The 288,358-nt window shown below is 39.9% G+C and overlaps 1 protein-coding gene across 10 annotated transcripts; it reads left to right on the plus strand.

Moving 5' to 3' along the window:
* The first annotated feature begins 79,696 nt into the window (after positions 1 to 79,696).
* Positions 79,697 to 232,869, plus strand: kirrel3b (kirre like nephrin family adhesion molecule 3b). 10 transcript variants are annotated; one of them, XM_079354878.1, is made up of 16 exons: positions 79,697 to 80,200; positions 171,507 to 171,656; positions 176,581 to 176,730; positions 188,610 to 188,779; positions 195,549 to 195,699; positions 204,291 to 204,396; positions 210,434 to 210,582; positions 210,771 to 210,898; positions 211,302 to 211,428; positions 219,155 to 219,255; positions 222,220 to 222,430; positions 223,838 to 223,945; positions 224,501 to 224,584; positions 224,893 to 225,008; positions 225,782 to 225,868; positions 227,837 to 232,869. In XM_079354878.1, the coding sequence occupies exons 1-16, from the start codon at positions 80,158 to 80,160 to the stop codon at positions 228,296 to 228,298; spliced, it is 2,343 nt and encodes a 780-aa protein (XP_079211004.1). In that variant the 5' UTR covers positions 79,697 to 80,157; the 3' UTR covers positions 228,299 to 232,869. The 10 variants fall into 10 exon arrangements, with proteins under 10 accessions (XP_079211004.1, XP_079211006.1, XP_079211007.1 ...); XM_079354880.1 differs by having other exon boundaries at positions 224,893 to 225,002; positions 227,837 to 232,868; XM_079354881.1 differs by having other exon boundaries at positions 188,610 to 188,767; positions 227,837 to 232,868.
* Positions 232,870 to 288,358: the final 55,489 nt, after the last annotated feature.

Raw genomic sequence — 288,358 nt, forward strand, 5'->3', positions numbered from 1 at the left:
TCAATCTCAGCCAGCCCTCAGGATGGGCCACTTGTGAGCCCACAGGGAGGCATTTCCTCTTCATTCCAAATGAGAGACAAATGTTGCAGGAAGAAAGCGGTGCAGCGCAGTGGGGGGGCTGATGGGCAAGTGTGTGTGGGGAGGTGGGGGGGAGTCCAGGCAGGCGGTGAGGTGGTAGTGGTAAGGGAAAAAAGATTGGCAGGGAGTAAAAGTGAAAGAGTATGGAAAGGAGACAAGCGGGTGAAACAGAGTGTGTACGCTGCACAGAAATGTGCAGTCAGCACTTAAATCGAACTCTTTGTCTTGAAAAACTAATGAAAAAGCAGCAGTGGGGTGAGAGGATTTTACTAGTCTCCAAAGCAGTGATTTTCTTAAAAATTGCATTGAAATGGTGGTGTCAGTGTGTGATTCATCTTAATTGCATTGGGGATCCTAATACATGATGAAGTGGTTCCTTTAATAGTGCAGTTCAAGAGGGATACAGCAGCAACTGAAAGAAAATAACAAATAATTATAAAGGAGAGGGAGAAGGAGTCTGCTGCAATGTTTCAATACAGCGGCACAAATGTAAGCCTGATATTAACAACAGCATTGAATCAACAGACCCTTGACAGTGACAACAATTTTACACATCACACATTAAAGGTTGAACTGTTTGTTTGTCCGGTTTCTTGAGATTAAAGCGTTCCATAGGAGTCAGTGGGAGCTCATCATGGTTGTTGCTACAGAATGTGTTACGTTAGGGGCCCTTGAAAAGCTGACAACTTTTAAACCACAACATTAGCTCAAAATGTGCACATTTCACAATGTAGGAAACTCAACTAATGGATCAATTGACTCTCATTGCTTCTTATTAATGTATTATGAACATCACTAAGGAAAATGATAAAGAAAAAAAAAGAGGAAGAGTGTCAGGACACTTGTGGATAAAATAGTGATTGGTGGGGACCCCAAATAATTTTTGCAGAGGGGCCCTAACAGAATCACCACTAAACACAAGTTGTATTCTGCTTTGGGAACAGAAATAAATGTATGTTAAAGTTTACACTGAATGTAAAGAAGAGGAATCGGACTTCAAAGTGTCAGATGATTAAACCCCTGCCTCTCCTAATAGCCTTAATTACAACTATGTTCCATATGTGTGAGAAGTGGCAGGTCTGATGTGACAATAGAAAGCCAGATGGCTGCTACCTCATCAGTACTGAAAATGAATTGCAGTGTCAGAGTACAAAGAATTTGAGCAAATAGGGATTGACTCTGAAGCCAATTTGACATTTTGCTTGACTTGAAGGGGTCATTTTTGTGTGAACCTGTTTCTAAAAATAAACCTGTGTTCCCAGGATATGTAACTTTACATTTACATGACTCGGTTTTGAATGTTGTTCTCATTATTTAAGCTCCTGGAGATTCCCAGAGGTCTGAATTCTGGATATGAGAATTGTGGCAAGAAACTTTTAATGCAATTTGTAATTGTGCATTTGTAATATGGTTTTCCAAACTTTTGGGTCATATCATGCACATTATTTCCATTATTAGGTTGTGGGAGCTGTGATCTTATTTCCCTGCTGACCATACAAAATGAGTCCATACTCAAAGCTCCATATTTGGAAAAAGTAACATAATATAAATCCCACAGTTATATTATAAAGATAGAGCTATGAAAGGATAAAAATATCAACAAAGCCAGATGCTCAAACTGCGTCACGCATTGTAGGATGGTTTGTTTTCCCTTTAACTGATAATAATATGTAAGGGTCTCCATGAAAAAAAGAATATAAAGAATACGAAAAGATATATTCTCATTTTTTTTCGTCTTCTTCATATTTTGGAAAAGACAAGCTGAGGAGAACAAGTAGTTTCACATCACAACATTAATTCTTGCCATGCCTGCTTTGAGAGTTGGTCCACAAACGCAATCGCATGTCAACACAAGACAAATGATGAGAGATGTTCCATTCAGGACAGACAGGTTTGAGGATATTACAGTGGTAAACACGCATCTGTCGTCCAAAAGTCCTGAATTGGCAGTCAAAAGCTGCTCCATTCTGCTGATTAAGAGGCTCAATATTTTATGGATTGTCATTGCAGAGTGTAAATCTGCTCAGTGCTGTCATGTTTGGATAGAATGTGTACAAAAGAAAGATTTAGTGGTCCACTCTATATGACATTTTTCATGTAGGATGCAGCTGTTACAATGCTTTCCAATGGAATCTAAAGGCATTGACCACATGGCTGTTTACTGCTTCACAGGAAGCATTGAGCCTTTTCAAGCTGAGCTCATTATCTGTGCTTTCAGTTTCTACACATGAAGTTGATTGTAGAAATAATCTTCTCTTTCTTTCTTTCTTCCTTCCTTTCTTTCGGGTTTGCTGCCTTTCAGTGACCAACTCTTTTTTTCCACTTCTGCTGTTAAGGTACTTCCGCTTTGTGTTTACATTCTCAGAAATAGACGCAAACAATATGGTAATAACACCCCCTGAGTGACAGTCAATCTTAATTCAATTCCTGCAAAGAGTGATCATAAAAGTTCTTCATCCAACTATCCTTTTATTCGTCGCCATTTTAAAGCTGACAATATTTACTGTCCAAAGCCTTAATTATAGTCATACTGCATTGAAAAATGTCCCCCATTAACAGCGAATTAAACAAACATTGATTTTCATGGGACGTGTTATTTATTCGTGTAACTATGCAGAGGTGTGCTTTAACAAATTCCACAATAAAAAAAGGAAACTCTGGTCTTCACAATCCCTGGATAGAGAGTACAGCGTTCCTCTGTTATCTTTGGATTTCTTTATTCCACATCAAAGGAGCCGTTAGCCTTGGGTTATGCTTGTAAATCACCCAAATGACACTTATGCAGGGATGTCTGACACTCGTCAGAGGCTTGTGTTCAGCAAAGTCTATTTTCTTTTGTGAAGGAGTTCATTCGCTGTTGTTTGAAGCTGTCTCAAAAGGGGTTGAAGTGCTTCTACAACACAGTCATGGGATGTGTTGACAAATCACACAAAGAGCATACCTGTATGTGGTAGATTAGACTCCTCAAGCCTGAGCAAACACTGGAAGGGTGACAGAAAGCAAACAAGAGGTAAGACTTATTCCAACAGCGGCATAACAATATTAAGTCTTTGTGAAATTGGAGTATTTCCATGTGGATGACGGGACGGGACCGGCAATGAATCAGTCTCAAATGTCATGATGTCATAAATTAGACTTCACTGTGATCATCTGCAGTGAATGGTTTTAAAGGACAATGCAGCTGCCATCAGCAATAAGTCCCAGTGAAAACCTGTCATTTCTGATACTCTGATTTATTCATAATTGGAGGCTGGCTCCTCACAGTAGAGAAGAATATGCCATGTGCATTGGCTAATGTCCTATACAATTAGACTTTAGTCGTACTTTGTAAGAGTTGTGATGGATGTGTTTGCTAGATGCCTCCACTGTACCAATATTAATCAGTTTCCCTGAAGTCTTGCCTAAACGGACATTTTTAGGAGATTGCGTCTTATGGGATGCAAGGGCTCTCAGAGGAATCACAACAGGAAAGCTGCAGGATCTACACTGAATTAATCAGCTGATACAAACTGTGAATGGAGCCCTTTTGGTGAGAAAGGGCCTCAAGCAGAATAAAGCACATTAGGTAACATTACATCCCTGTTTTGTTAGTTCATTTTAAGGCTGTTTCTATGTCTCAATATAAAATATTCTCCAAAAAGCCCTCCATGAAACTGTTTCCTGAAGAGATCAAACTCTGCCTCTATGAGTGATATTTACCAGTCACCCAATTATTTTTAGCATGCTGTCAATGTGTGCTACACACGCCCACATACAGGGAGATGGGGTTGTGGAGGGTGTTTGATTGTGCCCTTTATACAGGAACCTTTGCGTCAGATGCAACAGCTGTCAAAGGAACATCTCCCTTCATTAGCAGTCCTACCGGAGTGTTCCAGCAAGCTCTGCGCCAAAAGCCAAGAAGTGTGCTGGAAAATGTTCTAATCTCGCAGTAAGGAATGATGGGGAGGGAGAAAGAAATAGAAGATTTGGAAAGGATTTAGGCAGGGAAAAGATTAGAAACCCATATCGGCCTTATCGTGCAGCCTCCACACTGGGGAGTTGAATGAAGCAGCTGTCAAATTTGAAACATACAATAGCAGTAATCCTACAGTAAACAGATTGCTGGGTTTTAAATACAGAAAAACCCAGAGAGAGAGTGAGAGAGAGACAGAGAACAACTAAAGAATATGTCTGAGTCTGAACAGCCGACGGATGGAGCACTCTGCCGGGGTCTTTTAGTGCATGGGACTGGCTGTCAGAACTGGCCACATGGGGAGTGGGTGAAAGTGAGAGCGTGTGAAGATGCTGACAAAGTCTCCCACAGAACAGGGCATTTAGTGTGTTTTGGTGTGTCATCTTGAAAAGAAGAGGGGTCTAATGGTCAAGGGAAGGAGAGAGTTTTACATGGCTGACAGCAGAGATTAGGACTGCACTCACCCCCAAACTGTGACCTGTGTCTGCCTTGCAGTTTTCTGTTTCTTTTCAAGTCGAGCAAAATACGCATTATCTGTGTGACAGCGAGCCAGGGGCCTCATCTCACCATAGCTCGCAGACAGGATGCAATGTTGTCCCTTCAGAAAGGCTGTCTGAAGTGGGTGTCAGCTACTGCCAGTGAAAAGGTGTGTGAATATATGTACATGTTTGTGAATTTGTGCACAAAAAGAGACACATTGTGGACTTTCTTACTCATAGACAAATCAATTATAAACACCCCCAAATTAAAATACACTGCACTGTATGCCCTTGGCAGGAGATAGCAGTGAATAAAAAATGTGTGAAGTTACTCTCAGTGGAAATTTTCATACTTGATAAATTGTTCATCCCTCTTATACTTAATTTTGTGCATGCTCTCTGTGACTCATCACACACAGATAGTATCATCTATGATTTTCAGGCACAGATAATAAGGCATGAATATTAAAATATCACAATGTTCAGAAAGCCCTGCAGTTATGAATATATATTTAACAAGTTTCCCAAATCTTTGACCTTGAACACCTTTGCATCTGTATTTTTTTAATATAGGAACCACTTAGAAGCCTCTTATTTTATGAGAAAAAACAGTAGACATATTAGATAGATTAGATGCACACAGTGAAAAAATATTAAATTATGTTAAAAAAAAGCTAAGCTATGAAACTAATAGTTTACGTTTTAAGCCTATCCATATACATTACAGAGCACTCCGAGGGACCCTGAACATCACTATACAAGCATGGTTAAATTTTGTGCTCCCACAATCAGATTAGAAGTTTGATAAATTAAATATTCCTAAACAACACTTGACAGTTAGAGAAGAATGCTGGTATTAGCTTTATGTATAATGCACCTTGTATATGTAAAGTCATAGCACCCCTGTTATCTTTATAATTGTGAACATTTGAAGGAGATCTACTGTATTATACTCACTTTAACCTTTAATTATGTCAGTCTGGGACACCTATTGAATGGCATTGCAAGACATGTAGCTCAGAAACCTCTGAATTTATTTTACAGGTATCAGTAAAATCCTGTCATGATTTGGTTTGGTTTTGTCTTTTTTTTAGTTTTTATGTTTCCCTTAGTGTTCTGTTTGTTTCCCTTGGTTTATGTTTGTCTTAAGTGTGTTTCCCTGTTGCCTGTAAGTTTATTTCCTGTTTTGTGTTTTAAGTCTAGTCTTTGGTGTTTCCTGTTTTATTTTGTATATCTGGTTTTGGTGGTGTCAGTGTTGGGTTTTACATTGTACTTGTCCTCTAGTATTCTCGTCTTGTGCTCTTTGTTCTTTAAGTTTCCCGCCTGTGTGATTACCCTGATTGTCCTCACCTGTCTTGTTAGTCTCACCTGTGTCCAATTAACCTTGTCTATTTAGTCTCTGTGTTTTTCCTCAGTCCCTTGTCGGTTCATTGTCTATGGTAGTCAGTTTGTCTTTGTGGTGGTATGTGGTTTGTCTCCCTGCTCCTGTGGATGACTTTGGTTTACTCCTTGTGGTTTTTGTATTTTGTTTTTGAGAAAGTTTTGTTTTGTATTTTTGCCTTTTTGATTTTGTGTGTCTTTTGTTTAAATGAATCTTTGTTTGCTGCAATTGGGTCCTCCTTCCCGGTTTTCTGCCTGCTTACGTGACAAATCCCTCATTTCATCCTCTGCCTGTAACTGTTCATTTTGGCTGCTGTCTCTTTAAGGCCCTCCTACTGTAAGTGCCCACTTCTCTCTGATTGGCCAGCTCTGTTTGCAGTTGCAGGGACATTTGAGTTAGCTTCCAAGTGGTCATGTCCTTGAGACATGACCACTTGTTTTCAAAGTTTTCATAACGTCACGTTCAGAGCAGCAGGAAACCGGTGTTAATTCCACAATTAATTAACACACTGTGTATATTTTGTTTTAAAACAAACTTTGCAGAGGTTTAGCATGGACATACAGTACAACATCATAATATATGTATTTAAACCAGGATCATCTTTAATTATTTGCTGGCTGCACAGCAAAGAATACATAAAGTACTGTCCCTTGTTGTCCACACTTTTGAAGATATCTGCTCTCACACTGTACAAGACTATTACCATGGAGATGTATTTATTTTAACCTTGTTGCTTATTCAACAACCAAGGTAGCCAATAAAACACATCATGCTAAATGCTAAAGGCACTGAGCTACAACACAGAATATTAAATTGTAAACAGAGTTGGGTGACCCTTTGAAGAAACAAACTTTACCTCATGCCTGTGCAGACATTAAAGCATTTTCCTCATGGAACACTATCTGAGCCTACTCTGCATGTTTACAGAAATGCCTCCAAACCACTGATTTGAAAGACATATTTGTGGGACTAATGGGGCTGTGGCCCAACTGTGTCAAAACAGCCCCAAGAAAAGCTGCTGTGTGGTTGTTCATGATTACTGAACAGGTCATTTATATATGCATATTCAGCAGCATGTTTGATACCCCTCTCGACTTCTTTAGCCGTCCGCTTTAAAAGCAGCCTTACACTGCTTGGTATGCAACCCACACAGGCTCTCCTTCAGGGCATCATCAGTGGAGGCTGAAGTCTGATGAGGAAAAATAGAGGGTGAAGAGAGAGAGAGGACGACAGAGAGAGAGGGAGAGAGAGAAAATGAAAGCAAGAATTCTTGAGAGTGTGCAAGGAAAGGCACAGCTTTTCCAAAAGGCGTCCTTGTTTTGACCGCAGTGTTTTGATTTGATGAACCATAGCTCAAAGGCTACAGCTCTTTGGCCTCCCATCATAGCTGCTCTGCCATCGATTGCACAGTTACTTCTGCCACCAAACTTTCTAACAAGTGTGGTGTACAGCAAGATTCTGTGTTTAAAAAAAAAACTTTACCACAGTGCATTTGCAGTACAGTCTGAAAATGAGTACCTTGGTTGCCTTTATCCTTCCTAACTTCTCCTCATAACTCCTTTGGGAAATGAGGCAAGTTGATTTGCCATTCCTGAGCCAGGGCCTTAATTACGTACTAAGTCATGCCTGGCACAGGATTCTCATCTCCTTCTGCTGTATTTGGCCGACACCGTGTGCTCTGCGTGCAGATTGAGGATTGGATGCAGTGTGGGTGCATTTGGACTTGGCCATTGGTGGTTTGTCTTTCTCATCAGCCACAAAGACAGAAATCTGAGGTCATTGTAAGGCCCGTTTTGCCATCCCTCTGTAAGGCATATGCCTCCATATACAGTAAAAAAAAGAAAAAATAGCACAGCGACAAAGCTTGTGCGTGTACGATAACATACTTAACTAATAAAGGAAGTCAATCTGTTTTGTAAATCCCACTTGTGCAATTTCAGAAATAAAGAAGAATTAGAGTGGAGGAATGAAGGAAGGAAAAAAAAAACAAGAAGGGGAAGGAAGATATAAGATTGCCTCCCATTGCCGGAAGCTTTCCAAAAATTCTTTCTCTTCCTCTCTCTCTCTCTCTCTCTCTCTCTCTCTCTCTCTCTCTCTCTGAGTTTTATTGGTATCTTATTAGATATGTCTCTACAAAGTTATTGTGCTGGGAGTCTTTTCAAGAAGGCCTAAATCTGGGCAAAGCTTGTAATAATCTGTCAACTGAGGGAGATGCCCCCACAGACAAGGGCCTCCTAATCCACATAGATCAATAGCAGGCTGGTTGGCTGGTTCCCCAGCCCCCTGTACCACTGTCCATCCAGTGACAGCAGTTTTCTTTGTGGCTCGTGACTACTTCCCTGCCACCAATCACATTCTCAAACTCCCAGCGGGCTATCATGAGGTTAATGAGAGGGATAATGGAGGTATATTACAGTCAATATCTGACCTGTGGATATGGGTCAGTGAGAGAGACAGAAGAGGCACTGCACTGCACACCACAGCCAATCAGCTTCACTCTGACTAATAGGTCCTTTATGGAATACAGACTTTCCAATTTCCCTGCATGCTTGGACACACATCTGCGTTTAATTGGCCATGCTTGCCAAAACACAAATACTGTTCAACAAATCCAAAAAGTTTTATTTTTTTTACAATTCTCATTTTGATGAGTGTCTCATGACAGATTTGCATCAGAATTGGCGATACATGAGGAAGAGATTCTCTTTGTCTTTTCCTACTCCCTGAGGAAGAACAATTACTTTTCTGCCTTTCTCTCTCTGTCCATCTTGCCGTCCCTTCTTCGTTTCCCTCAGCTTGAGGGCGGAGCAGACATTGTATGCCATGAAGGATGGACTTAGAGAACGGTGAATGCTGGTGATTTGATTCATTAGATTGGCTTAAATCACGGCTAGATTATAAAGTCAGACAACTGGCTGTCATCTCTGAGACAGGGGACCGTTGGTATTTTGGTCCCTAATACGGATATCTCCAGGGATGTCCGAGCCAATCATGGCTTTAATGAGAGAGACAGAAGTGAAGAGTGGCACAGGATATTGTTCCTTCAGGCTGGTTAGGCTGCTTTATAAATCTGTCGCTTGGTGAGTGAAGACACATGTCAAGTGCTCACATTGCTGTGGGTTGAAAAAAATGCTTTTTGACATAGCTCATATTCTACTCTGTGGAGAGTTAAAGCAATGTACAGATTAGACTGAGGATCCGATCAAGTGAAGCACTAATTTATTTTTTTTAATATATACATTTTTTAAATGTCAGTGTTTTTATGTTTTTATCCATCGTCTATTTATCTAGCTTTAGATGGGTAGCATACAGCAGAGAAGAGGCTTACCCTTTATAGATGGACAAGATTAATGCTTTGGAAACAAAAGCGATATCAAGGATGCTTTATTGCTTGCTGCCTGGAATACTATCCATTAAAAATGCATGTGCCCAACTGCATTTTGCAAAACAAACCAAAGCAAATCTTTGTATTCTGTTCAAGCCATTGTGTATACTTCACTGTAATGGGAACATACACGACTGAAGTGCCTGACAAAATAAGCCCCTGACCTTCCTATACGGATGTAGGTCAGCTTTTTAGAGGTGGAAAGGACTTTGGGTATCATTCAAATGACACACTCCCTCATTTTGTAAAATCAGGAAACAGCTCACAGTCCTCAAATTTCCCTCCAGCTCAGCATTTATTGTTTAAAAGTGTGGACAGCAGGTCACTTTATGTGACCTTTAAATGCAGTCAGTTGGTAGAGCTGTAAGAAATAAACTCCAAAACATGCAATAGAGGTTTTAAACACACACATATCTTTAAAACTGCCTGTTGGGCGTAAAATAAAACAAATCCTGTGAACATTTGTCATATTTTGTTCGATACAGTTTTTTTTTTTTTACGTTTATGACTGTCTTTTCTTTAAGATATAGTAGCAGTTCTCTGACTTACACAGTGACTGCTTTCTGAGGAGGCAGTAAACAATTCAGTTGGGAGTGAAGTAGAGCCATATCTTGCCTTAAGTGCATCTAAACTGAATCATCCTGCCCTTAGGACACATGCTGTCGTCCTCATGCTTGTTCAGGGACATAATGTCTCGGCTAGTGTGCATGCATATGAACCCCAGTGGACATCAGCATGATTTGAGTGTGTGAATTCATCTTTGTTTATTTATTAAGATGCAATATCGTTTGTTACACACAAATCACGAGGGGACAAATCACTAGATAATTTGAAAACCCACCCTTCAGTTATTCCCTCTGGCAGGCCCATGTACCACTCCTGACTTGGTGTACATGTACATTCGGGAAAAAGAAAAAAGTTGAGATATACATATTTCATTTTTAGCTTGAGGCAAACAGTTTTATATGCAAGCCTCGCTGCTGATTATTTTGGAATAATCACCCCATTACAAGAACATGTCTCCAAGGCATAGTGTGGGGTGTGTGTGTTTCTTCAAAATAAATATATTTTCTCTCTAAGCAATAGTTGTTTCATGTGGGACAAAATAGGATTTTTCTTTCTGCACACAATAAAAGTGATCTAAATGATAGTGCAAACAGAGGAGATGTCCCATAACAATTTAAAATTCAAAATTATTGTTGTTTTCTTGCCTAATATTGTTGCTGAGAGATATTGTTTCACTAATCATTTTCACCACCTGTGAAAACAACTGTCTGATGACAGTAAATAGCTAATTAACAGAGGTGGTATAACAAGGATCACATATCTCACAATAACCCAGGTTATATTACCATAACCCAAGGGTGTGCTATACCTACTGCACAAACATCTCTTGTAGTTCAACTTAAATAATGTCTACTTACCTATTCCTCTTAATGTGCCCAGGATGAACATTATCTCAGCATATTTGATGATTGCCAAAAGAGAAACATATGTATATGTTGTTGTTTGCACAACAGGTACTTTGATTCTGCTGATATCTGATGTATATACAAAGGAAATCCGTAAACATGTACAAGCAGTGGTCCTTTGAGAGAATATATTTGCTTTGTTTTGTCATACACCGCAAATTCTTTCTTAATGCCGTTTCAAAACTCTTCCGCTTTAGAGGCATTGTTTACTCATCCCCACAGTTCTTCATTTTCTATCTTAATCCAGCTCCACTTCTCCACATATTCCTCTTCATGTGAGGGTTATTTTACAGTAAGAAAGGAGCGTTAGTTTTCAGGGTACATGACAAATACTTTCTCGATGTAGCTTAATTGATTCATATCATAAGCATGCAAAACTGACTAACTGTTAAGCAGGGAGTTTTTTTTTTTTTTTACCTCAGCAGAAGCATTAGAGGCTCTATAGGTTTAGGTGTAGAAAAGCTACAAATGTAACTGAAGTTAGCATTTATTTTATTTATTATTCTTTTTTTTTTTTTTTGCATCTACATCTATGACTTGTGCCATTTGGAGGGTCTGACCAGAAAGCACTGTGGTCTTCCAAGGGTCTCACTATGGTCTACTCTGGTTCCAATGCACCAGCCCCACAGTGGAACTTGCCAGGGAAACAAAGACTGCACAAATTGCAGTCATGCCATCTCATCAGTGTTGTATATTTAGAAGAAGGTACCCAAAATACATCTAAAAACACAACAGGTGCACACCTAAGAATCCAAAGCCCCAATGAGTAAACATTGACCTCACTTATAGCCTTTACTTTGTATGTGGGGCTATGAAGACACTATCCCTCCTAACATGAGTTAGTCAGAACTTAAATGAGTTATAGATTGAATAATCATGTCATAGGCTATAACTGAAATACAGGCAAAAACAAAACAAAACATTTTTTGTCATGAATTACACTTTCACACCGCCCCACATCTAATGCTAGATGAAGAATTGGCCAAGTGTGAGCTTGCAACAGGAACTGCATTGTTTATGGACGATCAACCCTTGCAACAAAGTCTAGGGCAATGATGTGTTAGCACATCCTCCTGAGATGAGTCACCCTGATGCCTTCTGACAGCCCTCATTCCACTGGTGAGAGAGGCTAACCAGGAGTGTAGCTTCGCCCCAAACACATGCTTCAGGGCAGACTCCATCTGGCCCAAATGAGACCAAGGAAAAGGGAGGTTAAAAATAAACCAACAGGGAAGGTATGGCAGAAAGACAAGGAAGGAATGAGATGAAAGCGTGCACGCACAGTGGGCTGCCGTTGAGGCAGAAACGTACAACAGCCTTGGCTGAGAAAACAAGCTTTATTGATTTCTTTTGTTTTTCTGACAGAATAAGGTTCAAATGAAAACATAATCCTGACAGTTAAGCCTATTCCAAAAATACACAGGAAATCTGTTGCAAATACTAATCCATTTCTTAATCCATTGAACTAACAGTGCTGCACATTTGACTTTCCACAGCACATTTTAATATTCAGTCAGCTAAGACAATATCATTAGAGAGGGTGGACACTTGAATGACATTTTCATAAAGCAACCCAGTATTAATATCTAATGTGTCATTTGAGAAGAATCAAAGACAGTCACATCAATATAGATGTCTTTGTTGGAGGTTAAAATATTGCATTTCAAAGCAATTTTGTCAGCCGGAATTGTAACCTCAATCAGATACTGAATTTTAACTTGAAAAGGAGGATATCTACAGAAGAATAGTGAATCACTGTTATCACTGAAACCCAATCCATTGCTGAATATTTCATATGCACGAGAGAAGAGATGTTTGTTGCTGAGGAAAGTCAGGACATTGGCTAAATCTGATGAAATGGAAAATTAGATTTAGCATTGAAAAATGCTTTTTGTCCCCCCCCCCAACTTCCTGTGACACCTATCTTTTTAAACTGTTAATCTTGATTGCATTTGCGGACGCATGTCATCGTGGCTTTTCAGATAGCCCATAAACACTGCTCCACCCTGGCCTTTTTGCTCTCCTGTGACTTCTTATCATCCCAACAGACTGTGGGCAGCAAACGAACATCAGACAGAATCTTTGTTTGAAGAACTGCTCTCTGCCTTCACAGTTCATTGCAATAGAGATATCCGTCTATTTCCTGATTATTAAAAAAAAGAAAAAAAAAAAGTTTCACGCTTTAGTTTTGGATGCCTGAAGCTTGGCATTACCCCCACACGGCTCTCTGTTTGGCCCCCTGCCCTTCTTCCACATTCTGGTATCTTCATGGATGACGAGTGGGACTTGGGTGGGGGGTGGTAGGAGGGGAGAGTGGTAAGAGGGTTGGCTGGGGATGAACTGACAGGTTATTACTGGCTTTGTGGGGGATTAGTCCATAAAAGCCTCCTCAGCCCTGTGGCCAGCACGGCCAGAACCCCGGCAAATAAGATAAAATAATCTCTGTAAAAATGGACTGAGAGAGACTGACACACTGAGAGAGATACCCAAATACCCTAGTGCTCTTGAACGAGACAGGGAAAAAAAAAAAAAACTTCAATCTGTCCTAATTTTTTTGTTTCCGATATTTTTTTCTTTTTTCTGAAAACCCATGCCTGGGGATATGTCAGTTGGAATGAGATTAAACTCCCACAGTATAGAGATGGGAAACCGGAGTGTAACACATCTAAAATGCTTAGAGCTCCTGTTTAGAAAAGCTGTGCGCTCTCCTCTGGTTCAATAGATGAGCATCTGACTCATGTGGGCTGTTGCATAAGCAGGTGCAATCATTATCAGGGACCTCTTTTGGATGGGAATCTGCATTCCTCCAATCCTGAATTTTAAAACCAGCTTCTTTTACTCTTAGTCAAGAAAACACACTTCCCTGATATGAGCAAATGGTTGGTGCTGGTCTGATAGTAAATTGTAAATGTGGTAGAGGTACTCACAAGATTGTTAAATGGAAAGAACAAGATATGATAATTAAATCAGTGTACCACTGTGTACAGCATATTGTAAATGCCAGAGACTATTATCCTCTGGTTAGAGATAAACAGACATCCTAGATGGATTTCTTTTGTATTTCTCTAAACCCTATTTTTTTAATCCAACTGTGCCCAAAGCAACACAGTTAATGGTAAACTTCAGTCTGCTGAACTTTTTGCGTCACGACAAAGTTCAACTGTAAGCGCTTGAAAATGAATTTCAAGTACAAGGCTTTTATCAAACACAATGATGCACAGGAAGTAGAATTCTTCAAACGATTCACATAATGGTTAGAATACAAAGAGTAAAATCGGGTTTGAGCTTTTCAATTTAAATTAGGAAACATTGACTTTAGAAAAGGATTGATAATTGCAAGGGCTTTAACACATGTTTTATGCTACTGGATTAAAATATCAACCTTTTAAAAATGATGAAACACCACATCTACTTGAAACGTTCTTATACAGTGAAAATACTTAAATATAAACACTGTGTCCTAACAGCATGTGATCATCAGATGTTTGATAGATATTAGATATTGTTTGCAGTTTTCTCTGCAACCAATATGACATTGAGCGCTTTTGTGTTGAAGGTGGACGCACAGATGCGTGGTGTTTTGCATTGACAAGCTGTTGATTCAAATCATAATGCTCAGAGGCTCATCAATTTTCCTCCAGTGTTGTTGACACAAGTCGAAGCACAACATTTCAATCACGGGAGCGGATATTACCAATGTACTGTAATTGCCACTTAAAATAAGCGAACTCAAGCTCTCTTGATTTTGAAAGGCAAGTGCCATTGCCTCAGAGACCCTCCCTCGGTCCACATTCACCGTCCATCTATGCAAGCAACTGAGGTTAAAATGAAAACAGGGCTTCAGATAAAAAGTGCAGGTTAGGTTTCTACAATAGGAAACGATAGAATCAGGCTGATGTTCGCTTGTGATGCATGCTGTTCATGTCTCTTCATATGTGCACTGACAGAAGTCTAAACACACGGGTATGTTTCCCATAATTAGTAGTAGCAGATGAAGGTGTAAATGAAGGTGTCTTTTTAGCTCTCAAGTCGTTACCCACACTGCAAGGAATTGAATCAATTGGCACCAGGTTAGGCTTTTTTGAATGTCATCTTTAATTGATGTTGCAATTAGCACCATCATCATCACTTAATTCCTACTTAAATAAAGTACACTAATCACAAGAGAAGGGTGATACAAATGTCTTCATAAAAAAACAGTCATGTTTTTCCTGACGATTTGCCATATGAACATCACATTTAAAGGTATTTCCTTCCTCAATGTATAAGAAATACAGCCAAACATAGATGTTCAATTAAGCAGCTGGCATGATTAAGACTGTAGCTTCACTGAGTATCTACATCATTTATAGGCCTTCTGTATAATACCAGCAATTTCAGTACAGAAAAAAGGAACCTGGAGATAGATAGATAGATAGATAGATAGATAGATAGATAGATAGATAGATAGATAGATAGATAGATAGATTATTGGCAAACAGGTGATTATTAGAATAAAGGTTTCGACACAGTTATAAAAATTAGATCTTTTGATTACAGAGACAAGTAGTGTGTGAACCCAGGTCTGCTCAGAAAGCGTATGTATGAAAACCTGAAGAAGACCTTATAGGCCATTTTAAATGTATTTTTTTAGAATGGGATGGTAAAGAAACATAGCCACAGTCTCTTTAATATATCCATCCATCCATCCATTTTCTGCTGCTTATCCGGGGCCGGGTCGCGGGGGCAGCAGTCTAAGCAGAGACACCCAGACTTCCCTCACCCCAGACACCTCCTCCAGCTCTTCTGGTGGGACCCCGAGGCGTTCCCAAGACAGCCGAGAGACAGTCTCTCCAGCGTGTCCTGGGTCTACACCGAGGCCTCCTCCCGGAGGGACATACCCGGAACACCTCCCTAGGGAGGCGTCCAGGGGGCATCCGGACCAGATGCCCGAACCACCTCAACTAACTCCACTCCGAGCTCCTCCCTGGTGACCGAGCTCCTCACCCTATCTCTAAGGGTGCGCCCAGCCACCCTACGGAGGAAGCCCATTTCGGCCGCTTGTATCCGAGATCTCGTTCTTTCTGTTATGACGCAAAGCTCATGACCATAGGTGAGGGTAGGAATGAAGATCGACCGGTAAATCGAGAGCTTCGCCTTTCGGCTTAGCTCCTTCATCACCACGACGGACCGATACAGCGACCGCATGACTGCAGACGCCGCACTGATCTGTCTGTCGATCTCACGCTCCATCTTCCCCCCACTCGTGAACAAGACCCCGAGATACTTAAACTCCTCCACCTGGGGCAAGGACTCCCCACCAACCCGAAGAGGGCAAGCCACCTTTTTCCGGTCGAGAACCATGGCCTCAGATTTAGAGGGGCTGATCCTCATCCCAGCTGCCTCACACTCGGTAGCGAACCGCCCCAGTGCGCGCTGAAGGTCCGGGTTCGATGGAGCCAACAAGACCACATCATCCGCAAAAAGCAGAAACAAGATCCTGTGGTCCCCGAACCGGACCCCCTCCGGCCCCTGGCTGCGCCTAGAAATTCTGTCCATAAAAGTAATGAACAGAACCGGTGACAAAGGGCAGCCCTGCTGGAGGCCAACACGCACCGCGAACAGGTCCGACTTACTGCCGGCAATGCGAACCATACTCCTGCTCCGGTCGTACAAGGACCGGACCGCACCTTAGCAAAGGGCCCCGAATCCCATACTCACAGAGCACCCCCCACAGGGCGCCGCGAGGGACATGGTCGAATGCCTTCTCCAGATCCACAAAGCACATGTGGACTGGTTGGGCAAACTCCCATGAACCCTCGAGCACCCACTGGAGAGTGTAGAGCTGGTCCAGTGTTCCACGGCCAGGACGAAAACCGCATTGTTCCTCTTGAATCCGAGGTTCAACTAACAGCTGGATCCGCCTCTCCAGTACCCTGGAATAGAATTTCGCGGGGAGGCTGAGGAGTGTGATTCCCCGGTAGTTGGAACACACCCTGCGGTCCCCCTTCTTGAAAAGAGGGACCACCACCCCGGTCTGCCAGTCCAGAGGCACTGTCCCCAACCTCCATGCGATGTTACAGAGACGTGTCAACTATGACAGCCCCTGCACATCCAGAGACTTAAGATACTCAGGGCGAATCTCATCCACCCCCGGAGCCTTGCCCCCAAGGAGCTTGCCAACTACCTCTGTGACTTCGGCTTGGGTGATGGACAAGTCTACCTCTGAGAACTTAGCCTCTGCTTATCTGCTTATAATCCTCGAAGTATTCCTTCCATCATCCGACTACATCCCCAGTTGAGGTCAGCAGCTCCCCACCTCCACTGTAAACAGTGTTGGTGAAGCACTGCTTCCCCCTCCTGAGGCGACGGACGGTTTGCCAGAATTTCCTCAAGGCCAACCGAAAGTCCTCCTCCATGGCCTCCCCGAACTCCTCCCAGGCCCGAGTTTTTGCCTCCAAAACGGCTGCGGAACGCCTTGCCTGCCGGTATCCGTCAGCTTCCTCAGGAGTCCTATGCGCTAGCACACCCGAAAGGACTCCTTCTTCAGCTTGACGGCCTCCCTTACTTGCGGTGTCCACCACCGGGTTCGGGGATTGCCGCCACAACAGGCACTGGAGACCCTGTGACCACAGCTCAGAGCAGCTGCTTTGACAATGGAGGTGGAGAACATGGTCCACTCGGACTCAATGTCCCCAGCCTCCCCCGGGATCTGTGAAAAGCTCGTCCGGAGGTGGGAGTTGAAGACCTCGCTAACAGAGGGTTCAGCCAGACGTTCCCAGCAGACCCTCACTACACGTTTGGGCCTGCCGAGTCTGACCGGCTTCCTCCCCTGCCAGCGCATCCAACTCACCACCAGGTGGTGATCAGTTGACAGCTCAGCCCCTCTCTTCACCCGAGTGTACCAAACACACGGCCGGAGGTCAGATGACACGACCACAAAGTCTATCATCGACCTCCGGCCTAGGGAGTCCTGGTGCCACTTACACTTATGGACATCCCTGTGCTCGAACATGGTGTTGGTTATGGACAAACTGTGACTAGCACAGAAGTCCAATAACAGAACACCACTCTGGTTCAGATCAGGGAGGCCGTTCATCCCAATCACCCCACTCCAGATCTCACTGTCGTTGCCCACGTGAGCATTGAAGTCCCCCAGTAGAACAATGGAGTCCCCAGTCGGAGCACTGTCCAGCACCCCTCCCAGGGACCCGTAGGCCGAGACGACCGTGAGAGACCTGTCCCCTACCCGAAGGCGTAGGGACACAACCCTCTCGTTCACCGGAGTGAACTCCAACACCTGGCGGCTGAGCTGTGGGGCTATGAGCAAGCCCACACCAGCCCGCCGCCTCTCACCGCGGGAAACTCCAGAGAAGAAGAGAGTACAGCCCTGGGTTCCAGAGCCCAAGCAGTGCGTGGAGGTGAGCCCGACTATATTTAGCCGGTACCTCTCAACCTCCTGCACAAGCTCAGGCTCCTTCCCCCCAGTGAGGTAACGTTCCACGTCCCAAACTCCAGAAGCTGCGTCTGGGGATCGGGTCGCCGAGGCCCCCGCCGTTGACTGCCCCCCTGTACACATTGCACCCGACCCCTACGGCTTCCTCTGTGGGTGGTGAGTCCACAGGAGGACGGGCCCGCGTCGTCCTTTCGGGCTGAACCCGGCCGGGCCCCACAGGCAAAGGCCCGGCCACCAGGCGCTCTCCTGCGGGCCCCAACCCGAGGCCTGGCTCCAGGGTGGGGCCCCGGCCCCGCCATGCCGGTTGACGTCACGGTCCTTGTTCTTGTTTCCATCATAGGGGTTTTATGAACTGCTTTTGGTCTGACCCATCACCTAGGACCTGTTTGCCTTGGGTGACCCTGCTGGGGGCTCAAAGCCCCTGACAACATAGCTACTATGGTCATTTGGGTGCTCAAACTCCCCTACCACAATAAGGTAGCAGTTCAGGGGGTAGTCTTTAATTTAGTCTTTCTATATTAGTTCAACATAATGAAACAACAATTCTTAATCTGGCTAAATTCAATTTTCAAATGTGTTTTTGTAACAATGCAAATTGTGGTAAATGGAATGAATAAAGGCCTAATTTGCGTACATAAAAATAAAATCTCAAAAGCGTGCAATACATTTTTTTCTTTGGTGTGATGTCACTAATCCACTGGAGAATTTTCATCGTGATAACCATTTAATGAAAATGGTCCCCTATTCAGCTCAGTTTACTGAGAGTGTTGAGCACAACTTTGGCCTTTAATCTCGAAAAAGAATACGTTCCACTCCATCTGCCATGGTAGACATTTAGTATATGATTCAGGATGGTATTTGGAACAACAATATTGAAACATTACTTTCGTAAATGTGTTTGTTTTTTGAGTTACATTAATAGGCCGATTAGTCAGAAAGTGGTTGACATTCAGTTATATCCAAGATCGCATAGCATATAAATGCGTTACATCACAAGCATATAAACTTGTGATGTAACAATATCAAAGTCTCACAATATCACTACAAGTCCAGGTTACGATTTTTATGCAATATTGTAAAACAATAATAGAAAATGGAGGACTTGAACATCAATGCCATTTCTTAAACAATGATAGGACAGTGGGGTGAGAGATGAATCATATGACCTAAAAGTCCCTAACAGCAGCTTGACCTTGTTAAAAAAGTCATACTCACTGTAAAACCTCAAATATTTGTTCTCCTTGACCATCCAGAGAGTGTGATATGGACCTTTAGAAGGTCAGGGAGTGTGTAAATGTATATCAACTCAAAGGACAATGTACACATTATTTAGAGCTGGCTTGTAGAAAGATCACAGATTTACTGATACTATAATACAAAGAATAGAATGAATCCATTTAATAAATGATGGTCTCTGTCGTTCCAACCTCTGTCCACTCTGCTCCACTATTACTGAAACAAAGCCACACTTTTTGCCCAGGAGACCTGTTGTTTCACAAAGTCCTACTACTGTATCGAGACACTTTTCATCTCTTAAAATCCACAAATCGACGATATCTTTATCTTCAACATGTGGCTTTGGTCAAAATCCCATGTTAACAGCTTCCATTTGTTTTCTGATGAGGCTTCACAGCTTTTATGGCAAATGTTTAAATAAAGTGTATGATTTAATTTGGCTATAGGAGGCTTTAAAAAGAAATAATGAGAGGACATTCTTAACTGAGCCTAACAAGATTTATGTCCAATATCACATTTACTGAAAACAATACAAATTGGCCTTGAATTTTACGGGTGATCATTTTGTCTGATATATTACCCCTTATCATTAACCCAGTAATTTGATGGAGATTAATGCAAATCACATTAATATTTACTTCAGGCGTACTGTTATTACCGTATATGATCCCTTTCATATTACACATAATGTATTTTATGAGGAACAATCCCAGACAATCTGTGTCCCAATTATTATCTCTCTGAGAAATGAGGTGGATGAAGCTTGATTAAATATCTTGAAAGTGAATGTCACTATACAGGTACACTTCATTATTAACACTCATTAATCTTGGTCTGCAAGCTTGCGATAAGGCTGATCATTAATGAGTGTGAGACTCCCTCCAGCAGCTCATTTCAAAGGGAGTGACCATCAGAGTCTTCACATGAACCTCACTGAGGATTACATCATAATAGAGCTTTGAAAATGTCTCAATCCTCTATAAATATGTACGGACAGGAGAACACTTGCACCTGTGAACTTTATATTTCTGTCATGTTTTACAAATGCGTTTCATATCTTTCCTCCCTTTTGGAAATAAATAAGACATGCGGTAAAACAAAGTCGACTGCAAGCTTCAAATGAGTCTCTTAACTCACAAAGTTTCACTTGGAAGTGTCAGAAGATAGACTGAGAGTATAACCTCAGTCATTTAAAATGTAGATTATTTAAAGTCACAATGGTTTCCATGTTGCCGCTGAAGTGAAATTCAAAGTTATGTATCTGCATTATTAGTGGCAGGATGGGAATCAGTTCTTAGGTTGTGTTTCAGTTCATTATATTTATTAAAAAAATATTAGATAACAGAGGGATGAATGGATAACATTTTAGAATGAATCATTGTCATGGGTGAAGGTAAATGTGTTTCATCAGTCTTATGAAGGCTCATGTGGCACTTAAAGTCTCCCACCTAATATGCTATATTACATTGACTTTATCAAATGTACATGTAGAATAAAATCATCATCATCTCAGCCTGTGTCTTTTGAATAAATCATATATTGGGTATACAACATGAAGATTTGAAGGTCCTGTGATTTGCTTAATTTTGGAAACTTATAGACTTTTGAGTTTAGATGGCCGTTTAATCTCATACGATGTGCCCCTTCCTCTATTGCCAGTCCAGGACTGACCGTCCTTTGTGACTCAAAGAGAAAAAGCTTGTGGAAAATCACCTTACCTTGACTGAATGACTGACAGCGTTATCAAAGAAACAAAAACGAGAAAAAGAAACAGCCGCCTGTGTGATCGCTTATTGAAAGGCTGCTGGAGGGGAGACCTGATGTCCGTGACATGCCTGGAATAGCATGCAGCCATTGTTAAACTTTACTGTCCGAGTCACAGTGCCACGGACGAGGTGACATTTCAAAGCAATTTCCCTTTTGTTGGCAAGAGTTCATGCAACACAAGACAAATCAGAGAGGCAGCCTTAGGCTAATAATTCCCTTTCTCGACTATCGTCACAATAAAGCCCAGCACAGTTCACGACTGAAGTACCGTGCAGTATGTTGTTTACTGAAAAAGGACACATGGAGGAGCAACATCTGCCTCACTCTTTTCTTTGCAGGAAGGGTGTACATTTTCCTGCATAATTCATGTGTGAGGTAAAGACTTCAGCAATTAACAGGTATGCATTTAGTCTTGTTGACAGGATGGAAGTGTGAATTACTGCTTGTTTTTTTTTTTTTGTTTGTTCTTATTGTAGGTGAGTCAATCAAGAAAACTGGCAGCTTAGTCAAGCCGGGCACATAGGTGGGAGGCAGGCAGCGGCATAACACTATTTACTGTGTGGAGAACAAAGTCAGCACAAAGTTTTCTAAATCTGACTTTGACGACCATGTTGCTATGGAAAAGAGGCTGTTTAAGCTTGACAGGTTGATGTTGTTTTAGGTTCAATTGTATGCCGTAAATATTGTTTTTACTCAGTCATTATTTCCATTTTTTTTACAACCATCTGTGAAATGAAATATAGAATAGAATCCATGTTTTGGAGTCTGAACTCTTCATTCATGCAGGATAACGTATGCCTCTGTACTGGGCAGCAAGCAGATAAATACATTAAAAGTAGCCCTCTCAATGTCTCCTACCTATACAACATCAATGTATTCATCTTGTGATTGAGGTGTGCACATGAACTCCATTGACACCTTGCAAATGCTGACATGCATGCATTAACGTTTAATTACACTAGCAAATTAGACTCGTCCCTTGATGTTTGCCTATAGGATTGAGACGAGCCAGTGATGGATGGGAGACAGACATTACCACACAAACTACAGATACCAAATTGACCCAACGATGACTCTGTACAAATGTGATCGCTGCACATAGAATCAAGTCTTATTAGCTTACATACTTCTTCAGCTCTGCTGCAATTGAAAGGACTATTATAAATGTGCCATCTGATGGCAACATTACATGCTCATGAATGTAAGGGCAAAGTGTTTTAAAAGGGTACACTTCTGAAAAGAAGTCCAAGAGCTCAAACTTATTCCCATTGGGATTCCCAAACCCCTCTCAGGATTCTCTTTCTTTTCCAACTGTTCTGAAAATTCTGCAGGATCAGGGTCTTGGATGTGGATGCCACGTTGCTTGAATGGTGAGCTTTGTTTGAGTAATTACTTTGATTCTACTGTAGCATGCTCTCTAAGAAATTATTCCCATCCCACAGCACTGTTTGATTACAATGAGACTGGGTTTACTGGGCTTGGCAAGAGCACTCCGGGGCCAGATCCATAGGGCACCCATTGATCATTCAAACTCCTCTTTTGAAAAGAACACAAAGAAGAGAAGAAGAATAAGGGAATCTTTAAGAGAGAAAAATGAGAAGAAAAAAAACCTCAAATGTACTTTGCAAAAAGAAGAACAAAAGCCATGTGGACAGGTTATAACAAATTAACCTCTCCCATGGAAACTTCCAGATGAAAGAACTGTTACAGTTCCAACATGACTAGTGTGCTTACAACAGAAGCGGAGAGGACCACTAAAACACTTTTTTTTTTCAATATTTTTTTTTTTTTTACTGTAGATCTCAGAATTCTGACATTAAACCAAATCTATGTTTCAGAATTCAGAGATCATTCTGTGAAAAACTGTTGGAATTCTGAGATCATTAAAAATTATTATTTTTTAAACATTTTCAAGCTATTAAACACACATAAGCAGAAGGTGTTTGTCATACCTATCAATCAAGGGGTTAACGTAAATGACAATGACAGCTTATCTGAGGCATGGTCTTCTAATAAGGGAGGAGGTCTAGCCATTTAAGATGACCCCTCTGTTGCCATGGTGGCAATATCTCTATCTAATAAGTATTATGTAGAAGCAATATAATTCATTGCCTTGGGGAAAAAAATACTTTTGGAACGCTGATTAAATAGTAATCCTGGGGTGCTTTTTTTTACCTTACGAACTAAAAAAAGACAGAATCTTTTCAATTTTAAATCGTCTGATGCACAATGTCTAACAAACCGGTGTTCTTATACTATCTCAACTTATATCCCTTTGATCTGAGGATTTTCTTTTAAAGTGACATCTCGTATCTTCTGAGGGGCCGGTTGATTTAATGGTCAAACAGACTGGTATCCAAAGTCTTCTTTTGCATGAAGAACAGTGCCTGCAGCTTTATGTTCATTGTCTCTCAATCTCTCTATGGCAGGTGTCCAGTGGCACATGTGATTGTGAGTGACAGCTTAGGCTCTGTGTTGGATACAACAGTTGGCAGTTTGGGAGCCTGATTTGCTCAAAGCTATTTGGGAACAAGTATGCCTTGTGAAGTGAATCTTTACTAGGGGCAGAATAAGAATATCTTACGCTTCACGATAAGGGATTGACCAAGATCGGAATTGCAAAAAAAAAAAAAGAAAAAAAAAAAAGAAAAGATTATAAAATTTAGTTTGTGTCCAGAACTCAGAACTGAGACATGACTAAAGCAATCAGGAAATTATTGGCAGTAAAGTGAATCAGTAATTTGTTTCACTCAAAAGTAAAGCACTTAACACTTAGCTGTTCCAGGAGCCAAAGCTACGCTATAGAAGACTGTGGCTGCAGCATTTGTCTGTTTCACAACAGTGTTAAAATGGAGCAGAGTATATTTTATGCTCATCTACACTTCATAAAATCTCCTGCATTATTAGAGGTTATATCTCACAGCGGCTTTTACACACAGCTTAATAGGCATGAGGTCTTTACAAATCCACACAAAGTAAATGTGCTTACCCCATTGAACCTGGTGGCAATGCCACACTACTCAAACCATTTCTCAAACATGCTAGCCAAGACCGGCTATTTCATAAAACCGCAAATGTATATCTTCTTAGCCTAGATTAGGTGAACCCACATTGGCAGTTCTTTATCTTCTGCACAATGATCAGGCGGCACCTAGTGAACAAATGAAGTCTTGTTGCTGAGAGAAAAAAAAAATCAGATCTAATTGTATTGTAATAAAATAAGGTGGTTATTTGTGGTGACTTTGTAATTCAACATGTCAACAGTTATGATGTAGCAGGCCCTTTAGAAAGCCAGTCAGGCATTAAAAGAAACATCTTTGCGGGTCTACAGTCAAGTGTAGTTAGGGAGATGGTGCTGTGGCTGGGTTCTTGCTTTTGCTTCCTGGGAGAGATATAGAGTCAAATGAAATGCCTATGCAATGCCTCCTCTATTTAGTCACCAAAAAGGGAGAGTGCTTAAGCTAGTGTGTGCAAAGTTTCTTCCAGTGCAGCCTGACTGACATGAGGAGACATCTCATGTAACTTGGCTGGAAGTGGGGCCACTCAATTGCTTTTCTTTTTGTTCATATTGTTATTTTGTCATCTTTTCCAATGGAGGTCCCCAATCCCTTGCGCAGTTATTTTGGGGGTTGTGGGCTGAAAAGTTTAGGAACCCCTGGTTGAACACATAAAAAAGGCCTATACAGTAGCCAGCACCATCATCATGCTTTCCATGCATCTGCTTGTTAATTCTCTGCATCACTAGAAGAAATTGTAGAGGAAAGAGTGGTGATCCACAAGGAAATGAGAGATACAGACCTCACTTATCTGTACCCTTCACCTTAGCCTCATGGACTAAGAAGTGATCAATCCAGTTCTTAAACACATTCACATTCCAAACATATCCTTCCAAGCTTCTTCTGCGAGCTCTAATGTCAGACTCTGCAAATTACTTGTCATTAATTTCAGGCACCAGTCAGCAATTTGACTGACCTTGAACACACTTGCAAGTTCTAGCATGCTCAATTCATCTCATAGATTTTCTACATATCCTTTTTGCAAAACTGAAACCCATAATTTAAAATAGCATTAAGGTTGGAAACTGGGGAAGGCTTGAACAGATGTGATATGGGAGTAGTAAAGGAGCATTGGGGATGGATGAGATATTTTCTGTTGACAAACCCTGAAAGAAGAATAAATCATTCATGAGTCAAAGAGTTAATTTAGACTGATCCGTGAATTCTGACGTCAAGGATTAGATGCATGAAAAGCTAAGATGAAGAAGAAGTAAAGCCTGGCCAAGCATGTGTGCATCAATGGTAATCCCTGATTCCTACTTTTCGGGTCTCTAATTAATTAAAGCATGTATGGCAGAAACTGAGCAGTAATCTCCAAAGCTTTTAATTCCTGCGTTACTTTTTTTAAAATTTATTTATTTATTTACTTTTATGACCAGTGTCTAAACAACTGGTGTTTCTGTCTAGGTTAGCACTTATCTCCCCTTTCTTGCCTTCCTTAAAATGTAAACTTCTCCTGACATAAACACACACAACCACATTATTACCCCTGCTCACATCCCTCCCACAGTCACTCCTGTCCCATGCTCAATATCACCCTCACTCCCACTCCTTTCTTTCCAGCCATCTCTTGAAGGTGTGATCTATTTTCAATTGATGGTAGGTTAATGAGCATTTTCTTTTTTCACTGGAGTCTTAGCATGTCATTAGGAGAGATAAAAAATTTAAAAAAACCCCTGATGAATAATACATCTGACGGTGAGACATCCCTGGAAACATCTCTTATAACTGTTGGTGAGACGAGGGGGAGGAGACGACGTACTTTTGTTTAATAGAACTCCATTTCCAACTAATTAATGGCTGCTGGCTGATCTTGAATCAATCTGAAGGACAGCTGACAGAAATGAAAGAGAGACTGTGGAGCAAAAATCAGACAGCAATTGCAACTGCGCAACAGCTGTTGTATTTTTTTTTTCCGATACACTGAAGCAACTCTCTTCCCGAGCCTAGTGATGTCACTTCACACCCCAGCAGGGCTTGCGAGTGCATGGGCTAAAGTGTGCATCCCCACCCCCTCCCCCCATTGGTTTTGTGTACCTCCCGAGGCTAGCACGCCCTGCCAGTTTCTTTCCATACACAGCACTCGCAGCTCTGTCAGCTTAATTGGCTCGCCTCCCATCAACTAGATACCCCAAACCCCATCGTAATTGGCTCCCTTTTAGCCGCTCAGCCGATGCTATTGTTCAGGTACACAGTGTGTCGCTATGGATGCGGTGATCACTCACACATGAATTCTGAGACAAAAGGCTCATGAGCTGTCTCTCAACCAATTTCCTAAACAGCTGATATATTTCAGCCAACAACAAACACAATGCACTTTATAAAAAAATAAATAAACATGTCCCTCCCTTTGAGCCCATACCCTAGTGTCTTCTTTGGTAAAAGGTAATTTATTCAGACTCTGCAGTTTCTCCACATGATGTAGGACCTCATGCCAGCAGCTGTGCCAGCACTGCCTCATATGTTTAAGTTCATCCTGTGTGATGTTTGCATTGGAAGATCACAGTGCTCCTCTGAATGTCAGTCAACCCACAGAGACGAGATCGAGGGATAATGATTGAGATAAGGAACCGGAGAGCATCTGTGAGTGTGTATTAGAACACGATGAGACTTCTCACAGACAACATGGACTAAAGCCAAGTCTGGCTCAGTCTGAGAAAAGGTAGTCAATGTTACCCTGATGAGTGCCACTTTGGCCCCGGCCGGGTCAGTTTCCTGCCAGTGTGTAATGAGCCCCAATGATGGTGAACTCCCTGTTCCCCTGTGCCCCTGCCTGTCTCCGCTAATGAGCTCCTGAATAAATCAGTGTTGGTAACCCCTCCACTCCCCTATTTCCTGGTTCATCCTCTATCTCATCTCTGTCACCTTTCAGTTCACTTATCCCCCCATGCATTTCTCTACTGATACCCGTCACCTGGCCTTGTCACCCCACCCCCCTAATGAGCCCTCATGACCACTTTAGATCACCTTCAAACATTCTCTGTGTTGTAATGGTGAGTATTTGTTTGCGGAGCAGTCTTACTTTCTCATATTTGAAAACTGTGATGTCTAAATTTTGTCATGTGTGATTGGTGCTCCCTGCAGTTTAGCTTGAGGCTCTGAGGTTGTGAAATTGAACAATATGAGTGAATTATTTGCAGGTCTTACACTTACATTTTGCAGTTAAGTGTGTCAAAAAAACTATCCATCCAAACCTGGTCCTAATTTGGTTCCCGTTGGAGCATGTGGGAGTGAAAGTCTGTATTTAGAAACAACTAGACAGACATAGGCCTCTTTATAAGAGTAGGTGATGAATATTGCCGGGGCTGGATTATTTGACCAGGAACCTGCCCACTCTGTCCCATAAATAGTCTCAATCAGTTGGACTCTGACTGGTTGGGACTGCGTGTGAAATAACCAGGGGATATTTCGCATGCAGAGCCGGAAAAAGTAGGCCAGAGCTTCTGGTTTAGAGATGAAGTCATACGTGCCAGGCTGACTCATTGAAAACATTGTGAATTCAATTGAGGATATGAAAATAATAGCAAATGGAAACAAGAATTTGTTTTGAGACACGGTGGTTATGTTTACTGGGGAATCTAATACATTTCTTGGATGAAAATTTAACAAACAAGTAACAACTTGCCAAAAGAAAAAAATAAAAATAAAACAGGGCTCTTTGCCATGATGGTGCTATTCCAAAAGAGGTATTATAACACAAGCTAACAGAGAAAATCAGTCATTGGTAAATTATTGGAAACACACTGAAAAAAAGGAAACCCTGAGGTAATAGCAGTTACTTTACAGTACAGTCAGCACTGCTGTTCCCCACAGATTGCCTTTCCAAGGTGACTGACCCCTGAGCAAATGTTACTAGTCAAAGTGCTGGCTGCCATGCATCAGGTTCAAACATTGTTTTTTCTTTCACCTCAACTGATTCGTTTCTTCACAGATTGCCTAGCCCTGAAAACTTATCAGTCGGCTTGGGGGAATCAATCATGGGGTGACACTATTCCAGACCACACTGTTGTTTGTGAATCTGTTGTCTGTGATGCCTGCAAAACCTCGGCTGTGATTGCCAAGCCTCTCGATGTGTTGGTTTCAGAGTTATTTTTCATTGTAGTTCTCTTTTTTCCCCTGTCTTCTTGGCTTTGATTCTGTCTCCCTCCCTCCCTTCCACACAACCTCCCCCCTCCCTCTTTCCACTGTTACATTCATGCCTCTCAATGCGAACCTTGGAGAGTATTGATGTAAGGAGTGCCAGTGCTGTTTTTGGAGATGGTAACAAATAAGCTTGCCCCACAAAGGTTTCTGCCAAGCGTGGATTAATGTAAAACAGAAAATATTGGTGCTCAAAGCCAGATTTCAACAGAGAAACAGTGCCTAGTCAAATAGTCTCCCCCCTTGTCAGTGATTCATTTTTCCTTCCTATAGAGTCTCCTCTCTGCATTTGGCTGAATGATTCAACTCATTCATGTCACACTGTGTCCCTCCATTGGATGCATCAAGATTTGTATTATGGGGTTTTACTCATGCACAAACAAGTTCACGAGGAATTGTGATCCAATACATAGGCTAAGCATACCATATGTACACACTGAATACAACACTTCCACTTAATGTAAACAACTCATTTAGTACCTTATTTAAACTTTTATGTCTCACTCTCTCCCATATCTCATTGCGTTTTGTAGACTTTACATGTGTGTTGTTAGCTGCTAACGTCTCGTTTTACTGCTCTATAATATTACCATGAAAACCATTGGCTGTAAAAACAAATTTCCTCCCGGGAGACAATAATGGATTAATCTTATCTATCTTAAAGTTTTTGAAAGACCTTCTCAGCCAAACAATAACAGTCTAATCCATCATTGACAAGAACAAAAGGGGGCGGTGATCCAGAAATATAGTTTAAATGAATATGAGCACGCATGACGTGCATTACATAAAATAAGATTTATTTTTTATTTTTTTATTAATAAATTTTATTATTAATGTTCGATTGGTTGTGCATCAGTTTACTCCCAGAAATGACAGATAAGGTAAAATGACTAAATTGGTTAGACATGATGGTGGTCCAACAGGGAGCCCTATGCTCCTGTTATTAGCATAATCATTTGTCTTAATATGAACTCTTGGCATTTCTCTGAAAATGGCAGAAAATTCAAGCCTTGAATTTGTTTTTAGGATTTTGCCTTTTATGCATATACCTTACTGCAGGACATTGTTTTCAGACAGTTTTTGAAAATGTCAAAATTGGGCAGCTGTGGATCAGTTGGTAAACTCGATAGTCTCTTAACTGGACAGTTAGGGGTTTGATCCCCAGCCCTTGCAGCAACATGTCCGCTGTGTCCTTGGGCAACACACAGTTCCCTCCGCTTTTTTTGCCAGTATATGAGTGTGTTTGAATGGGATTAATTACTTCTGATGGTCACTTTAAATCACTGCTATCAGTTTGTTAATGGGTAGGTGTGACCTGGGATGTAGAAGCGTTTTAAGACTAGAGAAGTGCTATACAAGCTAAAGTCCATTTACCAATTTATCATTTCAAAACAGCGTTTTGTAAAATCAAGTAAGATTCCTGAGTATAGCATGCAGAGGGAAGGAGATTATTTCGCAATGCAAACTGTATCTGAGTTCATTTTTGTAACACGTTTTTCGTCAACACAAACCCCAGCTTAAAAAACAGATTAGTTGCAAATGGGCAGAGTACTGTAGTTAAGAGTTTAAAGCAGCTTAAATCCTCTTGAACAACTTAGTCACCCTACAACAAGAGAATGGTGGAAAACGTTTGCATGCCGGCTGGCAAGAAAACTCTGTTTCAAGTTGAATAGATTTGGTATAAATTCCACCTTCTGTTTGGTATTTTGTTTAAGATTGCAGTGCATATGTGAGAGGTGCTAATGATGCTATCAGATGTAGATTGAGTTACAACATGCAAACGTCCTACTTCTGGATTTAAACTGGTTCAATGACTGAAGGCTTCTGATTTTGTAAACAGGTTCCACATTTCTCACAAGGACGTCTGATCCATCTATTCTAACTGAGCTCGAGGGCAGTGGTTACGCTGCAAAATGTCTCATAAATGAATTGAAATTGAATACGTTTTCTGTTAACCACTAAAACAGAAGATGTTTGTCGTGTAAAAAGGAACAGAGGAATCTGGATTTGTTGTGGAAATCATATTCAGCTGATCCACAGTAAACATTTAGGTCCAACTCTTACATACAAACTAAAATGATTTTCTTCATCCCCTCCAGCTCTTCATTTGCATTTGCACACCAGAGAGACACAAGTGGTTTTGGTTCAGTTGCTCCATACCAAGTATTTCCATACATTTATATTTGAATGCATAGTAAGCTGTTCCACCAGAAAGACTTGAGAACACAGTGGTATGCATGCACTGAGAAGGTGCATGGGCTTCCATAAGCTAAGTTTCACTCCAGTGAATTTGCCACAGGCTTTATATGCAGTTTATCCATGGATAAGATTGATATTTTAATGTCATTTTGCCTGATCAGCAAAAAAATAAAGAATGCTTTCTCTTAATTATGTCAACTATTTGAAATAAAGCTAAATCCAGCTACCACTTTTCCGTTGTTGTTTAAGTACTTGGAAATACACTGATCCACAAGTTACATTTCTTTTCATTCTTTGTGGACAATTGAGCATATGAGAAAGAAAAAAAACAAAAAAACATAGGTTTCTAATTAACCCTGAAGCTTGGTTTGCTTACAGAAGGAACCAAAATGTAGTTGTTTTAAGCAGACTTCTTTGTACCATCGCTATGACAGCTTTCGACATTACGATGAAAGAAAAAAAAAACAGTTTTCATTCACAATGTGTCAAAATCAAAAGATTAGAATCATAATAGCCCTTTTTTTGGTTGTCTGGAAATGTGCTTTGTTTTGACACTGGGTATCTACATGATTCAATATTTATTCAATTAATTGTTTTAATTTCCTTCACTTCACTTCTGGCTTCATTTTAAGCTTATTAATTTGATGCTTATCAAATAAATGAGTACACTTAAAATAACTACTGCATGGCCTATAATAAGTCCATGTTTCCTCTGAGTCAGATGAGTTTCTAAGACTGGAGGAAAGACACCATTGAAATAAACCTAAGCTTTCCATCACCAGCTTACAATTATTTTTAGCTCTTTTTTGGGTTCAGGATAAACTTTCCCACCCTGCACAATTCCCTAAATGCTCTCTGCGTGGGTAGCCAGGATGTGCAGTCCCCGTACTAAGTTTTGTCCCAAGATCTTCACTTACATTCTCTTAGTACACCTCCAACGGGACTTGCACATGAGGTGCACAGTTTATAGGGAAAGACAGAAGACTGAACTCCGTTTTCAGTTGAAGGTACTGTGCCTCTTAATGCTATTGTCATTTGCTGCTATTAATTTGTGAAGAATTGCTACAAGAAGCATAATAGAACTTATCCTTTCTTTCTATCCAGTAAACAACCGACCAAGTAGTTTCACTGCAATTTCCAAGATTGTAGAAATATGAGATGAGAGATTTTTTTCATGAAACAATTCTTGTTTACATTATTAACCACGGAACAAGTCAAGAAATCCAAGGTTTGTAGTTATTTTAATTGATTTCAACATAAGACCATGCAATGTTCATGGTCTTGAAATAAGTCCATGACATATCATAACTTCACTATTACTGTATATCTCAGCATGAAGCTTAAAACATAACTTTCATAATTAGTAAGATTAATGAAGCGAAGGATGGGGTCTAACATATATCATATTCAACTTTTTTTTCTTTACACATAATCGTTGGATATTTGCAGATTCTAGGAAACAAGTGAAAAGGGAGAATTGAGTTTTACTGGGTTCTGCATTTTGTCTTTCAGGGAATTCTTTCAAAGTAATAACTGTTGTGGTCTTAATTATGGCAATACAGTATTTGAATCAGGGGAGACGAGCAACTGATTCAATGGTAAAAATATATTTTACATGATTTAATATTGAATGACTGTCAGACTTTTTTGGCACTTGAACTCTATGACTAAGGGCTTGTTATTCCTTTATTAGAGTTACAGGACAACGGTTAGAGGAGTAAATCAGGAGAACAGGGAATGACCTGCAGGTTGGATTCAAACCCAGGCCGCCCGTTTTGAGGACACATACCTCTGTACATGGGGTATGCAAAATAACCACTATACTGTAGGCCACTGGCGCTCCATTAAACTCAAAATTTTTAATATAACGACTGGATTAAAAAAATGGGCACCACATTTAGAGACACAACGTATTCGGTTTGAGCAGGGTCAGATTCATCGTTACAGTGCAAAGGTCCATGACAAATACTGTCTATTGTCTTTCTGTAAAATGAATCAAAAAAATGTTTGCTGAACTGCAAAACTCATGATTGCAGGGATATTTTCACCTCGACAAGATGAAAAGTAAGGGGCTTAAGTCAGCTGACTGACCAGATGGAGAGCCCTTGCTGAGGGTGACTCAGTCCCATCCTACGTAAGTACTCCTACTGTCCTTTCCTTTCCTCCCCACTCCATCTACCCTAACTGCCGCTGCTACCACCACTGCTGCTTCCACCTCTTGGATTGCTATATTTGTGACTGTGCCCATTGATGTGGAAAAAGCCATCTTCTGGGCCAGTAGATCTGGAAATAGAGTACTCGTCGAGGTCGGCCGGAGACAAGCCCTGTTCCTTGAGATCTCACCCAGCCAAGGGTGTAGGGGGCAATGAGTTCCAGATTGGGTGAGCCGTGGGTCTATGCCGGCTATTTTCTCAACATTCACTCTGGGACTTGCACTATTCTGAAGCTAAGACAACACTTCCTTTTGACTGAGGGCTGCTCAGTCCTATAGGCCCCTGTATTGCTTCATTGCTGTGAGACATTCTCAGAAACTCAACATGTTAGGTGCATGCCAGGTGCCTCAAAATTAGAATGTTTCAATTGATCATGTGAAGTAAAAGCCAGAGGCTTAAATCAATAGTGCCTACTTTGTTGCAGGGCAGAGCATCCAATTAGGCCAAACAAGGGTTTTGACAATATAATAAAGGCTTAAAGAAAGGTTGATTAACAAAGATATGGCTTTTAGTGGAGTGTAGTTGTACTACTGTTTAAACTACAATATTACCATTTATTCTATTATGCCTTGTTTTCTTTACATACTAAAAAACAGTTCAGCCATGACCCCAGTTTACATTATTTGCAAGACTGCCAGTACACACCAACAACAGTTTAAAAGGCAACTCAAAGTGACAGGTTCCTATTGTAAGAGCTGATGATGAGGTGAAAATGTTATATAAATCAACTGGTATTCTGAACAAGTCTGAAGTAAAAGCACATCCACTGAAGTGCACCAATACTCCCAGAGACTTTAGATCAGAATAAAAGCTCAGAAATGATGCACATGCTAATGTTCACTTACACAAAACAGCAACACAAATGTCCCCTCTCAAACTTACACTCTCACCCATTTCTGTTGCCATTAAAAGCTTCTGATCCAACCTCCACAACAGGGCCCTAAGTCCCAAGCTGGACTGTTCTCCTCAGTGGTGGAATGAACTACCAAACTCTATTCAATCTGCAGAGTCACTCTGGACCTTTAAGACAAAGCTAAAGAGCCAGCTCTTTCATAAACACCTATGCACTTAATGATATTGATAATGGGTTTTTGTTTGGTAATGACTATAGTTAGGATGGTTTTAATGCTGATTACTCGAGAACAGGTGTTGATGTTGCTCTGTTGTGCTTTGCACTGCGAACCTGTCCCCGATTGCTTTCACTTACTAACATTTCCACTTTGCACTTACTCTCTGATGTACGTCATGATGGATAAGAGTGTTGCTAAATGAAATGTAGAATTGTAAAACAGTAGAAAAAGGTATAACTGATTAGCTTTCATTTTTAAAATATATTTTTAAAGCCTTAGCATCTAATTTTTTATTCACTTTCATAATTACAGGTATGGTTTAACCCAAGAGATTCATGGGATCAGAGCACTTAGCTCATCAGGGATTGGGCTAACCTCTCTCCTTCATCCCACTCTCAAACGACCCTCAGGCCCATACTGTGGCATCGTTAATGGAGTGTGCCTACATGAATTATTAACAATGCTTACGTTCCCTTTCTACTTGCCATCCTATCGATATTCAACCCTTAGCATACCCATGGGTATGTGGGCGAAGTTTTACACATCAGGAAGAATTGCCCTTTTCACATATAAACTGGTCCCTCTCAGATACTGTGGGATGATCAGAATACATTGAATAACAAAAGAGAAGTCCATATCCTTACAACAATAAGTGCATTTTAGTGCAGAGGACAACACTGAGTTGTGACAATAAAACCCTCTCTCTCGTCTTTGAGTTTAAAGTGCAGGGACACCTTGAAGTGTACATTTTTAAAGCATGCTTGGATTTATAACTTCATCTACGGGGAGTAATCCAAGTGGTAAAATCAATTGCGAAACCCCCCCCCCCCAAAAAAAAAAAAAAAAGAAAAAAAAAACTATAGAGTCAACAAACTATAAAACAGCTCCTCTCTTGCAAAGTGCTTGTAAACCTTTTTGGACTCTCATTGCAGGACTCTGCAAGATTACTCCAGGGAGACTCACATTAGGCTAAAAAAAGAAAGGGAAAAGCAACCCCTTGGATTACTATAAGGGCATACGGGAATCATAAGGGAGCCGTTACATCGACTATATCTCCTTCAATGGTGGGCCTATACGGTGGTTCCTGCTGCAATTTAACTAACAGGAAAATTCTACAGGCGTTGTCTTTAAAGTTAATCATCTTGGTAGCTCAACTATTGATTGCATGAGTACATGTGCAGAGGTTTTTTTTGTGTACTTGAAATGATATACAATTCCAAAGCAGATGGCAACCCATTTACCACAGGCAAACGAGGGTGAAAGCCTTTAAGCCATTTCATTGTAAACAGTCAGCCTTTAAACAGTAACACATGAGGACATATCTGGAGGCGCCAATGATGCTACAGCATCCATTATCTAAACATCTGAAGAGCACGAACCAAAACCCGCTTCTTGTATGTCCAGTCAGTTTAGGTTCATCACATGCATCAAGCTAAATTATTGTAAATTAATTATTTACAAAGCCAAGAAATTAAATTCACCACAAACTTCAATGAACCAAGAGAGTAATGAGTGTAGCTGTAATCTCCTTTGTACTATGAACATATTGGTGGTAATTGAATCTTCGCACATGTATCATTATTGTTTTGTTTTTTAGTGCAGAGATCAAAAAGCAGATGAAAAAATATTGGCAACTATCCAAGCTTTAGTAACAGCTCCCAAAATGATGAATGTGTGCAAATGTATCATATTAAAATCAGTCAGTCCCTTAACGCTTCTTCCAAACCACAGCCCCATTTTTGCCCTTACCTCTTGCCTTTTCAAACAGCCTTTTCTTTGTACTGCCAGCCAATGTTTTCTCTCAATCTGACTCAATCGACTCACCCCCTTCAAGGGCTCTGGGCTTGTAGGTCCTCAGTCTCCTTAGCCTCTGTGGTTCTCTAACTGATTAAATTCTATGGGTTGTTAATATACTCACTCCAACATGCATGCTGCTCTAATCATTCTCTACCTTCACAAAGTTTACTTCTACTGCCCACTGTTACTCTCTCTTCCTCATCAGTTCTTGCAAACCTTGAACCAAGGCACACAGTTCCAATTGAACGTATGCAGTGAATTTGTATTTTATCTGTGGTTCTATACTGTTTGGCTCACAAGCTTGCATGAAAAAAATTGTATTACACTCATCGCTACCTCTTATTTAAATGTTCTATTTATTTCACAATCAGGTTTAATTCCCAAATATATTCACACATACAATGAATTTGACTTTGTTTATTGTTGATATTTTGTTGTACTGACGAGCTTAACCAAGATAACTTTTTATCACTCCTAAATGGGGATTTAAATGCAAATCTAGTTTGACTATTCTCAGTGAAATAACATATTTGAATGTCTTCCCACCGATTTAAAGCCATTATGTCCCTTTTTCACCTTTTATAGCAATTGCAAAGTCCATCTAATAATGCACACACTTTAATCAGGGAGAATGAAGGTTCTCTTATGTCCCCAGAGCGCCCCCCTTTCCTATTTTTAGAATCATATAACTTAGGCAGTGGCTTGCAGTTCTCTAGCTAGAAGTGAAGTATTTTGAAAGCTCTACGGCACTAGTTTAACACAAGCCTTCAGCTAAAAAAAAAAAAAAAAAATTGAGGGAAGAGGATGGTGACAGATGAAGTTAGGTATGAAAAAGAGAGCAACAAAGACGGACGAGGGTAAATATTGGACAGGCTGTTGCATGTTTGTCAGGCCTTCCCCAAACAGTAGGCTGTGAGTCTGACACCTATAGCTGGCTCTGTCAATTCACTGTGGGCCTAATTAACAAAAGGACTGCACAGCTTTTGAGGCTGCTAAACCTGTGCAAATGAAAGACAAATGTAGTGTGCAATCCACGAAGAATGGACAACTGGTGATATGCATGCAAACTGCACTGCCAAGCAGACGGCGTCCTGGGTGCTCCTGTCCCATTTGCATGATTTGTCAATGAGTAAATATATGAGTAAAAATTACCCCCTTCCTATTCAAATAACTCTCTTATTCACAATGACCATCGCTAAATGCCACAGTTAGAGGTGCTTTTTAACACCATTGAAAACAGTGTACTCTGTCTCGCTCTCTGTTTTCTTAATCAAATGCAGTTTTTCTAAACAGTGAAACTAATTTGACCACTTTTCAAGTCTGGAATCAAAATATACCCTGAGAAAAGTTTCCTCTCCGCTCTGAGCACGTCCTCTTTATTTGGGCAAATAAGCTCCATCAGCATGAGAGCTCATCTCCACACAGAGTTGAGGCGCAGGAGTTCTCCACATGCACACCCAAAAGAAAAGCAAACTGCAACTGTTGTGTTTTTGAACCTGAATATCATAAGAGCTATATGCTCTGTGAATCAGACCTTTCGATGGCGCAGATAGCAGAAATCACATAATGTGCAATTTTTGGAGTTATTAATAACTGCCATGCAGTTGCACTCAGAAACCTTTGTAAGGCACCGAAGCATCCAAACAAATTCCTCCATGATGTTGCTTTTAAGGTCTGACAGCACTCTTTCGCGCAGCATTTAATATGTAGCTTCCTGGTTATTTGACCTATCAAAGAGAATAATAACCAATGATTAATCAGGTAGCTCTGCACTGTGAAACAGTTCTATATTACAGTTGTATCCTCAGGGTTTTTCTTATTTTTTTTTCTTTCTTTTTCAATGCACAGCCACACTTTAATTAAAATCTTATGCATAAGACTGTAGGCTTTCGCTGTTGAAATAAGTGTACCAAATGAATGGCAATGAGATGCATGGTCGAGTAAATGTGATGCTCTGCACCGCTATTAACATACTAGGCTTTGGATGAGCTATTAGAATATAAACACATTTTTTTGGTTACTAGGAAATGAAGGAGGGAGCAGTTTTAAACTCCCTAAAATTCAATGAAGCAGAGCAAACATTTTCTTTTTCATTAGAAGGAAATGAGTGTTTTTTCTTTTCGCAACAGTATAAACGGAGTTTTGGGCTCAAACTATTCTTAACTCCAGACCCAGCAGGGCACATTTGAGCTATTTCTGTTCTTATGCTAATTTGCCAGTAATTGTTGAAGCCACACACCGACATAGTAATTCAAGTGTCCATATTAATGTGCCCTTACAGTAGCTATTTCTATTTCCAGCATGTCAGCACCTCTTGGCAGAGATGGTATCTTTGAAAGGACCCTCTCACGCTCATTACAGCACACAGAGACACTGAAATAGAATATCTTTTTTTTTTGTACAGCCAAAAGCCACAGACAAAACGACCAAAGTTATTTCATTTGATGAAAAATGAACACTATGTGGAAGAACTTCACTGACAAAATAAACTGCTTTTTTAAAATATACACTGAATGAATCTTGATCAACAGAATTGAATTTGAGATTTCACCAACTGATAATTATAAAGACTTCTGAAAAAACCCCCCAAAAAAAACACTTTCAGTTTTTGGTTATATATTCAAGGTCAACCAAAACTTTCTTTTAGTACCATTATAAACTTTATGACACTAGAAACTCTAACCCTATGTCCCTCTGATATTTTCAATGGTAATAAAGTGAGACCTTTTCAGGAACCTTCGCACAAGCACGGCAGTACAGTCACATGTTGTCACAATAGTTGTTCCTTTATCGAGTACTTTTATATTCTTCTGTGTCTTTTAATGATGTACAATCTTTCTTTTGCTCTGTTTTTATTTTTTAGATTTCTGTTGCATTCTTTCCTTAAACTTTGTTTCTGCTTCATGTCTGTAAAGTACTGTGAATTGCCTCGTGTCTGAGCAGCCCTACATAATTAAACTTGCCTTGCCTAGTATGAGTGCTCTGTTTGTACACTTCTTTGGACCTGACTGCTTCAGCACAACATGTTCATGAAGTATAATCAATCCCAATTATTAGACGTAAATGGATCAATAAAGTATCTACAGTATATATCGAGCTACATCCATCCATTGTGTAGATACATACGTTTCAATATTTTTTATTAAATCTTTGAAACATGACATTAAAGATACAATCTCTTCATCTTATTTTTTTTTTTCTTTTTGACTAAACAAAAAGGAAAAATAAATAAAAAGTACATACATAAGACATTTCCTTTGCCTGCACATTGCACTGTAAACTGAAGATTCATTTTTCTTTCTTTTCTCTTTTCTCATCGCATAGTTTGTTCTAGGTCAGTGTGTTTGTTTGTGTAAGGATCTAAATGTGAAGATGTTGTTAAACTGTGTGAATAGCTTCTTCTGCTAATTGTGTACAATGGACTATTTTGCTTTGGGAGTAAAGGGTGATATAATTGCCAAGACTTGTTTTAGAGCCATACAAATCTTGGAGGCCTGTTTTAACAAGGTAAAGCAGCATACACACATTATACCAAAGGTCTCTCACATCCTGCATGTTTAACTCTTTTTAAACAAAAAATAATTGGGTAGCAGTCTCTTTCCTCACAGCGTCCTGTTACTCGTCTGTGGCTAACGAGACATAGACAAATTTAACGCATAGTAAAACATTCATTCGGTCAAGCTGCTCACCTCAGAAATGCCAACAATATTTAACACAACAGCCATTGTAAAAAAAATTATGGATAAGTATGAAAATTACTTTTCCAACTTTGACAAAAAAATAGCTTTTTCACTCTGTGCTGTCTGTTATACAAACTATTGAATGTTAGCTGAAATGTTAGCCTGGCTACCTGGCTCTGTGTAACTGTAAGGAAATCTCCTTACCAGCACCCTCAAAGTTCTTTATGGGATCTTCCACGCTTTGCAAATGTTTCTCCCTGTTTCTGTCTTGGTGGTTATCTAATCTGTTGCTCATGATGGATGTCTTAATTTACGCATTCAAATCTATTTTAAACAAGAACCATTTGGTTTCTAAAACTGTCCTTTTTAGAGTCATAAAGTCATTCTAAAAGGCCTTTATGAGGTCTATCAAAAATGTTTAATCTCTGTTAATCTAAATTTTTCAATAGTTCGTCAATATTTGAATTAAAACTCATTATTATGCATTGAAACTAAAATTAATTGTGGTTTTATATTCTATATTTTAAACTGTCATAAACTGAGAGTTGCTGTTTGAGTTCACAATTGCTTTTATTTTGAAAGTAAGGACGTTTAACTGAACATTAGCTAAACCAGAGAAAAAGGAACTTCTGACAGCTCAATCTGTGGCACTGAATAAAAACTGAAAAAAGGAAATTAAAAAAGTCAAATGTTTGATGTCCTAAAGTGGAATTTACTTTTGACTAATCAACTGAGCTGTCTTAGAGTTGTTCAAAATGAAATGAGACGCTCAAAGATGTAGCACTGACAGTCTTGTCTATCACTGTGACTACATGGAGACACTGAGGAGGATTATCCATGTTGCCCTTAAAGCAGTGGCTACTAACCTGTTTTGGCTCGTAGCACCACTTTGGCTTCATAAAACTCTGGGGACCCCTGGGGCAATGTTTTTTCCCTGCATTCAATCTGTGCCTCCCTCTACAGGCACAGCATGGAAGTAGTGTTTTTTATGCCTCCCCTACCCCCGCATCGTACCTGTAACATGCCCTCCCCCCCCTCTCCTAAGGTTCCGAGTTGACGCCAGGTCAGCGCGAAGTATCGCTGCAGTCCGGTCCTCTTTGACCAAAGCAATTTCGTTGTACTTGTACCTGTACTTGTATCAATGACAAATAAATCTGATTCTGATTCTGATCAAACATAAATAAATCTTTTTGCTAATTAGATTGTTTTCAATCATGTAATCATTTTTTCAACTTTCAATCATTTTCGCCCACATGTAGTCAGGACCCCCAGGTTGGGAATCCTGACTTAAAGGGACACAATGGCATGCAGTTAATCCTAATAGAAAAAATAAATAAATAATGGAAAAATTAAAGCTTTAGTTTGTACGAAAAAACAAAGTAAAATTCAGATGTCTATTGTTTGTAGATGATCGTTATAAATCTTTGAACAAAAGAGAGAATACACCGGTGCAAGGACTAACACAACAAAAACAACAACAATAAAAAACAAATTAAAAAAAAATACCCAGTGGAGATATTTCCTTTTAGACTGGTTGCCAGTGTTTTAGCTGACTGCTCATGAGTTGAACTGTGTTAACAACAGCCTTGAAAAACTAACTTGATCTGAATAGTGCACCCTGTGTGAAAGGGCAAACCTCATCCGACCAAATTACAATAATAACTCATCAAGAATACACTCATAAAAAGGAATGGGTTATTAATCAGTATCCTCTCACAGGACTACTACCTGAAGAAATTTTATTAACTTTATTTTGAGCACATTACTCTTCTATCGCCTCTTTGGAATAAACCATATTCAGAGGTACGACTTAATTGCCTCTATATTTCTACTTTGCCACAGAATGACATTGATGAGGTGTTTTACTGGTTCTCTTAATTGAACTTTCCTCTGTGCACTGACAATTTCAGAGATTAACAGATTGTGTTTGATACATTAATTACCTCACTGGCTCAAGGAAACACCGAACCTGCTAGGTTTTTCCATGACAACAGCACCAGGCGAGTCTTTGGATAGCACTGGAAACATTTAACCGAGGGGGGAAAACTGATAGTGTAAGCAGAGCCACTGCTGCCAGATGGAAATAGGGGAATGAAGAGCAGGTAGTAAAAGCCTCAGGTCATGATTAAGCGGACCGCTAGATAAGGCAAACTGCTGCAAATGCATGTTGCATAGTGATCAACAAATACCAGGCAATGTAGGAAACATCCGCTCCTTTCCCAACAGCAGGTTTCTTGTAAGTAAGAATAAATACTGAGGATTTGCAAGACTTCATACAAGTGTATTTGATGACTGATATTACCTTAGAGAAACAGAGTTTAAAAGCATCCTATCAAATTCTGTAAGGAACCGTGCCAGTAATTCTACCCTTTAACTGCTGTGTTGAAGGATCCACGGGGGCTTTATTTCTTAAACACAAACATAACTTGGCCTAAAGCAAACTGGAGCCATCCACTGTGAAGATGCATTTCTATCATATTGAGAGATGCAGCTCCTATATTAGGCAGATGAATGACAGGTGGATGAACAGAGTCTGATTTTTAAACTAAGACATTTTTCTTCTGCAAATATATCATTAAGGTCAGCACAGCTTGGTCTCAGTTTATAGTCGTTGCCAAAGAGGGAAACAATGCTTAAAATGAGTTCGGAGCAAGGTTTTTAAAAACGACCAGCAACACGCGCATTAGGGACATGCAATGTATGTTATTTTAGAAATAAACATCATCATTACTTAGACCAAGGACAAAAAGTTTCTGACTTGGTTTTTGTGCAGCCATATGTCTGTTATGTGTTTGTGCACAGACATTTTTGATGACTTTGGAATAGAAAAAGAAAATCCTGCTGGTCTGCTCCCGGTCCTTGCCCTCCTTGCCCACACCAGCCCCCTGAGGAGGTGATTGGACATGTCTGTTTCCCGGAGATAAAGGGCTGCTCACCACATCCCCAGAGCTGGGAGAAGTTGGCACAGAGCAGGCTGGCATTCTGCTCATGTAACAGACCCTGTCACTGACACTGAGAGAAAGACAGAAGGATAGAGAGAGAGAGTGAGGGTGACACAGGAGGGTGGGTGAAAGGGGCTCAATTAGAGAAGAAAAGGTAGGTGAGATGATATTGAAGTCACTCGTCGAAACAATTCTGGAGCACTTGAAGCAGTGCAGCATATTTGATGAAGTTAATGTTCTAACTTTTTTGGGTTGTTTCCAAAATGGTTGAATGGACTTATTGTAAGCTGCTTTGAATAGATCATAAGGGGATTTCCAGTAACACAATTTAAAAAACAGATTGTGCACAAAATATGATCTTGAATATAGCTTTTACTAATGTCCAAATGTATAGTCCTGTACTTTCATCAAATATGTGCATAAATGCATGCACTGCAGTGCATTCATACAAGACAGTTTTTCTATTTGGACCTCAGCCAGCATGTTCAAAATCAATGTCAAGGATAAAGGAAATCCACCAAAGGAGGTTGAAGGTGGTCCCCCCTGCATCGATTTTGAGCTACACAATGTCCATAACTGTCATTTAGGATAATTCTCCAAATCTGACAACATAGGGACAGCTCAAAACAAGTACTCTTACCTTAACAACACGGAAATCAAACCACCTCCCCTCAAAAAGACCAATTCATCTGACCATTTTAGAAATGACTCACAGGAGCTATTTGTCAACTGCCAGCTTTATGAATAGATAAAACAGAAGGAAATGTGTTTTTTTTTGTTAATACTCTTTTTGCCTTTATTGATCTTTCTTGTCTGCATGTTCAATACATAGACTGTAAATATTAATGTGTGAAGCCGAAGTGACGTCAGCTAACGTCAGGGGTCCAGAAGCTCATCGGCAGCCACCGCCATTAGGAAATACTGTCTCAGCATAACTTTCAGTCAACCTAACGACAGGCTGAGAGTTAAAGCTGAGGCAGGTTTTTAAGACTCTTTTTTTTTTCAGAGTTATCATGGGTTTTATTTTTATTTTTTATTTCATTATTTTTTATTGTGATAATGTGGACAAGCACAATATAAAAATGTGCAAATAGTAATGATAATGAACCCAAATAAACAAAAAACAACAAACAAGACAGAAATAGAGACACAAACAAAATCAAAATATGTAAAACATTAACACAGACAAATACAACTAAAGTAAAAGTCAAGTATTAAGTGTTAAGCAAGAAAAAAGTAAACAAAAGCATACATACATATATATAGTAAAAGCATGGGTTGTAAGTGCGGGGTGTACAAAAGGAGGGCAGGGTATGGATGAACCGTATGTTTGAAGTAAAGAAGTAAAGAAGAAAGGAATAGATAAATATTGAAAATATAATGTGGAGGATGAGGATGTAGAGTGTGAATATTGCATGGCATGTATGTGGCTTCAGTTTCACATAAGATTTTTTTCTGAGGTTTAGATGAGATGTGAATAGATTTTTAAGCCTCTTGATGAACCGTCACAAAGGGCCCACCTGTCAACCATGTCAGCTATGCGCCTAGCTATGTATAGCAGGTGTAATGTGTGCCCAGGATGACAATAACTAATCAGACCTATTTTATTTTGTTCAAGTGTTTGCCTCCAATCAATTAATTACCTTTTACTTACAAAGATGTATCTGTTATTGTGTAATTAAAAACATGCATTAAAAGAGCGGGACAGGATGAAAAAACAACATTGATTATTAAAATGAAGTGTTAATAGCATACAATGTAGTCTCTTACCTCAATGTCGACACATAAAAGCGTAATAGCATCAATGTTTCACAAAGGTTTCCATTTCCAAGCCTCTTAAAATGACGCTGCTTCAATCTTTAAAGCTGCTTTCAAATATTTAATTTGTTTAGTGCACATATTTGCCATCTCTTCACACTTTAGTGCATAATGATGCCACATGAGTAAGAATACAGCTGTACACATAAATGGCCTTGTGGCTTTATACATGCATACATAGACAACAAAGCAGTATACTCACACACAAAGCTCACAATATCAGTCTGTGGACAAGATTTCCACAACAGGCTCTCTGCTTTCATTTTCCCAAATGTAGGCTGTCCTATATGCTTCACCAAAGGGAATATCAATAGACCAACTATAGTATTGAAGAGATCAATACAGGAGAATATTGTTTCTCTCTCTTTCTCTCTCTCGCTTTCTTACTTTGTCTCTCCTTTTGTCTCATCTTTCTCCTCAGATCACCGGAGCCTTTTCCTATAGAGTCACTGTGAAACAAATTCTGCATGCTGCTATTCCCCATAACACTAAATTAGAAATTTGGAGAGCAATGGTCTGTGTGACCCAAATAAGAACGAAGCCACGGTATGTGGGTTGAGGCTGTTTGAGATTTCAGAGTTATCTTCACAGCTTTATGCAGCATGCTGATGACAGATAAATCATATTTATTCTAGGCAACATGACTTTAAATCTAAACTTCTGATTCTCAGTAATTGGCTATGCCTAAATGATGATTTTTGAAAAAGACAAATGTCCAGCCACTGGCTACATATGGCCTATTACACTATCTGTTACAGCTAACGTGTGTACATTTTAGGACTTTATCTTTTTGTCAGAATCAGAATCATGTTTTTTTATTGCCAAATACATTTAAATATACAAGGAATTGTTCTTGTTGTATCAGTTAATTTTATAATTGCTAACATCCTCCTAATGTTAAAGCTCCCATTGTGTGAAAAACACATTTTCCTGTTTTTTTTTGACACTAAAACAGTGTCCCTTGTCTGTCTAAAAAAAACAACTATTAGAAAACTCTATCTGCAACAGGTCACGTTTCCTTACCGAGAAGAAACACGGCTCACTTACATGTAAAGCTACAGACAGAAACAGCCTGTCTGAGCAGGACTTGAATAGAGGGGTCTATTAGCCATTCTAAAATACAGGATCGGAGTGAATTGAGTGGACGGACAGACATGTTTTCTCTTTTTCTTTTTTTTTTTTTTTTTTTTGGGGGGGGGGGGGCTCTGAGACTTATTTGGACTTGTTGAAAAGGAATATAATATGTGACCTTTAACTCTTACTCCAAAAACGATGGAATGATCTTGCCCAGTGGATCATACCATGAACGCAGCTTGTTTACAGAATTTGGAGTAAATGATCATGTTTTTAAAATGCTTTCATCTTCTTGCCTAAAGGCCCCAATACAAAATAACTGGCACTTCGTAAGCCTTTATTTATTATTTACACAGTTTTATGGAAAACTTCTACTACTTCTGTAAACAGAAACTCAAATACTATATCGATTGCAAACAGGGATTTCTACATTTTATACATTTCTAATTTAGCCTTGATGAAACTTCTGATATTGAACTTTTATTGTTCCCATCAGCTCAAGATGACTCATTCCCTTTTTCATAAGTACAATGAGTCAGCTTTACCAAAGAATAATAGACTCCTGACACTCAGCCAAAAAGGTAGATTGCCTTTGCGTTAGAAAAAGCTGAATAGTTGAAAAAATAACTCTGCCAGGTATTGTACATTAAAAGAATTGAAACATGACATGTACTGCAGTTCTGTGATTCCATCAACTGTATCGAAAAATATATTAAGAGTCAAGCGGTTACAAAGTCTGGGGCCTCTGATGGGGTTACATTTTTTTCCCCTTTGGTTTTCAGCTAAGAACTTGGAACAGCCAATCAGGATGATAGGGGTACTTGTGTTCTTTAAAGTTAAAAAGTGAGATAATTATAAAGTCACATATATGAATCAGTATAGCTTTCAGAACACAGACATACAAACTCGTGACATTATGGTTAGGTTATGCTTTGGTAAGTTTATTGTAGTAAAGATCACTATTTTGTTTCCTTTCAGTTCACCAAGACAAATAAAACCCGATCCTAATGCTAATTTCTCTCTTCTCCTACGACACATATACACTTCCTGGTTTCTTTCTCCTTTGATTGGTTGCTGTTTGCACTCTGTCACTCATTTCTTAGATTGAATTCACCTGCTCACGGCTTATTTAAGACTGCACTCCCTTCCACTCACTTTTAATCTTCATGTGGGGAGGCAGTTCAGTGCTACTATCCAAATCATCCCGTGTATTTTTTGTTGAACTCTATTTGAACTGAATTGAAGAAATAACCATGTTTACCTGCAAATGAAGTTTCCTGACTGGATTCATACATTGTCACCTTATGCCCATGGTGACAGTTGCCCATAAACTTTGAACCATTCTTATCTGTTCTGGTTACTAAACTTTTATCTATGACCTTCATGCTTTCATGTGACAAAAATGACATTTCTACGTCCTTCATTTTGTCATTTTAATATTACAGGATCAACCCAATTTCACTGTACTCACTGTATGTTCAAATAATGGATGTCCACCCTATGCAATTGTGTTTCATACCATTTTATCTCCTCCTATAAATCAAGCCATGCAAGCACACGAAAAATGATACAATAAGTAAATAATGAAATCAAGTTTCTTTTGTTAATTGAAATGAAAATGAAACCAATATCTATGTAAATTGGTTGTCTCTGGTGTTCTGAATCCATTTGACTATATGTCTTGCATCTCCATGCGATTAATTTGGAGTGTAATCATTAGATACACAGCAGATCAAAGAATCTCTGTGGGGCCACTGATACAATAGGTACACATCCCCCAGATAATTATTGATTGGTTACAACGCTGTGTTAACACTTATTGTTTGTTCAGAATATATATATATATATATATATATATATTAGATAGATATAATATATTGAGTATAGGCGAACCATTTGTGTTATGTAGCAGTGATTTGAGTAATTGCTGTTTCTTTTTTATCATATAATTATACTTGATAAATGATAGGGGCGTAGTGAAAATTTGCATTCAGTGTGTCATGTGACAACTTCTAATTTAGCCGGTTTGAATCAATACCCTATTTTCTGAACTTCATTATGAACCTGTTATTGATTGACAACAAGTTCATTAAAACTGGCACATGGGAGGATAATTCAAGTCGAATCTCTTTCATAGAATATTTACAGGAGTCTGGATGAATTTCATATGCTATTGATGTCATTCAAGTTAAATGTTGTTAAGTTGTACAGCTTTAGAAGTGGTTTTATTATTCAGATTTTCAAGCTTAAAGGCACAGTGAGTAACTTCAGCCTCTAGAGGGCTCTCAATCAATACAATCACAAAAATTGATGTTGAGGCTGGCGGTAAATCATGGGAGTTATCTCTGCTACGCCCTCAATTAAAACCAACCGTGTAAGATAGCTAACCATAGATAAGATTAATGGATGAAACAGACCTGAGGAAGAGAATATGTTTACAGACAATTAGTGGCGTTTGATATCTTAGATCTTAGAAGGATCTGGTGATCTGTAAAAGCAGAGCATCCATAGAAATTAGCTTATGTGTTTATTCTATCATGCTGTGGTTTGTGCTTCTACATAGACACATCTCCCCCTCCCTGTTTGCTCTGCAGTGGTAAAAACAAAAGCGAAACTTAAGAGTTAGTCCGCAAAGAAAAGTCCATCCCAGATATATGGAACTGTTCTATGCAGCTGTGGAATTTCCAATCCTTGAGTTGCAGGTATCTCATCTGCATAGTTTGCACAGTTGAGGTCTACATCTCGGATAGCGACACAACAAACTCTTTTAAACGAGCCAGAGAGACTATAACTGTTTGCTGAGATTCAGACAAAGCAGAGCTCAGACAGACAGTAAGGGGAGATATAACCCTGCTGTTTGTTGCTGTGTGTTTGATTATACTGTATAGAAACAACACAAAGGCTGTGTAGTCTTTATGAAGCTCCGTAGGAATTCTGCAGGGCTTAATAGCACAGGAAAAGAAGTCTACATATTTCAAACCCTCACTGCTTGAAAATGTGATGAACACAAATAGAGCACACATTACTTAATCATGACTTCAAAGAAGTGCAGAAAACCTTCACATTGTTCACAAATTTTGATCAAATCCAGGGAAAGACATTTCTAGTGCTAGGGATCCCTGTGGAAAAAGACATTTTTCAAATAGAAATAAACTTTATTTTAAAAGCTTATACAAGGCTATAAGTTTGAACTGGTCAGTAACTTGTTTGTTCGTCTTTAGTCTTAAGAAGCAATTCCCACTTCCTTTGCAGAAATATTTCCACGGCAACAATAAGCATGTCACCACAACAAAACACTTCCTGTTAAAACAATAACATTACAGATTTCTCTGGCTTTGACAACTGTTGAAAATATTAGAGGTAATGTAAGTACTAGTAATATTTAGTATAGGTTTAGTCAATTAAAGAAAAGCTCTGTGGTTGTGAAAGGAAGGGAGTTCACAATGAATTGATAGATCAGTGATTCCCTCCATTGTTCATGACAAAGAGTTCATATAGAGATACTAAAGATGGCATGGTCAGTGGTGGACCTGTATAAGAGTAAAAACTAGAATCAATCTTGGCATGCAAATCTCTGCCATCACAGTTGTGTGCATGAATGGTACGAGTGTAACATTTAGTTTTAATGTTTAATTTAGGTACTCACAGTTGTCATGGGAAAGTAATATATTGAAAGAGAAATACATCAATTTGTCCTTATTTTTTGACCCCCTGCATTCAGTTCATGGAAAGATACATTAGGAAATGTTATCCCTTCCTTTTCCCAGCAGCTTACCTCAGCTCGTCTTGATCTGGAGTCTCATTTTGAGGGGTCTTCTGCAAAGTGTTGTCTCTCCAGGGTAAGTTGGGTCAGCCCGAAGTTTCTTAACAGTCACTCATGCCTGGAAAACATTCAGGGGAAGATACCCAGGGGCGCATCCTTCTCTGTCAACATGAAGAAGCAACAACTCTGAACCCTTGAATCAGTGCCAGTTGAACCTACAGATTTTGTGTCCTAACCTGGCATGAGGGTCAGAATGACGATAAATTTTCCTCTTACTCAGATATCTGCTGCCAACTACAATTATTTAGATACTGAAATTTTCATTTCTGGTGATATTAACTTTTTTTTACTTATCAGAGATTTGGCACACGTCTCTGATTGCAAGGCCAAGTGAAGTCTTAGTAGACAAGTCCAAGTCAAGTCAAATCTGTGTGCAACTTATATGCAACTCTGAGTCTGAGTCTCAAACTTGAGTCCCCATTTCTGCCACCAATACTGCAGTTTCAGAGAACATGGCAAAACAGTATCTTTAATGGCAGCTAAAGAAATAACCAAATATATATGGAACATATCCAAATGGTTTCTATGAGAAATGACCAAAAACAGCATGGCTAGATTTTAGGTACAGGGTTAAATTGACGGCTCGTTTTTGAGTTTAACCAATTACATCTCCTATTTAATTGGTGATATCACATTTATGGAATCTTAAAGTACCTCACTCTTTATGTATATATCTGGCATGATACAGTTGCTGCTAATTTTTCGAGGCACAACATGAAAAGCGCCACACACATTAGCAATGCCTTTTTATAATAGCAGTGTGTGTTCAACTCACCTTTCCTTTTTGCAATTCTTTTCCTGTACATTGTTTCAAATTAATTGAAGTTGAAAGCTTACTTGGAACTTATTTTTACTATTTTGGAGTAAAATAACATTGTTAATGTCAATCTGTCCGACTTGGATGTAAAGAAACAATAAAAAATGTTCCCACGCCATGTAGGATCTGATTGGCTGTGTTTCGAGAACAGAGCAAAGCTGTTCACAAGAGCAAAAACAGAAGTATTCTAATCACAAGTCAAAATTGATGTGCTGGTGATTTGAAGAAACAGTTGGTGATTTTAAATAGAGAATCAAACAACATGACAGATGTTGAACAATGACAACAATCTGCTTGATATGGCTAAGGATGTGAGTGTGCTGCACATCTTATTGTAAATTTCTGTAAAATTATTTTCTAGCCAATGCTTCCTCAGAAATGTTCCTCGAACTAATCAGTTCAAATCACACTGATTGCTTTCAGCAGAAAATTAATCTAATTTCCTGTAAAAGCAGCTGCCAGTTACTGAAGATCTGATCTTTTTTCTTTCTTTCACTCTCATTTCTCCCCTCCCCCACTTCCCCCACTCGCTTTAAGCCTTGGTTAATTAAAATCGAAAGGAAAGGATTTGCAGTCTGTAATTCAACTTATAGTCTATGTTAATTATAGAAGCCCAAAGACACATGTGAGTGGCATTTTCAGCTTGTGGTGGTGGTGGTGGTGGTGGGGGGGGGGGGGGGGTAGACCTGCTGGATGAGCCAAAAAAAATTTAATTCACAAACACTCACTGCAAATGCTGGAAGTGTACACAGACATAATATTCAGTGTCTGAACCCTTGTTCTTAAACCAGACTTCATTTCTCCAGATCAGCTGTTTTTTTATTATTTTCTTGAATTTAAAGGACATTTTAAAAAAAAAGAAAAGAAAGAAAGCTGGGCCAACGTCCATTAATCTCTGAATGTTGCAGACAAATATGCCATTTGTAAAAATAGTATTGTAATATTTAAATCATGAATGGACTTACCTGTGTAATGCACTGACCTTGTTAATGTTCTCCACCACGTCTCTATCAGGTGTCATTCAGAAAAGGATGATCGAAGAAGAAAGTCCAGATTAAACTCATGCTCTTGCACTATTAGCTATAGCCTAGGAACAGAGAATGGAAGGTCCTGATTGGTCAAATGAGAGAAATGATTTTATTTTATTTTTGCTATTTTTTAATGTGAAATAATGAAATTTCAGACATTGAGTTAAAAATGTGAATAATTACAAATACGTATGAAAAAAGTCTGCGATTAATCATGATTAAACATTTTAATAGTTTGATGGCCCTACACTTAAGTGATGTAAACCCCAGGATCACAATAAATATCCAATATCAAACAAAATATCTCATCCGAACTTTCTCTTACATTCATTATAAAGCATTTGTAGTTCTACAATCTAACCCAGGCTAATGTGTTTACATGTTATCTGCAGGGCACTAGGTCATCTTTGGAAATGTGTTCATGCATTGTTAAATACAGCTTGAAAGATTTGTATATTTTTGTATGATGTGACAATATGTGAACAAAAAAAAAAACTTGGTTAGTGGTAATTTGGGTTTTGCATTTGGAACAATAATATCCATGGGACCATGCAAACTCATTTACATTTAAAAGAACAGGAAATGCAGTAGGGCACGACTTTACATTTCTCAGGGACATATTTGTCTTCACATCACCACTTTAGACTTTTTAGTTACATTGCAGAGTATGGAACTTCTTTTTTATTTATTTATTTTTTGCAGTGCACAAGTTAAAAGCAAAGACAAGGATAACATACCAATGGGACAGCCGTACATAGTCAACTTTTCTCTACTGGATTTTCTTACTGGACAGGAAATTAAGCATGGAATCAGTTCGAGGTTAAAATTTCTATATTTTGACATATCTGCATAATATTTGACTGTTGGCTGCACTTAAGATGACAAATAAATATATGGAATTGAATCCCCTCATACACTGAATACATTGTTCAATTGGCTGGATCATGTCACGTTAAAAAAAATTGCGCCTCAATGTTTTAAAGACTTTATAAATTGTGGACTCACATGACAAGAGTCAAGCTTTTGGAGAGGCTATCACACATTTACTGAACTGTTTGGGGATCTTACAAACACACTGGGATCTGTCATGTGAAAGGGTCCAGAAACTGGAACTACTGAAAGTCTTTGCAAAGCTTTTCATCTGACCACACTGAGCTCACCAACATGGCTCTTGGTCAGATACCAAGCAAGAGTCAGGCACGACAGTTTCTCACAATGCATTGGAAGGAGGGCATCTTTTTCTCAGCCAAAATTCTAGTTTCTTTTGGGCTTTTTGGGGATAATGGCTTTAATTGTGATGCAAAATGCGTTGACTGAAACTGCTCACCTGAAGTGAATTCTGCCTCTGTCGATGAGAGTAAGAGAATAATGTTAATTACAATAATAAAGGCTGTACTGAATTGAATAAAATAGTAGTGAATCTATAAAACATTAGAAGAACACCACATCTTTGGCACAATAAATTTGGGAGTCACACATGATAATGCTGAGCCCAGCCCATTCTTGAAATACGATGATAAAAAACACTCCCAATCAAGGCAAAAAAGTCTAAAAGCTGATAAAAATACTCAAGAAGAGGGTAGGACTCATTTATGAAAGGAAAGATGTGTAACTTTCTGATCCCGTAAATGTGAGCGCCAAGGTTCGCTCAAAGGACTTATGAGTTAGAATGCTACAAAATGAAGCGCCCTTAAGCGCAAGTGGCGCATACAGTTATTTTACTTTGGACTTTTGTATTCATATAGACAAATGGAACATGGAAGTAGATGGATATCATGCCTAGCAATGAACACTCCCTATTGTTAGCATATCCCTGCAAATTTGTGGTATTCCATGCTTCTTTTAGTAGACCTTGCACTTAATCACATTTTTCCCAGCACAGAATTCCTTACACAGCTGCACCAGATTTACACCAATTTTCTACAACTATCTCCTTCCTGTATTTGAATCAATTTTGCACTTACTGTATGTCCTAGACCCCGCTTAAAGCGCTGCCAGAAATAGTTTGATTCTATGTTCTCTTTCCATCTTCACAGTATGATCTATACAGTATACTCACCACTGTTATCACTTGTAGTTCTGATTAGAAAAAGAGAATGAACCAAAGCTGACACGAAGCATTAATATTTCATTTGTAAGTGCGACATCAGTATGAATTAGTTACCTCACCATATTGTCAAAAGATGACACCGCACTGCTTTTTCCAATTACCAGGGGAACATATGAAATTTCAATTGAATGTGAGGGCATGGAAAAACAGTGGGGAAATGTTAACACAGAAACATCATTACATGCCAGTTACACAAACAAAAGAAAGATAATTTCATCACATAATTGTTCCTGCTGAGTAAACAGTGGGTGAGCTGCTGTCTGAAATGGTTAAATAGCAGGAACATTGACAAAAAGATGATGTACATCAAGCCACTGTGTTTGCGTATCAAACCAATCAAAGTAGCCTAATAAGCCTCCTTATTGCTGCATGCCATGGTTTTTAACTCGTGTCCTCTTGTATTAATGACGCTACTGAAGATTCTGTATCTCTGACATTTCATTATTTGATAATCGAGACACATTTGAATATTCTTAATTTTGCTACGGTTCAGATAATCAGTGCAAACCAACACCCTTCTTTTACAGCTGATAATAGGCCAACATATAGCAGCGTGGAAGTCAAGTATCAAAGATAAGCAGATGTTTGCATCTCAAATATCGCAGAAAAAAATGTTAAAATTTCAGTTTAGCTATTTGTTCAGTGAGATAAGTTCATGTTTCAATGTGATGACATACTTTCAGTTTCCACTGGTTCATTGAAGAAAACTGCTTGTGGATGCAGTTGGGGTCCATTAACTGGGATAGTTTTCCAGGATGCTTATTGTGCGGATTATTATTAAATCCAGTTAACAGCTGCCAAACACAGATTCTTTGTCCATGACGCGTTTCCATATCCCAGCACAGCAAGAGTACTATGAGAGACACTCTGCCATTGTAAGACATCTGCTTTCAAACATTAACAATGCTTCATATCCTCTAATGGACTCTCCAGGGCAGATATGTCCATTTCTGAGGAGTGTTACATGCTAACTTCTGTAATAAAAAAAAAAGTGTGTGCAACTCTCTGGGTTGTTTTTTATATGCATTCTGTCAACGCTGCCTTTTAAAACTCTGGCAGCAAGCTGCTAAATCAAATAAGCACACACTTATGTGTTGTAAGCAGCACACAGTCTTGTAAACATCCAAACGTGGACACACAACACAATGAGGACAAAATCCAAAAAAATGCTGATCATCTCTCCCTCTCCGGCTCTGGTTGCGTGCTAATCTTAAAAGCTCCTGTGAGAAGATTTTAGCTGGTTATGAAACCAACTGAAATTAATACTGATGCCGCTAAATGACCTGAAAAAGCAAACAGAACCATCATGGGGGAATATCGACTCTTTCTGTAGAGTAGTTAAAAAATAAATGCCTGTTACCAGAATCAACGTCAGACACAGTGATTTACATTATGAAGGCTGCAAGTCCTTTGATTTACATTATCAATTAATAAAAGGACATGTATAGTGAGTGATGCTGTTTTCCCTAAAGATTTATTTTGCCCTTGTAGAGATGTATACACCTTAACCCCCTAATGCTTTACTCGGTCTTAATGCTGTACTCCACTTTATTCTGTTTGATATCAGTTTTCACCTATCTCATTTGATCCATCTTCAGTCCGATCATGGTCCCATTTATGCCTCCACTCTTTTTTTTTTCTATTTAACTTAACGTAATTTTGTATTTTACATTTTGTATTTAATTATGAGACGTTACTTTTTTGTCAACTCTTTATTTTCTTTGTCTACCTGCATTGTCGTTCATTTACTGCTCTGTGTGCCTTTGAATTTCCCCCTGGGGAAATATAAAGTTTTTTGAATTGAATTGAGAGCAGGAACAGACAGGGCCAGAAATCAAAGATAGAGAGAGCGGGGACAGACATGAGGGAAAGGAGCCACAGGTTGGATTGGAATGTGGGCGACCTGCCCGGAGGTCAAACCTCCATACATGGGGCGTGTGCACCAACCACTATGTCACTGGCCTGAGTGATTCCTTTGACTGTAAAAGCACAAAAGGATGAGATTTCTAATTCAAGTTTCTGTAGTTTATCTTTTTGTTCTATTATGTCAGATGCTCTGTTCTCCCCCTTGAGTCAAAATCCTGCCCTGACAAAAAAAAAATGGAATACCTCAATAATCAGCCAAGCAATATGTGTGATCATTTATATATCCTGCTGCCCTTCCAGCGTCGAGCCAAAAGAAGTGAAAATCAATATCATCATGGCGGTATTGCGTTATCAGGCTGCACGTACGCAATCACGCTTCACCTTATGGCTCCCTTTATTGCAGGACCAACACATGCTGAATCTCCCTGCAGTAACTAATATGGGATTTTTCTCATTACAGGCTTTGTGATCACAAGATGGGAGCAGGAGGTGTAAGTAGAAAAGGGAAGAAAAACAGATGCCACACTGCAGATACGGTGGCGTTGATCAATAGCGTTATAGTCTAATAAGGTTGACCCCTTTGGCAAATCGTATTGAACTGAAATAAAAGATGCCAGAAATAAATGAATGGACAGAGGGCAATGGTTACTCTCTGCATTAATGATGCTTTTAAGCAACATCAGCAATCACGTGTATAAGAATGCAGAGTACTCCTCAACAGGCAGATTAAGGAATCAAGGCAGAAATAATTAAATGTAGCCTGATGCCACAGTACAAGAACCGAAATGTGTGCAAATAATTTCCAATAATTACAATTCTACAATTCGTTAAGCAGAATTTTTATCCAAAGCGACAAACATCAGAAAGGGCAACATAGGTAAGATGCAAACAAACAACTTGATGACCGATCGGACACATGTGCTGACAGGCAGTATTGTCAACAACTGTTCTTGAGAGTGCTAATCGGCATTAAAATCATCCGAAATTTCATCAATGTAATCATCATCATCATCAAGACCATCATAATCATCATCATCATCATCATCAATATCAGTAAGTGGTGTTGATGAAAGAATTGGGTCTTTAGCTTTTTCTCAAGACACTTCTGCATAGCAAATGGAGTTTTGTAGTTTGTTCCACCACTACGGGGCGACAGAGGAGAAGAGTCCAGATAGAGACTTTGGGCCCCCTTGTGAAGTTTGAATTAGACACATTTCATTGGAAGAGCATAGTGGGAGGGAATGAGTGTGGCCCTTGATTACAGAGTTTATGTAAGGAGGTGCTGCTCTTGTCACAGTTTTTTTGTTGTTGTTGTTGTTGTTTTTTTACATTTAATGCGAGCAGTAACTGGAATCCAATTGAAATAGATGAACAGTACTGTGATGTGCTCTATTGTATAAGTAAAGATCAGTCATGCTGCTGCGTTTTGGATGAATAACCAATCATTCTCTTGCAGTCCACTAAAAAAGCCACATTCTGTTTTTTCAAATGACATTAAATATTAGGCAAAAAGGCAGTCTCTCCTTCAGATCACACTGTGCATGCTACACATAAATCACCACTTGTTCTTAATTGCCCATCACATTAAAAAGCAAGAGTATAAAGTTAGCAGATGTAGAGTCAAAGGTTTGCACTAATAAAAAGACAGAAAGTAGTTTTATGACCACACTCTTTTTTTTCACTCAATACAAAAAAAAAAAACAACAACCTGTTAGCACTTGGGAAGGGACTATGCATCAATCAAATTCATTGGATACTTTTTTTTAGACCAACCTTTACAAGTCACCCTGTTCTGCACGGTTAATTACAGAGCTGGCAAACTCCAGTAGGGCCAATAATTCTCAAGATCAGGACACAGGTCATTGGCTTCAGATAGTTGAGTCGGTGTACTTGATCATGACTTGATGGCTGACCTCTCCATCTGTAGATGAATATGTTACTTAGATGTGACAGTTTAAAGGCAAGGTAGGAAGAAAAAGTCTCAACAGCCCAATGTACATAACCATAAACACAGTCTTTGAAGTTAAAGTTGAGCAGCTATATAAGCCTTCACGCCATCTCTTATAAACTATGTTGAAAGTTTTTTCTTGCAGCAAACTGCCCTGGTGTGACTTATCGATGAATTGAAGATGAGCTTCTGTGTCCTCTTCATTCATTTGCCAATGTTGCATTTGAGCCGATACTGCACATCCCTTATTCAAAGCTGCAGTGATTGTCTTTTTTTTTTCTTTCTTTCATTGTACTATTCCAGGAAATATTTATCCGTTCTATTATGTGATAAGATAATACAACCTGACTGAACACACCATAACACTGTGTTGACTCTGAAGAACCATAATCTGTTCGTCTAACATTACTGTATATTTTGATAACATGCACTATATAAGCTTTTTTTTAAATAGCTGTAATAAAACATAAGTATTTAAAGGTGTTAGGTCCCCTAGTCCTTGACAAGACAAGATACAACATTTGGACAACACATAAAACTCAGTGGAACACTGGCTCACTTTATAGTCTTCTCCTGAAAGCACCTCTGAGTGCAGTGGTGCCATAAACAATGACCATTATTTGAGCGATAAGAAGGGATGGCATGGAAAAGCAATGTCTCTCAGTGGTTGTGCGCGCTTGGCTCATTTATGAATTTATTTTAGTATAGAAGAAAGCCCCAGGGGAACAGAATGTTTTAAAAACCCATGATTAATGTTTCATTAATCATGAATTTTGTAGGGGAACAGGAAGAGTTGTCACTCTCTATTTGGAGCCATTAGTAGTTGAATGGATGGAGGAGACAGACCAGGGGAATAAGGGTGGCGGATCTTGTGGTGGAGGAATGTGATTACGGGGCGGGGGTCTGGGGGAATGCCAATTAAAATTCAAGACATGTTTACAAAACAAGAAACATTCGACAACACTAAAGGCCTCTATTTTAAGACCCAAATCATAAGCTCGAAGACTGCAAGGGAAGTGATATTAAGTACAAAAACGGCACACAACAGTGTCAGCTCCACCTTTTTGGCCACTTACAGTGAAACAGTAGCTAAAGTAGATTAATTTATTAAAAGGGATATTTCATGGATATTTGAATTCAAACAACAATCACTATTGCTTCAAACTGAAATCTGATAAACCTCCAGTTTGTCACACCAGGTCATATTATACTTGGTTAGCAACAGCATGCTCCTAACCCATTGAAAAAACAAACCAACACAAATCTAAATAAGACAAATCTAAATAAGACAAAACAATATTTTATATCCCTTCTATTTTTGAAATGAATTCATTTTGACATGTTGGCAGCGTGTCTTTGTGCTCTGTTTGAAATTCGTCCTCCCATGTGCATGTAAATCACACGGCTTTATTACAATAGCACTTGTCAATATTTGTGCCAGGTAACAATCCCCTCTTGACTAACCTTCTGCTGAATACTAAATGCACAAATCAAAGTGAGAGACAGCAGAAACAGGAGACTAGAACAGTGAAGCCTTTGAGGCAAACGTTTCTGTAGAATGGATGGTTAGGGATGGGTGGAGTGAAGGGATACAATAAACATGGCAGCTGTTACTGCTGTGAACTTTCCAGTGATTTCACAGCTCTTAGAATTTGACAGTGGTGGCACTATTGAGTGACTGCTGATAACGATGGTGGGGGCTTTGAGTGAACAACAAAACTCTGTCAGTGTTCACCCTGCATCCTAATTCACCCTTCAGACATTGTTAGATGGGATTAGCTATGTGCTACATGTAGATGACGCACTAAAACTGCTGGATCATCCAGAGTAACACAAGCCAACCAACAGCCTCAAGTATTCAGGCAATAATAAAATTCTGATTAATAATTGGTAAAATGGTCATTTTAACTATTTTAAACAGTGGTTTGGTCTGAAGTCTGTCCCCAAAACCAGCTCAGAGAGTCAAAACACTTCCAAGATCCTAAACCAACCTAGCAAAGTACCAGACATTCAAAAGTGCTTCTGCAGGACACAACATCATGCCATATTGAGTTTGACATAGGTGTGCAGAAGTAAACTATTAGTAATCCAATCCAATCCAACTAGCACTTTAAAACAACCGCCATTAATTATGTAAATCAAGGAAACCCATTGAGTCATGTTAAGAGATGTATAGCTCCTTAGTTAAACTCTACTGGCATCAGTACATTATTTCACAGATCATTTCAGCTGCTTTCTCGATATAGCCCCCCTTCCCGTGTTTACTCTCTCCTCTGATTGGCCAGCTCTTGTTTGCAGACCCTGGGAAATTTGATCAAGATTTAAGATTGGTGTGACCCCGGGAGAGCTGTCGAGTTGGTCATGTTCTAGAACTGTGCTCCAGGTTTTGCTCGGCACAACGTGACGTCAGGTTCTTGTCAAGTTTTGCAAAGTTCTCATAACGTCTCGTTCATAGGAGCTGGAAATCACGTCCAGGGATTGCGCTTTTAACTGAGAAGCTTGTGTTTAAAAAAAACTTTTCCGAGGACTAAGTACGGACATCCAACATCGTCGCAATATATATTTATAGTTAAATGTGGATCAGCATAATAGGTCTTATTTAAAGGTTAAATATGACACATAACATCATACAACAATGTACTGTAGTGCTGCAGAAATGCTGAAAAATGGTGTTCTCTGCAGGTGTAAGAAACATTTGTTTTGTCCAATACCAAATACATGGCACAACGTCATGATTTTCTTCACCAGTCAAAATTGCAATGCAGAAAATGACGATTTCCTGATGATATATCTGTATAGTTTAGCGACACCACTTACAACAGACATATAGTCCATTCATAAAGTTTGAAATAATGCAAATTTTACGAAACAAGCCAACTTAAAAGGACTTATTTTCCTGTAGAAGTGTATGCTGATGCAATGCTTCACTTATTGCCGGTGTTAAGTTCAATATCAAAGACTGAAGTTTGGAAAAAAAAATAATCTGTGAAGCAGCAGGTGCTTGTTTGGGTGTTTGTATGAATGTGGGCATGCTAGGACCCCATTTTAGGGTTGGTGTGATGGGATTTGTGCAAAACAGCTCAACACAACACTTAGCTGGAATATTTAACTCTTCAAAAGAAGCCCAACCTTGCACGGAAAAAAATGATAATCTTGCAACCCTGTGTTTTAGGCTTTCACCCAATATCTGCTGAAGAATTCAAATCTGTAAAAGCAGTCTTGATCTTGCAAATGAGAACAGGACATAGTTCTGATTCATTACTTTCACAGCAGTGGTGCTGGGTGAAGGAGAGGACATGCTGGATAGCAGCATGGATGGAACTAAAGGTGATCTAATGGTCTCAGGTAGCAATCAAGAGGTGCAGAGAGCCTTATGCTGGAATGCATGCATGGGGTTAGTGGCATGTACAAAAGTACAGTTTCCTTTCTGCATTCCAGCCATCATCTGCCCTGAGGGTCCAGGTACAAAGACTCACTGGGGCCAGGAGAGTCAAGTCATTTCCTCCCTCCACACCAATCCAGCCCTTTGGCATTGCTTGAATCTGACACTGATCCCACATCTGTCAGAGGCTAAAACCTGCCTGGCTTTTGATAGCAACCCACACTCTCTTTGGCCCAAACCTGAGTGCAGCTCTGGCCATCTGGGCCATGCATAGCCGAGCAACATCAAAGACACGAGCAACCAGTCTTCCTATTAAAACCCCCAAAAATGTCAGATTACGTAGCTGGCGTGGTCATAAGTATGTTCTATGAATACTTAATGTGATTTAACAATAATTTATTTAAAATTAATGTAGCAGAAATGAAACGTCACAAAATGAAAATGTAAGAGTGCTTGATCCGTGATGCATACCAACTGAAGTGTTGTGCTGCTGTATCAAAGGCTTTCCTTCATGTTTTATTATAGGTGTTCACAGTCAGATGTATACCCCACCCCCACCCCCCACCCCATCCATATTTTGATCCATTTATCAAAAGCTGAAATAATGTGGCAGGGATTTATTAACTTATTCTGGAGCCAGCCTTCATTTGCACAACAGAGGCCACAATCCTCAATCTGGCATTGATTTCTTTTGATTTATGTGGAACAAGCCGTGTTAGGAGTGCATGTTCATTGAGCTCAGTGCCCCTCTAGTCTCCTTTGTTTACAGTGACAATGATATGGGCAATGATGAAACATGGAAGCAAATCAACTTTTCTAGCTCTGCTGTGGATGACCATTTAAGAATTATGTTGGTAAATATTAGATTGGAATTAAAGCTGTCTATAAATAATAATGGAAATCTATTTGATATTATAAAGATGCGTAATCAGGAATCATCCCAGTAACAATAAACTGGACACTCTGAATCTCCTAACCAAATGGATTTGAGCTTGTAAAGTGCTTTTCCACCACAAATGTCATCACAATCATTCAAATGAAAAAGCCATAGGGTTGCTATAAACATTGCTCATCACAGTACCATATGTCGATGGGTAGAGAATAATGTTCAATTTCATCGTAAATAAGAAAGTGTTTTACATTACATGAACTGTATGAACATGTTTGCTTCACCTAAACATTCTCCTTAACGAAGCAAAAATACAATTTAAGAGAGAAACAAACAGATTGAAACTCAGCATTTGATCTTCATCGTTTAATTTGAAATATGGACAGGGGAAGAGAGCCAGAGAGAGAGAGAGAGAGAGAGAGCAAGGATGTGTGTGTGTGTGTGTGTGTGTGTGTGTGTGTGTGTGCGCTTTTCTTTTTGGAAACAAAGGTTGAAAGTGTACGTCTAATAAGCCTGTGGAGTCAAAGGTTGAAGACATAATTGTACCACTTGAACAACTGCTGTTGCTTGTGGACATCTGTGTTCTGTTTGGATCTGGTAATCCTCTTGGTAAGTGAGTAGGCGGGGATAAATTCTCACACCTCATGTGATAGGAGAGGTAATCAAACCGTGGACCTGCTTGCTTCGCTCCTTGCGGGTAAGGAAGGTTTCACTTCCCGTGTTGTATTCCTCCTACTCTCCTCCACAGGAACATCTGTGTCAACACTGAGGAGATCATTCCTGACTTTGGCTGAAACTTACAATTAAACAGCTGTTCAGTTTGAATACTTCAATTTGTACAACTCATAGTCTACTACATAGTAGTAGTAATACTTACATAGCTAGAAATGGTTAACAGTCAGCAGGCAATCTCACAAGGATCTTTGGATCACGACTATTGAATTATTTATTGATTTGAGCCGATGCCTTTGGAAGCAAGCTGTTGTGGCCAATGTTTCTGAAGGCTATGTGTGTTTTGCTATTTAATATGTGCGTTACTGTACATTCACAGGTTGTAGCGTAGATGTGAGTTAAAAATAAACAAAATATCTGGAAAGTCTGGGAAACTTGTTTCTGCATGCTGGTTTTATTGTTCAGTCTCACCTTTATGTCATCTCATATCCCTGTATTCATTAGCCTTTCGCATCAACTGGTTGCACCTATCCAACAGCACTGCACCACTCTCTCATTGTTAGCCTGTTATATGCCTGCTAAAAATGGCTTTTTCTTTGCCACCCAGGCAGGTGTTGTAGATGTCTATGAGGGAGGGAAGTGAGATGCTTATGATTTTTCCTGTTGTGTCCACTGCTGCGTTGCAGGGTCGTGGACAGTGCAGTTCCTGTACCACATAGTGAGGCAGCTGGTCCTGACACTCTCAATGGTGCCCCTGTAGAAGGTGGACATGATGGGTGGGGGGGCTCTCGCCTTTTTCATCTTATAAAAGAAGTAGAATTGCTGCTGTTCTTTCTTTGCCAGTGATGCAGTGTTTTTTGACCAGGAGTAGAAATTTAGTGCTGCTCACTCTCTCCACAGTTCTATCAGCTTCTCCATTAAATCAACATCTTCAACCTTCTTGGTCAACCTCATTCTTCAGTTTGGTCAGCTTTTTCATTCGATCAGCATCAGACGACATTATCATTAGTACTACACAGTTGTTACGGATCAGAATGTTTTTTCGGAACCAGGCGCACGACTCAGAGGCTGAAGGTTTACAAACAATAATTTATTAACAACGACGAGTGACAAGATGTGAATAAAGGTGCTACAATAAATATAATGTGACTTAATAAGTGATCCCAAAAATCCTGAGTCCAAACACGCGTCAGGTTGAGCCAGAAGTAGACAAACGAGACGACGGGGAAGACAAGGTTGCAGGAGGTTTCTGGGGTGGGTAACTAACGAGAGGAGAAAAAACACGAGAGGTCAAAATCACAATAAGTAACACGAGCATCCAAAAACACGAGAGAATCAAGAGCTAACACAAAAGGTACAAACCCATGAGTACTGAACAATAATCTGGCGCCGGCAGCATGGAAGGAGCCGGCTTAAATAGTGTGCTGATTAGAGTGGAGACACCTGTGAGCCAACCTGAAACCAATCACTAATTAAGGGGGGAAGGGAGACACAGAGGGAGACGACAGACAGGGAAAACAAAACAAACACGTGGAAAAGCACACAAAACCCCAAACATGACAATAGTACTATATTCATGAGTATTGGGGTAGCTGATTTGTCTTAGTTCCAATCTATTGGTATAAGGATTTTGTTTAAAAATCAAGGGGGAAATTTACTTCCGGAACCAGAGCCATCGAAAAAAGTGGGCGATCTCTGTTGTGCTCTATAATATCACATGTATGTAAAATAGATTTTAAACTTTTAATTATTTACTACTATCTCCTGCTTGACCAGTATATCCTGAAGCCAAAACGTTACCAATTTAATATCGATGGAAGGTCACAATCACATAACTTATCACATGTAACTTATTTTACCAGTTCAATACATTGAACTGTTCATCAACGTTTATGTTGCTCATTTGTATACAGTTTCCTTTTGACATGTATTTTTCTCACATATTATTGATTAAATGTCCTAACTAGTATTCATTTAAACAACCAGTTGATAGAGTCCCTGAAATGTAAAAAAAAAAAAAAAAAAAAAAAACCTTGTAAAGGTTTTCACAGTTCAAAAATAGATAAACTCTTCTGCAGGAGTGAGGATCTCTTAATAAGTCTGTTCATTAAAAAAAAAAAAAAAAAAGATCATTAGCAGCCACATCTTCCCACTTGGAATTATAACACCCATGTGTATAAAGATACCACAGTGAATGCTACTTCTTGAGTATAAAGACTTGACATTTGCGACTCCCACCTTTCACTGCTGCACACTTAACGGATAAAAAAGAAGGTATTAGATTCACTGTGTCTCTCAACATGAAGGCGAACCTAAAAGAGATTGTGTGAACTCTCTGCCACACCTCCCAATTCTATCCCTCCTCCCCTTCTATCTTCAAAGAGGAAAGGAAACTAAGAACAGGGTTAAGGTCCCGGGAGACACTCGAAGAATGGGATCCACTGACTACAGCATGTAATATTTTACAATTTAACCTCCTCGGATGATGGTTGAAGGTGGATTAGACCACATCATTATAAGAAAGATAGTGATTTTTTCAATTTAAATGTAAATCAGTCCCTTTTTTTCAATTATGATTGTGATGCATAAGTTAAGGTGTGAGAGCAAGAATTGATCAAACTTAAAAAGAACAGAGATGTCTGTAAAGAAACATGATAAGGATTCACTGACATGTTCTGATGAATGTTTTAGGTTTTATATTGGAATCCTCATCCAAATGTTACATGCATGAGAAAGAAAAATGAGAGAAACACCATCCTTTTGATCATTTTACACAGTTAGTTTTAGCAACAAGCACTCGTTATACAAGAAGCATTCAGCGAGGCATCATAAATGATTAAGTATGGCGTTTTTCAGAACTTTATCAAGACTTTTGAACAGTCACTCACGAGCAACTCATGAAATCATATCAGTGGCAGACTTTCACCAGTCTGTTCTGCTATCTGAAAGATATTTTTTTTCAGAGAGCGATTCAATTGCTGTAGTTATCCATTCCACAACCACGGTGATGAACAGTCTCACACAAGATGTTATGGTTGGATCGCCCAAAGCAATACCGAGCCTGTTTGAAATGTGTTTTCTTCAATACATGGGACAAATCTGTCAGGAATGTTCAATGATCTAAGAGGTCCTCTGAAAAAAAATAAATAAATAAATAAAAACAACTTTTTTGAAAAGTACTACACAAGTAGCAGACTGCACTTCTCATTTTAAAGTGGTTTGTTGTTAGAATCGCCAGCAAACTGTGTCATAGCCATAATAAACTGTAATTATTAATGGATGATTATTAATGGACGACGCCTGAGTGACATTAGCCATCTGTCACAGCAGGGGGCTCTGGGCCTCTTTGGCAATAAAAAATAAATAAAAAATAAAAGCGCTGCCATTTAGAAACATTAACTTCTTCATAGTGTGTGCCCTTGATTAAAATAACTAATCAGACCTTCCCTATTTTTGTTCCAGACTGTAAAAATGGGCTTTTTTGGCTGTGGTGTGGATTTGACTGACAGGGTTCCATGGAGCCAGCCTCAGGTGGACCCTTGATGAACTGCAGGATTTTGCATTTCAGCATTGGCTTCAAACTTGGAATTGACACTTGGTCATACTAAAACCCAAAACCACCAAACAAAAAAATTAAGTAGACTTACACCAGCTGACTCACTACTGCTCTTTAGTGGTTCATATTTATCACAAGTCAAGCTTCATCGTGTAAGACTCATTTGCATGTAGAGTCAAATCAGCCAACTGTAATCAGTTTTGTTACCTACACATCAACTACGGTAACTAACACAGTTTCATAACCATTTCTAACTCTCACATGTGCCCCATGCATTGTTATTTTGTCTGTGGGGCTGATTTTCACGTGACAATGCCAAAAAGAAAAAGCTGTGCTCATTCCACATGTCCCTGTTAGATCACATTTGCTTGTTCTCTTTGGTTGTTGTGGACACAGTGGTTTGCTAAATACACAACAATAAGTTTCTTGGAAGCTGGTCAAATAAAGCTCGATATTGGCAGTTCAGACTGAACTGTCTGCTTTTTATCTGCTCACACCAGTCATCCGGACAACGACAGCGTGACAAATGATAATGAGGGATCACGCACAACCTGATTCTGTCACTCAGAATAGCTCTCCCATTGTTCCAGAGCTTTTTACTTTACACACTGTTACTTCTTGATTTTCATTGAACGGAAAAACACTGTTAACATCATTAGCATTGCCCAAAAAGTATTTGTGTTACTTTCACTTAAAGGTAAAATATAATTCAAAAGACATATTGCCATGGTTTACTTAGACTAATAGGAGTCCCTACCCTGTCAACAAACCTCCTAATTCTGAGATATGTTCACCCTTTGTGCTTTTCCGCTTTATCATCATATACAATAAGGCAAGGGTTGAGAAAGACCACGCCACTCAACTACAGAGAGAAGTGGGGTCAAACACAGCTTATTTGCATTTAAAGATATATAGTCTGTTCTGAGAAGAGCTAAAATGGGTGTATTGGCATGATAAAATGAGGATCAGAGTAAAATTTTATAAAGAAACATCTTAGGATCTGAAGAGGAAAAAGACACTAGCGATCCATATACCCATAGTGGGTCAGTGTGGACAGTGTGAAGGATTACAGATACTTGGGCGTACTTAGACCAGTTTGGGCCAAGAACATGGACCTATGCTTCCTGAGGATGCTGAGGTCCTTTAACATTTGCTTGTTGGATGTTTTATGAGTCTGTGGTAGTCAGTGCTATCCTGTTTGCTGCTGTGAGATAGAGCAGCAGGCTGAGGGTAAAACACCCCATCAGACTTATCAAACTTTATCAATCCAGATCATTCGGCTCAGCTCGGTATCAGTCGGCTCTCAAATGGCTCTTTATTTGGTACCATTTTTGCTTCATTGAATAACCAAAATGTGTCAATGTTTTGACCCATGATTGATTTTTTTATATGCATTTTACTGACATAGTTCATTGTAATTATACCAAGCTGTATGAATCCCAGAATAGCCCCATTTTACATGGTGTTTAGTGTAAAATATTAATGTTATACCACCAAGCAGTGACCCTGAAGCTGTGTAAAGAACAGATCATCAATTTAGTCTGTCGTGTATTAAATGGGATAAGAAAAAAGTTAAAAGTAGCATGTTCACGACAGACACATCACTGTCCACAGGGCCAGTGACATGTAGAGGGTGGAGCTCTGCTTCATGGTGTCATGGGACGCTGTCCATGTTACATGGCATTTTAGAAGGTGTCTACCAATCACTTCTCAATGTGCTGGTTAAACACAGGAAAAATCCATTAAACTGCACAACTGCTGCCTCGAAGGATCAGATAGCAGCCGATTCTGCCTGTAAATTCCAAACATCTGTAAAATGCCATTATTTATTATTTCTTTCGGACTGTGCAATTTGAAACCAGTCAACAATTTGTTAAATAAAGTTTTTGTGCAATACTTGAAAATAGAAATATAAAGCTTTTCTTCTTCAATACTCTTGCACTTTTAGTATCTATTTGTTTTTTCTGATTTTCTTGCTTTCCCAGTAATCATGAGACAGACCACACTACCGTCTTGCTGGGCAATAGTGTAACATTTGCCAACTTTCTAACAGCAACATAATCAGCTCAGCATCAAGTTTGAAGCCTACAGTTTCATAAACTTCTCACCATCGAGTAAAAAGCATGTCCCTAATTTAATTCTAATCTGGCTTCTTGCCCGGTCACTCTCTCTCTCTTTATCTCTCCATAGCTTCATCCATCACCACCCCTCTGCCTCTTAAACTCAGTCAACATATCAAATAGTTTTAAGACAGACTACCTGGCTGCTTAGTAGCTGAAGGCTGCTGTGTGAATTAATGTTGTAAAGTTGTACACTTCTTGAGAGATGACCTCGGCCTACTGCCAAGGTTACATAGTGCAGTGAACAAATAAACAGGCGCTCTGGACATAAGAGAAATGTCATTATTCGTTTTGAGAGATATTGTTACATTAGATCAACCATTGTCACCTTTATTTTAAAGTGGAAAAGTAACATCCTGTATATAAACGTTTACACCCTAACAGCTGAGACCGCCACACAAGATGTCAACATGGCAGGATTCATTGTTTCTCATTCTCAAACACAATAACACACCTCAGCTTTTGGGAAGTTTATGGGGCACAATGTCTTACCAAAGGTTACTACACAAGTGGATTGCAGCAGCTTATTGTACGATTACAACCTCTACCTCTGAGCTCAAGCTGCCCACTTTTTTTAAACTACAACTTTTATTTCATTCATGTAACTTTAGGAGTTAGCGTTTGATTGATCCAGGGAGTGTCCCTAAGATTCTTCAAACTTATTAAAAGTTCACTCATTTTTGAAATAGTTGTACTTGGCAGAAAAACAAGAAGCTTTGTGTTAACAGTCTTGAGAAGAATCACACAAAAGCATGCACACACACACAAAAATACAGCCGGAAATCCAAAGAACTGGTTGCTGTGAATGCTGTTCTGGCTCTGACTGGTGTGAATACATGGAAACATTTTCCCTTGAATTAGCAGTTTATCTTGTCCTCATGATGTTAATTTGTTGAATAAGATGCCAAGGTTTTAATCAATCTTTAAACAAAGTTTGCTGTTCAATTTGTGCTGAAGGAGACCCCAAGCTAATCATGGAGTTTTTATTTATTTTTTATTTTTTTTCTTGCTGTCAACATAAATTGTTAGATAATGTCGACAAATCTCTGGTTGTCTGATTACACTGTCATAACGCTGTGCCTACGTAATGTTGTTATCTGGGTCCACAGCGACATCACACTGAAGAGCACTGAATAGAATAGATGAGGGTCCCTGCGAGGGGCCTGGCTATTGAGAAAAGAGCTGAACGAAATTAGAGGGCACATAAAGTGCTTCTGACACTGGTGAATCAGTTTTCCTCAGCAATTACAGCAAGATAGCTTTTATTCCTTCTGGGGAAGGCGGGAGGGGGTGCAGAACTCTACTGCTGTCAGCAAATACAAGCAAAATCTACAGCCTACAGTAAATCTTGTGGGTTTTTGAGGATTTTTTAATGACCTGCCTTGTCCTTTACATGGCTCCCGATCTGATTATAAGTAGTGGAGGACAAGAGGCTAATTGAAGTGTCACTCAGTGCTAAAGTGTCTTTCTTTCTCAGTTTTTTTTCTTTTTTTTTGTGCTGAGAGAGGAGAATCACCCATTTGAATAAGTCATCAGCACTTGTACTGTAGCGATGGCCATTGATTATTTCCTAAAGACACACTCTTAAAAAAAAAGTATATATACATATATGTATATATATATATATATATATATATATATATATATATATATATATATATATATATATATATACTGTAAAAAAGAAGTGAGGGAATAATTAATATACTTGATGAATGGTGAAGCAAAATACTTGAGAGTCTGTTTTTCTTCTTATTATATATCTTCCAATGTATTCTTGAATGAAATAACTCCTGCTGAAGATGCTCTTTATCAGAATTGCCTTTAAAGCTAACATTCACTCTCAAGAAAACAAAGCTCAGGTGCAGTGTCAGAGCCTTAAATCAAAGGTGACAAGAATGTATTCATTTATCCTTGTGTTTTTTTGTTTTTTTTCCCCCTGAGATGTCAATGAGGCTTTCAGAGTGTCCATAAACAAACCTGTCCTGTATGTCTAGTACCTCTTGAGATGATGATTCAACGACCATACAAAGCATGTGCTAAATCGATTTTGTTTATTTTACATTAGCGATATAAATACTGATAAATGTGGAATAGAACATGGCCGGTGATCCCTCTCTCTCTTTCTCTCTCTATCTATCTATCTGACAACGATGAACACCTTCCATCTCAGGTCAGTGTGACACTCTCTGGCCCATTAATCAACACTGCAGCAGAACAGCGGTGTTCAGAGGTTGTCAAAGGATAACACAGTCTGACCCACATTCAACAGAAATAGCCCAATTAACACCCTTAAGATTTGCATGAAGAAAAAGTAACTGATAAAAACTCCTGCTTCGCTAGATGGACGGCTGCAAAGAAATTAAGCAGCCTACACAAAGTCATTTTAGTCACATTATTTTTTCTTCTTTATTGGACTGTTGTGGAAATCCCCCTCTTTGATGCAGTATTAACGCATTTTTTAAAAAAAAAAAAGAAAAGAAAAGAAAAAAATAATGCATAATTAGAATTCAATATACCATATAATTGCCTCCTTCTCCTCTGTTCTGGCTCCTTTCCATTATAGCTGCTTTAAAGTCCAGTCTCAGACCACAGCATCAGACCATGTCGTTTAGCTTGTTTTATTGAAACATGGTGGGAAGAAGTCATCTGTGTGCCTCTTTTTGCATAGTTATGTCTTACTCCACTGATGTATTTTACTGGGATTTATTTTCTATGAACCCTGCTAATGCATACAGTGAACACAATCAATACTGTGCTGCTCTAAAATGTCCTTGGGAGATAAATGAAGTTCATACTTTTATAAGAATGCACTACATGTCTGCATACCAGAGGAAAATAAAGGTGCTGTCTTTTAAAACAGATCTTTCAAAAACAAATGCACAGGGAAAGAATGTTACAGTACAAACAAGAAATTCATTTAAACTGCAACCTTGCCAAATTGAACAAAAAATCTTGCGTGATTAATTTCTTGAAAGCAAATGAAAGGTGTATGGATTCAGAGATAGCACCAGATTGCCCCTTTCCTCTCCTCGCTTCCTCTTACATTGAAATCTCCTTGGCAGAAAAGCCCCACACTTTGGAAGCTGTACAAACAAAAGGAAGATTTACTGGAAAAAGAGGTTAAGGTGTAACACAAACACCATCTCTAACAGGATTGTCCACACCTGCCAAAGAAACCTTTTGCATCCTTCAGATTGGAGAGAATGCCTTTACTTTGAAAAATATGATTATCACAGTCACAGCGTCAACAAAGACTTAATCCAAACCAAAAGAGCATTGAAGTTAAATGGAAAATACACTTCACTGCAATTAAAAAATGTATATTCACTACTTAAATACTTAGATGCAATTGACACATAATGTGTATTTTTCTTGTCTTAAATGTGCACTAGGGGGTTGCTAATCAACAGTCAGGTGATAATAGCTGATTTAAAGTCAACTAGTTTCTGATGAAGTCATTAATACAACCGTGGGAGAAGGGAATGCTTTTCAGCCAGCGAAAAATGTTTATTTGCGAAGCTTAATGCGTGCTGAATGCAGACAGCTTGCATACAAAGAAACCTGAGGTTGCTACAAAAATATGCAACAATAACAGGTGTGCTAGAACTCCCACATCAGTAAGTGCAAAGAATAATAGTCACAACTGGCAAAGAAAAACTCAGTTACATAAGCTGTTTTGTCTATTTATTGTCATAGGCCTGCTCAGTGACAGTTTTAGATTTTCTAACCTGATAAGCAAGCTGCAAAGTCGACAAGTCCGTGCATCCCGTTTTCTGCATATGATCTTAATTGGCTGTGGCTTAAAGAGTCAGTTGCCTCTCAACCTAAAGGTCGGGTGTTTGATCACCAGCTCCTGCAGATGTCGTTGATATCCTTGGACAAGAGACTGAACCTCATTTTGCTACTGTTACCCGACTTGCCTCTCCCTCACCGGCCTTGTGTGAATGCACTAGTACTGATGGGCAGGTCAGTTACTGAGCTGCGTCTGCCATCAGCTTGTGTGAATATGACATTTAGTATAAACACGTTATGGGTAGACAAAATGATAGAAAAGCACTTCATACAGTCCATTTTTTTACATTACTAAATACTGATCAAACTGCAGTTTGCCATATTGGAGGGTGGCGTGGTTGCAGGGTGGGGTGGGGGGTGCAATCTGCTGCAATGTGTGAAATTTCATTTTGAGAGTTGAGGAAAACTTTGAACTGATGTTCGATGCACAGAAGGTGCAGCTGGTCCTGTGGAGATATCACCTATACAGTCAAGGAAAGGTGCTGAGGGTGCTGAAGCATCTTCACACCCCCCAGGTGAGTGATGAATACTATCCTCTTTTTTTTTTTTAGTTCATATGTCATATTATACACTTCACCTCCTCTGGTCCCTGTCAACTGCTTTACCTTTTGTTTTAATTATTCAGCACAGGAGGAGCTTTCCAGATGGTTGTACGGATTTATATGCAGTACTGTTGAGCTGCTTCTGCAGGATGGTTTGGACCGGATTCAGACAGCCTATCTGGATCTTTTCTTTTTTCTGACTTGTAAATACACTGCGTTGCATAAACCACATTCTGTCAAAAAGAAGCTGTTTCTCCTGAACATTTCCAGTAATTCCCAGGATGAGTTGCAAATGCTCAATTTTTTACCCCGACTTCAGCCAGATTTTTCCCTGAACTAAACGTAGCAGGAAACATTCAGGACAATTGTCAGCATGCAAGTGGGCAGAGGTGATGACAATTTTATTATGAGACTGGTGCGCGATTCATACAAACTGTTTTCATCATGAAGGTGCTTCATACATGTTGTTTTTTTCTGCTCACAGGTGTGTTCTATTCCATATGAGCAATAATACATCCAATTCAATTATAATTCCTTTTTATTTTAAACATTTCTGCTCTAAGTATAAGGACATCAAACATGGTGGTGTATCACATCTGAACCAGAAGCTTTTAAACATATTTGCATACGAGGGTTTTGCTTTGTCTCCAGAGTAATGTGTATGATGGTAAAGGTGTGGCCTTGGGCATCTTAGATCATCAGACTGTAGCATATCATCGGTTTATCTGCATTTTTTAGTTAGGACCACTGGCAAAACACTTTGAATAGGTTAACTTAATGTTATTAGTGTAGGCTGGTAATGGGCTGAAGCAGCGTATTTTTTCATGCAGTTTTCTGCATAACGGCATTTTACTTCCTCCTTTTTTTTCTTTTCTTTTTTTTTTTTTTTTTTTTTAGGAAACGCTCCAATTCTGTGTTCGTGCTATCCCACTTGAGTGTAACATAACCCCCACAGAGAGATGCTTCCCTTGGAGAATCACCCGAAGGCAATTACAACGTCTGACTGCAATGAAAGGGACAGATCTCAAGTTTTAGAAGGGAGAGTGTGAGCAACAAACACATGGCTTTTGCCAAGAGTTGTATTTATTTATTTACTTAACAGATAGTTAATACAATATATACATATAGGTTTTGGTGGGGTTTTTTTTTCAGAAACATTAAGACTGGAGTGCTTACCATTTATCATGTCTGGGCATCAGCAGCCTCTGTTCATGAAGGCACACGATAATACAAAATGTCAGTGGAATAACAAAAAAAAAAACATACATGTTGTTCTTTGACTGATAATTTTCCCTCAGCTGATGTCTTCAACCGGCAGACAAAAAGTCTCTTCAAGCCATGAAGGCAATCCGTAGTCCAACACATCAAATGTTATTTACCTCGCATCGTGTCAGGGATGGGAGGCAGCATGCAAAGAAGGAGTCGATGGTCGATCTGTCAGATGTAAAACAACATGTGCACATTTGCCTCTTCAGGAGGGATTCCAGCTTGACTTATGCAAAGTCCTGTGACCTCTGACCAGCTTTCTTGAGTGCATATTGCTGACCATTGCTCCTAACCTATCTTCAGATAAGCACGACAAACAAATCTATACCACGGCTTTGCATACCATGGACATAAAAAACTCAATTGCACGCTACAGTAAGTCTGAGAGTCAGTTGGTGCCCGAGGTAAAACATAATTGGAGGGGCCCTAGAACTAGTGTTCATCACTATTATGTCTATGTCCTTACACTTACTCCTCTTCCTCTTTTTTCCTGTTTATTTTTTTCTCTCCTGTAATTGGATAACTCCTTTCCTTTTTTCTTTGTTGACTTTCTTTGAAAAACTTTGGTTTTCACCACAGTAATGCATACAATGATTAGTAGGGTAACAAGAGTGTTAATGTCAAACGAGGTCCCCTTAGGGAAGTTTCCTACTGTCATTGCAAAATGTGCACATTTTGGACCAATGCTTTAGTTTGAGTTTGTGACCCTCAGAAGCCCCCTACTGGTATGAGGGCCCCAAGCAGGTGACTATGTTGCCTGTTGACAAGCAACACCTATGAACCTAACTGTGTCAGAGAGGAGCCTCACATTTAAGGAGGCCTTAGACTATTTGCGTTGAAAAGATAATGTGTTCAGTTAAGATAAATGAAGGACATTTTGCAAAAAAAAAATACTGGAGTCAGACACATCCATAATACTTTCAATTGGATGTGATGACATTTGCATTATTCCAAAATTATTGCCATAACCCTCCAAAGCACTGTATTGCTGTATCTAAAAAAAACCCATCCTTCTCCTAAATTACTTTCTGTAAAAAGAAACATACAAAGTAAAGATGTCAAATGGTGTCTACTTCCTGGTTTAATTAAGTAATTAAACATCTTATATTCAAAACCTTTTACTTTCTTTTACATGCATGTGTAATTTCAGGGGAAGACTGTAACCATGGCTTCTTTGGCTAAGCTTTGTGATTCCTCTCTAACCATGCAGGTTGCCTCTTGTTTTCTTGCTGTGCTGCTCTAATTCCATATCATTTCAAAGCGCAATTGTCTGAAGTTCATTTCACAAAGCCAGCAGAGTGGAGTAAACAGGAGGTCAAGTGGTCTTGCATGTATGAAAGGCAACAATAAAGCCACAGCTTCCTGACAAAAAAAGGAGCACAGAGCAGGAAAAGAAAGGATTCTGGATGTTATGATATTGACCTTTAATTATTCAATGTAAACAGAACACAACACGTGTGGAATGATTGCCTTGTTCACACTAAATGAAATGTAAATGAACATTATGCCACCAGCATCCTGTTTCTCTCTGCAAGGGTCCTTGTCTAAAAAAAGGACTCTGGATGAAAATGAGATGTCGTCATTCGTCCTGCTTCCTGCCAGGCCTTGCCATACTGTTTAATTCCATTCATTTAGATCCTCTGCTCTGCCACTTTGCAGACTTGATGAGAATGAGAATCTGACACATCAGGGCTAGAGAAGGAGCATCTCTTGGGAATCATCTGACTGACAAAGATTGAGTGGATGTCCTTCATTGAAAGACAACTGGCTGATTTGCTAATTTCAAAATACAAATTGATGGTAACGCACACTTAACATACACATGCACACTGGGACACACACACACATCTACAGATCGCAGTGTTTCAGACCTCTCAGTGTCTCAACAGCGGATATGCAGGCCCAAGAGAAATAAACAGATGTGTCACTTTCTATTTAGCTCAAAAACAGACTGGCTGTCCATCATCTTAATGTGTCACTTTTTGAGTGTGACAATGCAGCTTTGCATTTCATCTGGTGAAGGGATGGGGAGGATTTCATGGATGGCATGGACTAGAAAAGGCAAGCAGTGCAGCTTGCTCTCTTCAATTTCACTATCCCACATTGTTGCAAATGTTACAAGATATATATTAATCTAAATAATCATTAGAGTTGTATTTATTTCCCTCCATGCCATTTGTTATATTTCCATTAACAGTTTTAAAACACAGTGCCAAAACGCATTAGTCTGTGCTCTTAGTTTTGGATTGATTCTCAGTCTGTTCTTGTTCATTTTTAAGCCTTCAAGTTTCAAAGGTCACTTTGCAATCCAACCCTGAGTAATTAAATTAGTCAGGGGCTGCTGTTTTGCTGTGCAGTGCAAGATGTGCTCCTTGAGCTTTGACATGCAGGCTTGAGAAAGTACTGAACTTGGAGACATTCCGCGTGGAATAATCCTGTTTTTTGAAAGTTGTGCGAACAAGAAAATCATTCCCTTCTCCCCATGTTACAACACTCTTTGTGCAGTTTTGTCATGTCTTTAGTTTTGTATTTCGTGTATTTTCAGTTTCGATTTCCATCCGTGTTTTATTTTGTCTCATTTATTCTTTTAATGTTTCCTGTTCTTCAGTGTTTCCTGTTTTACTTTGTAATTGTTTATCCTTGTATTTGTCTGTTTCCTGTGTATTTTAATCCTGAGTTCAGTGCTGTTTTATTCTGAAGTTCTTGAGTATCAGGTGTAGTCTTACTTCCTCACTGTGTGTGTGTTTCCCTCCTTTTTTGATTGCCTTCATTATTTTTACCTGTGTCTTGTTTAATTGCCCCCTGTTCTTAGTCTCTGTTTCTTCCATTCTGTGTCAGTTCATTGAACAGTCTTTTACCTACCTGCGGTCCGGTATTGCTCTCTGGCACCCTGAGGTTTGTGTTTTCCCTTTTGTATGGATTCTGGTTTACTTTTCAAAGGAAACTTTTGATAAGTAAATGATTTTGAATTTCTGCAAGTCAGTCTTTGTTATCTTAATGAAGATGACACGTTTTGTAAAAAGGCGTTTCATAAAAAGATGAGGCATTGGAGGCTTTTCATGCATGTTGAAAGAATTTAAATCCATTTTAAAAAATTACAACCACAGTTGTAATTATTTAGCTGTACATAAGCTTGGTTTTCTTTTTTGCACATCCAATTCTTAATGTTTTACTTCAATCAATATACTGTATTTTTTTTAAAACAAAATTACAGGTTGAGAATGTGTTCATGAGACTTGGAGGGGACTTTTTTTATTTAATTCATGTCAAAGTCTCCGTTTTCTTGTATGCACTCCAAAAAATATCACAATACTTTCAAGAGGTCTGCTCTAGATATTCACGGTGTGTACAGATGAGGTAGTGGTCAAATGTGTACACTCTATGCACCGTGCATCAGTAACAGTATAGAAGCGTCACTCCTCCCTCCCATTGTCTCGAGGGGTAATTCTGCAGATAATATCCTGAGTTCTCATATCAGCTATCTAGGACATGCTGTGGGGGAAAAAAAAGAAGAAAAAAAACTAGGGTTTTGGCAGGAGAAACTTTGGATGAAGTCAGAAAAAATAAATAAATGATAATAAATAATAATAAATGTGGCAGTTTGCATTCACATATACTGCTCCTCCTGGAAATATGAGAAGCTCTTAGGAATTTTCTGAAAGTGTGAAAGCCCTAATAGAAAAGTAAAGCATTGATGGAAAAAGTGGTGAAAAAAAGACAGACAGGCAGACAGACAGAAACATTGGCAGAAGTGATGTCAAATGGGTTCAACAAATAATTTACGTTTGTAAATAAAATCAAAAACCAAATCTGAGCTCATGGACTTTGGAAGCCCTCTAACCTGATCCTCGTGTCTGCTTGAGGCAAGAGGCTCAAGGCTACATTAGCTCCTATTAGTGTTATAAACTTAAATTTCCCACCAAACTGTCCATCTGCTTTAGTTACATACAGGGTTATGTCGATGTCTAATCTTGATGAAGAAGTATGCATGGAACACATTTTGTAAGATATGCCTGTTTATGTTTTTTTTTTTTTTTTTTTTTAATTTTCAAACTTATTTAAAAAAAATGCCCTGAGGCAAAAAACAAAACACTTATTTATATAGATGAAGTTTCAGCCAATCAACTATGGGTAAACCTTTAGTAAATATTATAACGCAAAACATGTTTGGGTGAAATCTAACCCTTTATTCTGTGTTTTTGATCTCCTATGATATTAGTGGCAGGACAAACAAAACGAGCGGTTCAGGTCTTCATTTTCAAATGTGAACAGATATTATGCCAAAATATAATCCACTCTAGTGGTTTTTAGTTCCAAGCAGGGGATTGGGGATTGTGGACGTCAAATATATAATTTCAATGTTTACCTCTTTACTAGCTGTATTCAACCTCTAGGCACTTAAGCTCCATTGTTATTCTTTGGCCCTACTCATCATGTTCTTAGGCAGCATGCAAATCTGTTATCCTCTGATTCGACCGCACAGGGGTTGTTTATGTGTGTAGTTGTTATTTACACTGATGAAAATACCACCTGTCATCTTTTGGCTCTTTGATTAGATTAAGAAGTCAAAGAGATTAAATTAATACGTTGTGGACTACATCCTCATGCTGTGCTTCATGTGTCATTATCGGACTTCTTATCTAAGCACATTGGGGTACTTCTGTACATCCTAAATCAATGTTTGATCAGTCCCTCCACTACAGTTTAGTATTTCTAATAAATTATAATGGAAAAAGCGAGGGTATAGCCTTGCTGTTATGTTGCAAACCCCGTAAATGGAGGCCATAGCCCTTGTTGCAGAGGCTGTGGGTTTTAATTCGACCCAGATGCACTGCCGTATGTCACCCCCACTCTTGTCACTGTCCTAAACATTAAGGCAAACGTGTGAGTTCATCTTACGAGCAACAATTATTTACTCATGCTTTAGTGATATAATTCTGTCCTTCCAGCCATCTAGATAAAAAAGTGGAGGGGCGGCTGTGGCTTGTTGGTAGATTCACTCAACCAGTAGGTCACAGGTTTCATTGAAAGCGCCAAAGTGTCTTTGAGGAATACCTGTGTCGTTGTTTGAACGTTACTTTTTAATATTCAAGGATACTTAACAAGTAGCAACCGCTCCAATCTGTGTGTGAAGATCAAAACCTGACTTTCTGGTGACCACTGGTGACCTTAGGTGACCACTGGTGACCTTAGATCTAAAGTCACCAATGGTGACCTTAGATCTATATATCGCTAGCCCTTATTGATAAAGCTCTCCATATATATGCCTTTTTGGACTGCAGAAACGTTTTATAATTCTATGAACTGTTGGAACCCTCCCCCTTCTTTATTCACTCCAGAAACCATGAACTATTTAAGTTCATAGTGTACATAGAGGAACCTTTTTAGCTTTCCTAGAGAAAAAGGGACTTCAAGTGACGTAAGCACACAGTGATTAGTCCATAATTCAGCGCTTGTTGATTAGTTTAATACAAAAGCCAATCCAGTATCTCCAACCCTCCATTTTTAAATCCGACTGTAAACTCAAGCAAATAATAGTTGGTAAAACCCCTTCAAATCATTATAAATGAAAGAAAATATGGACAAATCGACACACAACATCCAGACATTATTTTGTTTATATGGTGGAAGAAACTGTGATTGTCACTGTCAAAACTGAACATATTTTATAACTTCATATAAACCCTATCACACACAACAGACGGCTCCCACAACGGCGTCTTCCCTATTCTCTGTGGTGTCGCATAAGTGATAGTCTAGCAACTGTCCATTGGCTTATGTCACTCTAAGGTTCATGTCAGCCATCAGTATGGAAGTGGGAATGCAGAGAGAGAGAGAAACGGTGTGTAGTTCTCAGAGAGGTCCGTAGTATAAACTTAAACAATTCCCCGGAACTGTTTGGTCCAAAAACACATTATCTGTATTTTTGTCTGTTATTAAGTATGTATATCTTAATCTTTAACTTTCATTATGAAACATATTAAACAAAAAGAAAATGTGGTTATTTATCTATAGCTTTTGATACTAAGCATTTGTGTTTGTTTGTAGTTAGACACAGAACTCTTTCATATGGAGATGCAGTCTGGCCCGGAACACAGCAGGAAAAAAATTCCCCTCTAGGCAGAACCAGGAGGAAACCTTGTTACTAAGTATGCAGTGCATTTAGCCATTTTATGATGTCTTGCATCATGGCTCCTTGAGTGACTATCATTCTAATTCAGCCCAGATAAAAATTGGATACGAATGAACACTATGGCTCGGGTCTTGAATGCTAATGTAGCCTTTATCCATTTTCATCTCACGGTTTCCAAAATTCAGCTCCTTGCGTAGATTCTAAAAAAGGCAGGGGTCTTTATTGGAAGGGAAGGGAGGGGGGTGGGGGAAATCGCACTTTTTGTTAAGTGGACGTCTGTGTTATTTGTAGCTATAGATGCCAAGTTGCACCTATTCTTATTCTAATTAGAGCTTCACCCTCTCTGTTTCTCCCATGGCAGCCCTCGTTCCCAGAGTGAGGATCCGAGTCTCCCAGCCTCACAATCAGCCACAGCCACCCAGACAGTGAGGCTGAGAGCAAGAGAGAGAGAGAGAGAGAGAGGAGGGAGGGGAGAGGAGGGAGGAGGAGTCTCCTTGTTGAGCTCCATCCCCTGACTGTGTCTGCTATACGTGAGTGGTAGAGCAAGAGGGGGGGAGAGAGAGAGAGAGCGAGCATGAGAGAGAAAGAGAAGGAGGGGGGCAAGTGTGGGCTGAGGAGACTGAGGATAGATGGGCAACGGGAAACTGTGCGAGCGAGAGAGAAAGAGTGAGCGTGTGTAGGGCTCAGAGTCAGCAGCGAAGACACAGAAAGTCTACAAGCGCACATCAACAAGAGAGCATGCGAGGCAGAGCTGACCACCGGCAACTCTGAAGACTGACACGCAGAGGGAAGAGAGACACATAAAGAGACCAAGGAGAAGAAGAATCAAAAGAAGAAGAGAAGGACTGAAGACTGACTTGCTGCCTTCCACTATAGGGTAGTTAAAGGAGACACCACTGAGGGACTGTAGCATCCGTCCCCCCCCAGCAGCACAGAGGAGCACTGTCTCGTCTCGTGCATGCGTTAGTGCCTGCCAACTCCAATTTCACAGTCGCCCACTGTTTTCTCATAGGTTTTGCCCCCTGCACTCCCAGTCATGATCCCTTGGGTCCTCCTGCTCCTGTGGATCTCCGGACACGGTGAGTTTTCCAGATTAAGTTGCTTGTTTATCAAATTTCCTGTGCTTGTGATTGCTATGTGACTTGCTGGCTGGGATCTGTCTCTTAAATCATCTTGTACTGTCTGAGCTTGTCCTGCCATCTGTGTTTTTGATTGTTTATAATGAAACACAGTTCTACATCTAGTGTCATAGCAGAAATGGGAATTGAGAAACAACAAGCCTGAGTGGTTGTTCTAGAGTTGAGGAGATGTGAACAGTAGTCGACACTTGTCATAGCTGTTAGATAAGTTAAAGCATTCCTGTCACACACACAAACAAGACCCTGTGACCCCAGTCCGGTTCAGTCAAGCGTTCACTCCTGAGTCACATTGTTTTGAACTGACATCCCTTTCCCCGTTGAGTCCATCTACAGGGGGTCTGCTTGGAAGAAAAGAGAGAGAAAAAGTTAACGGTGAAGTGAGGGCAGACTCGGAGTGAAGATTTCCATCTCCAGCCCTTTGGAGAGTCTCGGCTGTTTTTTTTTGTTTTTTTTGTTATTCCTAGACAGCCTGTTTGCGGACAGAATGAGGATGAATACGTTGTTTCCCCAACTTGCCACCAGGTGGTTGTCTTTGGAAAACAATAGAGGTGAGGAGAGTACAGCGCAACTCTACCCCTGTTGTGTCTGAGTAAGAGAAGGACACACACTGAATCACACAGTGGATGCTAGTCTCGGAGCGTCATCCCCGCACTACAACATCACCCTGGTTTACACCCCCAAAGGGTCGGGGTCAACGACACTGCCGACACCTCTTTTCAAAGCCTGACCCTGTCACATTGGACTACATCCTCAGGAGGGCATGTCTGTGCGCTGATTTGTATAGCCAAAGGGAGTTGTCACCATTTCATTGAAAAAGAACACAGAAAATTTTAAATTAAGTCTATGCAGTCATATTTAGCTGACATGTTTGATAAAGATGACAACTTAGAGTTTGCAACGTGCTGCTGACACAGCAGCAGCAAATAAGACTTGGTAAACAAGATCATTTGCTGCAGCTTGGAATTCAGCTGTTTCACATTTTGATTTTTTGGATGCAATGACAAAGATTGCTGTGATTATACTTTTTTTTTGCTCATTACTTGTAGAAAGGAAAATTTCACAACAGACTATGTTTCAACTAAACGGATCTCCATTTGAATTCTCTTCAGCATGCCAAGTTTTAATGTGTAGTTCCCTTCCATAGAGGGTGCCAGCTGTATTTTCTGCTTTCCCATCACTGTCTATGACCTGGGATTGTGACCCAAGTTGTGTAAGTGGACCCGCAGAGTTCAGAGGGAATGAGTCGAGTCATTTTAAGCTTCTCTCTCTCTCTCTCTCTCTCTCTCTCTCTCTCTCTCTCTCTCGATCACATCAGCCTTTTGTTACGTGGCTGCTAAAGGACATAATTCACGGTACTGCTGATGCTGTAACTGTTCCTGATGTTGAGGCTTTGATTTGTTCTGTTCCTGTGATTTTATCGTCAAGTCTTTCTGCACCATCTGTGCTTACTGCGAGGCAGAAATACATGATCAGTCATTAGTTTTTTGTTTTTTTTCTCCTGCACTCTGTTAAGCATCTGCTGTGTTTTATAATCATGTCTGACTTCTATAGCATCTCAAACACTCCGTGCTATGTCTGTTTCTTGCATGTGTATTTTATTAGGCATTAAAATCTGTAGGAGCGGTTTGTACTCTGATTTGGGCTTTTGTCCTGGGACCGTCACATTTACATCCACATGCCTTCACCGCACAAAAAAAAGTTCTATAGGGAATATCCAAGACCATATATTAGAAGGAATTTGTTAGAATGAGGCGATTGCAACAACTGGATAGAGAGCCGATTGCTGTGCATTTCTGCACAGTTGGTTATTACCATAATATAAAATAGTGCTTTTCCTGCCAGGTAAACAGGGGATAACAACCTTCCTTCTCTATGCATGCCTCAGGGGAGGAAAAAGTGCTTCCCTGTAGCTTACTGTTGTTGTACAAATTACGGCTCTGTTTATGTGCCAAGCCGTTGTCAGCAGAAAGCTGCGGAAAACAATCTAGTTTTTATGAACAGGGGGACAGAGGGGAGTTGTGGCCATAGCTCTCATATACTTAGACGCAGCTCTCCTGCGAGAGAGAAAGAGAGCGTGAAAATGAGGGAATAAGTAAGAGAGAAGCAGAGAGAGAGACGAGTCGGTTCATATGCAGAGGCGCTGAGCAATTTATTTTCTCACAACTTAGAGGAATAAATGGTCCAGAGCGAAAGAGATGGAGAGGGGAGAATAAGGGGAATGAAAGCCGTTGGGAAATGCTCTCCGTCCTGACTGTGCTGCTGGCGCACAAACCGTACTTTTTTTTTTCTTCACTGTCACGTCTCCTGTCTGTGACAGATGACACTGCAACAGTCAGGGAGATCTGGGACAGTCTCCAGATAAACATTCACTTCAGGCCAAACTTGTCTAGGACTTGGTCTATTTCTTTGCAACACCCCCTCCCGATACCTCCTCCCATTCAATCTATGCAGTGTCCAAACATCTCTCACATTCTTCACTTGGCTCTCGATTTCACTCTGCACTTTGTCGCCGCACTTTTCTCACAATCTCTCTGTCTCACAGACCGCCCCCCTTATTTTTCCGCCTTTTATTCTTGTTGCTGTGAGATGCATTGTCATTTAGAATCAGGCAGAGGGTAAACTATGTGAAAGCATGATGTCTCGGTGGAGGAGGGGCAGTTTAAGGATAGTCTTGTACTGAATGTGCCAGGCACTAAAGACAACGTGCTACAGAAAAGAATCACACACTGTCAATGTTAAGCTTATGTGATCTGTCTCTTTCCCCCCTACTTCCTCTCTTCTCGTGTCTCTCCAGCTCCCTTTTTTTTATTGTCTCTGTATGACACAACATGAAATTAGTGTGCTAACTGTCTTGGCTAGTGGGTTTCTAGACCACTTTCATAGGGAAATAAGATCTTGTTTTAGGGCTATCTCTGACAATATTTGCCCACTAGAGGCAGTGCTGCTTCACAAGAACAGCATCCTGATCTTGTATGAAAACATCTCCTTAACCCCTCACCCCACCCCCCATTGCCCTTCATTATCTCCCACCCCCTAATATATCTTGTGTCAGAACGCCTGATTTCAGCACCCAGCCAGACTAAGCTGTTTCTTAGTCCTGGAAAGCATGTCTTAGTACCCCCAACCGCCACTATTTCATTTACTGCTGTCTATTAACTGCTGTCTGACGACTCTAAATCCGCTTTTCATGGGCGGCAGGCTTTCATACATATTTCTCTCCCAAAGTATAATTAAATGTCTTTCCAATGTCATGTCTGGTTGTGTGGATTTTTTATAGACGGAGAAATCATTCTCGCTTTTCCAAAGGGATAAAAAAACAAGAAAGAAATACAGCCCATTACATGGCTAACATAAATACAAATGTTCTGCTTCATAATTATGAATGGTTTATTTGTAAGCAAGACACACTGCAGTCTAATGAACATATTATGACCATAATAACTCAGAGGTAATAAATGAATTACTTGCCCTTAATCTGAATGCAAAAACAAAACAAAAAAACAATAATCTTGCAAGTGGTCATAATAGCTTTGCCATTCAAACGTTTGTATTCTTAAAAAAAGTAACATGACTAAAAGTCAAAGCATGAGGCCAGCATTTGTCAGAATTTTCTGTATTCTGATTGGAGTCCGTGACAGGATATTTAAGATATCTGTTAAGAAACACAACAAATGTCCTTGTCCTGTTCGTATGACCAATCACCATTCATAACAATTGAGTAATATCTGACCCTGGCTGGATCATGCCATGTAAACACAGTGAGTGACAGATGATGTCATCAGTTCACGATTGAGCCTTGTGGCGTGCAGTTTGTTTTCTTGTTTGTGCTGCATGTCCCATCAAGGCTGGCCAGCTTAAGTCACCTCAGCCGCCGTGACCCCTGCTCATTTCTGTGCCACGATAAATTAAGCCTACTGTAATCCCCCTGAGCCGAGTGCCCTGTTGGATATTTATGGTAATAAGTAAACATATGAATAAATAATCTCAGACTGCTGCTGCTTGACAGCTGGAATTTGTAAGTCCCTATGTGTGGCAGTTGTTTTTTTCTTTTTTTCAGTAATGACAAGAGATGCTATTTCCAAGAAAAAAAATTAAAAATCTGTTCTGGTTGAGAATGGTGGCTTTTCTAAGGATTTTCAACAGAGAAAAATGTATATATTGCCCATGAAACATAAATAGAGCTCACAGACTTAGCATGTGTTTCTCGACAGCACTGAATCTTGCTCATGTTTTATTTGAAGAAACCATCAAAATGAGAATGCAGATGTCAGTAAGTACAGAATATCCAATGAAAGCAGTTTGGATCAAAGCTTCATTTGGAGACTATCAGGATTCAGGTCAGCCGGGGTAGGAATATGATTGGTCTGGAGTGTTCTTGGAAAAAACCAGGCAATGATCTCCCTGCCTGCAGTCAGTCAGGCAGTCAACAAAATCAAGCTGTTTACTGTGGGGCTTCATTATCCATCTAGAAGACTCTCTTCTCAGCCCCAACAGTCTTCTTTAGTACCAACCAATCAACCCCCAAGCCCCCTCATCTCCTCGCTCTCTCCCCGAGACTGCCGCTGGATCTCATTCCTCGGGGATGAATTTATCCAGATTGGAGCACTCAGCAAAAGGGCATTATCCCGGATTACATGTCTGTTGGGCGGCAGTGTTAAGTAATTCAAACAGATGCTGTAGTGATCACGAGGTCACCTGTGAAGGCAGCGTAAGCATCTGCAATATCTTACTCAGTTCTTATTGTTGCTACTCCATCCTTTTGAGACTTTGAAGAGGGAAGACAGAAAGAAAGCTCCTTTACATCAGATGAATCAACATTTATGTAGATGTGGAGATCTGTTAAATGTAGAGAAGCCCTCTCTGATCCCTGTCAGGATTTGATTTGGTGACAGATTAAGGGATGGATTAATGGCCTCTAAATTGCAGTTTAATGCACAGGAAACAAGAGACTGTGTTTTTCCCAATAAAGTAACTAAAGACGGCTCCACAGGGCTGTGTGTTCTGATGCTGGGGTGCTGTTAGTAGAGTAGTGGTGCATCATACAGTGCTATTTTTCCTTTCAAAGGACAAAGCATGGACACAGCATGGGCTAAAGGAAAAAATGTTGGTTTTTTGTGCTTGACTGTGTCTTTTGTGTGCTAATCCCGACTCCACCTAGGCAAGGTTCTGATAGATTTGTTTTACTTGCTGCTGGGATTTGTGATTGCTTGTTAAACACAGCTGGGTTCAAACAATGAAGGATACAAAGTTCCTTTCTTGTAGAACCCTTTCTTTAAAAAAATCAAAAACCTGAGGCATTAATGAAACTTAATGTTCAAGTTGTGTCATATTCAGCCTTATATATCCATCCCAACAGACCCATTACATCTCAATAAGGAGGATTCAAATGTATATATTTGTTTATTTAAAATACATTTTGTCTGCTAAGTTTTCATTGTAATAAAGCATCAAGTTGAAAAACAATATCCCATTTCCAGAAAGGATTCACGGAACATCAATATTCTATTGTAAGATGTCTGCTTTTAGAAATACCGTGCATGTTGTTTACTCTGCATGGGTGAGACCACTGGGCTTGACTCAACATCTGTCATGGAAACAGGCAAACAAAACAACAACACAAGGTTTTTAAGGTGAAAATGAGAAATGTGGGAGCAAAAGATGCGGATGTGGCTACATTATCTGTGGCTGTGTTGCAAATAGTATCATATATAAAGATACTATGCATATGCTGCATGCTATACTATTTTTTTTCTCATATTTAACACTCAAACCAGATGTGTGTCGGTGGTAAAGAAGAAAACTATTTCAATCAGGCGAGACTTAAATAAGTGTTATACCCCAGAAGAGCGAAGAGGATGGGGGTAGCCTACAAGATATGTTAAGATACAGGGAATATTTTCCATTTGGAAAAAAGCGCCATTGACTTTCTGAAAAGTTTAAAGATTTTGAACTTGAGCGCTCCGAGCGACTGCGCAAAAACAGCAGAGTGCATGTAAAAAAGATGCTGGGCAATGCGCTTTCTCTCCAGGCAGCTGCTGTTTGCTGCAAACGCTCGCTACCCATTTAAAACAATTGAAAAAAGGCGCTATGAAAAAAAAAAAAGGTGGACACGGGGTCTAACAGTTTAAAATTACATATTTAACAGTTTAGGAAAGTTTAATATGCAATGTCTTTGGCGGTTAGTCAGTCATGATCACTTCATGCACTCAGTTTGGAAGTGAGGCTGACGGCAGGATAAGATCGCCCATGATGGAGTCTAGACACTGGTGGTGGTGGTCAGAGAAGAATGCAGGATGTGATGAGGAGTGGGTTTCTGAGGCTGCATCTGAACTCCGCTGAGCCGAAATGGAAGTGACCGAGGCGGAGGAGGGTTGCGATGATCGCACTGAAATGACAAACTGACTGCAAAAGAGAGGGGAGTGCAGCAAGATGATTGCTTGAGAGAGTCTGTGGCAGAATCTGGTTGATTTGGTACTTAAAGAGTTAATGCTCAAAATCAGCTGATCCCCAGAGAAAGGAGATGGTGAAGTGGTAGAGAGGGAGTAGCTACATTCAATGAATGTTGGAGAGGATACATAGTCAGTCTTCCTGCTTGAACTTGTGCTGAGCTCCATATGTCAAGCTTGATCTAAAATGTAAATTAAAGCTAAGAGTTCAATGCAATGAATTCACCATGAATATACTTGTTGAATGAAAAAAAAAACATGCAAGACAGTTGCTCAAATGCTCTCAATTGTGTGCAGAAAATCTCCACCAAATGTTTTGGTTTATGCCAAATAACTTAACCAAATAGCCAATTAGGAGGTTGGAGTTATGGTTGTGTGTGTGTATATATATATATATATATATATATATAAAGTACCCATAAATCCCTTCATTGTCCCCTCCAAAGTGTCAAAAATCTTTAAAAAGATATATATATGGTTAGGGTTATATACATTTATTGATATTCATCAAACTGATTGTTCAATGCCAGTTCACTGCATAGTGTGTGTGAATTGCATATGCTTTAATAATTGAATGTATCAGTCTCAAAGAAGTAATGGAATATGCTTTCACATTTAAATTTGACACCTGGGCAAATGCAGCTTTTAGTGTTAAGGTTAAATTTAATTAGGTGCATACTCTGTGTTGCCGCTGGAACTGAGCACCCTACCATATTGTGAAATATTGCCACTAATGTACTTTACTCCTAAGAAGGAGAAGCATGTTCATTATTGGACATGTAGCCTATGCAAAAGAGCTTTTGCAGCTGAAAAGACAACTGTATTAGGCCAGGCCGAGTTAGGCCAGGCCAGTTAGAAGCAAGAATAAATCTCCTACAGTCTTGCTACATCAAAGATCTGCTACCAACCTCATGCAACATGTACCCCTATTGCTTAAAATCACTTGTGAGTAAACCATGTGGGGAATGCATTGTCATGATTGTGAAAGGCTGCATTGGATAGAGCCCAGAAGATGCATGTGGTGCTTCAGCACAAGCGGCACTTGAGAAATTGGGTTGCAGATCTGATAAGGTCTTCCTAGTGTTCGGTGGGAAGTTTCTAGGACAGCTCAATATTAAACCTGGATGAACTCATCTCTTCCTCCTCTCTCTGCTTCTTAGTCCAAAGATTCATAACAATATACTCTTGTTGAAGATTGTCATACTGCCCGCTTTACCAGAAGAATGTTTGTTTGTGTGTGTGTTTGTGTGTGTGTGTGTAGGTGGGCTTTTGTGGTGTCTGTGCATTTGCTACCGTGCCACGACAATTACAGCTGCAAGCCTTGAATGGCAATATAAATGCAAATCAGCCTTTTAACCTGTACAAGCAGAATCTGTGGAAGTAGAAGCTTTTCACCTGTGGATGAACATGGTTGTGTCTCTGCAATGCCATTACAGCTCCTGTGCATGTTCTGACAAAGGCAGTAGTATGTGCAATACTTACATTATAATAGCAAACCTTGAGGCTGTTGGATGTGTCTGGACTCCAGTATAATAAAAGGAGGACTGTTGCACCATGGTCCCACATGTCACACATAGTGTAGTGCCTCTGGCATTACCTCCCTACTTGTGTGCTTCAGTTCTAATAGTTAAACAACATTTTGCTCAGTATTCTCAAAATGGAAAACCTTGGTGGCCTCTATTTAATAAGCTACTAGGAAAACAGTCATCTCGGTGGTAGCAGACACCGACAGTGAAAGACATGGGTTTTTGAAAGGCTATTTGATCTGGCACTGATACCAAAAGATGTTTTATTCAGCAAGGCACATCAGTCACAATAGTAGCACAAACTTGCTCCTGATCCAAGCCAAAACTTTTTGAAATCTGCCAAGGGGGTACTGTGTCGCTTTGAGAATGAAAAATTCAACCCTCCCCCAACACTCCCATGCACTATGTAGATGTGATTTTTTTTTTCTTTTTCACCAGATGCCAAATGAGGCTTGGAGCCACCTGCCTGTCCCACTAAGACAATTAAGCAATTGGGAAGAAAGGGCCATTCACTAGTCGGGATTGCAATGTTAGCATAGGAGCCAGAAACGGCCCTGCACATTGCCCCTCCCCCCACAATACACTCTTTCAGCACCACTTGTGTTGGCGCAGTCCCAACTCTGCTCCTATTTAAGTATTTGTTGCGGGAAATGAGGGAGCGCTTGACACCAGTCTTAGGAAATCTCTGACTTGAAATGCTTGGTTTGAATGTTGATGGAAAATCCCTCTGATGGTCTCCGGGCGTATTCAGCGCGGGGCCTGTTGCTGTGTGTCGTTATAGTTGTTTACGAGGCAAAGCTTTATCCGGCACAGCCATCATACAGAAAGACATGCAGTAAAACGACACACACATACATCCATACCGTCTCTTGCATTACCAAGAGCAATCTGCCTGAGCAGAATAACAAATGGAAAAAGCTACAGAGATTTTAGATACTTACAGCTCAACAGTATTAGTGAGCCCTATACCGCGCTATAATATATATATTTTTGGACTGATCATGAAACATTAATATATCCCTATTAAGGACTGAGGCTGTATTGATTGTAAGTTGTTGTGACTTATGCTTCTTTAATATGTTAGTGCTTTGAGTCATTGTGCCTACTTTAATTCATGGCCTATCTTCACATGTAATAATCATGTGGTGTCACAAGATGGATCAGCTAAAGGCAAACCTAAGAAATATGTGACTCTTAGCCACTACAGATATTTCAATGCCTTAACACCTGTTATCAAAAGTATATTTGTTTTCAGCTGTGCTCTAGATATCAGGGACCTGGTAGAGTAAACAAAAAAAATTAAAGAATAATTAATATTCTAAAGGCCACTCCAACATTCACTTGGCTGATTTGGAGGCTGAAGAGCTCTTGTCGAACTCTCAGATTTTTATTTTATCAAGTGCAATTTAATATTGTGGAGGCTGGCCCGGGCACTGAAAAAAAAATGCTAATGCACATTGGGGAGTTTAAATGATTTGCTATCCTTTCAAATGTGTTGGCAGGGGTTTTCAATCTGGCTGGCGTCCTGGGGGAATTCACAGTGGTCATTGCTCAATCCCTAGGGACATTAGTGCAAATCACAAAGGAGCACAGAAGTCATTTCAGTTTTTTGCTTTCGTTTGGCCACCGCCCAATGCTAAATGGCAGAGGAACTGCTCACAATACTGGGCAGGGCAAACCCCTAGCCTTCATATGTCTGTAACCTTTTAAACCTGATTTAATCAAATCAAAATACCACAAGACAGACCTATTTGAGACAACCTGAAGACAAACAGTTAAGGAGGAACCAGAAGGCCTTGGGGTAAACCAAGGGCATGGCCATCCATTACTTTTTGTGCAACGAAGAGCACAGGGACATGGCAGATGCCTGCGGTGCACAATGATGAACAGACTCCACATCAAAGATTGGATTAGAGTGGCAGGAGAGAGAACCCTAAAAGCCATGCATACTTATTGAACCCTTATCAAAAGTGATAATGTTTCTAGAGAAAGGTCCATGTAACATCTGACGAGTGAACAGTGCCCTGTAAAGAACTAACATCAGGTACAGTGGAGACGGCAGCTAGACAGGTCTGGCATGTTCCATTCATCTTCTTTAAAGAGCAGGAAGCAGAACTTGTGGATCGTGCTATAAAATAAACTGTCAATTTCTGGCACCCTGGGTTTCCTGCATTGTCATCATCACAGGTGTGTATGTTTTAGAGTGGGTCGGTGCTCATGTTCACTGTAATTTGTGTTCCATTCATCACTGATGCTCCTGAGGCATTTAGGGAAAATATCCGTAGTGTTATTTCTAAAATGTGGATTCACCGAAAGGACAGTTTTATTGTAGTGCTTGGTTTTGTGATGAAATCTAAAATTGACTGTGCACTGTGTTTTTATATAAAACATTTAATTTCAACTGAGTATTGGAAGCACATTTGTCAATACTGGTGTAGACAACAAAACAAGAGATAAGTTGTAAATAGAGCGCACACCTGAAGGATTCCATAAAGTCATTGGGGGAAAGCAAAGTAGCATTAGGCAAAGTCCTGCTCTCATTTTTTTCAGGATGACTAGAGGATTTTCTCGCTGCTGGAAGGCAATGTTATCGTATATTAGACGGATGATGGTAATGACAACACAATGCCTTCCAAGGTAAACATATATCTAGCGCTTGGTGGAGTAAGTGAAGGGCGAAGAAAGAGCAACAATAAGAGAAAAGGCATGACGCAATCTCAAAGGAAACGCATTCTTGTCACAAATTAAAACATATCTGCTTTTTGCAGCCCTAATCCTTAATGCCAGAATGTCTGAGTAGTCCGTATGTGCAAACAAGTGCAAATGCGATTTTTCCTCACTTGTGTTGTATGCTAATTTTATTACTTCACATTGTTTGGCTATTGACTCCAAGCAGTTTTGGTTCAAAGTCTTATCAATGTTTTTCTTTTTTTTCTTTTTTTTGTTGTCCAAAGGAGAGTAGTCGATTTATACTGTTTATGTATTTTAGTATTTTGAAAAAATGGGCTTGGAAATCGGATGGGGGAGATTGAATATGATCCAAAAAGAAGAAAAGAAGGGGGGGATCGGTTGTTGGGCAGGCCATCCTCACCAACAAGTGGTCTGAGGAATCTAAAAGGGCTCAGAGAAAGGAGTGGTTAGTGACTGGGCTTTAAAGATGGTGACATGTACTTAAATGGTTCCTCTCCAGTCTTCTGACCACTCAAAGCTTTTAACACTGCTGCCGCATTAACCTCTTTATTCTTAAACATTCACACTCTGATCGCAGAGGATGCTATTTGAGGTACCAACCCGCCTATTAGAATCAAAATGAAATCAAAATCTCATGAAAACAATTTGAGGGCAAATCTCTTCTCTGTGAACACTATGACAAATCCAGGAGAAGTGCCCCTTATTGTACTGGCTCTGCAAACAGGTGGTCAACCTGCTGAGGTAGTCAATGTACCCCCATGTGACTTTTTAGCCTTTCACTGGGATCTACTTGAGACATACAATGTCACCATCCCAGTATTGTGACATTGCCACAGGGAGACATCACTCTGATTAAAAAAAACAAAAAAACAGTTGAGTCTTCAAACTCTAACACAGCCTCATTTGAAGCACTGCAAAACAATCTTGTAAAATAATGTTGTATCTCCTGCCGCCCAAAGAGTGTCCTCCAGATGGGTGCACTTCATATTGAGTGGAGAGTTAATGGCTTGGAATCTACTGTCAGTCCGCCAGCTCTCTGTAACTGCTTAATGTTTTCATATTTCGCTCTGTTTTTTTTTTATTATTATTTTTAAAATGGATAGGCAAGATTGATTATGTTCAAAGAAAATTATTTATTTGAGCTGATTTATTAAGAAAAAATGATCAGATGTATATAACACAATGTGCAACATTTTACATTCATTTTTACATTTGAAATTCAGAAATAGTCAACTGTGCAGTTCTCAGGCATTAGCTGAAGGACAATCATTAAATAAGAGCCTGGTGTGGGTCTGGGATTTGGTATTGTTGTTTACTCCAAAGCAGACATCTTTTAGCTTATCCCTCAGCTCTGATCCTTTTGATCATCACCTCCATATTGGATATAAAATGGAGAATCAACAGCCCCACAACGCAAGTGACTTTCAGAGTTCTGTGACTCTTTGAAGGCTGCCAAACAAGTGTCTTTCATCTCAAAAACCAGCAGCCGCCTGCTACAAAAGGAGAACAGGACAAAATGAGAGAGAAAGTATCCAGGGCTAGGAAATGAAAAAAAAAAAAAGAAGTAAAGATTATGGGGTCTCTTTGTGATTGTATTTCCTCTTAGGTCTCATGTGAGGGGAATGACATGTACTTCACACAGCAGTGATTCTCGGGCATCCGTCAAACATTGTGAGCTGGAGAAAAAAGCTGGTTTATCAAGACTTACAGACTACTTACCTGAAAAGTCAGGCTAATTTCTTCCTTGATTAATGAGGTGACAAAACAAAACTGTGTTGATGCATGACTGAGCCTCAACAGGAAATCTAGAATGAATCTCAGAGGAAAATTGATGCTTTTGAAATCTGTCTCTAATTTGATTCACCTGCCTGCTTCAGCAGAAGCCATTATATCCTCCCTTTGTGCCAATTTACAAGGGGCTATCAGGCTTTTAAGAATCCAATATTGTGGGGTGGCTGATGCATTAGGCTACATGTATCATGTTGATCTCAATAAAGAGGATCCTGAGCATTTTTATTGAGTCAGAAAAAAAAATTGGCTGTGAATTGTAAAGATAAAGGATAAAGAAAACGTTGAACGATCAAGTTTTGTTGTGAAAGAGGCGTCCATGGGGGGAAGGAGAAGGGGAAAAAAGGCCTATACTTTGTGAATCAGTTATCCTTGAATTAATGATGGAACAGGAGCAATCGTGTCTCCCCACAGAGACATGAACCAGATTTCAACCCAGAGCTCCCTAGAGGTGAGGGCCGGCATCTCTCTGACAGGACATCTGGTCCCTGAGCATGGCCACTAGGGGGTCCATGTCGCCAACCTTAATTGTAATGTCTCCCTCTTTCTCCCTCTCGAAAACTAGGGCAGCTTTCCATAAAAGGGGAGGAGGAAGGGGGGAGCCTCTATCCGCTGGGCCATGTCGGCATTGCCACATCATTTAAGCTGAAAGCTCTAATAAATTACAGCAACAGATCGCTGTGAACAAACAAAGCTTAATGGAAATAAATAGAGAATTATCAGCCAAGAAATAAAAGGAAGAAAGAATTAAATTAGTGCAAAGAGGGTGGATGAAAGGATGTCAGGCCTGCATAACACAAGCATTAAATGGGCAAATTGCCACTTTAAGAGATAGGAAATGTTTCGTTCTCATCATTGCTTCTGTTGAAAATGGAGAATAATGAGAGAATCCCTGAGCAAGCCGAACACCCTCATCCCTTATCTGACTCTTTAAAATGTCCCTCCTCCATTGCCTTTCTCCTCCCTCTCTCCTTGTTTTTCCTTAAAAAAAGGAGAAAAAATGGCTGCAGATTGTTCTGCTTGAGGACCATTCCATCAATGCAGCCAGGCCAGAGAATACACTTGAACTTCTGTGGTTGAAATGTTTAGGCATGTGGAAAAGACAGAACGAGATGGGAGGAGGAGGAAACATCTTTCAGGGGAAATGTTAGTCAGGTGCCATCAGCGTTAAAACTGTCCATCTCGGGAACACTTGACAAAAAAGTAGGTCCCTTAGGTGCAAGAACGGACTATTCCAACGATTTGACCAATCTTTTTTTGGGGAAAAAGCAAGAAGCAGAGGCGCCTACAGCCAGACAAAATGTCAAAAAAGGACCCTGAAATGTGAAAAAAGCCAATCAGAACCTGAACTGCCAGGTGCACAGTACATGTAGTTAAACTTAATTTAAAAGACTGAAAGCTCCCAGCCTGCAGGGTGAACACACTGCCTCTGAAAGAAGACGGGCATCAGACTCTAAATTGTGGCTGAGTCATTTTCATCTGATAGCACAGCTAATTGAAGCTGCCCCTGTTAAGTTGAATAATCTGGCTCCATAGAAATTGAAGGTCAATCACAAAAGGTTTTACTCTACCCTGTGTAACTTTCTACAAAGACTTCCTAACGCCTCACTGTTATTTATTTATAAAGTTATTGGTTCAAATTAATAGACACTATTAGTTACATTTGAATTAGTTTTTATTGAACAAAGGCTATCCTCAGCTTTGCTCACAATGATATCTGGCCTTTTAGAAAAGGCTCACTGTCTAAGTTTAATCAGGTCCCAAAAGTAGAGTCTGAGGTAGTGAGATTGCCATTTTGCTTTTCCTGAAAATAAAAATCGTATGGTTCTGAGTTTAAGTGCAGTGGTTGAAGAGGCCACGGGGGTCCTGTTGTGTTGCTGAATTAAATAGCGAAGCATCTTAACCCTGCAGGGAGGTCCTTAACCACAGGCTGAAGTTTTCTCCATCCCACTTTGCTAGCCAAAATCTATTGGACCTGAGCCAGGGTTAGACCGTGCCATGGACATAGCATCCCCCTGCTTCTATAATGAGCACTAAAAAAAGAACTTGAGAGGTCAGACACCACAAGACTCAAATGAAAACTAATTGAGAATGTCACTCAACAACAATAAGTACACAAATAAGTAGAACTGCTTTGGCTTTATGCACGAGAGCTATTTGAGTAAGCACTTAAAGAAGAACAAGGAGAGCCACTACAGGGAGAGGGGTGTGAGGCATAATAGGTGTACCTGGGGGATAGTACGCCCTGCTTTTCAGACATATTTTGTGTATCTTTGTATCTAAGTTGTCGCATACTCCCATGTTGGTGTGTATTTCTGCATGTACCTGTGTGCGTATGCATGTCTACAGTGTGGCATGTATTCTCTGGAGTTTGTGCACTTAGGTTTTGTGTATGCTTGTGTGTTGAGTGTGACGAGACCACAGAGGGCCGTCCAACAGAGAGCACTGCATTTTCGAAAGGTGCCAGAATGAGTTTGTCACAGAGCGCGTAAACTTGAGGAGAAAGGGGACTGCGGAGAGAGAGAGAGAGACTTTCCCCAGGCCCCCAGAGTCTGTCAGACTGATTAAGTCACAGGGCTGGAGTGAGAGTTGGGAAACTGAACCAGAGCATGCTAGGGGAGCATGCTATGAAAGCAGGGGAAAATAAAGAAATAAATAGCAACATGTAAGTATTAACACGACCGCACATGTGCACTTACTTATACCCGACCCCTGGGACTCGTGCTGGGACACTGTACACCAGCTTGCATCGCCTCAGCCCACCCCCAGCTTCTACACCCTGAGGCGACATAAAGCAGGTCAGGGACATCTTAAAGTTCACAAAATGCGACATGACAGGACAACTCCAACATATGCCTCTGTGACAGTGAAGCAAATAGATGACGGATGGCAGTGTACTGTGTCTTAAGGGGAAGAGGAAAATGCAAAAGGAACACGTACCTTATTTTCCCCTCTCAGTCACATTACATCTTGCACTGAGACATAACACATAGGGAAGAAAACGCTACAACTGTGCAAGCTTTAACTCGAGAAAGTATGGATCTATACTTGTTACTGAAAAATAAACCATAGAAAACATCAGCCCACTCGCAGGCCTGGCCTGTCTGTCACTGCTGCTTTATTTGCCAGAAATGCCAAGTGCCTTTGAACCCTCCAGAAAGAAGGACAGAAAACCATTCCACAAGGCCCCATCATCCACCAGACTAAAAGATGAGCTCTCGTTCTTTGTTCAGGGGACCCTGGCTGCTCTGAAGTGCCCTACTTGCTCTCTGTCTCTGTATATACTTCTCTGCCTGCCACATCGAGGACCACTGCAGACTTGTTGGTAAAGCAGAAGGGCAGTATCATTAACTATACAGAAGTCTTCCCACATAAAGAAAACTTTTGGCCGTACAATCACAAATGACACAAGAGCTGGAGAATTGCTTCCCCATAAAACCATCACATCCAGGTATGTGGTGGTTATTGCTCACTAGCTGGAATTGAAAAAAAGGCTGCCATCTCAACTTTGTCCTCCCACGACTGGCCACCCCCGGACTGAAATTAACATCACTCGTCCTCTCCTCCACAGACTCTACAGTCCCATTGCTATGCCAAAGCACAATCTATAGCACCTCTAGCAGCACATGCTAATTGCTCACTATTCGTAGGGAGAAAAGGGCTTCCTGAATTAAGAGTCATTTAGCGAGGGACTGAGTTGAGCACAGCACTGCGATGCCTACGAGCTAATGTCTCTACTATCTCGCATAAAGCTCTAAAAATGTAGTGTCGAGTGAAAACGGGTCTCTCCACATTATGATGCAAATTCAAACCTGTGCTTTGCTTCACGGGTAATTACTGTGCCAGAACAAAATAGCACAGTTAATAGGTTCAAAGTAGTCCATCAAACAAGAAACAAGAAAACTGCTTTTGTGAGAAAATGTTGCTTTTGTCAGTGTTAAGAACCCAAAATCAATGTGCACTAAACAACACTTTGGTCTTTGCACAGATTTTAATTTGTCAGACAAGAACTTGATTTAGCTGTGTTTCTTTCAAAGGGAATTCAAACAAATAGATTTCTCAGTATTGAGGAGCTCTGCAGGAAGTGTCTCTCCCTCACCCCATAAGGGGGGCAGTGCAAACAGTGGGGGCAGTGTGCGCCTTTGATCAAGGGCATGTCTATGTTGATGACAATGAGAAATCTGCGGGCTGTCCCAAGAGTGTTGTAACCCTACCTTCAAAGTAGACTTGTTTTTACTTTTTCCAACATCCTCTTTTCTGCTGCTTTCTTCAAATGTGTTGACTGATGCTTTTATGTGTTCAGATCAGACAAAGCATCACATAACAGGAAGTCCTGATTAAACATGTGATGCTGTTTTTTTTTTTTTTTTTCACTATCAGTGCAAATTGACTTACTAACTGCACAAACCATAGAAAAAGATTCATATCCGCAAATATGTTCACTAATTTTACAAATTGTCATCATGAATATCCTAGTGACTGCATGTATATGTGTGACTGTGTGTGAGCGTTTGGTGGAGATCTGATATATAAGAGGACAGCGTCTCTTTCTGGTCTCTCCCCAGTTTTCTTAAGGCCACTCACTGGCACTCCGCTGTGCCCTCTGCCCGAGCTGTATCAGCAAGATGGGCATAAAGAGCAATCCTCTCTGACTGGGACCGACCCCGGTGCTGTTGCTAGGTCAAGGTCTGAGCTATTGACACCAGCTGGGTCCCTCTGCCACTTGCAATACATACTCAGATAGCGTCATGCTACACCAGAAAGCATGTGAGTTGTGTTGGTCTTTGTGACACATACTTGTACACCACAGAGATGGTATCATAGAATTCTGATCCATCCATCCATCCATTTCACTCGCTGCGTAGCTATCTAGGTATCTGTCTTTCTGTGTGACTTTGAATTTAATTGGATATCCCCTCTAACTGACAATAGCCTAATCACCTGAATTAGGCAGATACACTGATGTGTATCAGTGTATAATTTAGCCCAGTGTTTTCAACATATAGAGGCTTAATTAAGAACCTTTAGATGTTAGTGCCTTAAATAAGTGTTTAATTGAGACTACAATTAGGCTTTAAGTGCTTGCAAATTAGAAGTTGCTCAAATATAAAAATACAGATACCTAGGCCTTAATGGAAGGCAAGCACCATTTAACAACAGCTTTTATGTGACAACAGAGGGAAAGCTAACCTGAACATAATATGAATAAAGGCATGCTCTTTAAAATCAACACAACTTTGATGTTGTGACCAGATAAGGTTGTTTCTAGAGACAAACCAATTCAAACCAAGAGGTTGTAATATTCACTGCAATGGACAACACGATAGCATGATCCATCCTTTGCTATCTTCTTTTTGATTTAAATGTGTTAATCTGGAGATAACAGTAGTAAAAAATGGACATAGTTTGTATTTCGTGAGCATGGATATGGATATATCTCTGACAGGAAATGTCCTGTTGGATAGTGTTACACATTTTCTAACAGTGTTGAAATGTGGGGATTAAGTTTAAAATTGTCAAGGGTGCGTTTAAAAAAAAGAAAGAAAAGAAAACTTGCCAGAATTGTTGAAGTGCCATGGATTGATTTGGCTGAACAGTCCAAACTCACTGAATACAAATATTACTATCCCTTGGCTAGGGCAGAAACATGGACATATGGAATAATAGTTTTGTTGTCTGTTTTGTTCACCTTGTTAGGCTTATTATTAACATAATAGGTCTTTCAAACATGTCAAACAAATTGTGTTCCTTGACAATTTAGCTTGCAAAAATAGTGTTTCAAAAACCTTTTACTGGCACTGCACTGTATATTTACATGTTCAGTTTCACTGTCAGCTGGTCAATAAAACAATAAAACACAGCAGTGTAATGAAAAGAATATGCCCACTGAGCCAGACACAGAGCCACAGAGCCAACTCCACTCTTTAATCCAGACATCCTTTTTCTCTCGCTTCTCCTTGCAGAGTGCTCTGAACCAGCTGCGAAATTGAATTTTCCACCCCTGTGTGTACGTGAACCAGCCAAGCACCGCATTGTCAGAGTACTCAATTAGCTCCCAAGGCGGAAGCCAAAATGTTTTCCAACAGCAAATGTATTCTTCACAGGGCAAGCTCTCATTAGCATAATGCTTCTATTCCTATAACGCACTGAGTTAGAATGCCTTCCCAAGGTTGAAAACAAAACCAGCAAAAAAAACTGCCTTAAGCTTTAATATCAGTGTCCCTCCATGCCATATCATATCAAACTTAGGGGTACTGTTGCCTTCAGTGAAGAGATGTGTTAACCTCTGCCGAAAAGTTCATATTAATACTACGTTTCCTACTGTGTGAAGTGACTAACATAGACATTTTGCAAGGGCCTGCATTTCCTCCACTTCTTCTCTGACTGAGGTTTGATCTAAATTCACGTCATACAATGAGCACTCCGAGGACTTCCTTATAAAAACAAATGCTGACATGATATTGTCCTATTTTCAGTGGAAAAGCCACATATAAAGAAGCACATCCTTTTTAAATCTAGAGAACAAAAAAAAGAGCCAAGCTTTAAAGACCTTATAATGCTCACTGAAAGTTGCTGTAAGTTTGCGTAAAATGAATCGCGTTGTTTACTGAATGTGCTGACATTGAAACAGTTGGCTGAAGCATTAGAAATAATCTGCACTGACAAGTAGCTGAACAGTTCTCTGACAAAGTGACATTGAAGTCACACTACATAAACTTTTTCCTCCTTTTTTTCCCCAGCTGAACTGATGAAAGGTTGCACGAGAAGAGAAAACATACACACTAAAGTACTTCACAGCAACTGGAGCAATTCAATTCTCTTCTTACTTGGAATCTACGGACTCACTTTAGTTTGACTTAAGTGGAACTGTGGCTGTACTCAGCGTTGGCGATCTAAGAGTCAGGGGGTTGTAATCTTGCCTGCTGGTGCCCTATAGTACCCTCTCACTCTCATTATTGAGGTGCCACCAAATCCAAATTTAGAGCTCCTGTTTTTCACCTGCCTTGGGCCTGACACACACACACACACACACACACACACACACACACACACACACACACACACACACACACACACACACACACAGACACACTCCATAAAAGCTCCCATCACACAGACAAGTTGTGGATATCAAATGGGATATGGGGCTTTTTGATAATGGTTTTCGATGGTGGAGTCTCGATCACACCTTATACTGGTGTTAATGTGCCTACAGCCTTACTCATAAAGGGTCCTGTCACAAAGATTGGGCTGATATCAAAGTGAAGTGTTACTCTGCCAAAGAAGCTTAATGCGGAAAGTGGGACTGCAGGCAAAACAAGGTGACATGGGAAACCATGTTTCCTCAGGTTTTTGTTTTCCAATTCTACGTTGTTAAATCCAACCTTATCTCTCACTTTCAATGGTGTCACATTTATTTTAAAAGCATTTCTAAAGGGAATTAGACTTAAAAAAATTGTTGAGGTCTTAAATGAATTCACTCACAATCCTTAATGATAGCATGCATGTATTTAGTTTGAAGTTATCAGATGGAAAATAGGGTGAAAAGGCAGAAAGGATAAATTGTGTTTTATCCTTGCTGAAAATCTGATTCGTAACACTGTATAAACTCTGAGATGTTAAACGTAGTGAATTACATTTAAAATACATTACCATTATCCTGTCTGTATCATGGGTTAAATTGTTGATATATGCTGTAAAAAGCAGGTGTATGTTTAAATGTGTGCTTCTGTATAGGCATGTCTTTCAAAGCGGGCATTTGTGTCTGTACTAAAGCCTCTGAGTTAACCTTCCCGAGGCTTTTAATGGAGCACTCAGATTAGTGCGCCCTCTATAAGGCGGGGACAGCACCAGGATTAACCTTGTTTTAAATGTGCCATTCGAGAAAGATTGGTTGACCTTACTGTGACCTAGGCTTTGGACCAACCATCGCACTTGATAGAAACTGGCTGTTAATGGACTTCACAGTGCCAAGAAACACCCTGACGACATATGCTCATGTTTGAGATTAATATCGTTTGCCTTCCAACACTCACTTCTTGCTATAGCTTCAAATTAATTTCCGTCTTTGGCAAGTCTTTTTGGCCCCTGTCCCTTGGCAGACCTTCTCCAAGCAGTTTTTTTTTCTTTTCAAAATTACTATGATCTAATTTTGTGATTTGCTCTGATCTCACCTGCCTTCGCCAGGAACTAAATCTCTTTAGCTAGGAGTCAACCGTTTCTGCACCACTGGGGTCAAGGCTGTTATTCTATTCTGAAAAGGGGTGTCTCAGGATACAAACAAATCCATGAAAGGATGAGATAATTCAATCAGAATGCTTTCATCATACCAACACAAGTGTTGACTTTGGACCAAAGATGACCCTCATAAGGTCAAGAAGAATTGCAAAAACGTGCAAAGAGGTACCTTTGATCCCTCCATTAACACAGTCCATTGCCTGGGATTGGGGCAGTTGGACTCTGTCTGAGATGAGCTGCACTTCCTGAGAAATTGAAACAGGATGATGGAGATCAGTGACAATACCGGCTGGATAATCATGCCCAAATCACAGCAATCTGCTCTCAATCTCTACCCAGATCTACACGCACTACCGTCAATCTCTCCCCACCAAATCCCTAAATCCTGACAATCTGTAGCACTCAGCTTAGGACCTCTTTTAATCCACCTAGCAAACCCACATTACTGGACAGGAAGGTACATGATCCCCTGGACCCCACCTCCCTCTAGAAACCAAATTTGGCACTATGTACTATTTGTATGCTATGAATCACAGCCCCATACCTTTTTTATGGTTGTCCATTAAGAAAACCAGTTAAAAATAACATTGATGTAGTCATATCTACACTGTTACTGTAAATAAAATGCAAACAAAGAACCATTTTGACACTCTTGAGGATCTTTTGAAATGGAATGCTACGTTTAATACAAGCAATGCAGAGTGAAAATGCAACAGAAAGAATTCCTGATTACAAGACGAGGCCTTTACAGCACGCCTGATGTGGGTGGACTATGTTGGGTTTATGAAAAAATATGTACTTGTAGATGGTGTGATCTAAATACATATTGGCAACAGTCTATTTTTCTACAGTTGACCAACAAAGTTTAACCAACAATATTGCACCAAAGAGTGAATGTAATGCTTATGCATTAGTTGGGAAAAAAAAGGTGTTTGCCTTGAGGCTATTGGACAATTTAAAGGACCTGGAATATCAATTGGCTCACTGTTGAGTTAGATAGGATGAGAAATCTTGATGAATGAAATGTACCTTGACTTATCCTGATGAATCTACTCGGCTGCAAACCTGAAACCCAGCACTTTCATTGCCTGGTAGCCCACTGTTTTTGATTGGTGTGACCGCTACAGAGGTCAGCAAGCAATAATTCTCTAAGTGTCAAGAAATACAATGTTTTGAACGAACAATGCACTCAAAGGCATACAATGATGCAGGAGGATGAGTCTGATTCCTTTTGACATCCAGAACATGTTATATCATGAATTTATAAGGTGAATATTGCATACAATACCTGACAGTGCATTATACAAATAAAAATGAGATAGATATATGCACATCACATAGGTGCAGGGCAGTGCAAAAATGAAGACTGAAGACTGAAAAAAAAAGACTGAGGAAGAAGATAACCCTGATAACTGGCTCGACCAGATGTCTTCTTCAGGGACCTGTTTCCTCTTAATAGCATTAAACCACATTATACAATCAATGTTATGTTGTTATTTTTCTCTTTTTGTGCAACTTAACAGTTTATTTAAAATTGCTGATTTTACCAGGGTCATGTCTGAATTCATTAACCATTACAAATAAAGATCTTTGTCATGCTATTGCTTTTAGTCCCTTGTAATGTATCAGTCCAGTCAGAGTGTATGTGGTTTTCCAGCCACCATTAAATTGGCAAAGTAGTTCATTTTAATAATATGCTATTTACATTAAGTATTGATTCATCATGGATACATTATAGATGTTTTATTTTCATCAATATTTAATGTCCATACACAAATAAAATGCCAAACTCATTAAAAACCTCTCTTATTTGAAGTGAAAGAGTTGGTACATGTTTTAAAAAACTCCCTGTTAACTCTGTTGGGACCTATATTTCCTTTATACTGATAAACACGAGTTAAGTTTCACTTGATTTGTTGCCTTGTTTATTCAGCTTAGCTTCAAACACAGTGCTATCTCAAGTGCATTCTGCATACATGCTGGAGATAGACAGTTCTTGTCCTTGCTGGGTAAAAACACTGACCGTCTCATTGAAGGGAGCTTATACTCTTCACATCTTCTTTCGAGACGGCGGAATCTCAAAGAAACTGGCACACATCTATTGTTTCTTTTCCAACAAAAATACCCCTCGAGCATTGAACTTAAGGATTAGATTGCAGAGTACAGTCAGGTTGGTTGTTAGTGAATGGTAGGAAGTGTGCTTTGTAAGAGTCAACGAAAGAGATAAAATATTATTTAGTAAAGTATTTGTCAGAAGTCTTAAATTGTCATTGGTCCTGCAAGAAAGAAATACAGTCATCCAGAGAGACATCTTAAAATTTAGAGCTTATTAAGCAATACATTATAAATCATGCCCGTGAAACTCTTTTTTATCAGAATGGTCCATTTGTCCAAAGATAAATACAATTTCTAAGTTTTCCCTATTATTGCATTGCAAAAAACAGACTGACTTTGTCATTTCTGGCCAAGTACACTGAACAACACGAGTTGTACTGCATTATGTGTGACACCAAATGATCACAAAGTGAAAGATGATGTTTGTGTATAACCTGATATTCTCTACCAAGAAGCATGGTGTCCTGAGTCTTTCCCTTCCAGGGATACATCCGGCAGAGCTCAACGTATAACTTGAGCCTTCCTCTAAGAGAAAACTTTGTCACAATACTCTCTTGATCTTGCCAAGTCGCAGTCGCTGTTACTAAATTGAAAATCAAAAACTCTGCCAATCAACAAATGCATATCATCCTCTTTTGAATTCTAAAGCTCCGTCTTGTCTTCTTCACAGCTGTGAGTTCAGCAGTGCTAACCCGAAATGACAACCCAAGTTACTTGGTATCTTTTGTCAGTTTGTCCCAGCATGTTAACTCTGCTTTTGATCATTTAGCATGCATCTTTCCGAAAGAAAAAAATAAGTAAATCATAAGTGCACCCAATAATACCATCTGCAACATCTGCTCCATGTGTAAACAAACAGCAGCTGCCAACAACTGTGGTGGATTAGTCTTGAAACACCCTAAATGCGGTGTGGAATTGGGTTGATCTTTGAGCTATGACTGTTTTAGGGAATAATTTTACACTTTATCTAGTTGTGTGCAGTGAATTAAGTAGAAATAAAAGAGGAAATATTAACTCCACATTAGTCGTACAGGATTTGCTAGTTATCGTTGGCTAGAATTATCTATAGATTTGTATCTTTATGGAGCTTCAGGGTGCTCACTCTTTACATTTGCACAAACTGTCGAGCAAGATTTAAGAAGAGTTTGACTCAATGTGTTGAAGAATTATTAGGATCAATTCTTGGGTTTTCCTCAGTAAATTGTTATATGCTTATTAAGAGGAAATGGAAGCAGAAAGCCTGGACTTAAACCTGTAGACACCAAATCTTCACTGTGAGTTGGGAGTTCTTTCATTCAAGTTGCCATGGCAATAAGTGTCACATGCATGTTGTTGGGGGAATTCAAAGTGGGGCGCGATATGGATGACTAACATGTTCTGTGCTCAACTGGCTTTGTAGATTCAGAGATCATATCCTTATGCAAGATTGGGCCTGCCTCCATTAAGCATGAGCTGGATTATATGGGTGCAAATACATAACCCTTCCTATTCGATGGCACTCAGGGGATGATGTGTGTAAATTGCTTAAAAAAATACATCTGATAGCTTAAATATTTTACACGTATTATTGTAATTGACAACAGTACTATTCATGGAGTTATGTTTTTTTTTATATTTATGTAAAGGCAGCATATTGGTTATCTTGTCTTATATAGAAATGTTTCGAGAACATTTTTTGTAGAATGCAAATAAGCCTAAACGTTCCTGAAAATTCAGTCATTGTCAGTTAAGAATTAACCTTATTTAATTGGTTTATTTTCTGTTTAAAATTTGTTGGCTTCTTCTCCTTTCATCAACTTTAGAACAAGCAAGACAATAATGAAGTAGTCTAAATCTAATGAGTCCTATTTATACTCAGCCATCATACTAATTAGACCTTGCAAATAACTGAAGCTTAGGTAGAAGCAGCATTCAATAAAATCACTTTCATAAAAAGCAAAAGCGTTTTATTTACTTGTCATGTTCTTCAGGAGACAGCCAAGCATGTTTTAATCAGTGCCCACAAATGCTCAGTACAGAAAGCACTTGTTCTAATAAATTGACTTTCATATGTACTTTTTTCTCTGCAACATGCATCATGGGGAAGTTACAAAGTCAAAGTGAGAATTTGAAGTACTGAAACACCCAAGAACTGTTCTTCGACGAAGATTATCATGCACCAGCCAAAGAACCATCCATTTAAGTGACTTTATCATTACCAGGCACAGAGTATGGATCCACAGAGCCAAATGAAACAGCCCGGAAACTAATGGCACTTGACAGATTCTTGTGGGAGATAACATGCTTATCTCTTTTTTAGTATGTGAAAATAAGGCATTTTCTCAGATCGTAGTGTGTGGTGGAATGTGGGTGAATGTATTTGTGTGTGTGTGTGTGTGTGTGTGTGTGGGGGGGGGGGGGGGTTAAAGAGGGAAGGGGGATGGCAAGAAAAAAGCTATAACATAATGAAACATTCCAATTTTTCATTTTCAAACTGGTGATTTGTAATGCTTGGTTAAAGTTGACTGACTATCTATTCTCAAGATATTTCTTGTTTTTTTTTTCTTTTCTAGATGAAACATGAAACCCAGTAAAAAAAAAAGAAGTGGTTTCGCCTCAGAAAATTGCTGTACATCATCTACACTACATTTCATATCCCTTTTTTTTCATGCGTCTTCACTTGAAAGCAATCAAAGCCCAACTATGGCATCCCCCAGAGCAATAGATTTGTCTGTGGTGGTGTAATGTGAGTATGCTAGACAAGCTTTAAAAAAATGGGTAAAAACTACTTTAAGGCAGAATCCAGTCAGAGGTAGAAGCAGGCAAGGTGTTGCCTCATGAATTGGTCTTTTCCATTAACATTTAGCAGTTGATATTTTATGAGATGTGTCATCGTTCCTAAAGTAATAAGTTAGCGTATGCCTTATTAATTCCGCTGTATGCATAAGATGATTGATTTCCTTCATTCTCTGATGAGATTGACGAGCAGTAAAAGTGACAGCGCAGTTGCGAGCCACCAAGACGGTAGATGTACGACTCTCTACAAGGTGGGTGGTTCCACCCTTTGATTGCTCATTACAATTAGTTACAATTCAATTACACAAGGTCAGTGACTAAATCAATCTTTGGCAGACACAGTTCTGTGTCAGGCTCTTGATGGAGAGGTACAGCTCAACACATACGTGTTAGTTAAATATGTCCTCCATATCTGAATCACCACATGAAAAAAAAACCCAACACAACTGTCATAAATTGAAGTAGGACGGAGGCTGTAATATATGGACTTTCCTGTCAACATCACCTCTAAGGGTATAGCTACTTTGTCATGAGTGATGGACTGGGGAAATGGGGTGTGTCGTTCTCTCTCTCTTATTTTTTCCCCCCACCGATCTGAGACTTGAGTGAGCAGCACCGGAGATTGCATTACCTCCCCATTGGCTGTTTACAAAGCCTAAGTGATAAGAGAAATGACTTAGTAAATAACTAAGACGTCCCTGTAAGCTCTCCTCCTCCTGTGTGAGTGTGAGTGTGAGTGTGTGTGTGTGTGTGTGTGTGTGTGTGTGTGTGTGTGTGTGTGTGTGTGCGTGTGTGTGTTTGATACACTCATCTACTAAACTGCTCTCAATTAACTGGGTGATTGTTTTCACCAGATTGGCCCCGTGATTAGACTTTGTGTCCTGGGTTTTCGTGTGTGTGTGTGTGTGTGTGTGTGTGTGTGTGGGTTTGTTTGTGTTTTAACAGTTTAAAGGATGCTCTCTCTGTTCAAGGTCATTCTGGAGGAAAGTCTGCTTAGAATTGTATAAGACCTACAGTGTATATATAACATTTCAGTAGCTCTCCCCTGCAGTATGCTGTCAGTGTTGCCTGCTGAACGCTGTCATTGCAGTGAAATCTGCTTGTTTTGATTTAATAAACTGTTAACTCAGGCATACTGATCTTACTTAGATATTGCTGATTTTCAATGAAAAAGCTCATAAATTTACACCAGTTTATGAGGTCATTTAAATGCATAGCAGGACATTCTGTTAAACACCCAGAAAATGATTTTCAGGAGCTCTGTGTGTGCAATGCATAATGCAATTCCACTTTTACTGCAGCCATGTGTTATTGGCTCTCTAATTTAAAGCTACTTAGACTGACCATTGGTTCCACAACACATTTTTTTGAAATTTCGCCTGACTAAATGCCTTTCCTCTGAAGTAATTGGCATCCATTATTGGTCTCTTTTCCATTATTGGTTTTCAATATCATAACTTCTTAGACTCCTCTTTATACCTGAATGAATTCCCACCCTTCATTTTTTTCTGTTCCAGCACCTCTGTTCGTTTGCATTTAACAAGCAGTGCGGTAACAATTCCCCAAATTCAAAGCTCTCCCATTTCTCCTTGCTGCACAGATTAATCTGAGGCACTCAGCATGAAATTAAGAATTGATTATTGTAAGACGATTCCGCTTGGTTAACTTGATTCAGTGGCATTCTTACGGACTGACACGCCATCCTGTCCCTGAAGCCCGAGCATTAATTATTTTAAATCTGTGCAGGTGAACTCACTGTTTAAAGATTTACACTGGTCAGATTTTGCTTCCACGGTGTCCTTGCCAATGAGAGTGTTTCAGCTCAGGAGTGACATCCACTGCTTTTTGTTGCCACAATATACATAGAGCAGAGGAGTCAGCTGTAGAGGCTTTCATACATCTCATCTTCAATTACAGCTGGGTATGCGTGAGATGCACTGCATTTTGGTGGCAGGCAGCCAGTCAGTGAAAGGTATGACAGCAATGTTCTCAGAAGTAACATTTTCAGGATAAAGCTGTTGCATCTTTGATGAGTTGTGTTACCTTGCTCACTGTTGTGGCTCAAACTTTGAAATTTTCAATAAAGCATATGCCTCTGCAGTGATGAATGACTGCAATCAATGTGACATTTCCCTCCCCCTGAAAGTACTGCTAGAGTTTGTCTGGTTAAATCACACCCTGTTAGAGTTTTATTGTGTCTGCACATTTCTCAAGCTGCGGACCAAAATTCTTCACAAATAACAAAGACAGAAATATGTAGCAAAAAGCAGTCATGTTTGAGACTGAGTGTGTCTGTCACCTTCACCTCATATGTCTATTAGTAACAGATCATACTCCCACCTTGGTTGTAATCCTACACAGCGTGTGGTCCAGACAAGGGGCGAAAATCTTGAGATAAGTCTTTACCGGGCTTTTTATGGACACATACAGAGATCCATCCAGGGTGCCCTTATTGGTGTCCCTAATTCTTTATCCAGCATAGTCTTTCTTTAACAGCTAATTTGAGCTAATCTGAAGAAAATCTGCCTCCATAGATGATAAGCAGATTCAACTCCAGACAAATCAGATAAATGCTGACACGCCGATGAGACGGTTAGGCTAGAAAAACAAGTAAATAATCATCTTATTTTTCCCTTGATTACACTTAATTTTCAATTATAAAAAACTCCTTTAATGGACAATGTTTTTTTTTTTTTTTTTTCTGTTAGGAATTAGGATGTTTTTTGAGACCTGATAAAAAGATATGTGAGAAACATACAACGACATATCAATCAATCCCCTCTAGTATGGTACAGTCTTAATGACTACACAGTGTTCATTTGAAAGGATTCCAAGTTTGCCTCAGATACACTGCCATCACATACTTCACGTCACCGGCATACTGTCAATCATATACAGAAATAACCAGAAATAAAAGACAAAGAGCAAGGTTTTGGTTCTGAAAGCTTTCTTATCTGACTATGCATTGCTTGTGTGGTCTAAGAAGGATCCAGTTTTCTATTGTTCTCTTGTATTTTTTGTCTGATGAATAGTGAGTGGCAGGTAAGTAGGTCTCCCAGATGATTGACGGATTATTAATAGCAGCTTAAAGTGGATAGCTTATTCATGCATTGTGCTCTTAAACGTCTCCTGGACCACATAATGGAAACCTCTGGTGATAATTGCTCATCTGTCCATCCCCTGACTGGTTTGTTTCTTGATCTGTAACTGCCTATATCTAGACCTCCCCATCCTCTTTCTCCATGTCTTTTTTCCTTTGGCTTCACATCTTCACATCCTCTCCCTACATTCAGGTAAGCCAGTCATCAAATGACCACCCGCTTGCTGTACCCCCTGATACAATAATTCTACCCCATGCACTGGTCTGATATTTGTCAGCTTAAGGGCTATGAGGAGGCTCAGTCTGTCATTTATCATGACAGCAGTGCATACTTATTTTCCATTCTATTTTGAGGTTTGATTGACAGGCTAGCAGCCTTGACATTCTTGCAGGCGTTGTGGAGCCTGTTATTATGCATACATTAACATTCTGATAAACACATGGTTGGCCATTGAGGAAATAATTACATGCCATCACTCTACTGTCTGGAAAGAGTGTGCTGTGTGTGTGTGTGAGTGTGTGTTTTTGGTTGCGCACACTTTAATGTTTCATCCCATAAATATGATCTCTGTTCCTCTTGTTCCTCCCCGTCCATTAATTAGTTCAAATGCTGCACCTTTCATTTTGAAGGCACTGTGCCGAAAGCTCATCGTGTACTGCATGTCTTTAAAACCCACGCAAAACACTAATAGACCCCCCCACCCCTCCCCCGCAAGCTAAATATACTTCAAGCAAGATTTGAGATTTTATCAAAAATCAGTCACTCCTTTGCTTCCAATGCTGCTTGTATCTTTGACATTGAACGATTGGCAAAACAGTGTACATGCTCGTTTGTGACAGTTTACTGCATGCCTCCAAACATTTGGCTAAAAAAAAAGAAAGATCTGTATTTAAGTTAATGAATAGATTGTTTGATCAAAACGGGGCCGGAACAGTTCAGCCAAGATTGCTTTTCATGGCACATAATGTAATATTTCATGTCATCAAGTACACTATTTTTTGGTCTGTAACACAATACAATATGACAACTTGGTCAAACCCTCACATTTTAAAACTGATACGCAGATGAGAGTTGACAACTGAGTCCCAATGTTACCTTGCTCCAGCACAAAGGACCCACTGGGCTAATTATAGATTGGCAAGCAACATATTGACAAACTTCCTAGAGGCTTTCAGTCACCACCTAAATCGAATTCTGTTCACAGCACAATGACACCGAGTATCAATCAAGCAGCCTGTATCTCCCGACGCCTCCCATCTGATTGATGGGTTTTGGCAGTGAATGATTATCAGCGTGTCAGTGGGCTGTCCTTAATAATCTGCAAAACCCTCAAATTAAATTTTAAATACGAGTAAATAAACAGTTCATTTTACATAAAAAAGTGAGGATTCTATTATTGCAGTGTTTTATAGTCTGAAAAGTAATATTTGCCCCCTTTCCTTCCTCGTCCTAACTTCTTGATCTGCAGCCCTGACACTTTGTAAAATATACATGTGTCAGCAAATGCAGAATGCATATCTCCCGCAGCACTCCTAAAATACCTGTATAAAACCATGAAGCAAACAATAAAAAAAGGCTAAGAGTTGCAAGTCTGGCAGAAGGTGTCAGATTATGCTATAGTCAGCCAAGCTAATTTAGCGGTAGCTCCTGAATTTTTTGGTGCTCTTGCACAACGTTCCCAGCTTGTGTACGTGTGTGGGTGTTTACATAGATGATTCAATATGTGTGGTTGGTGCATTTGAAGGGCTTGGGATTTGACTACAGCCTGGGGTCAGATGAAACTTTGGCCCAGAGATTTGTAATCCTGTAAAACCTGCAACACCGATGGATTCCCCATCCCTATGGAGCCTCTATAAAAGAGGAGAGCCCTCTGGAGGCCCCATAGGAAGGAAAACCCCTTTGGGTAATAGTGCAAATGGCAACATTGAAGTATGTCAAGCTGGCAAGTAGGACCCACAGTTCCTGAGGGAATCTTGTCGGTTAACTGCTGTCTACTAAGCCCAGTACTTGGTGCAGTTTGACTCCCAAGCTCCTTTTATCTTATTGGGCCCTCATCGGTAAATCAAAGACTGCAAACACTATCTCCCCTTTGTACCCTGAGCTCAGGCACTCATGTGGGAAGCGGGCTTACGTGAAAGAATACCTAATGCCTGTGTGCCGACAGGGGCTGCCCGGCACTAGAGCGGAAACCGACTGGAAAAGTGAAAGCGATGTGATGTGATCGTCGAGCTCTTCTAACACATAGTCCTAGCGAGAGTGGGGCTTTCAATTATTCACCCTTTTGCTTTGCCCTTGAAGTGTACATTAGTCTTGTTTCATTCTCTATGTGTTAACAAGCAATGTCTGGCCTGCGCCGGCAAGGATGTGGCTGTCACAATCATTTCACTTCATCGCTTTTTGGGAGGGGCGCGAATAAAAGGCTGAGGTAGAGTGTTGTCGTCTAACATCAGCTAAAAGCAGCCATGATGACAAATAAATGGAACTTCTTTTTTATACATTAGCCTTCAGAATAATAATCACAGACACCCTGAGAAAACTCTCGAGAGGAACGAGACAATGGCCGCGTGTTAAGAAAATACATTTAGAAGGCAGAATGTGCGCAAGTATTTAAATCTCTGCTATGCACTCAGCTGGAGGTCATGATTGTACCATCATTTATCATAACATTTGTGCATTCTATAAGTGATTAATTAAAACACTAATATCACTAGAAAAAATGTTCGATACAAACCTATTTCGTGTGTTAACCCATTCATGGGTACTTACGTATTACTTTTATTTCAGAGTTTGAGACTCAAATGATATTGGATTTTGCCAACATGTCAGTTTCTTAACTGATAAACCTTTACAAGATTTTCATATAAAAGGAAAAGTGACAATAAAATGTATAGCCACAATAACCAAGAGAGTATCTACTTTGTATATATTACATGCTTGAAGAACCTTTTTAACTAATTCAATCCTGTTTGTTTTACATTAAACAAAAAAGTACATTCACCCCTGATGTGATAATCTTATATAAATAAAAACCACAGTTTCAGCCACTTATTTCAGTCATGTACCTCACTGCCAAACATTATCTCTGCCAAATATTCATCTCACTTAAAGAATTCTTTTTTATTCACAAATCAAATTGTAAAGCATTATTTTCTGTGAGGAACAGCTATAGCTTACAGAAAAGCTGTCTCTTCCTGACCTGGATTTCAACATTGTCTCAAGACTAGGTCTTCGGCGTGTGCCAGCCAGCACAGCTTGAGTGCTTATATTTAGACAAGACTGCCTTCTGCCCCAAAATTACTCATGCTGTGGCTCCCCTGGGATTCCTGTTAGTTCATCCACTGCTCCTTTCTTCAAAAAAGGCAAAGGGGCTCTGACCTTTCCTTGCTGCCTGTGGTGTTTGTCCTTTGCATGGTGCCATACCTTGACCTTTTCAGTCCTTTTAGATTGCAGCAGGTAATCAATTAGCTGCTACTTAGATTATCACAGTCAAAGGTGAATAAGACTGTGCTGGTTTGCTTTGTATGAAATATTGTTTTTAACGATTTCTTGGCTTCTCTAGTCTCGAGGGTATTTGAGGTGCACTGAGGTATGACGTTTCTGTCTGTTACTTTCTGGTTGTGCACACGGATTAGCTACGGTATTGTGCTGAGATTTGTCCTTGAAGATAAAGAAAGGGCACAAGCAAAATGTCTGAGGTATTTCTCGAGTAAGGCTCTGACTTAGCTTTGTTTGTCGTTGCTAAGGGTTTTTGGATTCAGGCACCAAAAAAGGTCCAGTAAAATTGGGAATAATTTTCAGTCTCTGCTATGTTAATTAAGATCACAATCAAAAGCCTGATAATTCTTTGTGTCGAGCTTTATCTAATGAGCCCGTTTTTTCACCTTGAGAAGACAGTTCTAGATTTGGCCTGTTTTTAAAATGAACTGTATGTGGATGTGTGTGGTTTTTTTTTTATTAATGTCCTTGACAATCTCATTTTTAAATGAGTCAGTGGAGAGTCTGTAAATAATTTTCGGAAGGAATATCAGCTGTCTTTTGCTGGATGGAACAATGCACTGATTAAGGCAGTGTGCCTCTCTGGTGAGCACAAAGCCTGTTAGGTGGAGCATCGACCTTCAGCCTGTAAAGGAGGTCCAGCTCTCTGTTGGGACAAAGGAGCAGATACTAATGGCTACTTCCTCTTGAGTGGGTGTGCTGGCTTATAGATTTGCCAATGTTTATGTGCAAGTATGAAAGTCATTTTGCATGAATAACAGTATGCACAATTAATGCAAAACTTGGAGGGGGAGGACAAAGCTGTGTGTGAGTCATAGAGATTTTGGCAGAAGGTAGAAGGAGTGCTGGTGAAGTCAAAAGTAAAGGACAGCAAGATGGATATTGCATCCAGAAACATGCCAGTTGATGTTTAAAATTATACAAATAAACTGGAGGAGTGTGTATAGCTGAAGCCCGTTGAAAGGTCTATCTACATCAGTTCTGAGATATCGTATAAATCAGTGTTTTCCACATATTGGGAGACAATGTCAAATTGCCACACAGCCAGATTGTCAGTTTACTTAGGTCAAAATGAAAATGCAATATATATTGCCAACCATTGTTTGCAGAGGATGAGCTCCAAGAACAATCTCGCCAGTAGGTTGATGTTGATGTTAACTAACTAGTAGAATATATCAAAAACTTTGAAATGCATCAGCAGAGATTTCCAAGCATTTGTAGTTCCAAGATTCTAATGATCAAGGCCAACATATATAATAATCAATAAATATTAAAAAGAACATTGTTTCTAAGCGTAAATTCTCAGCATCAGTTGGTTGGATTTTCTACAAAAAAATGGACAGTTATATCTCTCACAAGAATTTGAAATGAATTTTCACCAGCGAAAATTTAATATTTAGGACTTTCCTCAAGTAAGAATTCTTAAAATGTGACTAATGACTTATTCTCTGCAAATTATTGAGATTCTAATCAGAATGTATCAAACTCTGAGCATCACTAGCATTAGCATGCTTTACTAAAGAATTTAGAAAAAAAAATTTTTTAACCTAATCTTTTAGCATTAGCATTGTCATTCTGAGCCTGTTTGAAGGACAATGTTAGCATTTAGCTCCAAGCACCCATGTGCCCTATACTTTTACTCAAGGTTTTTTTTGTTTATTTTTTACTTAACAAGCGCAGACACAGTCATCACTGGTGCAATCAATGTGCCAAGAGGTAAAGGCCAAGTTTACGCTTAAGTTCCCCGAACACCGATTCATACACTGCACAACATTATTGATTGGATTCTCCCTATAAACACAAGCTTTGAGTTTCAAGGTTCAACACAAACAAGTCAACACATAACATTCACCGCCCATGTGCCTGTTGTCAGGAGAGATCCTCTCTCCCTCTCATTTCATTTTTTTTTTAATTTTTTTTTTACTGTCCTTCTCTCTCTTTCTGCCTCTGTATCTCAGACTCTGTTCCTCTCACTCTCCTGCCCGTCCCAAGGCTTCCTTTTAAAGCGTACACACACACTTTATCACACTGATGAATCTGGTGGGCTTCTCAAGGAGAGGCCGTCCGCCAGTAATGCAAAGACAAATGCCCCCTGTCCTCCTCGAGCAGCTTCTTATGTTTAAGGTGATGCAGAGGGACAGGTTGATTAAAAGAAGGTTAAGAGATGCGCTGAGGCCTTCACTCAGCCACCATGACGGATTGGTGACAATCGGGTCAAGGGTGTTTCAGCCCAGTAATGTTGGTAAAAGGAAGAAAATGGTGCGCCAGGAACACCCCCTTACCTGCATACACACAGAGCTCCCTCACATTCTTTCCCTTTGCTCTCCCCTTGCCACTGCAGTGCAAACGGATTTACGATCGTACAGGTGTTTACAGAGAGACATGTCGGTCGTGTTTTAATCAAGTCAGACATTTACTCAGGAAGGGTGGCAAAGTCACATGGAGGGGAATGGGACCTGAAGTGATGAGGGTGTTGACCTTTTCTCGGTTTGTCTTATTGAATGATTCAAATTTACTGTGTTCCATAATTCATGCTAAATCATTTAGTATCTGGCATATCCCTTTTTATTGTGGGTTCAGGATTATTGTTGTTGGCCTTAAACACTCATGTTTAATGATACATGGTTGTGCAATCAGTCAGTGTAAAGATAGAAAAAAAAAGCAAAATAAGATAATATATATGAACTGCTGCACATGTCCCTTATGTTTTAACCAGAAACTGTGACTGTTTTCTCAGGTACTTTGTTTGACCTTCAACACACAGTTGCCGTGGAAAATAGCCTCAGTAGAAAAAAAATAAATAAAGGAGAGAGAGTAATTCCCCTTGCAGCCATTCAACCATATCTGGACCACAGATCCATGCTGTCACTGCAGAATAACGCATACCGAGAGTCTCATGCGCACACAAACGTAGGCATGTACTGTATGAGCACTCACTCACACATTCATATTAATAATATGTGCACATGTGAAAACAATTATGAGCAACATACGCTCTCTGCTGAAGGGCCCCGTTTCAAATGGGCAATGGCTGAAATCTTGAAGAAATAAATTGGTTTGTGATTTTTTCAGTTAATGGTTTATATAACATGCTCAGTTTGTCCTGACCAAGCAAAGAACACTTAAAATTGATTTTTTTTTTTTTTTTTAACCAAACAACCTGATAAAGTCAGATTAATTGAATATCAAACAGTCTAACTTTATTGAAGAGCAGTACACTAGAATAAAATGATATAGAATGTTTAAAATATGAATTCCCTACATATCCAGCAGAGATAGTTTAGTCTAAAACTAGCAGGCGTTTTAGGCTTCAAACCTCCAAGTATGCAAAGTTAAATACGAAACCAAGGCTGCTGTGACTGTGCTGTTTTCTTGCCGAAGCCAATGTAATGATTCTTGCCGATGTTCTGCAGCTGTTTCATTCCTGTCCTTATCATGTGTCGAGTAGACTTCGGGCCTGTTATTATTTTGGAAGTGTTGGCCTTGCTACATCAAACACGGCGACTTAAGGGAGGACGCAGGCAGCATATCCAACTCGTACAATCTCAGCAGCCATCTGTCTGTCACAAGGCCTCGTGAGGAAAGAATCAAACCAGACAAAGACGGATTGTTACTTTTCTGGATTCCAATTCAGAGCGGTGTTCGTCACATCCTTGTTTAGCACCTGAGAATTTCACAGCAAAGTTGGCTGAGAACAATTTATCTAAGATGCTCATCACTTTCTGGAATTTCTTTGCTACTGAGTTTCTCTTAGGGATAAACCCTGAGGTGAAATTCTGAGTAAAGTTTTGGGCATCTTGAATAATGAATTTGTATACAAGTTTATATGAAGCAGGCAGCAGTCTCGCTCTCTCCGCTCCGTCTCAAATGACCACAACAGCATGCATTCCATGAGCCTGGCTCTGGCACCAGTAATGTGGAACAGCCTGTCTGTGGATTTCCATGCATTACTCTGGGAAAAGTTCTCGCTTCATTTCAGTCAGAAATAGGGAAAGATGAGGAGGAGATCTATCTTTTCTATTTTTTTCCCACCTTTCCCAGTGGCATCTGAGGTATGCTTATCTGAAGCAGCAGATGCACAGAGCTCATGGGACCTCATCAGAAAGGCTCTGTGAAGGCATACCTTCTGCCGGTGAACCGTTACCTCCATTCCTTCCCTATCCTTTTGAGCCCCCTAACCTCTAGCCTCCTGGGCTCTGGGACAGGCACACCAATTACTTAAACCAGGAAGGAAGCTGATGGCATATGTAGTGAAGTGACAACTTACCTAACATAAGAAAGGTCCCCTCTAGCCTCGATCAGCTTTTTTTATTTTTTTTCCTCAAGAGCAAATGCATAACAAGTGGTGCCTCGAGAGAGCAGCGCAGGAAATATCACAAAGGGATGAGCAGTGGAGAAAGTGAATGGTGGTATGTGTGGTAAGGAGCCCTGCTACAGGAAGTGATTGCTTATATGCCACCCACTTACGGTATCCATCCCAAAGCTACAAATTAGGAGAAGATTTTTGGGGAGTGTTTGAGGCAGGTAATTACTTGGCTCTCCGAGGGGAGAACATTTATATGTTCTTATGTCACAGCTAAAATCAATTAGATCAGCGTCTGTATCGGAAAAAAAAAACTCTTGGGAATGAGTCAAAGTCAAGCAGTAACCTCCGGTTTTCAAAAAAACACCCATGAGAAAAAAAGCCAGTTTAACAGCAGAAATGTACATGTTTAAAGCCTGTTTTGAAAAATGAAATTGATCTAATAAGCTCATGTCTCAATTGAGACATACAGTACCAAGGGTGCATTTTTTTGATAACCCATCCATTTTGATTTTATGAAGTATAGGTGTTATTCACAATAAGGCACATAGCTAACATGATTGATAGACGAGCAAGGTTTAACGGTTTGCCTAGGAGCTAAAACTCAGCTCCAGCTCTCGCCCTGTCTTAAGGTTTACTGAAAGTTAGATTAAGACAGCATCTCCAGCCAGGCGACCGCCATTAAAAGGCATCCAAAGCCCACATTAGTAAAAGATGGGATGTCACTCAGGCTTCGTCCATCAGTATTTAGAGTCTATGGTCAAAGTGCTCATTTAACTTGTTTGATAAATCCTAATGGAAAATTTAAATTTAGAAATTGTAATTCCAAACCACAGTATTTTCTTTTTTTTTTTTACAAAATCCTACATTTCTATCATTTGGTACAAGGATTAAATTACCCCCCCCCCCCCCCAAATGGCTATGAAATGGCCCGTTAGGCATCTTGCTCCCGTCTGGTGCATTTTCAGTGTCAGGGAGGTCATGGCTGAAGTAGAGCACCAATCTGCCCAACCCCCATCATAGGACATTTTTCTCTCTTCCTTTTTTTTTTTTTTCAAAGGACAAACTGCCTGGCATTAAACAACTATAAGATAGATGAAGATGAGAGTTTGTGAGATGGAGTTTGTTTTAGCATGTGGCAGGGTTCCTTGACCATGAAAGCATGTTTGTTATTCCTACATATTATGCATGTTACATTTCACATCCGTTATACTCCACAAGCCTTTCAGAAGTTCCGTCCTGTTTTTTTTTTTATTTATTTATTTTTTTACTTTTTTGTATTTTCTTCATCAAAGCAAAAACTTTCTCCACCTTACAGCCCTGCTCATATCAACCCACCAGTATGCGTTGTGATGGGGAAACAGTGGCTTGCTCTTTGTGCTACCATTATCACACTGGGTAACACTGTGTTCTGCAAATCTCTGCAATCTCTCTTCCCTTTATCAGGAAATTGCAGGTATACAGTTCATACTGTATGTCAGCACATAGAGAGTCTCTAAATGCTTGGGGGTGAAAAGAATTTGTTTGCTCCAATTATCCCGTGTTTCTGCAGGACTTGTCCGCACTCAGCCCCCAGCTACAGGTGGTGCAGTGTGGTGGCAATTGTTTAAAGGCAGCTAACCTTTCTGTTGCCTTGAATAAAGCTTTCTTATAATAAAATCTGCCACCAGTGAATAGTTATGATGGATCAAAAAAAGTAGCATTGGAACATAAAACCCAGGAATTAAGCAATTTCATGAACATGGAACAAAAGCCCAATGTTGTTCATTAAACAGAGGACCTAACAGTTTCAAACATCAGGTAAAACAAAAAACAAAAATTGGATTTGGATTTATTATTTGCAGCAGAGAAAGCCTTTTTTGCAACTTGCTGAATCAGGACCACTTTCCACACAAAACATCACATTTATACCTGTTAAATCCAATCTGATTTTCCAGGTCTCTTCTCGTTCAGTGAGTAGCTGTACTGGAGCATATCAAGGTTAAGTGCCCTGCTCCTGCTTTTCGCTTTAAGTTAGAGTCAATTTTTGAATAAGTTCAGTGTTTCTGAGTGTTACTGATTCACTTCGTTTTTTTGTTTGTTTGTTTTTTTCTTTCGTGTTGAACCAGTGACCTTTATGCTAAAAACCTCTGGCTATCAGCGAACTGTGTGTGAGCGTGTGTTTTTAAATATGTGTGGTAAAAATGAACACAGAAAAGTCCCAACACAACATACTTATTTGGACAAAACAATATAGTGAATACAAGTAAATGGTCTACTGTTGAAACATCTGCAGTCGTAATTGTTTCTCTCCTTTGTTTGTTTGTGTGTGTGTGTGTGTGTGTGTGTGTGTGTGTGTGTGTGTGTGTGGGTAGGTGTGTGTGTGTGTGTGTGTGTGTGTGTGTGAGAGAGAGAGAGAGTGTGTCCTGTTTGTGTTCCCTAAAGAGCCCTTTCCATTTAGTGTAGTAAAAGCGAGACTCTTAATTGCTGAAATTGTTGTGCTGCACTGCACAGGATTTGTTTAGACATTCTGCCTCTCTGGCAGGTGCTAATTGATCACCCTTTAAAAGATTTTTTTTTTCACACAAAGAAAAGAGAGATAGTACAAGTTCTTACTGTTAGAACTTCTTTTAATTAACATGTAACTTTTCTGCCGCTCTGCAGTCATTAAGAACAAATGGAGCTAAATTACAAGTGCTAAATAATGGCATCCAGTGCATTTGCTGAGCTGACGTATTAACAAATTTTCTCTTGTGTGAAACAGGCAAGTTGACTTACATTAAACCATTAAAAAAGCAGAAGATCATGAAACTTTAAGACTACATGAATGCACAGGCATATACCTCTTTTGAATTGTACACAATAATCACCTCAGAATTTGTTCATTGAAGGAAATATAACTTATCAACCAGAATAAAAGTGCACTTAATCTATTCGTCAAAACTTTCCTGACACTATTCTTCAATGAGATGTATTGTTCTGTAAAGTGTAGTAAAGTCCATTTAGGTTTCATTTTTATTCAGGTAAGAGAAACAGCATATTGGCTGCTCAGCATCTAAATCAGACAATTCTTGTCTCTTTTGTGAGATGAGACTTATTTATTTAATTTGTCAAAACCTTAAAGGAGCAATTTGTAACTCGCCGCAAATTTTAACACATCTGAGTGGTGTCCCCCACCCCCTCCACTGTAGAGTCAGTGTGCATGCAGGATGACACTCGCTTCAGTATTGAACCCACTCTGCATTGATCTTAAACCCTTAATACATTCTAACCTCTCTCCATTTTTCAAAAGCATCTCCAATACTTGTCCTTGTTTTACAATGTTTGTGATTGTGGAGCTTATCAGAAAAATAACATGGCTTTTAGTTTAAAATCAAATATGAACCAGTTCACTTGCCCATTTTCATTGGTACAAACACCTGTTGGTTTGCCATTTGCCCAAACTAAGAGATTCTTAGCAAGAATCGAGACTAAGGAGGAGCTCATACTGGCTGCTGCATTATTGTCAGAAAAGCCAGCAATTCAACAACCAAGCATGGTTCCTTAATGTTCTGACGATATAGTAAGATCACTTTATGACTTAAATCATAAATCTTAAAGTAGATAAATTGGACCTTTTAAAGGTGAAACAATTAAACAATCAATTTGGACTCAATCGTGTAACCCTCTGACTGTCATTCCCTGTGTATAATCCACTAGGATGTACATATTTGGTAAGAAGCAAGGGGATAACATATCCAGTCCTAGTAAAGCCCTTGGATGGTGGATAGTGGGTGTAGCTGGTAACCGCAGAAGGTGAAGCTTAATGGAAGCTGGAGAAGGGGAAGTGGGAAAGCTGTACTTGAGATAGGGCCAAGGAGGAGTTGTCAGCTTTGATTTATTAAGTGCAGCTCCTGCTCTGACTGCTGGTAACTTGTCAGTCCCCACATAATGGATGGGGCTCACAGCTCACTGCTCAGTGATTGGCTTTTTTTCCGAGGACCCTGTCCGTCGGGCCTCTCATCCATCGCTATCTCGCTCCCATTTCTAATTAATTTGTTATTCACAACCTCCTCTACTTTTCCTGTTTGCCCTGGTACAGAGGAGCCAGCAGGCTGCTCTTTTTCTCACTTTCTCTCTTTCCTCATTCAATATTCTCACTCGTGTTTGACAATGCTTCCCTATGGTGTCAAAAGTTGGCAAATGACTATTCCCCTCCTAGTCCCATTCTTTTTACATGGTGTCACTCCACAGCAATACAACTGTGCTCATCTTTCACTCACCAGAGCTACTTGGAAGCTTTTGTCTCAATCTTTCACCAGGGAGCCACACAGAGCCCTCTTACCTTACCCATTTTATCCTGGGAAGGTAAGTTAGTCCAAAAAAAAGTGACAAATATCTTCAGCTCATGTTTGTGTCAAATGGGCCCTGAGTAAAACAAACCTTTGCTTCTTTCCCCAAGAGCTCTCTATAATTTCAAACATGGACCTGAGGATTGAAATACATACAGTATTGACGCTAAAATGAGCATGATGGCAGAAAGGTCAGAGGAAAAAAGAGATATTTGCATTGGAACGCCTTGGATGTGTTTCCATTTCCAGAGCCCTACAGGTCATGTGAGAACAGGCTTGAGTGTCACTTTCCAAACAAAATGCAGCGTGTGATGAATGCATAACATGCTCATGATTGCAAGTCTTGTCAGCTCATGTAAAGGATGCTCGAAAACGTGTAAGTCATATAAAAAGAAGTGACAATTTAGCCCAGTTTATTCCGAATTGCATGAAGCCAAAGCGACAGAAAGGACTATCAAGTATGACTGGGTGAAAGTATGTCTTATATGCTTGGTGAAGCAATCGCAGCTCTGGGTGGTCTTAGCTTTTAAGGCAAACCTTGCTAACACCAATACCTCCTTTCCACATATACAATAAAAAGAAAGCTACTATCACAAGATGCAGAGTGTGAGGTAAGCCACTGTGATGTTTCTGCTATGACCCCCACTCTGAGCTCATGATCGAATCTGTGCACACACACATTTACACACACAAACATCACACCCAGCATGAGCATAGCTGCCCTGCGGTGGGCCCATCCACTGCCATCCCTCACATTGCAGTCCTTCGCGATTAGCTTTGTCTTTGGCCAGATGCAGTGCAGCGGGCCTGGAGGATCTAAAACAGTGTGTGGAGCTATTACTCAAAAACAATCAGTCATAACCCACTCTGATTTCCAGTTTTTTTTTTTTTTCTCTCTTCTGCTCTCTGTACTTTAACCGCTTTGCAAGATCTGAGCACAGCAGGAAGGTTCCCTTTGAGTGTGCATGTTTTTTTCCCCAATATAATGACACATTTGTCATCCCAAATGTCATGCTTTGGCCCATTTATCGGTTCCGCCTGACACTGTGACACAATTTATTTAAGACAGCGAGTTCCTTCGGGTGGTTAGCATCTTAGCCTCTGGTGCGTTCAGCTGTTTCTCTAGTATTTTACTTGGAGGAGTACAGATTACCACTACCACTGCTGTTTCAAATGACAGATTGTGTGTAATGCCAGTCAAATGTCCTTTTATTAATACAGATTTAGGCAATCAATTATTTTACAATAACATCCACTTGATAAATTGAAAATGGTTAAAAGTGCCAACTGACCCCTTTAGCATTGAGGGTTGGTTGACAAACTGTTCAAAACCAAATGTATTGTATATTAATAGAAAAAAATAAGTTTGAAAATTTAAAACCAGAGAATATATTGCTTTTAGTAGGGCCTGACTGATAATGGACTTTTTGGGGGCAACCAATATAGATTTTGATATTAGGCAGAAACATATCAGATACCAATATATATGCCGATATGTGTCTTTGATGAATGTTGAATCTGTGGGTTTGGATAGATAAAGATATTTCTTGTTTTGATCCACTAATCAAACACATAGACGAGATGTCTCAACTAGAATGTAACTGCGTACTACGTGCCTCCCCTACTGACACAATGGAGAGGGATAATGCTTGTTGTAATCCATAGCACACTTTGCTGGTGACAGCCACAAATAGAACTGTTAGTGTACTGTAGTACAATACAATGAATGTCTCACGCCTGATGAAGTATTATAGTAATATCTGCCCCTCTGTAATATCTGTGATAAAATCCGCTAATACGATAGTGACTTGATGTGCTAATATCGGCCTTTATTATCACTCTAGTTCTTAGGCTGAGTATGCATCTTCAAATACTTGATTGATTATTTTATTTTAAATTAGTTCAGCAAGAATATTAAATATGCAGCTGGAAGGATTATGGTGAAATATGTTTATTTTCATGAATGGTTTCTACTTATTATACAGCACACTAAACAGCAGCCTTAAAGAGGGCTTGACAGGTTGTGCACTTGCAGTCACTTCAAACCCACACAGTTCAGACATAAGATAGAGGAGGACAAGCCTGATATGAAAGTGACAAGGTAAACAAACAGAGGTCTCATTATCTGTCAGATCTGGCCCTCAGGGGAAGTCTTACTATGGGACAGAGTTATTGATTTGAATAACTGGACCCTATACCTAATTGGCTGCATCATTTGGCGCTGCACCTAGGGCATCCGCAATCCATCTCTTATCTGTCAAACTGTGGTGTTGTGGTGCACACTGTTGTTTGTGTGATTTATGACACATTTAATCGCTGGGACAGTTCGTCAGTTAAATGTGTAAGGTATTTGGTGTGTCGATATACTCATGGTTGCTTCAGAGAGAAAGAATATGAGAAGAATGGGAATGGGTGGATTTTAAAGTTCCAATATGCTAACAAGGAAGCAGAAATACTGTTTAATGCTCTCTGAAATGAAGGGCAAGTTAAAATGCAATGAGTTAAAGTTAACCGAATAATGACACAATCCACATGACTATTTTATCACTCATAGCTAAAGTAATCCACTTTTCCTGATTGGAATAACAGGTGTTTTCTTCTCTCACTCAGAACCCAGGCCTTGCTTTTTGTCACTATGTTTAATATTAAATGGCTGCTGCTTCGTAGAAAACTTAAAATGGCACAAAATAAACTTTTACTATTTTTTTCCTACAAAATAAAACACACACACAAACAAAAATCAAACAAAGAGAGTTATTTGTTTTGATATAGGCTTATTTGACATGCGAAGGTCAATGCACAAACTGCAGATCAACACTTGTTTGGAGCTTTTCAGGGCTGCCAGGAACTTGTTTTTCTGCTTTCTTTATACCTGCAAAACTTTTGGGATTACACTTTCTGCAACATAAATACGACAAAATGTAAGTGTGTGTAGGAGTTACAAATAAAGTTCCATTATCTTCAAAGCCTTTAACACCATTCTCTGCAATATGAGGCACAATAGATGTATTTGTTTTTGGCACCAACGAATCAATATTTTTTCAACAAGCACCAAAACACGGCTGAGCCAACCTGTTGCAGACTTATGCAACACAAAGTTAATGATGTTAATTTTCATTTTGCTTCACTGTCGCTCCCATGATGTGCCACATCTTTTCGTCTAAAAACCTTTAAGGCAGAGAGGCAGCAGCAGTTATGTAATTTGAAAATCTTTCATGTGGGTTTATCAAGTGATCAATGGAAATTGTTGCAGGAATAAATGTCGCAAAGTAAGTCAGTCTGTAACAAATTACTGTTTGGTTATTTTCAAACTGTGAGGTAAAATAGGTATTTAATTATGTTGTTTGAAAATGTGAGACATTTCTTTTCCCCAAAAAAGAAAGAAAAAGGAAAGAAGTCCTTCCACAACACTCTCTGTTGTGGAAGCATTTATTTTTCAAAGCCAGAAACTCATTATGACATCAATTTAGACTTGGATGTTCCCTTAAGTAAATGATGCATACAAAGCAGTCACACTAGGACCTAAGAAAAACTTGAGAACCTCCTGAGAAACATCACATAAAAGACATGATGTACAGTTCAAATTTATTATCAGCTTTGGCACTGCTTCTGCTGTATGCTTGCATTAGACCTTGGAAATCCATAAAAAAAATCAAAAGTTTTATGTCATAGCTACTTTGTCATAAGTTAGCTGACCAGGTGAAATTGATGGGCTAGTTAAGCACACACTGATTCATTGCAAGTTCTATTGGATTGCAGCCAATGTGGCTCAGACTGTATGCTTACAGATGATATCCCAAGCCTTAATGCACTTTTGAAAGACGCTTCCAAAAAGCCTGAGAAACAATTTCTTCAAACAAATTCTTGGCTCGGCCATCAATCTCACTGAGTTATTTTACAAGTGACCTGTATAAGATTAAGATGTAATAAAATAGAAAAGTTGAGTCTGTGTAAAAGTTTGAGAAAAGTGTGACAAAGCACCAGATACTGAGCTGTACCTCATGATCACTGAGCCCAACCTGAGCTTTTGAGACACCTGAGTAATTGCTTTGGGTCCTGCACGCGCTCAGGTGCCAAGCACTGCAGTGCAACATGATGCCATTTAAATCCAAATGAATGATTCCCCCCCCCCTGATGTTATTAATTCCCTCCCCCTTCAACTGCCCCTTCATTTGCCCAGGGCCCTCCAATTTGATTAATACATGCTGCCAAAATTATTTCTTGAAATATAATCATTATTTAGTTGCTTTGAAGTGAGTCTTTTGGAAGGACCACTATCTCAGAAAAACAGAATTTATTCCCCAACCTTAAGCGAACTACCCATCGGTCACCAGTACAAGACCATTTTAGTCGGTAAAAATCAGTTTGACCTTAGCTTGGGCATTTCCTCTTCTAAATTGAACATATGCATAGACTCCAAAATCTGAGTCTGTAAGTATAATTGCACAATTGCGAGCTTAAGGTAAACAATTCCATAGGGTCTTTTGATATTGATTTTTCTACAATGAGGACACCAATTGTTCTTATCAACCATGTCTTGTTTCTATTACTCTCTCGGGTTTCATACTATGCAAGGTGCAGCAGATAAAATATCTGCCAGAGGATGAAGGATGGAAAACAGTGGAGAAATGCCTAAGATGGCCAGGAGGTTAATCCTTGTACACTCGAACAGCCCTCTACGGGACAGATTCCTGCAACCCCGGTGAAACTCCCATTAACATAGAGGTTGCTGATGACACTGCACTGCCAGTGTACGGCGTAAAGGAGCTGAAATTAATCAGAAGGGGATAAAAGATTGTCCTATGTGTTATCGCTCACCGCTTGTCCTTGACTGGGCTTTCTGTTCTCTATGATTGCCTCTTGTTTTCGTCGGACTGCTTTTTTTTATCACAGTAATTTGGTCGCATTTTCTCTGTATGGTCAGCAACTATCAGCACCTCAATGGTGCACAACAAATTAGGCCCAAAAACACTGGAGTTTGGGGTTTTGCTATGTTATTATGTTATCTCCAATACTGTTAAAGCAGTCTTGGGAAGTGCAAGGGAAGGGGCATTCAGTTATGTGCTTCTTAAACAACCTCAAAAAAAGTGTCTGGCAAATTCTGCTTCCTTTTTGCAAGCAGTGAACAGAAAATGTTTGCAACACACCAAAGAAACAGCATGTTTTAAGTGGTGGAGTTTTCCAGGGTTGTTAGGAAAAGGTCACATACTATCGATACAGAGGTGAGATTAAATTGAATTCATTTGGCCACAGTCAATACAAAATTGACTGTTGTGGGTGAAATAGTCAGTATATAAACTTATTTTGTCATGACCAAGGACAAGCTGTAGCTATCGGTAAACTGTAAAAATCAAAGACTCTAAATATTAATGGATGACGCCAGGGTGACATCACCTCTCTGTTACTGCAGGGGACTTTAGAAGTCGATTGATGGCGGTCGCCATGTTGGAAATGCTCTAACTTCAGTCAATCTAAAAGCCAGAGTTGAGAAGGTCCTTTAGCTTTCTGACAAACAGCTACCACCCGCCTTTCAGGTCAGTTACAAGTCTTTTTGTGGATAATGCTTTTCCTTCATGAAATCAAAATGGACATGTAATCAAAGTAATCGTACATGGTGTGCAAAGAAGATCGAGTCAGACCTCCTTCATTTTTTTTAACCAGTCTGTAATCATGTGACTTTCTGCTGTAAAAACTGGCTTTCTTGAATGCTTCTGATTCTGCAGCCAGCCTCAAGTTCACACTCAATGATTGCAGGCTTTAACACCTCAGCTTCATTTTTTAAAAAATTTCGTTGGTCAAAAATCTGAGGCAGCAACAAAACCAGCACGTTTGCTCCTTTTCTCGCTGTTCACGCGTTCCCTTCTCATCACCTCCAATCCCCTGCTTGCTTATTTGCCAGCCGTCATTTATCTCGACAATCCAATAATTTATACTTAGAAACGACTGGGCCAAGGGAAGCAGCCGAGGGTGAGCCAAAAGAGCTAGCGATAGTGGCTAATTAGCTACAGCTGCTGATGGGACTGCTCCTCGCCGGCTGCCAGAGAAACCTTGACAAAATTGTTATCAAATGCAATCAAAAAAGACGAGCCATTTTTTCAGCATATTAAAATCCTGGGTAAATTGGAGATAGGGGATGGGAGAGGAATAGGATGACAAAAGGCTGCTCTGTGAGAGAAGACATTTGTCTATAGGTATGTGTGAGTGTGTGCTAGGAAACTTGGCTTCTATAATGACAACGAAAAACACCACATCACAGCATCTAAAGCCTTTGTTTAAACCTTTCCACGCAATGATTTATTGTGATTCAATCTGAATGAAGAGCATAAACGCTTAACGCGTTTGGTACATGTGCCATGTACACTCATGCTGTCTAGTCTGGAACATGATAAAGTCTTGTCCGCCAACATTTCTGTTACCCTGTAGGTAATAAAACCTGTTGCAGAGCAAAGATAAGAGCAGTCACTGTCTCTAGCTTTGGAAAAAAAAATACTGAAGTCTATGTGAGAGAGACATCAGGAGCTCAGTCCATTTTGTTCTGCAAGACGGCTGTAATGAGGCCTTGTGGAAGAAGAGGACCACTGACCTGTCTTCTGCAATGACAGCAAGGCTTCCTCTTCTTCAGACCAGGATATAAATAAGTCTTTGCATACAGTGACACAGACAGTGAAGTAAAAAACACAGTGAAATATATAGTTAGACGGTTCCACAAACAGCTTTGGGTAACAGGATGTTGTGCTCAGAGAAATAACAGGGTAACACTCTGGGTGATGTATCATGTAATGCATACAATTGCAGATAAACAGATGGAACAACACTCCTTTATGGCTTTTGTGGTTTGATAATATGTTAATCGTGAGTGGATGAATTGCATTTGCTTTGGCCTGAAACCTCAGTAATACTAAAATAATGCTCTTTGTACAGCAGAGTTCATATTCACATAATGATTCTTTTGGAGTCTGTGCGTTCTAGTGTATGTGAGTGTGGTCCATTTGTATATGTGTGAACCGGTTTGTGTGTGTGTGTGTGTGTGTCTGGGTTGTATTTCCCAGGTGTTTACCCTGGCGTTAGGTCTTGGTCTAGGGAGGTTTGCGAAGGCCAGCCGGCTGGCAGCAGCTGGAGAGTGTCAGCAGATGTGAATTGTCAAGCGTTCTGTTTGGTTCATTAGCTGCTCTTCCACTTGCACCAAACACAGCTGTTGCCTGGCCCATAGAGCAAAGGGGAATGTGTCTGCGTGTGTGTGTGTGTGGGATGGTGATGTGCATGAGTGTCCCGTTCATATTCATGTGTGTTGTTGTTGTGCGTGTGCATTTGCATGTCAAGTCTGCTCGATTTTGTAGATACATAGATGAGCCATCTCAGGGCAGTGACTCATTTTGTTGCTTCGTTGTTTTTCTCCTCTCAATCATCTCTGTATGCTGGTTGGATCCTGTCGCTTCTCTTTTATATGTCTTCAATATTTCCCAGCCAACTGTTTGCTGGTTCTGCCAGCTAACCAGCCAAAGTATAGATTCGTAGGTTTTTTTTTTTTTTTTTTTATACCTCCATCTGTCAAAGAAAACTTCTGCAACTCAACAGTTTGCTCTGTGATTCCTTATCTTCTTTGTGTGAAGCGCGTGGGCAAAGAATATGTAAGATGTAGGAAATACTTTTCCTTCGCAATGTGTTGTTTTCAAATAAGTTATCAATTGAAATATATGCCAAAAAAATATAGTGAGTTGAAGATGTTCACATATCGAAATATTTTTTGAATATCGTGAGATCAAACACCAGATTTGTGATGGAAAGCTATACTGTCACATTTAAAACAAAATGGTAATCGGCTCTAATGAATCAACAATTCATGAACCTTTGAGCGGTAAAGACAAAGAAAATGTACACATATTTGTATTAGTCTACAACCTTTGTATGTCACAGTTACATTGCCATGTTTTTGCCATGGAATAAAAAAAAGTGTCCTTGCGTCCATATTATTAAGCATTTGTGCCTTGGTGGTAATTAAAAGCCCTGCTGTGCTCTGCCCACACATCTTTGTATACCAAAGTATTATCACGTTTGTCATATTTGTTTTTTAACTGATGTTGTTTACTCGCAGCATATCCGACCATTGTTCTGCCTGGCCAGGGCTTGGCTGTGTACAATATGCATGCAGATTGCTGTACCCTCTGAATAAATATTTATTCAGAGCCAAGGTCTGTTGTAATTAACAGGAAGGCGGCTGGAGAAATTCTATTATACTTCTCCTGGGAGTCACCAGCAGCTCTGCAAGTCTCAGGTCAGCTGGTCCGGTTATGGAGATGTCTTGTTCACACATATCTACACAGCATGTGTGATGAACGCTCATAAATGTGTCTGTGTCTGCATACGTGTGCGTGTGTGTGTGTGTGTGTGTGTGTGTGTGTGTGTGTGTGTGTGTGATTGTTGGCAGAAACTAGAAACAGAGCAAGTCAGTCAACAAATGTTTTAACTGCATTAGGAGAGTGTTTTCTTTGCCAATAACAGTCTAATTGGATGTTGTTGCTTTTACTAGATAATGCTAGAGACACACAATCAGTTGCAAATATAATTTCTTGCTATATTTGTATTTATAAATCTAGTTCAATACAATGTGCACAGTAAACATGGTGAATCTCAGTCATTGTCTTGGTTGTATATGAAATTCACTAAATTGATAAAAAGCAATTAAAATACATTTTTGGCAACTGATGACTATAATACTAAGTATTGTTTGAAAAAAAAAAAAACTCCAACCACAAGCCGTCACTGCAGCTTTAAAAATGAAACACTCATGCAACCAGTTCTAAAAATATTAAAAAAAATAAAAAGCAAGGAGGTGATCTTGAAAGCAGAAAAACCTGTGGAGGAGTGGACCGAGACAGAGCTTTGGGGTAGTGTCTCAATGCCAGTAAAAGAGTCCTCTCCTCCTCCCCCCTGGCCCATGTTGTAGTGAAATCCCTCCAGTCTAATTAAGTGAAAAAGCTCAAGATGTTTATGAAGCATTCTAGGCGGCCAATGACAGCCACTAAAGAGGCATCGACTGCAAAAGCGGCGACAGGGTGGATCGACATGCCCACAGAAGAATATGCCATGAGGGTATTTACCCCGAACCTGTAGAGCTTGCACAGATGACATCTTAATAAGCTGAGCACTTAGATATTTTTGAACAGAGCCAGTCACTCTCTTGAGAACTGTGCACCAGTGCTCACATCTAATTGGGTTTTCCCTTCTTCCAACATCATTGTAGCGTTACATTATTGTTGTATAAAGTTATATCCTTATCCCCCAACGTTCTTTACTGAGGATTGTCCAGCCATGACTCTTCTTTTTAAGTTCTTCTACTTGCACTTTTTTTTTCTTTTTCCATTAGCTTTCTGTCAGGTTTGGGTGGTATATCACAAGAAAGAAAGTAGTGTACAAAGCCTTTTTTGCCCTTATGTTGCCTATTAATGTATTGCTAAAGACTTAAATCTGGTCAGAAGTGGGATTTTCAGCATTTTCGAAACAAACAAAAAATACAACAGGTGGTCAAGCCTTTCGTTTTGATAAAAAAAAATGTGTTCTGCAACGGGAAGCTCACTTTCCTCTTCCTTCACAAACCAGTTGCGTGGGAGTCAATGTGACTCCAACAAAATGTGTCATTTTTGTGAGAACAGGACAATAACTGTTTCCTGCCGCCGGCAAAATGAAATGCATTTGTATATGCTTGAAGGACAATCACAATTAGAATAAATATTTTTTCACCACTCTCCCTTCCTAAAACCATGTGGAGGAGTAAGCTTTTTCAGAAAGTGTGTGTTTATCGGTACCACTAAGCAGCATTCGAGTGTTCCGGACATGTGCCAGAGCCGGCGTTGCTTGCCAGCGTCTCTCACCCAGCGAGCCACAATGAGGAGGAAACACAGCCTTGATGTTTTTATTCACACAGCTTTTGTTTACATGTTTACTGTCTCTAGCTGTGCACATCATGTCAAAGACACGGTTGCAGCAGTCTGCTTTAAACAGATCCTAGGTCAATGGGACAGACAGCCGAACCAAATAAAAAATTATCTTTATCTAAAAAAAAAAAAAATCTAAGTCATTTTGTTTCCTGTCTCCTATGAGGCAACGAAGCAAAGTATTTGTCTCCCATCCTCCACACATATTGCCTACCTTTTTAAGGGGAGCAGAGGGGGAGTGAATCTCTGGAGGCCTGGTGGTTTCGCCAGAGAGGGCAATCCATGTTCAGTCTGCATGAGCTGCCAGTGAATCTGTTAATTAAGCATGCTAATAGTTGTAATTGTAGCTGGTGGTGAACCCAGCTGCTGAGGTAAATGCTAGGTTGAGCCCACTGGTTGTCAGGGTTCAACTTTGTGTGCGTATGTGTGTGCATGTGTGTGCGCGCGCATGCTTGTGTGTGTGTGTGTGTAAATTAACTTTAGGCACACATTTTCTATGCATGAGTGAAGAGAAAAGAATAGAGCGCAAGAGACAGAGAGAAGCCTGGCTGCAGAGGAAGAAGGTGAGAGGTGAGCTAAAGGAAAAGGAGGTTAGGGAATACTGAAAGTCAAGGGAGAAAGATGGGTTTTTTAACCTTATGACTTTTCTCCTTCCTTCCAGTGTCAGGCATCATTTCTGCAGCTGCTCCTGGGAAGGACAAAAAAATCTAATTGGTGTTTGCCCTCTGCCTGGCCATTAGGATGCCAAAGAGGGTTAAGGCAATGCTGATCTCTGTAGATTTGGAAGCAGGTGTGCAGTGGCAAATTCTCTGACAGGGTGTGCTAACTTTATGAACTGGTCAATTTTTAGATTGGTATCTTAATTTGACTGCAAGAGGGCATCAGAATGATGCAGCTACAAGCACCACACAAATGGCAAAACAAGAATTTCATGAACGTATAAAAGGGTTACGTTTTAAAGACACTTTTCAAGGTACAGCATCATTGTCTTCATCTTTGATATTTTGCAGAATGTCAGGAGACGTTTTACAAAAATTATTAAAATATTTACAAAAAAAAAAAAAAAAAAAATCAGCAACATGTGCAGACACTTGTCTCTTGGCAGAAGAGTCCTCTTTCATATAAAATTCACAAAGGGCACAGAAGGGGGCATTTGATTGGGCATAAGTGGAATCCTCAGAGTATGAATGAGACTAGAAAAAGAATAGCTTCGCTTTTTGTGTCGGGTTAATGGATCCGCTCATTCCTTTTGATGGAGTCAAAACCTTATTTTTTTAATTTGTAATAGATGCAACTGGTACGGCAACAAAAGTGGTAGTTTTGCTACTCCAGAGATCGCCCAATATGCACCTGCACACAGTTCAAATACAATTTATTTTGACATTTTCACATAATTCCGCAGTTTAACACAATGAAATTCAAAACAAAAGCTTGCTTTTTTTGAGTGCCAAACACAAGTCTGTACTTTAGCCATTATATTTAAAAAAAAAAAGCCATGCAAAGTGCCATGTGAAAGCTCAATTATAGCAACGTAACCTTTCTGTCTGTGGTAACAAGAGGTAAATAAACGAAAGGAAACAATCAACTCACATTAAGGGAGCAAAACTTTACTGAACGGTCTCGATCTCTGAAGTATTTCCGTCAGGCTGAGAATAAATCGATCAAAAGATACTTTCTCTGTATTTTTGAACGTTGGTCCAAAGGTGATCTGCCCCAAAACAACATAAAACAGCATGCTCATGTTAGATCCAGAGATGAGAGGGGAAATCAGTGGGAGTCCTGCTGACTTGTCTTTGCTGTTCACACTTTGATCGATGAGTGAGTAAATGTGTAATAGTTTACACTGGCTGTATCAAAGGCATACCAAGTGCAGCAGGGGTCAATAGAGGACATGGGGCAATGCAACATGTTGTTAACCTCCTGTGATCCCTGCAAAGACACCGTGAGAGCCCGAAATGTAACAACGACTCGAAATGTTACCAAAAAATGGAGCAAAACCCAAATTGCAATAACTGGTTGATAATGTAACAACTTGTTACATTTTGGGCAAAAAATGACTGCGTTTTAGGCTCAGCATTTTCTTACATTATTAACCAGTTATTACATTTTGGATTTAGTTAAAACATTTTTTTAGAACATTTCAGGTAGTTGTTACATTTCGGGCTCTAACCAGCCTTCTGTCAGAAACTTTTCTTGTGTTTAAGATGAACTACAAAGCGTTCTGAAGAAGAAGCTTAAAGCTGTACAGCTGAGCATGTGACTGCTTTGTTTTGCTAAATCTTTGTGGCATAAACATATCATTGGGCGTTGCTGTGTTTATCCTTGCACTCGTCAAGTATACTGTGCTTGTAGGCAATGTAGGCACTGTATAATCAAGGCTTATTCAAATTATTTGCTTATTATAGTCACATTGGGTACATGTATCGCCTAAATGCCTAACGTTTAAATGTAAATGCACCCTGTTGCATTCACTGTCATAAAAATGCATGCCCCTATTCTTATCATCACACCATTATGTGCTGCACACTGTACAAATGCAAAACAGGGAAATAATAGAAAAGAGGAAAATTAAATCTAGCACAAGGTGGTAAATTCCCCCTTTTGTTGACAAAACCTGTGCATGGGCTTAGGCCTAAACCTGTCACATAAGCTGTTGCATGTGGAGGCCTGAGGGGGAATTAGGCATTGATGTTATAGATAACCTCTGTTCAAGTCAATAAGCAATTTTGCGTTTCCCCTCTGTTAATCACAGAGAAGTGATTGAAGCAGGGGAACGAGGGGGAAAAAAAAACAGTGTGATGAGAGAGCGATGAGACTGTGGAATTCCTGCAGGTTTGTATACATAAGGTAAGAGAGACAGACATAATCTAGCACGCACAGAGAGGAAAAGAGAGAGCTGAAGTTGACTAACACACACACACACAGCATGTCCTTCCTCTGTCCTGTTGTCTGTTGCCCTGTTGGACCCTAATCCTTTTTATCTGTCTGCACTGTGTTTGTGAGTCTTTGTGTTTGGTCTGGTATACACGCGTGTGTGTGTGTGTGTGTGTGTGTGTGTGTGTGTGTGTGTCCGCACATGTGCGACTGACTCTCCATGTGTGTGGCCGTTTGCGATGAAGATGTCAGAGGGAGCTGATTAGCCGCCTGTTACCTTCTCTCCCAGGAGATGGGGTCTTGCCACGGGCAGAGAGTGACAGATGCGGACCCATATCATTACTGTGGAAAAAAGAACAATGCCTAGAATTCCTTTCCCCAACAATACTTTTTAGAGATACAAGCTTAAATGTAAAAGGGTGTTTTTGTGTATCTGTGTGGTCATTTTTTACCTAATATATTGTTATTTATTCAGTTTTTGGGGGAGGTATAAAAATGCCTCCAGGGAGTGTTTGAAGATTCACCCATGTTCAAAGACACATTTGCCAGTGTGTAGAGGGAGACGTGTAAAATATCCATGTGAACTTGTGACCTTGACAGTGCCATAAAGCGAAGGTGGTTTATGCGCCGGAGAGTCTCAAAGGTACTTAGAACGCTGGAGAGAGCCCGAGGACACAGCAACAGTATGAGATCAGAATCTGTTTTCTTGGCTTTGGGATAGCTTCTGATATTGAGCTTGGAATTACTTTCATGTAATCCATTCATTCTCATAGCTGAATCCTGCAGGAACCACATTCTGGTGATTACTCTGGTAATCTCTTCCAAAGGCTCTGGACTATAGTTCAATCCGTGGCATACACTAGTTTGGACATTTCTCGGTGCTGTCGACGAAAAAAAACCCGAAATCGACACATGTATAAGATTCATCTTTTAGGCATCATTGAACCCGTGCTTTCATTAACGCTATTAGTTAACCCCATACAATCCTACAGAAGTTTAATATGCTGCTACATTTCACTGAGAACCACTATATTTGTCAGGTTTTTTTTTCTAAAACTCTATATAGGTCTTTATCAAATAACTTATTGTCATACACTAGAAAATGATTTTCTGGGAACTTTTAGGGCTCCAGGGCGGGCAAGGTGAACTTACAATATTTTTTTTAAGCCTCTATATTTGGCCCCTGTAATTTATCATTCCCAAGAAAAAGATTTGAATTTAATTGTATTATTATTAGAAACATATCAAAATGAAGTTATATATATTTTTAGATTCTTTCATCATATCATTATTTACCTTAACAGAGAGCTGAACAAACAGCTTTTAAATCTGTGTTATTGAAGGAGGCCATTGCAAAAAAAAGTAGTCCCAACAGCCGAACCTTCTTGTTCTTGATGTATGTTCTGCCTTGAGGGCGTACGGCAAGCACAGGAGAACAAGGGGAAGGCGGGGATGTTTGCATGTAACCTTGCTGATCCTGCAGCACAAAACCAGCACGCAAAGCCAACAATTCCCCATCTGTGTGTTTAGAATCAGTGAGAAAGAACAAAATGGGGGAGAAAGAAAACTTTCCGTGTTGCTATGTGCATCCTCTGACATCGATCTGTGCTATTACTCCTTCTGACACCTGGTTCCATGTGACTAGATGGCCTATAGGCTGGACAAGTAAGACAAGGAACAGGGGCAGCAGATACAAATGACCCCCCTCAGGCCATTTCTTTCATCCAGTAGGAGAAGGGAGGGTAAAGGACAGAGAGAGGGGCATACAGAGAGTGGCTCAAGAAGTTAACATTTTCATACACTCCATGTGGGAGGCGTTCCAGCAGAGGCAGCCAGAGTCTCTGAAAAAGGGCAGTGGGATGCACAGAGCTCCCTGCCTGATAATGATGGACCTCAGGTAGAGAGAATGGTGGTTAAACTAAGGGCTTTACCTGCCCTGGTATGCAATGATTATAGGGATACATTCTGTAGTAGTTTCTCTGCTGGGCTTCTAAGCTGTTTTTCCTCACCTCCTACCTAGCAACTCAGTAAAAGAATTAGCACACTTGCTGCACATTTCACCTCCATGTGAAAACGGAAGAGAGCAGTACAACAAGTTTCCTTTATCTTTTTGACTCAGGCAACCATGTGGAAGAAAAACAGCAAGGCAACAGGTTGCATGAGGGCCCATTAGGGGAAGAAGCCTTGCCTCGGAAATGGAGAGTGCACTTTTTTTTGTTCTTTTGAAAGACTTTTACTGGGACATGCTGCAGTGGATAAGAGGTATTATGGATAAGGTAAAGATACCTGAGGTCTTTCAACCAGAGCTGGGGGGTTTTCCCCCTGCAAGTCCGGCAAACGTCATTAGCTGCTGCCGTGCGCTGCAAGCATGGATGAAGACAAACCTGTGCAACAAACGCAGGAGCTTTCAAGTGCTAGAGATGGCCGGGCTTTCATCATGTCCACTCTTCCCTTTAAAAAAGGACTGGATGTGCCAATCTGCTGTTTTTCTCCAACCACAAAAAGGTCATTTGCAGAGAGGTAGTGCTTTTGGACAAAATGTTTTTTTATATATTTTTTTTTTTTTCTCCTTGTTTTGATAGCTATGGTCGAAGTGCAGAGGCTTCTTCATAGCCGAGGTGTCCTGCATTTATATTGTCCAACTATTTAAAAGGAAGGATGCATGAAGGCTTTTGTAACTGTTGAAAATAACATCATTTGGAATGTGTGTGCATGTGTGTACGTGTTTATTTCAAGGAGGTTTTCATACTGATAACACTCCGCTGCGGCTCTACAGTCCAGCGAGGGAGGATGAGGAGACTGTGGGAGTGAGAGCGAGGATAACATTTTTAACAAAATGTTTTATTTGCATTCACAAATGTGAAGATTGGGTCGGAGCACCCCGCAAAAACAAAATATGAACCTTGTGCAATGCCAAGGGAGATGTAATTTAGAGAAAAATGATAGTCATTAAAACTTAGGCCACATTTCCTTCCTCCTGACTGTTGGTGTCAAAAAATAGAAACAAACCACCTGCACTTGACTCTTTAGAGTCTCCTGATTCGTCCCCGATCTCCAAATAATGATGTAAAAACAAACGCAAAACAAATATCTCATTATTCTTATTCTGCTTTATTACCAATCACAATCTAGTGATAAAAGGTTTTATTGAACTGACTTGCTCGCCCACTCAGAACGCCTTATGATGATCATTAGTTGAAATGTCAATTAAGCGGTTATTGATGCTCTCGCACCTTTTGAGGCTGCCCTTTCTGTATGTCAGAAACCTTATGGTAAATCATCTCACTGCAGGTCTTTTATGTGAAGTATGTGACTCTAATTCTGATCACTGTTGTTCACTAGAGAGGTGCAAACAGGTACGCTGTGGTCGGATGACTACACTAATCACTCGCCTTTATGTTGACCTTTATGTGAGCAACATGCATCGGGCTATTCTGAGGCTCATCATGGTGTATAGCGCTCTGTGTGCACTGCTAGAAAAATCACTGAATGTCCTTAAGACACATCTTTGATGGTGAACGGCAGAATTTACTTCTTTACAAGGGTCCACATGTCTTAAAATTTACACGAGGATAAGCAGCGAAGAGGATTTTTGTGGATAGCAAGGATGAGCAATTCCGAGCAAGACGGGGGTGTTTTTTAATCCGGCATGTCGCCACTTAAATCCCAGTCACTTAATTTAACCTCTTTTTGTTTAATTAACCTCAGATTTCAGAGCTAATTAGGTGCAGGTATTAAAGACAGCTTATTCTTTACTCGCTCGAGCTGCTGGCAGAAGTGTGGATGTGGTCTAGCGTTGCGTCAGATGAGATCTGATCTGGCATCAAATGGAGCCTTCAGGGAAGATGGAATTCAGAGATCAGGTGTTATCAAGTCTTTGTATGTTTGTACGCGTGTGTGTCTGTGTGCCTGCGTGTATGTGTAGAAAAAACAACATGTCTGTAGGGTGTAAGTGATGTCACAATTTTCACTATGTTCTGCCACAGCTTATGTGTTCACATTCAGGAACTCTTTTTTTTTCTTTCTTCTTCTTACCTTGAGATCCACTCTGTTATGAACAGTATCACAGGGCAGAACAATGGCGAGGGGAACAGAACAAAAGCTTATTTTTCATGTGTAGAAAAACTCATTAAGCACAGTAAAAAGGATCAAAGCCGACTATTCTGTTGCTTCTCAGTTCATTTCTTACTGATTTGGCGCCTGGTGATTGTCAAATTCAATTAGAAACTGCCTTTCCAACAAAGTATTTCAGAAATACAAACACACATATACACACAAACACACATATACCCATATATATATATATATATATATATAACAGTGTAACACGAGAGTTGGATCCCATAGTTGATGTCCACAAACATTCTTCCCTGCTGGGCATGGAGGACCTCAGTGCTTTTTACTGAAACACAAGCATTAAGGGGCACAACAGAAGTGTGGTATATTGTATATTTACTAAGGCCTAAAAGCAGGACATCACCACTGACTGAGGGAGGTTGGCACCAGTATGAAGTGCTCAGTGACAGAGTAGCAACAGGGAGCGTCCTCTGCAGTCACCAAAGCTGTCATGCCGTGCCTCATTAGCCTGATGGTAGGTCCATGGCAATCGCTACCATATTTGTGAAACCTCCACAAATCCTTGTACAACACAGGGTTTGTGAAGAAGGGGGCAGCAAGAGCACCCATCCCATCTCACACTCCAAAATACTTGGGGTTAATTATTGAGGCGGTGATTGCAAATGGCTAGGCCACTTGTGCGAATGGAGCGTAAACAAAAGCAAATTGTAAACAGGTATTACACAGCTTCCATATTAGGCCTCCCAGAGGGCTTCGTCTGATTACAACAATCACTGCATGTGTCTCTAAGCAAGACGAGTGAGTCACATGAAGTGGTTTTAAAGCACAGGCCCGCACATCTATCCCTCCATCCATCTATCCATCCATCTCTCCTGCTTGATCCTCCACTGCCACTTATCCATATTTGAAATTACAAAAGCCTCTCATATGGCTGGCTTATCACCCATGTAATGACAAAGTTCAAATGTGAATCCGTCCGCACAGCTCAGAAAGCCATTGAAATCCTCTCTAAAAGGTGCCAGCGGCCAGAGAAACTACTGTCAATTTACAAAGTATCAGCTGTCTAAAAAAAAGGATAGAAATTCTGTGGCTGTAGATTGAAAATCTGCAACACTCTGCTGACACGAGAGCCAAATCCATTTTGTAATGTGGCTTTTTGAGAGGACTGACAAAGATTGCTTTTTTTTCTATTTGTTTCTTCTTTTAGCAACAGCACGTTGACTCCCAGTATTTTAAATAAGCACAACTGCTGTGAAGATGTCCTTGTTAGCACCTTTGTGTATGTTGCTAAACCATTCATCAAACGTGGTTTGTATTGATTTTCATACGTGAGAACACACAACAATGGTTAAACCGGAGGAGGGCGTAAGAAAACACACTGAAGTTTAATTACAGAAGGAAAAATATAAAATCCAAGAAAAGAATGTTAAAGGCATATTCACAAGGTCATTAAGGGAGATGCTTTACACAAATCTGGATTACTTATAAATGTGCTTGATATCCAAAGCATGCAATGTCAGCATCACATATTTACTGTAAGATGCATTAATCTTTGCTCAGATGTTTAAACATTTAAAAGAAACTGAAGGTGCTTTCATAGATTTTTCCAAATCTCATGTTACGCTTCTTTAGATCCTGCATGCTATGTTTGCATGTATCAATACTCAGAGCAGAGCGGAAGAGGATGAAAAAAGCCAAAGTCTGTAAATCATTAAGTGTGTTAGCTTGGCACAGGTGACGTTTCTTGAAAGAGGCTCTATTTATTTTCTGACTTTGCCTCCTCTCATCACAGAAGTACCTACCATTTCCTTCATTCACTTGAGGGCCCTGAAAAAAAAGAAAAAACCCTTAAACTTGCCAGAAGAAGAAAAAAATCAGCACATCTTTTTTGATAGAAGCTGTTTATATTTTCGTGTAGTTTGCTTTCATTACCCTGGCAGTAAACAGAAAAGTGCACACACACGCACACACTCATCTCGCTTGCAGCTCAAACTGTTGAATAAATAAATCATTGGAATTGTCAAAGCTTAACAGTTATCTTTCCAACGGAAGAAAATTTTGCATTAGATGGTTCTCACTGTAGGATATTGCGGTTGTATTGATGTGTTGCAGCCTGTTTTTCTCGGTCAAACAACTGCGACATACAGTACAGGCAGGCACACAAACCTAACCTAGCAAAACAACATCAGCGACACAATGAAGGGCCTCTCATTCAGGGCCTCAGTATAATTAACTGGAGAGGCTGAGTTTAGGGATTACTCCAGGAGGGGCGGTGAATTAAAGCTCAGCTAATGAGTTGAAGTTTCTTAATTTGTTCTCCCCCGTAATTCCAGAATGGATTAGCAGTAGCTTTAGTCGCCTCTTCCCACCGATTAGCATGGCTCGCTCGGTTTAGCATTTAACGGCAGGGAGGAGAGAGGAGAGGAAGGCAGTAGGGCTGGTTACACAGCTTATGAGTCAACTTGCTCAGTGGTAAATGCGTATCAGTGTTTAGCAGATAAAGGCATTTATCTACTTGGGAGTCAGAGACAATGAAGTAGGGTCTTTTGTATCCAATTAAATTCAGTTTGACATAAGATAAGAGACATTTTTAAATGTCTAACTTTGCTTGGTAGAGGTGTTGCATTTTCCAAGAAATGGAGCAAATCTATTGAACCAAGATTGAGAGTAGTGTCGGCTGATGTATGAGAAAAAGGGATGGAACACATCCATTGTGCCAGACTCAAACTTTATGGGATTTCACAGAATATTAGCACTACTTCTACTGTATGTCTATTTTTGTTCTCCCTCAGTTTCACCCCTCTCCCACCCCTTCCTGTCTGTCTATCTCATTGGCAGCACCAGGATAGTGGACTTAAGACTGTCAATTAGGGTTAAAAGACTCTGAGGGTGGTGGAGAGCAGCCGAGCATGACGGTAAGACCTGGCACAGCACCTGAAGCCAAGTTATGAAAATTGACAGGGCTTGCTTTTTTAATTCTTCTGCTTCTCGAGGCCATATTGCTCAGGAGCACAATGCAGCCCGAGGGTGGAAAGCCACACCTTCAGGCAGGTTTCTCCATTAGCCTTATGATCCCACACAGGCATCCCAGAGTGCAAGTGTGTCAGTGATAAACAAACCTTGAGTGCCAGTCGAAGGCAGGTAATGAAGAAATACTGAACTCCGTCTTGGATGTACGCAGCTTTTTTCAAACTAAAAACAAATGTGGTCTTACAATTGATCGGGACGTGATCTCATACCAGCTTCCACGAAGAGTCACAAGTCACCCTCTAAATGCTGAACCCTTTACGTTAAAGTATAGAGAAGCATCTAATCAAAGCTTTAATGGATTAGTATTGTTATCTTCGACAGCCACAAAACGCAGCCTGCATAGTTCATTTGAAAGGTGCAACGCAATACCCAGTAATGTTTGGATCCAGGAGACATAAACCAACTACTACCTACTTTTTCTCTGACCTTCTAGAATCATACATTATTCCTCACTGTAATGTATCCCAAGAACCGTCTTATTTGTTACATTTAGACCATCTACTGCTATAATCGCCAAAAGCAAAGTACCTCTTCAAGCTCTGTCACTGTAAAAATATTGCAATGTTTGTTTTGTTTTATTCAATGCTGTTTGTAAAAATGAAGTTTTTATTTTAAAATCCTCTTTATTATCATTTAATTTGATGTCCAGATTATTTTACTTTAGAAGAATAATACTGACATTGGAAAATTGCTGCAAATTAAAGAACAGAATGTGACTCAACAATGGAATTAGAAACCTTGCCAGGCTGCTGGCAGTATTTTGGCTTCCACGCTGTCAAAACACTCAGTAATGTAGGTGAGAAGGTCCTGTAGCCAATTAGAGAGCGGTAAAATACTGGGGCGCAGGAGACGTTTTATTGTGCAACAGCTACACTGCAACATCCTCCGATTATTTTTAGCCTCTGCCCCTGAGCAGAGGCTTGTGAAAGGTGTGTGAATATGCCCTTGCATCGGAAAAGTCACACCCGCATCACAAGATCAAGTGTTGAATTCAGACGTAGCTTAAGGTATAAAGTCAAAACCTCTCTCGGTCTCGAGCCGAACGTGTGCACTCTCATTAGGATCTCTTGAATGTGCAGTGGGGGAAAGAAAGAACGGAAATGTGCAGATTCCAAGGCCTGGGGCTGACAAATTAGTGGGTAGATGAGCTGCTGTGCACAGGCTGCCTGCCCGATTTAGAGTGACAAAGGGATCTCATTGGACAGTTTTCATCAGGTAATTTAATTGCCATGGCGACAGTCATATGACTCAGGCCTGCGACACTCTAAAGCTAAAGCTTTGTTTCAATGTATTTGTCTGTAAAGCACTGTGAATTGCCTTGTGTCTGAACAGCGCTATGTAAATAAACTTGCCTTGCCTTACATGCTGTGCAGAGACTAATACTCTGTTTAAGACGCTCAAGGCAGTTAAACCATGATCTGTCTGAGTTTTTGGTGTTGAAATCGATTCTTTAAAATTGAGGACCTCCTGTGTCAGTACTCAAAAAAAATAAGCGGGTTGCCAGGGTTTTGTGATGTGCGAGAAAATTTTGTGTCAAAATCCATGAGGAATCATGGTTTCTAACATACTCTAGAAATGTTGTCACATTTTCTGCCACTATGATACTTTCTGATCCTATGTTTCAAAAATGATCGATACTTTTGAAAGGTACCATCTACAGATCTTTATATCTATATTTTTCCTTATCAAAATATTTTGAGCAAAAGAGAGAGAGTGCAATCTAAATTGCACAAACACGTTCAATTGTTGCTAATCTAGACAGTGAAACTTTTGCTGCAGTTTTTAGTAATTTCCTGATATTGGGTGCATGTGAGTTATAATTGTGTGGCCTTTGTATTGAAACAGCTATGGATATTGTTTGGTTTCTACTTGAATTATATCTAAGTTTACATTTCTGGTATTGTAACCGCCCCGTACTGTATGCATCACAGATAGAGGGAAGAACATGCATGGTAGGTTTGCTTATTGGGGTGAAAGGGAAGTAAGATGAAATTGCACATATACAGTATGCACGAAGTGAGAGTGCAATGAAAACCTGTGTTCATGGTATCAAGTAAAGGGAGCCATTCTTTGGCCGGAGGGTTGGAGTGCCACTGACCTCTGCTGTGACCACAGTCATGTTGACAGCAGCTGCACTTCTCACATGCTCCCCTAGGCTGGATGTGTCCACTATACTTCAGTAAGGAAACCAGAATATAGAAAGACTTATGGAGTGCAGCCTGAACACTAAAAAACCCCACAGAGTGTAGTGTCACTTTCTAACAAAGACCCACACTGGCAGGACCTGCCTTTCACAGACATTTCTTCTTAAAAAAAAAAAAAACTTATAAAAAAATCTCAGCTTGTTAGCCTACCTCTGCCAAAAAAAACAACCCAAAAACCTAGAAACCCCAGCGACAACAAAAAAGAACTACCGTAAATTCCGTACTATTGAGCGCACCTGGATATAAGCCGCACCGGCTAAAAATAAGTAAATAAATGTATTTGTACATATATAAGCCGCACTTGATTATAAGCCGCAGGTGTCCAAGCTATAACAAGAGCTATTTACACAGACGAAGGCTACCGGTAACATCCGCAAATACTGTAGCGTCCGTACGGACGTTAAAGGACGACGAGAGCGTTCAAATAATAACTTTTAATAACGCGATCACTGTCGGCCGTGACCACGCCGTTTACAGCAGAGAACAAAACCATAACTTGCCGTAACAATCCAACTCTCTCCCCCAGCGTTCTCTCATACAGCCACTCAACACGTTCTCGCTGGTGCATTCACTGACTCTCCACATAATCGGAATTATGAACACATTATCAACTACTGACTTTACAACATGAACCGTTACAACACGAAGCCTAGCCGACGGTGTCTGTAACACGGCTGATGAAAAAGATGACCGTAATATATTTCACAAGAAAAAGTCCATCCATTCACTGCCTCAGAATGACTTCATTACTCACTTCCTCAGTCTCTGTTGTCGCTGTCAGTGTCATCTTAACGTGCAGCAGCTCTGTTAGCTTCTTTGACAGCCGGGTCGATCGCCTTTAACTTGAAAGCTGCATCATATGTATTTCTCCGTGTGTTTTCCATCATGAGGGTGCGTGCATGAAGCGCAAAATGACTGATATTAAGATCCGACGTGACGAAGTCAAATGTTTTTGTGGCAGAAGCTCATTGTCCCCCATAAAAAATCCACGCATTAGCCGCACCGGAGTAGAAGCCGCAGTGCTCGAAGTGTGAGAAAAAAGTAGCGGCTTATAGTCCGGAATTTACGGTACATACATAGAGGAAATTGAGTTAGGTGGAATTTGCTCTGCATCATGTCTGTTCTACATTTTTCTGTTTTCATGAAGAGAAATACAACATGTGCTCATTTTAGATGTGGTGCTGATTCATCTATTAGTTGTTTTCTGCCAAAGCAACATTACTGAATGGCCAATGTGTTGCTATGGCACTCGATGTCTGACTTGTGAAAATTGTCCTCATAGCCAGCCATCCTGGCTCAAGCAGTATGTGAATTTTGATTATTTTTAGTCTAATTATGAGCGAACACATTAGCACTTCCTCAAGGCTAATTAGTAAAGTGAAGAAAAATGTGCAAACAAATAAGCACATACATCCAGAGTGTCATTTTTCTCCCATGTTCGCTGAAATTTTAACATTTGGAAATGTTCTGAATGGGATAGCTAAACCTTGGATAATCAAGTATTCCTCATGGTCCAGTGCAACGGTTTTCCTACTTATTTTATGTACCTGCTTATGATGTAATGAATCTGGCACTTAATTTTATGAGAATCAAAGCCCCATTTTCCCAAGGTTGCTCACAAAGTCGCGTCCTTGCACTTGTGTGGCACTAAACCAAGTTGAAGTTGCTACCAGGGGTATCTGGGGTTGTTCAGTACAATAAAACTGACCACAGGTGAGCCTATAATCGGGACAAAATACTTTTTTTTTTTTCATTCTGCTTTCAAATCAGCTCTCTTATAGAGGGATTGCGATCCTCTGTGGGGAGAAAAAAGGTCCTCTACAACTCCCATTATCCCGTTCCATAATTCATCAAACTCTACTGAATTTTTCAAGAGGGATCTGTCATCAGTTTAGATTTTTATCGACAATAGGCTGTCTTGTAGTTCACTGATTGGTTTCCATGCAGGATGAGCAGCGGATGAGAATGAACATGAAAGGCAGCGTTGGGATACCTGTCAAACCTGTCAGTTCCCCAAACCTTGTGTGCATAGCTCTCATAATGATGAATTAATCATTAATCAGGATTTTGGATGAAGGGGGGAAAAAAACTCAGTGAATGAGAGGAGAATAATGAGATTGTCTTTGATCATCTTATGTTAGCTCATCTCAGTAATTTGTGGTAAATCATCTGAATTCAGCTATTGAGGTTTACTGTAAGCTGCAAGCCCATTAAGCCCAAGTCATCCTCTCAGTCTTGCACAGTTACAGACCCATCAGTGAATCCCTGATATCCCGGAAGATTTGAGTAACACCTCCCCTGCTCTTCAGCAGCCTCTCAGGCTGGCTCTGACATCCGATCCTCACTGTGGACAAACCATTATTATGTCCATGATTGGACTCCCTGTGTGGGAATACCCTACTACACTCTCCTCTCTGACTGTGTGAGCCTAATGCTGTGTGGCAGGTCCGGCACTCTACTGCCTAAACACATCTGTCATGTTTTGTCATAGTGACACAGCAACCAGCCGACTCCCACCTCTGTGCCATGGTGCACTATATCACATAGATAACATTGATGGGCACGAAAACGTGCAGAAGACAGAGATAGACAGGAGAGTCTTAATCCTCATGTTACTTAACATTGAGCAGCGTCGAAAAGACAATACTTGCATGCACAGCAGGGATTGGAACACATTTTAAAAGTGAAACCATACACAAGCCCTTAATGTCCGCACAGTATTTGACTGTATAATGGGGTTAAATTCAAATGCTAAGTACATGAATAAATAATAAATAAATAGGTTTGAACCTTAGTTTCCTAAGAAGAAAAATCACAGTCATTTTTGAGTATTATGAGGACATGTGAAAACAAAATAGTTGGTACTGTTAAAACTGGCCTCATTTAACACTCTATGCAAGACTATTCTCTTTGATTCCCCATTTTTCTCAAGTTGCTCATCCAGTATTAGAGACAACAGAAATTGACTGGATAAAACCAAGACAAGTGAACAAATCGGTTAGATGTCTGCTGGCTAGTGTAGCATGGCATGTTCTTCCAGGTCTCGCTGTTTCCCCTTCTGCATCCTGACTTCTAAATTGACTTATTGCTTTAGCCAATATAAACAGTGTCTAAGAAAAAGTTTAAAGTTTTGGTGGTTTTTCTAAATGCATAGATTTGTTTCTTTTCTTCTTTTTTTTTCATTTCTTTATGTTGCCTTGTACGTTATATAAAAGCCTTTAAAATGGAAATGAAATCAAAAAGTTACATGAAGAAAATAATGTGGGAATAAAACGCCTCAGCATTTCTGGACATTTGAACAAAAAGAAAAAAACAAGCAAAACCGAACTTTGTTATTCTGTCTTGCTCATTCTTTGCCTAACATAGATACACAACCCCAGAGAATATTTCAAAGTTGAAATATAGGAGTGCAGATGACTATGATGTACTGTAGTGTCTTAGCATGGTAAAGTTTGTATAAGAAGAGCCAGCTAGATATGAAAGAATACTTCTTTGTTGCCATTGTGGCCCAGCAGGGTGTCTGGCTGAAATATACCAGACTGACCCCCCATGGACAATCTAAGCGTAGTTACACTTACACATTGTAGCTCGCTGGAGCTGTAACATGTTATTAGTGCCTCTTGACACAAGCAAAACACACATATTCTTAGGAATGCATGCACCGGCATGTTCCTGATGCTATACGATACGCAATCAGCATGACATTTTCAAATTTGAGCAACACTCCAGTCCACACAGAACATTTTGCTATTATGAACATGTAGTCATGGTTTCTTTTTTTTAAGTATTGTGTTTGTATCTCTCCTTGGTTGTATTGTCTTTTGTTTTTTCCTTTTTTTTTGAGTTCGGCGTCCAATTTGATCTTCACCCAAAGTCGTATATCAACTAGTAACAAAAAAAGGGGGGATTTGTTGCAAACAAGAATGCCCTACTTCTTATTGCCGAGAGCTATTAATCGGTATATCTGAAGCCCCACAGGTACCGAGACCCCTGTGTTTTGATCATGGACTTGAAATAATCAATGTTAACAGGAAAAGTTTAATTCAGTTGAAGCCTCAGGAAACTATTTTGCCCGAGGCCAAAGGGAATCTGCTGGCAAAGGCTCTCTTGATCATTTCAACATGCATGAAGTCATTTACTTATTGCACAGTATAGCTCATGGGCCATTACTTTTAATGCCAGCCTCAAGCACAGGGTTTCTGAGAAATGCACAGGGGTGGGCATAAATCTTCACTGTCAATGCTGAGCACTTTCAGCACAGAGACAACAAGCTAAGTTGAAACACTTGTTCCCAGTGGCCAGGCCACATGAGTGACAGGGATGAAGGAATGAAAGCCACTGTCACTCAAGGTTTTCTTGCCTGTCATCAGAAATGTGGTGCCTGTCATCAAGTTGCGCCGACGACAGGGCACAGGTGGAGCTTAAAGTGGGAGCAGCTATGGAGGGAGTTAAGTGTGACTGACAGGAAGAACAGAACAATTACAGCTTCTGCCAAGGGTTTGGGTTTCAGTAGAGGTGAGAATAATTGAAGAGGCAACACGTATCATTCTTTGAAATCTCTCCATTTCAAACCCTGCATCTTTTAGTTGGACACTGATATCCTCCCCTCTGAAGCTTCGGTAAACAGGTTTATTATCCAACAGTGCTTTGCAGTCTTGCCTTGGTACTTTTTACAAGATGAGCATTTACTGTTTAAATTGCTCGGAATTGCCGGACTCATTACCAACCTACAATCATATTCACACTTTTTCAAAGCTTAGAAGTATGCACTTTAGCAGGTTTTCCTCATCCCTCACTGACCTCTTTGCTATTTATGTAAAATAAGGAAAGGCTCAATATCAGGTTTTTCCTCAGTGCTCTTCATTCAGCTAAAATTATAAAGGGGTCATGTTCAGAGCATCGGCATCTCCAAGTGTATACAGGCTCTGTAAACAGCAGGAGACAAACATGGCCTTTCTCCAGGTACACAAGATGGCAGAAGCAGATGGCCAATTACATCCCATAATGCCTAATTGTAAATGATGAGGCAGGTGTCAAATTAGGCCTACCTACAAATGAAGGAGAACTCGTAACACAGTGAAGAGAGAGGAACATATTCTGTAACCTGTGAGAGATAAACCAGAAAGAGACAGGATTAATATGAATTTCTGCAAGAAAAGGGCATGTAGAGACAGTTTTATGAAGTAATGTGTTGGTGAGAAAAGTAATCATTCAAATGCATCAGCTACTGGAGAGTCCAATTACAGTCTGTGTGAAAGATGGAGGGTATTGCACAGTTCACAGGTTCATTTCACTCAGACAGAAGAGGCTGCAGCTATGTGACTGAAGTGTAAATATCAAACCGAGAGTTTTCTGAGCAATCTTCTGAGAGCACTGGCCTCTGCACTGATGCAAAACAGGAAATGCTCTCAGAAGAGGCACTTTGATGAATTTACAATGAATCTCACATCAAATTAGCAACAAGTGTGTGTCACAGTTAAAGCTTTGGCTTGTTGGACCATAATAGACACATGAAGTACAATATAATTTTTGAGTGTATTTGTTAAGTTGCAATAAGTCACATGTGTTTTATGAGGAGTTTTCATTTTTATTCATTCATATTCAATCTCAAGTTACCTACATGGTCAGACAACCACTTTTACCAGTACTTATGGGGGTGTCTCCTGAAATCTTAGCAAATCACTCAGATGATGTCATAATGGGCATATGAAGGTAGCTGTTTGAAAGGGAAGTCGAAGATTTAAGTTGTGTAATGAGAAAGGAAGGAGACAGTTACCAATGACTTTGGAGGTCTGGGTATCTCAGCCATTGTTGATCATTAATGTATTTTGAATTCAGTTCTTTCCAGAGACAGCACAGCAGGATGTAGAGTATAATCACATAGAATGTAAACATTAATGGTTTGCTTCAAACAAACAGAACAATATGGTTCTGCAGTGAAGGTGTTTGGGCATCATTGAGCCGCTCAATGTCATTGTTATAAGGCCCCAGGAGTGCCCTTGTCTCAGCCAGTTAACTAAGTCTGCACTGCGTCCTCGTCGTCTCACTATTTGCTCATCGGTCTACCCTCGCAGGTCACCGTGTCCCTATTCTCCTCCTTGTCCTCCCAAACCTGATTATTGCCTCGCCATCCAGACGCAGTCACTTCTATTAATTAGAACAAACCTTTTAGTCGTTGGACATACATCTTCTTCTCTCGGAGCGGCCAAGGCTGGAGCAGACTTGCCACAGACCATCATTAATTTGAAGTGTCTACCTCTCTGTCTTCTCTCAACCCCTGACCACCTCGCTGTGTGGTGGCAGCTCAGCTCCCGTCCAGAAGCATCGAGCTGCTAAATGGCCACAGCCGACCGTCCGGAACGACCCCGCACTGAATATTAAAAATCCATCAGGCAGCAAATCAACAAGCCACTACATGGCAAACACGATTATTTTCATATGGTGTTACTGTCACCCTTGGCCCTCCATTAACACAGTGGTGTTATAAAGAAAGTGAATCAGCGTCATTATTGCGTCTGAGAACCAACAACCTATTAGGGACTTTTGACCTGCTGGGTCAACATTTTGTCATGGCCACATGATGACAACGAGGATTGTGTGTGTGTGTGTTTGTGTAGGAACACAAGGCAGCGACTAAAAACAGAAAACAAATCAAGAAACTTCAGACACAGCCGTGGAGAAAAAACCCAGGAATCCTGAGAGCCTCGGACAAAGAAAAGATGTTGATTGCTTGCACTCCTAGCCAAAGGTTGTCCCTATAAAAGCTTGCCCTTTCCTGAGCAGCCTGGTCCGTCGCTCTTATGAGCACACTCATATGCTTTTAACGATGCTCTCTACCATCTCTGTGTTCAGCCTTCACCCCAGGAAGACGCTATTCCATTACACCGCCCTCCTTCAGTGGAGCACACAAATGCATTTGATGAAGCTGCACGGCACATAGAGATCTACTTGGGGGGGGGGGGGGTTTCTCGATCAGCCCCTGTGTGGTAGTAGGAGGGGTCATACAGGTGATGCTTTGGGAATTCAGGTTGTACCGTTCAAACACACAGAGGGCAGAAAGATATGGGAAACTGAAATAGAACCAAACATTTGGGCTGTGTGATGACCTCAGTGTCAGAGTGCACACTGAAGAGAGACAAATAGAGGGATGGAGATGGAATGATAAAGATAGATCAAGTGCATATTTACACACACGTATTATGCCTCTTTTCTGTGATACTGTGTATTTACTGAACAAGAAGTGTCAGTGATGGGATTGTAAGTGAGTTCTAGTTACAGAGAGTATTTGTTTGTTACACTCAAAGGTTGTTTAGTTGCACAGAAAGAGTTTGTGAAAAAAGTTGACTCTCCAACTCTGTATTAATGAGTTATAACTCTTAGGGCTTCAACACTCAACCCGCCACTCCCGAGGCACATGCAGCTCTTATGTGACTAGCTGTGGTTCTTTACTGTCTTTCTTGACAAAATAAAATCCTAATACATGTATTTTTTTAAACCTTTACACACACACAGACGATAGCGGTGGCGGTTTGCTTCTGCATGCAAGAGATAGAGAGGGAATGAAAGTAAGAAAGAGAAAGTCCACAGGTAAGTCCCTCCAGTAAATGCAGCTGTTTAAGGTGTGATATCACTTGTTCGAACTGAAGCTTCTTCTCATGCCTTGGTTTCAGTATTGTTTGTGCTGCTGTGTGCTGCTGATGCAGCGGGGCAAGGTTAAGTAACACTGTCTTAGAGGGTTTCTATAACGCTTTTAAACTGAAGCTAAAGAGTCAGTTTTATCATGTCCAAAGTTGCACATGTTTGAACACATTTCGAAGAGCAAGGACATTTGCCCTGGAATTAGAGCCATGAGAGCTCCAGATAAATTCAAATGTTAACTAAAAGAACAAGAGTTATTCTGAAATGAAAAGAGCACAAAGGTCCTCTTTTACATTCATAAATGAAGTATCCTCATAACAGTCCTATGTGCCGTCTTTTAGCTGTGCGAAATCATTCCGTTTCCAGTGTTAACCTCTAAACGTGATGTTTTGTATCTCTCAAGCATCTCTTTCGACGGTTCACTTTGACATGGGCTATCGACAATGCACAGCAAAGCAACAGCAAATCCCTAGACAGCTTTGGGCAAACGACTATGTCCCCCTGACCCACTCCACATGGCCAGCTGAGCGCCTCACTTTGCCTGCCCACTCTCCAGCATATGGAGGCAAAATGCTGCCAATGGTGCAAATGGTGGTTTAGATCCATCTGAGCACAACGGTCACAGGGTGGCACCTGGGGCATACGTCTCCTTAATCTTAACTCGAGAACAATCAGGCCATGGGTGCATTGAAGAGAAACTGCTGCAATATACTGTGAGCTTTCTTTTCCCTCCAGCCAACTTGATAAGTATTTCATCTCTCCCAATCTCCCAAACCATTTGCACTGTCATCTAGTAAAAGAGTGAAACAATCGCCTTGAATTGTGTGAATTTTGTGTATTATTGTTGATATATACGTCCATGTCTCATAAGACTAAATTGGATTTTGAAATTGTTACTGCACATGTATTTTGACACAGCATTCTTTTTTTCTTATGCAAATAAATGAACAGCGGCCGCTGTCTCTGATGCTCCGACACTCGCTGCCACAGGGCAGACATTAGTGTCACTCTCTCTTCAATAGAGGCATGTCATAAAAGACACATCAATAACCTAAGACGTCTCGATGTTTTCCATTATTATTATTCCTTAATGCTTGCAGAGGCATGATTTAATGCTTGACACATTTTTCTCCTGCTTGCCATTGCTTATCTTCAGAGTTTCATTACCATACAAAGCCGTGTTTTAGTGGTGGGGGGTTTGTGGTAGATAGCAGCCAGCCAGTTAGCTCATCTCTCTAACCCCCTTTGTGTGTATTTCTAGCTGCCATGGCTAAAGATGATGGTTTTGTGGCACATTTGGGAGGCTCTGTCACATTAATCCTTCCCACACAGTACTCTATATCGTACCCAGCAGTGCACGATATACTGCAAAAATTCTTCAGATAGCCCGCGATAATTTAAGCAAGAGGTCTGAAGACAAACAGCATCTGGCAGGGCAAAGAAAGAAGTTGGGCAAAAGGTAAAAAGTCATTGAAGCATCTATGCTTACTCAGCTGAGTTTGTGTGTCTGTGAGAAAGCGGGAGAGAGAACAAGATGCAGCAAGAATATAAACTATGCTTAGATGGGCGGTTTTATTTCTGGGAAATCATTCCACGCCTTCCATAACAGGACTTATAAGGCAGCTTCTCGTATTCCATCTGGGAGATGGTTCTGCCATTTATTTATTTTTCTATGCCACGCCTGTCATGCATGTGTGGGCTGCAGGGTAAACTTGCATCCAGGCTTGGCCTAAAGAGCCCATCTAATGCTTGGGGGCTGCTGCTTCGTTCAGTAGCATGGCTGTTTCTGCCCTCATCCTTCCAAGCATCTCCAGCATCTCAAAGCTCTTCCAGCTTTCTGTTTCTTCATTCTGCATTGTCAGAGGGAGACACCAAGACAACAAGCTGTTCAATGTGACATGTTGGTTCACCCCAACAGAAAAGAGAGGACTGAATTAGTCCTCATGCCAATTGGTAAAATAAAACCAATACTGCACGATGACTCAGTAATACTATTTAACATAACTGCCAGTAACATGTTCCACGCTAGAAAGCTGCACGTTATCCATATATGCACAAATTTGCTGCAATGTCAATTGGAGGCGTGGGCGTCTTGCTTGTAAAGATAGGTATTGCTTGTTGGTCCAGTGGGAATAAAAAAAGCATTCATTATAACGTGTTACCTCGCTCACAGGAAGAAGCTATATGAGGTTTGTAATGACATTCAGAGCTTGTGTAGAACACTGGGAGTGTATATCTAATTACCAAGAAAAGTATCACTGCCACTTCAGGCTTCTATGAAAAGCACAATGGAAAACACAAAAGAGACAGAGGTCCCAGAAATGTCTTAATACTGAGATGCATGCAGAATGTGCCTATAAATCAACACTGAATGTTTACTGTACAGCACTACTCACACCCAAACATGTGGAGCGCACACTCACACAAAAAGGTTCCCCGTGGCTAATGCAGCTGTTTGTTTTAATAACTTTCATTGGGGTAAGCACATCCCTGGAGGCTAGTACTCTAAGATGAAGTCTAACGCTTCCATCTCCTTAGGTCACAGCACCCTATACTTCACACTGGCAAGACTCTGCTTAGGCATGGAGCAAAATCTAGGGCAGCGCATGCTCAAATTTCATGTTATCAAACCAGTGTACATTTCCTTTCAACGATGTAAAGTGATGACTTAGCTGGCTCACGGCACAAGGTGAGTGTGCAGAAGTAGTTGCTGCATGGAGTGTGTGCATGTGTCTGCATGCGTTCGAGATCTTCGCAGGGAATCTGACAGGCCAGTGTGCCTGCGGATTAGAGAGGCCTCTGTTTGGGTGGCTGCATAATTAGGACAACTCTGTTGACAGTGCCGCAAAGTGGCCTGCTTTTTCAACCCCGCAAATACGCTACTTCTCTGTTTAGTCCAAAAACTTTTGAGAGCTCAACACAATAAACACAGCGTTACAAAAAAAAAAAGAACTACAAAAGCTGGTGCTGATTGCTGGGAGCTTGCAGAAATGCTGCTCTCAGTAGGCAATTACAAGGAATTGCTAATTATACTTGGATTAGATATTGGAAAAGAGAGATTTTTTTTCTGCAACAATCAAATGCAGATCAAATGGAAACTTGTCATTTTCTATTAATAGTTACTGCATGCAAAGATTCAAATCTTATTGAATAACAATAGAGTTCATTGACTTTAACTTTAGCTAACTCAGCTCCCTGTGACCTTCAGGTAGGAATAACAAAATATGTGTCGAATGGATCCATGAATTAATGGATTATGTTTTACCTGTTTATGTAAATTGAACACTAAATGTCGGCAGTTGAATCAAGACAATTCCACTTCAAAGCACCTAATGTAACATGTTTCATTCAAATAGGCATCTTGGCACAGACCAAAACATATCTTAAACCATTTTTGGCCTGTATATTGCACAAGTGTGTAGTTTTTATTGCTTTCTTAATTTTTAAGTTTCATTGTATTGATTTTATAGTTTTTGAAGTACAGAGGAGAGGTGGTGACAGTCCCACAGGGAACAGTAGTCATGCTTTCTATAAACTACAACAACATGTTTAATTGAGGCACAGACAAACATCTTTTTGCCAAAACCAGTCAGGAACTGCTCAATTGAACTGTAAAATGAGACCGTTTGAATGTGTGCGTGCGTGTTGAATATCGTCTGTGTGCATGTGTGTGGGTAGTTAGCTGGCTGTAAGAAGACAGATCCGGGCTGTGCTGGAATGCTCTGTGTCGAGGTCTGTCGGCCTGTTGTGCTCCAGGTAATAGCTGACATTTCTTCATTTGTGCACCTAATTGCTGATTTACACTGCCTCTAATGGCATGTGAAGTCAGATCCAGACTCTTTAATGGGCAAGGGAATCTAGCCAGAAGTGTCCAAATGGTTCACTCTTCCTCTCGGTCTCTCCCTCCCATCTCCCTCTATGTCTGTCTCTTCCACTCTCCTGCAAGGGACTGACATCTTCTCTGCATCCTTTATTTATGCACTCTTTCATCAGTATGGCGTTCTCCTGGCAAAATGCCAAGTCAAATTGTCACTTAAGATCAGAGATGAGTTTATCTCTCTCTCACTCACTTTTTTCTCCTCTTTTTTTTCTTTTGCTGTCTTCACATCTCTCCAATTCCTTCATGGGTGTGCGTGCGCTGTCCCTGCATGCAGAGGCTAACAAACGGTTTAGAGATCAGTTGAGTGGAAAGAATGGAAAGCAGGCTGGCGGAAAGCGAGTCAATGGCTTGGCTTAAACTGACACTAAGCAGAATAACATTGTACACCATTTTCCCCTTGCATTTAGAGAGGATTATGAATTTGTGAAATGGGACACAATGTGTTTTGTTTATGATTAGGGAAGCAAAGCGATACAAAATGAATATTTTCCGTATGAAATGCATCCCAATCAGTAACACAATAATGTTACCAACATTACTGCCTGGTCCCATCTTCCTATATTTTATGTGGTTATGAGGTGGAAACAAAGAGATGGAGGGAGAGATCACCCATTTATTACAGCATACGGCCCAAGTCATTTCCTGGAAATGAACACACACTGGGGTGTGATATATGGGGTACCTTCTTCCATGTAATGGCAATCTAAGTGTCTTTTATGATTTCATTCAAAATCCGTCGTCCTTGCATGGTGCAACTAAACACATTAAGGCAAAATGATGGATGTTCCCTACGAGTGTAAGAAAAGCGGGTGGAGGATGCAATATGTATCCTCCACCCGCAGGGATGGGGGATGGGATAATTCCTATTAATTATAGTGAAAGGAATTTGCCCCTCTGCATGTTGCTCAGGTCCTCTGGCTGAACGCTGCCATGGTTGCATGCATGTGCAAGTATGTGTGATGGCTCAAGTGTCCCACTGTGGCATGCCACTGTTGCGCTAAACAAAGCTGACTTTAAAAGCTGTGTTAATGAAACGCTGGGTCCTAATTAGGCCTTCTCCACATTGTTTGGGACACGCTAGATTTAGCCTCTCTCTCTCTCTCTCACTCCAAGCTCCCTAAAGGCCTTTTCCATTTCCTCCTCTTGGATGCGTTGCCTTGACATCTAAAAGCTTCCTCTAATGGCTAAAAGTGTGTCTGGTGTGTATGTTTGTCTGAGCTAACATATGCTCAAGCAACAGTGCTTTGATAACACAAATACTACTGTCAGCTACTTTCTTCTGGCAGAGCATAAGCAGGGGACCAGCACACATTGCAGATGCTTGTGCTTATCAGGGAATTCTTTAGAGAATATCTTTGACTGGGGTACAGTACAGCATTGTCTTTGCTGTACATGCTCAGAATTAACATCTTAGTAAATCAGCAGGCTGAGAATTCAGTTTAGAAAGTTTATGATTCGTAACATGTCTGTCTGTGACTCATGCACTCAACCTTTGGATGAGGGAATGACTTTCCTCAACACAACTAAGAAGATGAGAAGCTGACCTTCTGAATGTTCTTTGGCAATGTGACACAATGCGCTGACATCTAGACAAAGTGACTCTTTCAGACATGAAAGGTTTTGGACACGCGCACATGTGATTAATGATCCTTCTGTCTTTGCTGACAAATCATTCTCATACACTATACAGTATGATATTTAGTTATTTTCAAGGACTATCTAAAAGGATGTTTTGCTTCTGTATGGGCACATCTTCAGTAAATACAAAAAAAGTGGGATAAACAACCGTTTATTTCTCTTTCATTTCAATTGGCAGCTACGACCTTCAGCTGTGTTGAAACGTGTAAAGCAAATATTTGATAAAATCAGTCCACATATCTCAGCGGCGCTGTTTCTTCTTGTCTCCCTGCTATTTCCTTTGGCCGGCTTTAATCATGTTTTCTGTGTTAGCTGTCACAAGTAAATAATGAGTAGACTCAAGATGTCTTTGATTTGCAAGGCCCGAGCCAGGGTCACAGCTCAATTGGCACAGACAAGGAAAAAAATCAGCCCATCAGCCGAGGGCTCATTAGGAGCCTTGCAGCGTGAAGCCAGGGTCACTGGATGATATGGAGTCTTTTTATTCAAAACCCCTTGATCCTGGAGATCACTGAAATATGCTCCACCATGATGGAGAGAGAGAGAGAGAGAGAGAGAGAGAGAGAGAGAGAGAGAGAGAGAGAGAGAGAGAGAGAGAGAGAGAGAGAGAGAGAGAGAGTATATTTCTCCAGATGAGAAATTACATCCTTTTGTGTGAAGAAAAGAGACATGAGGGTAGGAGTAAGAAAGAAGGAGAGAACATAATCTATACCTATGTGTCTCCAAAGCCTGGAGATGAAAAGTCACATCATGTCAGACCCAAATGTGATGCATGCTTCCCACAGATGAGGCAGCTGGCAGATATACTGTGGGTAAGAAAGCTATTCTATCAACATTTCAAGAGGGATATCAACATCAGTGTTTGACAGTGTCCCATAGAGATGAAAACTGCAAATAAATAATTTCTATCTCCCAGAGCCAACTGTGAGAATAAATACAAACAGCCATTAGCTGAGCAGAAACACAGTATCTGTCCTTGTTGAGCAATGATAACATTTCAAAACCTTATATAGCCTCGCTGTTCATATGCATGCGGTGCACTCTATGCTTTTGCTGCATATATAGATAGATACCACTCATTGGGTTATCCTCATTTTAAAAACAAATATTGGTTTCAAGCAACAGTGATTGCAATGAATCTCTGTCTGGACATTCTACACTAATATGATTCACATGGGTACTCAACTCATATCACTTCTTAAGGTTGGTTTCAGTCTGCCATAGAACAAAAAAAAAAAAAAACCCTCAAAATCTGTGCCTGCGGGTTTTGGTGTTTTTGAATGGTGTTTGAAAACCTGGCTTATAGGATTAATATTGATCAATGAATCTAGTTAAGGCTTAATTCTGGACACATGGTATCATCTATTGCATCATTTGGCACATGGTTCCATTAGCTGTAAATAAAAATCATGTTGTGCTGGCCACATACTTTTTTCCCTTTTTTGAGTTCCTGATATTAGCTGGATTAGCATGCACAGAAAGTCAAGAGGATGGATTTTCATGGGCACCCAATTTTTTTTCCAGAGTTTTTTTCAATAGAAGTGGAACTTGGATGAGGATCGCTTCTATAAATAATGCACTTTTTTAAGAATCATAGAAAGTGTCTTTTCTTTAAGTTATAACCCTCTCCTCTGAATTGTTTCCAGTGGCCTCAGCCTCCATTATTCTTGCACATCACATCCCTCTCATCCCTCTCCCTGCCAGTTCTCTGCACAACGACTTCATTACCTCAGACATACGGGGATACCAGCAATAATTATTCATAAAAATATGCCCCTTCAAGTTAATGGAGAGGCATTATGCATACTGCCACTATCCTGGCGATGTATTTGAAGGTATTTTTAACACATGGTAACACAGGAACACAGGTTAGGACCTACCAACTATTATTCATATTCAGCACTATTTCACCCAAGGTTAAATATCGTATAAAAGTACAAAGTGGTGATGATGGTGTCACCACAGGGGATGTATGTTAATGCACAGTGCTCATTTCAGTCAGAATCTCCGCTTATATGCATCGCTCAGGAAATATTCTGTCAGGCAACTGAAGCAATTTATAAATTAGGAGCAACCTGTCCACTGCTCCAAGCTAAGTGTTCATGGTTTAATATCAGCAAGCATTAACCTCTAGAAACATCACAATTCAAATTGTGTATACTTCTCTAAGTAAGAATTCTGACAGAGCATGTGTGATCCATTAAGAGTCATGACACCTGCGGTCAAGCACCACAGAATTAGCCCAGGCTATTCAGTCATGTATGTGGCAGGAGTTGGAAAAAGCTATGAAAAGGTGGGACTATAGATAGAGATACACAAAGAAGAGGAGTGAGACAAAGGGAGTCAGAGGAAGCATAGGACAGAAGTTTCAGGTTGTGACATGTTAATTGCCAGTCTGCAGCCAGGTGTGGGAGAGAGTTGTCATCCTGTATTGGCTAAACCGACCTGGTAGCTGCACTCGTCTTCATTCACACCTGAAAGGTAGCACTGACACGAACAAATAATCACGCACACAAACAAACACTGTCTGCAGTGGCATGACAGAATCCTGCGGTTTAATATCCCAAAGGGACTCATGTCACGTCACTACAGCTAAGTCAAGCGGATTGCAACAAACGTGCTAACTGAGATGCTCTTGCAGACTCACCTTGGTATGCTGTGTAGCTCAAACACAGAGTAAGGTAAACCTGTACCTTTCAGCTTTGTCTGTGGTTTCAAAGTAGACCAGCAAGGAGTGCTGCGATGGAACCTTTTTTTTTTTTTTTTCTTGTTCAGAACCTGTTCTGCTTTGAGTGTCAAAACTCAAAGAATTAGTGCTTGCTTGAGCACTGGCTCAGAACATCCCCTGGTATTCTTCTCCCATTGTTTTACATCCTGATTGTCCAAGAAACAGTGATGACATGCAGCTATGTTGTAGATTTTGTTATGCCTTGACATGGGCTATGAGCTAATATTTCTACTAATTAAACTTCTAGAGTTGAGGCATCTGGGCTGTGTAAGCAAAGGAACACAAGAGAGCACACACTGTGAGGACTACCTTACTAAAGGTCAGACTGTCAGTGCAGGGCAGCCACTCTAATCTCCCCTGACCTGACCTTCAATAGTGTAACATTATCTCCATTAGTGTCTACAATGGGGAAGTCCATTTCTGCATGCAGGCAGGTCCATATTCATATGCATGCATGTTTGTGTGTATGCCTGAGAGTGTTCGTATTTGCTTTTGTGTAACTGTGTGAGAGCCTTGCAGAGTTGCAGCTGGCATTCAGCCCAGCAGTGGGACAAAGGCTTTAACAACCCAGGCAATAGCAGCCAAAGGGAACAGCCAAGGTTAACTCCACGAGTACTGGAGTCACGAAGGCAGATCAGTGACCAGGCAGGAAAGTGAGTACAGAAGAGCCTGTAAGTGCCCGGTGAAAACTGCAGAGGACCATGACTGCTTCTTGTTGCAAGGGGCTTTAATTGGTTTAGAAACTGTGTTATCACCGCTTAGAGCGGTTTAAGATTTGCCTCCACAACCCAACAGCCACGCACACTAAGTGGAGAGGTGGTTGGGACCTTCCCTGGATTATGAGCAAGTTTAAAGAGAAGATCATTTGATATAATGAGGTATATCTGGTCTCTAGAGAGAACCCTCCAGAGGGTGGCACAGTTTTGATCACTGCTTTTCATGCATAGCATTCTCGTTGTAAGAGCCACTACTCCCAATAAGCTCTCAATGAGGCAAAGGCAGTCAAGATTGTTTCCACTTTACAAAACATAGTTCTCATTTGGTCTTCGTTTGGTTCTTGGTGCCTTTTGAGCGTGAACAATGACTTTGCAGCATTGTCAGTAACTTGACTTTATCCAGTAAAGTTAATGAGATACAAAATGTGAAAGGAACTTTTCCGTCACACACTTCATTATAGCTTGTTGAGCCAGTGGTAGTCAGTTATTGAGCTCTCAAGGTTTTAAAAATAGTTACAACATAATGTCTCGCCTCAACTCCTGACTGAGTGATGAATGCACTCTGTTTGAAACCTTGTCAAAGTCATTATTCAAATAAGGCCACAGCAGAATTAATAGTGTAGAAAAGGCAAAGTTAACCAGAGAACTAAGTTGATTTGTCTTTCTTCCTGAAAACATGTTTCTCAGAGTAGTTTAACTACAGCCAAATTGAAAAAAAAATTGGCAAGCACGTATCAAATTAGAAAAGTAAGAATGCGTAAAATGTAGTGACAATGTTAGCTCGGGGTTGGAGGTAGCAATGGGAGGAGAGTTGGGTTCAAAGCTCTTCCCCTATCTGGAGCTGAATTATGGCCCAAGGCGATGCTGTCGGCAGAAGAAAGTTCAAGAGCTGTGTTTTAAAAAAAGAGGAGTGTGTTGGAGAAAAAAAGGGCTTTCTTGGGCTTTCACAGTCTAGTAACCAAGATGCTGAGTTGGATGTGGCAAAGTGCCCCGAGGGAGGCCATGGGCACTGAGAGACAGTAACCTGAGATGAGAGGTACCTGAGCCTCAGCATCAACCCACTCCTGTGATCCAGTGAAGACTAGGGTTCCAACTTGTCCTTCACTGACTGCCCAACAATGGCTGGCCAAACTGACTGTTAAGAGTCACCAGCCAAGCAGAGATGTTTCTTTGATCATTTTGTGTGATCCCTCTAAGTTTGTGACTTCAGATTGTTTATTTTTATTTTGATGAAGATTCGCTGTTTCTGTTGAAGTCTGACCATTTTGTAAACTATGTTTGACTGTGGTTAAAGTCTTAAAGTAAAATAAAGTAAAAGGGAGCATTTTCAATTAAAATTTAGGCTCTTTGCCTGCCGAGTGTCGCGCAAACATTTTATCTACCATTACCCTCCTATTTATCACTGCCTTAAGTCCCCTAAATCCAACGACGACTGCATCTTGCACAGATGTGCACTTTTTATGGCATTTCCTAATGTACTGTAAATGGCATAAAATACGACAAGCTTAGTTTTCTGCCAGCTCCGGCGTTTATATAATTTTTACTCCATTTTGTAGTCCCATTTATTTATTTGAAGGCAGGTGTGATTTTATGTCCTCTCCATGGCTGTAAAGTGCTACTTTGAAATGCAAATGAAGCTTTGATTGAGAGATTTTCATAGAAAGGATGTTGCGTGTGAAGGGACTGTGTGAAAGCTAAGTCCAAGGGGAGATGTTTGTGGTCCTATTTGTGGCTTGGTGATGTATTGCGGTAGAACGAGACTTATAGAGGACACCCGTTGTGCCGTTGAGCTCCTAATTCAAGTGCCATTCAGGATGTACAGACTTTGCAGAAAATCATGTTGTCTGTTCTCCTGACTGTAAACCACACCTCTTGTGAAAGCTGAATACCTAATCCTAACACATTAAGACTTTCCAACTTATTCTTCCACTTAAAAGACATTGCCTACGGCTTTCTGGAAATAATGCTTTTGTCCATTTAAAGGCGGATTTCAAAGAATTCAAATGAAATTACAGGATAGAGTGTCTGCTTATTGCCTTATATGCACTTAAAGGTAGAGTGCACACTTGAAAGGTAATGGCTTTCTGTTGTTAAGTATTATGGTGGCTTCCTCACTAAAATGAATCTTTTTACTCTTGTCCTGAGTCCTCTTAGTGAAGGTGTGGCATAATGTAGTTCTGACTGTAGCCTCTTATCTCGTGTCAGTGGTATCCTGCACACCTTGATAAAGCCTCCTTCTGTTGTCTTGTAACAGCATTCCACTTGGTCTGACAGCTTCTGGAGCTAGCAGGAGTCTGCCTCTCATCTCTGGGTACACAGACAGATACACACACACATAGGCTTCCTCCGCTTTTCCAAAAAGCCCTTCCCCTAATGTAGCAGATAGCACTTGCATGGATGTTAGTGAGTTACATTGTCATCATCACTTCTACTATGTCACCAGCTACTGACACCTTGAGTTCAAATACTTTCTAACAAAACAACTGAGAATTACCTGCTGCCATTAGGATGGGCGGACGGACGGAAGGACGGACAGACAGACAGATAGATAAATGCTGTCATGTGTAGTAGCTCCGTCACTCACAGACTTAGTTTTGATTTGATTTTAAATTAGGCTGCACATATAACTAATGCATAGGAGCTTTAAAGTAGCCTCTCTGGTCTGAATCTGATTTAGTTCAGTAGAATGGCCATGCCTGAATACTTAAGACATGTTTCTTTTTCCCCAAACTAATTACCTTTTTGGAGTTAAAGGCAGACATTTCTTAACTTTTAATTCTACATCGGAAAAAAAGTTATATAGATAGTTAAGAGACTAAACAAACCCAAGACGGTGATGAACACTTACATGACTCTTATGCAGACACAAATGGGAGCAGAGGAGAAAAAATAAACTGCATACAATTGTACTTACAGTCCACTTGATAAAAGAGAATCCAACCATTGTTATAGCATTTATGGCACAGGCTGAATGCCTGTAATGGCCAAGGCTGAGCAGCTGACGTTGTGATATAACCTGGCACTCTGGCTGTAGCGGGCGGCTCCTCCTAATCAAGGCTAAGTGGTGGATTCATCAGTGCCCTGTCGAGATAAAACACTCGGTCGGTGGTGACACGGAGATGAGGCCCTGATTGGGACAAATACATCTCCCTCTGGTGTCAGCTCTCATTCACCGGTCTGAGCGCAGGCTGAAAGAAAGACAAATGTTTTGATTAGGGGTCTTTTTCAATGTCACAGCAGCCAGTGAAGAAGAATGAGGCACGGATGTTTCCAAGGGAAGCAAATAGTTGAAGAAGATGAGAGGAAAATGGATGTCTCCACAGTCTGGAGGATGTCAAATGGGGATTTTATGAATCAGAGAAAGCTTACTGAGAGCATCTTTTTTTAATGAGACCGGAAGATCATTCCAATGTCTGCTGCGTGACTGTTAAACTTCAGTATATAATAAATGAAATATTTCAAACAAAAAAACCCAGCAACATTGGTTATGTAAGTTATTTTCGAAGAGATGGGGGGGGGCATTTCAGATTTGTCTACACTTCTTTTAGAAGAGTGTTTCTAAGCTGAGGCAAAGATGATTGACAAAATATACTGTATGCTGCACTGTGGCTTACTCTCTTTATGATTTCCGCATAGTGTTCCTATTATGCTCACAGAAGTTGATTGCCATAAAGGCAGACACTTTTGAGTTACATATTCCACTGCAGATAATTATAGCAATATAAATCACTGGAATTTGATCATTATGAATCCATCCCAAATAACGATATTCGGGCTTTAATTGTTAAGTGTCTTGCGAGAAGGTGCAGTATTGAACCATCTCAGATGGTAATAATAATTTGAAATGTTATGTGTTGTTTGAAACACTTATATTTTCCTGTCTTTATTGTCTTTTTTTTACTTGCAAATCAACTCAAGGCAAACTCGCTGAGCCTCCATTTGTCCCCACATCTAACAAACTCTTGCTACACCTTTGTTTATCCTACCTGCCTCGATGCAGACTCACTGTCTTTTGTCACTGGATATTTCCACATGAAGAACAAAATGCCAATGCCTGTGTATTACATCTTGTGTTGAATAGAGTAAGGGAATAAATAAAAGAAAATACATTGAGAGACCTCGACAGAGATGACATGCATTCCAGTATGCATTCCAGCATTCCTGAAAACAGACAACATCTCAAAGTTCCATCACTGGTGTGCTGTGAAAACCTCATCCTGGACAAAACATTTCTGTCCGTGCTTGTCTTATTTATAGTGCAGCTTACCCCCGAGTTCACCTTTTCGTGGGATGTCTACTGGAATAATTTCTATAGCTAGAGCAATCTACATTGATTTCAAATCGGCCTTCAGCATCTTCCTCATACACACTTTAACAAGAATGGAGAATGTTTCCAAAGCGACCTTAGATATAATAAACACAAGTTTTCCAAGTGGTATTTATTCATGTACAATAAAGTATGCATACACATTGGTAAAATGATACTATTTTAAATCACAATGAATATGGCCAGTCTGTGGTTGGAATATACTACATGTGGGTTTCTTTCAGCTGGTTTTCATTTCCACTCCGAGGTCAGGTAATATAACCACCTGTGTTATTATTCTAAAGCAGGTAGACTTATGAGCTTCTCTTTTACCTGATTTTATCTTTTGGACACAACTTCTAAACCTTCCTGACACCCAGATACATCCATGTTGCCTTAATTTCCCAAGAGCTTTGATCTATCTCTTGATTTAGTCTCACTCAAAGAGACAAAAAAAGGTCTTGAAAGTCAAGGTAGACTTACCTTGTTAGCTCTCTAAAATATGTGATATGCCCTATTGGACTAAGGCCCCTGTCCACTCTGCATCCAACAAATCAACCAGCTGAGTCTGTTTCAAATGCTCATCCTTCCATAATGAACATGATCAATCCCAATGAAAGTTAACTTTGAACACCCTTCAAGGTCCCCTTTGTACAAACATGTTCCCTATTGCAAATGCTCGAGTGTCTTGACATCCATACACTCAGTTAAGACTCAAGTGTTTATTTGTGTCAACAAAGAGACAATGGCACCGCTGGCCTTCAGCTTTGAAAACATGCATTCAAACAAATACTTCAGTGACAAAGAGCACTGAAGAGGCAGGAGGCGATGGAGTGGTGAAAAGTTGACAAAGAAAAGATGTAATGGCGAAGTCGAGAAACAGAAGGGACCCTTCTGATTCAATCAGGCCCCCATCTGAACTCCCAAACTACTTCTCTTCTCCATCTCCCTCGCTCATTTGCATCCCTTTTATGTCCCTGCTTCCCATTATGCAAAAGTGTACGCTAAAAAAGTAGTCCAGTTTGCAAAGCGACTTGCTCCATTTCCCCACTCTTTTTTTTTTTTTTTTTAATCAATACCAGCCAGGGGAGCAGGGTTATGTGGTGTTCAGTTGCATTTATGCTAACTAGAATATTTGAATGCTTCTCTTTGAACTGTAGTTACCTTGGAAACCAACCCACAGGAGTTTGCAGCTTGATAACAGTAATTACAACCAGTGGTCAGAGTAGATCTTGTTTTTCCAGAACAAAGCTCACATACATAAAGTGAGTAGGCAGCTTTTTGTGTACACTGTATGGTTTGATTTCACACCTCTTGTTCTTCAGAGAGGTTAACATAGAAGACCTTTACCCTTTAAACTCTGTCCCTTTATCCATCATTGGAGATGTTAAAACACATTTTCATGTTGTTGTTGGAGTAGGGCAGGAAATCATTCCACAGTTCGCAATGCATCTATGACCTTTGGACCTCAATGACCCGAATGAACAGGCAAGAAAAGATGCAGCCAAGAGAGCTATCTTAAACTGTTCATGGCTCCTGATACTCTGGCTTCTTATGGTCATAAAATTGCACTTCTTCCGGCCGTGTAAGCTGATGATAAAGCGAGTGCCTGCAAGGCCTTCCCGCTGTTGCCATTTGTAATTTTTTTAGAAGTCATCATCGGAGGCGATCTGTCTTGATTATGCCTTGGCAACTGTCATGCTCCACTAATGCACAGTCTGAGAGAAGGCATAAATACAACGTCTTCCGGCAGCACTGATGTTTATCTTTCCTGCTTCATGAATTTGCATTCTCACAGACACATTTTTACTCATAATGGCAGCCATCACTGCAAAGATGGGCTTGGGGTATTATCAGTCTGCACACAGTGTTTGTTTTACAAGTGGACAGGCAAGGAGGGGAAAAAAAGGGATTTGAACATTCTGATGAGGGAGACAGATTGATAGTAATACATGCCTTGTCTAATGGGCCTGATAGAGATTCATGAAATATTCATTATTGGTAACTATTGTTGTAACATAGCCAGCAGCATCTGAGGGATTACATTTTTGTATTAATGAAGTAGCCCATGTAACAAAAGTCTAACTGCTCTGAGAAATAGGGCATCATTCCATTTAACAATTTGTAGAAACCTCGGAGAAGGAAACTAAGCCAAAAAGAAAAGGTTGTTATTTTACAACACATACCTATTGCTTACTAGTAGTGCATACTTGGACAAATATGTGCGTCTTTGCCCTTGCTGCTGTGCATTCTTTCGTTAAAGGATGTGTAGTCTAATGTATTTTTAATTTTTTTCATCTTGAATTTCAACCTTTTTTTTTTTTTGCAGTGACTGAAAGTGTAGACCCACTTCCTTTGTAACAACATGGTGTATAGTATTTCTTTTTTTTTTTGCATCAGGCGAGTCAGTGCCTTTATGCCTTTATTCTAAACTCAGATGGAAATGGTGCTATGATACTGTGAAGTGTGTGTGAATGTAATGATCCGGCTCAATATGTCAGGCAATTCTTTTCAACTTACAAAAGAAGAGTGATCAGAAATGTGCCATGCTGTGGTTTTTATGAGGTTAAGGTGGCTATAGTCAAGGAAATGCCCTTGTTAGCCTTCTTAATCCTGAACAAGCAGTAAATCAATGGCAGCTAATCAGAATTATTGGGTGACTTGTGTAGTGACCCATTGCTTCTAAATTAACATTCTGAATGATCTGAATTATAAACCATAGTTGACTGAAGCTGGATGATTTTCAGAAGCAATGCCTTGTAAGGAGTTGGCTGGGTTTTCTTTCTCTACCAAGTTTTTGTCAGACATTTGTTGTAATATTGGTTTTAAATTGCTATTTCTTCCTTTTCAAATTTACCAAATGCTTCTTTCGAACACTTTACAGAATCAATGGATCACTTAATTACAACCACAGGCAAAACAGGAATCATTCTTTTGTGCACATTCTATCCTTTTTAACAGATTGATGAATCTCGCAACATGATGCTTCACTGATAGTGTCAACTTAATGATTTTGCTGCAGATGACTACAATGCAGAAATTAGTGTCATTATGCCCATTGTGAGAAAGAGAGAAAGCAAGCTGGAGTTGTGGGCTTATGACTAAACAGGGTCCGGTGACGAAGAATAAGAGTGTGTGTCATGCCTCAGAGGAGTAGGAGGTGTCGGGAAAAGATGGAGAGGGTGAGATGTATGTTTGTAATGACCATCACCGATGAAGCGGTTTAACAAATGTTAAGAATTTGTCGTGTATATTAGCGAGTCTTGACATGTGCTTGTTTTTCTTTTTTTTCCTTCTGGATCCTGTGGGATGCCTCCTCTGTTTGTGGCTTAAACGAACAAACTCTGCAGAGTGGTGGAATTACATGTTTAATTTCACCTATATTCATGTGTTTATTGCTATTGCCTCTGTAAGAAAAACTCAATCAAAGTCTCTTTACACCTCAGCCCAGAAGCTGTCACCTATGACAACACAACCAGTGGATAAATAGAAGAGAAAAATACACCCACCCCCCAACACAAACACCTAACACACACACACACACACACACACACACACACACACACACACTCTTACTTTGTTTCTATCTTATGCCTCCACTTACAGGGAAAACTAACAGCAGTAAAGCCATAGAAGAAGTAAAGAAACTGTGTGTTTACCAAACTACCAAACATATAACTAACCCCTCTCCTCATTATTCTGAAGCCCCTCCTGTGTTTCTAAATTGCCGGTATAAAATGCCCAGGCCAGAGGGGTAATAGTTTCTGATAATGATCCTAGGCTAAGCTTTGGTGCTGTGTGGCCACATGCCGCACAGACAGCATGCTGATTATTTCTCTGAAGTGGGCTGGATGTGTGTCCGTAACGGTAATTTCGAGGCCTGATTGGCAAAGAGCGATGAAATTGGGGGCAGTTAGCACTGAGGGGAAAATAGTGCTGGAGTGTGTGGAAATGCAGCAGCCGTCCAATGGTAAACAAATTATTTGAAGTGAAATGACAACATTAGGGGATGCAGAGTGCCAGTCCACATTATGAATATGGCTCTTTGCTCAGTTTTTAATGACCTGTTTTGTTTTTGGGTTTTTTTCTTCCACATTTTAAACAACTGGGCAGACCAAACCAAATATCATCTGGCCCTTTCTATCCAAGTGCAGCAGACTCAATCAAAAAAAAAGCATGAATCATGTATGATTTGACACACATACACATATCCAGTAAGTTTAAAGGGTTTCAAAGTGGATTCAGCATTGACTATATAAAAAGTATGGAATATAGGTAACAATCTTTTTTTTTTTTCTCTTTGAATAACTCCAGCTTTGTTGAACGATTGCCATGCAAAGTCTGTACAGCCAGGAGTGTCTCTTCAGGAAACATGCTTTACAATCGCCTGCTGACAGATGTGGGCTCTGTGATATATGGTGTAAAGAATCCCGTAAAATCCTCAAAGATTAACCCTGCAGTTCCTATTTGGTCATTATTCAAATTCCATTGCTGAATAAATGCCAACATAGAAAAATAAGTTACCCTCCTTTGTCTCATACAACATGCAGAATCTTATTGTAAATCATAAACGTCAAAGAGTCAGTTGTAGCTTTAAGGAGAGGCAACAGTTAAAAAAAGGGGAGAATAAGCTCTTATGAAAGGAATATAATGCTTTATTTAGCAAATCTAAAGTGCTGAGGTGAAATATTTCTTAGTGACTGTCTCTTCCCAGACGACATTTGAAGAAAAACTAAGTGGTTTCATTTTTCTTTTCTTTTTTTATTTAAGTTCTATTCATAGAAGAGGTTTGGCTGTTGCTGAGTGAGAAAAAACACGAGGCGGTCTGTTGTCTCTAGCGACAGACAAAAGGTTTCTTTTTCTGCTCTGTGTGCCCACACATTTACAGAAAACTAACCCCGAAAGTTAAGGTCTGTTTATCTCAAGGCAAATTGGAATGTCTAGACAGTTTTTCACTTTATTTTATTTTGTGTTGTATTTTTTTGCAAGCACAAAACAAATTAACATGGATTTTAAGCTCTCAAGTCACCTGACCTCAATCACTGACCTGCACTCACCTTACTGTCAGTGATAATGTCTTCACTGAGGTGTTTAATTCTTAATTGGGCATGTTAGTTATAAAAATATTTGTCATGAATAAGTGAGGGGACAGGGGTTGTCTTCACTCTGTTGCGTGTCGGGCCTGGCACAGAATAAAGAAGAGGTTTGATTAGGGAGGGACAAGCGCTCTGCCAACGCTGTGATGCCCAGTGAAGGATACATTTGGCAGATGTGAAAGAGATTTATTGGGTGCAGAGGGGATGGATGAATGCATGTAGCCACCTTGATGTGAGCCCCGGACATCTCAAACACATTGCCCCATTTTCCGTACCTGCTCTCTCACTATGAAGACATATTTGTTGCAAGACTCAGCCAGGCTTCAAATTGAATGAGGGAGGTCACTTTTTAACTGTTCAAGAGACGAGTACATGCTGGTGGCAGTTACCTCTTTGATTCTTTCCATCACCAGTGTTTTTTTGTGTGTGTGTTTTTTTACTTCCTTTTTACAGCATACAGTACCAACACAGAGACCCTCTCCGAAGTTGAATCAATTATAGCACAAGCTGAACGGATTGATAATATCAGTCACGTGTGTACAGATACAAGATTTCTTGACGTTAACAATGTTTTTCCGGAACATGCTGAGAGATCTGTTGAGAAGCTGTCTGTATATTAGCACGCTCCTGAGAAAAGCTGAGATAAGCTCCTCGTGTGGGAGCACACTCAGAGCTGGAAAAAAAAGCTGTCTAGGTTTTGAAGGGCAATCCATTTGGTGAGATAAAGACTCACCCAGCGAGAATCACCCACGATATATGTCTATAACCAAAAAGAGCCTGGAGAAGCTGCTGAAACTCAATATGATGAAAAAGCCCCTTGATATGAGTCTTTTCATGTATGTTTCAAACTAGATGTCGGGGTTTGTTAGAGAAATGCAAAATTGCCAAAAAAACCAAACTGTGTTCCAGGTTTGTTTATTTGGTGCATTTACAGTATTGACAGTTAAAACAGGGGAGAAAGAGTGCATGAATCAATATGAAGAAAAAAATCAAAATAAAAACATTGTCACATTCTTACCGAGTGATCCATCATGTGGAATTCAGTTCCAGGCTTGAAAAAAATTAATCGTGGGGATTGAAATGCTATTTTTTCACTCAATTAAAATCAGTTGCTTGAATGACAACAATCTTTTCTCTGATGTGGCTGGAAATTGTTCAACAAAGCTAATCAATTTCCTTGTGTTGCCATGGGATAACTAATTTCCTTTGAATTTAAAACTAATCATTCAAAGAACAACAGTAGATGACTGCAAATTTGTGCAAAGATGTTGTAAGATGAAAACACGCTTTCTCAGTGCCGTCCTTGCTCTGCTTATTATTGTAATTATCTACATGTTATTAAGCTGTCAGATTTTTATTTGCATATAATTAACTGAAGAGTAAATGTGTGGCTCCTGCAGGGGAAAAAAAGAAAAGGATATGATGTTGGTCATGAGAATCGAAGCTGTTCTAATTCAGGCATGGCGACTTCTAAAGTTTGACGACAAGAACCAGCTGTGAACAGTAAAGTGTTCAGGAAGAGCTGACACTTCTAAACCTTTGCTGTGATTCATGCACCACTGTATGTGTGAATGCACGTCACTGTGAAAAGGCCCGTGTGTGAGTGTGTGTGTTGTGTGCATTTGTGCAGGATTTAGGTGATAGGCAGCCTGCCAGTGTTTCTAACTACACATCAGTACCACTCTGTACCCTCCACTCTGATCCACAACACTAACACCCTCCACTGCCACCGTGCCCCTCCCCATTAACACACCCTCTGCCTCTAATGGAGTTCACTGCACACCACTTTCCGCCTGAACATGCGGGAGAGGAGTGCAGCTAATAGCAGTTGCACAGTTGGAATACATGGGTGTGAGGTGGAGTTAATGTATGCCACAAGAGCAGTGTTGGCAGACGGGATCGTGTTATCTGCTGTGGTGTGTTCGAGCCCAGCCCATCTGTACAGTGACATCCTTCATAAATGAACCAAGCTGAGCTGTGACGGCTGTCTCTTAGCCCCGTGCTTCAGTCCTAGTGCTGCGTTGACACCTCTGATGCGTGTACAGTATCTTGTGTCTGTATCATGAATAGTAAAAGAATGTGCCACATTTGTATATTACCCTTTAGGGTTCTTTCAACAGGAGTTTGACAGGAGGTTTGAGGGAAATTGGTGAAAATGAGCATATGGTGCGTTTCCCTTCATTCAGCACTTGAAACATTGAGTGCAGGTGTTTGTCAAATCACATCCTGTCACTTCTTTCAACCAGAATGTTGTATTCTATCATCTCTGCTTGTAGTTCAATAATGTAAGAAATGAAATAGGTTATACTTAAACTCTCCTTTCTTCTTCTGTTCTGCAGGAAGTGAGGCCATGTTTTCCCAGCAGCCACAGGACCTGGTGGTTGTTGCAGGCCAGCCTGTGACGTTACCATGCACTATTCCCGGTTACCATGGCGTTGTGCTGTGGATCAAGGATGGCCTGGCACTGGGAGTGGGCAGAGACCTCGCTGGTAAGTAACAGCTTTTATCCCCTTGAGCTTGTCATCCTGCATTTCTCCATCATCCTCTGAAGCTCCTATTTATTAAACTTTTGTTGTCAGCTTTTTTTTTTTTTATCATCTACAGCCTCTCCATGTTCACCCTTTCTGCAACATATATCAGTCCACACGTCTCATGATAGTGTGTCACAAGAGAGAGATTACATGTAGTACATGAAATATGAATAAGCAAAACACTCAACAGAATCAAAAAATCATTTATATTTCTGTTTTAGATGTCTGTTTGGTAGGGACGCACAAAAATCCAAATGAAATGTGAAATCAATAGTTGCACTAGTCTTCCTCTGGTGCTGCAGGCTTCTAAATGGCTTTTTGAAGAGTAGCTGACGTCCTCTAATTACACTGCACCTCATGTATAATTGCCTTAATTGTTTAATTTGGAGAAAAAGTGGCTACTGCAACGCCATTTAGTAGCCTGTTGTTTAACCAATCAAGGCTTTATGTATATTCATGACCTTGATGAATTTCAAGGAAACACATCACTCCTCTAAATAAACATTTACAACCTTTTGAAGCACTGAGCTTCTGAATGAGGAAATCCATAAAAGCCCTAATAAAAGTAATACGCCTGCGCCATTTACAGAAATGATCATTAAATTATTCCGAAGCAGAGATGCATTCGAATCTGTACACGGCACTCAATACACAGCAGGATACATTACTATAATGGCAAGCCTTTTTTTTCTTCTTCTAGCTTCCAAACTTACCTCACACAACAACCTCAAAAATTCAAAAAAAAAAAAAAAAAATTCAATTGAAGAAGCAGTGGCAGAATATTCAACAGCAGCTATTTTGAAAACACAAAGGTCTCCTTTGAAAAATGTATTTGTATTATGTATTTCACTTAAGATTGGGGGTCTTTTACCTCCTGACCTTTAGCAAAGACTCTGCGAGACCCTCTGTGTCGCCAATGTGGTCTGTAATTAAACCTCAGCGTCTGATAGAGCCCCAGTAAAGCTGTGCTCTTCCCTCCTCAGGTTCTTATTAGGCCCAGGGGAGGATGAGGAGGTTGCAGTAAACAATGCTCCTGCAGCCTCTGAGTCTCTTTTGGAGGAAGATGAGGCAGAAAAGAACTGTGTTTGTGATTGTGAGAAATGGAAGAAAAGAAGAAGAGTCCGGTTTAATTTAGGGTTAAAAAAGGGCAGAGATGTCCACTTTGTTTTATCCTCTTGATTTTTTCATTGATTTAAGAAGACGAGACAATCACGATATGATCTCATTTCAAAAAGCCGAAGAAAGAGAAAGGGAAGGAACAGAGAAAACCGAGAGAACATTGGGTCACAAAAACTCAAGGGATCCATAGTAGAATGACCTTTAATAACACATTTGCGAATACTTCAACAGGCATGGACAAGATGCACTAATCCTGACCTCGGCCTTTCCTGAGGCCACTCTCTTCTTCTACATTTGCTGAATGGACAAAACCCAAATCTAGAGTTGGAGTGCTTTTTCTCCTCTTAAGTGTTCAGAGAAAGAGAAGCTGCATGCTTGGAGAAGATGGGTAGAATCAACAATTTGACACAGACGGGCTGAGGGCCCTCTATTGAGACTGATGACACTTTTTTTTCAAAATAAAGTTCGGCACAGCTGTCCTTTTTGTCACCCCTGCCTACATAAACAAGCAATACATGCAGCCATAAAAGGGTGATGGTACATCCACTGCAAGATGTACACAATGAAAGGAAAGTGGCAGCTGTATACATAAAAAGTGCGACGAATCGAATGTTGCATGGAGCATTTCAATAATATAGGTCTGCTTGGCTATTCATAGAAAGAAGCTGCGTCGGCAACGTTGTGCTCCGCCTGGGACCTGTTTCCATTCACGGGAGCAGTGATTAAACCGAGAGAACTCTTTCACCATTCAGCGCTGAGAAATCACAGCACAAAAGCCAATGATTCCTATCTGTCTCAGAATTTCTCATTCATTCCCTTTTGTGTCATGCTTTCCCACTCCAATTAAAGGAAAGTAAAGTAGGCCCACAAGCGTTCGGAACATACCAATCAATGTCATGAATATGCATGACAGAGAATGCATCTGCTGTGCATGATGATAATTACAAGAGACAAAGCGGTCATAAGTGAGTTCTCGTGGTGTGCACACAGTAAAGACGGGGAGAGAAGTGTTTGTGTACATTAAGCCGTGCACTTAGGATGCAGGCGAATGGGTCCTTAGCAGACATGTGATAGGACAACAGCTAACGGACCTTCAGCCGAGAGCGTGTAGCACTTGCCTCTCCTGAGAGCAACTTGAACACCGGTCACCTGTTTCTGAGCTGCAGCTAACATGCTTCTGTCCCCTTGTGGGTACACTGTGTGAAACATGTGTTGGGCGAGTGCTATAAATTACAAGGCCACGCCTCAAGTTACTGTATACTTATATGCAGCCGCACATGCACCTTGGCCATTGATCCAGCCTCAAGACAAATCCATTTCCCCCTGATGGATTCATTACTCCTTAATGGGTCTATTTTACATTGTTTGCCTTGGCTAACACATTGTGTCTTTTTGAAACCTGCTGAGACCTAAGATCGATGGTCCTTTATTGGTACACATGACATCTGCAGAGGTGATCAGTCTTCATGTGAGCCATTATTATTGCAGTCATATTGACAAAATGCATGATCTGGGTGCCTATGAGTTGGCAAAAACACATTACAGTTTGTTTCTGTTGTTCTGAATGTTAGATTAGACAATTCTTGTCATCTACTGTCCACCACAAAAATGCAAATGACTCTTGGATCGAGCTAATGCACAAAGATGAAACTGGAAGAGAGCCACATCCTCACACAGTAAAAATATTCTTAGTTCGCCAGAGGCACAGATGAGGTAATTGGCACGATCATCTGTTTATGTAGCAGAAATTTACATAGCATACCTTGTTACAATTAAGATAAGCAAAACAAAAGCTTTGAGGAGAGTCAGTCCCACCTCAGAGGTAGGCACAATAGGCAGTACTCCACATGGAGGTGGACTGGAGTCAACCCAAGGTCACATCTTTCAGAATGTGCAATGATCATTACCCTTGTGATCCGCGATGGTATTATTGCTTTAAATCTCATCAATGAACATAAAATTGAAGCAAAGTGGCTCTCTGGGTGACCTTGACCACATAATTGTGTGTCCTTTATCTGAGGAATCACACTTAGCAAGAATAGACAAAAAGCTTTTTTTTTTTAACCAATGGTTATCAATTTCATGAATGTAAGCTATTAAATGTACAGGTCTCCCATAACCCTGTTAAATTTAAAACATTATTCAGTTAAATTTACAACACTGCAATGAGCTATATGCATATTACTGAAAAGATAAATTCATTAGCTTTGTGGCCAGTTTACCCCCAAACATCTGCTGGTGCAACTTCCATTTTCTGCTTGTGTTGGGCAGCTTTCTGCTTCTTCTTCTTCTTTTTTTTTTTTTTTTTTTTTTGTTAACATTCCTCTGTTAATCCTTTCCCAAGCTTTAATATTTATGTTTAGGCGTTCTTTTGTCCAATATGTCCTCCCACTGTAGACCTTTAAGATTAAAGGCTACATGTAGGAGGATGGTTTAATCTGCTGTAACTCACCCCACCAGCCTAAAACGAGGCCCACTTCATGCTCTATTAAAGGCAACTGGATTCAATAAAGCAACAGTCAGTAATTGGACTTATGATGGGTTTTTGCACCACACAAATGCAAGGATGTGAAAGCTGTTAAAAGGAAGCTCAGTCTTTTATGCTCCTTTTGGGCGCTAAAACATCAAAAAAAGCCAGTCTGTAAAAGCTTTTAAGTGAAAGACAGACGTGTTTGGGGAGCTCTGAAGTGAACACGAGTCATTGGCTTCCTCTTACTGAGAAATCAATATTTTACTCCCCAACATTTGTTGGCTGCGACCCAACAGATGGATGGCACTGTACTGATGGGCTTCTTTCAGAGGAAATGATAAGTTTGTGAGTGTGAAGTGTGAAGTTTTCTTCAAGGGAACACAAAGCTGAGCGTGAGGCTTTATTAAAGAATCTGGCTCTTTTCCGCTGCAGAGTTCTCCACTTGTTTCATCGTTGATCAATTACTCACACTGGAGTGAAAAACAATTCTGAGCTGCAAAACTCTAAACACACTTTTTGGATTGCATTTGTTTTATGAAGAGGCATTCTCATTTTAGTCCAAATACTGTATCCCCAATAATTAGAAAGATGGAGCGAGAGGAAAAGCAAAGGGATCTTCAGAGACAAGCAATTCCGAAAGCATGAGAAATACCCCATAAAACTACCCATTCTTCTTTCGGCTTATTTGCCCCAGCGGAGGGATGCACTCAGCAATACACTCTCAATGCATATTTCGATCATGGCTGAGGGGATATCTGCAAAAATCTCGCTTGACTTGTATAAAATGCCGAGGTCTCTTGATATTACTCTGCTTCCTTGCATTATTAAACTATAAATCATTTTACACAGCAGTGCTGAAACAACTCAAAATTTAGCTGTTTTATTGTTTGCGGTTGCAGTAAAACATATTTCTCTAGGATGCAGCAACTTCAGAAGCAGCTTATTAGCAGTGCCATGTGTGCTATAAAAACACGTAAAAAAGAATGAATATTGGGAAATTGAATGAAAATGCATTCTGAGTAAATAAGCAATTAAACAACCACACTTGTTTTATCATTATTATCTGGTAATTCAGCTCAATTAATCAAGATGCATGAGCCATTAATAAAATGTGTTTGCAGATGAGATTTAAACAAAAAAAAACCAATCACATTTGTATGTACGGTTGTTTTCATCTTTTGTGGTGTTTGTTTTCTGTATGTAAATAAGATTTAAATTGACAAATTGTTTATTCTTGGCAATATTAGCAGTGTTTTCAAAGTGATTAAAAGCACTCGTGTGTTTGTGCTGCAGGCTATCCTCGTTACACAGTGATTGGCGACCATGGTTCAGGAGAGCATCATCTGCGAATTCAGCGTGTCGAGCTGATGGACGATGCTGTGTTTGAGTGCCAGGCCGTCCAGGCCGCCATGAGGTCTCGTCCTGCCCGCCTCACTGTGCTTGGTGAGTCTGAATTCAACACACACACACACACACACACACACACACACACACACACACACACACACACACACACACACACACAAACACACACACACTCCAAACAACACCAATGTACCAGCCAACTACCTCCAGTCACTGAGGTGCAAAGCAGATTTATTGGCATCACTGGATTTTCACACTATTGTCAATTTTTCATTCTCATGATAAGATCACATCAGCGTCATCTAAGTTCTTTACATGTATACACAAATATCTAATCTTGTATTAGAGTGGCTGCAGCATGATCAGTTCTTGTTTGTTTGTTTGGTAGAATACTGACATTCACGTCCAGGTTTGCAAACATCATCCCAAATACTACAAACAGATGACTCACACTCTTGAGGGTAAAACCTAAACAGAGACATATTGCTCCTCAGTGGGCCCTTACAAAAGTGGTGCTCCATAGTTAATGAGAGTATACACTATGGAGAATATAACGTGCACATGCATTCCTACTAGAGAAGAGGCAGAAAATTCTTAGAGCAAAGTATGCATGGAAGCAGTTATGTCAATGTCGCTTCGGCATGTTAATTTGGCTAAACCCTATACAGACCCTTACATTTCCACATTAATTTCCTTCCTCTGCATGTAACCTTCATTTTCATTAGTACTATAAGCTTGAGAGGTTACTGCTTCTTAATTAAACTGCATTGGGTTATCATTCAGCGTTGCCATTTCTGCCTTCCTGAGTGGCACTAGTGCAATCGCTGGCTCACGACACCTCCTCAGGCCTTTCGAGCCTCACACTTCATACCTTCTCTACTTCATTGGAGAAATAGAACAAGGCAGAGGGATTGAGGATCGGGAATAAAAAAAAAAAAAATAGTTGAAAGAGAGAGGTGTCTGCCACGCAGTATCCCCACCACGAGCGACTGATCCGCCTTATTGATCCAGTCTAATGAAAAGTGAAACTAACGATTTGGGGGTGGGGAGAGGGGAGTAGCAGGAGAAAAGCAGATAGGGGAAGATGAATGGGGGCATAACGTTTCTCCGGCTGCCAAGACCCCTGCAAATGGATATGAGTGAATAATTATGGATATTTCTCCTGAAAGCTCTAAATGTGTGCTGTGACTGTGCTTTTCCTACCTTCAGACACTATCTCCTTCTATCTCCTCTTGTGTTTCAATACATTTTGCTCTCAACAAAAAAAAAGTGCCTTTAGTTCACCGTGTCAAGGAGCAGAAGAGTCACTGACATTTCATGATGCTTATGCTTACATTTTACAGTAGGTAAGGTCATGGATTTTATGAATGCATCCTTCAGACAACATTCAACAAAGGGCAATTTAGGTCTCAACAATAGCACCAAATATTTAAGGACAAGTTTTACAGCCTTCCTAGCAGTTTTTTTTTTTTCAAGTACCACTTCATTGAGAAGGAGAAGCTGTGTCACAAAGCCAATACAAATATTTTGTGTTTTTGTTCATACCTCTTGAAGCCATGCTTTCCCAATTCATTTTTTTTTTTTACAACAACTGCTCAGAGTATTTAAAACAAAGACGTTATTATTCAGGAAGGCTTGACTTCAGACTGCGTGCAACACGCGGCAGCAGAAAGTGCAAATACTACGAGAGAGGGAAAGCCTTTTATTACCTATTGGGCTGATTGAGGGTGAGAGAGTTTATCATTCGTCACCATAAGCCTGAATAGAAGGTGTTTGTTTAATCCCCTGCCGAGCGAGCTGACTCCTGAGCACACTGCCAGAGAGAACTCCAGGCTGACACACACACACACACACACACACACGGTAATGGAGGAAATATATGCAAGGCCTATGTCACTGCAAACTCCTAGCTGTCAATTTACTTGCCAGCGGTGACAGAGTGCGTCTATTGACTTGGAAGACAGCTACGACCACACACACCTATCTGCTCGCACACGCACACAGATGCATTGGCATAGCAGAATGTACATACACAAAATCCTACCCACATTCACCAGTGGGCATGCACGCGCACACACACACACACACACACATACACACACACATACACACACACACACACACACAGCCTGCCTTCTCAGAGCTGGCAGCAGAATAAATCTACAACTCAAACCTTCCATCTTTCATAACTCAATATCAGCCCAAACTCCTGCATGTGCCATATCAGAGGAACTTCTCTCGACTCGACTTTGATGGGTTTGGAAGTAACATAACATAAATATTTTCTGGCACCCAGAGAAAAACCTTTATCACTGCCTAAGAAAAAATACTGCAATTTTTTTTATTTATTTTTTTTGTTGCTTTTCTTCTCCGTGATTTACTGAGTTTGGCCTCGTCAGTCAAATAGCTCCATTGAGACACCTTACCTGACCTGCACGTTCATAAGAACAAAATGGAAAAAAGTTTATCCAATCATCTAAGCCATACCGTCTGGAGGCAACAGTGATTAAAAAATAAATAAAAAAAAGTAAACTTTAACAAACAAAAATTAATTAAAAAAAAAAATTTGCTTTACCAAGAAGCAATGTGAGCAAAAAAGGAAAAAACTTAACCTCGTGCAAGCGTTTGAGGCTCACCCTCCAGTGCCAGAGGAGAATCAAGGTCTTCTGAATTAGTCATGAAGGATGAGAATGGAGGGTTTCAGGTCCAAAAAAGACCCTTGAGGCTAATTATATCCCTTGCAGCACGTTGGCATTGCTCCAGACCTTTGCTCTAATCTTTTACCTCAGGTCTGGGACCACGAGAACAAAGGCAAGGAAGATCACTGTTGTTTGATTGTTTGAGGTCTCTGGTTAAACATTGTCAAGCTGTTGTGTGTGTGTGTGTGTGTGTGTGTGTGTGTGTGTGTTTTGTTTCTTTTTGTGAACAGGAGTGTGTTATGTCATAATGAAATATGATGCCATTTTTTGGACTAACTGCTGACATTTTAATAGATCAGTCTGCCTTAAATGCTGTTGTTACCCTGTCTGTATCATCCTCCGTCTCACTTTGTCTTTTTTATGTCTATGTGACTCATTGCATCATTCATTGTTAATGCAGAGACAACGGCAATTCTTTTATTACTGAATCCTCTTAATTTTAACTGTTATGGGGATACACAATTAATGAAGAGCCACTTGGTGCATCCATCTCTCTGTTAACTGAAGTTATGGCCTTGCTCATCAGGTTTTTACTTTACTATGGAGACACTTAAAAGGTAAAAAAAAGATGTGGCGAAGAGGACTCCTCTGTGTTGCACTCTATTTGAAGTGAAGTGAGCTGCCTCATCTTCAGTTTTTTTAAAGCAACAATATGCCGCTTTTTAACCTTTAATTAGAAGTTTCAAAGTCAAAATTATTGTACAACAACTTGTATTGTACAGAATTATGTTATGCCATTTCCACACAGCACTATTTGTAACCATGTGTAAAAGCACGTTAGCCCGTCTCCACTGTACTGTTTGATACAATGGCTGAGGCAAAGAAATGATAAGAAGAGAAAGAGAGAGTAACTGAGCAAGAAGCCAGACTAAAGTAAATACTGGACCTTGTCAGTCCGCGGGGTTCTTGGGCATTTCACGTTTTTGACAGTGTTCTGTCGAGATGTGCTTCCTTGTCAGAAAATGCTCCCATTCTGCAAAATTGTAGCAGAGACAAGTAATGCTCCCTTTACTGCACAGAACTGCATGGTCGCACATCTCAAGCACTTTTCAGCATTCACCCTCTGCTTGTCAACAGATGGGCTTTGTGCATGAGGGGCCGGTGTTACAGCACTATGTGTTTTAGGACAGTGCAGCTACATTCAGAGATCTTCCTTGGGCGCCAAAGTGCACCAAACTGAATGATTACATATTGTTGCCTTTAAAATTAATTTTGCACATCATTCATTCATCATCAGTCCATTTTTCTAGAGGTGCTTTTCTGTGGCTAGCGCAAGAAGCATATAAGAAACATTTCTGATTCATTTTATAATCATTTTTTTATCTTTTCCAGATGTGCCCATGCAGTGCAGGGTCATACAATTTTCCAGTTTATTTATTTATTTCAATCCCTTCATCCTGGCGTCATTATATACTGTATATATATATATATATATGTATAGGTACTTTGACTTGCTGGTTTATTCCAGCATTAACATCAGATCTTTACTGTGTAACTTCCACAATCCTCTACACAAACTGTCCTTAAAAATGCCTTTAAATTTGACAGTTATGACTCTGGTCCTCTGACAAAACATAATTGAAAGCACTCACATGAGCCATTGTGTGAAAGATATTTGTTTTCCCTTTTCTGCATTGTTAATGTTTTGGACCCTTGCTTCAACAACAATATGCATGTAAACAAAAGCCCAAGGGTATCTTTTGTCATCATTGTTCACAACTGCTAACGCTGAATCAGCTATTCCTTTTGGATAGCTCTGAATTCATTAGTTTTCAAGGCTCATGCCACCACGCTTTTTAGTAATGGAGTTGAACTTTGAGGGCTACAGAAGGAAATAGAAGTTTTCATGCTACAACACATACGATGTTGCACACGATCCTCAACTAGGTAGGAGGTCTAAACTGCTAGCCGTGGCGCTTGCCGTGTTTTCACTATCAAACAGTAGAGTCATACTGCTGTTTTATAGCTTTTCAGGGTTAAAGTAAGTTATTTTGTCTGATAAGACGAACAGTTAGAAGTTCTATTATCTCTTAATGAATAATAGAGACTAGGAGAAAGGGTTTTTATGTCTTTGTGTTCAGCTGCACACATGTTTTTTCTACTTTTTTATTTCATCATTTAAGGTTATATAAATCAGTAATATCCTTGGTATTGAGTTTGAAATCCTCTCTCTGTCAGAGACACATTCTAAAACCCTGAAACATAATTTCAGTCAAACGTTAAAGTTTTTAAAGAAGCTTTAAAGTGCCCAATCTTTTTTTCTCATACAAAAGTTAATTTAGGTCTCGCCACACATCTTAGTCCGAAAGTAGGAGAGATGAGGAGTCTTAAACTGCAGTCGTTCTGGGAGAAAATATGACTCTTAAAGCTTATATTTCATTTCCTTTCCTGCCATTTGTCTGAAACACGAGATGGAATGATAACTACATTCTATGATATCAGAGAAGCTGTGAACAGGTGCGTGATTATGGCAGACAGACTGCATGTAGGATGTTTTTTCTGTTTTTTTTTTTACTTTCTCAGCACTTCAACAGAAGGAAGAGAAATGACACGAATACATCTGTGCTCTGCAAAACAACAGAACCAACTGTGTACAGGTGCAAAGCTGATTTAAATTCACACAACATCGGAAAATATATATATATATATTTTTGTTGTCTTCTGCTAACTGTAATTGGTGTAAGCTTAAGGACAAATGTAAAACAGTGGAGGCTAATGCCTGGCAGACCCTTCTCTGGTGTTAACTGTGATTATGGAGCCTGAATCTTGGACTCTGGCTGAAACACACGTAAAACACACAAAGCTATAAAGCGGAACACAGCTGGGTGGTGAGCAGCAATGTCAGCACTCTCCCAATCTGTGGAGAGCAGCTTCTGGGGCTGCACATGGCTGAGCTGTGAAGGAGCAGGCTCGGCATTCCTCTGACAGCTTTGGCATCTCCGCTCCTCATCTCATCTTCATCCTTCCCTCACTTGATTTATTAGGCACTGTTCATTTGGTAGATCATGACACCAGCACCGCAAAAAAAAAAAAAAGAGATTACAGTTTTAATACTGCGTTTATTCAGTATCTTTATGTTAGACTGTCAACTGTTGTCCACTCATTTCCACATGTACCTCCTTTCCTCCCACTACACCTGCCTTCTATATAACATAGGCTCTCCCAGGACATCTTTCCTGCCTATTTCATTGCACACACAGGTTCTGTCTTCTGCTCATTGTTTTTCTTGTCTGTCTACATTTTATCCTCTTTGTGATTGCCATGTGCCACCCTGTTTTTGAGGGGGGAAATTTATTTTCTTCCATTGTTTTACCTTCATTCTTCTTCTCCAATCTTGGTTGTGTCTGTGTTCTCATGTGCCTACACATGGCTGAGGCTCTTCTGGCTTCCAAACAGATGTACAATGACAGCACTTGAAGAGGGCCGGTGATTTAGGCCAGTGAGCCATGCATGTCTCTTGTATCCACCTGTGTTGAGTATTCCTCTCTTCTCCTTTTTGTCTACTTTTTTTTTCCTGATCGATCTATCAAAAACTCTGCAAGCTGTCACAAGGGAGTGACAGGCGACCCATAAGAGTTTTCTTCTGGAATAGACAGGCAAGTCAGGAAGCTCATTGTTGTTCAGGACACGTCTTCTGAAGCACAGCGCTACAGCTGCTACACAATGCCAGTCTTCTCTCCTATACACCGTATAGCCTCGTTGAGAGTAGCCCTCCCTCATCCAGTCGCCTCCAAATTGCTTTTTTTTTCTCCCATGCTTGTGCTTCTGGAAAGCCAGGATGCTCGCAGGATTTCATTGGCTGCCTAGAAGAAGTGCCTTCAATATTAGTTTGGTCCAAAAAAAACCCAGCAGGTTCAACATCAGCAACACTACGTGTTACCAGACTGAAAAGGATGCCTTGGCAAACTCCTTCACCTGTTATCAGAATCCCCTCCCATGAATCCAAGCTTTATGCTTTGTGGGATTTTTTTTTTATGTTGGGTGTTTGGAGAATTCATATGTACCTTGGGAAAAGAGGCAGCTTCATGGACCCAAAGGTTTATTCAGGTCTCTCTTGGTGGTGACAGACTTACTGCCAGCACTGTTGAGTTAATTACACATCAATATGCTTTGGACTCATTTATAGATATCTTTGATTACACAGTAAAAGTAAATGATGTCACGAAAGTACAGGCTTTTAGACATAAATGAATCTTAATTTTTATCTTAGACCAGGTACAGTAATGGATCTCCCAAAATGCTTTTAGCCGTAAAACAAAATACAGGAAAGAAGATAGTTAATGTAAGCTGGGAAAAACCAAACATGATATTAAGGCTGCTTGGATATTATGATCTAACATGCTTGGTGCAATGTGGCCAGAAAAATGTTAAAGTAATGAACTGGCTGAATCCTCAGGCTTTTTTTTAAGTCTTCTGACTGAACCACTTCTTACATCTTTGATTGATACAGACATGCAAATGCTAAATCCCCTTGGTGACAGATTTTCTATCAGTTATCTTTGATTTGTATTTATTTTACTTTTTTTAATCTGGGAATGTGCGTGTCCCCTGGACTATGCAGGCACAGGAGATTGCAAATTTGTGAAAGTGATGAAAAGGATTACATTATTATCCCCAAGTTTAAAAAAAAAAAAAGCTAGTGGAGCAGAGTTTGCTGTGAGTCAGCCCTGTAATTAAACAGGAGCGATCAATCTGTACCACTGACCACACTACTTATGCCAAGTCCATCGAATTGCTGCAGTAAAGAGCTAATTTAGAACCATTAGGGACTGCCGAGTTTGCAAACAGCCCAGTAATGATGATGGCTGATTCAAGTTCAAGGCTTGGCCCCTGTCAAACCTGGCAGTCATGAAGTAGGATCAGTGGAGGATCTCAGATAAAGAGAAAAAGCACATTTTCTTTTTGAATTATTCTTTTTTTCCAAGCTGGTCATTTGTATTCAATGGATGTTGCCATATTGGTCAAATCTCTGCGGAAAAAAATAGGGGGCTTTCACCTGGCAGGGAAAAATAGAACAAAAGTTCCCTCTTTTGATGGTCTCATTGTGTAATCAAGTCCAAGTTCCCTTCTTTGCCTAGAAGAGTGACTTTTTTCATGTCCTTTCTGTGGTGGTGATTTTGTAAAAAAAAAAAAAAAAAAAAAAAGAAAGCTAAAAGAGCCAAAGCTGAAAGCCATGTGCAAGTTGCAGAACGTTGTTTAAGTGCAGGCTGTCATAGCTTGTCTGTGCATACAATAAGACCTCAAACACAATGGAGGACAGACAGATACAAAAGGTGTGGGTGCAAGGATGGAAGCAGCCAGCCATGTCCTTCTTCTTCTTGTCTGTTCACTATTCACCCTCAGTGCCTCGCTGGCAGGTAAGCCTCCAGGGGGACATGACCCCAAAGTGCAGCTGTGCTCTGTTTGGTCTTTCCCTGACCTCTTCTCTCACATGTAGCTCCTCTATGCACAGAATCGTAAACTCATTTTGCACTGTACGCTCTGGCAGCCCTTAAAGGAAATCATATGGCTGAATAATAGCTGACAACTGAGCCCATTAAAGGTCAAAGGGAGGCATGCAGTGAGTTACAAAACAATGTGCAGTGATATCACCTTGTTCATTATAGTGTCACCTTCTGACCCCTGTTGCCAATATTTGTGTTCATTTGTGAATAGGAGGAGAATTTCCTTCCGGGGAGATCTTTAAAAGCCTCTCTGCAACGTGAAAAGAAAATCACCTCACATGGATGTGTGGTGAATTTTCTAGTCTGAGTCCTATCAGTCCCATACTGTCAGATTTCTCTTTCTAATCTTCCCCCTCTCCATAAAAAAACCTTTTATGGCTGCCCTATATGCATGGCATTTAATTAAAGTTTCCGTCGTTTTTGAAAGCAAGTACTGACAGCAAATGAATGACAGTGGGTCTTGGCAATCAACTGTAGTTTGTTCATTTCCTTTAATGGCAAATGGAGGAGCTGTTCGAAAGTCCCAGTTCATTTCAATCTCCCACTCTCATTTTCATACCTTTCTGTGGCTCTTCGAAAAAGCATAAACTATTGTGATCTGCTTGACCTTGTTTCCAATATAAAAGAACAGAAGGTGACCACATTCTCACAGAGATTCTTTCTTACTTGCCTCGATCAGCACACCACTAGTGCTGACCTGAGATTCCTCTACCTCACCCAACCCTCTGCATATTTATGAAGACGAGATGAAAGGCAGCCAGTCAGAATTAACACTGCATTTCAAACTCAAATACAAAATAGGAATTAGTGAGCAGGGATTGCCTTTCAAAAAAAAAAAGCTGATTTACTGGTCTAGTCGGTCAGAGCTATTAGTCTCGTCAGGTGCAGACTTCACTGTCCCCACACTTGTATGATTCAGTCCTTACTCATTGTGAATGTGGGGTACTGTTGGGCATGACTGATAATTTGGACAAACATTGGTCTTTTTTTGTTGCTGTTGCGACGAGCAGCTATGAGTCATAAGCTTGAAAGAGAAAAAATTCCACCCCCAAGTATTCATCAACCCTTGATTAAGCTGTGATGTTACTGTGCATCACCCGTCTTAAAGGGCTGTTTCTCTTGATCTGATACAACAGATTAAACATGGCCAGTGTGTGCAGTACATGAAATAGCTGTGTCTTAAATACTCTTGAAAATATTAAGCACTCTTGAAAATATCTAGATCATTTTAGGAGGAAGGCTCCGGGGAGTCTCCGGGGGGGACAACACAGAAATAACAGAAGATGAAGCATGAGAGTCCGCTATACAATGCTATAATGACAATTTTTGTCTTCATATCAATGCTATGTGTAGTCCAACAGAATGACAACATAAACAAAAGAGTGGAGAATAACATACTGATGAACAGAGAACATAATGCAGCTGTTTCATTATTTGCATGGATATTGCATTGTTTTATCCACCCCTCAAATGTCATGTTTTGTAGCAACTTTTGGATGTCGTTTTGTGGGTGGATGCCTGCTTTCTGCAAAAGCAGCACAATGAATTGTTAGAATAAGGATAATCTTTATTGATTCCCAATGGGGTAAATTTGGGTGTCACAACAGCTTCAAAAACAACAGTAAAAACATGAATGAACATTGAATTGTTGTATATTATCATTATACAGACAGCTCTAGTCAGCATTGATTAGTTATTTCCGATTAATAAAGGTCATTAAATAAGCTCAAGTTATTTTTTTTTTAAATTGAGATTTATCTCATGCTATTTTGTCCCTTCAGGAGTGTTTTCACTGTTTCAGATAAGCCTCACTGTGTGACTGTGATGGAAAAGAACAACACTGGCGTATCTTTCTCAAAATAATGGGTTGATTTCAAACAGCAAGTCAAACACTCTTAGCTTAAGTCTGTCAAAACATTCAACAAAATCCATTTTTAATGGTTTTAAGTTTCAGTGTGATTCCAGATTCTAGTTTTATCACATGGCTGGATATGTATATATATATAGTGTTTATTAGAAGTATTTATTATAGAAATATATTGGATGACTATTATTTATTTGGTTATTAACTAAGGTAACCTTAAAACACCTTTAATTAAATCTAAAGAACAAATGATTTTTTTGTTTGTTCATATTAAGACACATTTAGAGCAACATAAAACCAACGTGAAGTTGTTTTAAGTGACAACATGACAGTCATTTTATTTAAAGGCAGGGAACATAATACTAAAGACACACTCTTCTGACACAATGCACTAATTTATGTCGGCCATAAAAGAGCCCTTTTATTCCTACTGTCATTAAATGTACAAAACAATATGCCAAATTACATTTTCTCTTCTTTCATTCATCTCAGTCCTGTTTGACAGCATAAATCTAGCTCATAACAGCCTTCCCTCCAATCACGAGGCTTTTGCAGGGGAATATGGCAGCTGCCTGCAGCCTTTGATTTCATCTTGCCCCAGATCTGCATTGTAATGAGCACTCAGGTCAATCAATAATTCACTGCAGTTTCAGTTATAAAAAAAAAGAAAAAGGGGGGGGGGGGTAAAGAACAGCTCATGGGTAAAACAGGAAAAGGACTTTGATCAGTTCCATTCAGATACACATAAAGCACTGCTGTGATGCTTTCTTCTCCGTGTAGTATTTGTCAAAGCTGAGATGGGGAGAAATCCGCCGAACATGTGTACATGTGTGTCTGATGGGGCTTATACACCAAAGCCTGTTTTATAGTGACATTATAGATATAGCTGGAAAACCACAGCTACTCACATTGATGGCAGAGTTTATTGTTATGTAGAGAATCATGCTGTGACTTGTGCAAAGTGTTTCAAGCCTTAAAAAACACAGCACCCTTACTTTTTACCCATTAAAAAATGGTAAAAAGAACCTCTGTCCCACTGTGAAGTCATTTCCCTCCCTGTAAGAGAAGACATGGCCTGTATTCACTTTTTAAACAATAATAAAGTGTATACAATGAACTAAAGTGTCATCCCTGTTTGCATTGTTAAGTACTCATTAAATGGTAATGATGAGGGTTGGTGTCATGATGGGTCAGGTTTTAAGCTTAATTTGTATTTGAAGAAAGGTATTAAAAACGTGCATGCTATGATTCTGTTTTCAACACAGACTGTTAAAAGAAGGTGATGAATACCATCTATTAGTTTGTGAACCTGCCAATTAGAGTTAGAAGCTTGCCATCCTGCTTTTGAGTGACAAATGTTTAGATGGATGTTTTTTACGCTATGTCACATGTCTTTCCTGGTTGACAAGACTTTGCAGCAACTTGTCAAGTCAAAAAGTAGCCACACTTTAACGCAGTGGTTCTGAACTGGTGGGTCAAAAAATGTCATCAAATTGGGTCATGTTTTTTTGTGGAGGAGTTGGTGGTTGGTCTTAACACTAAACAAGTTGAGAGCCACTGCAATGAAGCACCAGCTTCAACTTTGTTTTTGTTTTTTAATATAAATTTAACCATTTAAAACATGTATTGTTCAATAAACTGTATAAACTGGTGTAATACCTTGAAGTTGGTCAATTTCTATCTGGTTTCACGCCATTTAAATTTTAATTCTGAAACCACTAGAGCCATCCACTGCACATGATTAGATACAATGCAAGTAGCTTTTCTGAAATACAGTCTATGGCAAACAAAAACAACCCAAACCCTTTTACGTGTCTAGGTTGGATGCTTGTGCGCATTTAATGTAAAGGTTGCAACACTTATTTGTTTCTGACAAAAGTGCCAGTAATTCATTAGCATATCATTATCTTAAAGCTAATGGCCTCTCCTTCTTTGTGTCTGATTCAAAAGTTCCCCCAGAAGACCCAATCATCAGTGGAGGGCCCGTGGTAAGTCTTCGGGCTGGAGACCCACTCAATCTGACCTGCCATGCTGACAACGCCAAACCAGCAGCTTCAATCATCTGGATCCGCAATGGAGAGGTTCTTAATGGGGCCATGTACTCCAAGGTAAGCATAGAGGTGTGTGTCATACCAGGTTTGAACATCCACTGGGGATGGAGGGGAGGTTGGAATAACAATCGAGGGTTGCTGTGATTTAATTTTTGGGACCACTTTTTTCATAAAAGTAATCTGCGATAGGGTATAAAAACACCTGTTACTTTACACATCTGCATGCCTTGATCTGCTATAAATAACTGTGAGTCCGCTAGACATCCATGAGATGCATCAGAATGACTGCTTGAGTCATTGGTGGGCGTTTTCCTCAGCATCCAGACAGCTTTTTAAAATGCAGCTCCTTGAAAATCCAGGTTGTGTTTTGATTACAAAAAGACGGGTGGATTTTTTTTTTCCCAGTATACAAATCAGCTCAGACAAGCAGATGGCAAGATCATGGATCTTTCAGGGACTTTACATTTCTCTCTGGTGTTTTGATCTCCTCCTTCACTGACATTTGTCTCTCTTCATCTTCCTGTCTTGTTATAAAATCTAACATGCCACTTCCAATGCTGGATTCTGCCTGAACCTTTTCTTGCTGAAGTATGATTCTCTCTGACTGATTGTGTTCCCACTTTTGATGCCACAGTAGGTTAGAGCTACTGTTCACACCAGCCCGATGGCATGATCATCTGACCCCATAGACTCTTGACTGACAATCAACCTTTACACTAATCATGCAATCAACACTGTCATGTTCTGTATTCATTTAAGCTGAGCACATAAAGAGACCAGGCGCTTTAAAGCACTAACACCTCCCCCGCCTTGCTTGCTTGCCTCGCTCCCTGTGCTGCCTCATCCCATTATCGGCTTTTTTCAGAGAGCAGATAAATGTCATTGATTGGACTGGGCTACGGCACCAGGCCGATTTGAATAAAGTGATTGCTGGAGGTGCTGCTTGCTAATGGTGGGCGGAGAGTGCCCTTCCTGCCTTTACTTCCTCTCAGAGCGAAGGCAGATATGAGGACAATCTGTGCTGGTAGCTGATGGATGCTCACATGTCTGCACTGAGCCCAAGTGTGTCCCTTTTACCTCTTATCTCTATTGCCTTCCATTAAAAAGCAATGGCTTCGATTAAAAGGAGATGACTCTTTTTTGGGGTCCAAAGAGCAGTGCAGGGACATTTTGTAAGCATAATCATCTGCTCTGATGGTCATCTCATATCCTGCAGATGAAGAGGTCTAATGTGAGCAGATGTGGTGGAGGAGTCACAGAAAGGCCTTTCCTGATGGTGTCATATCTAATGACATTTCTGACCTAAAGATAATTTTCCACTAAGGATTCCAAAACATCAGCTACATGACCTCTTAGAAAACTATTTACTGGACCAGTGGTTAAAGAGGAAGCGTATGATTAAAGCCTCACTTTAAAGAATGTGAGTTGGTTTGACTATATAAGGAGTCACTGAAGTGATGGATTGCTTATCATTAGTCATGGTAGCTTTCAATAAACAGAAGCGCAATATTATGGGGAGTGCATCTAAAATAATTAAGTGGCAGGAACTCTCGTCTCAGTAAGGTGAATGGTTCAAATATCAAGGCTAGCTGTGAAAACGTGGGCAGAGGGAGAAAATGAATAATGTTCTCTCTTCCCTCAAACACTCATCTCCCATCTGCTGTGGTGGAGCTGCTCAGTGGCAAACAGCAAAGGACTGTTTGTCATTTGCAGCCTCCAGGTCTGAGCTGTGTTTTGGAGGTGTGCACACTTGCTCTGTGATACTGCACCTGAATGGTACAACAAATCATTTGAAAAACATGATGCATTCTCCTCCCCAATGTGCTACATATTTTGCTGAATGCTCCGGTGGCATGCTGAGAGGGGAGCAGGAGACTGGGGAGTGATCTCAGTCTTAGGTGGTTTGAATAAAAAAAAAAAAAGAGAGAGAGACAGAAAGAAAGCAAAGAAATAATGACATTTTTATGATCTGTTCTTGCTGGAAAGAGCAGAATAGTGTTTTTTTTTTATTGTGCACCTTCTCAGTGCTGCAGTAAAATCTTGTTGCTGTTTAATATCAGGGAAAATTGCTGAAGTTGACATGAGGCTGCTGCTGTTGATGGAAATCATTTTCAGCATAAAAAAAATAATTATCCATTTTCCAATCCTGGTTTTTCACTTCCTCTCTGTTGTTTCCTCCAAGTGTTCTAAACAGCTGCGACTTCAGCCTCTCAGTTGTATTGTTCTTCCCCAATCCTTCATGGGAGTTTGTGAATTTGTGTGTGTGTGTGTGTGTGTGTGTGTGTGTGTGTGTGTGTGTGTGTGTGTGTGTGTGTGTGTGTGTACTCGTGTGTGTGTGTGTGTGTGTGTGTGTGTGTGTGTAAAGTAGTTCATTTGAATTATTACACTCATTGAGTAATATGATGGGAGAATACTTTGAAATAAAGTAAGCAATTAAAATCTGAGTGGGCATTTAATATGTCAACTCTTTTATTTTTTGCCATTTGGAGAAAGGTGTATTTTTCCCAGCGGTTCAAGAAAGCATTTAGTCAAAGGACTTGTAATTCATTATGCCAGATGTAATCAATATCAAAGGAGTCTGTCAAGCTAATTAACTTATTTTTTTCATTTAAATTAACACTTTGTTCTAAAATAAAAAGATCACTTTACTTAACTGGTTTCAAAGACTTTAGAAAGGTTAATTTAGAAGTGCAGTGAGTTACGGTTTAAAGCAAGAAACTTCCAACCAAAACCAAAATTAATTTAATTATGACACACATTTACAAAAAATGATGTAACATGAAACAACATATTTCAGAGAAATGGAAAGATTTAAAACATCCTCTTATGTGAAAAAATACCAAAAATGTGTAGCAGAATAAATAAGTGGTTAGACGTAAAACAAATTGTTGTATACATTTGCTGTAAAGTCAAAAGCTTGCTCTATTGGTTGTCAGAACATTGAATAATGTTGTGAAGATGAATACATTTTGGCCATTTGATAAACTTATCACCCTCCCCAGGAGGCTTAATTCCTCTGCTTCCCTGATAATTGACCCAATCAAGGCTTTCCCTGAATGTCAGTCTTGAGGTTAAAGGTATATGAGTCAGGTAATGTTGTAGCTTAATGGTTATTAAATGGGGTGTTAATGTTTACATTACCTTCTGTTTATTGGCCCAATGAGAGAAGAGAAAGAAACTATTTGGATTATTAATAAAGGGAAAACAACATCAAAGTCATAACCTCTCATTACCTCTTTTGTGGTACATACAAACATTAATTTACAAAGGTATACAAACATACATACATCCATTGTTACTGTAGAACCAGATTCATTTTAACAATTGTTTGTTGGTGTGTTTTGATAAAGTACATTCGGCAAAAAAAACAACAACACTAAACTTACAGTATTTTGTGGGGTTGTAGTCAAGACGACATGGACCAATACATTGCTGAGACTTGAGTGATGTAAGACAGAGGCAAGAAGACCAAAACATTTAGGTGTCAAGACCAAGGCAGGGCGACCATCATATCAATGAACAATCATCTGCTTGTGTGCAGGGGGCGTCACTTAGACTGTAACACCAGGAAGGTTGTTGGGGATAAAATTACAACTAAAGAATTGAAGTTAATAAATCTTTTACACATTTGGTCTAAAAAAATCTTTTACACATTTCATTCGTGGTCGTAAATGGTCTTGATCTAAAATCTGAAGTCTGCCCAGTCTGAGACCAAGACCAGACTAAGTAAAAATGCTTTTTTATTCTGAGATGAGCCAAGACCTCTAAAAAGCAGTCTTGAGACAAAGACCGGATTTTAAATACTTCACTATGTACTATGTTCACTAATACTTCATACTACAGTATGTTAGTAAATAGGTGGCCCTTTATGTAGTGGTAGTTAACAGCTACTTTTAACACCAAAGCATGAGGAAGATGGCCTGTAAGCGTGTTTAGCGCTTACAGTGAATTAGGTTTTAAGGGCACCACATCAAGTTTGAATCAAGTCATAATCCATCTGGTTCAGCTGCATTTAATAAGTGGATAATTATGAAGGCTGTATAGGCTTCTGACAGGTCAACAAATTAGCTTAAAGTGTATCTTGGCAGTGGCAGGCTAGCTATATACGCTTTGTTTGCTGAGCAGTCTAAGAGCTTTTGTGTGTAACTAAAATCAATCTGGCAGTAATGAAAGTCAAATTGAGAGAAGAAGTATACCCTCAATATGACAAGAACATGATGTCAACAAGCAGCACAAACCAACATTTAAAAGCATACAAATAAGAGATGTTATTTCAAGTGAATGGCAAAGAGAGAAAGAAATAGAACGCTTATGTTTTTTTGTGTCTGGTAATGTTTGCTTAAACTTTAATAGGGAGGATAAACAATACATCATACTAGTGTGTGCCTTACTTTGCTCATGTTACCCTTCTTGTGTTAGAAATCACCAGTTACAATTGAAACACACCTACATTTCTCAATCGTGTCTGCTGCAGTACGCCTCTCCCAGCAGGGTTAAAAGTATTCTTCACATCGCTTCCAGTCAGTGATATGAAAATGTATCAAATTGTAATATGGCATGGTGTTGAATTCAATGTAGCAGCCTGCTAACCCCCTTCCTAAGATTAATGACTTCAGACAGGTCCAAAGCGATGAGAGAAACAATCCTGATTGTGTCAGAAAGGATATTGCATTGACACATCCCGCGTCTGACAGCTAATGCGTTCTGCTTTGGATGTGACTCACGCTTAACTTTGAATTTCATCACATGGCTCTTCACGTAGCCCACAGAAGGACTTTACAGACACATGTATGGAATATACAATTTCTTTAAAGAATTTGCCCCTTACACTCATCACTGTATTACTCTTTCTTGCTGTTATTCCATGTCTTTCAGAAAAATACAAAAACTCATGTTTTCCTATCAGATCCATTACAACATCTGGTCTCCAGCTCAGTGCTCTAGTCCCAAGATCCAACGCAGGTCAGGAACCCAGTAGCAGTCCTAGTACTGGCTTACAGAACCAGCTATTGACAGAGGTTGTCCTTTCAAACATATAAACTTGTAATCATTGATTTAACTTTAAAAATGCTAATTTCAGGGTTTTTTTCCCCATTCCCTGCGTTGTTAAGTCTGATTTTGTCTTTTCTTTGACGTGATCTTTGTTTTTGTTTTGTTTTTTATGTGCAGGAGAATGGGACCTGCTTTAAACCAGTTTTAACTGAGTCAAGCCTGTTTAACTGTAACTTGTGTAATATTACTTTCAGTCTTTTCCTGTATAATACAATAAAATAAAATAAAAAATAACAATGCAATTCATGTATAAATGATGATTTCATTCCAAAATTCCAAAGGTTTTTTTGTAACTATGTCTTGCAGTACTTAATCTTCAAAGTCGCAAGATTTGAATATTTCTTTAGAAATGTCTGTTCAAACTTTTTCAATGGCATCTTAATGATATCATTTAGAATATGCCGTACTTAAGCGAGAAAGGGCACGAAGATTACAGCTTTTATTAAAAAGAAACCTTTGCATTAAGCTTGAGAACTGATGAGATAATTGCCAGTGGTTTGAGCTGCAGTTTGACTCACCCAAGGATTAATGGGAAGTGATTATGGCTGTGGAAATGTGCTTCTCAGCTTTGTTGAATTTCATGAGAACATTTTAATATACAGTAATGAACGTTGCTAAGAGTCAGACAAGAACTATTAGCTTACCTTTTGTACCTTTGGTTCATATTTTACCCTATTGTACAACTGAATAGTCAGTATAGCACAAGAGAAATATTCATTTGCACAGGGAACTTTATAAAGTTCATGTTTCCTGTTTCTACATGCTCTGCTTTAAGAATTCAAATAAAGGAGACACCCATAAAGCAGTGTATTCAATCCTTAGGCTAATCTCAGGTTCGCTGTTGAGTAAAGCAAGTCCACAGTGAGCTCCCTATGGTCAACACTGTATTTCTTTTTCTATATTAAGCTCATGTTTGATGTACTTCACTATAAGCGGGATCTTATTTTGTTCCAAAGCACAGAGCAGCAGTGAGCCTCCTTTAAAGCCATGGCAGGGAAATGCATCTTGACTTTGTGGTTGACCACACTGTGCCCCGTTGCCCACGCAATTTGTTCTAGTCAGTGACTCTGTTTCGCCCCGCACTGGTTAACATACACTCCCAGAGCCCTCCCCTGAGTGTTTTGGGGAGGGTGAGAGATAGCGAGCGCTACCAACCGATTCCAGATGGCTTCCACAATGTAGGGCTCAGAGGATGAGCGCTGAAAAGAAGATTGATTTCCTTTGTGGAGTATGACAAGCCATGCACTAGAGCGCAGCTCTCCAGACACACAAAAGAGGCTCAAAAACATATTTCTACTTTCTTTTTTTCTTTCATATCAATCAGCTTTTGCAGTAAAACTACAGGGTAGGGTTTTCTGATGGTTTGCTTTGGCCCCTCAAGGGAAACGATGCATGTATGCATCCTCTTTTTTTTTTCTTTGTTCAATCTTACACCTTTTTTTATCAAAGCTTCTCTGGTAAATGTTTGTTCCAACTTTCTTTTGGTTTCTCTTTGTACATCCTTTCAAACTGTTTTTCGTCCCACCCTGAATGTCAGTTATTGAAGATGCAATCCGAAGTGTATTTGATACACTACAAACTTTTTTGGTACACATAGTTTAGAGTTTCCATTCTGAATCAAAATAAATTGCCGTTGCACTTATTGATCATGAAAATCAATATCCAAGGTTGTCGCTAAACACCTTTTTTGGACCCTCGCACCATCCAGAAGCTTCAATATTTCATCCTCACAACTACCTGCGCTTCTACTTTCTAACTTTGCTAAACTTTGACTCGTTTCTTACAGACCTTGCTGCGGGATGGCAGGAGAGAAAGCACTGTGAGCACCCTCTACCTATCACCTTCCAACATCGAGACAGGTCAGCAGATCATCTGCAAGGCCTCCAACAAGGCAGTCCCCAACGGCAAGGAGGCCAGTGTCACCATCGACATCCAGCGTAAGCATTTCATTTATCACTGATTCTCTGTTTTCATTCTATTTGGTGCAGCACCTTTCCCTTTCCTCACAGTCTCCCAGTTTTTCGTTAAAGTTTTTAAAGTCCCTACGTATGACATGCAAGGTATTTCTCACACACTGTCAGACTGTCAGACATACGTGACTAACACTCTGTAAACATCTAGAATTCATTTTAGGCTCTGATAGATATTTATAATTGCTTTCCATTTTGCTTTTCAAACCATGTACTGTAAGTGGGTGGATGGATTGATGATGCATCACATTTTTTTTGTTCACTGTGATGAAATATCAAAGGAGCTGTCTGTCTAAAATGAATGGGATTGTCTGTTTTGGTCCAACTACCTGCCTGCTATCATGGAACTATATATGCACACTGATTCTACTTCTTTTATTTTCTTGCACGTAGCATCAATCTTTTTTGATCAGAGCATGCACAATTCCCCTCTTAAATAGGCAAAGTAAGCCCAGCGTGTAAAACATATTCTCACCTCAATTGTCAGAGAGTCTTTTCCTTTTTTTTTTTTTTTCGATCAAGAAGTGTTCACAGTAAGAGGAGGACTTTGAACAAAGGGATTTTTGCATCACTCACAGCCCCTTCAACACCATTAAGTATGACTAATAAAGCAGAAAATGCTATTTAGAGAGCTGATATGACTGACGGCTCCATTCTTTTCATTATGTACACCACAAGAGGCAGGCATGGCGAGAGCGGGCAATGCTCGATCAGGCCAACTCAGGCGCGGGAGTAAAAATGATTAACAGTTGTTAGTGTTTGCACCCGTTGCAGTTTGTCCTCGTCATTTATTTTTTGTCATGCAGTCAGAAAGGGAAGTCTGCCCACACGTTAACTGATTTGTCAGCAAGTATAATGATGTGTCTGTGATAAATGTTCGCCATCATAGCATCATCCTCGCTCCTGAATGTATGATTTAACCCTGAAAAATGAGAGCAGCAGCTTTCTAATTAGCATTCCAAAATGTGCTCTTTACACAATTACAGCTCCTGACAACATTTTTCACAGTGTGAGATCAAACCGAGCGACAGCATAGACTAATTGTCAAGATTCAAATTGTCTCCCACAAGGCTTAGCCTCTCGTCTATCCGCCCCCCCTCCCTCCCGAAACTTGACAGGTAAAGTGCTCAGCACAGTTCAGCAAAGCCTCAGGAATTTGTGGAGAAAAAAAAAAAACAACCCTTTCTCCAAATTAAGCTGCCTTTGAAATGAAACATTCTGTAATTGAACTCTGATTCATCCATGTTGGGTATCAATTTGTTTAATTTCAATGCTGCCTAATTCGATTACAAGGGTCTTGACACAAAAACAGCATGTGAATCAGAATCTGAATATTTATTGCACGAAAATATCAAAACTTTAAGCTGTTTTGCACACACACACGACATCTTTAAGAAAACGCTCAACTGTTCAATGTTTTTCAGACACTTTTAGAAATAGTAAATATATGTAAGTCTACTGTAGGGACATACAGATAATTTAATAGGTGTTTATTTAAACAAAAGTCTTTCAGGCTATAGCAATACATTTTTACTTATTACAATAAATATTTTGAGAATGAAGAACTGTGAAGCTGGAAATCGGGAAAGCTTTATACGAATGGAGAATTCAAAGAAATTGTTCAAAGACAAGTACCTCGTCTTAGTGTTGCAAATAAAAACAGGAGGTGGGTGCATAAATAACAGGAAATTGGCTCGGGGAATAGAAGCATATGAAAGTTGACCTCCATCTATTTAAGGACGAGACCTCACATTGGTTGTCTCTTTGATTGCTCCTCCACTAAAGACAGGGTGTTTGGACAACTGAGCGGTAAATGGAAATCTGCTGTTATAAGGAAGCAAGTCTGTGAATGTGTATAAATGGGATAAGTTAATTATGATGGTCACTTTACTATAGAAACGTTTGCATCCGTGTGTGAATGGGTGGGAAATAAATATGAATCCCTGCTGCCTGCATAGTCATAGAATAATGCAATATAAAAAAGAGGAGAAGGGTAACAAAAAGCCATACCTGTATAACTTCTTAGCATTATAGTGTTTTGTGAGTATATGATGACTTTCTCTTCTTTAGTTTGTTTGTTGTTGCATAGTTGTGATTTTGTCTTTTATTTTGTTATGTATGTATTTGTACTTCATATAGTTCTGAGTTTAGGTTTCCTTGTTTCCTGATTTATTTTTGTCCCTGTGTATCATTTATTGCCTTCGTCAGTTTCACCTGTCTCTTTCTGTCAAACCTGTGTCTGATCGCCCCCTGTATTTAGTCTGATTTTCTTTTGTTCTGTGTAAGGTCATTGTCAGACATTACCCTGTGTCGTGTGCTTTGAAACTCAAAAAGTAAGCCTTTGTGTTGGACTTTTGTTCAAATAGTCAATCTTTAGTTTGAACATGCACTTTTTGACTCTTGTGACAGAGTATGTTTTGAGAAAAGTACAAGCCATCATCATAGCAACAAAAGCCTACCTTCCTTCAAGTATTTCTGGAGTAATGGGAAATAAATGTTACCTGACCACCTCTTCTTACCTCCCCTCAACTCAATCATAAGTCAAAATGAATTATTTAGTTTTAGTTTAAACATTTACAGAATAAATTATGTCCTTTATATCAATCACTTATCATATCCATCACTCAAGCATGTTCTAACCCATTCCTTTAAAAAATGGCTCTTTGTTAAAGCAACTCATGGGATGTAGAGTTGCCTATTGTGTTTCTGAATACACTTTGTTGTGTAAAAATGTTCAAGGCAGTTCACGCAATAACATGTATTGTAAGCACAGAAAACATCTGCTTTATTTTATACATACAGTACATTCTGTACTCAGTATAAACATGAACAATACATGATTTAAGTCATTATTGGGACTGAAGTTTTCAGCAAAACAATAAAATCAAACTAGTGTACGAAATTTGAAAAACATAAATCACAAAGTTCCTACTACATGGTAAGTCAAGTGTAAGTCCCATTTAGTCTTACCAGCAACCACATATACTATCTATAAGGTAGGTGCCAAGTCATTTAAACATTGATATCATTTTATTGTATAATTTACCTTGCATGTTCATGTTCCCATATGATGTATTGTGCTTCAATGTGCTCCAGTCCTGAACAAGTCAGAAGGATAAGCGGCAGTCTCCTGTAAATAGTTGCTTTTAGTCCGAGAAGCACCCCGCTGGGGTCCGGATGCAGTACGTCACAGAGGCTAAAATGTACGCTCCACCACTTAGGTCCTTTCAAGATGATTGAATGAGATTATAATTTGCTTTACTTGAGCTCTCTTTGTTGGTACTTTTTGTTCAGGAGGTTGCATTCAGAGTTGAAAGTTAAATTACTCCAAACTGCCATGCCAAGAATCATGCTTTGTCAAGATTTCAATGCAATACACTCAGTCTTGTAAAAGTATTGTTTTCCCTTTCCCGGATTAGAATAGGAAATGATGTTTTGACAGCTATAGAATGCAGGGCTAATGCCTTGCAATTCCCTGACACTCAGTGGTAGCTCTGAATTGGACACAGTGTAATTGAATTGATATTGATACTCTCATCTAACCCTTAATAAAACAGCAAACAAGCAGTTTTCTAAATGATCGTGTATTCACAAAAAAACGGGATAATGTCCATTTGAGCATTCACACACTGTGTTCTAAATTTATGCTTGTACAGTTCCTACTGCATGGTTCACTGTTTGTGAGTTTTATTTATGAGAATTAAAAGTCTCATTTATTTTCCTGCCCAGACCTATCTAATTTGCAGCATTAGTGAGATAATATTAGTCGCAACAAAAGTAATTAAAATCATCTCAGTCCTTCTGCCCTTCTCAACATTTGGTATTCCGCTCACCTCCAAGCTGAGCTGCCCTTTCTCTCCACTCCATACTTACAGCAATCCAAATGAGAGTAATCTAAACACAGCCCAGCACATTGCTCTACAGCTTAAACCGGCCTAAAATCCAATGCATTTTACAACGGTATTTTATTTTATCATCACTTTAATGCTCATGATTTACATCCACCTCAGCGATTTCATTCCCCACAGAAGTTCATATAGAGTTATCTGACCTCGGGTTAGACAAATTAGCATCTAAATACAGTATGTAGTGGTGAAGTTGCCAAAATGAGAGAGATTTAGAGCCAGCAGAGGTGATTCAAAACCCCGGATAGACTGCTGACTTCAGTTGTCCATACCAGTCCATTAGCAGACTGTAATTATTTGATAGCAGTGGGGTGGCTACCCCCAGATGCTGTTTTCTCTAGCAGCATGACTTAACTTGCATTATGCCCTTTGGACTCTAATAAGTAACTCTCTTACCACACAGCATAAATCCACTGCAGTGAATGTGGTTCTGATACCACAGTTTCATGTCCAACTAAATCCCAATCATCACACAACTGGATATTATGCTTCAGATATTTCTTTGTCCAGCTGCATATCTGCAGAGCATTGGCCCACATAGGAACACACTTTCAAAGTAGTCGTCAGCAAATGAATCAGCCAGGGACAGGCAAAGCCAAGGTTCTGTGTATGTTTGCATTGCAAACAAGCTGAGCCATGTGGGAGGAAAATGAATGCCATTTGTTGAGACTAATTAATAAAGAACATGCAGATGTGCAATTGGGGAGGATTTGTTTTTGGTAGCAGCAACATGCTCTCCCTGCCTAATCAAGCAGATAATGGCAAATTCATCAGAAGGCAGATAACAGATGAAAGAATATGAAGGGAAGAAGGAAATAGTTTAGTCATAAGGGATGAAAACATGCTCTGATTCGTCTGTACATTAGATTAAGCTCTATGCATGCTGCACTCCCGATGATCTTATTTAAAACTGCATTAAGGAATTATTTTTACAATGACCTGAAGAACAATTTAATGCTTTCATCTAAGCTTTGCTGTCTTTTGATTTGATCAGCAAAAACAGTGTGATTAACATGCACACATTTACATGTGCAACACAGACTGCAGATCTAAGCTGCTGTTTGAGTAAAACATCTGCCAATTAAATTCTTTGTTGTTGCACAGTTGCACCAAATATTTCATAATCAATATGCTGGACCTCAGTTTCTTAGGCAGTCTGTTCTTCCCCTCAAGTATTCCACTCAGCCAGCCATGTGACAGCGTTCGCATATTGCTAAGGCTAGAAGCCAGCAGCGGATGGCCTACAAACAGCTTCCCCATCCTTCAGAAAGAGCAGACATTCCTGGAGTTTGAGGCTGGTCCTACTGGAGAACAGCTGTCTAAAGTGACCCGGAGAGATAGGAAATTGAGCTTTAAGAAAGGGGGGGGACAGTTTATGTTGGCACTATCTCTAGGAAATAGAGTGAAGTTGGAGGATTGTTCCAGAAGCACCATCTGCTATTTACTTTGAACTAACCCATCAAAAGCTGTCGGCCGGTTTTAACAGTTACCATCCTTATCGTTATGTTATCATAACTTAAACTAAGTTATGTTCTACTATCCTCCACGTCCCTTCCATTAGAATACACAATAGAAAAAACTAATTTATTGATGTGCTGTCCTCAGGTACTTCACGTCGAGTTTAGCATTTCATGTATGTATTTACCAAAGTGACACATGGTCTTAAGGATAAGGAATCTGTCATATCTGAAGGGTGAAAAAATATTTAAATGACAGTCCCATCTGCACACCCAAGGCTTGTTGACCGACTTAAAACAGCTGCTGCTCCCTTGGCGTTCTTTGCTAATGGGCTGCAAGGAGCTCCACAACAAAATTGCAACTCTGACTTAGAAATGAATGCAAAGTCTTCATACTGTATTCTCTTACTTTTAGTTGAGAGGGAGGGTTATTTTTTCCACCTCATTCATTTTGAAAAGAGCATTTATGAGTTGCCAGATTGACGTTATACTGAACAGTTGTGTCCTTAGAAGTCTCTAAGGGTCGAGAAAAAGGTTGGCATGATTGAAAGGTGAATTAAAGGAATACCATTGGTGATCAAAAGCTTGTAAAATAGCTATGTGTAGCTTCTCCACATACACTGTGTCTATGAGCACAGACACTTACTCCAGACCTCCCCTGTGGTTTTCTTATGTCTTCCACTCTCAGCTCCTTGCTGGATTTTATTACTGACTCCATTGCCACATCTGTCATTTTGCCCCTAAGAAACCCTCTGCCTATATTTATGTCCAAACAATTAGCCACTCACAATGCAACAATCACCTTCTGGATTACTACCACTACACAGAGAGGTTGCCAGTTGTGATATGACAAGCACACACATGGCTTTTCACATGCACACATATGCATACGCATGCAAATACACAGACACACAGAGTTGGTATTCAGCACCTGGTGAGACTTACTGGTTCACAGTGGCCTCCAGTCATTCATGATCCATAATGTTGTTGTTGTCTTTACTGGCCTGGGGAGAAATGGCACAGGTTGTATTTGAAGGTAGAGTGGTTGGTGGGGATTGGGGGCAACTGTCTAGGGAAGAGGTAAGTCTGCTGATGGGGAATATGGTGTGTGTGTGTGTGTGTGTGTGTGTGTGTGTGTGTGTGTGTGTGTGTGTGTGTGTGTGTGTGTGTGTGTGTGTGTGTGTGTGTGAGAGAGAGAGAGAGAGAGAGAGAGAGAGAGGAATATGGCACCTGGACCACCCCCCTCTCTTGGGCTTTGTGGCAGCTGAGCCAGCCCAGAGCATCTGCACAGCCACAGGGTAAAAAGCAGTTTTTCCGACACTTCATGCCCACACAAACAAATATTCACTCGCAGAATCACTCTTCATAACTTTACACAGTGCTGTTTGGCTTCATTACAGCAGTGTTTGTGGGCTTCTTTAATTCTACATTAAAAAAAACTCAAAGGCTCTCACTTCTCTTCATCTGCATCCAAACACAATCCCTGGTTAGTACATTAGTTTTATTGAACACAGAGCAGATATACTTAGCACACCTCTTAAGCAGATGGCCACAACAGCATCAGACCCAGAACCAGCATTTTCCCCTGAAACTAATCGACTGTCTATTAGGCCTTACCACCAGTATGTCTCTTATAGCACATAGCTAAGGGGTTGCAGAAGTTGACTGTTATTGGCATCTCCCAGAAAAAAAACAAAACGAAAAAAACAGCTGTTTACCCTGCAAGCCGTATGGAATATTGCTGCCTTGGCAGGACAGGTGTGTTATAAAGGTTTGTTTTTTTTAACCTTACAGTAAAAAGTTGTCAACATGTTTTTGCATAACAGGAAAAAAGAAACCCACATTAACCAATTTTGAAAAGAAGAAAGAATTGTCACAATTGGTGCTGTCAGGCGATTAAAAAAATAATCTAATTAACTACATGATTTGTAATTAATTAATCTAATTAATTACATTTTAATCTCATATCTGCTTAAGGTCCCCAAACAAAGAATTCAAATTTCATTACATTACAAAATTGTAGTGCACGACTAATGAAATGAATAAACTAAGAAGACAAGATTTGAAATTCACATTTTTATTTGTGATTGAATAAAAGATTGTTATTCAATGACTGACAAACTTTATTTAAAACAATATAAATTAGCAGAAGAAAAAAACCTCCCTGAGCACATTGACAGCATAACTCGTAATAAGAGCACATGCAGTCATCTTATAACACATACCTGATTTCTTAAAACTCGACAAGACAGTTATAGGTTAGAACAGTCCTCTTCCCTTATTCAATGCTATAAACAACATATACCCAGCCTCTTTTTAGAAACCTTGACAAATAGCTCCTACTTGATATTCACTCTCTAAGTCTGAGGTAAATAGCTGGTAATTGCTCATGGGACCTGGTAGAAATGGAAATAAACATGTATCTTCAAAGAGAATCCCACCTTTGTCAATTAGGAAGAATTACGTTGTTTATTAAATTTGCATAATCTGTACGCTTGTTATTCCGAGACCTGTTTACTGTATCACTGAGGTTGTTCATTGTTTTAATTGGGTTGTGGACAATCCTACGTGTTTTTCAAATTGCCATTTACAGGATGTAATTATCAAGTCAAGTTTTCCTTTAATTCCTTAAATGTGCTAATGGGTATATCGAACGCTTGGGTTTAAAAATAGCATGTTCTCTTTTCTACCTGTAAAATAAACAACAGTGTTATCCAGCATCTTGGCCTACACAGGCACCAGGTGGGTGGTTGGAAGATAACACGTATAGGGTATCAAAATATTCAGGGGTAATTGCTCATTATGTGGGTGAAAATGGTACCACAAACTGTGATAAGTTGTCAACACTGTGGTTTTTTTTTCTACTGTGTATTTCAAAGTAATCCATATCAAAGAATTATACCTTGTGTATGTCAGTGGAACATGTTTATCTTATTTATTTTGCACGTTTGTTTGGTTTGTTGTTTGAGCGTGTCCTTTTGAAGACATTTTTAAATGGCTTTGCATTTTCCTATGTTGTATTTTTTTCCCCTATAGTACCTTTCGAACCCTTTTTTTTTTTTTGTTGCGCGACTGAACATGTCAAGAACACTGTTTGTCTCATGCTTAAAGTTTGTTACAAAATGTTTGATGAGAGTGCCACTGTTGTGTCACTGTTTTATTCCTTAATTAATCATTTTTTTCATTTTTTTTTTAGATCTTCCACTTGTCAATCTCTCTGTGGAGCCTCAGCCCGTTCTAGAGGGGAATCTTGTGAAATTTCACTGCTCAGCAAAGGCCAACCCCCCTGTCACTTTCTACAGGTGAGATAAAGTCATAAATGTCCAAAACCCAAGCCGTCCTGGAATTCAAAATACAAATAAGCAGTGTTACAATGACCTACCTAATCAATATTTACAGTAGATAATAGATTTTTGTATTAAGGTAATTTAACACTTCATCACTGATAGCATTAATCATTGCCAGACAAACATCGTCTGATGCTCATGGCAGCTTCAGAGCTGCCCACATTTTGAAATGAAGACAAGAAAAACAATGGAACACTGTCATGCTGAAAAATTTAATGAAAATACATCGCAAAAAATCATTTGGGAAACCTTGTCATGTGCCACTGGGTTGCAGCAAGGCAATGCATGTGTTTTGTTGCAAAGCTTTTTTTCCCTTCCTTTGTGCTCCTATCAAACTCCCTTGAACATTAAATGTCCATCAGCGTGTTGAAGGAAAGCTGAAACATAATGTGCATGACATCTGATGAAGCTGTCAAGATTTCAGCTTTTCTGAGATTAGGTTTTGCTCCCCAGTATACAGTAGAGAGGCAGGGTTTTTCCCCCCCCTAAGGGATCTGAGATCTGAGTTTTAATGTGCTGTGCGGTAGTTTTGTAACATGGCATACAGTACTACTGAAACTTTGAATGTGAGCTGCATTATGCTTGTATTTGTCAGAGCATGAAGCATACTGTAAATGATAAGAACTGGTCAAATACATTAAATTACACCTCACTACCGAAACATTTACCGATTTAAAAGAAATATATATATATATAGTAGTATGTTCATGAAGTTTCCACATAAATACATTAGTTTTAGAGCAAGGCAAAAGGTTCTTAACTACAAAAGTAAGTTAAGAACTCAAAACATACATATAAAGCTTAAAGAAAAATGTCAGGGAATTGAAATGATATTTTAAGTACAAGGAAAAGTGTTACTTCACATGTTCAGCTCACAAAAACTTTTATTGATGTGCACTGTGTACCGATGAACTTCCAAAAAATTCCTTCTACACAGAAGGATTTGGTTAGGTAGGTAACTTCTGCATTAAGCTCTTTTTTTCAGGACTATAAAGGTTGTTCACTTCTTAACAGATTATATGGCCAGGGTAAAACAGTCCCCGGAGCAGGTCAATTTCAGGAAAAGACAGTCAGTGTCAGTTAGTTTTACCAGAGGATTCGTCCAAGAAATTGTCTTTGTGCTTTCCTGCAACAAGCTTGAAGAAGTGACAAGATGTACAGAAGTTAGCCAACTTATAGCCTTTGTATGTTAGTCTTTCCCTCAATAGACATACAATACTTCAGTGGATTCCAAGCCTTCCATCTTCACATGCAGTTGGTTTTGTTTGTCTCCAGCTGTTTGGCAGCTGTGTTGCTTTTGGCCCTAATAATGTGTTTAACATGTTTGAGTTTGTCCAACTTTATTGTTTGCTTTAGGTTTGTAAAATATGTTTCTCTGCAAACAGTTGGTTTGTTCTTTTTTTAAGATGGGGATCAATTAGCTGTAGGCTAGCTAAGTGGGACACAAGGGCATGTTGACAACAAAGGTAAAGTTAATTGTTTTCACTGTAACCAAACCACTTATTAGAAGCCAAGCAACAAAAAACAAAACAAACTGACAAAAAATGATGTAAAAACCTGCCATATCTCAACAAAAATAAGACCAAAGCAGAAAAGCATGAAGAAAGTATATGTCTTCCTGCACTGCAGTTTTGCTAACCTGTGTACACTTGAACAGAAAGTTGAGCCCCATTGTTTCCAGTCATTTCTGTTATTGATAGGACAATTCTCCGTTGTACGATGGTGACAAAATATTCTCTTTGTTTAATTACTGCATTTGTGATTGAGATAAAACAACATATAGAGTAATTATTTCCATTAAATCCTTGATGTCCCTCTACCATAGTATTACTGAAGTGATTTGTCAAGAGATGGTTTTCTGTGTGAGAGGCTGGAAAAACCCAGTGAAAAATAAATGGGAGAGAATCGATAGCAAAGAGGATTGTTCGGCTCTCAATCTTGTAATGGTACTGGGAAATGAAATGGATGTACAACACACTCACAGGTGGCGAAACAGAGATGTTGCCTTTTTTTTTGATGGATTCTGCCCTTTTGAAAAAGAGAAGGAGGAGGGAGGGCAGTGAAACTGTGGAAAACAAGGTTTGTATTTGATTGTATAGGTGCACAGCATAGACAGGACGTCTATTGCACCTGCAAAGGGATTTCACCTCTATTGTTATGGGACTGGATCAATGTTAGAATCAGACTTCTCCCCCCGGGGATTGAGAGCTAAGATGCAATGGCGGTTGAGATGACTTTTTCTTTTAGTTTGACAAACTGCAGAATGAAAAAAGGTTGGAGGTTGAATGTTCCCTCCGTGTAATTTATTTCTTCTCTTCTCTCTCGTTTCTCGCTTTCCTTCTGCCGTCTGGCCCTCTGTCATTGACACAGTCCACTGTAGAATGAGATAATATCCGCGCCGAATAACTTCAGATACTTCAAGGTTATAGTCTACACCAGTTCACCTGTTTCATAGCCCCCCATTTAGATTTATCTGCAATTTATACGAGCGCTTCAGGACTCCTGCACCATTGGAGTTCATGGCATGGAAGAGTGGGGACTTTTGGGCTTCATAATGCCTTGCCTGAGAGGTTTCAACCAGGGAGAGCCCCCCACAAATTCCCCCTCGAGAGAGTAATATCACAGAACAGAGCAGGAAGCTGGTCAAGCAGTGTGGGGCCATTTTTCAGTGCTAATACACTCTGTCTACCCCAGATCAGATACGGCACAAGGACAGAGTAGTTCTCAGACGGATAGCCTCTTCTCAATCCTCTAGAGAGCCATCCATTCCCAATGTGCACTGCGCCACTTTGCCATCGAATTCAGTGGACACTTGAGACACAGACCCGAGATAGTGGGGGCACTAGTCGAGGCATGGTTCTTTCGACGGCCTGTAACCAGTCGTGCTTGCCACATTGGTTCGATGGATCTGACTTTAAAGATGGAAATAATAAGATGTATTTCTACAGATTCCACTTCAAGGAGAGAGTAAGAAGGAACAAAGTCAGGGGACCGAAGAGAAGGTGTGGAGGCAAGGGTTGGAAGAACAGATAAGAAGGGTGATGAAAGTGTGAATGAAATAATACTGGGTGTGTGTTGCAGTGTAGGCACTGCAGGGAATCGACACTCTGAGGGGCACGGACGAGTGGGTCGGAACATCTTCATTACCGCTTCTAATGGAAGGAGGGCTAACTGGAATACATCACAGTCACTCAGCCACCCTCTGATGAAGACACAGAGGGTTTCCTCAGATCTAAACAAGAACTCACCAGAGAGTTGACAAAGAATAACAAACAAAGCAAATCAGGCCCCTTGTCAGCACATACAACCCTGGGTAGGACGACAACAACCACTCTTCCTTCGCATGATGCTGCTAGAAATAACATCCCGATTTTCCCCACACTTACACCCGCAGTGCTGCTCTTTAATGTGAATTGTTTATTTGCTTTTGACTGACACTTCAATCGACATACTTTTCCATCTTTGCAAACCTTGGAGGTATAGCTAATTGAAGCATGCTGCAGTCTGTTTGTGGACAAGACTGCTATTCCCCAGCCACAGCTGCAGACACAGTGCTTAAATCATGTGAGAGAAAAAAAAGTAGTGCCACTTCATTTAAAACTTATTTAAGCGAGTATAAATAAACCACAAAAAACAAAACTCCATCGAAGACAATTAGGGCCAATCTGAAATCAAAATCGAAAAGTATTTAGTTCAGTAATTCCCATCAAAATTGCTAAATTATAGCCTTAATGTGCACCATTACAGCAAACATACAAATCAATGTGACCTTGACTAGAGGAGAATTACAACGCAAAGTTGGCAAAACACACAAAAAGTACTTCATAACTCCATGAGGTTGGAATAATTCACTCAAAATCAAAAAGCCTCTTGTTTTCTGATAAAGATTAATGACATGACTCGTGTCTTTGTTTCCAAAAAGATATCAGTACCAATCTGTAAGTCTTACTGTAATTCCTCTGCAGGACATAAAAGCCTTAATTTATGGTCCTGCCAAAATGACAGCATGCTATTACTTAACAAGCACATTATTTTATATTCCACGGAGAATTCAACAGTCATCACTTTCAACCTGCAGGTAAGGGAGAAAAAAACTGCACCGTGCTGCGCCTAACCATGCTGATAATAACTGTGGGGCCTGATTTACTGCGAGTCTTGATGCTGATGGCACAGATACCTGCCTAATTTAATTGTTACTGTTTTATAGCCTTAATCACATTCAGCAAATACAAAACTCCCCACCACCCCCGCGCCTCCTTCATCCTCTGCTTCCATTAACGGCAGACCTGTTTATCTATTACAGTGTTAGCTTACAGATCCATGCACATGCAATAACACACACCTTATGCCAACCCACTTACAGTGTAGCATACAATGTTTTCACTCTCTGTCTGAATCAAATCCCTCAATAGGATACACAGTGCAAAGTGAGTTAGCTATTGAGTAAGCTCACACTGGCCCTTCTAACCTCCCAAAGGGAATGCAGGTGTTTGTGTTACCCTGGGCCAGCTATGTTTAGACATGAGTCTTGGACAGGACCCAGCACATCAACAGAGCTTCCTTGCTCCCGGTGGACGACGGCATTCTGTCTCGGCTTCCTCTAACACTGTCAAGGGCTCCAAACCTGGCAGCAGCAACATCCACTCAGGAGCAGCCGGCTGCCCTAAACATCTGTGCTTACGCCTACAGTATCAGCTGATAATGTGGAGGTGGAGACAGTGGCACTAGATATGCGTCATGAATCATTACAGTCATCATACTAATAGCCATGATTTTCACTGCCACAGCCAGTGGCCAGTTTTAAACATTGTTGACTTAATAATCATCGTCATGAACTAATGACTTTCTGTGCTGGCATGTTTGAAATATGCTATTTGCAGATATGATGAGGTATTCCTCTGTTTGTACTGTCTGATGCACACAGACATGGGTACTTCTTCTAGATCAGACAGACTCAAAATCCAGTCTGCCCTATTTTCAACATTTTTGGAAACACAGGTGTTGCAAAGCCCTCAGCAATCTCCTTGTAATACATGAAGAAAAACTCTGAGAAAAAACTCCACTGCTGAATAAAAGTGAAGAAAAATCCCATGAAGCCCAATTAGAATTCTGCTTCACTTCACTTACTGATTGAATGAGGTAATCTGTCCTCATTTAAATGATAGCATTTCAGTCAAGCAAGGGACCAGCTTAGTCATGGAAAACAAATGAGTTCCCTATCCCGTGAAAACTGCTCTCGGCACTGTTAGGAATGTAAAACGAAGACAAGCAGCGGGTCTGTTGTCATTGTTTTCATTTGCAAAATCAGCACGCAGCCACATCTCTATTGTGCGGGATGGCCGTGTTAAGATGGGTGATGCATTGTATGTCCCAGAGCACTGTCTAAAATTTTCCAAAGAGACCCCAGACATCCATGGACGCCTTTGCGTCACTTTTATAAATGGGCCTTGTCTGCTGTAGCGGCAGAGAGCCATCCACATCAGGCAGAGCGAGACGCGAGTGCCTGTGACATCACAAAATCCTCACCGAAACACGCAGAGTGTCTGTATGCCTGTCAAAGGAGCTATCACTCACAAACACACACAGATGTTCTTTATGTGATCCTGTGTCAATTTATTAACATCAGCTGTTGTGTTTAATACAGTGTGTGTCAAACAACGTCTTCATAGGTGGGGGAGCTTCCCATTTGTCATTCTGTGGTTTGTTTTTCTCAGCTGGCACTCTGTGCTGCACTCTCTGCCTGCCGTAATGAGGAACGTGCTGTCTGCTCCCAGTCGCCAGGGAGCTTGTCACAGCATGGAGGGCTGCCACAAAAATATGCTGAAGCCAGCAAAGAAAAAACCCTGCCCAAGAATGATGATTTATTCACACAAAAGAATGCTATTGACATAAGGAGGTGTAAAAAACCTGTCTTAATGCCGTTTCCCCTTTCCCTTCATTTTTCCATTTCTCTCCGTCTTTGCTCGCTCCCACTTTCTAATCCTCTCACCAGGTGGGCCAAAGGAGGAAGTATAATCAAGGAAGTCTCTGGAGACACATACGAGGTTATCGTGGACCACTCATTCTTCACAGAACCCGTTTCCTGTGAAGTTACCAATCCTCTCGGCAGCACAAACATCAGCCGCAATGTTGACGTCTACTGTGAGTGGCCTCTCAAGCAGAACTGCATTAATGCAAGAAACGGGATAATACATGGTCATGGATTTTACTGTCTTGTATGTTTTGACACTTAGCTCCATGAGGAGGTGCCACCATGTAGCCGACGCTTCATTTTGCATTTGTTATACCCTGTTAAGGATGTTTTTTTTTTTTGTTTTTTTTTTCAACAGTTGGTCCTCGAATGGCAGCCGAGCCTCAGTCCTTGCAGGTGGACCTTGGATCTGATGCTGTGTTCAACTGTGCTTGGACAGGAAACCCCTCTCTTACAATTGTTTGGATGAAGAGAGGATCTGGAGTTGTAAGTTAAGCTCGATTTAAAGTGCTTTATTATCAGTAAAGCCTGTACTCGAGACATTCCAGTACTCATCTGGCGTATATGAAGTAAAGATTTCAAGGCCATTGTAATCCCAGACTCCAGATGACCTGCCCGGATATAAAATCCGTCGATTTGATCTTAAAATTCAGTCTCATTCCACCTTTCCTTTTGTCAACATCAAAGGCCAAAGTCAACCTCTATACTCCCCTGAGCTTAGACCCTAAATTGGATTTTAATAATTGAGGAGAGGTGGCCTTTAAAGTATTAAATGGTCCATGTGCTGCATTCCTTTTTCGCCCCACTGCTCTGCCTTCTTGCCATCTTACATGCAAAGGTGCCTTTGCTGTCACTGCATTCGATGATCTCTGACTTTATTTTGCCGCAGGTTCTTAGCAATGAGAACCTCCTGACGCTGAAATCCGTGAGACAGGAGGACGCGGGGAAATATGTGTGCCGTGCTGTGGTCCCACGCGTAGGAGCGGGGGAGAAGGAAGTTTCTCTCACAGTCAACGGTAAGCTTTTTTAAATGTCTTTCAATCAGATCCCAGAGAGCCCCCCAAAAAGTTGTCTAGTGTATGCTCATACAAGTTTGATTCTTGAGATCACAGGTCATCAGCAGCAAGAAAAAAATGTATTTGTCACATGGGTCAATATTCTGCCTTCCAAACGACAATGCAGCCTTAACTTACTCCTGTAGTCTTTTAATAGCATGATCGTATGTTGGAGGAATGTCTAATTTTACAAGGGATATGAAACAACAAAACATGAGGCATAACAAGAACAAAAAAAACACAAGCATATGACACACAGCCTGGCCATGCACATTACATTTACTCACAAAGGTAATGTGATAAAACAGAGCTGTCTTATTAACTGCTATCATTGTAAACAAAAGCGCTATATCTAGTCAGTCTTTTTAAGATACAGTGGCAAATTTCATAATCAGGTGAATTGTACCTAAACGCTAATTACATTCCATGTGAGTCAAAAGGGAAGCTGCCTTTTCTAAGGCATCCACTGACTAATGAATACCAGCCTTGGCAGGAGACCTGGCAACTCTCAAACAAATGACTGCATTATCGGTGCTTAATATTCAGGGAGCATGCTTGGATGTGGCAGAGGTTCTTAGTTTACATGTCTCTTATTCCCCCTGTGTCCATTTGAGAGAATTCCAGGCCCAAAAAAAGAAAGACAAAAGAGGCGGGAAAAAAGAAAAAGACAACAAACAAAACAAGAGAAGGTTTAAGACGCTGGCGAGATGATGCGAGTTAATGCTGACAGTGTATCAGTGCACATTTCAAAAGCTAACAAAGGAGTTTGCCTGTAAGCAATTCTGGTGCTGATTCGGGGATGAAAATACATCATGTAGCAAACAGTGTGTGTAAAGATTTCTCTTTTTTCGAAACACAGACGTTAGCTTTGCATATCAGAGAGAGAGAGTGGGATAGCAGAATTCCCTCCAGCGCAAGATCAGAACCGTGACTTTCTATGAACTGCAATGAGCCCCCTCCTCTTTACCCAAGAATCCAGCTAAAATCAGAGGCAGAAGAAGCTGAAGGAAGAATCATGATTAATTCTATTGTCTCCCTCTCTGTGCATGTCACCCTCTCAACTGGCATCTTCTCTGCAGCCTTAATATGTTCACAGAATTCATACAATCCAATGAACCAGAGTTTTTTGATGCCTCTTATGTAACTCTTGAGACAGGGATGTTTTCGGAAACGACGCCGTGAGAGAAGGAAGATGGATTGTTTTAATAAAGAATATAGCAAAGAACAACTCTGAGCAACCTGGGAAACATACGACAAAGCTGAAATGGCATGTTTATTTTGTCTCCACAGACTCAATTCAAGCAAATTCTGAACGCCTTTTTATTTGTGTTGATTCTTTCACTCTTCTTCTTCTTTCCTGTTGGAATTGTTATTTGACATTCAAAAGCCACTTCCTCTTTACCTTTCTGAATAATTGAATTTCAGCTTCTTCTTCTTTTTTTATCTCCAAAACCACACAAGGAATCCTCCAATTTTACACCGGGTCCTTGAGGCGCATCTTATTGTCGAACTTGTGAAAGTGCAAACACTGCGGTTGAAGTGCAGGGTTGAGAGGGGGGTGCACTGTTTTTCGCTCTATTGATTCTCCCTTGTCAATATCTGGGCTGCAACTTCTTACCTCTGATCAGCTTATAAGCCCCACAACACAGACAGTCAGCAAGCCTCAAATGATTTTGACAATGAGTAACGTCAGCTAATGGATGGGTTATCTTTGGGGGGAGAAGAGCTGTGATACAGTAAATACAAAACAATACTTTGCATATTCAGCGAAGTCACGATGTGAGATTCTCTGTTGCACATTCGTATGCTTTATTTTTTTTGCTGTTTGTTTTCCCTGCAGTTACCCCCCAAAATTCCTTAATGTTATCATTTAAATTACATGTGTTTATAATTTGTCATTCCCTCCATCTCTCTCTTACACCGTTGTGTGTCACTGGCTTCCCTCTGCGGCATAGCACACAGACATGAGGATTCCTGCTTTCCCTGGGGAAGAATGTCATTTAATTATAATCAAACAGCTAGCAGGGGAGGCAGTTTGGGTTTAAGTCACTAATGGATACATATTGCTTACTCTTGTCAAACATTTTCAGAATGGGGAGCATCCACATTTTCAGTGGCTACATGTATGAAGAGGGGCTGTGTACATTCATGCATGTGATTATTTACATAGTTGACAATATATATGCATGGGTTATTTCACAGTCCTGCATAAGTTGAAATTGAGAGAAGTTATCTGACATGCTTCAGGGGATCGTGCTTGCGTACACTTATAGATCATGTACATTAATAAATATTCATTAATATATCCACCAGATCTAAGCAGTCATTTCCGTTTGTGAGCATATGTGACTTTGGGCAAAAGCTATGGGTAGAATGACACACATACAGTTCTTGGACAGCCTAGGGAGAGAAAGCCCATTACCACAGTAAGGGAGAGGGAGGGTCTGCAAATTCCACAATATCCCACAGAGCACTGGGTTGCTATAGATCTTTTTTTTCTGTTATTTCTCTTTCTCGACAGCCTCTATGTGCCTCGTTAATTAACATCCCAGCCTTCTTTAAACCGGCAATGACACCATATAAGAACGAAAAGTAGAAATTAATGAAGGAGAAAACTGCATTTAGGATGCAGCACATTTTCTCAGACTAGCTAAATTTAAGCATAAGATATCATATCCTATGCTTCAACAAGACTTTGCAGAAGACTTTGAACTCACTTTTTTAATTATATGTACCTGCCACACAAAAGTAATATATGTGAATTTGATACCTAATGTATTCCTCCTCCATGGCTGGAATGCAGGAAGTATGGGTGTTAAAATCACATAAAAAAAATAAACAAAACCTAATGTTTACTACTATTATGGGATATTCTCGTCCTTAACGGCGCTCATTGCCACAGTTTAATGTTTTTTTTCAAGATCTATTTCTGGGTTTTTCATGCCGATATTAATTCATAGACTAACCAGATGTTCCTCTAGAATTTGGAGTTAAAACTTACGCACAGCAGACAACAATAAGCAAATACATATTCATATCATACCTTTATATGGTTTAAATCAGGTCACTTTATTTGAGATCTTGTCTTCTGAAGAACAAAGAGTTTATTAGGTCTTCAGTAAAATTGTGTGAACAACACTTCACACTGTAGTGCCTGTTTGTAGTGTCAAATTTTCTGCAATTGTTATGAGCTGCTGTTAAAAATAAAAGGTTAAATTCTGCAGCAGAAACTATGACATCATCATATCAAATGACTTTTCTTAGAGCTTCAAACTATAGCCTACGACTGGCTTCCAGCGTCCCATGTTCAGCGGTTGGAGCTTGATTGATCGCTGAAGTTTTCTCAGATAATGGTTGAAGTAAAAGTTTAGGCTTCTTCACATATGATTTTTGGAGCATAATAGCTCCAAGGTGTCCTCTGTCTGACTGCAGAGAGCATAGGGCTTGAGAAATCCCCCTTAGTACATCTACTGTAGTGGAAAGGATGTCTGGAAATAAACAGCCAGCACATTTAAAACTAGCCTCCACTATTAAGATGGTTTTCACTGGAATCTTTTACTGGCCAATTAATGAGAACCAGGCAACACATAATGCCCTCACAGACATAGAAATAACAAAAGGGAACAAACATATTCATTAAAGTGGATAAAGGTCTGACACGCTTGTTTTGTAAATTGTCAAAAATGGGATTTTTTTCTGTAGATATTTTCTGAAAAAAATGTTGGAACACTGACAGAAACCATGCTTCAACCAACCTTTCAAAGTTTCAAATTTGATTAAGCACAAATGCAGCAAACAGAAGGAAATGATTAGTGTTTTCTCATGTGCCATCTGTGCTGAGTTATTACTGTAAATGCATTTCTCAGCGTGACGTGAAGAGAGTATGGCGAGCGTGGCATGCAAGCAAAGAGACAGGGAGAAAATACAGTCTGGTCCCTGTTGTAAAGATGTACTGAGGCAAAACAGGCAAATATAGCGAGGCTGTCGGAGCGTTCAGCATAAAAAAGAAAGTGTTTATTCCTGCAGAAGTCGAACGTGATGCTTTCCTCAGCTGACCAATTAAGGAGGAATATGAATGTATTTGTGATTGTGGCTCTATATCTACTCAAAAATCACTTCTGTTAAGGCACCAAAGCATAGTTGAAACAAAACAGCAGGGGAAAATGCCTTAGTGTAAGTAGTAATGATTCTCACCAACTTTTAAAGACACATACAGTCATGAGAATTTAGATGAAAAAAGGCCTTTTCAGAATATCCTCATTGTCACAAAATTGTGTCTGATCACCAATATTACAAAACAAACATATTTCTATATCTTTAGAATGGTAAATGGACTTCAGTTTATATAGCACTTTTCTAGTCTTTAGACAAAGTGCTCTATCACCGCTTGTCACACCTACCCATTCACACACTAATGACACAGGTTGTTGTGAAGTGACCATTAGAATTTAAAAACCCATTCATACACATACATACACCACCGACGAAGCAGCAGGACCAACTTGGGGTAAAGTGTTTTGCCCAAGGTCACATTGGATACGTGGCTGCAGGAGCTGGGGAAACAACCCCCAAACTTCCGTTTGAAAGACGACCAACTCGACCCAAAGCTGGCCCAGAAAACATTGTCAACATGTTAAAATACCAACTAAAAGATCTGTCCCTTGCAGCTACAATGTACACGATCCCCACACAACGGACTACTCCCGGGTGAAACAAATGGCCACCTGTGACCACACCAGGCACTGCTCTTCAATTTCATTTGCCCTGTGGCTGTTTTGTGTTTTCTTTCATAAAAGAAAAATAGAGAAATCAAAAAGAAATGAGATAAGGTATTATGAAAATGTCAGGCTGTTTTCTCTACTTCTTTTTTTTGGTCAAAGCTAATGCCTCACAGGAAGGAAATGTAAGCCCTGGCCTTTTGACACCCACACTGATATTGTGTAATCAGTTTGCAACGTCCACTCCAGATTTAACAACTCCTCAAATGAGTGAGCAGAACATTGCACCCAACATTTTGATTACATCCCCTGCTGCTAACATTGATGTTGTAGTGCCACCCACCTCCCTGATACCAAGGTGTTTGTGCTGTGATCACGTAGTGTGAGCTGCAAACACGTACTCATCCAAACACAGTGTACACACGCACAAACACACACACACACACACACACACACACACACACACACACACACACACGTACACACGTACTTTCAACTCAAGCTGAGCCAGTGAGATAAAGCTATTTAATTATATTCCTCATTTGAAGCTCTGATCCAAATAATAGATCCTCCCCAGTAACTACCAACGGCCCTTTGCAGCCGGCAAGCCATTGATCTTGCTGTGTTTTGACAGTTGTAGCTCATATCAACCCAAATGTTTCATCTCCTAATCAGAATATAATACATGTACAACGCGTCCAGCACATACATGCCGTACAAACACTGTCATCTCAGGAACGTAAAACACTAACAGTGTTTCTTCCACTATCTGCAGCATTCATTTTGCAGCAGGAGAGCAGCCTTACAGCATCCTCCAGTAGTACACCAAGACACCATCTGGCAAAGTCTCATTAAAATGCTAATTCATTTTAATAAGAGACAGGTAATAAACTGCAATTATGTACCGTTGGAGAGAAGGCATAGAGTGGGAGTTTGAGGGAAGTTGGCGGAGAAACTGTGTTGTTTTACTAATCAAGAAGCTGCCTTACTTGCCACCCCCTTAAACCCACAACCCGAACTGAGACTACCACAAGGGATGTTTTAATGTTTTGTTGTAATGGCTTTATAAAGGGATTGTTTGCTTATTTTCAACCTTATCTGTGTTTTTTGTGCTTGTGTGTGTCCTTATGGCACACCTGCAAAATCTATTGCTTCCCCCACTAAGCCAATTATTTAATGTAGTTTCTGACCTGTAAGAATTACATGCAGCTTCAATTCATACCTCAGCCACTAATGCTGCTTTGAAACTGTGCTGCAAACAGCATTTTTGAAATATAAATGCAGAGGCTGTTACACTGTATGATGATACATTTAACAATCATATGTCTTTCTTAAATTAAGCTGTAGTTATTTGGCAGGAGAGGGCAGGTTCAAAGGTCATTATATAGCAAGCACTGAGGAATTTATACCACAATTGACATTATTTACCACAGATTAAATGTTCTCAACAACAATATTAAACTCCCATTCTGCTCTCAGTTTATCTGATAACCCCAATAAAAACTAGCGTAAAAGAAGAAACCAAAAACATTGTTATTATATTGTGTATTTCCATAGTAAAGAAAAGCATGCATGGGTAAAAACATGCCATGCCTCTGTAGGTGTATGCTGTTTTTGCAGTCTATTTAAATTTGAAACAAGTGTGTAGTAACTACAAGCAGTTGCCTCCGTGCTTTTAGAGATTTATACTTGTGCAGTGAGCTCTTCAGGTCCAAAAGGAAAATAGACTTGAAAGACAGAATTGGGTCATGTGTGACGTCTTGTCTTCATATTACTGCTGTCACCTGGTGTGAACAGCCTCCAGACCAGATGGCAAGCAAACCAGTCGTTTAGGCCGGGCTGCCCTTGTCAGGCGAGATCTTGTAGTCTTACGACGGTTTAATACATACGAGATTATATGTTCCATGCTTCCATAGCTGTTTTAATTCAGAGAAAGTAATACCATTAAATATGATTTAGCTTTGAAGTAACCTGGATTGTATGCATCGTTTAACTTTTGTGAAATAGTTCATGATTATGATAAAGAATAAGACATCAGTAATGTAGTAATAGAAGATGATAGACCTTAATTATCCTGTGAGGGGAAACTCAATTTCACACTCTGTAGTTGAACATGCTACACACACATCTGGGCTAAAATACACACACGCACAAACAGGTAGGGACAGTCCTGAGATGTTGGGGGAGGAGGGTGCAAGTGCCTTGCTCAATTGCACCTCAGCAGTGCTCAGGAAGTGAACAGACAACTCTTCAGCTTCCCGAAAAAAACTCTGCCCACACTCGAACTTGAACTGAAGACCCTCCAGTTACCAATTCAAGTCCCTACAGAATGAGCTACTGCCACCCCATACAGTAGTAGATACAGCAAAAGTTACTTTCCCCTACATTTTCTTGATACGCGTCTTATTTTATTCATCTAAGTCATTATCAGATTATATAGGTATATCTCTAGGTTTGCACAAACGTGTTTGTTCAGAGGGCTTAAAGACTGCAGGAAATTTGACCGAGCTGACACACAGCCGACATTGTGACATCATTTCATGATGCTATTTATTGTTCTTTCCATCTGTGTTTTTCTGCACATACTCCCAAAGAACTATAGCACTCTCCAGCTCCATGGCAGACATCAAGCCATACAATAAATCAGCAATTTCTTGATCTAAAATGAGGGTACCCACTTATGCCCTGCTTTGTGCAGTGCTGATGTCCTTGGGGTGACTGTACTATGGGATGATGCGTGTTCATATTGCACTGCAATATAATCTTCCCCAAGAGTCCTAAATTACAGAGCGTAGTTCAGGTGTTACTGCTCGGAACAGGAGAGCAATTATAATATAATGTACCCTGAAAACTAGATTGTGCTGAATTGTCATATGACCTGAAACTAAAAACGAGTTTAATTATTCATGTTTCAATTTCTGTGACTCATCGTCAAACTCTTTTTTTTTTTAATGATTGTTCTCTTTCAGGGCCGCCCACTATCTCCAGTACTCAGACTCAGCAAGCTCTACATGGAGAAAAAGGGCAAATCAAATGTTTCATCCGGAGTACACCTCCACCAGATCGCATTGTAAGTACTGGCTCCTCAGGACTATCTTCTCTTTTTTTCTCTAAACTCGTCTTTATTTGTTTGCCAGATTATTTAACATCTAAAAAATATTCATAACAAGGGTGTTTTATAGACATTGGCACCCATTTAATTTTCACTATATAGCACGCTGTTTTATGCGTTCTCATTTTTTACTTGAATGAAATGTAACCTCACATTTATAGCAAAAGGCAAATAAAGATAAGGTGGAGAATTGTAACATTATAGCTACAACATTTGTGTTCATATAAAACGCTGGACACGAAACTACAGTTTGAACCCTCAGTTCCTCATTTAATGCACACTTTGCTCTGTTAGCACTGATCCCATCAAGATTTATGAACCTTATATCAACAGCCTACTCTCTCGGCTCACTTTGTGCTGATTGTTAATTCAGGTGTGTGTGCGTGTGTGTTTGAATGCTGTTTGTCTCAGGATAATACTCCATCATCTAATGTGTATTTGTATTATATTAATGTCAAGCATTAACAAGCAATGTAATTAATAAACGGGGGGCTATATTATTCAGAGGGCTGTCTGTGGGGGGCATTCTGCTGGGTCTTTAAATGATTTTTAAACTACTGCTCTGATGATCTGTCCAGAAGTCCTTACTAGAACTTTGCATCTTCAGAAAAGACTGTTTTAACTTAAGTTCAATAACTAAAGTTCTGTCTATGTCCATTTAAAGTAAATCAGTTAAAATTACAGGATAACATTGTAATTTTGTCTCATAGATCTTTGCAGCCTATTTTTTCCCCGCAAACATCTTATTTTCAGTACCCCCAGACCCTATTTTAAGGCAAAAAAAATCCCAGAATAAAAGCATACTACTTGTCCCAGAAGTAAACTGAAGGCATTCTTTCACTCAAGAATGATCTGAAAATACTTGAGCAGTCAAACCGTGCCAAATTGTAACACCATATTTCACAACTCCAATTATCCACCTGTTCTTTGTTGCCAGCTTGAAGATGAATGTGTTGTTTATCCTCTAAGTAACAAATCATATCTCTCCCTTTTTATCCGGTATCATGAATCTCCTCATTTGTTAGTTAGAAACTTGTAAAAAATTAAAGCATGTATTGCTTACCACAGTCCCTCAAAACAAATGAATTCTGCAGTGGAAAACCTTGAACAAAAGTGGCTACTGAATGGCGTGTGTTAGATTTTTATTGCACTGCATAAATAAATCGAGAATATGCAAACATCTATTGTTTTCCTGCGTTTAACAAACCACATCACTGTAAGTGTCAACATAACTGAAAGCCACCTTAGATTTCAGACATTTCATGACTCTATCATTCAAAACAAATTTATTTGAGATACCCTGCTTTGAGCCAGTGACAAAGGACAACAATTGTCTAGTGATATTTATACCTGAATATGAATATGACCTTAAAGGATGAATTGTCACCCTTGAGCACCAGCTCTAGTTCTTGATGAAAACTGCTTTATACCCAAGACCGTTTCCTCCACTTCTCACTCATTGTGGACAGTCACGACTCAGAGAGACACCTACATAGAATATGTGATGTCTGCCGTATTTATGTTTGAAAAGTTGCACATTCTTCCTTTTAACTAAAGAATTATCTTTGGCCTACATCAGCGATCATCAGCTGGCGGTCCGCGGGCCGCATCCGGTCCCCCTAAAGCTTCCCATCTGGCCCCCCAGAATATAATAGAAATCAGAAAATAAGAGGAGGAAAAAAATGTGTACGCTATATGGAGTGTCTTTGAACAATCCATAACAACAATAACCCAAAACAATTTAGTTTGAAATCAGGGTTGTTTCACTAGCAGATATTTAACCAGGAGTATAAGTTACTGCTCTTCAAAAAAAACAAATACATTACTTTACATGAATAATCTTTCTAAGTAAAGGTTTTTTGACATTGAATTAAATGTGTTTGAAATATTACAAAAAAAGTCAAAAATACAAATATTCTCGTGTGTAGCAAAGTGCAAAAGTGTAGCAAATGTTATCACATTGCATAGACAGTGACAGAAGACAGAAACATGTTAAATAATGTTTGCCTCTTCAGAGCAATAAAAAGTGATTACATGTTTTAGCATTGTAAATGGGGTATTATCTAAACTGATGGCGAAACCAAAAACAAAAAAAACTTTAGTTCACAGAAAAGCACTACTCTTAAAATTTTTGCGTGGGGTTTCCCAGGGGCAAAATTCAGGGAAACACAGTAATTAAGACACTTTGCTGGGAAGAGATCCGCCTCCAACATCTTGCAATGTGATATTATCTCCCAGACATTTACTACTAGTCTAGAGATGCCAACTGACAGACGGCAGCTTGTCAGCTGTGAATGGCAAACAAAGATATATTTCCATCACAACATTGTGTTAACCATGCTTACCTCATGGGACCATGAATAGTTTTTTGTTGCTGATTTTTTTTTTTTTTTAAGTCTATCCAATATCATTATACATACAGCTACACTAATTGTAATGCTAAAATCTTTTAAAATGTTTGTCAATTACATCTGTGTCTTTGTGCACCCCTATTTATATCAGATGCAAAACTACACATCCAGCTTTATATTGATACTGTTGATTTTATATGCATGCCGTTTGTTATAATGTTCACATTTCTTTGCAAGATTTTCTTCCTCAATATGTTTGCATCAGTTTGCACACAGCACTTTGTACATCATAGACCTAAGCTTCACAACTGCCTTTACAGTCTTGTTTGTCTCATGTACGTTGTCTCTCTGTTCATTGGTTGCCTATTGTTTAATGTGCACTATCTGTCTCAGCGTCTTGTCAACAGTTACAATATGTCATTGCTGTACACCTTGTATGAGGATGAATGACAATATATTGTTACGTGACTTGAAAAATGTAAGGTATGCATGCAGCATATCATTTGTCTGCAACACATCTTGACAGAAAAAAAATATATTTCACCATTCGTCCTCTTATGTCGTTCTGCAGGCCTGGTCATGGAAGGAAACTGTGCTGGAGTCTGGAACATCTGGACGCTACACTGTGGAAACAGTCACCACGGAGGAAGGAGTCATATCTACTCTGACCATGAGCAACATAGTCCCAGCTGACTTTCAGACCATCTACAACTGCACTGCATGGAATAGCTTTGGCTCTGACACTGAGATCATACGCCTTAAGGAACAAGGTGGGAGCCAAGGTTCGACAGGTTCCACCTTCCTCTTCTTAAAAATCACGTCACTGTGGTTTTAGTAATAGATGGTAGATGGTAGATATATGGTAGTCCTAAAGCTGTGATTTTTTTCCATCAGTCTCTGTGCTTGTTCTCTCCCTGTGCTTTTGATATGTCTGTGTGTCCTCTGTGTATGCACAACGCATTCAAAGCACATGTGTGGTATATAAGTAATAAGGATACACATTTACAGGTTAAAACAACATTTTTAACAGGTTGAATTTGTTAGATTCATGAACAAAGTGTCATACATTAGCTGTTGCATTTTCAATTAGATTCAAAACGTAGTCAGACACTATTTGATTTTGTTTTTTTGTTTTTTTTACATTCGTCAGAGAAAAAAAGTTTTTTTTTTTAAATTTACCAAAAACCAGTTTGGGACTGCTAGAATGAAAATTCCTGCATGGCCTACATTCTGAAACGTTTGATGTACATTAAATGTGTCGATGACACAGATAAATTCCTGACAAATGAGTTTTCTGGTTTAACATAAAGAGCAAATCCCTGGTAATTTGAACTGGTGACCCTAAGCATGCACTGCACACTGAATTTCAAATACACTGTCTCCTGCTTTCCTTTTATGAAAGACAACTTTTTTTTTTTTTTTTCGAAATAGTCCCCTTTATCTGCTGACCTTTTCCCCTCTAGCGTAGGAGATGCTGTGTTTTGCCTCGACTTATCGCAAACGATAAATTATAAGCTGCTTATGTGAAAGTGACATTGATCAATGAAGACATTAAATAGGCTTTAATGGTGTACGGAGAGCACTTGGTTGTTTTGCATTTATTTAAAACGGGAGAAGGTCATAAATGTGGGCTGGTTGCTCGGATGATTAAAGTGTGTTTTAATGAGGACCTTTATTGTTGGAGAAGCATATAGACGCAGCTTTAAGTTCCTTTGAGTTGCAAATGCACTATAACGAAGCAGAAGAACATATGCTTTATATAATGTACACACTGCACTTAATACGTCTTTCATAGTATCAGACAGTAGGATGATGAGAAAACATGAGGAGGGGAAGTATCAACTTTTGCTGCTAGCTTTATATTTGCTGTGATTTAGTCTTAAGGTACATATAGTATGACTTTTTCTTTGCCATAAACCTGTGTTTTTTTTGTCATAACCTCATACCTAAGGCCTAATTTTAAAGTCAAATAGAAGGATAACGCATAACTTTCCATAGTTCCTGTTTGTGGCAGACAAGGAGACAGATGATAAGGGCTCCATGTGCCTGAAAGAGAAAGGTGGCCTCTACATTACGCCTGTCTACGTTTGTGTTCTCTCTGTCGTTTACCTATATTTCATTTAATAGGCACTTGAGATGTCCATTGTACGGAAATTGTCGAACAACATTTTCTCTGTTGCTCTCTGCAGAATCACTCCCCGTGGCAGTGATCATTGGCATCGCTGTGGGAGCTTTTGTAGCCCTCATTGTTCTCATGGGCACTATTGGAGCGTTCTGCTGCACCCGATCCCAAAGAAGTAAGTCTCCTCTTCTCTTTTTACATCAATTTAAGCATGCATGAAGTGTTCATGCAGTATTTTAGCCAAGCACACAAGAAAAATGTCCATCTATTCATGTAGATATTGTGTTTTAGGAAATCCACTTGCTGGTGGTGGTGGTGGTGGGGGGGGGTCGAGTACATTTTCTTGCCTGTGTATTTTGGCTTCAGGTGTCTTAAAAAGTCCTTTGTAGAAAAACACAACAGTTACGATTCTGAGCTGCTTCAACACATTTCTAAGTCATTTTAAGATTCTGTAACATATTAGGGTACCACACTTAATTTAAGATGCAACGACTTGCTAAGATGGACATCTTCTGTGGTGCAGATAGCCAGATTGTAGTAAGGGCTCATTTCATGCTATCTCAGTCTGGCTGCATTTGCTTTTGAGGTGATTTACATCCTGCGCTGTGTTCACTGCCATCCACCCATGTACCAAGTGACTCAGGTTAGAGACAGACCTTCACTGTCTCTACCCAAGAACCAATTTGTGATACTGGTTCCCTTCAGCATGTCTATTGTCTGTATACTACAGAGGAAGCGCACCTGGTTATGCCCTCACTGCCCGTCTCCATCTGTGCTCACCAGAGAGAACTTGCAAGCAAAATTAAGACAGAAAGTAAGACTTTGTTATATGACAGTATCATCAGCATTGTCGCAAACAGAATGAGCCACCGTGGAAGGCTGTATGAGATTGCATATGTATGCAGAAAAGGATAATCTGGTGTTGGCAGAAAACAAATGATTAATAATGCTTTGTATTGTTTTCGGGGAAACGGGGGAGCTCTCACAGACCAAACCAAGGGGATCTTTGCTAAATTCTGTAACCCTGCACACCGCACTGGGGGGGAGGAGTTAACATGTCAACAAATACAGAATGGTGTTTATCCAGCTTATTGAGATATATGTCTCATCTGTTTCTGTCAGATCTAAAAGGAGTCGTGTCGGCGAAAAATGACATTCGTGTGGAGATTGTGCACAAAGACCACAATGCGGCACGTGAAAATGAAGAACACCAGTCCATGAAACAGCTGATGGTGAGTGTGAGTGTCACATTGTACTACTTTTCACTTATTGTTTCTTGTTTTGAGGAATATTATATTAACCTTTTTATACTTGTGCATGCCCTTGCAAAACAGATGGTTACCTGATAACTGCATCATGTTATTATTATTGTTATGAATTGACGCTATACAAATAAAGATTGATTGACTGATTGATTGATTGATTGTTATTGTCATTGCTAGTGTGAAATGAGCAAAACAAAAAAGGCAGGTATTACTGTTGCACTGATCCATGACTGTGTATGTTCAGGTGTAGGGTCTATATTTATCTATACATGTATGATGCCACCAAATCCTTCATCAGAAGAGATCCCAATGCATTGTAACTATAGAGATGCTGATGCATACCAGTTAATCCTACAGTGGGTGTATTTCTCTGTATGCCTTCTAGACAAAGGCCTGTTTCCTCTTTGGAACAGTACCAGTGTTCATGGAGCTTGCTCAAGGGCTATAGGCTATTTGCAGTGTGAGGTTTTGGATTACAATTTCTTTGAAAAACACTTAATACAGTCGGTACTCGATGTTAGAGCAGGCAAATGAGCTTACCATACAAATCGGAATTTTGTCAAAAAAAAAAAAAAAACTATATTCACAAATTTATTATTAATGTTCCCCATCTGACTGATTGAAGTTGAAACATGTCTGACTATCAAAATAGTCTGAGCAAGGGATTAAAGTGAAATCCTTCAATCTCAAAATGTCTTTTTCCTTTGACACAGGCACTTAGTCTACTTTGCTTGGTTTCCACACAGGTTGAACGAGGAGAATTCCAGCAGGAATCTGTTCTAAAGCAGCTGGAGGTATTACAAGAGGAAGAGAAGGAGTATCAGCACATTAAGGTACGACTTGTGAGCAATGACGGCACGGAGCTGTTAACGTGGGAGTTGGGGAGTTAAAGGTGGTGAGATAGCTAAGAACGCCTGTGGAGGTGGAGGGTGGTCTTAAACTCTGGGACCAAAAATAGCTGAAAAGCATTAATCCTTCTCCTGCTACACATGATTTTCTGAGGATTAGTCCAGGGGCAAAATGACTCCTGTTAGAGGTCTGATTTTGTATTAATTAGTCTCTCATCAAAGGTAGTTAAGGAAATCAGAAGCTGGTTGGCCCAGAGCTGTTAATACAGTTACTTAAGGTGTAATGAATACCATATCGAAGGGATTAGAAAGAACATATTGTATTGGGAGAGATGCTGGGTACTTGTTTGGTACTGGCTGATCTCTCAGCATCTTATCATATAGATTTCAGTGACATAGTGAACCTCCATTCAGCACTTAATTTGCAGTATAGCTATCTTTGAAAAAAAAGATCTTCACACTGGTCATTAGGGAGACATTGTCACCCATTACTGTGTTATTTGTCACATCAGAACCACTGGGAGGAAAGAAAAAAACAGATAAACCTCAAAACAGTACATCTTTGCAGACACAAATTGTCACTGTGCAATTTGTCAAACCAGTGTTGCCATTTTCTCCCTGGAGTGTGCAACTGTTGTATCTGCCCGCTTACCTGGCTCCTGAGGGGCCCCAATTTCCTGATCCTACTTAATGACAGTGTGCATGAAGTGGGAGCAGAACAGGGTGTACTGAACAAGAGAGAAAGGCCAAACATGAACAATCTCCATGTCTACTGTCTGATAATGACAAGCATAACGAGGATCCTCTCAGGTGGTCTTCTTCTCATTTTACCCATTATGAGCATTCTTCTTCTGGGATTTGCCGCCACGCTCACTGTGCTTGATATTCACATCCATTCACTGGAAGATGTGAGGACAAGAAAAAAAAAGACCCTTACAGATACACACTCAAGCACCAACTAGACCCTTAGAAACAGCCCCATGTATGCAGCCGACCAGACAAACAAGTGTTGCATCTTTAGCTTCAGATGCTATTTCAGTGCATACATGAAATGCCAGACACAATAATCTGTTTAGGTCCAATTAAAGATGGTGTGTGAGTGAACTTTCTGGTGACACATTGAATGACTAACTATGACTCATCTAGGCCTGTTTAATTAGCATGAACATGGATTTAAGGTTAGCATTGGGGCTATCTAACGTACAGTCTGTTGCTTTAATTATTCAGAAGTATGAAAGTTAATTACATCAAAAAAATGACCTTGATGTATTCTGTATTCTATTGAGGAAAAAGCAGCTAAATTAATAAACTGCGGGTTGGCTTATGTATTGCCTCTGTTGCTCTTTTAATGAACTATTTATATGGCCTTATAGAAAAACAAAACAGATTAAAGGGGAGATATTACAAAACGTAGATTTTTGCAGTGTATGTTTTGAATATTCATTTGAGTAACTCAAGTGTCTATCGACCCACAAATTTTGAAATAAATCCTTCCAGTCCTTTGTCTGTGGTGAGCATAAGTCTTACCACACAGAGAAAAATGCTCAGTTTTAAATTTTCTCAACTTGTAATCCCAAGTTGAATTGTGGTGAAAAAAACAAAAAAATCTCTCCCCTTGCCACCCATTGACTCCATCCCCGGCCTAAAAGAAATTGGCAGGTCTGCCATTTTTATTCTCGAGACAGAGGAGCTGATGTCTACTGGGGAAACTCAGGGGGCTCATTGCATTTAAAGAGACACACACATCAAAACGGAGCGTTCTGAGAGATTTGGTTTATACAGGGTCACAAAACTCCTCTGGTGCTTGATTCATGTTCTGTTTTGACCAAATCACAGCACAGATGTTTAATTTAGACCAAACGGGGACTGTTTTAAAAGGGATATATTATGTCCTCTTTAAAGCTGACTACATTTGAAGTAAAAACATGTTTTTTTTCTCCATTTTCTCAATAGGACCCTACAAATGGCTACTATAGTGTCAATACCTTTAAGGAGCACCACACACCCACCATGGCTGTGACTCAGTCTGCTGAGGTGAGGAACCCCACAAACACAGCAACCCTGGGCAAGCAGCGGGTGCCTACAGGCATGTCCTTCACCAACATCTACTCAACACTGGGAGCAGGTCCCAACCGCCTGTATGACTACAGCCAGCGCTTCGTGCTGGGCATGGGCAGCAGTTCCATCGAGTTGTGTGAGCGGGAATTCCAGCGTGGCTCGCTTAGCGACTCCAGCTCTTTTATTGACACACAGTGTGACAGCAGCGTCAGCAGCTACAGTAAGCCAGACGGCTACGTGCAGTTCGACAAAGACAGCAAAGCATCAGCCTCCTCCTCGTCCCACTACTCCCAGTCCTCCTCGCAGAACTCAGACCTCACCCGGCCGCTCCAGAAGCGCATGCAGACCCATGTCTGACCACCAGGGAGGAAGGGAGAGTGAACCGGTGTTACAAACAGCCAGGATTGTAAAACTGTGTTTGAATCAGCCCCTTAAGTAACAATGCGACTGGACACCTGGAGAGACATATGGGCTGGATGGCTTTAAGACATTCTCTGACTTGTTTAAATCCTCAAAAAGTGGATGAAGAAGCCTTATATTTCCCCTCATGCTTAACCCATAGCCCACTTCCTTTTTTGACCCATAAGCGGAGTTGTGCCATGGAGAGGCTACTTGCCAACACAGAAACACCACGAGTTTGGAATTCAAGCATTCAGTACTTTGTTTCTGCAGTATTGTCCGCAGAGAGCAGGCCATTAAAAGGCTTTGTGTGACAATCAGTTCTCCTGGCAAAGACCATTTTTGCCTTTTGAAGATTGTCATTCATAAGAACTCCGCACGATGGGTACTATAATGAGTGAAAGCCAATGTCCCGCTGCTCTCTTGTAGTTTGAAGCACAAAAATGAATGTGCACGTTTTTTTTTTTTTTTAGTTGTTAAGGGATTAACCTCCTCTCTCCCACAACCTTCCCCTCAAACACTTCATGTTAAGCTTTCTTGTAGAAACTGGTCTCCCATGTAGGTGGAATAAACTTTTTCCATGTGCTCGCAGACGCCTCGAACATTTAAGAGAGTGGCTGTTTTTTTCGCCAGTCATATCTGGGCCACAGAGCCGGGCAGATAAAGATGGGCTGAGATCTCATTTTAAATCCCTGAGTCATTATTTTACTGTGACACTCTGTGATAAGGAACATCAGTGTACATATGTGACTGTAATTTCTTTTTCTAGCATCTAATTTCTGACCCTGTTTTCCCTCACGGAGGACTCTAAATGAGACATTTGTGTCCTTATCGACTTTGCCTTGAAGGTATGTGTGAACTGTGTCAATACAAACTTTGACTAAGCAAGATAGACACTATCAGCTCTTTGGTTGATGGGGAGCTGGATCCTCCATAGTGTTCCCGCACCAATTCCAGCTCGGAGTTATGCAGCAGAAAGCCCACAACCTGCAACACGTTGTTGTACTTGTGAGTTTCTCCTGCTAATGCTGCAGATCTTCAGCCATATACTTGAGGGTCCCCATTCAAGGAAATGTAAACATTATATTTTAGCTGAACTTCCTATTATGTAGTTTTTCCCATTGCTAACATCAATATCATTGTTGACACAGGAGCTCAGAGCAACCTGACTGCTGGTCATCAAGAGAAATAAAAAGCAAATATTGATACGTTTTTTTTGTTTGTTTTTTTATCATTATTATTAATTTTGGCTACTGTGGAGCTAATGTTGACATACTGACTCTTTCAAGTGCATTTTTTTGGTACTTTTTTTATTTGCCTGTACTATATGTGACATGAATTTGGATTTGTGTTTTATCACTGACAGTGTATTTGTTTTAATTGAGAATAGAGACAGAGAGTAGTGATTTAACATGCAGCCACAACACTTAATACCAAACGTCAAATTTCAAAGTAATTAGGGTTCTGCTCGGGATCCCAATGCAGATCGATGTATAACGCAGGTAATGTGACATACCTGTTGACTCCGACACCCAACAAGATGTCAAGTTTGATCATGATCTTTAAGTATGATTTTAACACAACAGAGTTTGTTTTGTACGAACAGCCTTTAAGTGACTCGACGGCAGCCTTTACAGTAAACAAGGATTATTTCTATAACAGCAACGGTTACACATTAGGCCACATTATGTGATATTCGATTTAAGCTATCAACAGCCTCAAATGTCTGCTCTCAAGGTCTGCTCCAGCCATGCTTTGTCAGATCAATTTTGTTCAAAATCATTTCATTTTTGAAACATTTTTGATGGACAAAGAAAAATTCATGGAAAACAAAAGCTTAGTTTATTGTAGTACCACACTGGAAGCACTTGCTCACAATGTCATTTTTTTTTCTTCTTTGTCGAATGAAACAAAAACACGAGTTAAAGGTTTACTGGGTTTCAACATGTCTTACTGAACTTGACATTTTGTCAGTATCTTCCATTGCAGAGTAGTCAAGTGAACTTGAAACTATGAAATCTGCCTCTCAACCCGTGAAAAACCAAGCACGGCATTTTCCAACAAAGGCAAGTTGTTGTTGTAAGCACTTTACATATGATTATATTCAAAAGCATTTGAATGGGGTTTTCCACTTGAGTGGCAGTGGTTTGGACTGTAATTTTACAAATGGATTGGCGCCCATTGTACAGCTTAAGACAAAAGCTCTGTTTCAACGCTGATAATCCAGCTTGGCACTTAGTAGACTGTATATAAATCTCTAATGCTGTCTTTCTCTGTATATAATTTGTCCTGGCTTTTCTTTCTTCTTCTCAGTCACATTTTACTATATTAGAGCTCAACAAATCCATGTGGCATCAAAACTGCAAGACAGACAATCATTTTCTCTTTGTTTCCCATCCAAAAAAATTTCATCAACCTCACTTGTTTCTCACAAATTACATGAAAGGCTTGTGTGAGCAGTTTCTCCTTGCACAGATCTCACAGGGAAAAATTCAGGCTCTGTACAGCGAGCACACAGGGGGCTATAGGATGAGAACATAGCTTAGCTGAACAGCTTTGAAGTAAGATTCAGTAAGAGGTTATTATACCTTCAGCCCCTCTGACAGATGCCCAGCAATATATATTGCATTTGGCACCAGGAAGACAAGTTCAAGTATGCCCTTTTAAATGTATTTTCCCTAGTATGTTTGAGTGCAGGATATTTTTCCCGTAATATCAGCAGCAGCCAATTACAGTGAGCTCGTTAGCATGGGTCAAATAACAGTCTTCAATTTGATTATTTCTCTTATATTTTTATTTGCATATATTATGCATCATTTTACATGCAAAGCCTCAGAAGTCAAACAACTCTCCTTTTAAGATTCATAGCAACGCCTACATTTAGCATGCCTCTACAAAAAAAAAAAATTGCTTCCTTTTCCAAAGGGTCCACTTTTACTTTTTCTGATGAAGCTCCTGCACTGATCCAAGCAAAATGCATTTTCCCTGTCCAGAGAATCTGCACAGTGCACAGCAAACAATAAATATTTGATAGGCCAGCCTTCTGTCCCATCCCCCCCATGGCAGTAGCCACAGTGGGCATGAGAATACCACAGGAAGGGAGAGCCATGTCAGTCTTTGGGAATCAAAGCCCAAGAGAGGGCAAAGTCTGCCCTGCGCACCTGCGCACACCTCCCCGGCTGGTGCTGGCGGGTTCTGTTTGCCTGCACAGCACAGATGCCAGGGCATAACAGATGAATAAACACAGAGACCCAGAACAATTACAAGAGGTTGCTGCCCTTTCCCTAATAGAACAAAGAAACCTCTTTGAGTGGATGATGCCGGGTAGTTTATTATTCAGAGATGCTAAAGACTAGCCTGTAGAACAGTGGGCAGTTCTGAAGTGAGAGGCAGAGGTTATGAGCAGGGTGAAATGAAGACTGGCTGGAAAGCGTCTGTTATGACTTCTCTGCCCACTGGCCATATCATATTTGTTTCTGCGAAAAATGAATATTTTCTTGGTCCAAATAAACTGGGAAAACGTTGATGAATAATGGCTGAGCAATAGTATTGCAAATATCCTGCCTTTGCCTGCAAAAGGGTGGTTTACATGAAGCTATTCAAAGTCTATCTCTTTGTATGATAGTTGTTTAGGTCAGCGATGGGATGCATTGGAGATGGTGCCATATGAAAATCCAATTGATCATAATCAAAATAACCCTTTCTTTACTGTGTAAATGCTTTCCGTCACACTGTTTCTCTCTCTTTCTCTCTCCTTTTCTTTTTTACCAATCAATACCTTGTTAGTACTTTAATAAAAAACAACTGAAAGGAAAGAGGCCTGGAATAAATTGTGTTTGCAAATAAACCTCAGAGTTTGCTTTAGCCTGCAGGGCTCTCCGAGAACTCATGTGGTTTAATTTGCAGCATATAGTGTACGATAAGTCACAGAAAATTGAAAGAATTACAGAAAGGCATTTGAAAGTCAAATGAGTACGCTTCTCTGTGATTGGTTGAATTGTTTTGTAATCCAAATAATGCAAACTAGTTTGCAAATACTACACAAGTCAGGTCTGAAAAGTACTTCAATAAGATGGTCATTACAAGAGTCTGTATTAATAGTAAACCATACTGTAAGCATAATTGTAATAAAAAGACGACATGTAAATTCTGCTGGGTGAACCGTTATTTTCAGGCAGTGGCCCTCCTGTATCTAAAAAAAAAAAAGAGAAATGGTTGTATTTTAACTGTACTGGTCTGTGAATCTATGATGCTTTTGCTCTGTATATTTGGAGAATAAAAATGATGTTTGAGTTCGTGTTTAAGCTGCTGTTTCTGTCAGGGAGAATGAAAGAGATTCAAGTCAAGGGTTCACATGGGATGCATGCTTTCACCGCAACACGAGCGAACATGTTGTATTTGCTCAGATCTTCAGAAAGATATTTTTACACATTCATTGCAGCGGTCTCACTGAGAGGGAGATACTGCTTTAGTAGAAAGCCCATCTTCAAAAGTAAAGCAAATAGGTTTGTTAAGAGACATAGTTTTACTTGTGTATGTGTACTGTATGCTCTCTGCTATGGCCACCCTTATAGAAAACCCTAAGCAACGCTACAAACGTACTACTAAATTCTCATGAATATTACACCAGAACATACATAGTTCATGAGAGAGAAAAAATAAATAAATCATTAATAACCAAGGTGAGACATTTTTTTAGCATCCCCACAGTGCTTCACATATGTTACACGATTATTATTTTTTTGCTTCTACATAATAGGAAAGAAGTTTATGAAATAAAATTTAAAAAATTAAAATATAATATTGCTGTAGATGGGTCCATTTTCCCTCCAAAGCCTGCATAAAATGTTGCATTGGGAATGGACTGTGTTGTTATAGTTAAGAAAAGCAGTCAGATGGTTATTGAGCCACAAAAGTCGTCATACAAAAACACCTTTCATCTGGGAAACTGAACAGTTATTTTCACTGACAAAAATTGTCCACTACCTACTGAGGGAAATGTGACAAGAGGAGTGATACATGTTATGCAAGACTATGCATCATTCAGTCACTGGTGGTCTCGTGATCAGTTTGCCCACCCCTTGTGCAGGGTCTGCGTTCCTCAAGGCGGCCTGGGTTCAAGTCAATTCAGTGGCTTATTTTGTACATCATTTTCCACTCTTTCGCCCTAATTTTCGGCTCTATCCACTGTTCTGTCTTTCTAATAAAGGCATGAAAATAAACCAATATAAGTGTAATACAAGACAAAGACTAGATCATTGTTGATTTCTGGTACAATCAGCAATTGTCCTAAGGGACATATTATACTGTATGTGTTGCCACTGTGTTGTGCCTTCATGCTACACTGCTGACAAACACAAATGGGCTATTTCAATTGCAGTCACTATAAATTTGGAAATTGGATATTTGTGTCAATGAACAATAATATCTGCAATTCTGCCATGAGACTGAGATGCATGCCTGTGATAATGGTGGTTAGACCGCTACTTATTCACCCCCCTGAAATTTTCTGAAGAAGTCAGCAGATTCACATCATTACATTTACAAGGAGCCCTTTAATCCATTAATCGGACCGTTGCAGTCTTACTCCAAATGAAATGCACGCGCATAAACACCTTAGTTTGTCTCAAGCACTGGCTTCATTCCTACAGTATACTGAGAGTGATTTGAATCCCTCCATGCATACAGTCAATACTGTACAATGCAAGGGCAATTACTCTTTGGCTGGATTAATCCACTTGCAGGCTGCCTGGAAATGTAGCTTTTCTGAAGTCCCACATCAGAAACAATGCTCTGATTTGTGAACACTGTGCAGCTTGAAAGAAAAAAAAAGTAAGCATTTCACTGCGACACATTAAACCAGAACCCAGACACACAAAAGGACTAAGCCTACAAAAAGGTTACCTCAAAGCAAGTGCTGTAACACAGTCTGGTCTTGATATTGAGAATCCATCTGCCACCGACATGATTTCCCTGGAAATGCTTTGCATGCTGAATTAAAAAATGCTTGTGTTTTGCAAACATTATACAAATAGCACCATTTGTGATGGATTTGACTAATCATGGAGATCCAACTCATTACTAAACAGATCTAGGCCAGACATTTGCTTACAGTATCGCTTTAAACACTCTCCTTGGAACTAGTTATTGGAAGGCACTAATCATTCATCGCTGCCTTGCCTGACAGAGTAAAAAGCCTGCTGCTCCCTCTGGGCCTCACCTCCTCCAAGAGATAAAGTATTACTCCAGAATGACACCTAAATGACTGCATCCGTTTCAAATGAGCAGCTACAGCAGGCTTCCCTGTCATGAATTACCTTTGCAGATAATTGCATTCGGAATCCAATTTAGCAAAAGCCAAAATTTTAGAGGGAATAGCAGACTAAGCTTTTAGTGTGCCGACACACTTCATTACCAAATTGTCCAGCTGCAGGTATTTACTTGGCGTGAGAAAACAAAAGTGAAGGCATGCACGGTACTGTACAAACTGTCTTCGCAACAGATGTGATAAAAATCCATCTGACAAAACAATCATCTTTTCTCGAGGTCATCGAGCTGTTGTATTGTGTATTTAGGAACACATCTAAAGCTTTTAACATTCAGACTAAATGTATCTTGTTCTCGCTCTGCCTTGGCAGTCTGATTGGAATGTCAGTCAAACTTGTTTATAGTCTCTCCAAACTGTAAACCATATGGTCTCATTGCTCGCTGAAAAGTGAGTTGAGTGACATGCTGAAGCAAAAACTCCCCACTGCTGCTTCCTTGATGCAATTGCCTATGAAATGCCTCCTTTATAGTTGTTTGTTTATTAGAGACAGCTGTTTCAGCAGGAAACTCATTCAACCAACATCTGTCTTTCAGAGACACATATGCAATCATGAAAGGATCTGCAACGCAGGAATAAAACATTCCATCTAGTAGCTGAACATCAGGTTAAATAGACCAAATTACTTTAGTTTTACAAGGTGTTGCATTTAAATCATAAGTCTTCCTTCCACCTGTTCATGGCTTTTGATGGGCAACTTGGTACATATTCCAGTCTGGGCAGGTTTGTAGCATTTGGTCTAACATAGCCTCTAGAAGCTGCCACTCATGAGAGCTGCATTATTTATAAAAGAGGACATGTTTCTGTCAGTGCATCAGCCATCAAGGTTGTGAGCACTGCAGGAATGAAATGACCTGTAAACAGCGATTGGCAAGTTACAGTTATTAGTTACTACTACTTAACTTTAGCAGTCCTTTTTTTCCTCATATAAATGTTCCCATTATATAGCACCGCTGTGACAGTGTGAGAGGAAACAACTCTCCCATTCATATGACATTGTAGGCTACAGAAAGGTTAATATGAAAGCACGTCATGAACACCATACCTGTTTTCAGTGTGTTTACTCCTGGCTTACACATCGTGGAGCTGGCAGTGATTTCAAATCAAGCCTTGTCTGTTAGGATGTTATGGATCATTCTTGTTATGTCGAACTAACATGAGCTGGCCTGGGCCTCCAGTTGATGTCAGTAAATCTTAATCTTAATTCATTTTAGGGCTTTTTGGGCATTTATTGGAGAGATAGGATAGTGAATAAAGTCGGACATCAGAGAGAGATAGAGGAGGGGCCGACAGGCGGGAAAGGAGCGGGGAAAAGGGTGGGACTTAAACCTGCATCACTACCTGGAGGACTACAGTCTCTATACATGTGGCTCGTACACTATACCCCCTGCGCCACTTGAGTGCTATTAAATGTTAAAACAAATTTTACCGTATTCTTGCATTTTAAATGTCACCAGATATATTGCGAACAACTGGAAGCAGCAGTGGAGTTACTAAGTAATTAAGTTAGTAATGCATTACAGTCTACACTGCCTGTATCTGATAGAGTTTTTAAAAATATATTTGACAGATGTTCCCTACCTGAGACACGTTATTTTAATGTATATCTAATATATCAATTCAAAGCTCCTTCTTGTGTCTCAGAAGCACCTCACCATAGCTCAAAAAGATTACATCTTATAATGAAATAACTTGCGGGTATAATAATAAACTGCAAAATTCCTTCCCCACAGCATGCATTCCACCATTTTTTCCAGCATAGCTTTCTTAATGGATGCTAAGTCCATTGTTGTAGTGGTTTCAAAGAGCTGCTCCTGGCTTGCTCCTGGGGGGTAAATAAAATTGAAAATCTCATAGCCTTGAGAGGGCACTAAAAAAAAATCGACCGATGTGGCACAATGTTTTTTCCTCGCGAAGGAAGGTGGATTTAAAGTTGGTTAAGATAAATAAATCTCTCCTCCTGATTACAAAGCGACTGCAGAGCCAATCCCAGGGAGCATCTTAAATGAATTATTGATCCTATGACCTTTCCCTGTGTTAAGGTTTTCTCTTGTTTGTTCCAGCGCTGTTGACTGGACTCACACGACGGGCAATTCTAATTGATCAAATGTTTGCTCTCCATATTAGGCTGCTAATTATTCTGGGTGTATACGCACTTACGCATTATTGTAACAGGTGAAGCATGGGAAGCTTTAGGCATGTATCATTAAAATGCTTCACGACACACAGGAAAGAAAAAATATGTAAGAGACCGAACACTTATTCAGTCTTAATTATTTGATTTATTGTCAAATTGATTGAAGGGATGTTTTTCCAGTAACATAATTGTATACTGTCCTTGACACGTAAACACAAAGAAAGGCAAACAAAGTAAGAACACAATCTTTCAGCGTTCTTTGGTATAAAGAAATATGTTACAGATTTTTCACTTAATTATATTCTCCATCATGCGCTTGTGTTTGGCTCGGCTTGTTGACAGAGAATCGTCTAGATCAGGTCCTATTGTGCCGATCTCCCGGAGGGAAATGTCATCCAGTTAATCTTCTGCCAGTAATGATGTGATAGATGTGTCTTCTTTACAGAGACCTGCTTTAATTTAATCTCTGGCACGTTGACATTTTGCAAATGTAGACAGGCTGAAGTATATGAATTGTCAGAGGGTGGCATAAAAAAAAACAAAAAAGAAAAAAAAAGAAAGCGGCCCGGCCAATTGTAAAGCAAATTGTGTGCGTGCACAAAACAATCATCATTTTCCTAATTAAGGTTTGGTTTGCACTTCAGTGGTGAGGGCTCTGTCTAATGGTTGGAGCTCTTAAATTGCTTTTCATTTGGAGTGCATTCAAAACAAATGGAACAGCCTGCAGCAGACGTGACATTTGGAGAGCAAGCCTCTACTGCAAGTCCATTTGTCAGACTCGTCTCTTTGAGTTGGAAGCATTCAAGGAAATGTTAGCGTGTATGAATATTAATAGCACATGGACACTGGACACAGGGAGAGCTTCTGAGAGAATAACATGAGCAGTTGTTTGGGCAGCTTGAGACTTGGCTGCCAAACGAAAGCTTATCTATAAATTCCGGTGTAATAATGGAACATTGTTTATTGCTGTTTGATATGACCTTTATTTTAGTTAATCTGGTAAATAAAAGAATTCTTCTCCAAAGCTAGAATACAGAAAAACAAGACCTTGGTCTGTGATGTTATCAAGAGGGGGGGGGGAGTTGCTTCAACGTTGAAGAATAAAGGGATGAGCTTTTCATTCTCTGTTGATCAGCTTGGGAGAGAACTGTTTGCACAAATATTGACTCGACTCAGAGGATTTATTCCATAGATAAACTATTTTCGAGTAGGTTACTTCTCCTGAGCTACCAATTTCTCTGGCACCCACACGCTTCAGAGTTGATACATTCTTTGTAACAAAGGAACCTATCTGAATTGTATTCAAAGTCTCCTTATCTTAAGAGGCTTTCAAGGATGCAGAACAAATATCTGTCTAGAAAGTAAAAAAAAAAAAAAAACCTTTGTGATAACAATGACACAAAGTCAAACAACAACTTGCATTTGTAAAAGATGACTAGATAATAGGTGTCCACGGTTATATGAAGTAAAAAGTAACTTAAAGGAGGCAGGCTGCAGATCTCTGCATCGTTTCATTCTGTGTGTATGTAAAGAGGTGGGTGGGTGATGGACAGGCTCAAAGTGCAAAGTGTCACAGATGCTCTTGCAGCCTGAGATGACTGGCAGTAGGCAGATGGTCTCCTTCATGCAGAGCCACAGGAGAAGGGTTAAGGAAGGAGACAGTGGAGAGGCCCTCACACGGCACACTTCAACCCCTAACGAGCCCCCCCCCCCCCACAACGAGCTGAACGAGCACCCCACATGGTGCCCGTTGCACAGCTGCTGGCACTGACGTGACTCACGATGCCATGTTTCAGCATGCTGTATGGAGATGGGGGGGGGGGGGGGGGGTTGTGTGTGTGTGTGCATCCGTGCAGTGAGCGTGTCAGACAGGCCATTTGTGTGTCAATGCAGAATGGGGGCACATGCAGAGTGTAAAATGGGTCAGGAATAAGAGTAGCCAAGGCTTCGCAGTGGGCCGGGGTAGACATGGGGGACTGGCCAAGAACCCTCTGCCCCCACAATTCACCCTGGAGCGAGAGGTCCAGCGGAGGGTGTAATAATGCTTTAATTGTGCCACGGATGGGAGTTATTGAGTTATTCACACAAGCGAGGAAGAAGGGGGGGTTAGGCCAAGGGGTTGAGACTGAGCCTGTAGTCAAAAAAGGAACAGAGAAGGGACGGGAAACAATGACTCATTTCTTTAATGAGATCAACGTTCCCTTTAAGTGTTTCTTGGTCAGTCAGATGTAAACCATTCACATTACAAAACTTTGCCTTTGATGAAGTTGTGCGAGCTGAAAGTTAGAGAACTACTGACACGAAGAAAAAACAAAACTTTAAATGTCTTATGCAAGATGCTAACTAGTGTTAATTCTGTCCCCCCCCCCCCCCCCCCCCCCCCCCCTGTATTATAATTATCTCTTTTTTTAAGCTGACATTTGCATTTGTAGCAAATGCAGAGAGTCTAAACAGCTCAAAAACACATCGGGGACAGAATGAAAATGGCAGATTGGAAGCGATGGCAGAGATCAAACATTTAGGATCAGATATCAAAGACTTGCAGATATTCTGTTTAGAAAGCTTAAACTCTGCTCATTTCTTTGAGGACATCGCTCAGGGATTGTGGTTCCATACTGCCCCCCTGTGGTCACAACCTACAACAACATTTTCTGTTAATATTGATTCTGTGGTTAATTTTCTGGAAATTGATTTGAGTGCTCTTTAAAAAACTTAAATTATTGATTTGTAACTTCAATGTGACTTATTCTACACACAACTGTATCCTATAATCCTGTTTCAAATCAGACCTCCATTATTATTCTTGTGCTATTCCATAGAATGAGTCATGTGTTGTGACTGTTTGTCCTAGAGACATGTGAGCAACCACATTTGCATAATGAAGAAATGTTGAACTCATTTGAATATTTGTGGATTTTTTTTAAACTCAGGAGTTAAATGTCAAGCGTAATCAGGGTGCAGAATTAGGTGATTGAAGAACACCTCCGTCTGTGATAATAATTAGAAGTCTATGGATGGGAGACAGCTCACATGGGAGTCATCCAAATAGGATTCAGGTGCCTTAAACTACTTCATCCACAAGGAGCAATTTTCACCCAAGAAGCCTCTTAATTAATAATCTCTTGTATAATCAGACTAAGTGTATCATTCATGCCCCCCCATCAACCTTACTCACCAAGTCAAAGAAATGTCTAGTTCAGGCTGGTGTTTCACTGTGTGCCAAAAGTTATTTGTTTGATCGTGTTTCATGGAAAGCTTTTTTTTAAAAATAACATTAATGTGCCCTAAATGTTAAAACATTCTAATTATCCAGAATCCCGTGTGGAGAACAGTCGGGGTGAGATAAATTGATGAGTCCTTTTGATCGTTGAGTGGAAAAGAGAGGCAGAATAGACTCAGTTAACTGAAAAGAGATGGGAGATGATGGATGGTGTTGACTCATATTCAAATGAGAAATCCTTTAAATGTCATCGATGGGTGATCAGGAGACCTGGGGTAAACTGCGCATAAACAAAACCCTTTAGTTATTGAAATTTAGTTTGAAGCGTTCTGAAGTCAGAGCCAATGGCAAAAACTGAAGGGTTCAGCTACGTCCTCCTGAATAAGGTTTGATACTTCATTATCACGAAGGTAAAATGTGTCTTGTTCAGTATAGGGCTAGAGAAACATACAGCCCAATTCTAAGTAATGTAACACAAAAAACCCCCAAAGAAACAGAAAAACTGGCCACTATACAAACCGTACTGTATAAAAACATTAAGGGTCTGCAGTGTCTCAACATGCCTGATCCTAACAACACTGCTGCATGATATATATATATATATATATATTTTTTTTTTTTTTTCTTCCTGTAACAAGTTCCTTTTTTCATATTTAAGGTAATGCTGTAACCTTGAATCTACCAAGGTCTTTACTTTATTTCAAAATAATACCAGGGTAGATTGAAACAGAAAGTCATTTTTACGGTCTTTAGCCATCAGCTAAAGACCGTAAAAATATTCAAAATTCAAATCCAAATCAATATTTTCAGATGAGAAACTATGGAATTTCAAACATGTGAGTCAAAATGTAATTTTACACCATTAACTATTGAAATTACGCGATAAATCCTGATTGAAAAATGTCATAATTTGAGAACCATATGAAAACAAAATATTCATATTTATTCTTGGTGATACAGTTTGATTAAATTACCCTCAATTTCCATTTAATTCCTATAATTTCCATAAATTCCACAACTCCCATGGAAAGTTTTTGATTTGGAAGATTTCCAAAATTTTCAAACTTAACTTCCAACGGAAATTCACCAGAAACTTTCCACCCCATTGCAACCCTTCGTGTACATTCGCCTCATCACAGGCAGTATGTTTACAAGCACAGTTAAATCATATCAACACATAAATCATCTCAAAGCTCAATTAGGCTAACCACCAGAGGGGAAATTGATTTATCGACAGAAGTGTTTTTATTGGACCTTTGACCTTGCTAATCAGTGAGCACGTGGCAAACTGGCTGCATGATAAAAACATGGACATCTTAACAGCTCTGTACATTTTGTACATACTTTGGTCCAAATGCGATGCATGTTATTCCTGCTCCTTTGACCTTCGGGTCAAAGTCTGCACGGAAACAGCCAACCGCCTTGCACTACATATAAGGGAAAACCATGCCCTAACTGCATTATCTAGGTGTTTGTCCAACTTTGAAAAAAATGACATTGTAAGATTACAGTTCGATGATATGTACTGTATAGGTGAATTTTAGAAAGCCAGACTGAGAAGGACTTAAAGAATCATTAAAGTTATTCTGGCAATGGTATTGATGTTACAAAAACTGTGTCCAAATAGCAGAAACCGTGTGGGCATCAATGCTAACTTTAGAAAGCTCGGCTTAAAAGCCAAGAAGCCAGCTAGGATAGTTTAAAAGTTCCACTATATGAGTGGAATAAAATGATGTCTTTTAAATGCTGTAAAGGGACAGCAGAAGTATTATTTCACTAACTGAGAGAAAATATATATATATTTTCGCAAAGAGTTGACAAATTATTTCCTAGCAACAAAAACTGATCCAATGCTCCAACATGTGTCAATGGCTGTCAAGAAAGAGGTACAAGCTTCATACTAAGAAAAAAAACCTTACCTTTTTAACCTTATTTGACATGGTAAACATGACTAAGACAGAAGAACATGATGTGGGAGGATGGAATAACTGCAGGGCAAAGGGAGATTCAGGATGGAGGTCCCTTCTCGAGTATAACACTGCCCGAGCTGTTCGAGGCCCAGACTGTAGCTTGAATTAGACAACCAAATGAAGGGATGAGGAAGGAAAGGGAGTGTGGGTCGAAGACCTAAGACAGACAGGGTTAAGAGGGACGACATGCTATAAGCTTGTCAGGTGATTGAAGGTATGGTTCAGTCACGGTCCTGCTCCTGAACCTACTGTATATATTAAATTCATTTAGATTTCCTCTGCTCGGCTTCTGTTGCTGGCTTGGGGAGACTCCAGTTATGTATTCAGTACCTAAAGAGAACTTCTCTCCGAACAAAACCAAGTGCGATGCGATACTTAGGGTAAAATAATTCTTACTTTGTCTGAAGACACACAGTTTTACTCTGAGTTAAGACAAATGAGCAATGCAAAGTGATGCTGTATAAATCATTGTAATTGATTTAAAAATACATGTATCCTAAAACAGTCATCTCACTCAGGTCACAGAGGTCAGTAAGTGAATACACAAAAAGAAACCTTGAAACTGTAAAGTAAATGAAGTCATTGGTTGCCTTTGCTACAAGTCTGAACATGTCTACCTCTCTGACCTTTCAGAAATGAGTTTGTTTTGTTGCTTTGTTGACAAGCAGTTCTATAGGCCTGCAAGAAAGAATGCAAGAGTTATGTCACTGGAAGCAAGGCTGCTTTTTTTTTTTTTTTTAATCTAACCCACACACATACAAATAGAATAAAAAATGAAGCAAGAGCCAGTAAACTCAAAGCTGTTGTATTTACTGTAAGGTAAGTACAGTGGGCAAATTGGATCTTGATCAAGTGCAGCATTATTGATTGGATTTCTGCGTGGGCCAAGATCCTGACTTTATTTGCACATCGACATGGTGAGCAATATCATGGCGAGCATTCCATTACGCAAACAAACTCATGTACACACACATTGCTGCCCTAAGGCAACTCACAGTTATATCTCAGATGTAAGATGTGAAAATTTGAGGGAGAAAATCCAATATATACAGTTGGAGGGGACAGTATAAGAGCTGAGGAGCATCCACTAATTCACACCGGAGTGCAGTGGGTGTGAGGCGAAGGCAAGCCGTTTGAGAGCGATACCTGTCGAACCCAAAGACCGAAAACTCAATACTGCCAGAGGAGAGGTTCGGTGCGAGCCTAGAATGAATTAAGAGGTGGTGGAGAGCTTGAAAAGGAGGCAGAAAATTGTGCCTGGCTGTATCTGACCAAGAAGTCTGCAGCAGAGTCCTTCACAGTAAATAGAAATTCATCGGGAAAGAAGTCAGTTGAGACTGTCAGAGAAACTGAGGCTCAATAGGCGTGTAACTTACAGCAGTCTCTCTAATTTAAAGTTGACCAGATATATGAGAGTAACTGTTACTACAGAGGCAACACAACTAATTTTTGTCATTGTGCATTGTTGAGTTTTAAGTGTTAATAGCTCCAAAGCTGCATCTTCCCACTAGACATTTGGTTATGTTAGTACCTACATTACCAAAATGACTGCATTGACGATATCCTTTTTTCTACACTCGTGTGCACTTTTTCCTTTGCCAGTATCTTGGTGATTTTGTAAATCTTTGCTTTTATTTTTATCCTTTATATTTTGTATATACTTTTAAAATGTTTCAACTGTTAGTTTACACCGTGACTCAGAGATTTTTTTTCAAATTTTTTTCTGTATGTCCAGCACATAATAATAATAATAATAATAATAATAATAATAATAATAATAATAATAATAATAATAGACAATAAAGGTGACTCTGACTTTGAGTTTTGAAGGTCAGGGGTTCAATCCCACTTTTTGCAGCATAAGCTATGTGGATCCTTGGGCAGGACACTTAATCCCAAATTGCTCACACTGTTTTGTGGCGTACGTTTCGGATTAGTTAAAACTGTCATGATTTGGTCTTAGTTTAGTTTTAGATTTTGTACATTTTCAGAGTTCCGAATTTCATGTTAGTTTTTTTTTTTATTCTTCCCTGGTGCTGCTCGTTTCCCTGGTGGGTTTCTTTATTTTAATATTTCTTAGCTTAGTGTATCCAGTTTCATTTTGTCATTTCTCATCCATGTGTTTCTCTATGTCCTTGTGTGTATTTTGTTACTGTTACATTCATGTGTCCTGCATTATTTCCCAGTCCTTGAGTACTGTCTTTAATGTTTTCTGTTTCATTTTGTAGTTCTTATCTCCAGTGTTTCTGGTCTTGTCTTAGTTTCTCCCTTTGTTTGGTTTCCCTCCGTTTTGATTGTCCTGATTGTCTTCACCTGTGTGGTTTGTCTCACCTGTGTCTGATTACCCCAGTGTGTATTTAGTCTCTGCAGCACTCCAGCCCTCTTGTTGTCACTTCATTGTCAGACTTGCCCCGTTGTTAGATGACTTCCTACTAGTGTTCTCAGATATTCCTTCGAGGATCCTAGTGGTTTTTTGTTTTTTTTTCTGGATTTTAAAGAGGGAAGCATTGTTTTGCTTTTCCCCTTTTCTGTTGAAATACATCTTATTTTTCTCAAACCTGTACGGTCCTTTTCTTTGATTTTTCCGAAATGATGACAAATACTGATGGTCACGCATCATCACAGCCTCTGCCATCAGTGTGTGAATGGGTGTGATTACTAAGTGGGACCTGCAGTGTAAAGTACCTTGAGTAGTCCGAAGTCAAGAAAAGGGCGACAGCTCAGCTTTTTGGTCAATAGTCTGACTCAGCAGCTGAAGAAGGACTGTGGAATACCATGTTTAAAACGCGTGTCCTTATACTGCATTTGTTCAGATTTGAAAAAGCACAATATATCATACAAAATGTGATATCCGAATAGAACTATGTTCAAATTTAAGCTTGGATTTACTATTTAAATAAAGGTCTGTCTCAGTTTACATGACTGAACTTACTAAACTATGTATTAAAACATGTGTATGAGCCTTTGTGGAATAAATATTGTATAATGGAAAAAAAAATATCTAGAATTTTTGAACCTTCAAACCTTACTCCTTGGATTACATGTGTGAAACATATGTGCATAATTATGGTTTACGATGCATGAATGAAACATGAACTATAGTATGTGAGAAACTGCTATTATTATAATTACTGCTGTTTTACATTGGACCTAGTGTCTGAAATACAAACAATGAAGTAAATTTAAAAAGTAGTACATATTTAAAATAAAGGATAAAAGGACAAAGACAAATAAAATTAATGAGAGACGAGTGACTATCAGGAGAGAAGATGAACAACAAAACAACTTCAGTCAATCTATTTTAATTTTTCCTCTCCTTAGAAACACAATTATCTCCCACATGACTGGGAACTTAAATGTTTCCTTCAATATCATTAGGACCTGAATTGATGAGAAGTAAATAAATGATCAGCTGTCTGACGTGAACTTGAATTCAAAATACAGAGCTGTGCACATATCATCAGCGTTTGATTTAGCTTAACAGAAAGTCTAACTTGTCAAATGGTTCTACTGGGGGTGCATGCAGATTGTCCTTCCCATCTCCTTTCACTATTCACATTACCTTAATCCCTTGAAAGCATCACAGGGTTAAAGAAAGGGGAATTCACAAAGGACTTTGGGAAAGGCGATCGCGTTGTTTTGACAATCCGACTGCATTTCCATTAAGCGACGTAATAATAATACGACCGCGGTGGAGATTTGTGACGTGGGTCTGCCAAGGTGAAACTACGCTTTCCCGAAAATGGACTACAAAAAATGCTCATTAGAAAATCTTTCCCCTGTGCATCATTACCGGTGAAATAATCTTAATAACCACAAGGTGTGAAAAGAAATACAGAAAAGGTAGGCTATATAAGATACCAGGCTGCATCACTTTCATTATTTTACAATATCAGAATCACGTTCAGAGTTCACCTCTGGGTTGAAGATTGTTTAAAGTTGTGATAGAAGTATTGATTTGACTCTTTATTTGCTAAAGGCATAATTATTACAGTGCTAACTTCCATTATCTGCGCCCCTTTCCTTTTTTTTTTTACAAACAAGGTTTTATAGGCCTATTACAATTTCTCATACCAAATGAAGTTAAAATAACAAAGCATCTCCACAAACATGATACAAGAATGTCTAAAAGCAATGTTCACTTTCTTCACACACACAATACAAAAAATAAAGAACAAAAATACAAAGGCAGTAAGAAATTAGAAGTCAAATCAATATAGAAGCAAAATGCAGATTGTCTCCACATTTCTCCTCCAACAGATCGTTAGTTTTCGTGAATGATCGGACGTGTGAGTCACTTCAAATGTTGTGGCCGCAATGAATTGTGGGGCGGCACTTTCTAATATCCTTTTGAAAAGGATGGTCAAGTGTTTCCTATGCTAAAGGAGGGTTATAAAGGAACCATTGACCCACCTTTCCAAACTATTCTTATCATGGCTGCTACTTAAATTCTTCCGGGGTTAAGGTAAAAAGAAGAGTGAAAGGAGACAGGAGGGCAATCCGAACGCACCCTGGGTCCCATCCCCATTTAGCATTTGCAATGAGCTGTTTTCTCTGCAGCTCCCTTTGTTTCTTAACAACAGAGTGGTGCCATTTATTACGTCCTGTAAAACCGTTCCCTTTGGCATCTTTGGAAGCAGTAATGTTCTTGTGTAATGCTACTGGTCGCTGTAATCACAGATTAAAAACTATGTCTTGATCCTTCATCCAAATAGCAAGCAAGGGAAAAAGTGTTTCAGTGATGTAATTAACAGAAATAGCGACTCAAATACATGAAATGTTAGTTTTTGGTAAGTTAGTTGGTTATATCATTTGATCACTTAATTTCAGAGAGAGTGGGGGAAAAGCCCATTTGTCATCTACGAATACCTCATTTTGATTCAAATCCAAATGTCTACATTTTTTCTCATTTAAAGACAAGCTGAAAAAAGCTTTCCTCAGGTGTTTGCTAATAAATTGACTTTAATTATATAGTAAAGAAATAGAGGAGAGGTCATTAGAAAACAAGAACTGATGAATAAAAGTGAAGTTCATTGTGAACTGATCCTGAATTAAATGGAACTATAGCTGCATTTCTCAAGGTTGTTTGTCCATAGCAACTCGGGGACAACCTGGTGGGATGTATGGGTCATTAAATTCCAGTTAAAGTTGCAGAAAAATTGAGAAAAGTTTTCAATACAGGGCGCCGGAAGTTTACTGGTTTGATAGATAGATAAATGTTAGTGTGTGGGCCCCACATTTTCAATCTGACCTGTGGCTCCTTCCCCTCATGTCACTTCCTACTCTGTCTCTTTATTTCTTACTCTATCCACCTTCCTATCACTCAATAAAGGCATAAAAAAGCCCCAAAATAATCCTTAAAAAAGTGTCCAATACAGCTTTTTAAAAACCAATCTTGCATTTTGTTGCGTCATCACAGGATAGAGATTGGATTTAAGAAAAGTGTGTACAGTACAGTAAGAGAGTACCAGCTTCACACGAGTATGTTATGTATGTAGTATGTATGATTTGGTGAAATGAGACCAGATTGCATAAAAGAGCTTCAGTTTTAGCTCGTCAAAGGGAGCCAGAACATATGTGAAGCAACGGCTGTGGCGTGCCATATAATTATCGGTATAACGGAATAAATATGTCAGTCAAATTTGTGAGGAAAAATGCAAAGGTAGATTAATATACATTGCCTATACTGGAATATGCATTTCTTCTCTAGCCTTGGCATCTTCCAAGTATGAAGCTATCTGCAAACTGATCTTTTTGCCTCCTTCTGAACCAGAAGAGGGCTCTCGAAATCGAAAGTTCCATTGCCAGCTCATTTTTAAGGCTGTCAGACATCTTTGTTAAGATAACAGAAAATATTTTCTGAGGGTGAAATGACCTCATTTCAAGTGAATATGACATAAGAGGAGCAATCTGCCACTCGCAGCCATGGCCTGGTGGTGGTGGTGATTTTTTTTTTTAGATGAGTGGACCAAAACATGGAAAACTGATGTTATCTTACACAGACAGACTGGGGAACGCTGGGAACTTGAGTGAATGTGAGGGTAAAGAAATGGAACACAGTCCCTCTGTGCTTGTAATTAAAAGCCAGGGAGCCATGTAGACGGGCAGATATTGTCCACCTGTATTTGCAGGCGCCCACTGTCACTGTGTTTTCAACAGCAGCACTCCAAGGTTAATTAAAAGGGCCGCTGTCTCTAGGCCGACTCTGCCGCGCTCCAACAAGAGGACACATAATTAAAGTGGCACCTGTTCATTCCCGTTTGTGGGCCCTTCACAGCAGCGCAACACTGGACTGCAGTCCCGAGGTTCAGCGGTGACAGAGAACATACAGCTGTAGAGCATGAGTGTTTTAATGTTCAGTGGCATCTTCAGGATTCAGCCACGCTGAGAGATGGCAGAGGGGCTGCATGCGATCCAATGCAGAGTTGCTGGTTGGGACAGCATGACTCACCTGCGATCACTCTGACACAATTTGTCCTTTTGTGGTTTATGGAAACCAAAATATTGTTACATGCACCATGTTTAATAACAGATACACACTGTTTTAGCAATGGTTTTACTTTATGACCTTACATCAACAGATATGCTTTTAAAAAAACATCATGATGCATCAATGTCTTTGAGAATTGTTATTATTGTTCTTTCCCCTTTGTTTTGGTTGATCACACTGACACCTGACATCACAGTCAACTATAATCTCTGAGGTGTCATCTGATTGTCTCCATCAAGTGTTTTGTCAAATATAAAGAGGATATTTTTCCTCCCCTGCCATAGTACCCTTTGAAAGCCATCTCTCTCTGACATCTCTTGACCTTTTCTGCAAATCTTAAACCTCTTTGACAAAACACGTCGTACTCTGGAAGACATTTTACCATTGCGCACAAATTGTCATGTTGCTGCCGAAAATATCCCAGATGTTAAGACACATTTTCTTTGTGTCATTTCCCTCACGAGGGCCCCTTTGCTTGCTGCCAGGGGTTGTCAAGTGTTGGCAATTTAAGGAAGGCTTGGACTCGTGCTGTGCTGTCATGTCTCACCAGTCCCCTGTGTTAGATACCCCCTGTACTGTGTACAGATTCAGTGACCCAGGCTGACAAAGAGAGGCCCAGTGGGAGTTCCATGCCCTACTCTCTGCACTACAGGTAATTATCACCACCATCAGCCAATGAGTGGTTTATTCAAATGTGGAAAATTGAGATGTAGATTAGGTGCTGTGCCTGTCACTTCCACATGCATGCACATATTTGCCACATGCATAAACAGGAATGGGAACATATGCATGTTCATTTGCGCACATACACACACACACACACACACACACACACACTTATCACTGATATATTTTGTCAAGTACTGCTGCACAAACATAGTGAATCTCAGTTATACTACATACTCACTCACACACACACAATCACTTTAACTCCGGCAGATTAGGATGCAGAGGACGTCATGCAGCGCTTTTATTAACATATGCCATCACACTTGGGGGTAGCGTTGCTAAGCAGAGCATCACCAGTGCTGCAAAAATGTTTATCAAATCAACATCACCGTTTCAAAATCTTGTTACGTCCTGCTTTGCCATTTAGTTTGTACTCTCCAAAAAATATTTGACATTACAACACAGGAGTTTTTTTGCTTTTCACTCTTCTGTCAGACCTTTAAGGGACATACCAGAGTTTAAAACCGCAACAGTGAAGCTCCTTTATACAACTCAGTAGAGCCTTACACTCTGCTTAAGCTGGATCAAAGCTTCATGTTCACTCTCACAGCAGTAGCTAAAGTGCAAGTACAGGGAGGACAAGATTGAGGAAAGAATATTTTTGAGTGTGACATGACCAACTCTACTTACATAATACTTATGTTGTCCTTGGTATGTGAATGACTTTTAGTAAAAAATACAGACAATGCATTAGTTATTTTGCAGCCTGACACTCAGTTCAACTACAGCACTTCTTGACCTGCTTTTTGTAAAGTGTCGAGATAACACCTGTTATGAATTGACGCTATACAAATAAAGATTGATTGATTGAATCAGCTGTGTCTATTGCCCTTGGCACTCCCACAATGCTCCTGTATTTATTCATGTATCCATGGCTTTTGCACAATTTAAAATCACTTAACTTTAATTTGAAATTTCTGACTTTTATAAATTTTAATAAAATCACTTTTATGTCACTCTATTGCTGGAGCCACCCAGATGATGCATATTTTCTGCTTCAATCAGCCCACTGAAAAATATCTACCGGAGGAGTATCTAATTGAATTTCTCCTCGTTTTTTTGGGGGGTTTTTTTTGGTTTTTTATCTGCATACATTTTTACTGGAAAGTGCAGTGTCTGTTTTCAGACAAATCACTAATTTTATTATCTTTAAATAACTGCGTCTTTGAGAAAATTGTAAAAAAATGTAAAAAAAAAAAAAAAAACACGATAGATTTGACTCTTTATTTGCCAAGATGCCATATGTCACAAGACTTGAGATATTTTGTTCCAGCAGAGAACAGAAGAGGAGAGACCTAGAGGTGACTATTGAATAGAATAAAAGACACAGGGAACAATAAGTTCATAATTTGTCCACAATAACATGGTACCTGATAGAAGTCATAAAGAATAAGTAATGAGGGAGCAAATTCTCTTTTTCCTGAAATAAAAGTGAGATGAAAAGCAGCGCTGATAATTATGATTAGTACGATTTTTGAAAGTAGCATTCCCCTTACTTAAGGCCATTTCACACTGTCTGCTTTCTTTCATCCAAAATTGATGCGAGTTAAAAAATAAACACAACCTCATGTTATGTCAATCATAACAAACTAAATCACTGACATCCTGAAATACACCTGAAGCGATCTGTAATCCAATCGATAACTCTGCGGCTCCTTTATTGACAGGTGAAACGTTCCTCGCTCTTATCTTGTTTTCATTTATGGACCCCATAAATGGGGCGGCTGTGGCTCAGTTGGTAGAGTCGTCGCCCCTCAATCGGAAGGTTGAGGGTTCGATCCCCAGCTCCTGCGAGCAACATGTCCGATGTGTCCTTGGGCAAGACACTTAACCCCAAATTGCTCCCCCTGCTACATCTGGGGCGTATGAATGTGCGTGAATGGATAGATACTGGATGGGCCACATATCCAGCCCATCAGTGTGAATGGGTGTGAATGGGTAGGTGTGAATGGGTAGGTGTAAAAGCGCTTTGAGTTGTCGGAAGACTAGAAAAGCGCTATACAAGCTCAAGTCCATTTACCATTACCCCGTTTGGTTTATTTTTCAAGAAGTTAAAGAACCTGAAAATCATCTTCACTGCTTGATCATTCTGTGTGTTGTGTACAAGGCATTTTGTTCCATACTCCAAATTTTTAGACTGAATACACAAAAGAAAAGTATCACACTCGGTGTGCAAGGTGTCTCTGCGTAATGTTTTTTTATTTATTATTTATTGCGATTAGGGAGCCAAAAAACACATCCAAAAAAAACATACTCGGTGTATAAAGGCCTTCACATTCAAAAGCCTCCATGACTAGAAAAAAAGAGAAAAAAAACACAAACTGATAGTATTACATCAGTCATGACTCCTTTGAGTGTGCTGGGCTCGTACAGGCAAGAGAACGAGAAGGGAGGCATGATCGGTTCCTCAAACTGGTACCTCGTGGCAGACATTGGTTGAAGTTTTAAGTGCTACAGACGACATATTTTCTGTTTCTTTCTTCAGAACACATGAGTGACATCTGTCAGGACCTAAAGACAATTTTAAATCAAATCTTCAATAGTGTATCTGGAGAAAAAAAACAAAAAACATTCATTTTAAATTCAATGAAATGCAGCTTCAATTTAAACAGTTTAACTGTGAACGAAATGTGAAGGGAGTTGTTGGTTTACACAAACCAAGGCTGAACAGAATAGGAGACGGAATGTCTTCAAATGGATTTAGTGTTTTCCTTTAAATGCTGCCACGCCGGCTTATAAGGATTTCTTAGACGTGCCTGTGAAACACATTAAACTTTTTTACAGACCATGGTGTCTGACGAAATACTGTGAATAGGAAAACCATTGATTTCATTTTAGATAATGTTATTGGAGCTTTCTGTATGATTATATGTGGTGCATATTTATTTATTTCACTATTTAATTGATTGTTCTTCTGTGCTAAGCTTATATCACCAAACACATTGTCTGAAATGCTTTAATAGTGTCTTTATGTGTCCTTGGTTTAGTGTGGGTGCCTGAAATCCTTTACCTTCTGACAACAGATTACTCCGGTCCCTGGAAAAGTAAATATTGATAATCTTTTGCATGTCCCAGGGCCAAACTCTTTGCCACCTGAATTATTCAGTTTTCTTTCTCGTTCAACATCCCCTGGGGTGGGCCCATAAAAATCATTGCACCGGGCCAGTCATAACTTTCTGTCACTGAGGGTGGGATTAGTATGAAACATTATCAGCTGGTATGGGAGGGAGGGAGGGGGGACATCAGTCATGACCAATGAAATCTTCCCCATCCCCTAACGGCACATCACTTTGTTCCAGGGCATTTTGGCAGTTTTGTGATGGAGGGTTTCATCCAAGATACAGTGAGTCCACAGAGCCTTGAACTTAACCAAACTGAGAGGAAAGAACATTTTTAGAATCAACGGCCTGACTTTAAAGATGTGACAATTAAGCCTCACCCTCTATTATGTAATGCAGAAAGGCTTATCTTATTAATAATAATATGATGAATTCCTTGTGTAGTTAAGTTGCATTATTTTCATAAATTTGGTTTAATAATATGCAGAGTTTACAAAAATGAAGATAGCAGTTGTCAAATGTATATCCTTATATTTCGGTGAGTAATGGCACTCTAAAAAAGGTTAATGGGCGCTGGCTGGTGGTTGGTTTGTTCCGCTCTCAAGCAGAGGATGTGGTCCTCGAGGCAGGCAGCCCAGGTTCAGGTCTGGCCTGTGGCTTCTTCCGGTTTGTTTTTCAAACTTTCTCTATCACCAGTTTGAGACTCTTCCCGCTGTCCTCTCACTCTTCAAAAAAAAAAAAGAAAAGTGAATTCAACCTTCCTCTGTGATTGTTGTTCTCAGCTCTGTGCTCATGAAGGACAGGGTGGTGTTTCCTTCAGCTTGTTAAACTTTCCCTCAGAGGCTCAACAGTCAACCATCATTCATGTGCCTTGCCACCATATGGAGGAAGGGAGATGGCCACACCCACTCAGGATTGCTGTCAGCGGAGTTTCATCGGAAGAATAACATTTAGGAAAAACCAACAGAGTCTCCAACTTGAAGATAACACTTGTATTTGATGTGAAATAGAGTGTGACTTCTAGGGAATCTTTACTTGGCAAGTAGCATAATTGTAACTTTCTATCATGTATATGTATGTATATATATATATATATATATAAATAAATAAATTCTGAAACAACTCCTAAATCTGACATTTCTGTAATCTATAATCACAGTGCAAAATTTATTGTTTTGTACCTTAATAACAGGGCAGTTCAGTGCTTTAAATCAGAAATGAAAAGAGCCAAGTTGCCAAACTTTCTGTATGTTTCTGCAGCATATTAACATAAAATGAAACTTCAGACATTGTAGTTGTATCAATGCGTTGATCCACTGTCTGCGACAGAATTTAGAAATTATGTCAGCAGCAAAACTCCAGGTAGTGTGCATGTTGTCTCTTCCAAGTTTCTAGATTTCAAATTGACAAAGCATTATAGCCGGCAGGTGTTTCTGTCTGAAAGGTAAAGATATAAATATTATATTGAGCTCAGGATTTACTCACACTTCCAGATAATATATCATAAAGTTCTGTTGCTGTTCATAAGTTTGTGTCTCATTACAGGTTTCATGCCTAATTTGTCTTGCCTTGCTCCTTTACACCGACCTCAAGTTTACTTCCAAGGATGTATTGACTTTGATTAATGAGCCAAACTGTATTTTGCTGCCTCGAGGATATACAGAATAATGAACTGAAGATGAGTATGCCTGTTCTGTCATTGTATATTACAATGTTGCTTGAAGTTTTACCAGGAAACTTTATTCCATACCTTCCCTCACAGAGACCTAATTTGTGTTCTGTTAGATTTATGTTGAATGTTTTGATTATTATCATGATCATATTGGATATACAGTAGTTATCACCTCTCTGTAACCTTCTCCACTGTGAAAAAAAAATCTGTTTACTTTCTGCTTATCAACCATGGCAGTCTTGACAATCCCTCCAGAGAAAACCCAGCTGGTTTCCATGGTTATTTACCACATGTCTGTGGTGGCATGCCGCAAATCCCTGGATGGTCTTCAGTCCACAACACAATGATGAGCGAGAGGGAATAACTCTCTTTGGTCAATTGTTTCTATCGTAACATACACTGTATACAGTACACCATCTGTTGTATACAGTTTGGACTTGATAGCGTTGACTGTGTGTGTGTGTGTGTGTGTGTGTGTGTGTGTGTGTGTGTGTGTGTGTGTGTGTGTGTGTGTGTGTGTGTGTGTGTGTGTGTGTGTGTGTGTGTGTGTGTGTGTGTGTGTGTGTGTGTGTGTGTGTGTGTGTGTGTGTGTGTGTGTGTGTGTGTGTGTGTGTGTGTGTGTGTGTGTGTGTGTTGGAAGTGTCTTGAAACAGTTTGTCACCCGACACATCAGACAATGAGAATAGAGCAGGGCACAATGTGTTGAGCAAATACAAGCCTAATAAGGGCTACAGAGACTTGTTAGTCAGACATCAGGCCCTAGCGGTGGTTCGACTTAGGGGTCTAATGCTCATAGTCCATGCCAAAGCTTTCCAGCTAGAGGCACGGTGTAATCTGACTCATGTTACTAGAATGAATGCGTTGCCAGGGCTATTGTCATAGTGGGAATCCTAAGACTGTAACACCATTATTACTAGTGTAATTCAGTTGACAGTAACTATTCACAGTAAGTGTTTCTCTTTTCAGAGACATTGAAATAAATAATTAAATATATAGAGATTTCAGGGCAGTAAACTCACAAACGCCACCGCCAACCACGATTGAAGACGTCTCCAAGGAGACCTAATTGACCCTCTCCTCTCGTCGTCACTGGCAGTCACAAAATTAATTAAAGCAGGCTTCTCTCCGGAGCATATTCGCTAATAAGTAGCTCATTGCCCCTCTGACATTTGAGAGAGTGCGTGTTTAGGTCCCTGTTTGTGTGTCTGTGGGTGTGCGTCACGTATCTTTTCATAAATAGCCACAGAGTGGCTTTTCATGTTTTGTCAGTTACCATGAGCAGAAAGGAGGTTCATTACCGACTTCCGGGGTATTGGAGTCAAGTCCTGTTCAAATGTACCCCACTGAAACGCTATAAACCATGGTCTCTTCACTGGTCACTTTAACCTGCCATTTACTGCACATCATTTCTTCATTGTCCTGCTGAGCTCACACCATTATGTGTAGTCCTCTTTATATATCATGTTCTATACCGCTGCTGCGGTATAGAACAGGGGTTAGTGATGTGTGTCTGCCTCGGTGAAACTACAGTTTTCAGAAAATGGACTACAAAAAGCTCATCTAAAAATATTTCCTGTGCCTTCTTAATAATTGATTGTTTTACAACATCAGCGTTACGTTTAGAGTTTAACTCTGGGTTTAAGGTTGTTCAAAGTTGTGAAAGGCATAATAGTTATTACAGCGCTAACTTTCATGATCTGCACCATGATGTTCTTCATTTTTAAAAAAACGTTATATAGGTCTATTAGAAATTCTCGTACTAAATCAACATCAAACAACAACAAAGCATCTCCACAAACATGATACAAGAATATTAAAAGCAATGTTCACCTTCTTCATACGCACAATAAAAAGAAAGAACATAAATACAAAGGCATTAACAAATTATAAGTCAAATCAATGCAACCAAATGCAGATTGTCTCCACAATTCTCCTCCAACAGATTTTTAGTTTTTCGTGAATGGTTGCTTTAAAAGTCGCAGCCGCACAATCCGAATGAATCCTCATTCTCTGAAGGGTCTTTGTGCCATTAGCCATAACTCTACTTTTCATCTGTTGTCCCCTGGCTTCGATCTGAAAGTCTTTTTTTAAAAAGTTAGCAAAGGCCTAACTATCTGATGGATCTTTAGATTTCCTTGACAGTTTCTCCTGTGGTGTGAGGTGTGTTATGAATGATTTTAACCTCTCCAAACTGCTCAGAAGACAATCAGGGCTGCCCCGATTTGAAATTGTAAATATTAAAAAAGTTCAGTATTGATGTTTAGAAATCCTGTTGTGTGAGGACAGCTGAGCAAAGACTCTGGGTACATCTCAGTTCTCTTAATTGCATCCTTCCTTTCCTCCTCCACTTGTGTCTTAGCCCCTCCCACCAGAGATTCATGGAAAGATGCAAAGAATCAAAGCAGAGAGAGAGGGTATGAAGAAACATGTTCTAAGAGAAATGAGACGTCCGTTCCTGTACAGCTTCATGTGAAGCAACATCTGTTTGTGATGATGAGATCAGCTGTTAACTGCTCAGCTGTTATCTTTAACAGCTGTTTGCACAAACGCACTGTATTATTTATAATAAAATACCAGTGATTAGTGTCTTTATGAGACATGATAATAAACACCTGGACATAAAGAACAACCTGCAGTCTACTTCAAACCAAAAGGACAATTTCTTCTGACAAAAAGATTGAATATTGAATTGTCTGTTTATTATTTGTATTAGTTTTGACTTTTAATTTGACAATGAACTCTGTATTTTATAAACACAAATATTTGTCTCAGGAAAACTGCAAGTTATTTATTAAGTTCTAAATTACAGAAACTTTACAAACGTAAATAACTGAATGCAAAATGTGTGTCTGACTTATAGACTCCCTCTGCATCTGAGTGCTTATGAAAATAAATATATAACTATTATGAATGAATGATTTCTAATCTTTTGATTTGAACACTTCATATGAACACAGTTTGACAGTGTTGAGAAATCAAATCAAATGTTGAGTGATTGGCCTATACACTCATTTTGATTTCATAGAATGTATGCTTCATACTTCGTTGTTAGTCCTCATGTCAAATACTTTTTATACCCAACTCATTACTGATCGACTTTTACAAACTCTTTGCATACACTTTAAAACAACCACAGTTGACCAAAGTGCTGTACAGAAGAATAAATAAAACACATGAGATAAAAACCTACATAGGAAATACAAAAACAAGTTAAAAGACATAAAACATGAGTCAAATAAAAGGCACGCAGTAAAATAAATAACATAAGGCAAAGGAAAAGAGATAGGTCTTAAGAAGAGATTTAAAAACAGAAAGAGAAGGGGCCTGGTTAAAGTGCTGAGGCAGATTGTTCCATAATTCTGGAGCATGCAAGGCCTGTAAATATTCATGTGAACAGAACAGCCAATCAGGAAGCAAGCTGACTGACGCAGGAAGCACAACAAACATTGGCATGGGGACAACAGCAAACACAAAGCATAAAGTTAGACGGAAGTAATAAATACACACTTTTGACAGAAGTTATATAACAACGTGTCCCTGTAAGACAAACCACAATCCAACTGATGAGGAAGGGGCCAACATGTTTTGGATCTACCTCACTAACAGCCAACAGCTATTTAGCCATTTAGCGTGTTCATCATGTTTCATCATTTATTTAATTTTGTTTTTGCTTTTGTGTATGACAGTGCAAAAATACAAGTTGTCATAGTCGATGTGTGGTGTGTGGTGTGCCGAAATGATTGTTATTGATTGATTGTTATTTCATTGTTATCATGTGTGGGGTCTTTCACATTTTAAAGATCGTATTAGATCATTCTGTGTGTGCCAGACAAATACGATGCATTTATGCAGTATTTTACCTGTGTTACAAGACACTGGGAAAGTTGTTTTCTTTGGTTTCACTGAAACTTTGACACAAAAAGAATCTTAAGCATAAGATAATAGAACAGTTCTTGTTAGGTTTCCTCTCGTGTGTTTTTCAAACAATTAACGTCACTGAACTTAACCTAACACAGAACGTTGCGTGTCATTTCCCCACACTGTGTCCCGCCTACACATCTAACAGAGACATGCACAAATGGCTTGTGCAAGACCTTGGTCACGATACACATGAATACTGTTCACATGCATCATTAGCGGCAAGTCAGATAGTGGTGGGTGGTATAGCTGTCGAGGAGAGCAGCTTGTTGTCTTCACTTAGCTCCATCAACAGAAAAGCCAGGAAAACATGCAGAGACTATCAGCAAAGTCCAGTTCTCAGATCACTAAGATACCTCCCCTGGAGCATTCTTTTTTTCTGAGTGTGGGTTTTTTTTCATAGTTTATGCACAACGTAAATAGGTTTTAATTTGTTTAGCTGTATATAATTTGCACCTAAAACTCAACATGGTATTATAAAAACCAATTGTAAGAATATAATAAATATATATATGTATATATACATGTATATATATATATATATATGTGTATTATAATAAATGATGCAACTGTCATTAGGTGTGCTTGAGGCATGTTTAGTCTATATCATCAGTGGTGTACTATATTGGGTTTATGTGAAAATGACTAACATAAAGAATTAGAGCAATTAAAAGTCAAAGCATCAGTTGACTAAAGGAGAGAGAGAGAGAGAGAGAGAGAGAGAGAGAGAGAGAGAGAGAGAGAGAGAGAGAGAGAGAGAGAGAGAGAGAGAGAGAGAGATTATTTCCTGGGAAGAGCAATCAGAACATGACAATCAACTTGAGGATTGATGGGTGCCCTGTGCACAGCTTTGCTAGTCATCTGGGTTGGAGCTGGAGCATGAACAGACACCTTTCAAGATCAGAGTAATCCAACGTACAGCAGAATTGACTTCAAAGTTTAATGCATATAAAACCTTAGCGGAAACATAGTGGCTTCCTCAGGTTTGCTCTCCCTTCAACTTACTTCCCTGCACCTTGAAGGAAAGACATAAGTACATAAATACACCCAGACATATACTCTAGGCAAGGGCCGTCACAAAATGAATAATTCAAAACACAGAAAGATTCAAGCCTACACACTAAATGTGAGGCCCGTTTCATTTCAGGCATGTTCTTGGACACGAGGCAGCCCCCTCACATATTGTTTTAAATATGTTATTTTTCATCTTGTTCAGTCAAACTTTTAGTGAATTCTGTACAAAGGCTCTGTAATATTTTAGTTGGTATTTGTGGATCGATCAAAGAACTATCACACAGGCACTTTTGGGGCACCTCAGGGCTGCACAGGGGGTCTTTGATGCCATGCGTAGCTCAGTCGACCCAGATGTCCGAGTGTGTTTGTGTCTCTGTGTTTCAGGTAAGAAAAAGTGAAGATGGAAATCCAGCCTTATTTAAATAGTGTGTGTGTGTGTGTGTGTGTGTGTGTGTGTGTGTGTGCAGAATGTTGGTACGAGTGTCGAGAGAATCATAAGCATCATCTTTGAGGAGCAGGTCTTTGATGCCAATGCTCAGTCGACCCAGATGTCCGAGAGTGTACAGCCACGTTGTGTCTCTGTGTTTTAGACCGAAGTAAAAGAATCATAAAAATACCATGCACGCTTGTGTTTTTTTGTTTTTGCTTTTTTTTGTGTACAAGTGTGCAACACTAAATAACAAATCAAAGGCAGGTTGGTTATCCGTGGGACAACTTTTCTGCAATATCACACGACAAAACCTTTCTGAAAATATGAAGTTTTTAAAGCGTTGAACTATTACAAAAATACTTTTTTTAACCCAGTCACAGAGTGACTTTCCAATGTTTGAATCACTATGCATGTGTGGATGTGTTTAATTAAAGGTCTCTAAGTTTCAGATCGTTCACATAAAGTTACTGACCTACATACGAATTTACTTGCATTTACTCCGGAAAACAGCAGGGATCTTTCATTAAACATTAATAATGTTCTGACTCTATAAATAGGCCCGTCAACTTCCTCTCCCGGCCATGTCGCAGTTACACATAGGTGATGTTGATCACTTTAAGGAGTCAAAATACCAGGTATATCCAGCTGATCTGGTTGATGGCTAATCCCTGTGCTGTGGCTGACAACCATCCAGCACAGGCCCCTACAGGAGTTCCCAAAGACTTTACAGTTCAGTGGTCAGAGCTTGTTCATTGACTCGTGTCCTCTTAGCCATGCTGACATAAACCAGAGGCAGAGGAGATGTCATAAGATGTCACATGGTGCTGTCTTTCCGAGGTGGTGAGTCAAGGGAGCACAGATTGTCTGTACTGCCCTGGAATGGTACACAGAAAAATAGCACTATAAGGAGGTGAAGGATGGGAGAAATGGCCCAAACAGTGCAACTCTAAAGCTTGTGCACATATGCCCAGATGAATGGGTGAGAGGGGATGAGATCAAAAGGGTGGCCACACAAAAGGGTTATCTGAACTTTTTCAAACAACAAAAAGGAAGACCTTCAACCTCTCCTGCAACCCAAAGCATCTGTCATGCAATGGGACAGAAGAACACGGACAAAGAGAAGAAAACTCTTTAGTTCAAGAGTCACCTTGTTGCCAGGAGAAGCCAGGCAAGCAAAGCCACCATGCCAGAAGCTCGACGGATGATTTGTGCAGGAGAGTCCAGTTTTAAATCTTTTGTGCAGGGAGTGAACCGAACCCATGGGTTTATTTATTTGGCATTGGCAAAATCCTTGTAAATTGATGTGCCTTAAGTGGAGAGAATACTCTTAATCAAGGCAGTGTCTTGGGAATTTTACAGCAGAGCTTGAGGAGTAGATGTTAATTATTAATGGTAAATCAGCCTATAATAACAAGGTACTATCTACTGCATGTGCAAAAATCCAACCTCCAAAGAAGTGACTACAATTAATTCCAAGGCTTTATTGCTTATTGTTTTTCTTTTGGGTACCTACTGGATGTAAATCTTTAGAAATTGGTCGTGATACTGTTATATACTGGCACAGAACAATACACTTTAACAATATTCCTAATTGGAGTTAGTTGGGTGTTGCTTTAGTGTCATTTATTTATTAAAACTTAAGCTCCCAAAGGTCATATAATTATACTTTGTAAAAAGTTTGCATAATTATCAGAGCTCCCCAAAACATGTCTGTATAGTGCCAGACATCTCCTCTGATTCTGTATTTTAGCATGCCTATAAACCCCTGTTCCAGCCCTGCTCGTACCAGGCTGTTTCTGTGTTTGTAGCTTTAAGGCCCATAGGACTGATGGCTGACAATATCCTTGGTGTGTCTCGGCCTTTAAATGTGAGTGAGCTGTGTTTGATATGTCCCTCTGAAAGGGCTTAGGTTGCTCTGGCTTTCTTGCACCAAGCCCTATTGTTTGAGGTGAGAGGGCAGAACAAACACCCGCCTGTGGGAGTGTCATGCTGGGTTCCAGTTGAACTGAGAAGTGGGAATTTCTGAGTTAGAATGCAACATGGCTGATACGTGCATCAACCATCCGTTAAAGCTGTAACTACAGTGTTTATTAGCCGCTTGCCCCTCATTTTGTTTCATTAAATCAATCACACCAATAGTATTGTGAAAGTTCTATCTGTGGACATGTTATGTTTTATCACATAGTGTGTTGTTATCGTCTGGGATAAGCTAACAAAACAAAGGTTCCCCTGGAGGTGTCCATGTTGCTTTTCCGACTTGCAACATTCTTAACTCAGATAGGATGTCATTCCCACCTTCGATTTTCCAGTTCTGACATAAATGGAACGTAGCATCACATATACCTGGGGGGGGGGGGGGGGTTTACTAATCTTTGTGATGTCATAAAGGGAGAATGTTCTTACAGCTTGTTCAAACACACATTTTCTGAAAAGGGGAGCATTTTCCGAAAAAGACACAGCGGATGGACAGGCTAGTACATTTCTGTCACTAATCCGGGGCTAGCTGATATGACGTGACCCCACGTACGGAGGCAATAGTCCTCAGCGCAACAGCTGTGGATTCAAATCCAACCTCTACCCTTGCTGCATGTCAAACCGCTCTCTACTCCCTACATGTACTGACTCTCTTAAGCTGTCTTGTCCAATGAAAGGACCACAACATATCTTTAAAAAAAACAATGAAATACATTGTCTTACTTATTCTTTCTGTCTCTTGAGTTAACTTCATTTTATATTGCCAATATATGTGACAGATGGTGTCTGAGCTTAAATGCAAATGATGGTTTAAAAACAAGAAAGTTCATCAAATCACAAACTAAAACTGCCTGGGAAGATTAATTTATACACTATTATGAGATTCTATCATAATGCAGTTCACATTTTGTGGTGGCAACAGAGTTTAATTTGGTTGCGTTTGGGGATTTGTAACCAGCAAATTTACATGAAATTTCATTGATGAGAAATAATGTGTTGTGTGTGTATATAATTCAAACAAATGTTTAACACAGTCTAAAGACAATGGGGTTAGCAAGTAACAGCCATCTGATTTAAATGCAGAAGACAGGCATGTTTTCCTCCTTAAAACAAAACCCTACCTGACAGATAGATTATTATATTCTAACTAATTTGCAATTTGTGTATGTGTAAAAGAGTTCAAAGAAAAAAATAATAAAGCAGGGGGAAACAACTGACGCTCTCATCAGGAAAAGACAGCAAGTGGAAGAACACCAGACAGAAATCCCTCATGGGCCAAAAGAACTCATTAAGAAACAAAGAATCAATAGCCGGATTGTTAGATGGAAGCAAGGATGAGTACTGGACAAGGCCAGTCCATCGGCTTACATTAGATCACCTCTTTAAGCCAGTTTTGACTTCCGGCACCTTTCATCCCCTTCACACCATTAAGTTGATGCCTTTGCTTTCGTCAACCTGTGTTCATCCATTCGCATGACTAACCAGCTCTGTGGTCTACACCTCATCTCTTGTTAAAGGATCTGAACACAGGATAGAGAGTCCATGTCCAGAGGCTGTGTTGATCCACAGTCAGCCCTGCCGATTCCAACTGCTTTGAGATATCTTTAATAACAACCCACTGCACCTTCAATATAGAAACACAGGGTTCAGTTGTGTAGAGAAAAAAAAGGATTGTTTCTGTCAGGATAAAAATATCTGTACATGTGTTATTTTAAAACTTCTACAGACTGTGGGATATTTGCAATCTTCAAAGTTTATTTTATGCTTTATGAGACATGGATCTCATAATGTTGGGTTTGAAATGCTTGTCCACTGTGCAATGAGCTACCTGTGAATCATAGTCTGCAAGGGAGATCAACATGCAGCGTCATTAGCGTCATCAGTGTGCCTCAACCTAATGATGCTGAGGTTGCCATGGTGATCAGCAGAGAGCAGCTTTTGTTGTGGAGTGTAAAGAAAAACAAAAGAATGTGGACAAGGTTGTGTAAGGGAAAAGAAGCCAAATGCGAATGCCAGAGATTGAGATACCGTAAAACGTCATTGTATAGCCCACGCTTTAGTCTATGAAATGACCCTGACTTTAAATGAGACGGGCTTTGAATTACTTCCAAACATAACTCGCACAAAGCAAGGATGAGAAATTTACACCAGAGAGAAGATGGAACTGTTTGCAAGATTAAGATACTTATTAACAAATTAATTAAACCACAAATGTGAGCTTGCTTTGTAAACAGCATACAAATCTGCGACACAGACTTTACACCTGTGAGCATTATTCTGTATTTCTTGGATTGTAGTTCAAATAAATTTTTTGTGTCATGCTGCTTTTCCCCTTATTTTGAATACATAAACTATTTCAACACTAAATAATTAGGGGCCTGTAATTGACACCTGCCTCTATTTGTCATATTGTTTGGCAAAGCCAGCCTAGTAAAAGCCACTGAGCCTTTTACAGTAAGTTTTACAGTAAGTCACGTTAGCGTTGTATAAGCCTACGATAGCTTTGGACGTAATGTGTCGGCCCTCATTAGTGCATCATTTTACTCTGCATTTCTAGAGTACGACTGTTTCGGATTGTTCATCTTTTATCTGGGAGAGCTCAAAAGTGTACAGTCCTTGGCATTAGACATGTTTGTCTTTATCCTGAATGCCTGCCTTTTAATGTTTCTGAAAATCCTTCCTGTTTTGAAGACAGAATGCAGGGAGCTTTGAAATAAATGTCTAGCTAAATGTATTGCAAACACACACCTAAACATGGCATTGTTTTTGTTTTTTCTTTGTTTTTTAAGTGGAACTCTTACTTCTAGATTTGCCATGGCAGTGGTATTTACCTGTTACCTCAGCCTCAGGCTACACGCCATCTCAACTTAGACAGCCCATCAGTATGAGTGGCAAGTGTTGGGAGGTGAACTTTACTTACTGAGCGGGAGTGGAAAAAGGATTTAATGCTCCTTGCCTCTAGGTGAGAAGTTGTGTTCTGTTACTTTTAGAGTATCTTTTAACTTCTTTTTTTTTTTTTTTTGAAAGCGGGTCATGAAATGTTCCTTCAACCTCTTATACGAGTGAACAATGAGTTTTGTTTTGCACTAAATGAAAAAAATGTGTGTGTTAGCATCGATCAGATGGAAGACAACTTTCACATTTTCACCTGCTGGGGGTCAGATTGCTTCAGGTTTCATCATATCTTAGCGTTCACCTTGACTGAGTCCCTTATGGGATCAGGAAAAAATGGCTGTGTTCTGCAGTTAATCATCTGTAGTAAGTGCAGGACCTGTCCATCAATCGCGAGCCTGTATCATGGGATGACTTTCTGTCTTTCCGTCTGTCTCTTTATCTGCTTCAGTCACGTGTGTTTACTGCTCTGGTGCCTCTGATTGTTCTTGGCCTCTTGACAAATAAAAGGCTGAATTTGTTTGGCATGAAGAAGAGCAGGTAAGAAACCGAAGAAAGGATGAAAGACGAAGGGGAATGAAAGAGTTGGAGATGAAAAGACGATAAGAGTAAAAAGAAGATGAAGACGGTACGTGTACATTGAGGCTTCTGTCGCTGCTAATTACCTTGCATTCCTCATTTAGTGAAGCTTCTCACTGAACTAAGGGGGTGGGTGTTGGGTTTGGTGCTGAGACTTCAGCATGGTAATCAAAATTGCAAACCATGCTAGCTCTTGCTCTGTGTTGAGTCATGCGTAAGACACAGCAGCCACCTTGACACTTTGTTATTCCTCGGGTCACGGCCAATCAGGGAGGGCCCAGCCCAGCTTCTCCGCCCGTGCACTTTGCTTAAGCAGGACCTCCAGTCCATTAAGCCCATCCTGCCTGTTGGCTGCAGTGCTAAAAGCTTACCTTGGTGACCCATGCCGACCATTAAGGAGTAGACAAAACTGAATCTGTTGGATATTTATTGCAAAGGCACCACATTAAACTTATATAGTGTCATGTGCAAATGCTATATTATCACCTGCCTACATAACACATGTAAAGGCATCGATGGATCTGGCTTAGTTTGCTAGAGGATTTAGCTGCTGACCTCAGTCTACCAAACATATTGCTGCAGGAGCTTGGGATGGAACCCTTGACCTTCTGGTTGAGAGACGATAACTCTAACAACTGAGCCACAGCTGCCCCCTATCCATATCAAAGTAAGATCGATTTTGAACGGAGCATAATTCCAAATGAAAAAATTCTAACCTATCAGCAATGTTGTGTTAAATGTTGTATGAAACATGTTTATGAGTTTAATAACCAGATCATGCAACGTTGGTTTGGGAGATGTATTTATATTAATTTATTTGTATTTTGTTTGTAAAGCGGTGCACTTTATCGCTGAACTGCCCTTCCTTTACATATCACACAAAGGATCTATGGTCATATCATAGAAAGTTTAAAATGGGAGTTTAGTATACCACTAGATTTGATCTCATGGCTTTGTTGTTTTCCAAACAGCTGATCATTTTTTAAGATCATATGGTTGTCAGAACATGTAAAACACAATGTTCAACCCCATCACTCTGCCCGGAAGACAGTAAGATGACCAGGTAACCTTTAACGCTGTGTGGGTGGATTGATCTAATTACGGCTGCTATGTAAATAGGGGCTTATGTAAGTCAGACCACCACAGACCCAAGTCTTACATTACCATTTTACTCTGGTAGTCTGTCACTCAGTATGTTAACTTATAAAATCTCCACTACTGGACACATTCACACACATACTGTAAATAATTTCCGAGAAACAAATAACTGTTGCTTCTGCAAACCCAGGAGGGGATCACGTCCTTGGATTTGGGTGTGTGATTAAGTTTGTTAAAGCATGCAAGTGTGTTTGTTTAATGGACAATCTCACAAAATTCACTAAATAATCATTAATGGTTGCTTTTATAACCTTTTTATTACAATTAAACCAGAGATCAGGGCTTTTCTCTCCTCCTGTCTCTGTCCCTTCAACTTCTACATCTCTCTCTGTCCTGTCTCATCCTCTGTTGAATTTTTAAATTGAAAAGCTTAAGTATACTACTGAGTCATGGTTACAATAATTTGACCTAATATTTTAATGCCCTGTTTAGTCAAATTATTACCTATCCATCCAAACATCCGAGTAATATTATTAAAGGACGATTCATAAAGCGACCAAACATGGCCAGTACAGTATTCTGATGCATTGCATGTCCTCTCATTTTTCAGCCTAGCTTACATTTACAATAGGTTACAGTTTAGCATCAGTATTGGCTATCTGTTGCATCTGTAGGCTTGTTCAATATTTTTTTCTCATAGCTTGTTACAATTCTCACCTTTTCTCCTCTGAGATATAGGTTCCATTTCAGTGTATACGTCTTAATAAGGTCAGACTGAAGCAGTTGTTTGTTTACCAGTCAATCATATAACTGAATATAGAGCGAAGTCTAAGATCATGCAAACATTGAAGGCCACTGATTACATACCCATGAAGCCATCATCTTTGAATGATTATGCATCCTTTCATCACAAAAACGTCCATTCAATAAACATGCAGATAATTAGCGATGCCAGGTTTACCACAACTCCTTTATCATGCAGAATAGCAGCATGACGGCTGCAGGAGGGCACGCTGCAGGGCTGGAGTCATCTCCTGGGTGAGTGTTGTGTTGAATTAACATTCCACAGGTATTTCTGTTTCTAACTGGTTGGTGTTATTCATGTACTAGGTGACAACAGATCCCTCTCACCTGGTAACCCCTCTGGCGATACCACATCGCACAAGGACTATTATGGAGCACTGCATCAGGCTACTTAAGGGGAGATGACTATGCCTTGGAGGGGGGAGTCTGTTGTACAGGTTTTACATAGTTTTAGCCTGTGGGGTTCTGCACAATATTGTTCAGGATATCCAGGTGCCATTTGATGCTCTGCTCTGAACCCATGCACAGAGAGATCTTGGCAGCACAGCCACATTTGGGTGCTGTAAGACTGAGACAGGACCTTACCCAGTGCTTCTAAAGTGTGAAAGTCTTATGTTTGGCAAGTAAGTTACTCAACTGAGAGACAGACATACAATGTTCGGGTATAGACTTTATTGATATCCTGTAGGATGTTTCAGGTTTCCATTTATTTATTTTAATGAATCATTAATTGCAAGTAGGGAGTGGTTTATCTTAGTCTTTGGCCTACACTTCTCTGTCTGTTTCTCCAGGACCTCTTTGGTAAGGACCCAACATTGCCTGCCTCTGTGGGGCTGGCTCCAAGCCAGTTTGTGCAGCCGAAGGCTGGAGGCAATTGGTGCCTGGTGCTGAATCATCTGGAACATAAATAAAATTGTATCAATAAACGTTGTAACTGTGTAATTTATTTTTTATACGGAAAGAGTGCATTTAAATTCAAAAACTAGCCTGGGCCATTAAATATTTACCATTATCCGTCTCAGACACAGGTGACACAGGTTCGGCTGTGACACTGATGAGTGAAGCATTTACTCTCCAGCTGGGGTCCCGCTGGTCACCTTCAGTCTGTGTGCGGAAGCGAAAACAGGCCTGTTAGTTGCGATGACGAGCAGTGATTAGTTTCCAGATGTTTTTTCTGACTTCCTTCCTTCCACTTTTTAGGCTTCAAAATACTCTACTTCTCTTGTGGAAATGTCAATCTCACCTCCATGTTGTAAACTCGGGGGGCCATGAACCATCAATATAGGGGCGTGGTATTAAAATGACGATTGTTTTCAGCTGCCACATTTATCATCACCTGGTCATGCGTACACCTTAATCAGCCAAATCTGCACGTTTCATAGGTTCCACAGGGACCCTATCGTACACTTATTTCTACACCCAAATCTGCACTGGTTTCTACCATAGACCCAGTGTTAATGGACGAAGCCTGAGTGACGTCACCCACCTGTCACAGCAGGGAGCTCTGGATGCTCATCGGCAGCCATGCTGAAAATCCTGTCTCAGCCTAACTTTCAGTCAACCGAATGACAGACCTGAAGCTGAGGCGGCCTCTTGAAGAAACCGTACATCGTGACTACCTGTCAATCATGTCTGCGACTTGCCTGACTGTGGATAACAAGCATTGTTTTAAAATCAAACAGAACTGTTTAAAAAAAAAAGTCACCCCATGTGTGTGCCAGTAATAACAAACACTAATCAGACCTATCTCGTTTTGTGTTCCAAGTTGTTAACGTGTTTATTAATGCTGTAAATAGGGTTGTTTTGCCAGTCATGTGAATGTGACCTGATGTTCCTGGATCCAGCCTCAAATGGACACTGCAGGACTTTGCACTTCTGCATAGTCTTCATTTTTCAAGACCGGTTGCAGCTGGTATACACCAGATTGATCAATGAGAGCCAGTGTCTTTGTTTATTTTTCATCATCTGTCATCTCCGTCATAACTTTTCTGGCCGGCCAGCTCCCTGCCTCCACTGACTGCTCTTTTTGTTTATCAAGCCTTCTTTGACACTCAACGACTTGTGATTCAAACCAAAACCGAACAGAAATCTTATCTTTAATTGTTGTCTGGTTAATGGAAGTGCTTTGATGCAAGTCAATAAAGCCTTATCAATTAATCATTTTGATTGTTAGTATGTTGTTAAGCATGACTGAAAGATCACTATGTCGACACTCAGTCTGTAAATCCTGGCCAGTTGTGACTGGCAGCATCAAATCTCACCTTATGCTGCACCCCTGAGACCAGAATTGTTTCTGGCCCATTTATAGCTGTAACCTTAAGGACCCTTTATGATTCCTGTGAAATGGATTGTTGGTGATTCTTCATATACAGTTTGGTGATTCTTTACAGCATATTGTTAATATTTCCTATATTTTCTTGTTTTCACTTGCCATCTTGACTGTCAGGGCGCCAGAAGGGACAATTAAGACGGATTCTACTCTCTTTGTTTGGGGTGATGAGGTGGGTAAGGATGTTTCTGTTCTCCTCTCAAAAACCTTGCAGACACACCTGCACCCTGATCTGCACTCTGCTCAGTGCACTTCTCTAGTTGCTCATTTGAAGTCTATACAGATGGTTCTTTCACAATTACAAACAACAGTGTGTTGGAGTTTCTGTGAGAGGTCATCATGCCTGCAGTGTTTCAATTGGCAGCCGGGGAATTTTGCTCTATAGGTCAACTGCCCTTTGGTTATAAATGAGTGAAATTGCTTTACAATCAGATATAAGTCCGTTTTCAACAGAACATGGAGTCATGAGATCATGTTCTATTTAGTTACAGAAAGAAAGGTTCTATTAAAAACTCAAAATATGTTTTTTCAGCACACATTACAGACTGTTTATCTTCAGTAAACCACTAAATCAGGAGAGACAAGTAAACACATTTTTGTCCAGCTCTATTCATTAATTGTTCGTTGTTTAGGCTCTGCAGAAAGATTCTGTTTTTGAGGACAATTTACCCTACCGCAGCATAGATATAATGTCCTTCCAATACTACGTCCTCGGGAGATCATATTGAAGAAAGAAAGACACAGCAAGATGATAGGCTAATAGAAAGGGAATATCACAGTGCCTTTTGACAGATATATGATGAGCTGAAGTGGGAATAGCTGGTGCCACAGTTGACTAACTTCAATCCGTTATATTTACCCACTTTCCCAGCTCAGTGTTGTGGGGGGCTTGAGCCAATCCCAGCTCTCATAGGGCGAGTCAATCACAGGGCCAACATACAAAGACAGAGAACCAGTCACACTCACATTCACACCTATGGGCAATTTAGAGTCATCAGTTAACCTACCAAGCATGTCTTGGCTGTGGCAGTAAGCCGGAGTATCTGGAGGGAACCAACGTATGCACAAGCCAACTCCACTCCACTCCTGGGCTCTCGCTCAACGGAGATTCTAACTAGTGACCTTCTCGAAGGAAAAAGTGAGTACCATGCCATATCCATGGAGCCCATTTGATAGACATGAAAGGTTACAATTTATTCATGGGAAAGAGGGTTTTGAAGAGCAGTTAGGTTAATAGGTGACTGTAAATCAAAAGTAGGTATCAGTGGGAGTTTTCAATATACTTATGATTTACTGTCGTCTATACAGGTTGTGACTCACCTCTGAAGCCAATGTATACTTCAACCTCTACAGAATAAGCTGTAACTATGTATGTATGCAGTTTGTGTGTAGATTTTCTTTTTAACTGACTTTCTTTTCTCATAATATTATAAAGTGCTTAATAATTAATTGGTCAGAATGCAGGAAAAACACGTTTTATGCATTATTAGTATTAAAACAACGTCCTTTAATCCAGTACTTCTCAAATAGTGGCACAATGATAAACAAACACGGGCATTATAAACTCTATACAAACCAGACACTAGCTAACAGATGCAGATAATGACGTCTCTGCACAGATGTGATGGTGACGTGCATCAGATAATTGGAGGTGCTCATCTCTGAGAGGCAGGTAAACATGAAATGATGATGATGATAATGATAATGATTTGAACAACTATATTGTTTACAACCAATAACAGTAGTTGTATGTGTTCTCTTTCATCAGAGCTATATGTCAGATTCAATCAGTTAGGCTTTCATGATAAATGATGTGAAAATGATCTGATAAAGTCAAGCTACAAAAAAATGTTTGCACATAGAATGTGAGGTATGTTGCATTGTCGGACTGAGGTTTTTCGATATGAAAGCGTGAGGGCACTCGGCTCCGTGATAGTGGTGAGAGAATCAGCTCACTGCAATCAGGTGTGTGTGGCACTGATTGGCTTTGATTAAGCCCAGGTGTGGGGAGCTTTCATACACCCTGAGTAGTGCTCTGTGCTGACTCATTATCTCACCTTCAGAGCGAGTGAGAGCTTCTCTGTGCGGTTTCTCAAGTTGTCGGTGTGTATATATAAACACCACTTGAGCTCTTTGTGTGTATTATTTGCCAATTTCCTGTTGCCAAGTGTATTATTTGGGGTGCTGAATAGTTTCGTTTTGACTCCAGCCTTTTGTGTTGTCAAAGGTCTCTCTGGTAGATTTTCCCCTTTCGTTTCGTGTTTTCTGGGACTCGGACAATTTTGGTTTTGTGTTAGCTGCTTGGCAGCGGTGGTTTAGTTTATCATTATTTGTGCATTATTTACTTTAAGAGGCTTGTTGTACCTTAAACCGTTACATGTTTTTTTTCTCACCCCTTTACAACCAATCCTTTGGATTTAGTGGTTATCCCTCCCACCATGATTGATATTAGTTCTGGGAAAGCCACCACTGACTCATTTTAGCGTGTTTATTAAAATCTTTGTTCAGCCCTGATGACATGCATTCGTGAATCCTATTAGATTGCCATGTTTTGACTAAAGACCTCACATTTCAACAAAGACCAAGTTGGTTTAGTAAACTTAAAAAGTTTTATTTCTCAAAAGAATCTGTGAAAGTTGATTGAACAATCTCATCAAAAACAGACAATTAAAAGTTTCATAAAGAAAATATATTTTTTTGAAGGCCTGTGGCTTCAGATTGCATTACACCATGCGCAGGTTTTATTTTTTACTCTCACCGACAATGTTTCAGCCTTGGCATTTTTATGACATAGCCCAGAGCTTTCACTCCTCTCTGCACACCTCCTTGATAAGATGAAAATTAAACATCATAGCACACTTTTCAATCCAAAGGATCTCATAAAACTCTCCCGAAAATCTGCCACACTCATTTCAAAGTTTGTGTAACAAAGTGTGCATAATCGGTCCATCATTAATAGTTAATAAAAATGTAAAATTAAGCGATCAGGTCTGAAAACTAACAGGAAGTTTTAAAACAGCAGAATAGTAGCAGGCTGTAAGCTGAATAAGCTTGAGCTCTCTGATATATAAAAAGATAATTTCAACAATCTTTTGAACATTAACTAAAGCCTCATCTGCACACAATAGTTTACCTGGGGACCTACAGTATGATAATCTATCATTTCATAGGAAGTCTGTTTGGTTTCACATTAGGGACCCGAGCCTGATCTTAGCATGCTTGACCCCAAAGTCTGTGCTCAAACAAGGAAGTTGACTGCTGTATGATGTAATTCAAAACGACTGCTGTCGCTCTAAAACCCTCGTTTTCGCCCAGCACGGACACAAATTTCGTCCTGTGAGCCGAACGGGTGATGTGTGTGTGTGTGTGTGTGTGTGTGTGTGTCTGTAGCAAGAGGGTCGTTGTTAGTGTCTCAGAAGTAACAAACATCCACAGTGTTAACAGATTTGCAAAACAACTGTGTATACTGCCAACAGCTGTATTGGGATGTGTACCTACGCAAGTGCACTCAGGTAAGGCACAAAGTTATTAATATGAACGCAGAAAAGCAGGGAAGGTGGACGGGAAAGAAAACGTACTTGATCAAGGTATGAAACAATTTTGCCTAATTTAAAAACCCCTATATGTTCAATCCTGTGCAAAACATTTTGTTTTATTTAATTTGTTTAGGGACACGTGCAGTGAGGATTGCTTTTATGTATTAGATACAAAGTAGATGCCTTGCATACAAGTTTCTAGGCTTGTAAAGATTAAAACGGAATTATTAGACTTAAAGGAATACATAGACAGTTTTTTTTTTTACAAACACAAACATAATAAACTCAATACAAACCAGAGACGTACCTCAGTGCAACATGTTTGACTGTGTCAATAATGCTGGCAGTTAAAACAATATAGAAGATGGTTAGGTTAGCTTGAATTTCCCTCGGGATCAATAAAGTATCTATCTATCTATCTATCTATCTAGGTGACAGATTTTTCATGATGAACATTTGTCTAGTTACTTTATTCCTGTTTTGTTGCAATGTTTTCTGTCTTATTTGGTCCTATTCTAGTTTAGTTCTTTATCTTTTCCTGTCTTATGTTGTAGTTCTTGCCCCTGTGAATCAGACCGAGTCTTACTTCCTCCCTTTGTTTGTTCCATGCCTTTTTGATTGCCTTCATCAGTTTCACCTGCATCTTGTCTGTCACACCTGTGTTTGATTGCCCCCTCGACTCTGTGTTCCTTCCCTATTCTGATTGGTTTATTGCCAGACATCTATACCTGCCCATGTTATTCTTTCTCACAGCACCTTGTTTTTCCTTCTTTTTGGACATGTTTTTTTTTTTTTTTTTTCAATATATGACAGGACTAGCCATCACAAATTGACTTGAAAATCTATATTGCACACAATGGTATAAACCTTTGACAAACCTTTGCAAAACCTTCCCAATGCAACAACCTTACACTCAAGCCAGCCATTTCGGTGGCATGTCTTGAAACAGCACTACCTTTCTTACTGAAATTTCAATGGACAGTTGAGGAGCCGCACTTTGGAACACTTATGTTGGATGCTTGGAGAGATTCAGAGCCAAGTGGACAATGACAGTCTAAAAGAACCCTTGATATCCAATTTTCCTCTGCTAAGTCAAGCATTTTTTCACAAAGGAATCAGCTGTCAAGTTTAAAAGAACGGCATAAGTCGAATGAACAATAGACAAGTATGCTTTGTAGTTTGAAGATGGAAATCTATTATTATTATTATAAAGACATGCAGAGCCATTCACATTCATTGCGAGATGAGAACTAAAACCAAAAAGACAGTTATTTAAAAATGAAAACTCTCCAAAATTAAAGAGGCTAGTGAAATACTCAACATCTAACCCAAAACCATGACCTCAAGAGTGTTCCCCTAGGCTGAGAAAAACTACCAGAAATTACAGCATTTCATCAGTTGAATACTTCATCTGAATGCTTATCAGAGAAAGTGTAAGCCTATGAATCCTCCTTATACTTCCTTTGCTCTTAGCACTAAGAGAGGTTGTCAGATGATGCAAAGAAAACCCTCTTAAAGGGTAAGCATTAGTGACAGAGAGGGTTAGAGAGTAAGAGAGAGAAGAGGGAGCAAGAGATAAAAAAAGAACGCCTCCATGAGGTTATTAAGAGAAAAGAACGATTGAGTCTGACAGAGGGCAGCATATGGTACAGGTGCTGGCAAGAGGAAGCCAAAGAAGCGCTTCAAGGCACGATTGGTAACTGATTCCCTTGACATCTCATCTTCAAATTAAGTTGAATATTACAGTACAATTTCTGCAATACCCTCCAAGTAAGCCATTGCAAATGCTGAAGTGCTGGTCTGTGAGGAAGTACAGTTTATTGTAAACTAAACAAAGCTGTGCATGATCTCCACCGTGACATTTTCAGAGAATGGCGTTCCAGAACACAGCTTAGTTTGACAAACAGAATGTGAGCATCAGGGTGTAAAATAACATTATTTCGCTTCTTAAACATTCATTGTTAGCGGACGCTCTCTCTCTGCATTTGCTGCTTTAGAGCCCTTTAGGCAGAATATAATTTGAATCAGTTGTCTGATTAGTACGACCTTGGGAACTGTCTTCAGTCCACAGAGTTACTGACTGCAGCTGAAGATTGGTGTTAAGTTTCGTCAACACTCCTCGGAGCAAGTCTAGAATATGTTAATTAACTCATTGATTGAGGTGGGCGGTTCATTATAAAAGCAGAAGTTGAGGTCTCTGGTGTGGGAAGACAAAAAAAAACAGCGCTGTGCATATCAATAGCTATTTGAGTAGCTTCTGCAGTCCATATTCTTTCACTTCAAGGACACTTTCAGTATCCGTTTCTCATCGAGGCTGTACATGCAAAATAGACTAACTAGTGTGTTTGCCGTCTATCCTCTCCCATTAATTACTGCATATATGGTACTTGCAAAGGGGGGTAAGTACAACAGGGAGTTTTGCTTCTTGAACTCATTTAAGAAACTGGGTTAAGCTTTTAGCATCGATGCCATTGTGTGCTTATGAAAACATGAGGATGACAGCCTCTTTGGAAAGAATGTCGACCATTATCGAGGAGTTTTAAGGCTTGACAAATGTATTCTGTTTGTTGTCTCAAGTATGTCATGAACGTAAGGTACGAAGCATGCCTTTCTTTTATTTTGTGTCAACAGGATGCATCTTTTCTTTCCCTCTCCATCCTTGATTTGGCACACTGTGTGGGTGATGGGCTCCGACGTCAAGTAAGAGGTAATTGAAAAGTGCAAAAAACAAATCTTTTCAATCCGATTCTGAAGGCTTTGTCCTCTCGCTGTGCAGGCAAATGTGCCCATTGCAAAGCAAAGCACGTCACATTTCGCATCAGATAGCAGTGCATGGAAAATCACCAAAGTCAGTCTTTGTGGGATTGTCAAAAGGTTTCTACAGCTTGTTTTTTTCCTGATATAAAAATATTATGCACAGAGAAAGAAAATCAAATCCAGCCATCCTAGATTCCTCTTTAGCTACCATCACACTTGGTTCCTCTTGCTGTCAAGGATATTGTTCATTATCACAGAATAAAGATTAAGCAGTGCTCACGGTGCACAGCTATAATGAAGGATGCTCAGATGTCTCACGTTACTCAAGGTCACAAAACTTCATATCTACACAAACATTCGCACACTGGCATTTTATTTTTAGCTGAGATTTCATCAGCTTTTCATAGACACTCAAGGGTTACCTGAGTTTCACCTGTGTCTGTATATTTTGTTTTTTTTAGATATCATCGCACAGAGACGCATTATGTTTGTGGCTTTTTTATTCTTTCTCTCCTTTTTTTTTTTTTGAAATACAAAATAAACATGGGGGACATAATGTCTAGCAGTTGCTTATTTCTTAAGATGTCTGTGTTGTTGACTGCTACTATATATTTATCTGGATGAATCTGGCCTGATCAATAGCCAGCTGCCAGACCTGTCAGACACTGAGACACAGGCAGAATTACAATCACATTTTATTCAAGTGGACACATTCATATTTAAATAAAAAGAGAGGTGAGAGTACAAGACCATACTTTTTGTTTTGAATATAACAAAGAGTATTGTAGACATGCTCTATTTTGTTAAGTGTTTGGAGGTAACTTTTGTTATGAATTGGCACTAAATGAATAAAGATTGATTGACACTGACAGAAAGAGACAAACAATAAAGCCATATGCATCCAGAATACAGCAGTGCAGATGTTTTTTTTTTTGCTTTAAAGAAGGGAAGGGCATGCCGACTGTCTAACGATTAGTACACGCACACCATGTATGGAGGCTATATTCCTTCAAACGGGCAGCCCAGGTTTGAATCCGACCTGTGGCTCCTCTCTTGGCTGTGGCTCAGTTGGTAGAATCCTTCTCTTATCTGGGGTGTCGAGGGTTCAATCCCCAGCTCCTACAGCAACACACTTAATGTAACTCTGAATTTCTCCCGTTGCTTCTTTGGCGGCAAACAAATGGAATAAGTTGACCACTACTGTGTGAATGGGTGTGACATACGATGTAAAAGTGCTTTGAACAGTCAGAGGACAAGACAAGCGCTAAACCCTTAGACAATTTCCTATGTCATTTCCAACACTCTCTATTCCTGATTCTCGACTCTATCCACTATCCTTTCTCTACAAAAAAGGCACAAAAAGCCCAAAAATGAATCTAAAAAAAGGGAAGATATGTGCTTTGTTGGAGATGGTGTTTCTTCTTGTGTATTTCTTGTCTCTATATCTCTGCTTGGCTGAAGGAAAAAAATAGTAAGTGGAAGATATGCACTAAATGATCAAATCCTATCATGAAAGCAAATCATTTTGTGCCTTATGTGCTTCAGACATATGACTAATGTAAGGACATAAAGCAAGAGGCTGAGCATTGCTAATTTTCCATCAGTTTATTAAACTACAATGGCAGCGAAGGAATTACCTCAAATCAACTGCTCTCATGTTTGGTGATAAATGTTATATTTCACAGCATTTATAGTATATAACACAATGTGTTTGAGCTAACAAACAAATGTTTACTCATTTGTATTGTACATCTCTTTTCTCACTAATTAGCTTAAAGCTAGAAACACGGTAGCACTCTGCTTTGAAGCACACCATAAATAAGGTGGTATTGTATAATAAAGGGGGGGAAATAAGGTTTTACATGAGAAAGAAATCTAAAGCAAGGTTTTGTGTTTGACCATCTGGGAAGATGCTGCCTGACAGCAGAGCTCTGCAGTGCAGCGCTAGCTCCATCTGTTGGTGCAGCAGAGGAACGTCTCCTAGTCTCGGAAAAGTGCATGTTTTTTCGACTGAAAGAGGAATAGGAGAAGTGTCTGTCATGGTTTAATGCAGCCTTTTCAAAATATAGGAATGCTGTGGATTTTTTTTTGTTTGTTTTAATGAAATTAGGCCTTCAGCAACAATTTCTGAAGGCACAATGTGAGTACAAATTGTGAATATACAATTACATTTATGATTGGTATGATATTTATGTTTATGTATTTATTGTAAGAGACGCTGTGTGGCAAATCCTACAGCATCTTCAAGGGGCATCATTCCACTTCTGTCCATGCTTTGGGACTCCTGGTTTATGGAAGGGGCTGTGAAAAAAGGGTGCTCCATAATCCTTTCAGCTCCAACTCAATTGTAGTGAAATTTCAATCCAGGCCCTTTCACGGCCCTAGCTATTTTCACCAAAGTCTTACCCCATGCAGTCAGGGAGACATTTAATCTTCACATATAGTGTGTGTGTGTGTGTGTGTGTGTAATGAGGCTCTTGCACCAAAATGGCAGTGACCACATTTATTCCTAACCAGTGCTCCCATTAGGATGAATAAATGGAGCTCAATTCATATTTCCTTCGTATCTTACAATATCATAATTCAGTACCTGTCAGCTTTGGTGGAAAGAGGCAGGGAGAGGAAAACCCTTGCTCGCTGCGTTTGATCTGCTCTTCATTCGGAGCTTCTGAGGGGATGATCAAGGTCAAGCTTTTTATTACGCTACGCTTGCAGAGAAACCCTTTGACTGCTTAGAGATGTAGTAGGCAGGGTAAGTGTTCCCATGTGGTTTCAATAGCTGTTGATTTTGTATTAAGGCTCCCATAACCCCAGTACATGCTGCGGCTCATTGGAGCACGCACCATGTGAAAGACAAATAATAAAAGAAGATTCTGAATAATGCACTGTTCTTCAGGGGGTTACAAGTCAAGCTTTGCATTGTCACTTTTTGTAATCTGTGAGCACTTCAACGCTGACTTCCGTCCTTCAAAGCCCTTAATATGAAACGTAAACCCATCATGATTTCTCCTTTTATAGGCACTTGATGGAGTGAAATATTATGAAAATGTTCAGTGTCTGGTTGTATTTGGAGGCCAATTGGAAATGTATTATTTATTTCAATATACCCACTATTCATTCAGATTATGAGTGACTTGGTGGAACTCAAAGTCTCACCACATATGGATTCTTCTTGTGAAAAAGAAAATCGAAATTTAACATCATTTGGATGATTTTCCCATCAATGCTGAAACATCCAGGGCCACAGCTGGCTAAAATCAAGCCATGCAAGTTTTGGTCTTACAGTACATGGCTTGGCTACTTCTCACTGGTGCTGCTTTATAGGCTGACCAACAACTGATAACACAAGTACTGCATTGTTACCAGAGTGAATGTGTAGTTCCTGTGAGGAAGGGTGCTTTTGGACAGTTGGCTCCCACAGACTGTACGACTATATTTCAATCAGGAGAGACAAGTGATATTAAGAATGAATTTATTACAGTGAAAAAGTGATTGACAGAATGAGATTTGACAGAATGTTTTGGCGCTTGGACTCTATGGGGTGGAAGATGCGACTTAGTGATGAAGTTCTGCTCGTCATTAGGATAGATCCCCCCCCATGGAGTCCAGACCCTGGTGGTGGAGGACTGATGATTTGATGAGACCGAGTTGGAGAAGAATTGATAGGAGTTGACTCTGCTTCTGAAGATGGCGGTGATGGGGAGGTGGAGGGGCGCACAAAGCCAGCTTGAAAGAACTAGGGAAGAAACAGGATCATATTTAAAAGGAGAGCTGAACGATGATAGGCCGAAAACGAAGGAGGAACGCTGCGCCATTGGTTAGATGAGGTCCAGTGACAGAACAGCTGATTAACCCACGGACGGCCCAAACTGACAGCTCGAGAATGACAGCGGAAATAAGATAGCGTGAAAAGGGTGACTGAGAAACCCGATTGTGGATCGCTTAAAGTCTTCCTTACTGAACTTCCGCTAAGCTTCATATATGTGAGAATCCCAAATGCAATTGGCTTTTTCCTTTATACATGGGGGCAGATGTGGCCCATTGGTAAAGATGGTTGTTGCACAAGAGACAACCTGAAGCTTGGTGGTCCCCAGCACCTGGAGTCCTTAGGCAAGATGGCGAGCCTCAAACTGCTCCTGCTGCTGCATCAGTAACATGTGAACATGTATGAATGGGATTGGTTAGTACTGATGGACAGCTCACATCACAGCCTCTTCAATCAGTGTCATGCAGCATAATCTAAAGTCTAAAGAGCTTTGAGGAGTCAGACCCCTAGAAAAGTGCCCAAAAAGCTCAACTCCATTGAATATTTATATTTTGAGAAAGGTGTTAACCTGTTCTTTTACAATTATGTTTTTTTTAATACATTTTTAGAATTTGTAATGTCATGAACTCATTATAATAATGTATAAAGAAGGGGGGTTGTCGTCACATAATGAGCTAAACATTTAGTAAAACTTTTTTCCTATGAATTGAATTCAAAACTGAAGTAATGATTGATTCATTTACTCATACAGCTGTTATACTGTGGTGCAGGTTGAGCGTAGTTCCTGAGAATTAGAGTCTAGTTTCAGGGGATTACAAGCCCACAGTTGTATATTTAATATGCAGACAATGTGCAACACCCCACGTCAAAATACATAAATTACAGAATTATCCTGTAGGGAGGTGTGTCTTTCTAATTAAACATTGCAGGTGTAAAAATCCGGCAGCATCTGTTTACACAAATTACAAATGTTTACTCAATTGAAACCAGATATTGCTGTTTACTCAGCTCTGTCTTTCCCACTAATGATTATTCCACAGCCAAAAGCTCAATTTGTTGCTCTTTATACAGTATTCTGCGATTCAAAGTGATAATATATACAGATGTGTAAACACAGAGTTAAATTTACTGCTGTAAACAAAAAAAAAGAAACACATCTTGCCTTCTCCTTTGTTTTTTTTGTTTTTTTAATCTTTAATCACTGCTCTGCTTAGGGAGCAATTTAATATAAGGTGTGCACAAACATTTCTTACTTTCATATGTAAATGAATCATGTGAAGACTTTTGCATACAGTGTGCAAATGATGCTAGCCAGCGAGTGTTAACAGAGCTTCCACAGTGGCTGAAGACATCCGATCACAGCTATGTTAAAGGGTCTCATTGATTAATTTCTGCTTCAGTTGGGTTCAAATGTGTTGAGTAAAGGTCGTTGTGCTTTGAGCAAACTGTGTAACAGGTCATTAACAGGCTATTTGGTTGCACATAAATGTGAAAACTGTCATCCTCAAAGGTTTTTATTGGGCCGTTCTCAACAATAGGCTCTGGTTACATTATCTTCTGACTGGAGGCAGACAGATAAGCTGCTATACTGCAAGGCTTGTGGTTTTAAAGGATTGTGCACTGAAAACCACAAGACAGCTGGTGTTTCAAAATGTTTTTTTCTAATATCTTCTGAACAGCTGAGAGTGGCAAGGGACTGTTTGTTCTCTTCAGTGGCCACTAGATGACAGAGCCACTTTGTGGGCCATACGCAGCCTAATTAGTCCCTGTCCTCCTCTCCAGAAGGGACTGAGGCTCCATTAAAGTGAAGATAAATGACTGAAAGAGCGACACTAAGAGTCTCTAATGTGAAAGATGATGCCTGCTCTGTTGACAGGTGAATCTTAATCAGCCACCGAAAGAAGAGAAAAAAATAACGATAAAGACTGCATTCAGTTCAAAGGTTTGCTGTCTTGTCCGCATGGTCAATTCCTCAAAGAAGTAAAACAGCATGTTGCCAGTAGATGGCAATACGGAATCACTCCTCATAGCTGCAAACATTTGTTTCATGTCATACTTCTCACATTTTTTCAGGATTAGATCTCTTCACTTGGACAAGCTTTGAAGTGAACACATTTTGATGTTTGATAAGCACGTCTTTGAAAAACACAATATAAAAAAAGATCTAAAAATCTTGTTTAAGATAGTTTAAATGAAAAGGCCAATGAAACTCAAGTAACTTTTAAACAAACTTTTGAATAAATATTTCTTATTTTTATGTTAGGTGCTTTCTAATCCTAAATTTGCACTGGTCTAACATTAGAATATGTGAGGGAAGTTAGTTTATACAAGCACAAACCAAAGATATACTTTACGCCCATACTAACATAATATAGTCTTTTTTTACATGTTACATGTAATGCTTATATATCTCAAAGTTGTGAAAAATGCTGGATTGAGTTGTATTCACAAGATAAGCAAAAAATGAATCCAAGCACACGTTCTTACTCTACAGTGGTCTCGTGCAGTGGTTCCCAAAGTGGCGGTCGGGACCCCTGGGGGTCGTGAGACACTGACGGGATTTGCGGGATGCCTTCCAAAAAAAAAATTTTTTAATGATTATCAGTAGCATATTTTACTCATTAGTTAAGAACATATACACAAGTTCAATTTACAATCAACAATATTTTTTTTTCATGGACTTTTATGCTGAAATGTTATATGAATTAAAAGATTTAAATGATGTCTTAACCACCTCCAGGGACTCTGGGGGTTCACAGTCTCGAGCACTGTTACTTGATAAACTCAACATGGAATAACCCCTAATAGACCAAAATTAATATTCCTTTACATGGACTACTAAAAAGATCAGGCAAAAAGGAAATGCCACTAAGTTGGTGTCACACGGTGTTTAGATTTTCAAATGTTGACAGTGAGTAGCTACAAGTGTTGTTTACAGGAGATTATATGAAATGTTCCGTTAGTAGTTAGTAGTACTACACCCAAATAGATCAAACACCCAGATCAAGCCACCAAAGTCGACCCAAACTGACCCCACGGTTGCTTTAACTACTCTGTTTCTTTTTTCCCGTTTTTTTTTTATTTGGACAACGAAGCATCCTGTCTGTAGTGGATTTGACAATTTATGTTAGACAAGATGCAAATTGAAAATGCGAATCAATGATTCCCTGTTCAGCTCATAACAAACTTTAAAACACAAAGGCCAAACAGAGTTGGCACAGCGGGCCTGTGCCACAGTCCCCCTAACATTTGGCGATGCTATCACGCCCAGCCCTCCCCTTGTTGATCAGAGACAAAGTTGCCGACGCCACTGTGTCGCATTCTGCGGATAGCTGCACATAGGGACACTGTGATGTGCCACCTGGCCCTTGGCCTCGTTGGTCAGGAACTCTCCCTGACCCCTCCATTAAAACTCGTTTGCCATTGAGAGCCACGTCAGGGAGAGTCTCGGAGGGCCACTTGTGTGCATTCTCCCTGTGATGAGGACACACTAGAAGGAGATTGCCGACACCTTTTTGGGGGGAGCATTGTGGGCCCTTTTCCTCTGAATAGGCTTGTGAAGCCGCCTGGCCCCAAGAACTACACAGTTGCAGATCAAAGATTGTCGATTTGGGCTGCAGCCAACAGACCACTCTGTGCGTCCTCGCCCCGTTACTGATATATATATCCTCCACAACAGCATGCTGTCTGCAATATCCAAAGCCAGAAATAGTTGGAAGGGAATAATTGTTAAATGTGAGAAAGAATAGAAGGGTTTTGTTCAATCTTTTAGAATTTAAAAATTTCAGATTGCAAAGGAACAGCGACAAACATCTCATCTCAATAACTCATTTATCAATTTAGATTGAAATGATTTCTATACATTAGTATTGCTGCCCTTCTTCAAATGCTAAAATGACTCCCATTACACATTCCCCCATTTCCCATCTTATTCACAGTATTAAAGAAAGTTGTAGGTGTTAAACAGGTGTTTGGTTTTGTTTTCCACATTCAATCACCTATTCTAGACCTCTTCTGGTTCCAGACACAGCATTTACATGCACGATAACATGTGCCACTCGACCTCCCATGTAGTCTACACAATGTTTGTCAGAGTGGCCCTCAGCAAAATGATAATATTTGTCTGAAGAGCTGAGAGTAGATGCTAGAAAGCCACTGACACTTGGTCTGACTGGCTAGAAAAACATTGTCTCCACCTGTTGCTGGTCAGGGGTTAATGCTCTTAGGTCAAAGGTTGTTTCCACAAGGCTGGTTTGGAACTCTTGCTTTCTCTGGCTGTAACAATTCCCACCCTGGGTGCTGAATGTTTGAATCAACAGCTTGGACCAATAAGTAAGATGTATGCACATCATTCATCACGTACATTAGTATACGATTGTAAGGACTCATCTACATGTTTTCCACATAGGCTTACTGTAAGAAAAAAAAATATTGGCAATATTAATGTTCCCATTTAAAAAAACAAAACAAAGCGGGATAAAATTGTTATCCAAGATAAATGATGTTGTAAAACTTAAATGTCGTCACAGGAGTTGGCTTTATAATCTCTTTAGCTTAATTCCAGTGCCAATTGTGGGCAAGACAATATGCGTTGGCAGCACAACAGATAAATGGACCACATTAGAGCAAAAAACAACTGTTGTGTGGTCACTGGGCTCCTAAAGTCCTCAGCTATGTTCAACAGTGCATTGTAATGAGCAGAGAACTAGGCCATCATATAACACATCCCTGAATACCATTGACTTGTAAGGCTTGTTTTAATGGTACCAGGGACCTATGCCACTTTTAGCTACATTTAACTCCAGGATTGTACACCTCAAGAGAATTCAGAGCCATGGTCACAGGCTAATTAGCTTGAAAAACAATAGCTCCCTGATCACCATTCCATTGTCCCCCCGCACCCCACCACCACATTGTGCCGCGGATCTGATTACAAACTTGAGATAAACATGGAGCTAAATTAGATGTGCAGTTGTTGCCATTGTCCCCGATTTCTGATACCCTGCGTCCTTTGTATGAATTACACACAAGCCTAAGCGGACAAGCCTGAAAGAGCCACCAGTCCCAGATGGAGTACAAATGTATGGTAACTGGCAGAGAGCGAGAGCTGATACAGTCGCTTTGCTCTCCGCAGTCACCTTCTGCTGGCAGGGCCTAAGGTAATTAAGACCATGAACGCAGTCCAAGTAGTGGGCTGCTTAAGACAGAATATTAATGTAGCTTTGATGGATGGAGTCAAAAGTGATTTCTTGCAGGAGAGCGTGGGTTGGGGGCCAGCTGGTCTTAGGTCAGAGATCTGGATGGTGGGCAGATGCTTACAGGCCCTCTTAGCCTCTGATGATGGAGCACAATTGATTAATGCACCCCAATTAGTGAAACATTAAAAGCCACATTTTCAAAAGCACAATTCAGTGTCACATAATGCATGTGGGGCATTTTGTGTATTCCCTGGCCAATACTGGACTCGGCAGCTCAGTTTGCATGGAATCCACACTTGGCAAATTTCCACCACATTAACTGCCTGGTATGTGGAGTGTTTATTCTTAATGGTTCAGCTTTTAGAAACAGCAGTGTAGCGGGCATTTAGATATAAAGACATCCATGTCAGCAACATGGATTAGCAGTATCATTTTCCTAATAGCTTAAGAAAATGTTTGTTTTAAAGCATGTGGCAAACCTATACTTCAAGTCCTTGAACTCAACTGATCGTAACACACAGCTGTTAAGTTTGTCATACATGTTTCATGACTTTTATCTGTTATTCTGTACAGCTATCGTAAACTTTAATGTTTTACTCAGCATTTTGAGGTTACCAAAATTCCCCCGAAGAGAACCTCACAGTATATAAATAACACCAAATGATGATTTTAACAACTCATAAAACTAAAGTTGGAAAAACATTAGCAAAGCATGTCTCTCGCTTTTTTTTTGCTCACTTGAAATGTGGAAACATTTATCAGACCGTAGGCCTGTCAGGCTTGGGCTTGAACATGGCTTGACATTTTATAACTTCAAAACATTTAAAAATAAAAAAAAGATTTGTATTAGTCATGCCTTGTTTGATTTACAACCCTTTTGACTACACCAGTGTCAAACAATGTGCATGAATGATGTGCATGGTGCCAATGAACAGCTTCCTTTGTTTCAACTACAACTCAAAAAAAGATTTGATGTTAGCTGTGTGCCTCTTTTGAAGGATTATTCTGAATATGACCTTTTACAAAACAGCCTTAATATATATTTTTGTGTTCTTTCTATTGAGAAAAGCACTTCACAAGCACCCTTTTTTCTAACCCCAGACTCTCTTAACATAGGCAGCCTACATTACTGATTCCCGTACGTGATCCACGGCCTCCCAGTGGACATGCACGGAGCCAGGGAATGTGTCCTTGTTACTCACCAAGCAAAGTCTGCTAAGGTCTTGTAACAGGAAGCCCTCAGCTGAGACATTTACCGGCCTGCCTGACAGAAGTCCCCAGACTTCCTCTAGGGAAGAAGCCGCATGAGAAAAAGGCATGAATATAACAGCAGCGTTAATATGTTTTACCAGTTGAATCCACATCTCAGGTGTCTTTATCAGACGGAACACGAGCAGATTTATTACATAAAGTAGTCTACACCTGCTCTATGTAAAAGTGTCATGTAAAACTGTTGTAATGATTTGGTGCTTAAGGGGATTTGTCATTCTTTACTTTTACTTTAAACTCAATTCAAGTTTAAAAAAAAAAAAAACAGCACGCTGACTCACTCTGAATCTGAAATGTTTGGCAGTAACTTTTTTGTATAAATGGCTTTCTCTACATGTTAGGGCTTCCCACAATATGTAATGGAAAAAGCTGTTATAAAATACTCCCATTAGAGATATTCTTATCATATGACAAAGTGTAATTGATCATGTCCCTGAAGCTCTCCCCTATCTAAGCTCCAAATGTGTCTTAAGACGAGACAGGGTCAAGGCCATGGACAACTGCAAGGCGCTTGTTAAGTGTTGGAGGCTCGTGCCGCTGGGACCCCTGAGCCATTCCTGGCATCCAGCTCGAGCAGGCCCCCTGCAGCACGCCTGGGAGGTCCTGTCCCATGCTGTCCCTCTCATCCATTGCCGCCTTCGTATTATGTCTAGGTCTCTCCACACTCCCAGCTCAAGAGACTCTTGATTGTATAGAAACCAAAAATAAACAAATCAACAATACAAAAGTGGAAAGGTGGACAAAGAGTCAGGGATGCGTGGGGCAGAGGGGCTTTTCCATCTGTTTGGAGCTGTCAGCTCTTGAGCTTTGGAATGATTCCACTCGCCAACCCTTAGCCACACACGCTGTGTATGGCCGCAACTCTGCTTACTGAACTGTGACTGAGCATGTAGTGTTTTTACTGCTGCTATACAAAATAAGTCAGATATCTGAGGTTGCCTTAGATCTCCACCACATCTTTTTATCTTTCCTGCTGCGATAATTGAAATACTGTGCGCAGGTGATGGAAAGCGTCTCTTGGAGTGTGCCAAGTGTTCAAATAAAAACAAACATTAAATGTCTGACATGTAATATAAGAGGGGATTTCTGCGTAATGTTTTCATGGGACAATATGTACGAGGATGTTCCATTGTTTTCGAGTACAAGATTCAGTCCTCCGTGTGATGAAATAGGACATAAATTATCAGTGGTGGAAATCCCGAACAGGGTTCATATTGTTCACTCGTAAAAATAAATACTGTATCCCCCTGCAGATTTGATCTAGTGATAAATGGGATTATTGATATGCCAGGATTTAAAGTAAACACAGCTGAATGTTTTATCTCTGCCTGCACGTTACATTTTATTGTATTGCCCGTCCTTCATCTCTGTTAACAAAATAATTCGATCCCACAAGAAGATTACACATATTTTGATGCCGTCATGTCAATTGTTGCTGACACACTGAAGTGTTGTGTCTGTTGCCGTGGCAATGTAAGGAAGTTTTAACTGAAAAAGTGGTTGTAGCCAAGGCATGTTACAAAATTTGTCCTTAGATGCAGGTTTACTCTGCATTATGCAGATTGTGAAGGAGCAGAATATTTTGTGGGACTGTTTCTGTCTGTGAAGTATGCTCCTTTTTGTGTAACACTTTGTATTTGTGTAAGGACCCCCTTGACCCCTTACTGGGTGCAACTCAAGGTCACACAGCAGCAAATGAACGACAGTGTTGGTATACTAAAATTTAACCAAAGATAAAAGTGTCAGCAAAAGAATGTAAGTAAAAGAGTGTCAAATGTAAGTACAATGTTAAAATACAAGATTACAAATTTAAATACAAAAGAAGGTAGAAGTGGAATGTGATTGGACTACAGATGTATCCGCTAATACATTACATTTAAATTGCCTCAGAATAAGACAACAAACCTTACTATTTTCATTTAATTTTTTATGAGCTGTGTGCGGGCTGTAATGTGTTTTATTTTCATGGATCAAGATATGGTTAGAATAAAAAATAGCGACCCTTCATTTTGGTTTTAGCAGAACGCTTTCACAGCATACCGCTTTCTTTTTAATCTCCTGATGATGGATGACTTGACATTCAATGTTCCATTTAAAACTATGACCATAACTCACCCAGAAAGGTGAGAGTATGTCTGCCAATAATTGTGCATTAGTCTTGGAACGATTCTTCCGTTTGTGAATGAAGTGATTGTGAAAGACGTGTTAACTTGGCACAAAGCTGTCATGGAAAAATCTACTTCCAGCATAAAGGATCCATAAAGTCAACTTTATATTTCGAGAAGATTTCAAACCATGCTGCCAGCTGTAGTACAACAGAAAGGCCAAATCAATCCAATGAGTTTTTGGGGAGATTGATAATCACTGAATAGTATTTAGGTCATAACCCCCGCCTCAGCTGGATGCCATACAGAGTGTGGAATCTTTAATAAAGGGTTATCATGCTTCATGTTTGTTACCAATGCAGCACACCTGGTAAAGACCCCTCCTACTCATTTTAGCAGGCCTGCCATTATTAGACACCTGCTGTTGTTCTTGTTTTGGAATGACTCAAGAGCATTACATCAAGTAAGCGCATGAGAAATTAATGAGAAAAGGAAAGGGGGGCATCCTGACTGTTGGCACATTAACATCTGGCTGTAGATTTTTAGAATCACTGAAGCATGACAGCATTGTGCATTGTGATTCTGATGATTGTTATCAGTGCAGATAACTTGTGTAATAACGGAGACGGGTGAGTGGTTTTTTTTTTACAATCTGTTGGTTACAGTCCATATAAACACAATAGATCCAGCTGTTCAATATGGAGTTGTTGAGCGATGAGAATATGGGCCGCAGACTGTTGCCCTTTC

This window comes from Symphodus melops (assembly GCF_947650265.1).
Source record: "Symphodus melops genome assembly, chromosome: 10".
Taxonomy (NCBI): domain Eukaryota; kingdom Metazoa; phylum Chordata; class Actinopteri; order Labriformes; family Labridae; genus Symphodus; species Symphodus melops.

Excerpts from the sequence above, each read along its gene's own strand:
- kirrel3b (XM_079354878.1), top strand. The coding sequence starts at position 80,158 with ATGATCCCTTGGGTCCTCCTGCTCCTGTGGATCTCCGGACACG. Across the intron at positions 219,256-222,219 it reads CACCTCCACCAGATCGCATT|GCCTGGTCATGGAAGGAAAC; the intron begins GTAAGTACTGGC and ends GTCGTTCTGCAG. Across the intron at positions 225,009-225,781 it reads TGAAACAGCTGATGGTGAGT|GTTGAACGAGGAGAATTCCA; the intron begins GTGAGTGTCACA and ends GTTTCCACACAG.